Here is a 238,429-nt window from a genome sequence, read left to right as displayed (position 1 = left end):
ATTTCTTTTAAATTGTCAGATTTATTGGAATAAAGTTACCAATAATATCCTCTTGTTTTTCCTTTTACTATCTGTAGCTCTGTAGTGATGTCCTTTTTTGTATTCCTGATACTGGTAATTTGTGTTTTCTCTATTTTTTTTCTTTATAAATCTATCTAGGGATTTACCGATTTTATTCTTTCCAAATAACCAACTTTATACCTTGTTATTTTCTCTATTGTTTGTCTATTTTCTGTTTATTGATTTCTGCTCTTATTTTTATTATATACTTTCTTCTACTTACTTAATTTGTACTTTTCCTAGTTTTTTAAAAGAGAAATTTAGATCACTGTTTTTATACTTTTACTTTTTTCGAATATTAGAGCTTAAAGCCATAAATTTCTCTCTTAATCCTGTTTTTGCTCCATCCCACAAACTTTGATCTCTGCTGTTTTTATTCAGTTCACAATATTTTCTAATTTCCCTTGTGATTTATTCTTTGACCAAGAATTATTTTCAAATACTTTGGGATTTATTAGTCATCAGAGAAATGCAAAGAAAAATCACAGTGAAATACCTTTTCATACCCAGTAGAATGTCTGAAATGAAAAAGATCAACAGGGCCGGCCACAGTGGCTCAGCAGGCAGAGTTCTCGCCTGCCATGCCAAAGATCTGGGTTTGTTTCCCAGTGCCTGCCCATGCAAAAAAAAAAAAAGATCAACAGCAATAAATGGTGGCAATTGCAATTCTCATACAGTATAGGTAGGAGTGTAAAATGATACAACCATTTTGGAAAATTGTTTGGTAATTTCTTACAAAATCAAACATATATTTACCACGTAACCCAACAATTCTACTTTTAGGTAATTACTCAAGAAAAAATAAATATATATGTCCACAGAAAGACTTATACAAAAAATATCTTAGCAGACTTATTCATATAGAGCCAAAAACTAGGATGGGATAACAAATTATGATATTTTCAGTCAGTGGAATACTACTCAACTACTCAACAAAAGGATGAACTATTGATGCACCCAACAACATGGATGAATCTCAAAATAATTATATTAACCAAAAGAAGAAAGATATAAAAGTATATGATATAGCATGCAACTAGATGAATGAACCTTAAGAGCTGTATGTTGAATGAAACGTCAGGAACAAGAAAACAAATATTTTCATGACTCAATTATATGGACAACGATAATATAAAAATTTGGTGAACTAAAGTCAAGAGCGTGGGTTATCAAGTTGGGGCTTATTGTAAAGGTCCTAGATTGTTAACTCTTACACCAGTCATGTAAATTCAGGAGGTATAATTGTTAATTCTAAATTCTGAGATATTGAGCCGTTTGTATATAACCTGGTCTTTTCCAGAAACTTCAGATATTTATGTGACACCTGAGACTCAGTCAGAGCTCTGAAGCTATGAAAGTCAGCAGTACCCCATGCAGGAACTGTGTTTTTAAAAAGTGGAAAACATGATCAGACATCAAGTAGAGTTATGAATGAAGCTGATCTGGATAGGACGAAGGTATGTCAGAAGACTGTGTGAACGATGATATCATTAATATCTTAAAACTTCAACTTCTGTGTGAGACTAAAGGGAGAGATGTTTATTTGGTGCAAAATTTATATTTTGGTGTGCTGGTTTGAAAGGCTGCATGTACCCTAGAAAAGCCATGTTTTAATCAAAGTCCTATTTCATGAAGGTAAAATAATCTCTATTCAATATTCTATGTTTGAAACTGTAATCAGATCATCTCCCTGGAGATGTGATTTAATCAAGAGTGGTTGTTAAACTGGATTAGGTGATGACATGTCTTCACCTATTTGGGTGGGTCTTGAGAAGTTTCTGGAGTCCTATAAAAGAAGAAACATTTTGGAGAATGAAAGATTCAGAGAGAGCAGAGAATGCTGTAGCACCATAAAACAGAGAGTCCACAAGCCAGCAACCTTTAGAGATGAAGAAGGAAAATGCCTCCCGGGGAGCTTCATGAAACCGGAAGCCAGGAGAGAAAGCTAGCAGATGACGCCATGTTCATCATATGCCCTTCCAGCTGAGAGAAGCCCTGACTGTGTTCACCATGTGCCTTCTCACTTGAGAGAGAAACCCTGAACTTCATCAGCCTTCTTGAACCAAGGTATCTTTCCCTGGATGGAGGCCTTTGATTGGACCTATCTATAGACTTGTTTTAATTGGGACATTTTCTCAGCCTTAGAACTGTAAACTAGCAACTTATTAAATTCCCCCTTTTGAAAGCCATTGTGTTTCTAGTATATTGCATTCCTGCAACTAGCAAACTAGAATATTTGGGTAGTGCATTTCCTAATTTAACTTGTACGGTCGATTTTGTACATAAGTACAGGAAATCTTGAACAGGGCATGAGATTTTGTTGGTTTGTCTGGGTTAGTGTGATGCCCCGATAAATCCCACAGTGATTTGGATATAAGTAAAGAAGTATTTGAAGAGCCCTCTTAGGGGGATAGGGAGAAGCAGAGAAAGATTCAACTTCCCCATTTGGAGAATTTCTGATACTCTTGCAAGAAGTGGACAACCAAATCAATAGGCCAAGCCCCTGACCTTGGGGTTCCCCTCTATGAAACTTATTCCTACAAAGGATAGGCTAAGCCTACTTAAAATTAAGCCTACGAGTCACCCCCAGAGGACCTCTTTTGTTGCTCAGATGTGTCCTTTCTCTCTAAGCCGACACAGCAAGTGAACTCACTCCCCTTCCCACCCACCCACCCACCCCCACCATAGGACATGACTTCCAGGGGTGTATATCTCCCTGGCAACATGGGACAGAAATCCCGGGATGAGCTGGAACCCAGCATCAAGGGATTGAGAAAACCTTGACCAAAAGGGGGAAGAGAGAAATGAGAAAAATAGTGTCAATGGCTGAGAGATTTCAGAGTCAAGAGTTATCCTAGGGGTTATTCTTATGCGTTATACACATATCCCTTTTCAATTTATGGTGTATTGGAGTGGCTAAAGGGAAGTATCTGAAACTGTAGAGCTGTGTTCCAGTAGCCTTGTTTCTTGAAGATGATTGTATGAAGAGATAACATTTACAATGTCGCTGTGTTTGATAGTGAAAACCTTGAGTCTGATACTCCCTTTATCTAGGGTATGGAGAGATCAGTAAAAAATATGGATTTAAAAAATAAATAATAGGGGAACAAAGGTTAATATATATTGGGTAGATGGAAATACTAGTAGTTAATGAGAGGGAGGGGTTAGGGGTATGGTATGTGTGCTGGTTTGAATCTGTGGTGGACCCCAGAAAAGCCATGTCCTTTAATCCTCATTCCATATTGCTGGGTGGGAGCATTTTGATTGTTCCCATGGAGATGTGACCCACCCAATTGTGGGTGGTAACTTTTGATTAGATGATTTCCATGGAGGTGTGTCTCCACCCATTGAAGGTGAAGTTGCTTACTGGAATCCTTAAAAGGGTAAACACTTCTCAGAGAGTCCCTTTTGTAGTGCCATGAGAAAGCCAGCAGACCCACCATGTTCGCCATGTGCCCTTCCAGCTGAGAGAGAAATACTGAACTTCATCGGCCTTCTTGAACCAAGGTATGTTTCCCTATATGCCTTAGATTGGACATTGCTATAGACTTGTTTTAACTGGGACATTTTCTCAGCCTTAGAACTGTAAACTAGCAATTAATTAAATTCCCCTTTTTAAAAGCCGTTCCATTTCCGGTATATTGCATTCTGGCAGCTAGCAAACTAGAACAATATGCATGAGTTTTTACTTTTTTATTTTTATTTCTTTTTCTGGAGTGATGCATATGTTCCCAAAAATGATCGTGGTGATGAATATCCAACTCTGTGACGGTATTGTGGGCCGTTGATTGTACACCGTGTGTGGAATGTTTGTATGTTAAGAATGTCTGTGTTTGTATGTTGTTTATCAATAAAAACATTTTTTAAAAAAGAATATGATATAGAGATTCTATTTAGATGAAGTCCAAAGACAGATTAACTAGTTTATGATATTTGAGGTTAGAAAATGGTTGCCTTTGTCTGGGAGGTAGTTGTCTAGAGTTCAAGCGATTTTCTGGGGTGATGGAAATGTCTAAACATTGTTTTGGATTGGAGCTACACAGGTGTCTACAATTGTCAAAACGCATGGAACTGAATATTGAAGATCTAGCATTTGTTATATGTATGTTGTATATACATCTCTGTATATAATAAAACAATATTATAAATTTTTAAAGAGTATGCAGAGTTTTCAGGTCTTCTTATATATGAATACATTTCTCCTCGGAGTGATTTTTTTCTTCCTGTTCATCCTACCTGGATTTCATAGCCCTCAGCTTACCCTCCTGTTATCCTACTGAAATTGTGAGCACACTGCATATTCTTGGAATTTGATTTCCCTTTTTAGTTGCTAACCCAGTGCTGCAGCACTGTAGTATTTTAAATTCTTCTCTTGGCAGAGGTGTCGCCAAAGCTGGCTGCTGAGTCAACATGGCTGGAGAGTAAATGATAAGGAGGAAATTCATTTATATAAGCAGACAGGTGACTGCTGTGACTGAGTAAAGGGTACAGCTGAAGCAATTTGGGAACACCCTGTTTTGTACCTCAACAACCCTGGAGGACAATTCATTATGTCTCATGTGAATGGCTGGCTAAAATGATTAAGTAGCCAGGAATTGATTTTCTACCTTCATCAGAATGATCCCTTTTCATATTTTTATTTTAAGGTGTAGCTTTAAAACATAAGAATGTCCCCTAAACAAGTCACTGCAGCCAGATTCTTTAAGGTAATACTACCATTAGAGGCTGACCAATCTTCTATTTCCTTGCAAAGCTGTACTTTTGAATTTGAAGTAGCTCATTTTTTTCATGGACAAAAATCAGAACAGTGGTTTATCAAAGGAATTGTACTTGATTTTACTTTCTTTTTATACAGTTATTCTCATTATATAATTTGATGTGGGTTGTGCTCTACCTAACGGTATTTATTCTATTGTTGGTGTCAAACCCCATATCCATGCCCTACTTCCTAGGAATTCTTAAGTAAAGATATGAAATAGCTTTGCCATCTGACTCCAATAACACTCTCTTACATTTGTCATCAGTCTGGTTTTAGGAAACTTTTTTTCTTTTAGGAAACTTTTCTGACCGGCCACCCCAGACTAGGTTAGGTGCCCCTAAATTAAGGTGCTGCCATCAGAGATTAAAAACGCTTTATTGTGACTCTCAGACAACTGTCTCATTCAGTAGACTGACAGATTCTGGAAGGCAGCAATGTTGCCTATGTAGTTCCTATTTTTAATCCCCAGTGTCTTGCATATGCGAGACACTTAATAAGTACTTCTTGGATGAATTCACGAATGACTGTTGAGTAATGAGCAACTCAGGAAAACTCCTTTCCTACTCACAGATTATTAAGTAAGACAACAGCTCCCTTTTTAAGAAGCACACTGTGTGGTATTCCAAGCCTTTATGTCACTGAACTTCTGTGGTCAAAATCCAGTATTAAGGGGTTTACCCTGTCCTTGGAGGTGATATCATTGTACAAATGTGAACTTCATTCTAGTACAATGGCTCCACAAGAGGAGGAGATGGCTGTGGACACTTGTGCTTCTCCTAGTGAGGTCAATGGTGCTGACAAGCAGTATATACAGTGGTTTGGAATCAGGGTTTTGATGTTAGTGGGTTTGACTGGTTTACAACTTGTGGGGCAGATCTATTGTTGGGTGTGAACTTTTGATTACGTTGTTTCCATGAAGATGTGACCCCACCCATTCAAGGTGGGTCTTAATCCGTTTACTGGAGTCCTTTAAGAGAGAGACATTTTGGGAGAGCTCAGCTAGAACGTCCTGGGAGATGCTAAGCAAGGACCCACAGAACCTGAAGGACTCAGAACCTGCAGAGAGCCGAGAGAAACTACCTGGTGAAATCCAGAGCTTGTCCAGGAGAAGCTAAGAGAAGACCCACAGATGTTTAGAGAAAGAAAGCCACTGGAATCAGAAGCTGAAAGCAATGAACCAGGAGCAAGGACTAGGAGACGCCCTCCACATGCCTTCCTAAGCTGACAAAGATGTTCTACATTGCCAGCGGCCCTTATTCAGAGTCCAGATATCATCTTGTTGATGCCTTAATTTGAACATTTTCAGAGCCTTAGAACTGTAAATTTGTAACCTAATAAACCCCCTTTGTAAAAGCCAGTGCATTCTGACATATTACATTCCAGCAGCTTTAGCAAACTGAAATAGTGTTCAAGCTCTATTCTGTATGTTCTCATAGTGTGATGTTTGAACAAGTTACTTAACCTCTTGAATTACAGTTTTTCTCATCAGAAAAATGGGGATAATGTTAACATCTTCTTAGGTTGTGAGGTTAAATAAGAAAATGTATGTATAAAGTTCCTGACCTGAAGGAAATGCTAAAAAAATATTAGCTATGATAATGGTGATGAAGATGATGATCATCATCAACATTTTTCTGAGAAAAGCATGATTATAAAAGACTGGTCCAGGCCAATCTTTAGCCAATCTTTTGTTGAGAATCATCAACATGTGTTCAAGCTGGGCTTGATGTCCTGCTTCATGTTTCCCAAGTCCTCAACCTCTCCTCTTTCCTATGGATCATGTGGCAGGGGGTTGAGAGGATGGATCGCTTCCTGTAGACTCAGCCCTTACTCCATGTGGTGGCAGTCCTGGGAACTTTCAGCCTCAAAAACAAACAGCCTAACCATTTAATCTGAAGACAGTCCGCAACCACCCCCCTTTATCCTGGAGAAGAGGTGGGAAGATGAAGAACACTTGAATGGAACAAGTTGTCCACTAAATCTGTTAACCAGGATTATTCGGTATCATTCAAAGGAAAGGTTAACAATTTTAAAGTGTGACTCTGTCATTTATTAAGCCTGTTGTTTAAACAAAGAATTTACCTATCTGTAGAAATGGATTTCATAGCAAAGGACGTGGACAAGTCATGTACTTATCATAAAGAGAGGGAGGGGGTTGGGGGCTGTAGAGGTAACAAAAGAAAAGAACTGGACGTTCCAATCAGTCTGGGAACCTTGGAAAGAAGGAGAATATAGAGGTGGCCCTGGAGGGGTGGGAGGAGGAGCTAAGGACAGTGGGGTAGAATGGGGCAGAGCAGTGTAGACAACTGAGTAAATTCCCTGTTTCTGAGGAACTTGGTAGTTCTCACAGTCTACAGCTTATAAGGGCCCAGCCTCTTCACTGCTGGGAAAGAGATGAGGACCCAGAAGTCAACATTCAATGGCTTTGACAGCAAACAAGATGTATATAATATAAGCCTATTTGATTTTTCAGTAGTGTAGAAAGACTGCACAATATAGTGATATATGAATTGGTATATACATAGAAAAAGATCTGTATTTGGTGGTTATATGAGGGGAGACCATGAAGAACTTTTGCTTTGTAAGCCGTACATTTGTGAAATGTTGAATGTTTTACAATGAACACATATTACTCATATACAAAGAAAAAACAAAAGCTTTAAATTTTTTAAATCTAATAACATGTCATAGGAAAAATTGAGCACAATAAGCTATCCCCATTGATAGGGGATAGTTAATTAGATTACCAGAATTCATACTATGGGATACTGTGCCACCACAAAAAGAATGAGTTAGGTTCATATATCCTGCTGCAGAAGAATTATTGTGTTAAAAAAGAAAAAAAAGCAATAGATGTGTTTGATATAATTCCAATTTTTGCCAGTTGAAAAATGTCTTAATGATGTATATATATACAAAAATTCCTGGAGCTATAGACTTAAGATTTGCACAATTTATTGTAAGTTATACCTCAATAAAAAAAGTAAAAAAAACACACCTGCAAGAAATCTTGGTTGTGTGTTTTATTACTCAGAGTTCTCTAGGGGAACAGAACTGTAAATATGAGATATTATAAAAGTGTATCAGGCAACTGTGGGAATGTATAAGTCCAATTTCCATAGGGCAGGCCATGAGCTGGTAACACGGATGGTCTTCAAGGAATTCCCTAGGAGAAGCTGGCTGAAGTAGAAATGAAAGTTCTCTCTTCTGACTGCTGAAGTTATCATCTCTCCCTTTAAAGTCTTCAACTGATTGGATTAAATCCAGCTGATTGAGTTCTCTCCTATTGCAGGAGACACCTCCCTTAGTTGATCATAGATGTAATCAATCATAGATGCAATCAACTGACTGATGATTTAAGTCCATGAAATGTCCTTGCAGTAATGGTTAGGTCAGTGCTTGTTTAAACCAAACATTTGGGCACCATCACCTGGCCAAACTGATGCATGAACCTAACCATCGTGTTTGTGTGTGTGTGTGTGTGTGTGTTAGAATGTGCATAGAAAAACGTTCAGATGAATACCAAAATTTTAGCTGATGTCTTAGTTGTCCCTGTGAATTTTCATGGGGAAAGTGAGGAAGGCTTCTTTCATTTTTTGCTTTTATATACTTCTACATCCTTTACATATCTTAATAATAAGCATGACTTGCTTTTGTTGTTAACAACAATAGCAAAATGAAAGAGAAAAAGTATACCTTTATCTGCTCTGGGGTTCCCTAAATCACTCCATTGATTTCAAGAGCATTTTTGCTGCCTTCCCTCTCAGTAGGAAAAGAAAATGAGAAAGCACATCAAAGCACTTCAGGCAAATTGTATCCAGTCCAGATAACGTTTTTTGCTGATTTCCCTCAAATTTGCATTAAGGAAATTGAACTTTTGGATGAAGTCAATTTTGTTTAAGTGAGAGAGCAGGTGAACCTTAATAATGTGGACCCACGATCTTGTAACATCAGCATTGCTCTCAGGAACGAATTGGGATTTGGCAGGGAAGCTCCGCGTGAACGCTATCACTTTTCAAAAAATGGCTATTTTTATAGATGCCCTAGAAGCATTCCTTTGGAAAGATTTCTGTTCTGATGAAAGCTAGCCAGTGGGAAACAGGCACGGAGGACCTGGGGGTTGGAGAGGCAGAGGATGATTTGAGAAACGCCAGTCGCGGTGAGAAAGCTATCTCTGCAGCCCTGCCCCTCTACAGCTTTTGGCTGGGTCCAGTTCCGGGTGTAGCCACGGGGGCAGCTGCCGCCCTCCCGCGGGTGGGGCTGGTGACCCGCAGGCACAGCGTCTTTCCTCTGCAGCCAGCCCCTTTGCAATCCAGCCCATCAAGAGAGATGCTTGGGTCTGGAGGAAGCACAGTGGCCAAAGAGGTGACCCTAAAATGGGGCAGGAGAGGGGACATCCTAACAGAGGCTGAGGGTGACCAAGCTTTCATCTTTAACAATGGAACTAATGTACAGTAACCGAGGTCCATCCTTAGGGCATGGAAGGGGGGGTGCCTCACTAGCTTTACCATGTTTTGTTAATGTTGTTTCTTGTAATGAAAATTTCTTTTAAGGTTTTTTAATCTTTAAGAAATTTTAAGATTTTTATAAAAACATGCAAATGTTTCAAACGATACAAAAATCTAGAGTTGAAAACAATTCTATAGAGATGAAATTGATAGCTCTATTCCCTATTTCTACTCTCCTTGTAATAATCACCATTAACAAATGGGTATGTGTCTGCTCAAACTCAGCACAGGCTGACTTTGACAATCCACCCTTAACCAAAGCATTGGTTTTCCCAAATGTAAAATAGTTAATAACTAATTTTTTTTTTACATAAATGGGCTTACACTATACATAAGATTCTGTAAATTTATCTTTTTAAAGCTTTATTTTGAAATTTTTATAGATACAGAGAAAGTTGCAAAGTAGTGTGGAGAGTTCCAGTGTGTCCCTTAATTCAGTTTCCCCCAATGGTTACATCTTACATAATTATAGTACAACATTTCAAAACCAGGAAATTGGTGTTGGTACAGTGTGTGTATATATAGTTCTATGTCATTTTATCACATGTACCGATTCCCATAACCATCACCACAACAGGATACAGACTATTCCACCTCCACAGAACTCTCCCTCATGCTACCTCTTTTTTTTAATTTAAAAAATATATTTTTTATTGACAAACCTTCACACATTACAGCCCATATATGGTATACAATAAATGGTTCACAATATTATCACATACTTGTGTATTCATCACCATGATCATTTTTTAGAACATTTGCATCACTCCAGAAAAATAAATAAAAAGAAAAAAATCACACATCCCATACCCCTTACCCCTCCCTCTCATTGGCCACTAGTATTTCCATTTACTCAATTTATTTTACCCCTTATCTCCCCTATTTATTCATTTATTATCCATTTTTTAAAACTCATTTGTCCATATCCTGGCTAAAAGGGGCATCAGACACAAGGTTTTCACAATCACACAGTCCCATTGTAAAAGTTATAGCATTATACAATCATCTTCAAGAATCAAGGCTTCGGGAACACAGCTGAACAGTTTCAGGTACTTCCCTCCAGCTACTCCAATATACCATAAACCAAAAAGTGATATCTATATAACACATAAGAATAACCTCCAGGATAACCTCTTGACTCTGTTAGAAACCTCTCAGCCACTGAAACTTCATTTTGTCTCATTTCTCTCTTCCTCCTTTTGTTCAAAAAGGCTTTCTCAGCAAAGAAAAAAATTCTCACAAAATGAAGTGGAGCAGTTCTCAACGCATGGTCTAAGGTACCCATGAGGGGTACCCCAAGATTCTTCTGAAGGGTCTGCAAACAACATACTGCAACAGGCAATGCAGAAGCAGATATGAGAATCCAGCCATCTTCTGGACTTGGAAAAATGTAAAATACGACTACAATTCTCACTAAATGTTTCCTTGCTTGTTTGTTTCTTTTGGTAAAAATTACTTTTTATAAAATGTTCTATTTATGCTAACATGTAATGGTTTTATTACTATTATTTTAAATGAATTAATAAATAAGGTATATGGGGTCTTGGGCCCAAAATCTTTGAGAACTGCTGGGGAAAAAAATGGCTTTCTCAATACCATGATTCCAGGTCCCAGTTCATCCCAGGAATTCTGTCCCACATTGCCAGGGAGATTTACACCTCTGGGAGTCATGTCCCATGTTGGGGGTGAGGGGAGGGCAATGAGTTCAACTACCAAGTTGGCTTTAAGAGAGAGAGGCCACATCTGAGCAACCAAAGAGGAGCTCTAGGGGTGACTCTTAGGCCTAATTTTAAGTAGGCTTAAGCCTGTCTTTTTCAGGAGTACATTTCATAGGGGCAAACCCCAAAATCGAGGGCTCAGCCTATTGATTTGGTTGTCCCCACTGCTTGCGAGAATATCAGAAATTCTCCAAATGCGGAAGTTGAATATTTCCTCCTTTCTCCCCAGTCCCCCGAGGGGACTTCACATCATACTACCTTTTGATAGTCACACCCACTCCTTTCTTCCCTGGCAACCCCTATCCCTGACGACTACTACTGTATTTTACACCTCTATAATTTTGTCATTTCAAGAATATTATATAGGATTTTGAGGGCCAAGATGGCGGCTTAGCAATGTGTGCATTTTAGTTCGTCCTCCAGAACAACTACTAAATAACCAGATACAGTACAGAACAGCTCCTGGGGCCACATCAGTGACCGGACACACAGTATACCCCAGACTGGACCAGCTGGACTGGCTGCAAGCCCCCCCAGAACCGTGAGTGCCCCAAGCCACGGCGGCCGGCCCCCTCCCCCACAGGCTGCTTCCCAGAGGGGGAAGGAAAGACACTTTAACAGCAGCAGGGGCTGAGCCCAACCAAACACCAATTGTGGCATTAATTAACAAATTTTGACTACTAAAAAAAGGCCCTCAGCTCAGGTGAACCTGGTCAAAGTGGAGGTCGCTCATTGGGCTGATGGAAAAAGAAAAAAAGCAAAGAAACAGAGGTTTTTGTGGCTGTGTTTCTACAAATGCTTGACTGCATTTGGATACAGTGGCAGGGCTTCTCAGGCTGCAACTGCCCCAGGCATAGGCAGAAACATGCCCATTTGAGGGCTTGTCTGGAGCGTATGCCTTCCCCAGGGAAAGGGTGAAGCCCAACTCAGCTGGAATCCCTCCCTCAAGGAATTTAGACACCAGGGCTTGGTAATTTGAAGCCAGGAAAACCAGCCTACAACCTCTCCTCTGTCTCCACCACGCCCAAGCAGGGAGAGTCTGCCAAAGTTAAAGGTACCGCATTACCTTATGCTGGTGGGACCTGCAGGCAGACAAGCACCACATACAGGACAGGATAAGAAAAACAGAGCCCAGAGACTTCACAGGAAAGTCTTTCAACCCGCTGGGGCTCACCCTCAGGGAAAACTGTCCCAAGTGACTCTTTCCTCCTGATAGGAGGCCAGCTTGGTCTGGGAAAATCCAGCTGGGGTCTATAATACCTATGTAGACCCTCCTAAGGGTGGGGGGGGGTGGGGAAAGGCACCATACAAGCAGGGCAAGAAACAAGAACTGAAAAATTCCCCTCTGTTAAACAAAACCTAAGCTAGAGATCCAGAAAAAGTTCAACTGAATGTCAAAGAACAGATAGACAACAAATTCATCCAGCAAGAAAACCCTAGGTAAAAGAAGTGAAAGCAATCTCCAGAATAAACTAGTTAAGGTAATTAAATGCCTGGATGCCAGCAAAAAATAACATATCACACCAGGAAAATTGAAGATATGGCCCAGTCAAAGGAACAAACCAACAATTCAAATGAGATACAGGAGCTGAAACAATTAATTCAGAATACACAAACAGACATGGAAAACTTCATCAAAAACCAAATCAATGAATTGAGGGAGGATATAAACAAGGCAAGGAATGAAGAAAAGAAGAAATGGAAAGTCTGAAAAAACAAATCACAGAACTTATGGGAATGAAAGGCACAGTAGAAGAGATGAGAAAAACAATGGAAACCTACAATGGTAGATTTTGAGAGGCAGAAGATAGGATTAGAGAACTGGAGGATGGAACATCTGAAATCCGACAAGAAACAGAAACTATAGAGAAAAAATGGAAAAATATGAGCAGGGACTCAGGGAATTGAATGACAATATGAAGTGCATGAATATACATGTTGTAGGTGTCCCAGAAGGAGAACAGAAGTGAAAAGGAGGAGAAAAACTAATGGAGGAAATTATCACTGAAAATTTCCCAACTCTTATGAAAGACTTAAAATTACAGATCCAAGAAGTGCAGTGTACCCCAAAGAGAATAGATCCAAATAGACATACTCCAAGACACTTCTAAACAGAATGTCAGAGGTCAAAGAGAAAGAGAGACTCTTGAAAGCAGTAAGAGAAAAGCAATCCATCACATATAAGGGAAACCCAATAAGACTATGCATAGATTTCTTAGCAGAAACCATGGAGGTGAGAAGACAATGGGATGATATATTTAAATTACTAAAACAGAAAAACTGCCAACCAAGAATTCTATATCCAGCAAAATTGTCCTTCATAAATGAGGGAGAAATTAAAACATTTTCAGACAAAAAAATCACTGAGAGAATTTGTGACCAAGAGACCAGCTCTGCAAGAAATACTAAAGAGAGCACTAGAGACAGATATGAAAAGACAGAAAAGAGAGGCATGGAGAAGAGTGTAGAGAGGAAGACTATGAGTAAAGGTAAAAAGAAGGAAAATTATATATGACATATAAAATCCAAAAGACAAAATGGTAGAAGAAAGTACTACTTGTACACTAATAACACTAAATGTTAATGGATTGAACTCCCCAATCAAAAGACACAGACTGGCAGAATGGATTAAAAACAGAACCCATCTATATGCTGTCTACAGGAAACACATCTTAGACTCAAAGATAAACATAGGTTGAAAGTGAAAAGTTGGGAAAAGATATTTCATAGAAATAACAATCAGAAAAGAGCAGGAGTAGCTGTACTAATATCCAACAGATTGGATTTCAAATGTAAAACAGTTAAAAGAGACAAAGAAGGATACTATGTACTAATAAAAGGAACAATTCAGCACAAAGACATAACAATCATAAATATTTATGCACTGAACAGGAATGCTCCAAAATACATGTGGCAAACACTGAAAAGAGACATAGACACATCTACCATAATAGTTGGAGACTTCAATTCCCCACTCTCATCAATGGACAGAACATCTAGACAACTAATCAATAAAGAAACAGAGAATTTGAATAACACAATAAATGAGCTAGACTTAACAGACATTTATAGGACATTACACCTCACAACAGCAGGATACACCTTTTTCTCAAGTGTTCATGGATCACTCTCAAAGATAGACCATATGCTGGGTGACAAAGCAAGTCTCAATAAATTTAAAAAGATTGAAATCATACAAAACACTTTCTCAGATCATAAAGGAATGAAGTTGGAAATCAACAATAGGTAGAGTGCCAGAAAATTCACAAATATTTGGAGGCTCAACAACACACTCTTAAACAACCAGTGGGTCAAGGAAGAAATTACAAGAGAAATCAGTAAATATCTCGAGGCAAAGGAAAATGAAAATACAACATATCAAAACTTACGGGATGCAGCAATGGCAGTGCTAAGAGAGAAATTTATTGCCCTAAATGCCTATATCAAAAAAGAAGAAAGGGCAAAAATTGAGGAATTAACTATCCACTTGGAAGAACTAGAGAAAGAACAGCAAACTAACCCCAAAGCAAGCAAAAGGAAAGAAATAACAAGATTAGAGCAGAAATAAATGAAATTGAGAACATGAAAACAATTGAGAAAATCAATAAAACCAGAAGCTGGTTCTATGAGAAAATCAATAAGATTGATGGACCCTTAGCAAGATTGATAAAAAGAAGAAGAGAGAGGATGAAAATAAATAAGATCAGAAATGAAAGAGGAGACATAACCACTGACCCCACAGAAATAAAGGAAGTAATGACAGGATACTATTAACAACTTTATGCTAATAAATACAACAATGTAGATGAAATGGACAACTCCCTAGAAAGGCATGAACAACCAACTTTGACTTGAGAAGAAATAGACGACCTCAACAAACCAATCACAAGTAAAGAAATTGAATCAGCCATTAAGAAGCTCCCCAAAAAGAAAAGTCCAGGACCAGATGGCTTCACATGTGAATTCTACCGAACATTCCAAAAAGAATTAGTACCAATCCTGCTCAAACTCTTCTAAAAAATTGAAGTGGAGGGAAAGCTACCAAATTCATTCTACAAAACCAACATCACCCTCATACCAAAGCCAGACAAAGATATTACAAAAAAAAGAAAACTAAAGATCAATCTTTCTAATGAATATAGATGCAAAACTCCTCAACAAAATTCTAGCAAATCGAATCTAGCAACACATTAAAAGAATTATACATCATGACCAAGTAGGATTCATTCCAGGTATGCAAGGATGGTTCAACATAAGAAAATCAATTAATGTAATACACCATATCAACGAACCAAAGCAAAAAAACCACATGATCATCTCGATTGATGCAGAAAAGGCATTTGAAAAAATTCAACATCCTTTCCTGTTGAAAACATTTCAAAGGATAGGAATAGAAGGGAACTTCCTTAAAATGATAAAGGGAATATATGAAAAACCCACAGCTAATATCATCCTCAATGGGGAAAAACTGAAAACTTTCCCCCTAAGATCAGGAAAAAGACAAGGATGTCCACTATCACCACTATTATTCAACATTGTGTTGGAAGTTCTAGCCACAACAATTAGATAAGAAAAAGAAATACAAGCCATCAAAATTGGAAAGAAAGAAGTAAAACTCTCACTTTTTGCAGATAATATGATACTATATGTCGAAACTCTGAAAAATCCACAGCAAAACTACTAGAGCTAATAACGAATACAGCAAACTGGCAGGGTACAAGATCAACACTCAAAAATCTATGGTGTTTCTATACACTAGTAATGAACAATATGGGGGGGGGTAATCAAGAAATGAATTCCATTTACAATTGCAACCAAAAGAATAAAATATTTAGGAATAAATTTAACTAAAGAGACAAAAGACCTATACAAAGAAAACTACAAGAAATTGTTCAAAGAAATCACAGAAGACCTAAATAGATGGAAGGGCATACCGTGTTCATGGATTGGAAGACTAAATATAGTTAAGATGTCAATTCTACCTAAATTGATTTAAAGATTGAATGCAATACCAATCAAAATCCCAACAACTTACTTTTCAGAAATAGAAAAATCAATAAGCAAATTTACCTGGGAGGGCAAGGTGCCCCAAATAGCTAAAAGTATCCTGAGGGAAAAAAATGAAGTCGGAGGTCTCACACTGCCTGACTTTAAGGCATATTATGAAGCTACAGTGGTCAAAACAGCATGATACTGGCATAAACATAGATATACTGACCAATGGAATCAAATAGAGTGTTCAGATATAGACCTCATCTATGGACAATTGATCTTTGATAAGGCAGTCAAGCCAACTCACCTGGGACAGGACAGTCTCTTCAATAAATGGTGCCTAGAGAAAGGGATATCCATATGTAAAAGAATGAAAGAGAACCCATATCTCACACCCTATACAAAAGTTAACTCAAAATGGATCAAAGACCTAAACATTAGGCCTAAAACCATGAAACAGTTAGAAGAAAATGTAGGGAAATATCTTATAAATCTTATACTTGGAGGTGGTTTTATAGACCTTACACCCAAAGCAAGAGCACTGAAGAAAAAAAGAAAGAAATGGGAACTCCTCAAAACTAACACTTTTGTGCATCAAAGAACTTCATCAAGAAAATAAAAAGACAGCCTACACAATGGGAGACAATATTTGTAAACGACGTATCAGATAAAGGTCTAGTATCCACAATTTATAAAGAGATTGTTCAACTCAACAACAAAAAGACAGCCAATCCAATTACAAAATGGGAAAAAGACTTGAACAGATACTTCTCAGAAGAGGAAATACAAATGGCCAAAAGGCACACAGAGAGATACTCATCTTCCCTGGCCATTAGAGAAATGCAAATCAAAACTACAATGAGATATCATCTCACACCCACCAAAATGGCCATTATAAACAAAACAGAAAATGACAAGTGCTGGAGAGGATGTGGAGAAAGAGGGACACTTAGTTACTGTTAGTGGGAATGTCAAATGGTGCAACCACTGTGGAAGGCAGTTTGATGGTTCCTCAAAAAGCTGAATATAGAATTGCCATATGACCTGGCAATACCATTGCTAGGTATCTAATCAAAGGACATAAGGGCAAAGACAAATGGACATTTGCACACCAATGTTTATAGCAGCATTATTTACAGTTGCAAAGAGATGGGAACAGCCAAAATGTCCATCAACAGACGAGTGGCTAAACAAACTGTGGTATATACATACGATGGAATATTATGCAGCTTTAAGTCAGAATAAAGCTATGGTAACAACATGGATGGACCTTGAGAACATTATGCTGAGTGAAATTAGCCAAAAACTAAAGGACAAATACTGTATGGTCTCACTGATATGAACTGACATTAGTGAGTAAACTTGGAATATTTTGTTGATAACAGAGACCACCAGGAGATAGAGATAGAGTGAGATATTAGGTAATTGGAGTTGAAGGTATACAGACTGTGCAACAGGACTGAATATAAAAACTCAGAAATGGACAGCACAATACTACCTAACTGTAATACAATTTTGTTAAAACACTGAATGAAGCTGCATGTGAGAATGATAGAGGGAGGAGGACTGGGGGCATAAATGAAATGAGAAAGAAAGATAGACGTTAAAGATTGAGATGGTATAATCTAGGAATGCCTAGAGTGTATAATAATAGTGACTAAATGTACAAATTTTTAAAATATTTGTGCATGAGGAAGAACAAAGGAATGTCATTACTGCAGGGTGCTGAAAATAGATGGTAATTAATATTTTAAAATTTCACCTTATATGTGAGACTAAAGCAAAAAATGTTTATTTGGTACAAAATTTATATTTTGACTAGTGCATTTCCTAATATAACTTATGTAGATAGCTTGATTGAACACCATAAGTACTTGGAATCTCAGGTAGGACATGAGATTTTGTTGGTTTGTCCAGAGTGATGCCCTGATGAATCTCAAATTGATTTGATCAGTGAGTGGAAAATTATTTGCAAAGTCCCCTTTGGGGAATGGTGAGAATGGGGAGAAATTCAACTTCCCCAAGTTGAATTCTTGATATTCTCACAAGCAGTGTGGGCAACCAAAGCTATAGGCTGAGCCCCCAGTCTTGGGGGTTGTTCATATGAAACTTAACCCCACAAAGGATAGGTCAAACCTACTCAAGATTTGGGCCTAAGAGTCACCCCCAAGAGAACCTCTTTTGTTGCTCAGATGTGGCCTCTCTCTATAGCCAACACAAAAGCAATCTCACCACCCTCCCCCATCTACATGGGACATGACTCCAAGAGGTGTAGACCTTCCTGGCAACGTGGGACAGAAATCCTAGAATGAGCTGAGACTCAGCCTCAAGGGATTGAAAAAAAAACTAGAATAAGTTGAGACTCAGTATCAGGGATTGAGAAAACCCCTTGACCAAAAGGGGGAAGAGTGAAATGAGACAAAGTGTCAATGGCTGAGAGATTCCAAACAGAGTCCAGAGGTTATCCTGGAGTTTATTCTTATGCATTAAGTAGATATCACCTTGCTATTCAAGATGAAATGGAGAGGCTGGGGGGAAGTGCCTGAAAATGTAGAGCTGTGTTCTAGTAGCCATGTTTCTTGAGAATGATTGAATAATGATATAGCTTTCACAATGTGACTCTGTGATTGTGATAACCTTGAGTCTGATGCTCCTTTTATCTACCTTGTCAACAGACAAGTAGAACATATGGAATAAAAATAAATAATAGGATTTCCAGGGAATGAAGCTGTGAGTACAGCGCTTCAGAGTGAAGTTCCAGGCCATCCAGGAAGGAGATACCCCTCCCATCAGGAAGAAAAACAGCTCAGCTTCATCTACAGACACCTATCAACCAACCTCTGATCTGAAATTCCTCTTCGAGACAAGCCACCAGGTCCTCAGTGCTTATAGTTATCTCCAAATCAAAATGTATTCTCAGGAAGACATGTGAACTTATTCACTTCTTCGGAAATATCTAGAGTTTTAGCAGAGATCAAAACCTTATTATAGACTTCCGGAGAAGATGGTGGCTTAGTAAGATGCGCGGATCTTAGTTCCTCCTCCACAACAGCTACTAGGGGAGTAGAAGCAATACAGAACAGCTCCCGGAGCCACGACAGAAATCAATAAGACAGCGTACCCCATTCTGGAACGGCTGACTGGCTGGGAGAACCCGCTCCGGTGAGATCACCGAGGGGCGCGGGCTTCCCCGGGCCGGGGCGGCAGGCGGCCGGAGTCCCTCCCTCCCTCCTTCCCGGGCCGGCTGGGAGAATTGAACAGGCGGTCCCCTCAAGCCGCGGCAGCTGGCACCCCCCCCCCCACGCGGCCCCCCGGACCAGCTGGGAGAATTGGATCGGAGATCCCCAGGCCGTGGAGAACTGTGACTGGGGTCCCTTCAAACACGTGGCTTCCCGGTCCAGCTGGGAACAGTGCACTCCCCCGGGCCACAGCGGCTGGCACCCTCCCGCCACGCTTGGCGCGCTGGGCCGGCTGGGAGATTCGGACGGGCGCTCTCCCGGGCTGCGGCGGCCGGCGACCCTCCCCGCATTCGGATCCCTGGGCCGGCTGGGAGATTCGGATTGGCACTCCTCCAAGACGCTTAGGCTGGCGAACCTCCCCCACGGCGAGAGTTTTCCAAAGTTAAAGGACCCACAGCACCTTTTATTGGTGGGACCCGCAGACAAACGAGTGCCACGAGCGCCACCTACTGGGCAGGAAAGAAAAACAGAACCCAGAGATTTCACAGAAAAATCTTTCAACCTGTTGGGTCCAACACCCAGGGAAATCTGACTAAATGCCCAGACGCCAGCAGAAGATAACGGATCACGCTCAGAAAATTGAAAATATGTCCCAGTCAAAGGAACAAACCAATAGTTCAAATGAGATACAGGAGCTGAGACAACTAATGCTGAATATACGAACAGAAATGGAAAACCTCTTCAAAAACGAAATCAAGAAATTGAGGGAGGACATGAAGAAGACATGGGCTGAACAAAAAGAAGAAATAGAAAAACTGAAAAAACAAATCACAGAACTTATGGAAGTGAAGGACAAAGTAGAAAAGATGGAAAAAACAATGGATACCTACAATGATAGATTTAAAGAGACAGAAGATAGAATTAGTGATTTGGAGGATGGAACATCTGAATTCCAAAAAGAAACAGAAACTATAGGGAAAAGAATGGGAAAATTTGAACAGGGGATCAGGGAACTGAAGGACAATATGAAGTGCACAAATATACGTGTTGTGGGTGTCCCAGAAGGAGAAGAGAAGGGAAAAGGAGGAGAAAAACTAATGGAAGAAATTATCACTGAAAATTTCCCAACTCTTATGAAAGACCTAAAATTACAGATCCAAGAAGTGCAGTGCACCCCAAAGAGAATAGACCCAAATAGGCATTCTCCAAGACACTTACTAGTTAGAATGTCAGAGGTCAAAGAGAAAGAGAGGATCTTGAAAGCAGCAAGAGAAAAACAATCCATCACATACGAGGGAAACCCAATAAGACTATGTGTAGATTTCTCAGCAGAAACCATGGAAGTTAGAAGACAGTGGGATGATATATTTAAATTACTAACAGAGAAAAACTGCCAACCAAGACTTCTATATCCAGCAAAATTGTCCTTCAAAAATGAGGGAGAAATTAAAACATTCTCAGACAAAAAGTCACTGAGAGAATTTGTGACCAAGAGACCAGCTCTGCAAGAAATACTAAAGGAAGCACTAGAGTCAGATATGAAAAGACAGAAGAGAGAGGTATGGAGAAGAGTGTAGAAAGAAGGAAAATCAGATATGATGTACATAATACAAAAGGCAAAATGGTAGAGGAAAATATTATCCAAACAGTAATAACACTAAATGTTAATGGACTGAATTCCCCAATCAAAACACATAGACTGGCAGAATGGATTAAAAAACAGGATCCTTCTATGTGCTGTCTACAGGAAACACATCTTAGACCTAAAGATAAGCATAGGTTGAAAGTGAAAGGTTGGGAAAAAATATTTCTCTGCAAATAAAAACCAGAAAAGAGCAGGAGTAGCTATACTAATATCCAACAAATTAGACTTCAAATGTAAAACAGTTAAAAGAGACAAAGAAGGACACTATCTACTAATAAAAGGAACAATTAAACAAGAAGATATAACAATCATAAATATTTACGCACCAAACCAAAATGCCCCTAAATACGTGAGGAATACACTGCAAACACTGAAAAGGGAAATAGACACATATACCATAATAGTTAGAGACTTCAATTCACCACTCTCATCAATGAACAGAACATCTAGACAGAGGCTCAATAAAGAAATAGAGAATCTGAATATTACTATAAATGAGCTAGACTTAACAGACATTTATAGGACATTACATCCCACAACAGCAGGATACATCTTTTTCTCAAGTGCTCATGGATCATTCTCAAAGATAGACCATATGCTGGGTCACAAAGCAAGTCTTAACAAATTTAAAAAGATTGAAATCATACACAACACTTTCTCAGATCATAAAGGAATGAAGTTGGAAATCAATAACAGGCGGAGTGCCAGAAAATTCACAAATACGTGGAGACTCAACAACACACTCTTAAACAACGAGTGGGTCAAAGAAGAAATTGCAAGAGAAATTAGTAAATACCTCGGGGCGAATGAAAACGAAAGCACAACATATCAAAACTTATGGGACGCAGCAAAGGCAGTGCTAAGAGGGAAATTTATTGCCCTAAATGCCTATATCAGAAAAGAAGAAAAGGCAAAAATGCAGGAATTAACTGTCCACTTGGAAGAACTGGAGAAAGAACAGCAAACTAATCCCAAAGCAAGCAAAAGGAAAGAAATAACAAAGATCAGAGCAGAAATAAATGAAATTGAAAACAGTAGAGAAAATCAATAAGACCAGAAGTTGGTTCTATGAGAAAATCAATAAGATTGATGGGCCCTTAGCAAGATTGACAAAAAGAAGAAGAGAGAGGATGCAAATAAATAAGATCAGAAATGGAAGAGGAGACATAATTACTGACCTCACAGAAATAAAGGAGGTAATAACAGGATACTATGAACAACTTTACGCTAATAAATACAACAATTTAGATGAAATGGATGGATTCCTGGAAAGACATGAACAACCAACTTTGACTCAAGAAGACATAGATGACCTCAACAAACCAATCACAAGTAAAGAAATTGAATCAGTCATTCAAAAGCTTCCTAAAAAGAAAAGTCCAGGACCAGACGGCTTCACATGTGAATTCTACCAAACGTTCCAGAAAGAATTAGTACCAACTCTCCTCAAACTCTTCAAAAAAATCGAAGTGGAGGGAAAACTACCTAATTCATTCTATGAAGCCAACATCACCCTCATACCAAAACCAGGCAAAGATATTACAAAAAAAGAAAACTACAGACCAATCTCTCTAATGAATATAGATGCAAAAATCCTCAATAAAATTCTAGCAAATCGTATCCAACAACACATTAAAAGAATTATACATCATGACCAAGTAGGATTCATCCCAGGTATGCAAGGATGGTTCAACATAAGAAAATCAATTAATGTAATACACCATATCAACAAATCAAAGCAGAAAAATCACATGATCATCTTAATTGATGCAGAGAAGGCATTTGACAAGATTCAACATCCTTTCCTGTTGAAAACACTTCAAAGGATAGGAATATAAGGGAACTTCCTTAAAATGATAAAGGGAATATATGAAAAACCCACAGCTAATATCATCCTCAATGGGGAAAAATTGAAAACTTTCCCCCTAAGATCAGGAACAAGACAGGGATGTCCACTATCACCACTATTATTCAACATTGTGTTGGAGGTTCTAGCCAGAGCAATTAGACAAGAAAAAGAAATACAAGGCATCAAAATTGGAAAGGAAGAAGTAAAACTATCACTGTTTGCAGATAATATGATACTATACGTCGAAAACCCGGAAAAATCCACAACAAAACTACTAGAGCTAATAAATGAGTACAGCAAAGTAGCAGGTTACAAGATCAACATTCAAAAATCTGTAGCATTTCTATACACTAGTAATGAACAAGCTGAGCGGGAAATCAAGAAACGAATCCCATTTACAATCGCAACTAAAAGAATAAAATACCTAGGAATAAATTTAACTAAAGAGACAAAAAACCTATATAAAGAAAACTACAAATAACTGTTAAAAGAAATCACAGAAGACCTAAATAGATGGAAGGGCATACCGTGTTCATGGATTGGAAGACTAAATATAGTTAAGATGTCAATCCTACGTAAATTGATTTACAGATTCAATGCAATACTAATCAAAATCCCAACAACTTATTTTTCAGAAATAGAAAAACCAATAAGCAAATTTATCTGGAAGGGCAGGGTGCCCCGAATTGCTAAAAACATCTTGAGGAAAAAAAACGAAGTTGGATGTCTCGCGCTGCCGGACTTTAAGGCATATTATGAAGCCACAGTGGTCAAAACAGCATGGTATTGGCATAAAGATAGATATATCGACCAATGGAATCGAATAGAGTGCTCAGATATAGACCCTCTCATCTATGGACATTTGATCTTTGATAAGGCAGTCAAGCCAACTCACCTGGGACAGAACAGTCTCTTCAATAAATGGTGCCTAGAGAACTGGATATCCATATGCAAAAGAATGAAAGAAGACCCGTATCTCACACCCTATACAAAAGTTAACTCAAAATAGATCAAAGATCTAAACATTAGATCTAAGACCATAAAACAGTTAGAGGAAAATGTAGGGAGATATCTTATGAAACTTAGAATTGGAGGCGGTTTTATGGACCTTAAACCTAAAGCAAGAGCACTGAAGAAGGAAATAAATAAATGGGAGCTCCTCAAAATTAATCACTTTTGTGCATCAAAGAACTTCATCAAGAAAGTAGAAAGACAGCCTACACAATGGGAGATAATATTTGGAAATGACATATCAGATAAAGGCCTAGTATCCAGAATTTATAAAGAGATTGTCCAACTCAACAACAAAAAGACAGCCAACCCAATTACAAAATGGGAAAAAGACTTGAACAGACACCTCTCAGAAGAGGAAATACAAATGGTCAAAAGGCCCATGAAGAGATGCTCAATGTCCCTGGCCATTAGAGAAATGCAAATCAAAACCACAATGAGATATCATCTCACACCCACCAGAATGGCCATTATCAACAAAACAGAAAATGACTAGTGCTGGAGAGGATGCGGAGAAAAAGGCACACTTATCCACTGTTGGTGGGAATGTCAAATGGTGCAACCACTGTGGAAGGCAGTTTGGCGGTTCCTCAAAAAGCTGAATATACAATTGCCATACGACCCAGCAATACCATTGCTAGGTATCTACTCAAAGGACTTAAGGGCAAAGACACAGGCGGACCTTTGCACACCAATGTTTATAGCAGCGTTATTTACAATTGCAAAGAGATGGAAACAGCCAAAATGTCCATCAACAGACGAGTGGCTAAATAAACTGTGGTATATACATACGATGGAATATTATGCAGCTTTAAGACAGGATAAACTTATGAAGCATGTAATAACATGGATGGACCTAGAGAACATTATGCTGAGTGAGTCTAGCCAAAAACTAAAGGACAAATAGTGTATGGTTCCACTGCTGTGAACGGACATTCGAGAATAAACTTGGAATATGTCATTGGTAACAGAGTCCAGCAGGAGTTAGAAACAGGGTAAGATAATGTGTAATTGGAGCTGAAGGGATACAGACTGTGCAACAGGACTAGATACAAAAACTCAAAAATGGACAGCACAATAATACCTAATTGTAAAGTAATCATGTTAAAACACTGAATGAAGCTGCATCTGAGCTATAGGTGTTTTTTTTTGTCTGTCTGTTTGTTTGTTTGTCTTTTTTTTCTTTTTCCTTTTCTTTTTTTTTTACTATTATTATTATTTTTATTTTTTCTCTATATTAACATTCTATATCTTTTTCTGTTGTTTTGCTAGTTCTTTTCCTAAATCGATGCAAATGTACTAAGAAATGATGATCATGCATCTATGTGATGATGTTAAGAATTACTGATTGCATATGTAGAATGGAATTATTTCTAAATGTTGTGTTAATTTCTTTTTTTTCTTTAATTAATTAAAAAAACCTTAAAAATAAATAAATAAATAATAGGGGAACAAATGTTAAAATAAATTTAATTTGAAATGCTCCTGATCAATGAAAGCGAGGGGTAAGGAGTATGGTGTGTGTAATCTTTTTTTGTCTGTTTTCATTTTATTTCTTATTCTGAATTGATGCAAATGTTCTAAGAAATTATGAATATGCAACTAAGTGATGATATTGTGAATTACTGATTATATATGTAGAATGGAATGATCACATGTTAATGTTTTAGTTCGTTTGTTAATTTTTTTAATTAATAAATAAATAAATTAAAAAAAATTTTTTTAAAGGATATGATATAGATGGAATCATACAGTATGTGAGATTCTGAGATGGACTTTTCTCACTCAGCAGAATGCCCTTGAGATCCATTCAAGTGTGTGCGTCAGTAGTTCATTACTTTTAATTGCCAAGTTGTATACCATTCTGTAAGTAACTTTTATTTTTCAAAACTATATCATACCATTGATTACCTGAATAGTAGGTGAGGAAAATTTTCTCTTTTAAGAAGGAACGATATGATATCAGCATTTCACAACCTCTAATGCATTAATGGATCTAGAGTACCAATGACTGCTAACAACTCAGAAAGAGACACACTATGTACCTTGAAGTAGAAGTATACAACACCAACTATGAAATAGTCTTGCCAAAAAACAAACAAAACCCAGAATCTGATCAAACCTATAAATCCAACAACTAGTTAACAGGAAATACAAAGGAAAGATGAGCATGTCAAAACTACACCTTGGGGATGCAGTCAGCAAAATCTAGATAGTAAGAAACACTATGATACAAACAACACAGTTTTTCAGCAAATAAGTTGCAAGAGAGGGAAAGAAATGGAGAGACCTAGAAACCAAATGAAATGTAAGAATCCACTTATATACAAATGTTCACTACTGCATTATTCATAATACCCCTGTTCTAGTTTGCTAGCTACTGGAATGTAACACACCAGAGATGGATTGGCTTTTAATAAAGGGGGATTTCTTTCATTAGTTCTTCAGAGGAAAGGCAGCTAACTTTCAACTGAGGTTCTTTCTTACATGGGAAGGCACAGGGCGATCTCTGCTGGCCTTCTCTCCAGGCCTCTGGGTTCCAACAACTTTCCCCAGGGTGATTCCTTTCTGCATCTCCAAAGGCCTGGGCTGATCTGGGAGTGCTGCAGTGAGGTATGCTGAGCTGCTTGGGCTGTGCTACGTTGAGCTCTCTCATTTAAGCACCAGCCAATTAAATCAAACATCATTCCTTACAGCAGTCACGCCTCTTAGCCAACTGCAGATGTAATGAGCAACAGATCAGGTTCATGCACCATTGGCTCATGTCCACAGCAACAGAACTAGGTACCTTCACCTCGCCAAGTTGACGACTGAATCTAACTACCACAACCCCAAAATGTGGAAACAATGCCATTAACTAATGAACAGATGAACAAAAAAAATAGATGCTGTATGATGGAATATTATTCAGCAATAAAAAGAAGTTCTGTTTCTTGCTACAACATAGATGAAACTTGATAACAATATGCAAAATAAAATAAGCCAGTTACAAAGTACCACATATTGTATGACTTAATTTATACGAAGTGTCCAGAATAGGCAAATTCATAGAGACAGAAGGTAGAATTTTGGTTGCCTAGAGAAGGAACGGATAGGGGAGTGATGGCTTAAGGGGAGAGGAGTTACTTTTAAAGGGGGCAAAAATGTTCTAAAATTGACTGTTGCAATGGATGCATGGTTTTGCAAATATACTAAAATCTATTGAATTGTATGTACACTTTAAATCAGTAAATTGTATGGTATGTGAATTATATCTCAATAAAGCTATAATGAAAAGATATTTAAGAAATATTAATCAATCAAAATTTGTGGGTTTTATTTATATCCTGCTAAAAACTACTAAAAATGAAATTTATACATAAAGGTTTAATGTCCCAAATATATAAAGAAATGCTACAACTCAACAAGAAAAAGACAACCCATTTTGAAATCGGCAAAATACTTGAATAGACATTTCTCTTCTTTCTTTTTCTGTTTTCTTTTTATTTCTTTTTCTGAATCGATGCAAATGTTCTAAGAAATGATCAGGATGATGAATATGCAACTATGTGATGATATTGTGAATTACTGATTATATATGTACAATGGAATGATCATATGTTAAGAATGTTTTTGTTTCTTTCTTGTCATATATTTTTTAAAATGTTTAAAATTAATTAAAAAAATTTTTTTTTAATTTAAATGGTTCATATTTGATGGATACAGAGTGTCTTTTGGGTTGATGGAAAGTTTGGGTAATGGATGATATGATGACAGCACAACCTCATAAATGTAACTAACAGTATTGAATTGTAAACTAGAGAGTAGTTAATATATATATTTTACAGCAATAAAAATTTTTTAAAAACAAATGTAAATGACCCCTGAAAAGTGGCGTATTCAGCTCTTAACACCTTAGGACCAGTTGTATCAGCAGTCTGATAGGGGATGAAGAGATATATTCTTTCACCTAACAAATACTTATTAAGTAGCTACTTTGCACCAGGCCCTGGACTCCAGGGACAAAATCAGTAAAGTCGCATCCCTCCTACAGCTGTGTTCTGAAGGAGGAATGTTCAGTTACTATGGCCATGTACCAAATTACCCCCAAACTCAGTGTCATATGACAATAATTTATCATGCTCTTAGATTCTGTGGGTCAGGAATTGGGACAAGGTAAAAGTGGACGCTACGTTCTCCTTCACATCATCTAGGGCCTCACCTGGCATCTTCCAAAGTTTCACCCACTCACATGTACTCGCTTTATACTACCTATAGGCTGAGATCTTATAGGCTGGGATTGATGACTGGGATACTTAATGTGGCCCCTTTAAGTGGCCTCTTGAGACCTCCTCACACCATGTGGCTGGGGTTCCAAGGGCAAGTGTCCCAAGAGTGCCACGAGGAAAATATATCTTTCTCTTATTTAAAAAAATTGCAGCTTTATAGAGATATAATTCATATACCATATAACTCACCCATGTAAAATGAATAATCCAGTGGTTTTAATATATTCACAGAGTTGTGCAACTGTCATCACAATCAATTTTAGAATATTTTCCTCCCCTCACAAGAAACCATATACCCATTAGCCATCACTCCCCATTATTCCTCAAGCTCCCAGCCCTAGGTAATTTCCAATCTAGCTTTTGTTTTCATGGATTTTACTCCTCTGGACATTTCATATAAATGTAATCAAACAATATGTGGACTTTTCTGTCTGGCTTCTTTCACTTAGTATTACGTTTTCAAGATTCATCTATGATGTAGTATATATTAGTATGTCATTGTTTTTATTGTCAAATAATATTCCATCGTTGGATATACTAAATTGTATCTATATATTCGTCACTTGATGCACATTTGGATTGTTTACATGTTTTGGTTATTATGAATAATGCTGCTGTGAACATAAATGTACAAGTTTTTGTGGGGGCCTGTTTTTATTTCTCTAGGAGTTGAACTGTTGGGCCATTGATAACTCTTATGTTTAGGCTTTTGAGGAACTGCCAACCTGTTTTCCACAGTGGTTGCAAAATTTTACATCTCCACCAGCAGTGTATGAGGGTTCCAATTTATCTGCATCCTCACCAACACTAGTTATTTATCCCTTTTTATTGTTTCCATACTAATGGTTATAAAGTGATATTTCATTTGTGGTTTTGATTTGCAGTTCCCTGATCACTAATGATGTTGAGCATTGTTTTATGTGCTTACTGATCATTTGTATATCTTCTTTGGAGAACTATCTACTCAAATCCTTTGCCAAAGACCAACCAAAATGGCAGTGTAAGGTGCTCCAGGGTTCCAATGCCCCACAGAACCTTTGAGCAACTAGCAAAAACTGGCAGACCCATCTTCCTTAGAGTCCTAGAAAACAGTTAGAGAGTTACAGTAACAAGGCAAGCACCAAATCAAGAAAACATAACTTTAAAACACTATTGGCATCCACGGAAATCTCTGGATACAAACTTAAGGAACAGACAGTTCAGGGACTAAATTCCAGAGTTACATTAAAATATTAAAATGTACAAGGTGCAATAAAAGTTTACAAGACAAACAAAGAAACAGGAAATGATGGCCCATTCAAAAAATCAAGATAAAACTTCATAAACTATGAATGAAGAAAACCAGATTTTGAAAATAATAGACAAAGACTTTTTAAAAATAATCTTTTATATGCTTAAAGAGCTAAAGGAAAGCATGGAGAAAGAACTAAATGATACCAGGAAAATGATGGGATCTCAATAAAGAGATAGAAATTACAAACGTAATCAAACAAATGCTGGAGTTGAAGACCACGAAAACTGAAATAAGAAATTCCTTAGATGGTTTCATAGCAGACTGGAGCTAGCAGAAGAAATAATCAGTACACTCTAAGATAAGACTATTTAAATTATTCAGGATGAGACAAACCCCTTGCCATTTAAAATATTAGAGGAGACTTTTAATTATTGAGTTGTAAGAGTTCTTATCAGATACTTGTTTCGCAAAAATTTTCCCCATTCTGTGAGCTGTCTTCTCACTTTCATGGTGGTGTCCTTTGAAGCACAAAAGTTTTTTACATTTGATTTTCACATCATGTCCAGTTGATCCAGTTTTTCTTTTGTTGTTTGTACTTTTAGTGTGCTATCTAAGACACCATTGCATAATCCAGTCATGAAAATGTATCATATATTTGTTTCTAAGGGTTTAATGGTTTTAACTCTTATATTTACATTTTTGATCTATTGTAATTAATTTTGGGGCGTGGTAGTAGGTAGGGGTCCAACTTTATTACTTTGCATGTAGATATCCAGTGGTCTCTCTCACATATCAGGCGCAGAGGAAATACCACCCCTTTTGATCCAGGAGACTGGATGAAAGAGGAGCATCACAAGTAGTGGGGAAAGCCAGAGAGACTGAGTTGAATTGCAACTCCTCAAATTACTAGTAATTTGAACATAGGCAAGTTTCTCTCTCTTAAAAAAAAAAAGTGTATTATATAAAATAAAAAGTAAAAGTTCCACTCTTCTCACACTTTCCCCAAATCCCCCTCCCTAGGACATCTATCATTACCAGTTTGGTGCGAACCTTCAGACCCTCTTCTTTCCATTTTTATAACTTTCTAGATATATAAATTTGTGGTTTATTTTTTACATAAATGGGATCATACTATTTTTTGTGCCACTTTCTTTTTCACACATCAATGTAACATGGAACCTTTACCTGTCTGTACATGCAGAAATACACTTTTATTTTCAGAGGCTGTTAAATATCCTATAGCAAGAATTATATAATGAATTTAACTAACCTCCAATTAAAGGATATTTAAATTGAGGCTAATTTTTCAGTACAATTGTAAGATAGATTCCTAGATGTAATATTGCTGAGCCAAAGGATACGCAAATGTTAATTTTTTGATAGATATTGCCAGATTATTTTTAAAATTTATTTATGAATTTAAAAAATTTAACAAATGAACTAAAACATTAACATGTGATCATTCTGTTCTACATATATAATCAGTAATTCACAATATCATCACTTAGTTGCATATTCATCATTTCTTAGAACATTTGCATCAATTCAGAAAAAGAAATATAGAAATAACAAGACAACAGAAAAAGAAATAAAACAAAAACAGAAAAAAAAGATTATACATACCATACCTCTTACCCCTTGTTTTCATTGATCACTAGCATTTCAAACTAAATTTATTTTAACGTTTGTTCCCCCTATTATTTATTTTTATTCCATACGTTTTACTCATCTGTCCATAAGGTAGATAAAGAAGCATCAGACACAAGGTTTTCACAATCACACAGTCACATTGTGAAAGCTTTATCATTATTCAATCATCCTCAAGAAACATGGCTACTGGAACATAGCTCTACATTTTCAGGCACTTCCCTCCAGCCTCTCCATTACATCCTGACTAACAAGGTGATATCTACTTAATGCGTAAGAATAACCTCCAGGATAACCTGTCGACTCTGTTTGGAATCTCTCAGCCATTGACACTTTGTCTCATTACTCTTCCCCCTTTTGGTTGAGAAGGTTTTCTCTATCCCTTGATGCTGAGTCTCAGCTCATTCCAGGATTTCTGTCCTGTCTTGCCAGGAAGGTCCACACCCCTGGGAGCCATGTCCCACATAGACAGGGGGAGGGTGGTCAGTTTGCTTGTTGTGTTGGCTGGAGAGAGAGAGGCCACATCTGAGCAACAAAAGAATTGCCAGATTATTTACTGAAGATTGTGTACCAATTTACACCTGCATCAACAATGTATAAGACTGCTTGTTTCCTCATACCCAAAATCATCCCCCATCACATATGAGGTCAGGCACATTTTTTCATATACTTACCAGTCACTTGTCTTTCTTGCTTATATGCTTGTATGCCTATATCTTTCTGAAGGTTTGTCTCTTCCTATTGCCAAAAATGGATGTAACTGAGAAGTTAGGATTTACAGGATGATTATGATTACTGAATCATTATATAGATATTCCTTTTTTATTTTCTGGTTTATTAGACTAGACAGAGGGAAATATCTGAAATCTCTGAACTGTAATCCAGCTGCCTTGATCTCTGATAATGATTGTATAGCCTTTATATTGTGCCCTTGTGATTATAAAAACCTTGTGACTGACCCTCACAAGTACCCATTTTATCCAATTTTTCAACTTTACAGTCTTATGATCAGTAAAGACAGCCCTAATGTTTGTTAATAAAGGGCCTTGGGTCAGCCCAGAACTAACCCACCCCAAATGCAAAATTATCTTGATAACCAAAGCTGAATCTAACCAAAATGGGCCTGTCTGATTTGCTCATAGCTTAGACTTTAACCTATAGTAACCTACACCTCATTATAATACTAAAAATCTCACTTATCATCATATTAAGGCTGCCATTTTCTTAGAAACGTTCTGTGAGTAAACATGTAATCAATCCGCGCATGCTCAATAACTAGATCACTCTAATTACATCACCTGGAGCCACTGTGCTCATTATCCTAAAACCTGCCCATCTTTTGATAAAACTCTATAAAACATTCAGAGTTACTGCAGTTCAGGGAGACAGATTTTTAGACCTATAGGCCATCTACTCTTCTGCTCCATGCCTAGTGGTAAACTACTTCTCTCTTTGAAACTCCAGTGTCATGGATTGGCTGTTATGCACATTGGGCAGAGAACCCACTCCTTCTGTCTGGTATCGCGGGGACACAGACTCCTTGAAATCCCCGTCATGAGAATTATAAGATCAAGAATGAATGGCAATGCTTGTGCAGTTCTTGCCTCCCTCACCCCTGCTCTATTCATGTAGGATCCCCTTCCGAAGAAGGCCTCTGGCCCAGGAGGAGTGGCAGTAGGGGTTTCTGCTCTAACCTTGTAGCAAGTTGAGTGGTAGCTCTCCCCCAAAAGATATGCCCAACTGGGACCAGTGGGCGTGACTTTATTTGGAGAAAGTGTCTCTGCAGATGTAATTAAGTTCAGGATCTAGGGATGAGGGAGCCCCGGGTGAGAGAGCCCTAAATTCAATGACCAGTGTCCCTGTAAGATGAGAGGCAGAGAGAGAGGAGAAACAGGCACAGAGAAGAAAGCCCTGTGAGAACAGAGATGGAGATTAGAGTGATGCAGCCATAAGCCAAAGAATGCCTGCCACCACAAGCTAGAAGAGGCAAGGAAGGATTCTTCCCTGGAGTTTTTGGAGGGAGCACAGTCCTACCAACACTTTGATTTCTGACTTCTAGCCACCAGACCTGTGAGGGAATAAATTTATGTTGTTTTAAACCACCAAGTCTGTGGTAATTTGTAATGGAAGCCCTATTTTCCTAACTCATTGGAAGCCCCCAGCCAATGGTAGCCAGTGACAAATAGCATCCACCTGGCATTACAGATGACAGCTTTAGGGGGGGTGGCCATAGATTCTACAAATTAAACACAATAGGCATCACATAAGCCTCTAAATCAGGCCCTCCTAACTTTCCCTAAATGTGGGTGTCCAAGAGGCAGTGTTGCCCAGTGAGTGGATGTCCTGGCACTGCCATTTATTTCACTAAATAATATTGCGCAATTGGCTTCCCCAGCTCTGAGCTCAGTTTCTTCATCCGTAAAATGGAGATAGTAATAACAGGCTTGTAACAGAGAAATCAGGATTTAAAGGATGATTTTGATTACTGAATCATTATATAAATATTTCTTTTTGCTTTCTGGCATATTGGAGTAGGCAGGGAAACACCTGGCATTTCTGAATTGTAATCCAGCTGCCTTGATCTCATATAATGGTTTATAGCCCTTATCTTCTGCCCTTGTGATTACAGTTGCTATCAGTTGGTAAATAAATCCCTCCCGCAGTCAGTCTAAACTCAATCTCTACTATTGCAATTTCAATTCATCCACTTGACTTTCACAGTGAGGGGAAGTAATTTTTAAGGACTTCTTTAATCTTTTCTTTTTTTTCCTTGGGTTCCAGGCACAACTCTGATGGGGAGGGAAGGTGGCACAGGGAGTGTGCTCAGGGCAGGGGGCAGGGAAGCACCTCTCACTCTTTCTTTGCCCTGCACCTATCTCTGGAGGCTCAGGTGCTATCTGCTGGCCAGAGAGATGTGAGCAGGGGAACTTGATGGCTGGAGCAGGGTGCAGGTGATTGGCTAACCTGGGGTCAACCCCCGATTGGGGCTTCATAATCATCATAAAGGCCTTCCTGGCTAGGGTCTCCTGAACCTCCAGCTTCCTAAGGGGCTTTCACATTCAGGATGCTCAGGTCTCCTTTGATTTCTCACTCCACCCAGGGAGTTGGGGGAGCATTAGGCTGGACCTCCAGAGGCAGCCAAGAATGCATGACAATGGCCTCCATTACCAGCCCTTACCACACACAGGGCCTTATCTTCAACATTATGTAATAATAATAGCTAGCATTTATTGCATGCTTACTAGTTACCACACTCCACACAATTATTCTGGGAGGAAGATACTGTTACAGGCAAGGAAAAGAAGGCTGAGAGGGTCCTTAACTGCCCTAAATGACACGAGCACAAAATGGCTCTGCTGGAACTAGAAACCAGTGCTCTAAACCTCCACACCAGCTGCACTTCCAAACCTCCCAATCCCTCCTGCCTGTTGGCATCTCAGCTTCTCAGACCTCCTCTATATCTTGGAGTTGTTTTTTTCCAGGCCTTCCTCTCACCTCCAGCCCACCTACTGGGATTTTCAATTCCCTCCAACATCAATCATTATCCATCTATTTATTCAAGACACCCTGGAGCCACAAAGGGATTAGCACCCCCCCCCCCAGCCCTCCACCCCCCATCTTCCTTGCAGTCCAGCCCCTCCTTCATCCTTTCTGGTACCACAGCTCACCCACTAAAACGTCACAGGACACCAGTGTTGGGATGGGACTCTGTCATTGCGTACTCTGTCCCAGGGTCCATTCCCGGCTTTGGGCAGTATGTGGCTCCTGGAAAAGGCTGGAAGGTGGCCCAAGCCAAAGCCTCAAGCTCTCTTTTGTCGAGTTCCCCCTTCCCAGGGTGACCAATTCTGAATTTGACCCAGGTAGCCCACCAGAAAGATATCTTCAGAGTTCTGTCTCCACTAGGCACTATGACTTTGACCAAATCACTTTGTTCTTCTGTGCCTCAGTTTCTTTATTCATAAATTGGAAATAAGGGTAACACCTACTTCCGCAGGCTTTGGTGAGGATCAGGTCAGACAATGCACAGAAATCATTTGGCACGATGCATAAAATTAAATGCTAAGGAACAGTGGAGTGCTTTATATCATCAACTTAGCACCACTGGCCCCAAATAGAGACACTCTCCCATTCCCACCTCCATGCTTCCCAGGGATGAAAGTTTCTCCCCCCTGCTAAAGAATCCTATGATAGGTCCAGGAGGGTAGGAACTGGGACAGCAGACAGAGAAGCCAGAGTGGAGTGGCTGACTTGGTCCCATGATTATTTTCTAGTTTTACCTCCATGGTTTCCATGGAGATGTGTCTCCACCCATTCAAGGTGGGGTGCTTACTGGAGTCCTTCAAGAAGGAATCATTTTGGAAAAAGCTTCAAAGCCCAAAAAGCCAGAGACCTTTGGAGATGCAGAAGGAAAAATGTCCCTGGTGAAGCCATTTGAAAAAGCCAGGAGAGAAAACTAGCAGAGGTCTGCCCTTTCTTGAGTCAAGGTATCTTTTCCTAGATGCCTTAGTTTGGACAATTTTATAGCCTTAGTACTGTAAACTTGTAACTTAATACATTCCCTTTTTAAATGCCGTTCCATTTCTGGTATGTTGCATTCCAGCAGCTTTAACAAACTAAAACAATATACAACGTAAACTTTTCCATTTCAGCCACTCTTAGGCATACCATTCAGTGGGATTAGTCGCATTCACAGTGTTGCCCTACCGTTGCCACTCTGTTACCAGAACTTTCCCATGATCCAGAATTTTCCCATGATGTCAAATGGAAACCCTGCACCCATTATGTATTACCTCCGCACTCCCACTCTCCCACCCTCCAGCAAGGATTTTGTCAATATTATTTATAAACAGAAAACAATAACATCCATGTCTAATGATAGAAAATTGGTGATTATATATATAATCTCCAATGTAACAGTCTACAGCCATTACAAATTCTGCAGCTGCACAAGCTTTCGATATAGGGGCAAATATTCAGGATGTATTTTATTTAACTTTATATATTTTTGAAGAAATATACAACATTTCTTCTTTTTATTTATCTGTGATTTCTAAGTTATTTGCAAAGGGAGACTGTATTAATCCTGTATTGATGGAGGAGGAAAAAAACATATTTGGCAAAACTTAAGTAGATATGGGGGGTTGACAGCTTTGTATTTAACTCCTGGATGGATTCCTGTTTCCCTGTGATCCACTGGACCTCAGATAAGAGGTCCCAGCATCTCTTGAAGTCTGTGTCAAAAGAAAAGCAGTACCCAAAGAATCCACAAGGAAACTCCTAGAGCTAATAAAGGAATTCAGTAAAATTCCAGGGTATAAAATGAACCCCCCAAAATCACTTATGTTTCTGTACAGTAGCAAATAACAATCTGAAAAGGAAATCAAGAAAATAATTCAATTTATAAAAAGCATGTAAAAGAATCAAATATCTAGGAATAAATTTAACCAAAGATGTAAAAGACTTTTACACTGGCAACTACAAAATATTGCTAATAGGAATTAAAGGAGACCTAAACAAACAGAAAGACACTCTTGTTCATGGGTTGGAAGACTTAATATTGTTAAGATGTCAATACTACCCAAAGCAATTCACCGATTCAATGCAATCCCTATCAAAATTCCAGCAGCACTTAAGCAGAAATGGAAAAGCCAACAATCAAATTCATATGTGTTTGGTTTGCTAATGCTGCTGTTATATAATATACCAGAAATAAAATAGCTTTTATAACGGAAATTTATTAAGTTACAAATTTACAATTCTAAGGCCGTACAAATGTCAAAACTAAGGCATCCAGAGACAGATACCTTGACTCAAGAAAGGTTAATGTCTGTCACAAGGGAATGCATGTGGCTGGCATCTGCTGGTCCTTGCTCCCGATTCATTGCTTCCAGTTTCTGATTCTAGCAGTTTCCTCTCCAAGTGTCTGTTGGCCTTCACTTAGATCCTCCAAGGCAAAACTTTGGGTTCTGGCTTGCTAAGCATCTCATGAGAAGACACATGGCAATGTCTACTGGTCTGTGTATCTCCAAACATCCGCATCTAGGTGTCTGCTCTCTCTATTGGCATTCCAAGCATCTCCAAATGTCTGCTTCTCTGTCGGCTCTGAAGCAACTGTTCTCCAAGCATTTCTAAGCTTCCTCCTAAATGCTTCTCCATTTAAAGGACTCCAGTAAACTAATCAAGACCCACCTTGAATGGGTGGAGTCACATCTCCATCTAATCAAAAGGTCATACCCACAACTGGATAAGTCATATCTCCAATGAAAAATCCAATCAAAAGCTCATGCCTACAATTGAGTGGGTCAATCTCCATGAAAACACTGTAATCCAAAGGTTTCCACCCTAAATAATAGGTCGGGCCCCACAAGATTGGATCAGGATTAAAACATGGCTTTTCTGGGGCACATGATAGTTTCAGATCAGCACAATATAGAATGGCAAGGAACCCCAAATAGCCAAAACCCTCTAGAAAAAGAAGAACAAAGTTGGAGGATTCACACTTCCCAATTTAAAAATTTACCACAAAGCTACAGTAATCAAAACAGTGTCGTACTGGCATAAGGACAGACAAATAGACCAATGGAATATAACTGAGAGTTCAAAAATAAACTCACATATCTATGGCCAATTGATTTTGACAAGGGTGCCAAATCCATGCAATGTGGAAAGAACAGTCTCTTTAACAAATGGTTCTTTAACACACTACTCTCTTTTTTTTCTTTTTTTTTAATTAATTAAAAAAAGAAAAGAAATTAACACAACATTTAGAAATCATTCCATTCTACATATGCACTCAGTAATTCTTAGTATCATCACATAGATGTATGATCATCAATTCTTAGTACATTTACATCGATTTAGGAAAAGAACTAGCAAAATAGCAGAAAAAGATATAGAATGTTAATATAGAGAAGAAAATTAAAATAATAATAATAATAATAATAAATATATATATAAAAGGAAAAAGAAAAAATAAAAACAAAAGATACAAACAAACAAACAAACAAACAAAAAAACTATAGTTCAGGTGCAGCTTCATTCAGTGTTTTAACATAGTTACATTACAATTAGGTATTATTGTGCTGTCCATTTTTGAGTTTTTGTATCTAGTCCTGTTGCACAGTCTGTATCCCTTCAGCTCCAATTACCCTTTATCTTACCCTGTTTCTAACTCCTGCTGGTCTCTGTTACCAATGATATATTCCAAGTTGATTCTCGAATGTCGGTTCACATCAGTGGGACCATACAGTATTTGTCTTTTAGTTTTTGGCTAGACTCACTCAGCATAATGTTCTCTAGGTCCATCCATGTTATTATATGCTTCATAAGTTTATTCTGTCTTAAAGCTGCATAATATTCCATCGTAGGTATACACCACAGTTTGTTTAGTCACTCGTCTGTTGATGGACATTTTGGCTGTTTCCATCTCTTTGCAATTGTAAATAATGCTGCTATAAACACTGGTGTGCAAATGTCCGTCTGTGTCTTTGCCCTTAAGTCCTTTGAGTAGATACCTAGCAGTGGTATTGCTGGGTGGTAATCCATTCTGCCAGTCTATGTCTTTTGATTGGGGAATTCAGTCCATTAACTTTTAGTGTTATTACTGTTTGGATAATATTTTCCTCAACCATTTTGGCTTTTGTATTATATATATCATATCTGATTTTCCTTCTTTCTACACTTTACTCCATACCTCTCTCTTCTGTCTTTTCGTATCTGACTCTAATGCTCCCTTTAGTATTTCTTGCAGAGCTGGTCTCTTGGTCACAAACTCTCTCAGTGACTTTTTGTCTATAAATGTTTTAATTTCTCCTTCATTTTTGAAGGACAATTTTGCTGGATATAGAAGTCTTGGTTGGCAGTTTTTCTCTTTTAGTAATTTAAATATATCATCCCACTGTCTTCTAGCTTCCATGGTTTCTGCTGAGAAATCTACACATAGTCTTATTGGGTTTCCCTTGTATGTGATGGATTGTTTTTCTCTTGCTGCTTTCAAGATCCTCTCTTTCTCTTTGACCTCTGACATTCTAACTAGTAAGTGTCTTGGAGAACGCCTACTTGGGTCTATTCTCTTTGGGGTGCGCTGCACTTCTTGGATCTGTAATTTTAGGTCTTTCATAAGAGTTGGGAAATTTTCAGTGATAATTTCTTCCATTAGTTTTTCTCCTCCTTTTCCCTTCTCTTCTCCTTCTGGGACACCCACAACACGTATATTTGTGCGCTTCATATTGTCATTCAGTTCCCTGATCCCCTGTTCAAATTTTTCTATTGTTTTCCCTATAGTTTCTGTTTCTTTTTGGAATTCAGATGTTCCATCCTCCAGTTCACTAATTGTAGCTTCTGTCTCTTTAAATCTACCATTGTAGGTATCCATTGTTTTTTCCATCTTTTCTACTTTGTCCTTCACTCCCATAAGTTCTGTGATTTGTTTTTTCAGATTTTCTATTTCTTCTTTTTGTTCAGCCCATGTCTTCTTCATGTCCTCCCTCAATTTATTGATTTGGTTTTTGAAGAGGTTTTCCATTTCTGTTTGTATATTCAGCATTAGTTGTCTCAGCTCCTGTATCTCATTTGAACTATTGGTTTGTTCCTTTGACTGGGCCATATCTTCAATTTTCCGAGTGTGATCCGTTATTTTCTGCTGGTGTCTGGGCATTTGATCAGATTTCCCTGGGTGTGGGACCCGGCTGGTTGAAAGGTTTTTCTGTGAAATCTCTGGGCTCTGTTTTTCTTTTCCTGCCCAGTAGGTGGCGCTCGTGGTGCTCGTCTGTCTGTGGGCCCCACCAGTAAAAGATGCTGTGGCTCCTTTAACTTGCCAATCCGAATCTCGCAGTCGGCCCGGGAAACCATGCGTGGAGGGGGGGTCGCCGGGCACCATGGCTTGGGGGAGTGCTGGTCCAAATTGCCCAGCTGGCCCGAGACACCAAGCATGTTGGGAGGGCCCCGCTGTCCAACGTTCCCAGTCGGACCGGGAAGCCACGTGTGTGGAAGGGACCCCGGTCGTCAGCTGCCCCGGCCCGGGAACCGCGCGCCCCTCGGGTATCTCACCGCAGCGGATTCTCCCTGCCCGTTCAGCCGTTCCAGAATGGAGTATGCTGTCTCTTTGGTCTCTGTCGTGGCTCCGGGAGCTGTTTCGTATTGTTTCTGTTTCTTTAGTTGCTGTTCTGGAGGAGGTACTAAGACCCGCACGTCTTACTAAGCCGCCATCTTCTCCGGAACAACACACTACTCTCAATAATGGATACACTAAACCAACTAGACCCGATAGACATATATAGAACACTGCACCCAACAAAACAGAATACACATTCTTCTGGAGTGCACATGGATCATTGTCCAGGTAGACCGTATGTTGGGCCACAAAACAAGTCTCAATAAATTATAGAAACCATACAGTGTATATTCTCTGACCACAACAGGATGAAGCTAGAATCAATAACAAGGGGAGAAATGGAAAATTCACAAATTAATAGAATAAAAGAAAAAGGAAAAAAAAAAAACAGATGGCCTACTCAATTGATGTAGAAAAGGCATTTGACAAAATACAGCATCTTTTCTTAATAAAAACAATTAGCACACTCAGAATACAGGAAACTTCCTCAACATGATAAAGGGCATCTATGAAAAGTCCACAGCTAACATCCTACTTAATGGTGAATGACTGAAAGTTTTCTCTCTAAGACCAGGAACAAGAAAAGGATGCTTGGGTTAATGAAAAGGTCTGGCAAAGGATGGTGATAACAGTAGCACAATATTGTGAATGTAATTAACGTTACTGATTAGTACACATGAAAGTGGTTAAAATGGGGGAAAAATCGATCTTATGTCAGAGACCATTTTCACAGCTTTCCTCTTCATACCCTATATGGCTCAGTGTCCCTGACATTGAGAAGTTTGTGAATATGATTTCTTCCTTTCAAACTCAAAGTGTATACCACACAGTGCAAAAAATGCCAATCTGAACGGGAAAATTTACTAGAAATACCAAAAAAAAAAAAATCAATACATGAAAACTTAAAAAAAAAAAAAAAAAAGCTGTAGCAAGAAAGAAGATCCAGGACTTCTGTGGTTCCCCTTAAGGTACTCTTTGGCATCTTTGGCAGTTCTATTTAATGATCTGGAGAGTTAGTAGCATAACCCTGGCAGTGCCAAGAGGGACTTGGAATCCCCTTCTCTTTCTCTGATATAGATGAATGAAGCTTTTTTTATTTTCACACAAATACAACTCCAAGAATATTCATCCATGGATACCTTTCCACCAGATGGACCCCTTTGGTATCTCCTGGCCTTTAGAGGTGCCAGCCCCTTCCCTACTCCTTCCTTCTCCTATTTCCCCCATCCATTTCCTCTCTCCTCCCTCCCCCAACTTCTCCTCCATTGCCCTCTGTTCAGGTGATGAGGGGAGGCTATCAGCGACCCTGAGACAGTGCTGCTCGTACCAAGCTCAGGACGACTTTGAATGATAACTACAGAGATTTAACAGGAGGGTAATTCATATTTGTATTCATCAAGCAGCTGCAGGAGGATGAGAAGATGAACTTGACTCTGGACCTTTGCACCTTCAACAGTATCTTGAGTAAGTAGCACCAGGTAGATATGTATTGATTACTCCCTAATGTCATGCAGGGCACTAAGCACTCTTACAGCATTTTCTGATGCTGGTCTAGGTCTTTAACCACTGCACTACATGGCCTACCCCTACTTCACTTAACCCTCTCACAACACTTGTCATATTTTGGCCTCATGGGTTATTCATCTTTCTCCCTCACCAAACTGTAAGACCCAAGAGGACAAGGATGACATTATTTTATCTGCTCCATATACCCCACATTGCCTAGCCCCAGGTTAGGCACGCACACTGGTAAGTACGAGGGAATAAGTGAAATGGTTGGAAGGGGTATTACATGCTGCACCTTTCACCTCTCTGAGGTTGGCTCAGCTGAGTGGGTGCAACGGATGACCTGGTTGGGGCAGGGAGTGAGTGGGGGGGGGGGGGGCTGCAGGACATTGTGCCAAGGAATGGTTATATCAGGTTACTTACAGAGGTCTGCCCAGGACTTTATTCAATTACCATAGAGGCTGCCAGCTCAGACGCTCCAACAGCATGCGTTGCCCCGGATCTGGCTGGCCTCCTCATATGTGCCTACCTCTGGTTTTCAGGGTACCAGATGCTAGTGGGTGGGTGATTCAGAGGCACCCATTCCCACATCTGGAAATGCAGCTCAAAGTGGGTGTGCAGCACTTGCCTCCAAGAAACTGCAACTCAGTTTTGGATCCTGGGGAAGTGGCCTCCTCAGGGGCTAGACACCTGGTGGGGATCCCTTTCTTCTCTCCTCCATCATCCTTCTCTCTTCTAATATCATGCTCACTTACCTCCCCAGCCATGTACTGCTTACCCATTCTGTCCAGAAGTAGGACTATTATTGTTCCTAAAACTAAGCACAGAGTGCTCAAATATATTTATGACTGTCATATATTGTCCCTTAGTCTTTCCATTTTGCATCTGATAATGCCATTATGGGCATCTTAAAACTTTAAGATCCTGGGTGGGTGTGAACAGGAGGTTTTTTTGAGTTAGATCTCAAAAGGTGAGGAGGGTTTGGCAGGTATAGTTGGTAAAAGTCTGTAAGGCCAACAAAGAATGGCGGGTGGGGTGGGTAGGGTGGGGAATGATGGGGAATGGCAGAGGAGGTTGAAAGAGTGTTGAACACCAACCTAAAGATTTGGAGGGGATCCTGAGGGCATTAGGAAGCCCTTGAAGAGTTTGGGGGCCTTGAGAATATTTCAGCAAGGTAAAGAGAAGGGGTAAAAATAGTCGATATTTATTGATCACTTGCTTCGAATCAAGATTATTTCATTTCGTCCTCCCAACAATCTTACGAGGTAATTAGTATCATCTTCATCTCATTTTAAGGGAAACTAAGGCATGCGAAGATTATTTCCTTAAGGTCACACAGGTAGGAGTTGATCCCTATTCCTTTAAACAGCATGCTACGCAGATCCGAGAGAGAGCAGGGGTCAGGAAAGCGTTCTGGAGACATTTCGGAGCTAGAATGGACAGCCAGACCCCGTAACTGCTCGGAGATGTGTGTGAAGATGGCAGCGCTGTCAGGAATGAGGCACAGGTTTCTAACCTGAGCGACTGGGAAAAGCGTGAAAAAAGCAGATTCGGAGCAAAAGCGCAAGAGGAGCGGGCCAGAGTCAACCAGCTAGTGCCCCTCCTGGCTGGTCGGGATCCGCCCCTCACCGCGGGACCTGCAGCCCACAGAGCGGGCCTCTCACGGCGAGCCGGGCCGAGCCGAGCCGAGCCGGGCCGAGCCGAGCCGAGCCGGGCCGAGCCGAGTCGAGTCGAGGCGGACCGCTGCGAGCAGTGCCATCTAGCGAGGGCTGGCGCCTTAGCGCGGGAGCTCGATGAGGTCACCGCTGAGGGGCATGCCGGGAACGGTGGCCACCCGGGCGGGTCGCCGAAGCGGCTGGAGGAAGGTGGAAGGACCGGGTTGCGGACTGGGCCCCTCTGGCTGCTGTTCACACGATGGTCTCGACGCTCACCCGGGGTCGGGGCCTCCCGACTTTGAGGTCGCGGACGACCGGCATTAGCGGGAGGCCTGCGGACCGGCCCGTCCTAGCTCCCCCACCCCCTCAGCCTCTGTCCTCAAGCAGCAGCCACAGTCGCAGGATCTGCGGATTCCACCTTGGATCCTTTCCTCGCTTCCTCACCCTCCGACTTTCCTCACCATGTTCTGGCTCCTGCCCACCTATTCCTTTGCCCTCGTGCTGCCTTACTCTTACACAGTCAGCATTACCCATATTACCCTGTGCTGTGGCTGCGCCCCCATCACTACCACGATGTGGCGACTTCTCTGTTCCACCTGCACCTTTCCCAATTCAATAAGATAGCCACTCCAGGCTGGTCGGCGCTCTTCACCCCATTTTCCATGCTGCAACCTGAAGGGGGTTCTCTGGAAATGTTTTGTTGCTCCCAGGATTAAGTGCTCTTCAGTGGCCTCCCATTGCCTTTTGTATAAAGATGTGACATACTAGCCTTTTACCACCTGGCTGCTGCGATCTTCAGCCCAAGCTTTCATGATGCCTCCCTCACATATTGATCCACCAGGCACCTGTGTCAAAATCACTGGTGGAACTTGTTAAGTGGGCAGATCTGGGTCCTCACTCCAGACCCACCAAGCCAGAGTCCCTGGGAGTGGCACCATGTTTAACAGGGCCCCAGTGGTTAAGACCTATTTCTTGCAGCTACTCAAAAACACCAAGGCTCTTTTCCTTCCTGTACACAGGTTCCATTTGCCTTGGCATTTCCACTTCCTTCAGATGGAAGTTTAAAGGTCATCCCTCCCCTGCTCTCCGAAGCTATGGGCTTACTCCTAAAACAGCACTTATTAAGTGGAGTTTTACCTATCTGCTTCCTTGTCCCCTCAACCAGAATGTAAGCTTCCTATGTCAAGGACTGTGTCTGTCTTCTTCATGTAGCAAGGTTGCCTGGCACAGAGAAGGGATCAATAAATACTAAGTATTGAGTGAGTGAATATCCAGGCATATTCCAAACTGAAGGTACTTGTAGGATTAGCAGTGGTGGAGTAAGAGGAAAGAGGAACCCAGAATAAGCCAGTCCCGGGGATAGAAGAGAAGGAGGGGTGATAGTGGGTTCTACCTGTACCCCTTAAGCCTGGGGTCTGGTTTAGAGCATCTCAAGGATGCCAAGGACAGCCTGTGCCCAGATATTGACTTTCTTCTCTCTGGCCTCATGGACCTACTTCCCTAGGGCTTTGAATCCCACCTGTACCACTCCAGGCAACTGAAGATGACATCTTTGTACTCCAGCAACACCTGTCTCTTTTTGTGTGTCAGAGAAATCCTAAGGCTAATCCAGATCGATGACTCATTACAGCCTAAAGGATGACAGCCAGAAAGCCAGACTCAGGTGGTAGGGCCAGCCCCTGCACTGCCCATAGGGAAGGCACCTTAGGAAACCAGTCAACAGATATCCTCTGGAGCCAATACAGATGACTATTGTGTCCTGGGCCTTCTCTGGACAGAATGGAGGAGTCCTGATCTCTGCCCTCGAGGATGTCTCCGTTTAGTTGGGGCTTGGGAGTTGGGCTTCAATCAGCTTTAATTAGAACAGCAACAGTAATAGCAGCCATGATGCTTACTAATGCTTACCATGTGGAAATACTGTTCTAAGCATTTGATTGCAGTCTCTCATGCCTCAAACAATCCCTTTGCAGATCAGGAAATTGAGTCTCAGAGAGATTAAGCCATTCCATATACCTGAAGGATGGGTACAAAGCAGAATGCTTGAGAGGAGGGGACCTGGGCAAGTTGGGAAGGGATGCATACTGGGTTTGTGGTGATAAACCCAAACCAGTTTGGTGATAGTGCCCCAGTGCTTTAGCTGGAAGGAAAGATGTGTTCTGGGAAGTATCAGAAGTGATTGACAATGCTCCCCGCTCCACACACACACTTCTCTTCCTCCTCCTCCTCCTTCTTTTGGCTTAAAACAATAGAAATATGTTTTCTTACAGTTCTGGAGGCCAAAAGTCTGAAATCAAGGTGTTGGCAGGGTCAGTCCCCTCTGGGAGCTCTGAGAGAGAAACCATCCCTTACCTCTTTCCGAAGTTCTGGTGACTCCCAGTGATCCTTGGTGTTCCTTGGCTTGTAGCTGTATCACTCCAATTTCTGCCTCTGTCTTTGCATGTCTTCTCTTTGTGTCTTTCTGTATGTCCTCTGCTCTTCTTACAGGAACAGCAGTCACTGGATAAAAGACACACCCTCATCTAGTATGTCTTTTTTTTTCATTAGAATAGTTTCAGGTAGAAAGCATAGAGATCCCGTATACCCACCCCTCACACATATAGTTTTCTCTGTTATTGACATTTTGCATTAATGTGCTACCTTTGTTACAATTGTTGAAACGTTATTATTATAATTATCCTCTTGGTTACAGCCCATACTTTACATTATGGTTAACTCTTTGTGTTGTACCGTTTTTTTCTGATGACTTATATACAACCTAAAATTTCCTACTTTATCCGCTTTCAAATATACAGTTCCATGGTATTGATTACATCTACAAAGTTGTGCCTCCATCACCATCATCCATTGGCCATCCTGTCCATCATCAAACTGAAACTCAGTCCTAACTGAATATTAACTCTGATTCCCCTTCCCCACCGGGCCTCTGGTGACCCATATTCTATGGCAAGTCCTTCTTGCCAGGCTAAGTTGCATGTATTTGTTTCCTCCAGGATCCAAACTGCCCCTTTTCTTAAGTGGTCAAGTGCTGTGGCCTAAGGAACTGGAGCTGGGAGTCCTGGCCCTGCTAGTCTGGCTGTGGGAACTCAGGTAGGTTCCTGCCTCTCTAGGCCTCAGTGTTTTCTCTCTGCAAGGAGCCTTACCCAGGCTCTTCCAACCCATCCCACAGCTCTCTATTCATAGCCTCAGAGCACGATTAAACTCGGATGCAGAAGCGGCTTTAATTAACTTCAGCCTTTTCCCAAAATAGTCCCCCTTCCCTCCTCACAGGTGCCCCTGGAGTAAAAGATGGGCACAGAGGAGGGAGGCAGGAGAGAGACTGCAGAGGCCCTTCTTTCTGTCTGTCTGAGTGGATGAAGTGTCCAGCACCCCCCTGCTGCAGTCCTGGCTGGCCCCCTGGTTGCACCTCCTAGTTCAGAGAGACAGTGCTCTCTTCTTCCTTCTCCACTTTATAGTGTATATTCATTCATTCATTCCCCAAAGGTGGGGGGCCTCCTCTGCGCCAGGCATTGTGGTTGGCGCTGGGATATAGCCATGAACCAGAGGGCAGGTAGGTGGTGGGGCTGCCTCTGTCCTAGTCCAACTGGCCACCAGGTGTCACCAGCACCAGCCACATGGCCTCTCACAAGTGGAAGGAGAGATGGGCTGGGCTGGGGAAGTGTGGATGGGTGAATCTGATCAACTTAGTTCTGCTAAGTCTGATTCAGAAGTAAGTTCCTCAAGTGAAGAAAAATCTTCCTCACCCCACTCCTTGCCAAAAAAAGACATTCTCATGACTTCTTTAACAGTGCAGCCCAAGTGAGACCTTCAGAACTCACAAGTTCTGTCCAGCCCGGAATCCTCTCTGCAGCCCCTCCCTCACAGAGACTACTACTCGGGCTTCTGCTAAACCCCTCCTGTGACTGAGGCTATCTCACACGGCGGGCTGTTTTATCAGAAGGTTCTTCTTGATTTAGAGCCAAAATTTGACTCTGATTTTGACTTGCCGTAGTTCTGCTGTCTATGGTCACAAAGAACAAGGATCTTTTGCCCCATAACAGCCCTTCAGACATTTGAAGAGACTGCTCAGGTCCCCTGAGTCTGTTCACTTGTTCATTCATTCGTGGCTATATACAGAGCATTTACAGTGTGTCATGCCCGGGAGCCACAGCAGAGGGCAAGCAAGATTGGCGCCTGTCCCCCCATGCCCTATAGTTTGGCCTGGAAACTAATACTCAAACCAGCAGTAACAATAAAGCAGACACAGGGCCAAATGGGGAGAGATTTGGGACGACCTAGAATAGGAGGTAGGGCCCTTGCCCAACCTGGGGCCTGGGAAGACCTCCTGGGGAAATGATACACAAGGATGAGTCCTGTGGTCAAGCACTAGTGAGAACTTCAACTCTGCTCAAATATCACCATTTTAAAAAAAACTGGGAGGATTTTGCTGGTGCCCTGATCTTGGGCTTAGTCAGTCTGCTTAACGGGAAATGCAGCATCCCAGGGAGGGGTGGAGCGTGTGGGGGATGAAGAAAGGGGATGGGGAGAACCATCCAGGCAGTGAGTGGGAGCATGGAGTGTCAGGAGGACTGATAAGCTCAGTCTTGCTGGAGTGCTCAGTGAGGGAAGACTGTGAGGCAAGAGGCCCAAGAGCAAAGAAGAGGTACATTCAGGCCCCTCAACACCTTCTGGACGCCCGTGTCCGATGCCCAGATCTGTTCCTACTTACAAGGGGTTCACACCTTGTAAGTAGGAACATGGAATCCACACGGAAATGGACTACGTTTAAAAACACGTTTTTCTGGGGTACTTACAACCCCAAACCACCACAGCAAGGGTGAGGGACCCAGAATAGCTAAGACAATCTTGAAAAAGAACAAAGTTAGAGGACTCACACTTCCCAATTTCAAAAGTTACTACAAAACAACAGTAATCAACAAAGGTGCCTGGACAACTGGATATCCACATGCAGAAGAATGAAGTTGGATGCCTACCTTATACCATATACAAAAATGAACTCAAAATGAATTGCAGATTTGAATGTAAGAGCTGAATCTATGAAACTCTTAGAAGGAAACAGGTGTCAATCTTCATGACCTTAATTAGGCAATTGTTTCTTAGAAATGACACGAAAGGACAAAGGATAAATGAAGAAAAAATTGAATATCAGATTTTAAAACTTTTGTGTTTATAAGGACTCCATAAAGAAAGTAAAAGAGGGGCGGGCCGCGGTGGCTCAGCGGGCAAAGTGCTTGCCTGCCATGCCGGAGGACCTCGGTTCGATTCCCGGCCCCAGCCCATGTAAAAAACAAACAAACAAACAAAATACAAGAAAATGTTTAAAGATGTTTCCCTTTCTTCCTCCCTTCCATCCTTCCTTCCTTCTCTCTGTCTTTCCTTCCCTTCCTCCCTAAAAAAAAAAAAAGAAAGTAAAAGATAATTCCGAATGGGAGAATAATTGAGATCATATATCTGATATGGGATTTTTATGTAGACTATTTAAGGAACTGTTACAATAATAAATGATTATTTTAATAGTCAATGTAAAAAGACAAATAACCCAATTAAAAATAGGCAAAGGATCTGACTAGACAGTTCTCCAAAGAAGATACGGAAATAGCCAAAACACACATGAAAAGATGTTCAACATCATTAGCCATTAAGGATATGCAAATCAAAACCATAATGAGCTACTACTTGACAAACATGAGGAGGTATACAATTAAGAAGACATAATAACAAGTACAGGCTAAGATGTAGAGAAATTGAAACTCTCATGCATTTCTAGTGGGGCTGTAAAATGGTGCAGCCGCTTTGGAAAATAGTCTGGCAGTTCCTCAAAATATTAAAAATAGAGTTACCATGTGATCTAGCAATTCCACCCCTATACCCTCATATACCCAAGAGAAATGAAAATACATGTCCAAAAACGTGTACGTGGATGTTCATAGCAGCATTAATCTTAATAGCCTAGAAGTGAAAACAGTCCACATGTCCATCAACTGTTGAATGTATAAACAAAATGTGATAAATCCATACAATGGAATATTATTTGGCTATATAAAGGAATGAAGTAGTGATACATGCTACAACATGGATGAACCTTTAAAACATGATGCCAAGTGAAAGAAGCCAGATATAAAGGACCACATACGGCATAATTGTGTAATTTCATGTATATGAAATGTCCAGAATAGGCAAATCTATAGAGACAGAAAGTCAATTAGTGGTTACCTGAGACTATGGGAGGATTGGGCTATTGGGGGCATTGTTTTCAGGAACACTGACCACTGAAGTTTCAGGGGAGACTCGTGGGATCTGTAATTGGACTGGAAACAGAAAGGAGAGCCAGCCCCAGCAGTGCTTCTGGAATGCCTAGAGGGTAAAAGCAGCTGACAGGAAACGAGGAGAAGCCCCAGGACAGAGTATAGAGCAATCAGTGTTGGCACTCGGTGACATTAACTCGAGGACAGTAGTCTGTTAACAGGGCAGGCTGGATCCTGGGCCTAACTTCCCTCTATGGCCCTCAATTTCCTCTTTGCAAGACCAGATGGTCACTCTGGAAGAGTTGTGAGGTTTCTGCCTGTAGGCTCAGCTGGTTTGTCTGAGTGTTGAAGACAATTACACACATGCAGCTGTGGTAAGATTCCCAGGCCCTGAGGCCCTGACCACATTCCGCATGTCTCCTACCCACTTTCTACACCACAGACTCCCAACATGCTACATGCTCAGTCACACCAGCCGTCTCTCTGTTATTCCAAAGGCCAAGGTCCTTCCCTCTCCAGGACCTTGGCATGTGCTGGTCTTTTCAGAATGTTCTACACCCCAGTTCCCACCCCTCCCCATCCTCCTTCCAAACTCAGTTTAAAATGGCATTCTTTGGGGGACATTTGGACTTGGGTATTCCGGGTTCTCCTCAAAGCTGCAACTGGAATGCATTCTTCCTAACCCTCACATACCCATAGCTAGTTATTTACTTGTACAGCCATGTCACACCCGTGCCCTTGGAAGGGGCCAGGACAGCACGGTCTGGCCCGTCGTGTTCAACAGTGGTCCTGTCGAGCACCGGCCTTGACATGTAGCAGGATGTCAGTACACGTATGTGGAGGGCATGGATGAAAGTTATGTGGAAACTCCTGGGCCTGGCGTTTGAAGGCCCCCAGTGGGGACTGTGCTCCTTCAGCAGCCTTGCCTGCCTCTCCTACCCTACAGTGCCTTTCTCTCCAGTCAAGGCCAGACCAGGAGCTGGCCCCTACGTACCAGGCTCCGGATGGTCTCCCGCCTTCCCTGCCCACCTCATTCCCCACTCCACAGCCAGGATACCCTACACTTCCTGAGTGACCTGTCCTGGGGCCTCCGGTGCCTGAAAGGCTTCCATTTGAGCAAGTTCAAGCTCAGGGAAATGAGCCCAGAGTAGCAGCAGATAGGGCAGAGGGGAGAGGACAGAGGAGAGCAGAAGGAGGTGCCAAGCTCAGGCAGTGTTGAGATTCTTTTTCTCTTTGCAGCATACCCTAAACATTAAACAAAAAATACTGTTCAGTGTAGAGGAAAAACCCTAGAAAACTTTAGCCAGTCCCCCGTTGTCAAGCATTTAGATATTTATTGGCTTTTCTCTAGTATTAACAAGGCTGCCACAAGTGTCTGAAAATGGATCTCTCCAATCTGATTATTCTTTGTGAAGGATTCCTAAATGGATTGCCAGGTCAATGACTGTGTGTGATTTTTAAAGCTTCTGATGCATGCTGAAGGTGGGGAGGATGAACGGGTTTAAAGGAAATGATACCCTGGTGTGGGGCAGCTGAGCTGGCATCAGTGGTGGGACACAAGGAGGTTGGTCCTGGGCAGCCAGGCAGGTCTGTGGTGGCCGTGGCTGCTTGGCATGGCTAGGCCCTCGGGGGCAGGTGGGCAGCTAGCTGCCTACTCTGGGAGGATTCAACTTAGGACTTCTCTTGAGCAGCCTTGACATTCTTTCTGTTTCTAGTAGCTGAGCCCTGACCCAACTCAGGAAGTCCCTTTTTTGTGAACTAGCAGTAGAAGAGAGAAAGTGTAGGGAATTCCATCTGTTCTTAGGAAATGATTTTCCCAAAAGAGAATTTCCCAGAAGCCTGGGTTCTTCTGGGAAGTCAGCAGCATCTAGGAGTATTGTGTGTCTTCACAAGTCTGGTAATGATGTGGTGGTGGTGGTGGGGTCCAGGGAAGGCCCATCCCTCCTGGGCAGGAATGGACGGCTGCTGCCCCATGGTTGTCCGCCCAGCCCCTCCCCTGGGCTGTTCCTGCCTTCCTAATGGCTTATCAGCTTGCGGGGGAGAGGCCAGAACACACTTCCCACTCCCCCACCCCCAGAGACCTGAGGCATGAAATTTGGTCCTGGTCACTTCCACTCCCTCCTGTAAACTCAAGGCACAGAGCAAGGCAGATTGCGAACAACCCCCTGGCTTCAGGTCCCCGCTTCCTCACGTACCAGCCATGGAACCCTGGGGAAGTCACCGCACCGCACTGAACTCAGATTACCTGTCTATAAAAAGGAGTAACATGCCCGTCTTACAGGGTAGTGGGACAGATTAGGTTAAATACTATATGTAAACACCTAGCACAGTGTCTGGAGCACAGTGAACGCTTTTATTAGCCATGTGAGCGCCTTTCTGGCTGGAACCACTGGGCTCTGTGGGAGAAGCCATGGGCGTGGCCACTTCCTGTGAAGTTGCCTGCCTCCGCTGCAGACCTTCAGCTATCACTAAGCCCTTCACTAGAAAGGCTCTGGTTTCAGGAACTTCGTTCCTTTTCCCCACCTCCTTCCTGATGTCACGGTCTTAGAGGGGGAAGAAGCTCTGTTTCTGGAAATCACAATAAAAACAGAGAGAAAGGGCAGCGTCAGGTAGCGCGTGTTGCCTCTGGCCAGGTGTGTGGGGGCCTGCTTTGTGTGGGGGGTGCTGTGTGTTTGATCGTGGGGACTTGAGGGGAACGTGATGTTCATGGCGATGGGTGCAGGTGAGTGTGAGTTTCTAAATGGTCTCAGTTTGGTGGTAGCAAAGGGGATGGAACAGGGGCCTTTTCAAACTTTACTCCCTATCCTAAGACTCAGGCACGCTCAACAGGGCTTGGGGGTAGGGCTCTTCCTTCCTCCTAGGCGACAGGAAATACCCTCCTCTCATGTACACCCAAAGCTGCGTGCGGTCTGGTAGAATGCCAGGGTTGCAGGATTGTGGGGAAAGCTTTAATTTACTTTAGTCTTTCGTTTTCAGGCTGGGTCCAGAGAAGCTGCCCTGGCTGCTGGGAGCCACCGAACCAGGCCTTTCCTCCTCCTCATCTTCCAGGAACAACCTGTGGTGGGGAAGGTGGAGGTAGCACTAGCGCTCACAGGGACCCAGAGGTGAGTGGGCCACCCCTTGGCTGCCCTGCCCCCACTCCCTGAACTCTGCTTTTCTGTTTCACTGACTAAGGTCCCTCCAGGGTGAATTCCAGGGAAGGGATGCCCAGGTCTCCGAGGGTCCCTGGGTAGGTGGGGGCCTCACAGGACATTCAAGTGTGACTCTGGGGCAGTTGCTGCCTTTCTTTCTTATCACACCTGTGGTCTCCCTGGGGGGAGTGTCAGTGGGGCGTGGATGCACACAGGCATGCACCTCTCCACCTGCTCTGCATTCTCTGAACCTCTCCCAGCAGGAGCTCTGGGAGGGTGTAGGCCCAGCCTGTCACCTAAAGGTGTCTCCAAGATCAGCTCTGGGTGTGGTCGGGCACCAGGGAAGGGGTGAGCTGGGAGAGGCGCCCAACCAGTACCTTGGTCCCTGAAGGGCAGGAGAGTGAGGGGAGCACAACCATGGGTTTCTTGGTGCCCACAGATGCCCCACTCCAGCCTGCATCCATCCGTCCCACGGCCCAGGGGCCTCGGGGCCCAGAAGGCAGCCTTGGTCCTGCTGTGTGCCTGTGTGGTGGCTCTTTGGGGTCTGGATGAGCCGCTAGACCACACTCTCCAGTGGCTGTTGCTCCACCTAGCCTCCCTACAGCTGGGACTGCTGTTAAGGGGGATCTGCAGTCTGGCTGAGGAGCTGTACCACATCCACTCCAGGTGACTCCCTGTAGTACCCATGGCGAGTGAGCACCCCTACGTGTGTCACACCCTTGCCCCCTAGCCCTGTCATTCCCTAAGCCTCTCCGACTGAGCTGGGCTGGGTCCTGGGCTTGGCTCTCACCTGCAGGTACCACGGCAGCTACTGGAGGGCTCTGCGGGCCTGCCTGGGCTGCCCTATCCGCCGTGCGGCCCTGCTGCTGCTGTCATGCTATTTCTTCTCCTCTCTCCCAAACACGGCTGGCCTGCCCCTCACCTGGATGCTTGCCCTCCTGGGCCTCTCACAGGCACTGACCATTATCTTGGGCTTCCAGGTATGACACGAAGGGAGGTGGGGGCCTTCCTTCCAGATAGGACATGAAGGGAGGTGGCCAAGGGGAAGCTGTGGCTTGTATGATCTGCTCTAAACTCAATACCGGGAGTAGAGCCAGGCAAGCTCTGGGACTAGTTTAAGGGTTGGAGTCCTTGGTATGGAGCCTACACTATCCTGGAAAAGCAGGTTCCACAACGAAAGAGAAGGGACCACATTGGCAGCAGATCGGGAAGCATTCTTGGAAGAAGAGGGCCCTGGGGGTCCTTCATGGAGGACCCCCAGCCCCATCCTGCCATCCACAGGGTCTGACCCCAGCTGAAGTCTCTGCTGTCTGTGAGAAAAGGAACTTCAACGTGGCGCATGGACTGGCGTGGTCATATTACATCGGGTACCTGCGGCTCATCCTGCCAGGTGGTCCTTTCCCTTCTCCCTCACTTCCAGACCTACCAGACAGATAAGACACACAGCCTCTTGTACTTCCGGAACTCTATACTTTTCAAAGCAGGTTCATGCCTGCTAAGTCATTTGACTCCCAAGCCCTCCCTGTGAGCATGAAGGATGTTATTATTATGTCTGTTTTACAGTAAGGAATAAGGGGCTCAGAGGCATTAAGTGACTGGCCCAAGGTCACCCATGATTTTTTTTTTTTTTTTTTTTTACTTTAGTGTATTTTAATAGCAAACTTACAGGAACAGCACCAAAGACAGACAACATTAAAAACAAATACTTGCATGTAGGACAACTCAAAAAAGTACAGTGAATAGATGCAATCTACTGTGTGGTAAAAATATTATAAACACCATTTAGTTGCCATCAATAAGAAATTTACTTGTTTATAAAAATCCAAATGTTGGCATTATCCAGAAAAACTTAACAGGTTTATTTATAATTGTTATAAAATTGAATTGTTGAAACTTGGTCATTGAAACGTTTAACTTACATTAATGCTCTATGTCCCAGCATTTATATTAAAAATTCACACATAAATGAAAATGGAAAAACTGCCAATACCTGATTTGTCCCCTATTTTTCCATTCACAATCATATACTTAGGTACCTTTTGATCCCATAAAATAAGAATATCTAAAGTTCAGAACTACCAATAAGAGGAAGAAGAGAAAAAAAATTTATTTGAGAACAAAATGCTTCCCATCATAATGGATTTTCAAGCATGTTCTGCACGTATGTGGCATGCTAGATGGATGTCTTTTGGCATAATTGTTATGCATTTGGCATGGCTAGCACACAGGTTGGTGTTTACCCATGAATTCTTTTAATAAATATTTACTGTGTGCCGTGTGGCTTGCATGTACAATTTCTTTTTCAATTCCCATCCTGCAAGGAAGGGATAATCATCATCTCTATTTTCAATATAAGAAAATTGAGGTTCCAAGAGATGAAATAACTCGTCCAAAGCCATGCAGCTAGCATGGAGCCAGGATTTGAACCCAGGTCTGCCGGGAGGCAGGCGCCTTGACCACTCTGCTGTAGAGGTCCTGTATCTCACTGCTCTAACTTGCAGGCACAGCCTGCATTTCTTCCATGTCTCATTGCTGTCTTCCCTTGATCACTGGGGCTTCCACCAGGAAATGGGTCTGGAGCCAAAGGCCTGGCCTTGTGCACCTGGGAATGCCACCTGTCAGGGCTCTGTCTGTCTCTTAGAGCCCTGATGCCTGTGGTAGGAAGGAGTGGAGCTGATGCAAAAATCTGAGGACAGGAGAAGTGAGTGGGGAAGAGCTTCTTTGGTCAGGAGAAGAGTCAGGGTAGTAGATGGAGGACAGCAGGAATTAATGGATATTCTGCTTCTCTTATGCAGTGAGAGTGGCCTGGACCCTTGGGTCCCTCACACCCACACATTGCAGGGGCTGATGACCTGGGTCTCTGTCCTGGCTCAAGTTGGATGCAGGGTTTGTGGAAATGATCTTTCCTCTTTCTTGGACCTGCCCACCCCAGGGCTCCAGGCCCGGATCCAAGCTTATAATAAGCTCCACAACAACACACTTCAGGGTGCAGGGAGCCAGCGGCTGCACATCCTCTTCCCGTTGGACTGCGGGGTGTGTGATAACCTGAGCGTGGCCGACCCCAACATTCACTTCCTGCACGAGCTGCCCCAGCTGAGCACCGACCGCGCTGGGATCAAGGGCCGGGTCTACACCAACAGCGTCTACGAGGTCCTGGAGCATGGGCGGCCGGTAAGCGTGCTGTGGGGTGGGAGCCTCAGGGAGCGTCAGGATCCTGGGTCCCAGCCAACCACCGACACAAACACACTGCCCTTCTCTGAGCCTTAGTTTCCCCAATTGGTCCCAGGGCTGGGCAAGGTTCAGCTCCGAATGATAAGTTACATTTTTTGAACACTTACAGCATGCCGGACACTATTCTAAGTGCTTCACATGGCCAGCTCATTGACTCCTCACCATGGCCTTCTCGGGTAGGGACTGTTACACTCCCCACTTTACAGGTGAGGACCCTGAGCTTCGGGGAAATTTCAACCCAGAAATTTATCAGCACTTTGTACTAGTGTGATACTTTGTTGAGAGAATATTATTATAATTGCACTATTAGCTGGAGTCCATAGTTTCAATTAGGGGTCACTGGCAATGCGTTGTATAGTCCCATGGTTTTTAAAACATTTTTATTCTACTAACATATGAACAAGCTCAAAATTTCCCTTTTTTCCACGTTCAAATATATCATTCAAGCACTGTTAATTATACTCACAATGTTGTGCTACCATCACCACCATCCATTACTGAAATACTTTTGTCACCCCAAACAGAAACTCTGCATCAATTAAGCATTAATTCCTCATTCCCTACCCACACCCCAGCCCCTAGTAACCTGAATTCTAGTTTCTGACTCTGTGAGTTCGCTTATTCTGTGTATCTCCTATCAGTGCGGTCACACAATATTTGTCCTTTTGTGTCTGGCTTATTTCACTCAACATAATGTGTTCAAGGGTCGTTCACGTGGTCACACATATTAGAGCTTTATCCCTGTTACAGAGCATGAACCTGGCCCTGACCTTCGGAAGTGTGGTGTCAGAGGCTAAAGGCAGACCAGGCAGCAAAGCCCCCATCAGGGCGACCGCCTCCAGGTCCCCATCAGGGCGACCGCCTCCAGGACCCCATCTCTGCAGAGTGAGGGAGTGGGGCTGCGGCCCGTGGTGCTGGGCTCCGGGGTCTGTCTGCCTGGCCCTTGACTTAACCCTGTCTTCCAATCCCCTCCTGCAGGCAGGCACCTGTATCCTGGAGTATGCCACCCCCTTGCAGACCCTGTTTGCCATGTCACAGGATGGCAGAGCTGGCTTTAGCCGGGAGGATCGGCTTGAACAGACCAAACTCTTCTGCCGGACACTAGAAGATATCCTGGCGGATATCCCCGAGTCTCAGAACAACTGCCGCCTCATTGTCTATGAAGGTGAGGGCTTAGTATGAGAGCAGGAGGAACCAAAGAATCCCCAGGGGACCAGAAGGAGATAGGGGCCTACCCAAGTGGCCAGGGCATTCAAGACTTGCGGCTTCCTCCCCTGAGAGAGGCCTCCCCCCTGGGACACTGGTTGTTTTATTCTTTTAAACTTTTTATGGTGGTAGCATATATTCAACATAACATTTCCCATTTTAACCACTTTCAAGTATATGATTCAGTGCTGTTGCTTATGTTCACAATGTTGGCTACTATCACCACTATCCAAAACTTTTACCAAAACTTTTCCATCACCCCAAACAGCACCTCTGTACCCAGTAAATGTTAACTCCCCGTTCCCAGCCCCCACCCCTGCCTCACTGCTTTCAGTGGTGTTTGGCTGCGGGCTTCGGGCTTCGGGTGGAGCCTGAAGAGGTGGGCTTTAGGAGCCCTTGGCTTCATCTAGGCAAGCCAGGGGAAGCAGAAGAGCCCCGGGGGGTCAGGCTGTATGGAGCACAGGCCTAGGAGCCAGGTGAGCAGACTAGCTCAACTCTGCCACTCCCTCACGGTATAACCTTGGGCGGTCCTCTGCCATCTCTGGACATCTTTTCTAAAAGCAGGATCTAGAACTCCACTATCTCTAAAGCCACTTCTAGCTCTTGGATGACACTCTAACCCCAATGGCTGGGACTCAGGTGGGGGTGGACCTGTCCAACAAGTTCTCTAAATGTGTCAAGTGGGAATGTGGGAGGTCCTCACCTCACTCCCCTCTCCTCATCTCCTTCCCCTCTCCTCTCTCCCAGAGCCTGCAGAGGGAAGCAGTTTCTCTCTGTCCCAGGAGATTCTCCGGCATCTGCGGCAGGAGGAAAGGGAGGAGGTTACTGTGGGCAACCTGGGGAGCACTGTGGTGCCCAGTTCTTCTGTGCTGTCCCAACAACCTGAGCTCCTCATCAGTGGCATGGAACAGCCTCTCCCACTCCGCACAGATTTCTTCTGAGGTTTAAGGTCACCTTGCCTGAACTCACAGTAATCTTCAATACTCTGGATACGGTACTCTCCTCAGTGGCTGGAGTTCCAGCAGAGTTGCCTCCTCCTACTGCAGGTGAGTGGGAGAGAAGGACCCTGGACTTGACAGCTAAAGATCAGTCCTATGACTTTGGGCAAGTTGTTTCACCTCCGTGAGCTTCAGTATCTTCATCTATGAAATGGGATTACAATCACTCTCCTACCTACCTCACAGGGTTGTTGTGAGGGCTGTGAGGGTCTGGGAATCTTTTGTAAACCCTGAATGCCAGGTAAATGTAAGGATTGTGCCAGGTGTCTTCCATTTGCCTGTCTAGACCTACTCTCTGCCCTGGGATGACCTGTCTGGTCGACATCAACAGGCTCCCTTGTCCTCTGGCTTCTGCTCATGTTGGATCAATGGGGAGCACCAGCAAACAGAGGGAAGGAGGAGGGTGAAGTTGGGGTGTCATTCCCCTGGTTCCCTCTCCTGCAGCATCGAGGTTGCCGTGGGTTCTCTGCATCTCCCGCCAGGTGGCCCACCTCTAACCCTGTCTGTCTCCAGGTTCCAGTAACCGCTTTCTCCACTTGCCCCTTCAGGCCTGGTGGTGGTATTGGCTCCCCATTGGTCTGAGGCTCATCCTGGAGTAATCACTCTCACTCGTGGTTTCCCTATACCCTGCCCTTTTCAAATAGTCCCTTTTTTAAAATGCTCCCCAGATTACTCAATTTGAGGGTGACATTGTTTTCCTGCCAGGACTCTGACTGATACAAGGGATTGGCGTTTATTACCCCAATGTCCAAATACACTTGCACATTCATGCTTTCTTGTCCCATCCTCTTCCTGCAGGAGGATGTCAATTTGATGTGGACAGAGTCCACCAGCTGGATGAGGGCATAGAGTTGGGCAGCACCCTATTCCCACCCCACCTGCCATTTCAGTGTCCTGGTCTCCAGTATGAGGCTTCAAGGGCAGTAAAGGGCTCGGAGCTAGACCTGAAGGCAGCACAGCAGATGTCATGAAGGGTGCACGGCTGCATCCTGGGAGAGAGGCTGCTCAAAGGAGCAGGGGCTATTGAAGAAATGTCCCTGGATGAGAGCACCCACAGAGGGTTAAGGGGGAGAGTGGTTGGTGTGAGGAGATGGGACATGGGATGCCTGGGACAACACGGTCAGCCACTATATCATACTTTATACCATCACTGTTAGAACACAGCCACTGCAATGACACCATGGTGGCAAAATAGCCTCCATCCGGGAGGAAAGGCAGCCCATCTCTACTGGTTCCGTTGGTACCACCAGTTCCACCCGGGCTGGGCTGGTTCCCTCCCTCCCACCTTTGTTTTTCTGACAAATGCTCAATATGCATCGCTGTGGAGATGTGCACCCCTCCCCCTGGATGCAGGTTTTCTAGACTGCTCCCAAGGATGATGGCAGAACCAAGGAAATGAAGAGCGGAAAGTTCCCTACTGTCCCCAGCTGTGGCAGTCATCCTGCCCCAATGCCTAAGGATCCCGCTGATCACCTCTACACCTAGAAACCACGCCCAAATCAGGTTCTTCCCAAAGGGACCTTCCCCCACCCATCCAGCCCCCAGCCCGCGCTCTGGCTGTGGAGTCTGATGTCTCCAGTTTCAAATCCGGACTCTGCCACTCAGTGCCTGTGGCCCCCTGGGTGTCTTGTTAAGCCTCAGTTTCTGTAAATGGGGATCACGGGGGCCCCCCCTCTCCAGGTTGTTGTGAGGAGTGAACAGGGCCGTGTGTGTAGGCCCGCAGCCGAGCGGGCCCCAGCGCACAGCTGGACCATAAGGAGGTGCAGCTCTTAAAAGTCTAGCTGCCCCTCACCAGCCCTGAAGGAGGCGAGCCTGTCCTCTGCCCACACCACCATCCCCGCCTCTCCTCCTCTCCGTCTTCTGTTATTTTCTGGCCATTCGGACTGTGCTGGGGTCTCGCAACAGGGAGGCTCCAGGGTTTGCTTGTTGTCCTCATGTAACCCCTGGGATAAAGCACTCAGATGTCCCTCCACACACATCTGCTTGTATATTCTCCTGCCTGAAGGTGAGTAGGATTTAGAGGTGCCAGGGAAGGGAGCACCTTGTCAGAGAACCGCCAGGAGGCTCGGCTTTGCCTTCCTGACCTGCTGCCTTGTCCCGACCTCCTTGCTAACTGTCCCCATGCCCCTCCCTGTCCTGGTCCACTTCATACTCTTTCCTTTCCAAACAAGCTCCATGGACCTCCTTTTCCTTTCCTGTTTTCCCTCTAGTTGGAATGTTCTAGATCTGGGAAATGTTCTGTAATAAATTCCGGGCTGGTTCCAACAGGCCCGTGCACACAGAAAGTGGGGAGGGGGTAGACTAAGAACCCCACACACTCCCCACCACCACCTCCAACCCCCGGGGAGGCAAGACAGAGCCAATGGGGACCATTCAGAGCTAATCTTGGGAGCTGTAAATGGTACTTGGGGCTTGTGAGGACCTTGGAGAATGTCAGCAAGGCCTGGGATCTTGACAGTCAAAGGACTGCCCCCCAGTCGGTGAGAGACAACAGATTTTCCTTCCTTCCCTGAGTCCTAATGAGTCTCAGGGAAGGTAGAACTCTTGGATTCTTTGCCTCGGCTCTCCCTGGCTGGCCCTCATGGTACCAGGCTGAGGGACAGGGCCTCTTCAGGTCCTGACATCCCTGCATGGGGGTAAGAGTGGATGGTGGAATCTTCCATATTAGACCCACTTAGACACCAAAGGGGAGAAGATTAAGAGTGAGAAGGGAGCAGAGAATCAGAGAAGGAGGTTCAGGGGTCTGGGGGTATCGGAAGAAGAAGGAACGGTTTTGTAAGGATGACCTTGAACACGGGAGATGCTTACAACAGCATGTTTCTGGGCAGAGACCTCAGGCTTCTTTTATTTCTCCTGTCCACAAAGGGCTTTCTCTATAAATATTCTGCTCAGAGGGCAACGCCAGTGAAGTCCATGCATACTTCCCTGAAGGCCTGATGCCCAGGTTCCAGTTTGCTTCTGTCCTAAAGTTTTGGCTAGTTTCTTGTTCTGAACCAGGTCGGGCCAACTTTCCAAAGTCTTCCACCTACAGAATTGTAATTTCATCGATGCTGGACCTGGGCCCAGCGGGTGCAGAGCAGGGGGCAGGGGCAGGGGCAGGCAGTCCCCGCTGAGCTTCTTCATGACTGTCCTGCGGGCCCAGAATCCGCCACTTGGTGAGGTGGATGCCACCCTCTGGCTTTGGGGCTGGTGGCTCTGTGGGGAGAGTGGCATGGCCCTGGTGCAGGCTTGGCCCAAAGTGGACTGCCACCACGATACCAACTGCCAGCAGGACAAAGACAGCGACGATGACGGTGAGCTGGGGCAGCCCATCCTCTCGAGGGGTTCCCCGGACCCCAGCCAGTGCCTCTGACAGTTGCTTCTGGGGCTCCTGCCCCACTGAGCTGTTCACAGCTGGAGAAAGCCAGGGGTAGTGGGCAGCCTGGGAAGGGAATGACAGAGAGAGAGGGTGGCATGAATATTTATACACAGAAAAAGATCAAAACAAAGAGACAGAAACCCAAAGGGAACTGAGAGGGCGACAAAAGGGAACAGAAACAAAGACAGAGAAAGAGACAGAGACAGAGTCAGAGTCAAGACATGGAAAGCAAGAGAGTTAGGAACAGAGAGAAAAAAACACAGAAATAGACACACACTCAAAGGAAAAAGACAGATAGACAGAGATGGATACCTAGAGAGAAATGCAAAGAGAAAAAAAAACATAAAGACATAAACAGTGATATAGACAGAGAAAAAAGGAAACAGAAATAGGGAGACAAAGTCGTACAGAAAGCGACAAGGAGGCAGAGGCTTCATTACAGCTTCATATGGAGTTGGCCCTCCAAGGCCCCTCCCGCTGTCCCTTCTTCCCAGGTCTCCAGCAGAATTCCTAAATAGATCTTGTGTCCTATGTCAGGAATCTTAGCACACTCGGGCTGGTGTCCCACGTCCAGGGCAGTGGGCAGTGGGCAGCTGCTTCTTACAGGCCTGGACAAAGGGAGGCATTGTCCAGCATCCTAGGTGTCCCCTACTCCTAACGTGCAGGGAGAGGCAGAGGCATAAGAGGAAGGAGGAGAAAAAGAGAGAACATGAACCCCAGAAGCTTGGGGCGAGGCGGGGGGGCGCTTCAGACCATTACCCTCCATCCCTGCCCAGGACACAGGATTGAGTTCAGGGGCCTTGGAGGGAGGGGGCGCCTAGTGTGAGTCCCTGGCTCTGCCCAGGATGTATCGAGGAGACCCTGTGCTAGCCTCTACCTCTGTCAGGGACCCAGGGTTCTTCTGTCAAAAGCTGGGGGCCATGATCCCTGCCTCTGTCCGTTTCCACCCTGCTAGGTGTCGGGTGGGGGTTTTGCAGTGAAGGTGGCAAAACCTCCAAACTGTAAACTCCAGAGCTGGCTGAAGAAAACTTTCCTCCTTAGCTTTCTCCTTTCTCTGCTGGGTCGTCCTGGGAGCAGACCCTAGGGGGTAGAGCCCCTCCCCTAAGCCCCCAGCCTTGCCCTCTTCTTGGGTCGATAATTGGATCCCAGGAAGGGCTGTGCAGACAAACCCATCCCTTCTCATCTCTCAGTCACACTGTCCACCCCGTCCCACCTGCATCATGTGTCGCCCCCTGACATGTGGAAAGCCCAAATGCTTTCTGTCCACCCCCAAGTCTGAAGCCCTCTGGGGCCCAAGCGACCGAGTTCCCAGGGCAGGGGGTGAGGAAGAAGCTCCAGAGTCCAGGGAGAAAAGGGAAGTCCAGGCTGCTGAAAGGCGTGGGGTCCTTTCAGGGAATCAGGCCAGCCTGGCAGGAAGGGGAACGTGGCGTCTACCTGGTGCATTGTCCGGGACCGGTGAGGCTCCCTCAGGACTGGCAGACAGCGGGGCCAGGAGAGCTGGCTGCCCAGCTCGGCCCCTACCCGAAGCGCCACGTCTGCGGGGCTCCCGGGGCACACACCCTCTGCACACAAACCCTCACTGCTCTCTCCTGCGCTTTCACTTCCGGGAACATCTGAGCTCCTCTGGGCCCAGCCCCCAACTCTGATAGCACTTTCATGGGGCCGCTTGGCACCACCTTTCCCAAGCCACCCCCCCAGCCCACCCCGCCTCACCGGCCAGCTGCAGGAGCCCGGGCACCGGCCCGCCCCTCCTCCACTAGATCCCAGACACCTGGTCGGCACCCCCCAACGCCCACCCTGTGACAAGCTGACTGCACCCCAGCCAAGTTCCTAAAGTTGCTGTCCTTTGATCTTTTTTTAAATGAAATATCTCTGACATACTAGGAAGTATAGATTAAAGCATAATAAATCTCTGTGGCCCAGCCACCAGTTCTGTCCATCTCTTAACATTTTGTCATATTCATTTCAAAAATTTTCAAGAACCAAAGTATTGCAAATAAAACGGAAGCCCTCTTCACCCTCCGACTGACTAATCACCTTGTTTCATTTGAGATTTACCATTCCCAGGCAAGACAGTCTCTTCACTTTGGGATTTTATTTTCCCCCTTTGTTTTTTACAAATATGAATTGTGTATATCGTTTTGCATTTGTCTAAATGTAACTTCATTTGAGACAGAGTGTCTGTGTGTTTTCAAGTGTCTAAATCACAGAAGTGCCCAGCGGTCTCTCCTCTCTCTGAGACAGTTTTTAAAAGATAATTTGGGTCCCAGCCCATTCAATAGGACCAACCATGGCTCATTCTGCCCCTTGCTAGGCACATACCCTCCCCTCGTTCTAGCCTAGCCGGGAGACCAGGAGGCCTTCCTGGGAACTCCCTTCACCCAACGGCTTGATCTAAAGAGGCAGGATGTAACTTCCTGGTTCCTTGTCTCCCAGCCAAGCTGCTCTGAGGCCATGGGCCAGGCACAGGGCAGAGAGAGAAGGAGGGAGAAGGGAAAACAAAAACAGAAGAAAGTGCCCGAGGGGGCCAGGTTGAGGAGGCAGGAGCCAGGGACCCCAGCCCAAACTGTTCCTCTGGCAAGGCAGGGGACACACTTTCTCTGACCCCAGTGGCTGCCTCAAAGTACCTCGGCCGACCCCCTCCCAATGCAATCAAGGGCTGTGGCAGTCCTCGGCCTCCCTCCTCCCTCTACTTAGACAGCAGCCAGAGGGAGCCAGGACTCTGCCATCATCAGTCCAGGCCTTCAGCCACTGGTGTTTGCCTTCCGCCACCTCCAGGCACCGATCCCCTTGCTCTCACAGGCACCGACACTGGGGCTTCCAGTCCCTTAGTTCAAAAGCCCAAATTTCTGATCCTTCTGATGACTGATTTCCTCCCTGTTCCTTACCAGTCCTGGGCCTATCCCCTGGAAGGATAAGTTCAGAAAGGCTAAGGAACTCCTGGGATCAGACTATTGGCCCAGGCTTCCCTGCCACCTTCCCATCTCTATGCCTCTATTCCCGCTGTTGTGCGTCCCCCCAGCCCCGCTGTGGAAACCTTAACCCTCTTTCATAGTTCAAGTGCCACCTCCCCCAGGATCGTGTTCTTTGGCCCACTATACTTGAGTCGTTTTTTTTTCCTTGAACCCTATAGCAGACTGACAAACGTGGGAGGCTCATGCTACCCCTTTTTAGTCTGTACGCTCTGTGGGGCAGGAGCCATGACTCACTCCTCTGTGTCCCAGTGTCCGTCCTGGAGTCTGAGTGACAGCGCAGGTGCCACTTGCACACCTGCCCATTCCTGGGGGCCCACAGAGAGCACCTTGCCCCTGGGGGGGGGGTGTCTGAGCCACGACGGAGCCTTCCCGATGTACTCCCTCTATCTTTTCCTGAATTGTTACTGTCACAAAACCTATTAGGATGAGTTCAGGGGGCTAAAATCATCAAGAAGCTGCTCTCATTTTACAAAGAAGAAAAGCTCTTTCAAAGCTTGGGCCCTGGAACCAAGGATGGAGGGACCCTGGGATCCTCTCCCCTACCTCCGGGTTGGAGGCCAATCCTCAGTTCCATAAGCAGGGGTCACCTCTCTTTCCAACTCCCCAGGGGAGGGTGGAAGTGGCCCTGTCGCACCGTGGAAGGTAACAGGCAGCCCTTTTTCCCTCACCCAGCACCCACGAAAGGAAGCCAGGGTTCAGGGTCTGTGGTTCGGGGTCAGGGGTCTCAGCTGAAGGGGAGGGACATGTGAGCAGCCCACGGGACTGAGCAGTGAGCAGGCCAGAGGAGGGCTGCCGAGGGAAAGGTAGGGGGACTGTAACAGCCAGTTGACTCTCTGGGCTCCTCGTAAGCTCTAGCCCACTGGGATAAGCCGGGAGCAAGGGCTGCTCACTGCAGCCACATCCCGTTGCTAGCCTTCTTGTAAAAAACTATAGGCCTTAAATTGGCTTAAGAAACTTATTGCCGTAACCACAGGCTTTTGCAATGATTTTATGGATATGTTATTTAAATATGCCTATGGTTAAGCTAACTAAGATATCCATTGTTGGTGGTTCTATGTGTTGTTCGCTTTCTTAAATTAGGGGAAAAAAGCTATAGGCCTGTCAGGGGTGCAAAGTTTCTTTCCCAGGTTATGAAAATGTTCTAACATTGTTTTTGGTGATGGTTGCGTAATTCTCTCTATATACTAAAAGCCACTGAATTGCACAGTTTAAAAAGTAAAAGTATGGTGTGTGAATTACATCTGAATCAATCTGTTGTGGGTTTTTTTTTTCTTAATCCCACAATGACAGACCACTACACACCTATTAGAATGGCTAAAACAACAGCGACAGCAACAACAAAAGCTTTGTACTTGTAGCTATTTATGGCACTATCAGTCATAAGAGGAAAAACCAGAAGCAGCTTAAATGCTCAAAACAGTTAAAAAATGTTCAAAAAACATGTCACAGAACAGTAAATAAGTTGCCACTAAAAACGATGGCTATGAAGACAGTTAGCCAGCAGAAAAGGCTGATGCTCTGAAGATAAGGCAAGCATTTTCACTTTCTCTTCTCGTCCCTTCACTTCTGGGGTAATTTTGTTCCGAAGGTGTGGCCTGTGCATCAGTGGGAGTGGAGGGCGCTGCCCCGGGCTGTGTGTCAGAATGCAGAAGAGGGGAGTGTGTGCCCACGGCGGGGGCACGGCTGGGCCTGGGGTGTCAGAGGCTGAGTGAAGGCACCCATGAGGCAGAAGGGTGGAAGCAGAGATGGGAGCTTAGTTACTACAAAGGGAAGCGATCAAATAAGTAAATATATTAACGATAGAGGGAAGCAGTGTTCTCACTGTCGGAGAGGAGCCTTGGAACAGCAGTCCCGTAGGAGCAACGAGCACCTACACCCAGATCTCAATTTCTGAGTATCATTCTCCACTAACAGGAAATAAGACTCCTTGGAGACATGGCAGACTCCAGGGCTGGGGCAGATGAAGTTCAAGGTGAGACCGGAACATCTCATTATGCCAGAAAGTAAGGAAGTGCTCAAAGAGTGATGGAGATAGATCAAAAGAACATAGAAGTCAGCCTGAAGGACGCCAAATGGCCAGACTGGGGACAATCTGAGGATCAAAAAGTGAAAATGATTGTAATGTGGTACAACCCATAGAATAAAACAAAGAATTATGAATCTGTACAAATGCGAGTAAAACAAAATGAGTAAACTGGAAATGTGTTGAGGAATGGGATTTTTACATAGTTTTAGTCTCTTTTCACAAAACTTATTAAGAAGGGGAAAAGAGTAACTTAAAAAGTGGGGGAAGGAACCATATCTCACACCCTATACAAAAAGTAACTCAAAATGTATCAAAGACCTAAACATTAGATCTAAGGCCATAAAACTCTTAGAAGAAAATGTAGGGAAATATCTTATAAATCTTATAATAGGAGGTGGTTTCCTAGAATTTACACCCAAAGAATGAGCATTGAAGAAAGAATGAAAGAAGTGGGAACTCCTCAAAATTAAACACTTTTGTGCATCAAAGAACTTCATCAAGAAAGTAAAAAGAGAGCCTGAACAATGGGTTTGGATACAATATATCAGATAAAGGTCTAGTATCCAGAATATATAAAGAGATTGTTCAACTCAACAACAAAAAGACAGACAACCCAATTACAAAACGGACAAAAGACTTGAACAGACACTTCTCAGAAGAGGAAATACATATGACCAAAAGGCACATGAAAAGATGCTCAACTTTCCTGGCTGTTAGGGAAATGCAAATCAAAGCCACAGTGAGATATCATCTCACATCCACCAGAATGGCTATTATCAATAAAACAAAATGACAAGTGCTGGAGAAGATGTGGAGAAAGAGGCACACTTATCCACTGTTGGTGGGAATGTCAAATTGTACAACCACTGTGGAAAGCAGTTTGGCAGTTTCTCAGAAAGGTAAGTATAGAATTGCCATATGACCTGGCAATAGAATTGCTAGGTATCTACTCAGGACATGAAGGCAAGGACACAAACGGACAGTTGCATACCAATGTTTAGAGCAGCATTATTTACAATTGCCAAGAGAGGAAAACAGCCTAACTGTCCATCAACAGATGAGTGGCTAAACAAGCTGTGGTATACTCATATAATTGAATATTATGCAGCAGTAAGACAGAATAAAGTTATGAAGTATGCAACAACATGGATGGACCTTAAAAACATTATGCTGAGTGAGACTAGCCAGAACACTGTGTGGTCTCACTGATATGAACTGACATTAGTGAATAATCTTGGAAAACTTCAGTTGGTCACAGAGACCATCAGGAGATAGAAATAGGGTAGATATTGAGTAATTGGAGCTGAAGGAATACAGATTGTGCAACAGGATTGATTGTGAAAATTCAGAAATGGATAGCACAATACTTCCTAACTGTAATACAATTATGTTAGAACACTGAATGAAGCTGAATGTGAGAATGATAGAGGGAGGAGGCCTAGGGGCACATATCAAATCAGAAGGAAAGGTAGATGATAAAGACTGAGATGGTATAATCTAGGAATGCCTGGAGTGTATAATGTTAGTGACTAAATGTGCAAATTTAAAAATGTTTCGTCATGAAGCAGAACAAAGGAGTGTCAATAATTCAGGGTGTTGAAAATAGATGGTAATTAATATTTTAAAACTTTAACTTTTGTGTGAGACTAAAGCAAAAAAAAAATGTTTATTTGGTACAAAATAAAAAAAAAAGTGGGGGAACCTGGCTATTGTGGGCTGAATGGTAGTCCCCCCAAAGCTATGCCCACATCCTAATTCCCAGAGCCTGTGACTGTTACCTTGTTTGGAAAAAGAGTTTTTGTGGGGTTTATTAAATCAAGGGTCTTGAGATGAGGGGTGTTCTAGTTTGCTAGCTGCCAGAATGCAACACACCAGAGACGGATTGGCTTTTAATAAAAGGGGATTTATTTTGTTAGTTCTTCAGAGGAAAGGCAGCTAACTTTCATCTAAGGTTCTTTCTTACATGGGAAGGCACAGGATGATCTCTGCTGGCCTTCTCTCCAGGCCTCTGGGTCCCAACAACTTTCCCCAGGGTGATTTCTTTCTGCATCTCCAAAGGCCTGGGCTGAGCTGCGAGTGCTGAGATGAGGTATGCTGAGCTACGTTGCACTCTCTCATTTAAGCACCAGCCAATTAAGTCAAACGTCCTTCACTGCAGCAGGCATGCCTCCTAACCGACTGCAGATATAAATCAGCAACAGATGAGGTTCATGTACCATTGGCTCATGTCCACAGCAACAGAACTAGGTGCCTTCACCTGGCCAAGTTGACAACTGAATCTAACTACCACAAGGGGATCATGCTGAACGATCTAAGTGGGTCCTATATTCAATGGAAAGCATGCTTAGAAAAGTGTCCTTCAGAAAAGAAGTCACAGGAGAAAGGTGAAGGGAAGATGGAGGCAGGCACTGGTGTGATGCCTCTTCAAGTCAAGGAACGCTCAGGAACACCGACAGCCACGAGGCGTGAGGGAAGAAGGAGCAGAGTCTCCTCTAGAGTCTTTGGAGGGATGAAATCAATACTTCAAATTTAGTCTTCTAGCTTCCAGAACTGTGAGAGAATCTATTTCTGTTGTTTTAGGCCCCCAGTTTCTGGTAATTTGTTACAAGCAGTCACAGGAAACGAACGCACCAGCAGACAACAGGCTGAGCAAGTGATCAAAGTGATCATAATCAGCAAAGGAATAAATCAAAATTGGGCACCGTTTGACAGAATGCAATGAGGGGGACGTAGCATTGCTTCTGTGACATTCCTCCAAAGACGTATAACCCAAATCCAGTCACAAGGAAACATCAGACTAACTCAAACTGAAGGGCATCCTGTAAAATAACCGGACTGCAACTTTTGAAAATGTCACGGTCATGAAAGTCAAAGAAAGTATGAGGAACTGAACCAGATTAAAGGAAACTAAAGGGATTTGATAACAAAATGCAAGGAATAATTCTGGGCTGGGTCCTTTTGTGCTAAAGGACAATTTTAGGACAATTACAAAAAATGTGGATGGGATCTGTGGATTAGATGAAATATATCAATGTTCATTGTCTAATTTTGATGGCTGTATTGTGATTATGTAGGACAATGTCCTCATTTGTAGGAAATACACACTGAAGTATGGGGGAGTTGATGTGACATCCTGTTGGCAATTTGCCCTCAAATAAATCAGGGAAAAAAAGTTCAGTGTATTGTACTACTAACTTTTCTATAAATTTGTGGTTTCTTCAAAATAATATATTAAAATATTCTTCAAAAAATATTATTTCTTCAAAATAAGGGAGAAAAGGATGTAGTCATGCAAATGATTGCACATACAGGTATGCACACAGGTGCAGGCTGAAGGCATGGACTGGAAGGGAATCCACAGCAGTAACAATAATTGTATTGGGGGTAGGATTATGTGTTACAATGATCTCAGATTTCTGGAGTTTAGTTCAATAAATATGTGCTGAGGGCCTGCTGTATGGCAGGCATTGTGCCAGGTTGTCTGGATGCTGGAAAAAAGTAACAAAGCTGGCGTGCTGTCTGCAGGAGGGAGTAGGGCGGGATCAGTGGTGGCTAGATGCTAAGGGCAGGGCATTGCCAAGCGCGGGGAACACCTAACCCCTCAGTCAGGGAGCTTCCCAGAGGGAGGGATGCTTGGAATGTGGTCATCTTGCTTTTCTATTAAGAATAACAATGTCTGTAAGGCCTCCCTGAAAGACGTGGGTGTCCCATCTGCATTGGGAGCCCTGAGGAGGGAAAGGAATGTGGAGAATTTAGTCTACAGAGCTCAGAAGGCTGCTGGGCTGATCTTCAGGGCTCTTCCACTGGGGGAGAAGGAGCTGGCCTGAAACAGGTCAGACTCCAGTAAAGCCTCCAGGTGATGTGCAGAGGGATCTGACGACTCCTCGGAGGGGAGGAGATGGGAAAGGGGCCAGATTGCAGGCACCGGTCACTGCGCAGTTCCTGGGGGAGACCACAGTAGCCCTGGCCTGAGCCCTACAGGGTCCTGGGCCCAATCACTGCTGCTTTAGCTTCACATCCTCATCTGGGCTGCCGGGCTGAGCCCCTGGAGCCGGTCCCAATCTGTTTCCTTCTATTCTTTGACAGGAAGCTCCTGGAGAGCCAACCCCCACCCCCCTACCCCACCCCAGCACTCCCTCTCTCTTTTCCACTATGGACAGAGCCTTCACGGAGCGGCCGCCTGCCCGCCACATACCCGGCTGACATGGGGACCGCAGGAGCAACGCAGCTGTGTTGGGCGATCCTGGGTTTCTTCCTCCTCCAAGGTAAGAGGCACCTTTTACCTGCCTTCAGCAGTTCCTCTCCTGAAGCTGGCAGTCCTGGGAGCTCGTCCTCCTTCAGGACACACATTACAAGGTCTCCATCCAACGCTTTCCCCAAGGGAAATTTCAGAGTCTTTTCATGAGGGCATGAGTTAGATTAGGAGGGTGGTCCCTACGGGGCAGTGGTAAAATAAAGATACGACTAAGCCCTTCAGTGGAAAAATTTCCCCATCAAGGCTGGCCTCCTGAAATGTGGGCAAAGGAAAGCTCTTTCTATCCTGTGCATGCCCTGGGGCTGCCCCATCAGACTTCTCCCTCTGTATTGGGTGCAAGGCTGACAGCAGCCCTTCTGTCGACTGTCCAAGAACGAGATCGACTGCACCTTAGGAGCTACAGTCATGTTGTTTTCTTCTTTCATACGAAGAATAACAACGTGGAAATCCCAAAAGTTGACTTTAAGCTCAAATCACAGCAAGAGGGACTCCAGTTAGAAGGGAAGAACTATTTGCCGAGAAGGGGGAGGATGTACCCAACATCCTCACCAGATGAGACGGCCTCTGGGGGTGACTACAAAGAAACTCCTTCCAGATAGGGTTTTGCCAGCCCATGACTCCTAAAACAGCTCATAGGGTGCTCTCTCAGGGAGCGATTGCTGGGAACCACAAAAAAAGGCCAGGAGATTGTGACTCACAGGGCAGCAACTTCCCTTTCCCACCCCCACTGCAACCCCACAAGTCCTCCAGGGAAGATTTATAAGGCTGTGCTAGAAGCAGCAGAAATAGAGAGCAAGAGTGTTGGATGGTGAGGTGTGATGGGAAATCTATCCGGTTGGTCCTTTCTTGATGGTGGTGAGAGAACACTCTGCCTCCTGGAAAGGCCAGGCATGGGGGTAAAACTCTGATCGCTCCCCTGGAGGAAAGAGTCTCAGATTGGCTCTGGGGCTAGGGTACTAGACAGCTGTAGAAACTGTACAGAGGTGGTTGAGTTGGAGATTAAGTGATGAGACTCATTTTCATCGATCTAGGCTTCCCTCGGGTTCCCTACCTGCCGTCCTGGCCCAGGCAAGTGCCGAAGTTACCAAAAGCCCTGTAAAAAAAAGTCCCCCTAAACTACTATCACCCCTTGTTTCCTAACCTCTCATCCCTAAAGCTCAGAACACTTACTGTCTCCATTTTGGTGGACTGAGGCGTCTTTTTGAGGATATTTGGGCCAACAAAGGGGTGTAACTGAGAATACAGAGTCAGGGCAGGTTTGCGACCTGGAGGATTTAAGAGAATGGGGAAAAAATGTCCAGTATTTGTTGAGCGTGAGCTCCCTGCAAGGACTACGTTAAGTGCTTTATATGCATTCTCTCATCCTCACAACAACCTGTGAGGTAGCAACTAACATTACTTGAATTTTAGAGAAAACTGAGGGCCAGTTCACCCAGTCAAGTGACAAAGATTAGATTTGAACTCCAACCTGTGAGACCCCCAAATGCATGGTTTTAACTGCTATACCGTTTGCTGAGGAAAATGGCAGGGAAGAGAGGAGGAGGGAGAGAGGCTGGGAGGGAACCAACCAGGTAGAGCAGAGAGATCTCAGGGGCCAGCGTTCTTTGGGTGCCTGCAGGCCTAGTGGTCAGAAGCCCCTCCTCTGGCCTCAGATGCTGATGCTTCCTAAGTCCCTAATCTACTCGAAGAGGGATCTCTATTGGTGGCAAAAAAAAAAAAAAAGAAAAAAAATTGCCAAGGGGAGGGGGACAGTCGGGGAGGGGAGGGAGAGGGAGACAACTGGACAACTGGGGCCTGATGCCTGTGACTTTGGAACCCCTTTCAAGACACTAGTTTTCTCTCTAGATTAATTTGGGAAGGTAGTACACTGTACCCCCTCACTAAAAACAAAGTTACTACTTTATGTATTACAATAGAGGTGCTTGGTCAATAACTGATAATGGATGTTTTTAGGATGTGCCTTGGATTGAAAGCATTCTCTCAGGGTCCTTCCATTTACACTACCTATCCCTGCCCCAGTTTTAAGTTTTAAGTAGCCTCTTTAGCCCCTGCCCCCCTACCCCCACCCAACAAGGGAATGAGGTTAACAGAGAGGGTGACCTAGAAAACATGGCCCAGAGTTTGGGCGGCTTGGGCTTTGAAATAATTAATTCCACACTATCAAAGTGATAGCCCTATGGAGGAAGGCAGTGGCTTAAGGAAAATAAACAGACCAGCAGGCTGCCACAGGCAGGGGCAGGCCCCTGGCACCCAGCCGCCTCTGTCCACCCTGGCCTGGCCTTAGTGCTTCCCTGATGATGAGAGGCCCAGGGGGCAGGAGGGCCAGGCCGGGGAACCCAGCTGGGCGGCTCCACTTCCCCACGTTGTTTTCCTTTCACATTGTTCACAGGTTTCTCGAATGATTTCATTGTGGAAAATGAGCAAACACAACCTGACCTTTCAGGTCCCACACACATAACGGGACACATGGATGGGCACACACACATCTGCCAAGAGGCTCGTGGATATACACTGTACGTGCAAAAATCTAATGGGGGCTTCTGACTAGGGACTCCTGGAAACTGACTCCTCTCCGGGTTTGGCAATAACCATTTTGGAAGTTGCTCCTGCCTGTGAGAGTAAATTTCCTGTGCGAATAACTTGGTTGCTTGATCTAAAGCAACCTGCCTCCTGTATATACCTCAGAGCTTTACTTCCTGTGCCGGCCCCTACATCCGGCTGGGGGAAGGCAGAGAGATAGGCCATACAAACCCTAATCCCTAACCCTATCTTTATTTGCCACATTTCCCCATCCCCTTCTCTTGGGATGTAGCCAGGATGACAGTCTTCACAGAGGAAAATGAATGGCTTTACCGTAGAATGGCGAGTGTTAGCCTCAGTACCTGGAGTTCCCGTGCTTGTTTAGGCATGCAGGTCATTGGCTTTTTGTCCTTGGACATGACACAAGCCACTTGTTTAAAATAACCCTCCCCTGACTTTGTGTCAGGCAGATGTAAGACTCATGTAGGATTAAAGAGACAGGAAAGGACTTTGGGACTCTGAACCATGAGGTGGTGATGGTACTACTGAGTCAGAGCCTGCATCCTTCAGCCCTCTACCAAGTGTGTCTGCCCTCCAGCAGGAGAGGCCTACAAAGCCAAAAGGCCTGGCTTCCCTTTGGGCTCTGTCCTGGGTGGGGGACTTACCAAGCTAGTCCACGTATTTTGCTTTCTCTTACAGGCCACAACTCCCAGCCCACGACAGCCTGGACCTCTAGCCCTCAGGGTAAGACCAAACCCACAGGGCCTACTCTGGCATTTGGGCCTGGAACCTTCCACAGGGTGAAAAGAGCTCTAGCCTGCTTTTTTAATTAATTAATTAATTAATTAATTTGTTTATTAAACATATACAAATACAAACATTCTTACCATATGATCGTGACATTCTTGATATATCGTCAATAACTCACAATATCATCACATAGTTGTATATTCATCATCATGATAATTTCTTAGAACATTTGCATCAATTCAGAAAAAGAAAACAGAAAAAAATTCATACATACCATACCCCTTACCCCTATTGATCACTAGCATTTCAATCTACTGAATTTATTTGAACATTTGTTCCCCCTATTATTTATTTATTTATTATCCATATGTTGTACTCATCTGTCCATAAGGTAGATAAAAGGAGCATCAGACACAAGGTTTTCACAATCACACAGTCACACTGCGAAAGCTATATCATTATATAATCATCTTCAAGAAACATGGCTACTGGAACACAGCTCTACATTTTCAGACAGTTCCCTCCAGCCTCTCCATTACACCTTAACTAAAAAAGTGATATCTAGACTGATTTTACAGCTAGGTAATGGGGGCTGGAGTCAGAGCTCTCAGGATATCCAAAGCTGAGTTCTTCTAGGGTTATTTTTCTCAGCCTAGTCCTGGCTCAGATGCCTTGTAAAAAGAGAGACATGGATGGCTGGGAGTGGGGTGGGGAAAAGAGAAAGCCTAAAAAACACAAGACTTAAGGAAGGAGAGAGGGAGACAGAGCAATTGGCAGCCTCACACGATCTGTTTCAGGAGCCTTCAGCCATCTAAATCTGACCACAGAGCCAACTTCTCCCAACTTAGGTGAGTGAATGGCTGGCATGCTGCCAATCCCCAGACGTACATACACACTATCCCCTCCACTGCCCGCGGCCCCCGCTCAGCCCTGCTTGGAGCCCAAGGGTTCCAGGATGGGTGAGGGAGCATGGTGTCATCATGCCTGCTTCATCTCCAGCTTCCCATCGGCCTTTGTCCCTTCCTCAGAGCCTTACAGCACAAGCCTTCTGAGCCCAAGAACCCTGCCCTTCAGAATGACAAATCCCCTCCATGCAGGGCCCAGGAAGGAAGCAGATACTGTTTCTGGTCTAAAGGAAAATACAGACTAGTGGGGAACAGATAAGTACACAGAAGCCCACATTGTCAGTTACAAAGCAGGGTGAGAAAGTTGTGATGGACATTAGCAGGAAAAGATTGGGGTGCAGGGTGGGGGTGGAGGTAGAGGGGGTGGTACCACAAAGCAAAGCACTTTCCATAGAAGGGCCTGCCTGACCCAGTGCTACAAAGGAGAAACATGTCTCTCAGTGTGAAGGTGATTTATTGCAAGTGCACTTTGCAAGGAACTGGAGGAATAGTCCCAAAACCATTCAAGTGGGGATGTGTTAGGGTTTTTATAGGTAAAGGGAAGAGAGTAGGGGTCAAAAACTAAATAATGGCCACATGATTCATTCTTGTCAGATTAGCCATGATCCTGGATCTTCATCAGGAAGGCACGGCAAATGTTTCATCTTGTATTGTCTCAAGCATATCTTTTTTCAGCGTTGATGATTAGATTTAGATATTGACATGCAAGTTCTTACCTGCAAGGTCTTTGTGATGTTTTTCTTAGCTGATCCTCAGGAATGTCAAACTTTTGTCTTTTGAAGTGGAAGTCTCTGATTCACTGGGCCACAGAATGTTCTTGATGCTATTCTGTTATCTTATTTCTGTAAGTAGAACTGAGAAGGTCTAGTTAACGTTCTGGGAACTAAGAACAAAGAGTTCATTGCTAAGCTCAGCTAGGGCAAGTGTATTTCCAGCTATCAGTGGTAGGGCACATTCCAGACAGAAGAAGCTGCTCAGGTAAAGACCCAGAGGTAAAAGAGAGAAGGGACCCTTCTCCTGGAATTGAAAGCAGTAAAGAAAAGGAAGATTTTGGACTAAAGAGCCCGTGCATGTAATGGCTGAGGCTCTAAGCAGGCCCACAGCATCTTCCTTGTCCCCAGCAACTCCAAAGAAAGCCTCACAGGTCCCCGTGGTAGTGAGTAAACCCGCTACACCAAGTTCAAGCACAGAGGATGGTCACTCACTGTTCCCCCTGGACCTGACTCAGTCCCAGCCACAGAAGCACACATCAGGACTCAGTGAGTACCCGGGGCCCGGGCAGGGGTAGGTGTGAAGGACACTGGCTTATGTCTGGGTGGGTTCCTTCCCCTCAATGTGGTCCTGCCCAAGAACCAGAGGGTCTCGTGGCCAGGATCCACATCAGTGACACCCTGGTTTGGGGGAGAGTGGAAAAAGTTTGGTGAGTGGGTAGAGGCAGGAACTTAGGTCTTGTCATGATGAAGGTAAAAGGAGCCTCAACTCAGGACTGAGAAAGGAGTAGAGGGGAAGAGAGAGAGGTAGGACACATGATGGGGAAGAGAGGCAAATAAAGTTGGGAAAGGGCTACCTCCCTCTCAGGGCAGACTACCCCTCCCCAGCAGTCTAGGAGAAGGGTTCAGTGGTGGCAGTGGGGACAGAGCAGGGAGGAGACACTCTCCATCTTAGCCACCCTGTTTCCCGGGGTAGGCACAGGTGCTCCAGGCAGCAGTGGCAGTAGCAGCAGGAGCCCAAGCGGAGGTATGTTCTGTCTGTGCACACAGTGAAGGGGATCAGGGGGGATCGCTTCTCCCTCCTTTCTTTCATCCTATCCCTTGGCTCTGTTCTTTTTTTAATACCCCCTGACTTATTTGGGAGTGGGGGGCGTGATGAGAGAAGGAAATGGAACAGCAATCAGGTATAAAGTACAGAGGGGATGAGAAGGGATGAGGGAGTGGCCATACCACTTTCAAAAGGGCCAAAAAGTTGTGCCTCTTAACTGGGAGACTGACTAGTTAGTTCAATTCCTGAGGATAAACGACCTGTGCCCTACTTTCCTCCCACTTCAACCTGCAGCAAAACACAGATGGCTCTCCCTTTCCTGATCTGGCATAAATTCCCTCCCTCTGGGCCTTATGGGGTGATAAAAAGAGTGTAACGAGTGAAGGAGCCTGAACCTCCTGGAGCCCTCTGGAACCAGCAACATGAGCAGCTAGCAATGTCATTCACATGACCCCACATCACCATAGCTCTGACCTTTTTCCTCACTGGATCTGAGTGGAGGTGGCAGGGAGGGAATCTTTCTTGAAGGGTGTGGTTCCCTCTGCATTCTCTTACCTGGGAGAAGGGGTTAGGGAAGCTAACTATCTCTCATAGTCTGTGTTTGTTCCCTGCACTGATGCATACATCTCCATTTCATCTTAGACACATCTCAAAATGTTATCCCCAAATCAACCACCATAAGCCTGAAGTCAAGGGAAGACTTTACTGTCCTGCCTAGCCCCACGTCAGAGACGGTGCTCACTGTGGCTGCATTTGGTGAGAGAGGGAGAAGGTGGGGCATGGGAGGGGACCCTGGCCCCAGAATTCACTTGGATGCTATGTCTGAAAACACAAGTTCAATTCTCACCCATTCGTTCTAGGAGAATTTGGTTGATAGAAAAGGCCCTGGTAGAGGGGAGCCTCCACTGGTCTCTGGTCAGCTCTTCTCTGGCTCTGCTGGGCCCCATGTTCCTACGGGAGGATGGAGGAGGGCTGAGGAGCCCACTCCGGATAGGGGCAGCAGGCCAAGACCCCACCTGTTCAGCACAGAAATGAAATTGACTTGGCTTCCAGAGCCTGCTTATCTAGGAAGAGAATTTTGAACTCCTGTGGCTTCCTTTGCCCCCTTTCTTTACCCCAATCTGTTTCTTGTTCAGGTGTTATCAGCTTCATTGTCATCCTGGTGGTTGTGGTGATAATCCTTGTCCTTGTGGTCAGTCTAAGGTTTAAATGTCGGAAGAACAAGGAGTCTGAAGGTAAATGTCCTGACCCTTCAGGGTCCCCCCCTTTGCTCCTCTTTGATGAAGGACCCAGAGCTACGTTCCATAGCTGAGACCCAGCCTGGAGTTGCAGAAAGGATTGGTACATATGTACCTCTTGAGAATTGAGAGCCATCACCTGGGTGGGCTTTGAGGGGCAGGCTTGGCTTCTGACACCTAATTTATGTCTTTGGGTTTTTACAGATCCCCAGAAACCAGGAAGCTCAGGGATATCTGAAAGGTAGGACTGTCAAAGGTATAAGGGAGGACACATTTATCTAACCCCTCACTCCTCACCCTAGGATGAACCAACATTTGCTGTCTTTTCTACACATACAAAATCCTGACCGCCTCTACTAAGGCCAGGGTTAGGGTGGGCAGGACATAGGCAAAACTGAAAGGGAACTAAACAGGAACTGGCAATAGACTGGAACCTTCAGCCACAGAGTTAAGCCTCTGTAACCCCCTCATGAACAATACAGGAAATCAGGTTAATATACTCCTTAAATAAGAAGACACTCCCTCTAGGTTTAGGCACCAAGCACAATCGTGTAATATTATTTCAAATCCTCACAGCTATTATTCTTTTTCATTTTACACATGAAAAATTGGGGCTAAAGAGAGGTTGTAACATGGTCAAAATTACACAGGTAGTAATAGTAAAACCAAAGGTTAAGTACAGATTTTTAGGCTATATTCTCATCAAAACAGATTTTTTGAAAGAAAGGTCCAAGTTTTGACAACACCAAACCCCATTTCCCTGACTCCCCATTGTCCTTCTTCTCCTCCTCTCTATAACCCGAACTCCTTCCCTATCCCCAGCTGTTCCACAGCCAACGGAGAGAAAGACAGCATCACTCTCATCTCCATGAAGAATATCAACATGAATAACAGCAAAGGATGCCCCTCAGCAGAAAAGGTGCCTTTCTCCTGTTTTCTTCCTCCCTTCTTTTTTCCTGAGCCAGAGAGGAGATACTTTCCAACACTCAGGTTCTCCTCTTTTTCCTACCTGCCACTCCCAAGAAGCCCACCTCCCTCATGATGTGTTTATTTTGCAGGTTCTTTAAAGGCAACCTTGGGGCCCTGCGACTGATGCAGCTGCCTTGTGACTGTGAGGAGGAAGTGATGGGACTGATGGGGGCAATGAACCACATATAAGTTATTTTATTGTTTCGCATCTACTCCCAGATCTAAAGGACACTAGCATTCCTCCAGTTCTGGGAGCAGAGTTACTGATACAAGAGACTCTCTTGTGGACAGCTGCTCGGGAAACACAGCGCGCTCCTCCCAAGCTCTCGGACACAGGAAAGAGGCGTCTATACGCAAGGGCAAGGACAAGGGCAAGGTGGATTGGTCATTTCTACTTTACATTAAAATTATTTTCTGGCCTGCAGTCTAATTTCTTTTAAGTCTATGTTTCCACGCACTTTCCTTTATTGAGTGTTCTAGTAGCTTTGCCACCTCCTTTCCTAGACCAAGCAGGCATGTAAGTTTCTGTCCCTATGGAGAACTCACTTAGAAACCTGGGAAGTGGCGAGAACTTTCTGTCAGGTCTGCTTGGTTCACCTGGTTTATTAAGTAGGGTTGAGATGAATGACTAACCACCCTGAAAGAGGAGAGAGAAAAAGTGCTGTTATCAGTAACCAACCATCACCAGTAAAGAACTTTCAAAGTGGAGAAAGAGAGCATGGGAGGCACAAAGCATTCTGACAAGGCAACTCCAAAGGTGAAAGCTGAATAATATGAGAGGCAGCTGTCCTCTGCTTGCCCCAGGGGAGACATGTGTCACATTGGTCTTAGCCATAGGAAGAAACTGGGAAGATCTGGAGTGAGGTTAGGACTGTGACTCCATAAACAGAAAACCCACCACTTTACCCCATACAGCTGTTATGTTTGTATGCTAGAAATAGAACAAAGAACCGCAGGAATGCTATAAAGTTATTTAAAGAAAGGAGGTATCTGTTTTCTTAGTAATAAGCATCTCTGCCATGATACTGGTTTGGGAATGAATCTTGGTTGAAGATAATCAATGGAAGAGTTTTCTGTGCATATCTGCATAGATTGTTTAAATTTATAAGGATTTACTAGTCGGCAGTTTAGACACATAGAAACACAGATGCTACCCTCTGAGTTTATTCATTCCCAAGCAACAAAATGTTATTTTCTTCTGGATTTGGACTTCACACGCTGATGAGAGAAAACATAGAATAAAATGCGTCACTCTCCCTCTCTATCTTAGTTTCCTAGTGTTGCAGTAACAAAGTACCACAAACTGGGTGGCTTAAAATGACAGGAATTTATTGTTTCATAGTTCTGGGGGCTAGAAGTCCATATCAAGGGGGTGGCATGGGCATGATTTCTCTGAAGTTTATAGGGTTCTGGCAGTGGCTTGCTGGCAATCCATGAAGTTCTTTGGCTTGGGGCATAACAATCTGCGCCTCCAACACATGGCTGCTTTGCCTGTCTGTATCCAAATTTCCTCTCCTTATAAGGATACCAGCCATATTGGATTAGGGCCTACCAACCTAGTTTGGCCTCATCTTAACTAATGACTTCTTTAATGATCCTATTCCAACTCACGAGACTGTAAGTTAGGACATGAACATATCTTTTCAGGGAACACAGTTCAATCCATAACACTCTCGTTCTCATCCAACTACTAAAATGAGTCTGAAGAAGCCTACTGGATTCTAAAATCTTCTAGGGCAGGGCCTGTAACCTCCTCATCTTTGTGGCTCCTAAGTGGTAGCACTGTGCCCAGCATATTGAAGGTAAATAAAAATGGCTGTTGGGTGACAGAAACCTGACCGTAAGGCTGGCCTCCACCATAAAATTGTAGCTTGATTTTAGCTAAATCATCTCTCTTCTTCAAGCCTGTTTTCTTACTTTTAAAGTGAGGAGCCTGAAATACTTGGCCTCCACTACTTTTTATAGTTTTTCTATTCCACAGTTCTATAAACTCCACATGTAGAAAAAAAAAACAAGATCTGTTGATTAGAGACACCCTGGATGGGTGCCAGAGAAAAGTCTCTTGTGACAGGCCAAGTCTTTGACATCCTTTGGTCTTCCACTTCCCCATGTATTAATGGTAGAATGCCCAGGTCTGGCCCCATACTACCTCACAGGAGGATACTGGGCAGGTGAAGTGGAATAATAAATGTGGGAATGCTCAAGAAATAAAAGTTGTCAATCTAACAAGGTGGGCATCACCCTCCAGATCCCATCTCAAGAGCAAGGCACTCATTCCTCCACCCACTTGGAGTGTTGGCTGCCGAGGACTCACAGTTGAAGGCAATTGTCTCTCCTAAGATTACACCCCTCCCCAGGAAAGCCTGTATCTAATTTGTTGGGGGATGTGGGTAGAGCTAAAGTCCTGAACCCCTTCAATTTCTCCCTCTGCTCAATCCTGCTTCCCTTACCCCTCACAGCTATTCCCAGGAGCAATAAACCTTTGGCACACAAATCACAAGGTCTCAGAGTCTATTTCCTGGAGCACCCAACCTACAATAGCAATATTACAATATTAAAAAAACAAACAAACTCAGGTATATTTGACTTAAACCACATCACAATTCCAGTACAAAAATCTGCCACTGGGATAGAACTCTGTAGGTGACATAACAATATCTACAAGTACTGGATTCTGTTTGAATTGTTAATGTTATTCTGACTGCCATGGGTACTTAGTTGAGCTGCTTATTATACTGGATAATCAGGTCAAGCACATGGGTTTCACTCTAGGTAACTTAATTGAGGTCTCCATATTAAGGCCACAACTTCCCCCTGACTTCTGACAATGTCCTGCAAATGTGAGCTGTTAGTCATAAGGTATTCATGTGGTGAGGGTTGGGGGAGTGGAGAGAGGGGTAGAACTGGTATTAATATCTTTGACACCAAAGGATTTTTACTCTGACACTGATATTTCAGTACCACATTAGTCATACTGATGTCCTTTTGCTATGTGAGTCTATCCTTTGGGAAGGATATCCAGAGTGAACTCAAGGCTGAATTATACTCTGCTGAAGGATCCTATTATTTATGCAAATACAAGACTCCACCTCTGACAGGAAATCTGAGTACAGCCTTCCTTAGCTCCTGCAGCTTCCCTGAGACCACGTCCCTTCCTTGAAGTCTAGACAACAGGATGGTGGCCATTTACAAGACTGTTTCCTTCAAATGCATGGCCCTAAAGTAGAAATGGGTGGTGGGGGTCTCGGAGCTCTGTAAAAGGTCCTTCTCTCATTTCTTCCCTGTGCGAGGGCAACCAACAAATGAGGTCAGGCACACAGGCCCAATCAGATAGGGGGATAATTTGCTCCTCTTTCTTCCAGGGCTGGATGGGGCGGTTTCAGCATCTCAATCATATAGGGCACACAGCAAACCTCAGTTCCATCAACAAAAAGTCTCTACAGTTCAACCAATATTTTTAAAAGTAAGTACAGAGGACTGATAGAAACCTGATGCTATCCCTAGACAAAATGATTTAGTAGATGAAGGATCACTGCAGGCCCCATTGGTCTAGTTCTTACACACCATTTCTCAAGGCCAGGTTAGTAGTAATAAATTCTATTTGAATCTGGCAAAAAAGTGCCACCTGGCAGACATTATATGGCTCTGCTCACCACTCTTCCCCTGGATCTGTGGATCTTCTCTTTTCTACCCTCCTTGAACTTCTTTCTATCCCTATCTCCTTCTCTTTGAGAATTGCCTCTGAGATTCTAATTTCTCTTCCCTTATCTCTTTCGCTCTACCTCTTGGTTACTGCCCCCCCAGCACCCTCTGAGCCCAGAGCTTCCTCTTCTACAGAACACAGAGCGTGAATTTGACAGTGGAAATCGTTTTTGTTGTATGGTTTGTGAGCTTAAGCTAAAACTGGCACAGAAGTGTTCTAGATGTTGTTTGGGATTCTATGTTAGTCTTCTTTTTTGGGGGGTGCAGGGACCAGAAATCGAATCCAGGTCTCCTGCACAGGAGGCGAGTATCCTACCATTGAACCACCCGTGCATCTTCTATGTTAGTTTTAGTGCTAAAGTCACAGAAAATGTCAGAGTATTAATTGAGGGGCAAAGGAAGGGTACATTTGCATGGCAGTATCTGAGAAGGCAGCACTGTTGAACCATTTTTTTTTTTTTTGCCCACATAGAATTAAAGGAATCAAGTCTAGAAAGAAGGGGGTGAGGTTTCGGAGAATGAAGAGAGGAGATAATGCTGAGGTACCAGACATCTGCAAGAGGCCCCGGCTTCCCAAATCTTGTCCAGCATCCTTGAACCTAGACTGTGCTCCTAAGCAGCCCTATCATTCACAGCACTCAATCCAGTTAACCCACACAATGCTCTAGCACCCTGACTCATAGTTCTCTGACCCCCATGCAAACCTGGGTGGGGAGCTGCAAAAATATTTCTTCATTTCCTTTTCACTAGTCTTCTAGAGCCTGATCCTTCAGAAAGGAAGGGGAAGGACAGGTCTGGAAGAGAGGGGGGAAAGCTCAGATGGGCCTCAGAGAAGATTAGGTAGGAAGGATAAGAAAAGCAAAGAGGGACTCTATTGCCGGACCCAAGACCTGCCTTTATCTCCTTCTCAACTTCTGTCCCCTAGCGTCCCCTCTAAGGACGCTGTGCGTGACTGGAGTCTCCGCCTGATAAACTGGGGCGGAGTGTGCACAGGTTGCCCCCTTGACCCCTTAAATCTAACTCACTTTCCTGATTTTCTTGCCCCTTAAGCTTTCTGGGGCTAGGGTGGCATCCCCAAACCACTGTGAATCTCCAGAGCTTTGCACAGACTTTGGACAGAAAAGGCATTAGAGTATATTAAAAAGGGCATTCCTGAGGAGATTATTAGTCATATTGGCACCCTTTCGCCTATAGTTTGTGAAGTCTTTCCCGGGCAGGAGCTCGGTCCCCCATTCTACAGCTGAAGAAAAGAAGAAAAGCGTGGTCCGCAGTTACCGCAGTTTCCTATCTTGAGCCAACAGCAGCTCAGCAGTCAGTGAGCAGCAACTCATCTACACAGCTCCTGACCCCCACCTTCACGTCCAGCCCAAAGTCGTGCCCCTTTACACTGCTGCATCTCTCGCGGCCCCTCGCGCGTTGCCTGCCGGGAGTGGTAGTCCGTGCCCTCGCGCGTCCCCCGGAGCCTATATGGGTCGGACTACAATGCCCAGCATACCCCGCGCTCCGCGCCCCCTTTCCTTTCAGCCTCCGGCGCGGGGGAGGCCTGGCAGACCTGCTGACAGGGCACCGATATGTCGGCGACTCTGGGCAACGGGGAGCGCTGGACGGAAGGTACCCGATTTGTCGGAGGGTGGGACAGGGCCGGGATCCGGGAGAGATGAGGGATGGGGCTTTTGAAGGCACACGAGGGCTGAACTCCAGAGCCTGAGGTGAGACATGGAGGCCTGTGAGAAGATGCTGAGCCTGAGAAGGGCTCCAGATGGGCTGGGGGCCCGTGTCGTCTACGGCGGAGCTCGGGGTCTGGAAGCCCAGGAGCTTTAGCCTGAGCTAGGGGCCGGCTGGAGCCCAGAGTCGCCAGAGACGACTTGTTGCCCCCAGCCCTGTCCCGCCCAGGGCCAGCGGCGGTTCGGCCTCTCCCCGCGCCTCGGGGACTAGAGACCAGCTAGGTGATACGATCTCAGGCAGCTGGCTTACCCAACCCTTTTCGCCACCACTACATTTGAGCCGACTGACCCTCAACCCTTAGGTGGTCCTATTTCCCCACTCTGCATCAGGACGGATAAGCTGGTCTTTTCTATCCTGGAAAGGCCATTCATTATGCCCCATTCCTACAGTTAGGCAAAAAGTATTGATCCAACACCCATTATGTCCCCTTTACTATGTGGAATCTGGAGGTGCAGCAGAGATTTGACACATAGTGCCTCCGAGCCCACAGAAGTCTCAGTCCACTGAGGGAGTTTAATGGATAGACAGGCAATTACAGAGCAAGGCCAACAAAGTTCTGGGCTATTCAGCAAGATTGGGGGGTTTGGTAGCACACTAATAAGGCACCTAACAGCTGGGGTGTCAGAGGAGGCCTTGTGGAGGAAGTCTCACATATGATAACATAAATGATCGAATGATACATTGGAATTAGCCAGGCTGAATGAGAGGAAGAGGGTTCCAGGCAGAACAACATATACAAAGGCACAGAGAAAAAAGAAAACATTGCTGATATGAAAGGTGTTTGGTGGGGCAGAGCAGAGACTGCAAAGGGGCATTTAGGAAGACACAAAGCTGGAGAGGCAGGCAGGGGCCATGAAGTTTGGGCAAGGAGCAGTGGTAGTCACTGAGGAATGTTAAGCAGAAGAAGGTGATTATATTTGATCATGCTTTTAAAGCCTTTCCCAAGTCCTCTAGACAAGACCTGAGTCCTCTGCCCTTTTTGACTTCATTGCTTGTGGCCCTCTTTACATTCTGTGGGCATTATGATTAATTAACTCTTCTCCCATTAGGCTATAACATCTTTGTTGTAAGAATTAGCTCTTATCCATATATCCCCACTGATTTGTCTAGCCAAGTGTCTTGTACATATTCTATAATTGTTAATTTAAAAGAATTAAATTCATGTCTGCTTTTAATCTTAGTGATATGGGGCATTGCAACAACAACAAAATTATTTTATGTGCAATTCACCTCTGACCATGGACCATGGAGAAGTAGGCTTCCCCTTGCTCTACTAAAGGCAGGGTATTGGGCAGAGATGTCTCTTGAGCCCCTTGTATGGCTCTGATTCAAGATTATTTGCTGACTGGCCACAGTAGGTTCAGCAGACCTTAATATGCTTCATGTTTCTGGCATAAGTTTTTCTGGTTGCCTCCCATATTTTCTGTATTGTTTTTTAAGGAAAGATGTTTATTCAGCTTTGTATGGATGCTTAGAAATCAGTATGCGGTCCCAAAGCCCAACCTTCACATTCACCTGTTCATGCCTGCGGCAGTCTTCCAAAGTCAATTTTCAGGGTCAAAGTGAGACCTAACCAAGGGGCTATTGCTTTGCAGCCTTTTTTTTTTTAGAAATCATACCATTCTACATATGCAATCAGTAATTCTTAACATCATCACATAGATGCATGATCATCGTTTCTTAGTACATTTGCATCGGTTTAGAAGAACTAGCAATATAACCGAAAAAGATATAGAATGTTAATATAGAGAAAAAAAATAAAAGTAATAATAGTAAGAACAAAACAAAACAAAACAAAAACCCATAGCTCGGATGCAGCTTCATTCATTGTTTTAACATGATTACTTTACAATTAGGTATTATTGTGCTGTCCATTTTTGAGTTTTTGTATCTAGTCCTATTGCACAGTCTGTATCCCATCAGCTCCAATTACCCATTATCTTACCCTGTTTCTAACTCCTGCTGAACTCTGTTACCAATGACATATTCCAAGTTTATACTCAAGTGTCGATTCACATCAATGGGACCATACAGTATTTGTTTTTTAGTTTTTGGCTAGACTCACTCAGCATAATGTTCTCTAGGTCCATCCATGTTATTACATGCTTCATAAGTTTATCCTGCCTTAAAGCTGCATAATATTCCATCGTATATATATACCACAGTTTGTTTAGCCACTCGTCTGTTGATGGACATTTTGGCTGTTTCCATCTCTTTTTTTTGCAGCCTTTTTTGATGCAGTTAGAAGAAACAAATATCCAGAAGACAGACCTCCTGAGAGTCATGACTCCTGTGGTTGCTATAACTGCATGAAGGCCCAGAAGGAAAAGAAATCTGAGAATGAACGGTATCAGACCCGGCAGGGTGAAGGGAATGCCACCTACACTGAGGAGCAGTTGCTTGGGGTGCAAAGGTGAGCCTGTGTTAGGATTAAATGAGTAGTTTTATGTAAAGTGCTTGTAGCAATACCTGGCATAGAGAATATGTTGTGTAAGTATTGACTACTATTATTATTATTATTAAAGCACATTAGTGCCAGGACCTCAGAGAGAAGACTGATAGAAATGAAGTATGAAGGTACAGTCTGAGCTGATCACCCTGTTTCCTCTTTGTCAGGGAAAACCAACTAGAACTAATCAACATCTATAGAACACTCAACCACAAGAGAATACACATTCTTCTCAAGTACCCATGAAACATTCTGCAGGATAGGCCCTATGTTGGGCCATAAAACTTGTCTCAATAAATTTAATAAAGGGATTGAAATCATAAAAATATGTGCTCTCTGAGATAAGTAACAGAAGAAAATATGGGAAATTCACAAATATGTGGAAATTGAGTAACAAGCTCCTAAAAAACAAATGGTTGAAGATGAAATCACAAGGAAGATTAGGTGAATGAAATTGAAAACGCAACATACTAAAACTTACAGAATGCAGCTAAAGCAGTGCTTAGAGGGAAATGTATCGCTGTAAAGACCTATTAAAAAAAAAGGAAGATCTCAAATCAGTAACCTAATAGTCCACCTTAAGAAACTGGAAAATGAAGTACAAACTAAACCCAAAGTTAATAAAATGAAGGAAATAATATGGAGTGGAACTCAATGAAATAGAGAACAGAAAAACAATAGGAAAAATAATGAAACCAAAATCAGGTTCTTTGAAAAGATCAACAAAATTGCTGAACACTTTTAGCTAAACTGACCGAGAAGAAGAGAGAAGACTCAAATGAGTAAAATTAGGAATGAAAGAGGGGGCATCACCTACTGATATTACAGAAATAAATGATTATATGAGAATACTATGAACAATTGTATGCCAAAAATTAGACAACCTCGATGAAATGGACAAATTTACAAACCACTGAAACTGACTCAAGAAAAATAGACAGTCTGAATAGACCTACAATTAAAAAGTTTGAATTAGTAATCAAAAAAGTTCCCAAAATTTAAACTTCAATTATGCCAATTTTGAGATGGGATTTTCTATTCTGAGATGGGGTTTTCAGACCAACCAACATTACATCACCAGTGTTTCAAATTGGAACCTTGAGACTAGATAGTACCAAACCCAGGCCACTGAGCACTTGTCCACACTTTTGTTTATTGCCTTGTATTCTAGTTATTTGTATATTTATCTGTCTGTCTCCCCCACGAGATTATATGCTCCTTGTGGACAGGGACTTTGTCCTTCTTCATCTTTGTATTTTTTTTTATGTCACCTAGCATAATGCTTTGCGCATAGTAGTCACTTAGTGTTTGTTAAATATAACCATTAGTGTCATTAAAATTCAAAAGGAAAAAAATAACAAAACCAAAACTTCTCTCAAAGAATAACTTCACTGGTGAAGCCTACCAAACATTTAAAGAATACTTAATACCAATCCTTCAAAAACTCTTCCAAAAAATAGAAGAGAAGGAAGTACTTTCCTACTCTTTCAGTGGGCTAGTATTATCCTAATGCTAAAGACACACAAAGATATCACAAGGAAAGTAAACCTCAGACTGATAACTCTTATGAATATACATACTAAAATCCTCAGCAAAATACTAGTAAACTGAATCTAGCAACATATAAAAAAGAAAATAGGGCTGCCTGATGTTAGCTCAGTGACAGAATTCTCTCCTGCTATGCCGGAGACCGGGGTTCGATTCCCAGTACTTGCCCATGCAAAAAAAAAGAAGTAGGGGTGCGTGAGCTTGAACACTCGGAGCCTCTGTGGTAAGGACCATGTTGCAGCCAAACATCCTGCTCACTGGTATACCAGGGATTGGGAAAACTACACTAGGCAAAGAATTTACATCAAGATCAGGACTGACATACATTAATGTGGGTGATTTAGCTAAAGAAATCTGATCATTGGATATCATGGAGTCTGGCTAGTTGGCTTCTCCCAAGATCATGCTGAAAGATATACAGATGATGGCACAAATCCTGAAGGATATGGGGATTACAGAATATGAGTAAGAGTTATAAGTCAGATGTTGAAATTTGCCTTCTGGTATGTGACCACAATTCTAGATGATGCAAAAAATGTATTCAAACCATGCTAAGAAAGCTACTGTTGGTGCAGATGATGTATGATTGGCAATTCAGTATCTTGCTGACCAATCTTTTACCTTTCCTCCCCTGAGAGATTTTTTGTTAGATATTACAAGGGAAAGAAATCAAACCCTTTTGCCATTGATCAAGCCATATTCAGGTCCTAGATTACCACCTGATAGATACTGCTTTATTGCTCCGAACTATAAACTGAGTCTTTATCAAAAAAAGGCATCTACTTCTGTAGGCACACCAAAAAAAGGCATCTACTTCTGTAGGCACACCAACTCCACAAACTATGTCTGTTCCAACTAAAGTGAAGTTCCAATGTCCCTCACAAGGCAAAAGTTTACAGTGCAGATGCCCACTTCGCAGCCCCCAGCTGCAAATGCGTACATTCCTACAACATCAGCAGTTCAGAATGTTCTGATTAATCCATCATTAATTGGGTCCCAAACATTCTTATTACCAGTAACACGGTTTCATCACAAAATACTGCCAGTGAATCATCAAATGCATTGGAAAGAAAACATGATGATGATGATGATGATTAAGGTGATAAACTATGATAATTTGTAAAATAGCCTTGATGCATGTAACATGTATACTTGGTCTTGAATCCGTTGTACTTAAATTAAACATGCGTACTGGATCTTTTGAAGTTCTGTTTTGGAAAACTTAATTAGTATTTAATGAGTAAATATGGTTACCATAATTTTTAACTGAGTTGTTAGATTTTCTTGAAAAGGATTAATAGTGGTTTTTCATCGACTTTTAAGCATAAAAAATCAAGTTATTATTCATTAAAAAAAAAAAAAGAAATATGCATTGACAAAGTCCCTTGAGGGACAGGAGCAAAAATATAGAACTATTAAGCTTTACCACCAGGGAAGCACCTGATACTGTCTCAAAACATTAGGGACTCCCAAGTCAATAGGCAAAGCTCTTGATATTGAGGCTTGCTCTTATGGAACTTATTTCTGTACTGGAGAAGCTAAGCCTACCTATAGTTATGCCTAAGAGTTACTTCCAGAAAACCTCTTTTGTTGCTCAGATTTGGCCTCTCTCTCCCTAAGCCAAACTTGGCAAGTAAAATCATTACCCTTCCCCCTACGTGGTACATGATATCCAAGGATGAAGGTCTTCCTGGCAACGTGGGACATTACTCCCAGGGATGAACCTAGCCTTGGCACCGTGGGATTGTCAGTGTCTTCCTGACCAAAATGGGGGAAAGAAATGTAACAAAGTAAGGTATCAGTGGCTAAGAGAGTTCAAATAGAATCGAGTGGCTATTCTGAAGACTACTCTTATGCAAGCTTCAGCTAAATATTGCTAATTACCACAGTTTGCCAAACCCCAACCGAAAACATTCCTGTTAACCCTAAAGAACACCTAGGGCTCTATCTGAGAGTCTATAAAGGTTCCATGCGCTATAATTACATTCCAGGAAACTATAACCTCCAGATGAGTTCCTAGGCCAGATAAGTCCTGAAATCCAGAGGGACCAACCTCTCTAAGAACATCAACTAGTTCCATCCCCCTATTCCATATTGTTGACACCACTTGCCGACATGAAAAAGAATGGGAGTAGCTCAAATACCCCTAAAGATTGGGAGAAGGATCAAAGGAGAAATAGGAGTTTTAACAGAGAAGACAAGATTTAACAAATGAGTATGACTGTTGAATCATTATACTGATATTTCTTTTAGTCTCCAGTGTCTTGGAGCAGCTAAAAGGAAAAACCTAAAATTATGGAACTATAACCCATACTAGACTCTGAAATCTGTTCTATAATTGTTACAGTGTTCTTTGAAATTTATTGCTTTTTTGTACATATGTTATATTACACAATAAAAAAGTTAATATGTATATGTATATATATATATATATATATATATATATATATATATATATATATTAGTCAGGGCTGCTATGCTAAATACCACATACTGGTTGGCTTAAACAACAGGAATTTATTGCTCACAGTTCAGAGGCTAGAATTCTAACATTGAGGTTTCCACAGACCTTGCTTTCTCCCAGAGAAACATGTTCTGGTTGGTGCTGGCTTGCAGGCAATACTTGGGGTGCCTTGGCTAGTAGATACATCTTTGTCTCTGTCACTTGGTGATCTTTCTCTCCTTTTCTGGCTTCTCTTAAACTGACTGTCTGCATTTCCTCTTCTATAGTATATTGGATGAAGGCCCACCTTGATGTAGTTTGGCTTCATCCAAACAGGATTTTTGAAGGTCGTGTTTACAAATGAGTTCACATCCACAGGACAGGGATTAGGACTTGAACATGTCTTTGTAGGGGGCATGATTAAATTCATAACATACATTGTGACCAAGGGGGATTTTATCCCAAGAATGTAGAGTTGGTATAACATGAGTATCAGTCAATGTAATATACCGTATTTATAGAGTAAATGACAACAACATTATCATCTCAATAGAAGCAGGAAAAGCATTTGATGAAATCCAACACCCTGTTATGATAAAAACACTCAACAATCTAGGAATGAAAGGGACTGGGCCAGTTTGAAAGGATTAGTGTGCCCTAGAAAAGCCATGTTTTTAATCCTATTCAGTTTTATGGAAGCAACCGTTTCTTCTAATCCCCATTTAGTACTATAGGTTGGAAACTTGATTAGGTTATCTCCATGAAGGTATGACTCAATTGTGGATATTAAACTTGATTAGATTCTACGTGGGTCTTGATTAGTTTACTGAAATCCTATAAAAGAGGAGGCATTATGGAGAGAGTTCCTTTTGAGAACAAGGAGAGAGCTGCAGAACCATGACAGAATGACGAGCGAACCACAGAGTCCACCAGCCAGTGACCTTTGGTGATGAAGAAGGAAAAGGCTGCTGGGGAGCTTCAGGAAGCAAGAGGCCTGGAGAGGAAGCTAGTAGACATTGCCCTGTTCGCCACATGCCTTTCCAGTGGAGAGAGAAACCCTGAACTTCATCAGCCTTCTTGAACCAAGGTATCTTTCCCTGCATCCCTTAGGTCATTTCTATAGACTTGCTTTTGGACATATCCATGGCCTTAGAACTGTAAACTAGCAACTTATTAAATTCCCCCTTTTAAAAGCCATTTCAATTCTCATGAATCACATTCTGGCAGCTAGCAAACTAGAACAGGAACCTTCTCAACTTGATAAAGGCCAGCTATCAAAAACCCACAGCTAGTTGGATTTGCTGCCAAGTCTAGATTCCACTGGGGCTCACACTGCCAAGGTCTGCAGTCCTGGTTCCTTTCTGTTCCAAGTTCAGTGAGGCAACTCTCAAGAATCAGCTGTTCAAAATGTTAAAATAAATTTAGTTTGAAATGCTAGTGATCAATGAAAGGGAGGGGTAAGGGTTATGGTATGCATAATTTTTTTTTCTGTTTTCGTTTTATTTCTTTTTCTGTTGTCTTTTTATTTCTTTTTCTGAATTAATGCAAATGTTCTAAGAAATGGTCATGATGACTATGCAACTATGCGATGATATTGTGAATTACTGATTATATGTGTAGAACGGAATGATCATATGTTAGGAATGTTTGTGTTTCTTGTCATTTTTTTTTAATTTAAAAATTAATTAAAAAATTAAAAGAATTAGCTGTTCAGAATCTTTTTGAGGAAGAACAGTTTCCCCAAAATAAGATTACAGTTGTTGGGTTTGATGTTGTTGGCATGGCGCATGATACCAATATCTTAATGAAGGACTTGGCAGATGTACTTGCTCTTGTTGACGTCATGGAAGACAATTTTAAGGGATACTGATATATTTTCAACAAGGCAGCCTTTTCCTTAGAACGTCAAAAATTTTATCTGGCAAAGACTACAATATAGCTGTAAATGCCAAGCTAGTTTTTATCATAGTTGGGACACAGCAAGAGGAAGAAAGCTGTCTTAATTTGATCCACCATAGCATGAACATCTTAAATTCATCATTCCTAATGTAAGATAAGTCTACACTGCAAGTTGTTTGTTGTTTCCAATCCAGTGGATATATTGACCTAGGTGGCTTGGAAGATGTTCTAGTTTGCTAGCTGCCGGAATGCAATATACCAGAAATGGAATGGCTTTTAAAAGGGGAAATTTAATGAGTTGCTAGTTTACAGATCTAAGGCCGAGAAAATGTCCCAATTAAAACAAGTCTATAGAAATGTCCAATCAAAGGCATCTGGGGAAAGATACCTTGGTTCAAGAAGGCCGATGAAGTTCAGGGTTTCTCTCTCATCTGGAAAGGCACATGGCGAACGCAGTCAGGGCTTCTCTCTCGGCTGGAAGGGCACATGGCAGACACGGCGTCATCTGCTAGCTCACTCTCCTGGCTTCTGGTTTCATGAAGCTCCCCTGAGGCATTTCCCTTCTTCATCTCCAAAGGTCGCTGGCTGGTGGACTCTCTGTTTTGTAGTGTTGCAGCATTCTTTGCCCTCTCTGAGTCTCTCATTCTCCAAAATGTTTCCTCTTTTATAGGACTTCAGAAACTAATCAAGACCCACTCAGATGGGTGGAGACATGTCATCCCCTAATCCAGTTTAACAACCGTTCTTAACTAAATCTCATCAACCAGGGAGATGATCCCATCACAGTCCCAAATACACAACATTGAATAGAGACTATTCTACCTTTAAGAAATGGGATCCATATTAAAACATGGCTTTTCTTAGGGGGCATACTTCCCTTCAAACCAGCACATTCCACCCTCTGGCCCCTAAAAAAGACATGTTTTTCCCATATACAAAATACATTAATTTCATAACAATATCAGATATCCTTAAACCTTTCAGTAGCAATACAATGAAGTACAAAATTAGAGACAATATAAAATCTCATCAAATCAGTTACAGGCATGGTCTGTCCTAAGGCAAAATTTTCTCCATTTGCTCTGGACCTTTGAAAACTCACAAGTTATTTGCTGCCAACATACAAAGGAGGAACATTCATAAGATATGTATATGCATTTCCATAGGGAGGAAGGAACACAGGGGTCACCGGACCCGTACAGTTTCGAAAACCTGCAGGGCAAAGTCCATTAGTTTTCAAAGTCTGAGAGTCATTTATCCTCAGGGCTTTAGAAAGTGGCAGTCCCACCCTTTCCAAATGCCTACGCCTGCCTCTCTCTGAATGCAACCTTGGGGGATATTGGGGAGACCACCTTTCTCTCGGCTCCACCCTCTCCAAGCATTGGGGCCGCACCCGGGCTCTCTGCCATCTCCGGGGCACATGCTCAGCCCCTTCATGTGGTGGCAGCCAGGCTCCCCCCAAACCCCAAGGAATGTGCTTCACCTTCTCCAAGGCCTGAGGCGGCATGACTCTTCCACTGCAATGAGGTGGAAGGCCCATTCTCTGCCTTTGGGGCAAACTCAGCCCTGACTGCATTCGCCATGTGCCTTTCCAGATGAGAGAGAAACCCTGAACTTCATCGGCCTTCTTGAACCAAGGTATCTTTCCCCAGATGCCTTTGATTGGACATTTCTATAGACTTGTTTTAATTGGGACATTTTCTCGGCCTTAGATCTGTAAACTAGCAACTCATTAAATTTCCCCTTTTAAAAGCCATTCCATTTCTGGTATATTGCATTCCGGCAGCTAGCAAACTAGAACAGAAGATAAGTGGCTTTCCTAAAAAACATGTGATTGGAAGCCTTGTAATCTGTATTCAGTCTGGTTCTATTTTACCTAGTGGGAGAGAAGCTCAGAGTTCATCCAGTAAGCTGTCATGGGTGGGTCCTTAAGGCATATGGAGACTCTGATGTAATAGTTTGCAGAGGAATGAATGTTGCTGCTGTCTTCCTGAAAAATCTACACCCTGATTTTGGTACTGAGGAAGATAAGAGAGGCTACGTTCACAAACAGATGTTTTATAGTGTCTATGGGTGGTCAAACACAGAGGCTACACTTCCTGGGCCACTGGCAGATACAGTAGAAAGTTTAATGAAGAATCTTCAGTTTCTACCATGATTAAGGATCTCTGTGGAATAAAAGGTGATGTCTCCCTTTGTATACCTTGTATCTTGGGACAAAATGGAATCTCAGATATTGTAAAGATGACTGTCTCCCAAGGGAGAGGTCTGTCTGAAGAAGAGTACAAACATTATGATGATAATATCCCTCAAATTGATCAGTTGAAGCAAACCCTATCAGAAGTTTCTTTTTTTGCAAAAGTTTCCAAGCCAATTCTAAAATTCATATGGAAATGCAAGGGATCCAGAATAGCCAAGATAATCCTGAGAAGAATAGAGGTGGGGTGGAGAATTCAAAACTTACTACAAAACCACAGTAATCAAGACAAGGTAGATGTATGGATCAAGGCAATAGAATTGAGGGTCCAGAAATAAACCTTACATTTATGGTCAATTGATTTTTTAAAAGAGTGCCAAGATAATACAATGGGGGAAAGAATAGTCTTTTCAACAAATGGTGCTGGGATAATAGAATATCCACATGTAAAAGAATGATCTTGGATCCTTAACACACACCATCTACAAAAATTAACGCAAATTTTGTCAAAGACCTAAATATAAGAACCAGGACTATAAAACTCCTAGAAGGAAGCATAGGAGTAAATTCTCATGATCCAGGATTAGCAGTGGTTTCTTAATTGTGAAAATGTACAAGCAATAAATTAAATATACATATATAAATTGGACTTCATCAAAATTAAAAAGTTTTGTGCTTCGAAATATACCATCAAGAAAATGAAAACATAACCCACAGAATGAGAGAAAATGAATTTTAAGAGTGTAAATGTTTTCTGCTATCAGAAAGTTCAAAAATTGCTGTTCTAAGACACTTTTCAGAAGAGGAAATACAAATGGCCAAAAGGCATATGAAGAGATGCTCAACTTCCCTGGCCATTAGAGAAATGCAAATCAAAACCACAATGAGATATCATCTTATACCCACCAGATTGGCCATTATCAACAAAACAGAAAATGACAAGTGCTGGAGAGGATATGGAGAAAGAGGCACACTTATTCATTGTTGGTGGGAATGTCAAATTGTGCAACCACTGTGGAAGGCAGGTTGGGGGATCCTCAAAAAGCCGAATATAGAATTGCCATAGGACCCGGCAATACCATTGCTGGTATCTACTCAAAGGACATAAGGGCAAAGACACAAACGGACATTTGCACACCAATGTTTATAGAAGCATTATTTACAATTGCAAAGAGATGGAAACAGCCAAAATGCCCATCAACAGACAAGTGGCTAAACAAACTGTGGCATATACATACGATGGAATATTACACAACTGTAAGACAGAATAAAGTTATGAAGTATGTAACAACATGGATGGACCTTGAGGATATTATGCTGAGTGAGATTAGCCAGAAGCAAAAGGACAAATACTGTATGGTCTCACTGATATGAACTGACATTAGTGAATAAACTTGGAATATTTTGTTGGTAACACAGACCACCAGGAGATAGAAATAGGGTAAGATATTGGGTAATTGGAGCTGAAGGGATACAGATTGTGCAACAGGACTGAATATAAAAACTCAGAAATGGACAGCACAATACTACCTAACTGTAATACAATTATGTTAAAACACTGAACGAAGCTGCATGTGAGAATGATAGAGGGAGGAGGGCTGGGGGTATAAATGAAATCAGAAAGATAGACGTTAAAGATTGAGATGGTATAATCTAGGAATGCCTAGAGTGTATAATAATAGTGACTAAATGTACAAATTTTTAAAATATTTGTGCATGAGAAAGAACAAAGGAATGTCATTACTGCAGCGTGCTGAAAATAGATGGTAATTAATATTTTGAAATTTCACCTGATATGTGAGACTAAAGCAAAAAAGTGTTTATTTGGTACAAAATTTATATTTTGACTAGTGCATGTCCTAATATAACTTATGTAGGCAGCTTGGTTGAACACTGTAAGTACATGGGACCTTGGGTAGGACATGAGATTTTGTTGGTTTGTCCAGAGTGATGCCCTGATGAATCCCAGAGTGATTTGATCAGTGAGTGGAAAAGTATTTACAAAGTCTCCTTCGGGGAATGGTGAGAACGGGGAGAAATTCAACTTCCCCGAGTTGAATTCTTGATATTCTCACAAGCAGTGTGGACAACCAAAGCTATAGGCTGAGTCCCCAGTCTCAGGATTTGTTCATATGAAACTTATCCCCACAGGCGATAGGTCAAGTCTACTTAAGATTTGGGCCTAAGAGTCACCCCCAAGAGAACCTCTTTTGTTGCTCAGATGTGGCCTCTCTCTCCAGCCAACACAACAAGCAAACTCACCACCCTCCCACTGTCTATGTGGGACATGACTCCCAGGGGTGTGGACCTTCCTGGCAACATGGGACAGAAATCCTAGAATGAGCTGAGACTCAGCATCAAGGGATTGAGAAAACCACCTCGACCAAAAGTGAGAAGAGTGAAATGAGACAAAGTATAATGGCTGAGAGATTCCAAACAGAGTCCAGAGGTTATCCTGGAGGTTATTCTTACGCATTAAATAGATATCACCTTGTTATACAAGATGTAATGGAGAGGCTGGAGCGAACTGCCTGAAAATGTAGAGCTGTGTTCCAGTAGCCATGTTTCTTGAGGATAATTGAATAATGATATAGCTTTCACAATGTGACTGTGTGATTGTGAAAACCTTGTGTCTGATGCTCCTTTTATCTACCTGGTCAACAGATGAGTAGAACATATGGAATAAAAATAAATAATAGGGGGAATAAATGTTAAAATAAATTTAATTTGAAATGCTAGTGATCAATGAAAGCGAGGGGTAAGGGGTATGGTATGTATAATCCTTTTTTTCTGTTTTTGTTTTATTTTTCTGTTGTCTTTTTAGTTCTTTTTCTGAATTGATGCAAATGTTCTAAAAAATGATGAATATACAGCTATGTGATGACATTGTGAATTACTGATTATATATGTAGAATGGAATGATCACATGTTAATGTTTTAGTTCAATTGTTAAAATTTTTTTAATTAATAAATAAATTTTTAAAAATTGCTGTTCTAGTCTAAACTTTTATCCCATATGCTTCCTCCCAACTCTATTTATTATGGATCAATCTCCAAATATATTGTTAGTTAAAAGCAACAACAACAACATGTTGTAGAAAGGTATCTATAATGTGCATTCCAGTTAAAAAAGTTAGAGATCTCTATAAAGATATTTTCTCTGTATTTAGGATTCACAGGAGATTTCTAATCGTGGTTGACCCTAGGAGTGGAGATGCGGGGACAGAGAATGCAGAAAAACATTTTTTCGTTCTATACACATTAGTACTGTTAGAATTTTTTCTTCTTACTGTATTTATACGTTAACTTTTTAAAACATAGTTTCAAAAGATACCCATAAGGAAAAAAGAGAAAGAAAAATAAACAAAAAATGACTAGGTATTTCCTCTGGCTTTGCTATACTGTGGTTTATCTATCAGGACCTTAGCCTGCTAGATGTAAGGATTAGCATATTTACACCCACTTGTAGGGATATAGAAAAAATAAAACAATATATGTGAAAGTACTTTGAAAGGCTTTAAGCTCAGCGTGAGAAGAGAATATCGTTAATGAATTTGAAGCAGTTTTCAAGTTTAATTTGGGGCTCACAGATTGGAGGGAGGACTAACGTACCTTTTGCAGTTAGTTATACAAAAGGAGCCCGTGAAAAAAAAAGTGGGGGGTCCTTGTAGACCTACATTTTTCTGATGTTTTTTTAGGATCAAGAAATGCAGAAATTACTATGAAATTCTGGGAGTTTCGCGAAATGCCAGTGATGAAGAGCTTAAGAAAGCTTATCGAAAACTCGCTCTGAAATTTCACCCTGACAAGAACTGTGCACCTGGAGCAACAGATGCTTTCAAAGGTCTGATCCTGAACTAATGCTTCATTCTACCCTTCTGGAGGCTTATGTGATGGTTTATCCCAGCAAATTGTTTTCAGCTTTCCCTATAATTTTTTTTGGGGGGGGGGGGGTGGTGGTGCATGGTCTTGGAATTGAACACAGGTCTCCCGCATGAAAGGCGAGCATTCTATCACTGAACCACTCCCCTGTAATTTTTTAATGAGATAATAAACAGGTTTTCTTTTCTCCTAACACCTCCTAAATAGTGATTTTCAGCATAGCTCCTTCCTGCGTTCATTCACTGTTTAGTTTCCTAGCTGCTAAAACAGATCCCATACAATGGGGTGGTTTAACAACAGAAGTTTATTGGCTTATGGTTTTGAAGATTGGATAAGACCAGATATCAGCAACGTAATACTTTCTGCCTGAAGGTTGTGGGCTGTGGCTGGTTGCCAGCAATCCTTGAGTCATTGGCCTTTCTGTTCCATGGCAATGCACATGGTGGTGTCTTCTCTTTTCTCTTCTGGGTTCTGTTGATTTCCAGCTTCTTTCCCTGTGACTTTTACTCTGTGGCTTTCTCCATAAGACCTCCAGTAATAGGATTAAAACCCATTCTGATTCCGTTGGCCACACCTTAACTAAAAATAACACCTTTAAAAGGTCCTATTTACAATGGGTTCACAACCATAGGAATAGATTGAGAACATGTTTTTCTGAAGTACTTAACTCCAAGCTACTGTTTTTACTTACCTTACTTATTTTTAGAAAAAATATTTTATTTCTTGTAATGCCTATTGGGGCCATTCCTTCATTGATGCAGCAAATATTTTGGGGGGACCTTCATGTGCCAGGTGCCAGAGTGAATAAAACAGACATGATTCCACTTGTGGAATTTACAGGCCATTGGCATGTAAATCTTCTTTGACCATGAACCTATAATTAACTCATTCATATGAAAACTGTGTATAAAAAATAGTATAAACAGTTATAGATCAAACTTTTTTTCCATATACCTCCATGATAATTTCAGAGATACATTCTCAAAAAATATTTTGGACCCAACACATAAATAAAAATTTGCTGACGAGTTTAACTTCCAGAGAAATCATTGATTCAGGCAAGAATCATCTATGGATTCTAAAACCATGTGTGAAAGATTGTTCACATGATCTCTAAGTATGACCCCATAGAATACTTGCCGATTTAAGGAAAAAATTCCTTTGCAGTAGAGATAGCTGGCTGTCATCACTTTAACCAAGTCATCCAACTTAGCATCTTCAATAATGGGACAACATAACGTTGTATATCTCTTAATGTGATACAGAACAGTAAGAAGTAGAGTTATATACCAAACAATACAATATAAATATACTTGCATTTATAATTACCCAAATGGTTACCAAAATGTTTGGCTGGAATCTAATAACGGGCAACAATCAGAATATGGAACATTCTACAAGAACAATGGCCTGTATTCTTCAAAAATATCAATATAATGAAAAACAATAAAGGTGGGAAGATTGTTGTAGATTAAAAGAAGCTAAAGAGATATAACAATATATGAACTTTGAATGAAACCATTAGATGATATTTATTTCTTTTACATGTGTTAATGGTATTGTGGTTATATAGGAAAATGTCTTTTTTCTTAGATGTTTAGACTTAGGGGTAAAGTGTTATAATATCTGTAGCCTACTTCAAATGTCTCAGCAAAAGAAATTTATTCATCGTATATATACACATAGATGTATATTATATATAATATATACATGTATGTATAGAGAGTAGAGAGGAAGAGGAGGGAAAGCAGTATAACAAAATGGTAACAATTAGTCAATCAAGGTGAAAATGATACATGTGTTGATTGTACTATCTTTTTCAACTTTTCTATAAATTTGGAAATTGTCAAAATAAAAAGGAAAAATCAAAACAGATCTGAGGAATTAAAATATGTCAACATTTACTTTATGGGACAATCTACCATTGTTAATATGCCATTGAAAATCTAGTCCTCCCCACAATTTTTACAAGGAAACAAATAGCCCACATTCTCTTAACACTTGCATGTAAGGTATTTCATAGACTAAGGTAATTTCTTTGGGAAATCTACTAGATGTCAAAGAATGTGAATGTTCAGGCAACTCTGCTTAGCATTTTTTTTGTTATTTTTGTTTTTACTGCTTTTATTTTCCTTTTCTAAAAACTTTTTTATTTTGAAATACTTCCAAACCTACAGGACAGTTACAAAAACAATACAAATCCCACATGAGGAACTTTAACATACATCTATCCCCTTTTACCCAAATCCACCAATTCAACATTTTGCAACATTTGTCATTTTATTCTGTCTATCAATCAATCATCTATCCATTTGTCTGTGTATCTGTATTTCTATCTATCAATGCATTTCTGAACACTTGAGTGTAGGTTGTATACATCATGCTCCTTGAACATGTAATACTGCCACGTATGTTTCCTAAGAACAAGGATATTCACCTAATAAACTACCCTAAGTGTAGTTATCAATTTCAGGAAATTTAACATCAGTAAAAGCTTACAGTCTATATTCCAATTTTTGCCTACGTCCCAATAATGTCCTTTAAAGCCTTTTCTCTGCCCTTGTTAGATCCTGTCCAGGATCATCTGTTACATTTAGTTGTCATTGTATCTTTACTTGCTTGCTTTGCTTTTTTCCTTACTAATCTTCTGACTAGATGTTCTATCCATTATTGAGAGTGGTGTATTAAAGTCTCCTAGTATTAATGTAAAATTGTCAATTTCTCCCTTCAAATATGTCACTATTTGCTTTATATATTTTGGGACTCTGCTGTTAGGTGCATATATTCTTATAATAGTTGCATCTTGTTGAATTTTCCCCTTTATAGTGTATAATGACCATCTTTGTCTCGCATAACTGTTTTTTACTTAAAGTCTATTTTATCTTATATTAGTATAGCTATCCCAGCTTTTTTTTGGTTCCTAACTGCATGATATATTTATTTTCTATATTTTCACATTCAACGTAAATGCATCTTGGAATTTAAGGTGAGTTACTTGCAGACAGCATATAGTTGGGTCACATTTTTTAATATATTCTGCCAATTTCTGCCATTTGGGGAGTTTAATCCATTTTCACTTAAAATCACACTAAAAATATAGGACTTTCTTCTGCTATTTTGCAATTTAACTTTTATATGTCTTATACCTTTTTTATCCCTCACGTACATTAACACCTACTTTTATATTTATTTGTTCTTTTGTGTTGCTCCATACTGAGTACCTTCTCATTTCTATCTGGAAATATTTTTTATCTTTTTGTCTTGTGGTTACCACAGGATTAAAGTTTAACATCCTAAATATATAATGACCATAGTTTGACACCATCGTAACTTCAATAGCATGCACTATACTCTGCCTGTACTCCTCTGCCCTTCCACCTTTTTTCTTCATACTTGTTACCACTTATATCTTGTACATTGTATGTCCGAAAACATACAATGATAGATATATTATTACTTTTTATGCATTTGCATTTTAGCACCTATAGGAAGTAAGAAGTAGAATTATATACCAAACGATACAATACAGTAATACTGGCATTTATAATTGCCCAAATGGTTACCTTTACCACAGGTCTTTATTTATTTATGCTGCTTTGAACTGCTGTCTAGTGTCTTTTCCTATCAGTTGGAAGAACTCCCTTTAAGCATTACTTGATCAAGTGGTGATGAACTCCCTCAGCTTTTAATTATCTGAGAATGTCTTAATTTCTCCCTCATTTTAAAAGAGAGTCTCACCAGATATAAAATTCTTAGCTGGCAGTTGTTTTCTTACAGTACTTTATTTCAACCCACTGCCTTCCTGACTCCATGATTTTTTATGAGAAATCAGGACTCAATCTATTGGGACTCCCTTGTACATAAGACACTGCTTTTCTCTTACCGCTTTCAGAGCTCTCACCTTGTTCTTTGCATTCTGTAGTGTAATCAGTATATGACGGGGTGCATTTTTCTTCATGTTTATCTTGTTTAATGTTCTCTGAGCTTCTTGGCTGTGAATATTCATATCTTTTGCTGAGTTTGGGAAATTCTCTGTCATTAGATCTTTGAATATTCCTTTCACTCTTCTTTTCTCCTAGGATTGTTATAATATTTATATTGGTATGCTTGATGGTGCTCCTAAGGTGTCTTAGGCTATTTTTACTTTTAGTAGTTCTTTTTCTCTTCCTGCTCCTCAGCCTGACTCAGTCAAGTATCTTGTCTTTGAGTTCACTGATTCTTTCTTCTGCCAGCTCCAAACTACTTTTGAAGCCTTCCTGGGCCTTTTTCATATAAGTTATTGTGGTCTTCAACTTTAGTAATTCTGTTTGGTTCCTTTTTAAAATTTCTCTCTCTTTTCTGAGATTCTCATATTGCTCATTTATTATTTTCCTGATATCCTTTAGTTTCTTTCTTTGTACTTTCCTTCATCTCCTTGAGCATTTTTAAGATCTTTTTTTTAAAGGTTTGTTTGGTATGTCCACGTTCTTGTCTTCTTTGTTAGTGTTTTCTGGGCTTACATCTTCTTCCTTTGGATGGACCTTCATTTCCTGTTTTTTTGTCTTGTACTATTTTATTGTACACTGTACATTTTCATACTTAAAATGTTAGCTCTGGGATTTATTCCTTGAGAGTCTGTTTCTTGATTTTTGTAACCAGCTGGTGATAAGACAGATCTTTTTTTTTTTTAATTTTTAAATTATTTTTTAAATACCAAAAAACACCAAACAAACGCAAACATTCTTAACTTTTGATCATTCTGGTCTACATATATAATTAGTAATTCACAATATCATCACATAGTTGCATATTCATCATTATGATCATTTCTTGGAACATTTGCATCTATTCAGAAAAAGAAATAAAGAAAACAGAAAAAATTTCATACATACCATACCCCTTACCCCTCCCTTTCATTGATCACTAACATCTCCATCTAAATTTATTTTAACATTTGTTCCCATTATTTATTTTTATTCCATATGTTTTACTCGTCTGTTGATAAGATATATAAAAGGAGCATCAGACACAAGGTTTTCACAATCACAGTCACATTGTGAAAGCTACACCATTTTACAATCATCTTCAAGAAACATGGCTATTGGAACACAGCTCTACATTTTCAGGCAGTTCCCTCCAGTCTCTCCATTAAATCTTAACTAACAAGGTGATATCTGTTTAATGCATAAAAATAACCTCCAGGATAACCTCTTGACTCTGTTTGGAATCTCTCAGCCATTAATACTTTGTCTCATTTCGCTCTTCCCCCTTTTGATCAAGGTTTTCTCAATCCCTTGATGCTGAGTCTAGGCTCATTCTAGGGTTTTCTCAATCCCTTGATGCTGAGTCCCAGCTCATTCTAGGATTTCTGTCCCACGTTGCCAGGAAGGTCCACATCCCTGGGAGTCATGTCCCACGTAGAGAGGGGGAGGGCGGTGAGTTTGCTTGTTGTGTTGGCTGAGAGAGAGAGGCCACATCTGAGTAACAAGAGGTTCTCTTGGGGGTGACTCTTAGGCCTAATTTTAAGTAGGCTTAGCCTATCCTTTGTAGGGTTAAGTTTCATATGAACAGACCCCAAGATTGGGGGCTCAGCCTATAGCTTTGGTTGTCCACACTGCTTGTGAGAATATCAAGAATTCAACTTGGAGAAGTTGAATGTTCCTCCTTTCTCACCATTCATTCCAAATACTTTTTATTCACTGTTCAAATCACTCTGGGATTTATTGGGGCATCACTGTGGACAAACCAATAAAATCTCAAGTCCTACTGAAGGTTCCATGTACTTATGGTGTTCGGTTAAGCTGTCTATGTAAGTTATATTAGGAAATGCACTAGTCAAATATAAATTTTGTACCAAATAAACATTTTTTGCTTTAGTCTCACACATAAGTTAAAAATTTAAAATATTAATTACCATCTATTTTCAGCACCCTGCAGTAATGACATTCCTTTGTTCTTCCTCATCCAAAAACATTTTTAAAATGTGTACATTTAGTCACTATCACTATATACTCTAGGGATTCTTAGATTATACCATCTCAGTCTTTATCCTCTATCTTTCTTTCTGATTTCATTTGTGCCCCCAGCCCTCCTCCCTCTATCATTCTCACATGCAGCTTCATTCAGTGTTTTAACATAATTGTATTACAGTTAGGTAGTATTGTACTATCCATTTCTGAGTTTTTACATTCAGTCCTGTTGCACAATCAATGAACTTTAGTCCTATCAGGAAGATCTACCCAAGGTAAGTGCAACGTTCAGGGTTTTCCCTGTCTTTTGGGCCGCTCTCTTGACCTGGGTTTTTGCTTATTATTTGTTTTGAATTTCCTCTGTTTACAGGATTTTGATTGACCCCTTTATTTCCCAGTGGACAGCCCTCCCTCTCCCAGGTATTTGAAGCCTGCAAAGCCTTTGCCCAAGACTACCAGCCTCTATAGTTTCTTAGACTCCTGTCATTGTCTCAAAATGCTTTTACCTAGAAGACAAATTCTGGGAGGAGGGGTATGCCAGAAAGGACCTTCCCAAGTCTGTCCTTGCCAGCCAAAACAGGACCAGGGACCCACAAAGAGGGTGCAGACTGGCTCCAAAGTACCTTGGGAATGGAATCAGAAAAGGTGCCAAGAGCTTCTCTGATGGGGACCCAAAGCTGAGCTTTCCTGGCCTGCTCAGAAAATGCAGCCCTTCAACCAACTGTCCCCCCAAAGCCCTGAGAAAGTGCACCCTCTTAAAATCTCCACCACTGCTGCCCCTCTCCAGGGAGGGTTGAAACAAAGGCTGTCCTCAAAGCCGGGCCCCCAGTGATCTGAATTCACTAATCAGAACTTGATCGGAGATTGGCCATGCCCACTAAAGGTCTCTGGGAGGAGGATTTCTGTCATCAGTGATCTAGCCAGGGGCTGGGCCCTAAGGCAGATGGGTGCTGGGAGCCACCAAATGGAGAGAGCAACTTATTGTTCTTTACTGTAATCTATCAGTCTCTTCCTCCTGCTCTTCCCTGGAACACTCTTGTACAGTGTTCTTCTGGCCTTTAGAGTTTCAAATAGTTGTTTCAGACCATTCCTTCCTATTTAATAGTTGTTTGGTGGAAGAACTGAGTCCTGGAGCTCCCTACTCCGCCATCTTTCCCCAGTCTCCTTGCTTTGCTTCTTTATTGTTTTAAGTGTTTAACACAATTCCCTAGCTACAAGAATCATAAAGAAATGTTCTTACTGACTGTGTTTTTGATAGTGTTGACTGAATTAGGTTGGGTGATAGATGGTGTTTTTAGAGGTTTCTGTTGCTCAATGGTATACTGATCATGTATGTTTAAATGAAATTGGACAAAGTTTACATGTTTGTGCATAGGGAGGAGAGGTGATGGTAAGTATAAGTAAGCTGTTCAGTCTCTGATCCCTCATTAAGACGTTGGAGATATGTTTCTTAATTTCGAAAGACTATTTTCGAAGTAAGCTGAAGTAAGACTATGTCAAGGACTTGTCTTTTAGCCAAGGAGGAGAATTTTTACTGATTATTTAGGAGATCATATCTGATTTCAAGTTAGAATACCAGTACTTATGTGTGAACTGTTTCTAATCATAAATGATTGTTTTAAGTAAAATTAGGACACAATTTTGGTGAATGAGAATACTGGCCAATTGGTGGGTATTTCCCCAATATATCTGGGATTTGCAATGACTGACAACCTGGACTGTGGGGTTGCTAACTTCTAGGTTGGCTGGGATGACTCAAGGGCTATTGATAAGGATTTACTTACTTTAGCAGAAGTTCTTAGTTTAATTGATTCCAGTGTTGTTGTTTTTGGCTTATCAAGACATGGAAAGATCATGGAAAATTTCAAGGACAAGCACTTTGGTGAACTTCCTAGGCTGAAGCACCTCTTCTTACGCCCCTCTTCTTATGCCCCTCTTACTGTGATCACTTGCTGCTATAGCAAAGATGGTGTGCTCACATGCTTTCTGTTTTGGGTTGCAGCAATAGGAAATGCCTTTGCAGTCCTAAGCAATCCTGACAAGAGACTCCGCTATGATGAATATGGAGATGAACAGGTGACTTTCACTGCCCCTCGAGCTAGACCTCATAATTATTACAGGGACTTTGAAGCTGACATCACTCCAGAAGAGCTATTCAATGTCTTCTTTGGAGGGCATTTTCCTACAGGTTAGTATTCCAAAATAATTTAAATAAATAAATATATATATATATATATATATATTTATACAAATATATATATGTATTTGTGTTTCACAAAAAGTTTCTGAGGGGCGGGCCGCGGTGGCTCAGCGGGCAAAGTGCTTGCCTGCTATGCCGGAGGACCTCGGTTCGATTCCCGGCCCCAGCCCATGTAACGAAAACGGAGAAACAAAATACAATAAAACAAGAAAATGTTTAAAAGATGTTTCCCTTTCTTCCTCTCTTCCTTCCTTCTATCCTTCCTTCCTTCTCTCTGTCTTTCCTTTAAAAAAAAAAAAAAAAAAAAAAAAAGTTTCTGAGTAGAGTGGCATTGTAACTGTAGACACAGAGAGGATTTGGAATCAGATAATCTGGGATTTGTAGCATCTCCTGCCTCCAGTTGTGCACGATTTTGACCAAATCAGTTAGTCTTTCTAACCCTCAGTTTTCTCACCTGCAAAGTGTGGCTGGATAATACCTACCTCATAGTGCTGCTATGAGGATTGTATGTTTTTAAGTGCTTTATATATAGTAGCAAAATACCTATTATCATTATCATTCTTGTAAAATAGTGGCTATATAAAGATAAAAGTTAGAAAAATATCCTCAGAGAGTTATAAGTTGGAATAATTAAATACCCAGGAAGTAAACTGAATTTTGTGAGTTACTATTGAAGACACCAGTGACTACACAATCTGATATTGGGCATGACAGACAAGATTCATGACTCAATCTCTCTCTTTATTAGCCCATTGGGCTTCCTTCACTCACTAATTACAAGGACTGTTTAAATAAAGACAGGAAAACTAGGCACATTCCATTTCCAGCTGGTTCAGTTGGCTTAGTTACTGTCTTATTTTTATTTTTATTTTTACATGGGCAGGCACCGGGAATCGAACTCTGGTCTCTGGCATGGCAGGCAAGAACTCTGTCACCGAGCCACCATTACCCTCCCACTGTCCTATTTTTGTACTGAATTAAATGATACAATATTTTACTCTCAAAGAAAGAGCTTAGTCAGAGGCAAAGACCTTGAAAATGGCAAGGAGGGAGTATTTGCCATGGCCCATTCTACATATTTGGTTTTCTTTTTTTTAACCAGGAAATATTCATATGTTTTCAAATGTGACAGATGACACCCACCATTACCGCCGTTGGCACCGACATGAGAGGAGGCAGACACGGAAGGAAGAAGAAGAAGATAAACCTCAGGTGCCTAAAGAGGAGAAGAGAGCTGCTGCCCATAAACAAATGTACTGAGCTGACCTTTATAGTGTATGGTCAGGATTTAGAAGTTAAATTTGAGAAATATTGCTAAAATATGTTTTAAGAAAACAGAGGCAATGGAGAGAGCTGGGTAATCGGCCCAAATAGGTTAGAATGGTACCTCGCAGTTCTTCGGTGGCTCTTCCTGGGTCTCAGTTCCCCTGTGGGGCTGTCTTGATCAAGGTTATCTTTACTGTAGAAAATGGAAACTGCATTCAAAATGTTCAGAGCTATAGGAGGATTTAGGGTAAGGGCCTAAGGGAGTTTCATAAAGCTCAAGGTCAGGAAGCATAGCTGGACCTCATGACAGATAGGAACCAAGGAACTGGGGTGCTATCAGACACCTGGGCAGCAACCATGTTCTCCTTGACTTTTTGAGGCAAGAGTGTCTTCAGTTTTCCCACTCCTCTGAGTATCTGCTTTGTTCTCTCTAAGCAGCCAGACTTGTTCCACTTCCCCTTGCAAATGGCCAGTCCATAGTGCCTGAGAGTTTGTGTCCTTTTTTTCAAGTGAGTACCTAGTAATGATGGCTGATGAATCTCAATCTCAAATTTCGAGAAAAGAAAATGTGATTATGCTTGCTAAAGTTAGATGTCCCCCAGTCCAATCGGCTGTAGCCAAGGCAACAGAGTTGCTTAATACTTACATTGCTCCCAGAGGCCCAGCCTGTGAAAGTCACAGTCTGGACACTCCCCTAGTGGTGTCTGCTTTATTGGTCTTCAAAAAGGGGGTGGTGGGAGGGTAACTGGATGTCAATCCAAGTTTTGGGTGGGCCTCCTTCAGCCTTCTCAGCAGAGAGAACCAGGGTTGTTTGGTACATTCAGCAGAAAGTACAGCCTTCCCAGAAGGACCTTAGGCTTTGTAGACCCTTCTGTGCAATGTGTTGGCAATTCCTATTTTCTTTGAGAAAACTATCCTGTTTTCCAGTGAGCTAGATGTTGAAGAATAACATTTACACCAATTTTTTTTTCTTTTTCAGACTACATATTCTGCATTTATTCAGTTACTTCCAGTTCTTGTGATTGTGATTATATCTGTCATTACTCAGCTGCTGACTACTAATCCCCCTTATAGCCTATTCTATAAATCGTAAGTCAAATATTTATAAATTGTTCTTAACAATAATCTAGAATGTGCAAGACTTGACGGTTTTGCTAATACATTACTAGCATTTAATTTCACCATTTCCTATAGAAAACACTGATTTTATGTTTAAAGGAACAGCTGGATAGTAATATTGCATAGACTCCAAGAAACTCTAAGCAATCCTCTGCATCCCTCAGGAGATGGATTATTTTGTTCTATAGTGACATCATGTGGTCAGCTGCAGGATAGCAATAGCTGGTTTCTTAGAGGATCCATAAAATAGTTTCAGATTAAATCCTTACTACATCACGTTAGAGTTGGAAAGGAACCTCCTGAGCTTGTGATAGGATCACTGAACCCTCATGGGTCTGGGAACATAGTACTGGGATCCCAGTGATTATTTTCAATTTAAAAAGTTGCAGGGACCCGGGTTCGATTCCTGGTGCCTGCCCATGTATATAAAAAAAAAAAGTTGCAGGACATTTATTGACAGTAAGACTATGTAGTCTAACTATAGTATCACATTTCTTTGCTTTTGCTGGAAATGCAGAAATTCATTATAATGTCAGTTATTATATGCAGGTTATAAGCTGTAATAGGAAATTTTTTTATATCTTCAATTAATTATTTCAGTTGATTCAGGATCTCAAAATTTAGTCCCTGGACCAACTTCATAGGCATCTTGTTAGAAATGCAAATACTTGGGCCTCACTCCACATCTATTGAATTGAAAACTCTAGGGGTTGGGGACCAGCAATCTGAGTCTTCCAGATAATTCTGGGCACACTAAAGTGTGAGGATCATTGGATTAATTATTTCCTTGATTAACGATGAATAATGAGTAACAATTCATTATTGTAGTTTAGTGGACAAAAATCTTATAAGCTGTGGGATCCATGGGGTGATACATAACAAGAAAAGTCCTTGTTGCTGATCATTGCAGACAGAAGACTTTCACTCTAGGTCAGTATATATCTACCTTCCACAGAGAAGAAAGCTGAGACTTAGAGAGAAGGACCATCACCAGGCCACGGTGGCCTGGTTGCCTCTATTTCCTAACTTCCCACGTTTCCCCATGTGGTACTCCCACCTCCTTGCTTTTGGGCCAATGGGGCAGGTTGGAACCTACTCTGCTAACACCTTTCCACAGTGAGGTGAGAGCCACCATGGCCTAAGCTCTTTAGAGATTTGGCAAGAGCCTTAAGTAGAAACATCAAAAGAGAAGGCTGGGGAAAGGGCCAGTTATAGCTCTTTTTAGGAGAATTTGTCCAGTTTGAACAAAATCAGCTTGAATTTTGCAAATTGATACCATGTTTTAACTTGAATTTGGGCTCCCTTCTGTACTTCTTTATGGTTAGAATTTGGTTAAACCAGACCTCTTACTGGTTCTGAGCACCCAATACCATTGGATGTTTTGCACCCAAAGAAATTTAGCTCAGAATGCATCACCAAAATTTTTGTCTGAACTTTTTTGCAATTCTCACTTAGCAACTATGTGTGAACTATTTTTTTTACCATAGCCCTAAAAAATTGATGCTAGGTTGGTGCAAGTAATCTAATTATTTGTAAATAATTTACTACAACATTAATCATTTCATTCAACCAGCATTTGCTAATAGCCTACTCTGCGCCAGGTACCCTATTTTACAATTTTTTTTTAATATTAAGCATTTACTTTTAGCATAGAAGGTAGTATAAGAGAGGTGAATCCTTTAAGGGAATTATATATATGTATGTATGTATATATATGTGTGTGTGTGTGTATATATGCATGCATGCTGAGTTTAAATTCACAATATGAACTTGCTCACATAATATCAGTAATATAGCATTATACTGCTTTGCTAGGGAAATAGTAAAATTTGGGTGAACTAGAAAATGATATGGGCATCTTCCCTAGAAATATCTCTGAGGCCAATGCTAAGAATAATATTGTCAAATATACAAGCTGATCTGAGCCTCTCTGTCCTTGTCTCAGGACTTTGGGATACACCATCTCAAGAGAAACCCAGAACCTGCAGGTGCCTTACTTTGTAGATAAAAACTTTGACAAAGCCTATAGAGGAGCATCTCTGCGTGACCTAGAGAAGACAATAGAGAAGGATTACATTGACTACATCCAGACGAGTTGTTGGAAGGAGAAACAACAAAGTAAGATGATCTACAATGGGCCTTACCAGATGACCATGGTTCTTACCCTTAGGCATCACCAGCTTCCCGATGGCTCTTTTCTTCTTGTTTGGGTCACAGCATGTTTGTGTGACCAGAGACAGAGGACAGAGGCCCATTGGGGATACCACACACACAAAAAAATTTTTTAAAGCATAAGTGTATCCAGGACTTGGAACTTTAGGAACTTAGGGGGTACAAGGAACACGTTTGAGTTTAACTTTCTCTAGACTCTGCCTCTTTCTGCCTATCTGCCCTCTCTCCACAAACTCTTTTCCTTTGCTTCTTTAGGTTTTCCTCCCTCATAACCTTGTTTGGCTGTGGGTTTATTATATGCCATCTCCTAGTTGCTCTTCCAACTTGCCCATCCTTGCCAGTCATTGGCCCCTTTATACATCACAAACTTTCTCTTTCAGTTTTCCTTTCCAACTGGCTTGGTCCAGAATTTCCTAATTCTACACTCCCTAGAAATCTGATGATCCCGACTTTTTTTTAAAATTTATTTATTAATTTAAAAAAAAAAGAAACAAAACAACATACGTAATCAGTAATTCACAATATCATCACTTAGTCGCATATTCATCATTTCTTAGAACATTTGTATTAATTCAGAAAAAGAAATAAAACAAACACAAGAAAGAAAGAAAAAAAAAGATTATACCTACCATACCTCTTACCCCTTGCTTTCATTGATCACTAGCATTTCAAACTAAATTTATTTTAGCACTTGTTCCCCCTATTATTTATTTTTATTCCATATGTTCTACTCCTTTGTTGACAAGGTAGATAAAAGGAGCATCAGACACAAGGTTTTCACAATCACACAGTCACATTGTGACAGCTGTTTCATTATTCAATCATCCTCAAGAAATATGGCTACTGGAACACAGCTCCACATTTCCAGGCAGTTCCCTCCAGCCTCTCCATTACATCTTGAATAACAAAATGATATCTACTTGATGCATAAGAATAACCTCCAGGATAACCTCTCGACTCTGTTTGGAATCTCTCAGCCATCAACACTCTGTCTCATTTCCCTCTTCCCCCTTTTGGTCGAGAGGGTTTTCTCAATTCCTTGATTCTAAGTCTCAGCTCATTCTAGGGTTTTCTCAATCCCTTGATGCTGAGTCTTAGCTCATTCCAAGATCTCTGTCCCACGTTGCCAGAAAGGTCCACACCCCTGGGAGTCATGTCCCACGTAGAGAGGGGTAGGGTGGTGAGACTGCTCGTTGTGTTGTCTGGAGAGAGAGGCCACATCTGAGCAACAAAAGAGGCTCTCTTGGGGGTGACTCTTAGGCCTAAATTTTAAGTAGACTTGACCTATCCTTTGCGGGGTTAAGTTTCATCTGAACAAACCCCAAGACTGGGGGCTCTGCCTATAGCTCTGGTTGTCCACACTGCTTGTGAGAATATCAAGAATTCAACTTGGGGAAGTTCAATTTCTCCCCGTTCTCACCACTCCCCGAAGGGGGCTTTGCAGATACTTTTCCACTCACTGATCGAATCACTCTGGGATTCATCGGGGCATCACTGGACAAACCAGCAAAATGATGATCCTGACTTTTTAAAAAAATATTTTTATTGAGAAATCTTCACATACTTACAGTCAATACATGGTATACAATCAGTGGCTCACAGTATCATCACATGGTTGTATATTCATCACCAGGATTGTTTTTAGAACATTTGCATCACTCCAGAAATAGAAATAAAAAGAAAAAGGAAAACTTTGGTATATTATCATTAGTCCATGAGTGAGGCATGATAATATTTGTCTTTTTGTTTCTGCCATTTCATTCTACACAGTGTCCTTAAGGTTTATTCACCTGTTGCATGCCTCACAACTTCATTCCTTCTTGCAGCTGCTCAATTGTCCATTGTATGTGTACACCACAGTTCCCCCTTCCTTCCCTCAGTCGTTGTACCCTTAGGCCACTCACATGAACACTGCCACCGTAAACACCAGTGTGCAAATCTAACTTAGCTTTTTGAGTCAGGCCAAGGTTTGTAGGTTAATGGTCTTGAGTCAGGTGCTCTGCACTCAACATCCAGCCATCTGTGACCGCACAGAAAAAAAGTTACTCCCTGGATCTTCAGTTGGGTGGATGTGAGCAGGCCTTCCACTCTCTTTCCTTCTCTGGAGACAATGGGGATGAACAGGGTCTGAGGGACAGGTGGGATATCATCAAGCTCACCAACATATGCTTTATTGGAGTCCCTGAAGAAAAAAAGAGAGATAAAGAGGTAGAAAAAGTATTTGAAGAAACAATGGCTGACAACTTCCCAAATCTGATTAAAGAAATGAATATATACATTCAGGAATCTCAACAAACTCCAAGCAGGATAGACTCTAAAAGATCAACACAAAGACACCCCAAACCAAAATATATTCATTTAGCAATAACATTCCCCTTGCCTCTCCCTCTCATTGACCACTAATATTGAATCTATCCAATTTTTCTTTTGTTCCTTATCCTTTCCTATTATTTATTTATGTTTGGTCCTTATTTTTTTTCCTCATCTCTCCATACCCTGGATAAAGGGAGCATGCAACTAAGTGAATGAAACCATTTACACAACTTCATTCCTTCTTGTTGCCACTCAGTGGTCTGTTGTATGTATGCACCATAGTTCCCTCTTCCATTCCTCAGTTGATATACTCTTAGGCCACCTCCCATCATTGCAAGTCATGAACACTGCCACCATAAACACCAGTGTGCAAATGTCCGTTTGTGTCCCCATTCTCAATTCCTCCAAGAATATACCTAGCAATGGGGTTGCAGGATCATATGGCAGCCCGACTTCTAGCCTCCTGTGGAACCACCACACTGCCCTACTGAGGGGCTGTACTACTCTACTTCCCAGCCAAAGCGAATAGGTACATCTCTTTGTCCACATTTTCTTCAGCATGTATATTTCTGCTCAATTTTTAAACGGTTTATTCGCACATCATTCAGTCCAGCCTAAGTAAAAGAATCAATGGTTCCTGGTGTAATCACATAGCCATGCCTTCACCACCACAATCTATATAAGTACATATCCTTTTCTTCTGCAAAGAATCCCATACCCCTTCCCCACATCCCCTGCTTATTGGCATTTATTTTTGGCATATTTACCAAATGTCTTTTGAAGAAAAGAATCTCAGAAGTGGTAAATAGTAAAAATGCTGAGGATCATGAATAACAGAGCAGGGTTAGTGTCCTAACCCTAAACCTTAGGACTTTGTCTCTGCCCTCTATTTCTGTAGGGCAGACCCCACCTGAACTCTCAAGGCACATTAGAAGATGGGTGGGCAATGGCTCTGGGGTGTCAGGGGAATTCAGGAGGAAGAAAAAGTTGCTTTTTTATTAAAAAAAAAAAAAAAAGCTATCAGAAGGGTCAGGAAGTACTCTATCCCCATTATTAAACCAGGACTTGCAAGTTTCAAAAATCAAAGAATTTTGGAGCAAAATAATGGTCTTGAATTAAAAAGCAGTACATACATGGATCCAAATCCAATGAAAGCCACAGTGTATGTCTTGAAAGTCTCCATTATTTTGGGCTGTGGGAGGATTTTGAATTCATTACTTTCTGCAAGAACTGTATGAAAATCTGCATTTCACATCCTTCAAATGCAGACTCATACACAACATATCATCCTTTGTGGCAACAAGATGCTTGAACTGCGCAGAGAGCTCCCTGCAGAGATTGCACCTAAGGTGGATCCTAGACTTTCAGCCCCATCCAATGATGCTTAGTTTCAGAGCTTTGGCACTCTCAAGTCCAAATAAAAATCCAGTGGGTAAGCGCCATCTGCATACACACAGGTTCCTAAGGGGTGGGGGGGTAGGGGGGTTGTTATCAGCACACACCCATTAAAATCTATTTTTGGCATTTAAGTATGGTAGCTCTCTGGAGCCTCCACACAACCCAAGTGCTATTTGAGAACAACCAGCATCTGCCCTCTGGTTCCAGGGGCAAGTGCAGCCAAGGAGGTTAAATTTAGCTCTTGGAGGTTGTAAAAATAAATGCACTTGAGAACAGTTCACTCTTGGCAAAATACCAATTGGAAACTGTTTTTAGCAAAGTTAGCCATTGTCTTTTTGGATCCTTTATTCTGTTTTTTTTTCCTTCTACTTTTCCTTAGAATGTCTGATCCCCAGGTCAAACTTTTATGAGTAGTCCTTACTGTGAGTACTAACTGCCCTGTTTACTCCTTCATGGATGCCTCTGAATAATAAACCTGATGCCATGGGAAGTAGCCATGCCCTGGGCTGAGCTGGACAAAAGTAACAGGCGGAACTGACTCGTGGCCTAGCCGAGCCGAACTGAGGGCATTCTTTCCATGCCCTTGAGCAGGGTAGCAGAGTGGATAGAAACTTAGACTTTAAAATAGGGATAAAATTAACTTCCTAGAGAGGTTGTATAGATTCTACAAGATGGTATGGATATAACTCTTAGCACTGTATATGGCTCACTTTAAGTGGCTGGTTCCTGGTGGAGTCCAGTCCTTGCCTGGCTTTTCATGTAGACTGGTTATGGGTTCGCTGCCAGCCCAGTCTCATGGGGCTGGATCATGAGCATAGTTGGAATCTGTTGGGGTCTTCCAGCTGTCATGACTATGATCTAGACTCTTGTGCAGAATGTGCTTGGGAGAGGCTCTGGGACTTGCATCTTTTGGCAGTTTGGCTTTAAGGCTTAGTGCTTTGTCCATCTGTTACACTGGCATTCAGGGTAGGGAGCCTGAAGGGACTACTTTATGTGAACATTTTGATGAGTAAAAGTGTTCTCTTGATCCTGCCCTTCTCATAGATGTTTTTTTTTTAAGTTACTTAGAAGTTACTAAATATTAACAGAACTTCTCAAAAGTAGCATATTCTTTGAGTTGACCTTTTGTTCATTGAAGGGGAAAGGATTCATTAGCAGTTTGGAGAGAAGTTTCTCTAAGCATGGTAGTGGGGGTGTGAGACATGTTTCCTTGAAATACTGACCTTATCTGTGCAAGTGCATTACTCAGGAGTGGGGTCTGTAAACTGGTTTCAGTGCAAAGTAATGTGATGTTTTGAGAAAATCATATTTGTGCAGTTACTGAAAGGGAGGGATGTTATCTTCTATCAGCTTCATATAGTGGTCTTCAATCCAGAAAATATTGATTCGCTTGTCCTTGAGGTTTTCTGGAATGAGATTTCAGGCAATGAGGCATTTAGAAAAGCTCAATAAATGAAAAACCTAAGGAAATAATTTCAGGGAAAAGCAAGCGCAGAATCTGTGCCATATATTGGTGTAACTATGACTCCAGAGCACCGAAGGTATAGATTGATTTCATGGGGGCCATTTCACTGGGGCCTCCTGAACTAGTTTCCCACATGCCAGAGGAGTCAGAGAAATGGAGCTAGTAGAGCGTTTGGGGCAGGATGTAGGAACAGAGGGCTTTCATTTGGGTGCAGCACATGATTCTCAGCAAAACCCTGTCACTGCAAGGGTGACTGTGCCAAGGCAAGCTTTGGCTAATGGGCACTGCAAGCACCCATGCCAAGGGGTGAGAGCACTTTGTTCTGGAGCCTGGGAGACCTGCTGCTTGCCAAACAACTGCTGGGCAAGAGCCCAGGCTCTGCTGCCCCCTTTGTAGAGGGAATGTATTCATGCATAGCCACCCCTCACCCAGGAGTTCTACACTTAATCTGCACTTTGGGCCTTCCTTTATGTAAATAGAATCATTGTGAGCAGGAATGCCAGGCAGTGTTTTGTGTTGATAGAAACCAATGCGTGTTGTTCCCCCTAAGTATTAATTCCTGTTTCCAAGCAATTTGCCGATTAATCAGACAGGTGCCTCTCATTTCACCAGGAGAAACAAAATCTGCCAGTCAGATGAGTAAGAATGGATAGGCAAAATTTCAAAATGATTAAAATAGCATTTTTACAAGTATGGTCCTTTAAACCCTGAGTAGCTGCCTTCTGTTGAATGCTTTCATAAGCCATGCACCTAACCCAAGCATGCCATTCTGTTTGTTAATACACAACCCATCTCTGGAGGTGCTTTTCAGGCATTCCTTCCTAAGAATGGCTCTGAAATCTTAAAAAAGAATAAAAACTAGAAGTAGCCCAAAATAGAGGCACCCTTAGGTCGAGGAAGACAGCAGAGATTATACTCTGGTTAAAAATAGAATGACCTTCTCTACCATGTAGAGAAAATGAAATTCATTTAGTCAAGGAGACAAAGGTCACTCGATCCAGATGATTTCATTTTTAAGAGTCCAGCTGTTTAGGCCTTTGAGTTCTGGACCCCACATGTGGGAATGACGAAAGCTCCCAGCAACCTGGCCTTCTGTAGCAAGTGTGAGTTGTGACCTCTGGTCACAAGGGAAAGAACGAAGCAGCTGTCTTTGTTTCAGATGACAGGAATAGGCAAGTGGACTCTTCCCCAACTGCCCTCTGAATACCATTGGTGGGAAGGTTGTGATGTAGTCTCCTCTTACTGCACACGTGCAGGCTTCCTAAGTCTGGTGCCAAATGTTTTATTGATAAAAACTAAGTCTGGTGCTTTTATAAGAGAGCATAAATACTGTAGGGCTCCAGGATCACAGGTGTCCTTTAATCTTCAGCACCTGGTGGAGTGTGGCTGCCTGCGTTTCTTGAATAAATGGGTAAAATGTTCTTAAAGTTAATTGAAAGATTAAGTATTAAAGTAAAAAGGAGCTTTGATCACAAAAATACTGAAATGAAACAAAAGGTCTCAACTCTCTTGATGAACTGGTTACCTCTTTTATCTTTCAGAGTCAGAGTTGACAAATTTGGCAGGATTATACAGAGATGAACGACTGAAACAGAAAGCAGAGTCGCTGAAACTTGAAAACTGTGAAAAACTTTCCAAACTTATTGGCCTACGCAGAGGAGGCTGACAGGACAGTAGTTGTATGCAGAGTCGGGGTTTGGTTACTTGTTCCTATTTACGGTCCTAACTCCATTTTATAATACAAAATTAGGAAATGAACATTTTACTATTTGCTGGCTTTGGTGGGCAGAGTCGAAGGAGCTTGAGCATGGAGCCAGACTTGTCATCACAGAATTCTTCCTAGGGATTGGCTCCAGGGGCTAGGAACAGTTCATCTAAATTGAATTAATGGCACAGCATTTGATTCAGCAACCCTACCCCACCCCACCCCAGCTCCATGCCTACCCTGCCTCCATGAATTTAGTTCAGGGCATCTCAGGGCAAATCCATGTTTTCTTCTTCCCTTCTTCAGGCAAGTCTTAATACCCAGGCAGTCCTAGGCTTCGCCAAAGCAACTTAATATTATTTACCATACGTACACAGAATTATATCTCTCCCTTCAGTAAAGTCATCATTTTGCCCAAGAGTCAGCCTTTAGAAAATGCTCCTACTCAACTTTACATTTTCTAAGGGAAATGTGGTAAAATGAAATATATGGAGAAATTTAAATTCATTGTAGCCAATAGTCTTCTATTTCCCCACTCTCTGTCCAGGATTACCAGCATTAGCAAACTGTCTGATTTATGGTTCTTTTGTTTCCTTAACCTTCCCTCTTGTAGAGGATTGAAAAATTTAAAAACTATTGAAGTGTGAAACAGTTCAGCAGAACTCATCGGGGGGGGCACAGGGCTGGGGGTGAGGGTAAAATGTAAGGCTGAGTCTCTCAGATCGTCATTGCAGGTTCCCCCATCCATCATAGAAAGCAGAGAATGCTCTTTTTGTCATTTCCTTTTATGACATCACACTTGACCTGAGTTTCTGTACCCCACAGAGGTACAGTGATCAGAGCAAAGAGGAGACATCAGCCAGGCTGTTTGCTCAAGCTTAGAGATAGAGGGAAAAATCCTCCCTTGGTAGCTATGGGGATGATTAGCATTGGCCTCAGCAGCCACTTTATTTAACCCAGTGCACTGTAGTTTTATTTGAGCTGCTTGTATTTACTCATTCCACATTTAGTGAATGACTTTTGTTGAGCAGGGGCTCTCAGATATATTTGTTTGTTTGTTTTTTAACTTACAACTCTCCTAAGTAGGAATATTACCCTTATTTCTATAAATGAGAAGCTGGTCCAGAGAGGATGAATGGTTTGCCCTGGGTCACAACTGAGAGTGTCAGAGCTAGATGGTAGGTTGCTTATCAAGTAGAAAGTATGAAATCATCTCCATCACTCAGGTGATTGGTAAAGCAGTCTTTCCCAAGGGTGCCCCTGTGCTTACCACCCCCACCCTGGGGCCCTGCATCTCTTCTGTGGCAGCTCTGCATCTGTTCAGGACCCCTTCCTAACTGGTTTTTAGAAAACAGGATCCTCTTTACATAAATTGCACATAGAAAATAAGAGGTCCCTCAAAGGCAGGCAGCCCCTCCCACTGGTGACAAGAGGCAAGTTATTGTTTGGGCTACATGGGTCTGGGCCTTCCTGCTGAGGCTACCTGGATTCAGCTGCTTAGAGTATCATGAACTTGAAGGATTCAGTAGGTGACTACAGTCTACGCTCCATGTTTTCTCCAGGATGGAAAAAAGGTCCTGTTAGAAGGAGAGTATGTGTTAAAACTGGTTTTCACTGTAGAACTTCCCCTTTCAAATGCAAGAAGCCATGGTTTTAGAAGCACCCAGTGGGGTTCAACATGTGAATCCACAGGGTCCACAGGTAAAGAGTGGGGCTTTGGCAGTTGATTGGGGACAACTGCTCAACTGTGGGAGGAGGAGGAGTTTAGAGATAGCTAGATTTTGCTACCAAACTAGATCCGCCCTTCTGGTGTTGGAGGGCTCCTGAACTCCCTCTAAGTGATTGAGAATTTACACTGTAAAACGTGCCACTAAGCCACACAGGCTTATGGAAAGTCATTTATGTATACAACCCAAAACCTAAGCTCTTCTCTCCTCAATCCTAACCTCTGCTAGAAAACAGGCCATAATTAAACTAACTTGACAGGTTAAAAGACCCTGCTTTACATACCCATGTATAATATACTCACACATTTAATGGATTTCATGGCAGTGAAGAGTAACGTCTATGATGATACTAAATGGTGGCAGTACTAATTCACTCCACTTAATTTCAGGTCTGTTGTCTTGTTTTATTACCTAATAGACCAAAACAATCACATCCAGCTTTTCTCAAGGAAAATGGTATTTGCTTTTGACTGAAGGACAGTTTAATCTATTTGGTACTATCCCAGAGTATTGTTAAACTGGTTTTCCTGTTTATATTTTAGATAAGTTGCCTGTATGGTGGTAAAATAAGCTTTTTCCTTTTGCCTATACCCATTAGAAGACTTCCTGAGCATATATAAACTCTTTAGGTAAGACTTACTCTTGCCATCAGAATTTGATATTCAGCCTTAGACTGTTTCTTTGAGCATTACTGCAGATTGGAGATGTGTGAGGAGAGTGAGGATTAAAAGTCAGGCCTGAGGCTCAAGAAGAAACTGAAGCTTTCATTTCTTAGAGAAAGGGCTCTCTGCACACTGCATCACCAGCAGTGAGGAGGACAGGATGCAGATCTTCTCACCACAAAGGATACTGTAGCTCGAAGGAACCCATGTCCCCAGATTAGGAACCCTGGGGTTCATCTGCTCAAACCAGAAAACGTCTCAGCTTCCTCCTGGATCACTCCAGACTTCACAGATTGGGCGAAGTGACCAGTAGGAAGAGGAGTCTGCTTTCTTGTGGAGACTACTACTGCTTTCCATTGCAGCCTATTGGGAATTACACTGAACTACAAACCCACAAGAACCTGGGAGCCAACAGCCTGGCTATGCTATGTGTTTTCTCATTTTCATCCTCATGCTCAGGACTGGATTTATGAGGAGGCCCCGTTGGGATTCCAGCAGCTTTCTGTTTAAACTGGCCGCACATGCAAGTTCATTGTCTCTGCATGCACTACTCCTCGTGGGACATCCATTAATCTGGATTTATTTTGGACTCATTTAAGGTGTAAGCTTACTTAATGTCCTAATATATTTATTTTCAAAGAGGGCCAAGTTACTTCTTATTTTTTTGAGCCTGCATTGTTGATACCTCGTGCAATGACCACTGAGTAATTATATGCCTATGTGTTAGATACTGATTACATCTTTCGCATCATGCCTCTTTGGAATTAAAGATGCGAATGTTCCATGACTAGAGCTGGGGCTGACACAGATGGAATCAGCTCCCAGTGAAGTAAGAATCATAAAAAATCTGGTCATCTGATCTACTGCATCTGGATTGAGTGTATTTTAATAGAGAAAAAAATTAAACAACTTTATACAAAAAGACTGGCTTTGTATTTTTCCTTTGTTCTTTGCCCTTTGCCCCGTGGCATCCTTGGGCACTGCACATTTCTTGACCCCTTTGGAGCCACTCAGGACTAGAGAAGCTGTTGACCTCTGCTCCAGTCTTCCTCACCCATCAGTGGGATTCTTCAGGTTTAGAACAATAGATAGCATTGTTCCATCTTACTTTCTATCAGATAGCAGCTGCAGCATATTATAGCCCATCTGCAGATCAAAACTATATTTAGCACCAGAAAATCAGGTGTCATCCCAATTCCCTTCTGAGCTTGTTCCCAGTGGCCCATATTTAGGAAAGTCTTGGTTTAAGCATATAACATATATGGTTCATACATGGTTCTGTAAAGAGCCCGAGTGGTCATGGTACCTTTCACTTAAAAGACAATTGAAATTAGATTCAATTTGGTAAACAGAACCTACAATATGCCAAGTGGGCTGAACTTTTGAGATGGGGGGAGCAGGGAACAAGTGAGACCCAGCATCAAGGCTCCTAGAGCTCATCACTTAGTGGGAAGTTCCCCAGTGGGATGACTGGCAAAGGAGAGCCCCAGGGGACTATGGGGATCTATATCAAAGGGATTTAGCCATATCAAAGGGATTAGAAAAAAATAACTGAGGAAGAAAGACATGAAATATAATCAATCTTCACACAGAATGCAGTGATTTTTTTTAAAAACGTAGATAGCACGAAAATAGAAATGTCCAATGCACTCCCTTTTTCTATGAACAGCACTACCATTTATCCAGGTACAAAAATCAGGAAACTGGTAGGTTGTTATTTAGGTGTCCCCTAGGAACCACATATTCATGCCCCTGCATAGTCCTTTTTCTACTCTGAGCTAGCCTTTGATCTACTCTAACCAATAGAATGTGGCAAAAACTGGCCACTTTGGTTTTTATGATTGAGGGAAGCCAGTTGCCATGTAAGAAGTCTAACTACCCTGAGACCACTGGGCTGATCACATGTAGAAGTCATGCAGAGAACAGAGGAAACAAGCTGACAGCAAGAAGTAAGGTCCTGGGCATACAACCCAGGTCTAACCATTTACACCGTCCCAGTTCATAAGCAGAATAGAGATGAGCTGCTCCACCAGGCCCTGCTCAAACTGCAGAATTGTGAGCAAACTATTAAATAGTTGCTGTTTTAAGCCATTACATTTTATGACAGCTTGTTCACAGCAATAGGTAACCAAAATACCTTGGCTTCTTTTTCCCTATATCCCCTCTATTGTTAAATCCTATCAGTTTTACTTGTAGAACAAGTGAAATTCATCCACTTGCTTCATCTCTGATACCACCTGACTCCCAAAGTACCATCCACTTTCACTGACAAAAATTACTTCAGCAGTCTCTGTGCAGTGCACAGCTACTCAGGTCCCCATCCAATCTGCATGCCTCACTGCAGCCAAAGAGTTCCAATCAAAGAGTAATTTAGATAATTTTTATTCCCTTGCTTCTAGAATAAAGCCAAGGCTCTGCCAAGTTCCTGACCTCTACTCATTGCCCAAGTGCCCTCTTGCCTTGGGCAACTTTTTCCTTTCTGCCATACTGGCCTTTCAATTACTGCATTCTGCCAACCACTTTTTGCCCCAAGGACTCTGCACTTACGGTTACCTTCTTCTGGACCCCTTTCCCACTTACCTGCTCCTATCTTCTTTGCTGAGTGTTTCTGGTTATTCTTTAGATTTCAGTTCAATCATCACCTCACAAATCCTTTCTCACACCTTAGACTGAACCAACTTACTCTTTCCTCTCTTCCTTAACATCCATCATACCTTTAATATTATTTGAATAATGGCATAATTTGGAATTTATATGGGTGTTTATTTGATTATTAATTGTGTATTAAATATTGTTCATTGGTCTGTCTCCCCCACTAGTCTAATTTCCAATATGGCTTTGAGTTGAAATTTGAAGGCAGTGGCATGCCCCTCTGCTAAAAAGACTGCTGTAGCAGTGCAGCCCAGATTCTTTTACACCACTCCCATTGAAAGCTGGGGACTATGTCCCTTCCTCTTGAATCTGGACTCCTGAACAGGATACAGCAGAAACGGCTCTATGTCAGTTCTCAGGCCCAGGCCTTGAGAAATGGACAGCTTTCATTTCCTGTCATTTAGGATGCTTGCCCTTGAACCCAGTCACTAGGCTATTAGAAAGCCTAGCAGCCCATGGAGAGGCCCTCAGCCTCAGCTGAGCTTTCCAGCTGACAGCTCCAACTTGCCAATCATGTGAGCCATCTTGGAAGTGGAACTTGTAGCCCCCAGCTGACATTGCATGGAAAAGAGATAAGCTTTCCCCCACTGAACCCTGCTCAAATTGCAGATTCATGAGTAAAATAAATAATTGGGTCACTTATTGTAAGCCCTTCATTTTTGGGTGGGTTGTTATGCAACAATAGATAATGAGAACATCTACCAAGATGGCAACCCTGTCCAGAAGGCAGCCTTCCCACCCCCCATCCCACCCCTGGGGCTGGATCATAGAGCTGTTTGTGATGTCATGTTGTCCTGAGCCCCACTGAACCAGGAGCCCAGAGTGTTTGCTGACATATAGAGTGGGAGTCTGTGGCAGTTCCCTACCAGGGTCCCTACCCCTCACGTCCACACTGCAATGCAGGGTGAGGACCTGGATACGGGGTTCTCCCTTATTCATAGCTCCCTTTTCCAGGGAACTGGCTGCTAGAGCCTACTGCTCTCCAGCCTTTTGCCCCAGACAGGTGGAGGGCAGCCTGTTGTAGCTGGCAGTGTTGAAAACTGAGTAGCAAGGACTATTAAGCAGCATCTCATGAAAGACCCTAGGGAGGGGGTACAGTTTATGGGAAAGACTCAGGGATCACTAGCCCCGAGGCAATTCATCCAGGGTGATTCTGGTGAACATTGACATTTGGCAGATTTCTGAGAGAACTCTGTGCTGAAGCTTACACCTACATAGGACCCTCTGGGCCCACACGGCCCAATACAGTATCACTAGCCATATATGGCTATTAAAAATTTTTTTGATTAAAAAATCAATTCCTCAGTCGCATTCATCACATTTTATGTGCCCAATAGCCATAGGTGGCTGCCATATTGAATGGGACACATAGAAAATATTTCCACCACAAAGTTCTATGGGCCCCTACTGTTCTAGATCCTTTAAGAAGTCAACAGAGAAAAAAGGCAGCGTTGCCCTCAAGTACATAAACACAGGTGCGAAATCAAGGAAAGATTGAACAAGGCTCCCACTGAATGACCCACAAGAGTGGCCAAGTTTGTCAAGTCACAACATTCGTTCCAGAAAAGGCCCCTAGGGAGCTTCAGGGAGCAGCGTGCATGGCTTATCTGAACTTTCAACTTTCCTTCCTAGTCACTGATAACATTTATTCCAAACCTGTGCAGAACAGTCATTTCCTACTTGGGGGTGTCAAATTCTGTAACTTTGTTATTCATTATGTTCAACAAAAAAAATGCAGCATAGCATCATGGCTAAGAACATGGGCTCGGGCATCAAACCGTTGATGTCCAAATCCTGTTCCACTACTTACTAGCTTGCGTGCCCTTGAGCAAGTTATTTCTTAGAGCCTGTATTTCCTCCTCTGTAATTTGGGGATATTAGAACCTACATCAACAGGGTTCTTTTAAGGATCATATGAAATAATGCCTATAAAATATAATAATGGTGTCTTGAAATGGTGAACACTCAATAAACATCACCTCTGATTTTCTCCAAGCTTAATCTTACTTGGCTTTCAGAAAAAGTCTCCAGTGTTCCCTTCCGTGTGGCGGGATTTTGTGATCATTTTATCCTTCCCTAACTTAATTCTAGAACTCTCCTTCATGCCCACTTCAGCCCTCCTAATCACTTCAGGCTCTTCAGGTCCTCCTGGGCACCCTGACATGGTGGCATGTGACATAAGAACTCTGATACCTTGGGGAGGCCACACTGGTTTTCTATGAGCTTCCCTTCAGTATTTAGGCTCAGATCCCTTAAGTACTAAGTGTATTCCTGAGAAGAGAAATCTCAGGAGGCTGGAGGAAATGTGTAGATTAGGGCAGAGATGAGGAGCAGGAGAAGTTAAAGATGCTGGGCTTTGCCTTCTGATTTTTGAGGCTTAAAGTCCCAGGGGGAAGGCTGAGAGCTGGTGTCCAAGCTGGGCCCTGCCTGCTCCTCAAGACTGGGTGAGAAACAAGATATTATATATGTGCAAATTCCCTTGAAACTTATGAGGTCCCCCACCTCCTCGCGGCTCCTTTAAGAGGCGGGCCCCACCCTCCTAACAGAGGCAGTCCCCGCCCCTGTTACCAGGGTGCTCTGTGGCGTCGCATTCTCATTGGTGGGCGACAGCGGCGAGGCGCCCCGCGGAGGCCATTTCCAACGAGCTGGCGGGGGCGAAAGATGGCGACACCCCTCGGGTGGTCGCAGGGGGGGTCAGGATCCGTATGCCTCGCCTTCGATCAACTGCGGGACGTGATTGAATCACAGGAGGAACTGATCCACCAGCTGAGGAACGTGGTACGCAGCCAGGAGAGCTGGGGTTAGAGGCCCCGACTCACTGCTGGGGCAGGGCCAGACTCTGCCCCGTGTAAGGGGCGTGGTTAGAGCACATTTCTAATGGCGTCATCAGGAGGAAGGGCTCGGATGAGTTCTGGCTGGTAAAAGAAGCGCGGAGACTTCATAAAATCTACCAGAGAGTTTTAGCTAGTATCAAGCAACGCTCTCTTGGCTTGGTTGCTGCAGGACCTGGTAGCTGTGTCCATTCACTGAGACTCAGTTTCCCCTTTTTCAAATGGGAGATGACTTCCCTGACTTCCCAAGGCCATCGTGTGCAGGCAGAGAAACTACACATCCCTTGTCATATGTATACCGCCTCAGGGGCACATGCAGTCCCCTGCTGAGTACAGCAAGCGGGGAGTTGGCCCTTGCACGTGTTATGTGCCTTATGTGCCTTTGCTTTTGCATTCTCGGTCTAATCCCAGTTCATGAGAGGAAGGCACGGGAGCCACAGATGAGTTAAATCCTGGCCAGGTGGAGATTTTTTGTTTTTGTTTTCTGTCTTGATGGGAATGCTGGGATGTATCCCCATCTTAGAAACAGAACCGACTTCACGTGTTCCTCATTCTAATGGTTCTAATTTAGAAAGTTTTCCCTTCTGGGAGGTTGGAGGGGATTTGGGGTAGGGCAAGGAGAGGCTTGCCCTGTTTATATTCTAATGCCCTAGTTCCACAAAATGTGTCCAGCTCTAGCCTCGGAATTACTTTAAGTTCCCTAGAGATACTCAGAGCTTTTCCTGGCAGCAGGCCTTTGCACGTGTGTTCCCATTGTCTGGGACACTTTTCTACCCCTCTTCTTTTGGCACACTACTGCTCAGTAATCAGATCTCAGCTCAGCTGTCACCTCGGCTGGAAGCATTTCTGACCCTTCCCAGGATGGGTCAGGTATCTCCTGTGGGCACCACAGCCCTGGCTGTCCCCATCCCAGCACACACCGTGTTAGAAGTGCCTGCTTATAAGCTCTGTCTTCTGTGAGCCTTGTTGCTACTTGAGGACAGAACCCAGAGTTGAGGCTTGGTGAATCTTGGAAACTGAATCTCCCTTCCCAAGGTCCAGAGAAGTCTCATCCTAGCTGTGCCGGATCATTGCATTATCCGTCCTTGGTCCTGGTCCCTAGAAGGCACCCAGCCCACCCCGGTCCCAGGCCCTCCCTAAGCCAGGCTCTGTTACAGATGGTTCTCCAGGACGAAAATTTTGTCAGTAAAGAAGAGTTCCAGGCAGTGGAGAAGCAACTGGTGGTAAGTAATGGCCTATGCAGCCTCCTAATCCTCCCCCATTTCCCAGGGCCCCTGTGGTTGGGGAGAGTCACTGAGTTTTGGCCTGTGAGAGCCTTCAGCCCCAGTAACGAGGCCTTACTGAACCCTGGCTTCTGCATGGTGCTGTGAAAAATGGGGCTGGTTAAAAAACCTTGGAGACCTGAGAGGGCTTGGAATAATGAGGTCACTGCTGCTGCCCCTGCAGGAAGAGAAAGCTGCCCATGCCAAGACCAAGGTCCTCCTGGCCAAGGAAGAGGAGAAGTTGCAGTTTGCGCTCGGAGAAGTAGAGGTGCTGTCCAAACAGCTGGAAAAAGAGAAGCTGGCCTTTGAAAAAGCGTGAGTGGGCGTGGGTGGAGAAAGGGGGGTAAAGGTTTGGGACTCCTGAATGCCTGCCAGCCTGTCCACCCTCCCATCTTGTCTTCCCCACCAGGCTTTCCACTGTCAAGAGCAAAGTCCTGCAGGAGTCCTGCAAGAAGGACCAACTCATCACCAAGTGCAATGGTAGGCGGGAGGTCCGTGCTCCCCCCCACGCGTACATGCATGGGCTCTTCCCTCACACGGTGCCTGTGTCCAGGGCAGGGTTTCACCCCAACTTCTGTACCCGGCTGAGGATACAGGCAGGCCCAGGCGGGCCACACCTTCGCAAAGGCCTTCAGGGACCAGGAAGGCCACGGAAATGAGGGAAGCAGTCAGTGTACAATATTCTTCACAGCCATAAAGGAACGGACTCGCTCCCATTTTTCTTGAAACATTTGACCTTTTTTCCCCACTTTTGATGGGTGTTAGAAATAGTGTACTTTTCGTATAGCTGTTATAAGAGGAACAAGAGGGCCAGCACAGTCCTATTTGCGAGCTGACCCTTAGTCCTAGTGTTGGGGACCAAAAAGGAAGTGGGGACTGTGGGGACATGGAGAGCCATGCCCTCCCTCAGTGGCTTGGCCCCTCTGCTGAGGGATGTGGATCCAGTGTCTTTGAAGAAGAAACTGGAAACCAGGTTTTAATGGAAACTTTTTTGAGTTTTTCGTGTTGACAGCTGATTTAAAATTATTAAGAGCTGTGTGCAGGCCCAATAGAGCATGTCTGCAGGCCACCAGTTTTCAACTCGGCTCTGTGCAGATGCCTGTGGCCCACTTAACGGTTTAGCTGGTGCCATCGAGTTATGGGGCCCTTTCAGAGTCAGCTGCTTGCATCTCTAGACCTCAGGACCCCTTTTGTGTTTCCAGATGTTAAACTCTCATTACCTGGTTTTAGAAGGAGACATTAATTCCATATACAACATCTGCTTCATTAACTGCAGCAGATCTTAAGTAGGCCAGAGAACAGAGTTCAAGCCAAATGGAAGTTCAGGGTCCCTGCTGGTGGGGCTCCCATCTAGAGCCTTGGGCACCCCCACCTGCCACCTAACCCTCTCTCTCTGTCGATGAACACTCTCACTGTTAGAGGCCAGCAGATGGTTTCAATGTGTCCAGTGAACTGCCAGGCCCCACAGACCCCACAGCTGACCAGGGGCTCCAGCCAGGGTCTCCTGGGGCCCAGCAGGGAATCAGTGCTTCCATACCCAGAGCCCCTTGTCTGGTTCCCTGGTCCTGTCCCTTTCACTGGGTATCCCCTACCTCCCTAAAAGGAACCGGGTTTCTTTCCTGATGGAGCGGGATGCATCTCCTCTCTAGGGCCTTTCCTTCCTACTAAGACTAGCCAGGGCCTCAGGGCCGTGCCTGCTTGTGGAAGGTATGCGTGTGTGTGAGTCATGGGGACAGGGCCTGCCTGCCTCTCCCCAGAATGCCCTGGCCCCTCCTGGGGGACCCTCACCTCACCGGAGCAAACCTGGCGACCTGTGCCTCCTGCTGTTCTGTGGCCCCTGCAACCCCGCCTTGTGTGGTTTGGATTTCAGTTTTTCTTTGGAGGAGGGGAGAGACGGGGTGATTTTTACACTTAGGAAGTTCTTTATCCTTCTCACAGGGATTTTACTTAAAAAGATTCACACAGGTTTCTGATTCTTTTTCCAAAATAATTCCGCAAGCAATTAAACTAGATTAGGTGCATGCCCTTGGGAAGGGATATTCAGTAGTCCCAGCCTCGTGACCCAGGACTCATGCTTTCCTTCTGTTCCCTTCACCTGTGTCTCTTCTCTTTGCTCTTCCATGCCTTAACTTTTTACTAGATCTTCTCTTCTGAAATTTTAAATGCTTCAGCATTTTCAGTGTTTGTGTTCTAATTGGATCATCTTTGTCCAATCTTTAAAGACAGTGGAATTTCCTTCCTGTGAGGATCAGAACTTTCTAAAACTCCATGGGGGGAGGTTATATAAATAAAGTACCCTCCAGGTACCTATAGCCCCTTGGATTTTGGCCCAAGACACAGAAATCATTCTTGCATCTAAGGAGCACTTAACTTGGGGTGGCCTTTGCCATGACCCTCTCAGTCCCCCCACCAGGGAATTAGACAGCCACTGCCCTTGTCATCATATTACAGATGAGGGAACAGGTCGGAAAAGGGCAGCACCTTGCCCAGAGTGGTCATACTGTCTCATCAGTATTAACTTCATTGAAACACAGCTTGTTCTGTTGACTGATCAGTTCCTGAGTCTTAACTTTCCTTGCAGGAGCTGTCTCCTTGAAGGCAGGGACCCATTCTTCTCCCACCATCCCTGAAGCCCCAGCATCCAGCGGGCCTCAGTAGGTCTGGTTGGACTGAGGTGACTGAATATGTGGCGTGTCCAAGTGCTAAACCCTCAGAGAATTTTCCGTTCATTCATTCCGCAATTAAATTTCTCATGTACCTACTACATGCCGGGTGCTGTTTCAGGAGGTCCTAGTAGGGAGTCAAACAAATGAATAAAATATATAGTATATTAGATATAAGTGTGGAGAAGAAAAATAAAGCAGGAAAAAGGATAGGAAGCATGGGAAGCGGTGGGAATTTTAGACCAGGAAAGGTCTTGTCTGATCTGTAGGGACCTGCAGGAGCTGAGGGCAGGCGCCGTTTGTCTTCCTGCCTCTCTGCAAGGGCCGTCACCTGCCCTCACGTGGGTCACCTGGCCCAGATTAGAGTTGTGGCGTCAGTGACAATCATCGGACATTACCCCCTTTCCATAATAAATTCACTCGTACTAAAGCATTGGTGACTGCTCTTGGCGAGCCTCTGGGCAGGGAGGGGGAGTCCAGTTCCTAGGAGGATTGCCTTATGTCAGGAAGGGGCCCATGGGATGGGAACGCCCCCTCCTCCCTGCCTCTCTCCCCCACAGAAATTGAGTCTCACATTATAAAGCAAGAAGATATTCTTAATGGCAAAGAGAATGAGATTAAGGAGTTGCAGCAAGTTATCAGCCAGCAGAAACAGATCTTCAGGTGAGGGGTCCGGGCCCAGCTAGGGGTTGAGAAGGAAGTGGGGAGCCAGCCCTGTGGCTCCCCCCGGCTGTCCCCGGCCCACACCCAGCCGGCTCCGTTGCAGGAATCACATGTCTGACTTCCGGATCCAGAGGCAACAGGAGAACTACATGGCGCAGGTGCTGGACCGGAAGCATAGGAAGTCCTCAGGGACGCGTCAGGTCCGGAGCCACCAGCGTCCCAGAGAAAAATAAAATTGTCACCTTCCTGTTCTCTGGCTGTAGTGCCGACCTCTGCATTCACTGCTCTGGGGATCCCCAGCCCTGTGGGTCCTCCTTGCCTGCTTCGTGGGCCTGTGTGACCTAAGGGGACCCCATCCCAGGCTCAGAGGGGCTGCTCAAGCCTCCAACCCGTTCTTCCCTCCCTCCCTTGAGTAGGGGTGGGGCCATGGGCTTGGAGAGCCATGCCCTTGGGGAAGGAGCTGGGTCTTTGTTGTCTGGGGGGCACTGCCTCTTGGATTGAATTCCTCCCTATGTGAGCAGCCCTGGTGATCCCCGAAGCCACCCTACTCCCAGTGTCCTGGTAAATTTAACTCTCCCAACTTGTGTGTGGGGCAGGAAGGGCTGCGCGTGTGTGTGTGTGTGTGCACGCGCGCAGCCATACCAGAGACTTCAAAGTCAGTGGGTTTCAGGACAATGAATTGGGAAATCTGTTTCCCATCATATAACAGGAGTAATGGTATACCTAATATCATATTTGCACCTCCTCATACCTCCCCCAAAGCTCATCAGTCACCACAACGGGGAAGAAGGGAAAAGGGAAAATGCTGTGTCTGTTTTCGAGGTGGGGAAGCAGCCTGAGGAGGGGCTGTGATTTGCTCGCCCTGCACAGGCAGGGCCGGATGTGGCGGATGCCTGCTCCTCTGAGCCATCATGGCACCGTCGGTGATGGTGGGACACATCCACCTCGGAATCCACTGCAGGGAGTCTGGGTCAGATTTGTCACGTCTTGCCTCCCCTGGATCCGTGTGAGGGTGACAGCACAGGAAGGGCCAGTGCTCTGCTCCAGGCCCCGCAGGACCTTGAGATCAGATGTTTAAGTGGTGCCCATTGTAAGAGGACAATGACAGGTGGTAGCTGCTGCCCTACCACCACCACCACCCTCGGGGTAGGTCCTGGGTGGGGACTAGAATGAGGGCCTACTGAGTGTCTGTTTCTGCCTCAGAAGGACTTCAGAGAGGGGGCTACAAACTACCCCCAAGGTTCTCAGAGTACCCCACATTGGCCACAAGGGCTTGTTCTGGGTGGCGAGACAGCCTGTCAGAGCTATCGCTGTCCACCCCATCGCCTTCCAGTGTGTTCCTGGTAAAGGCTGGGGCATTGGGTCCCACCAGGGACAGAACCTTCCCCAGGCCTCCGGTACACCTTATTTTGGGGGAGGCTGGGGATACCTCCATGGAGGTTCTTCATTCCATTAAAGGTTGGAAGATGACTGGAATGGAGGAAGATGGTGGGTGCAGCTTTATGAGCTCCAGTGTGGGTAGGGAGTGTCCTGTGGTAATGCTGGGGCTGAGAGGAAGAAGAAATTGCTGGTAAGACCTGAGTTGTTTGGCCTGCTGGGCTCTTGGTCTCTCCAAGGCTCAACCCAGGATCCGCACACTATAGTGCTTGGCATCCAGTAGTTCTCTACTGGGCCTCAGTTTCCTCACCTGAGATGGTTGGGTTTGGGCCTAGCCCCTGGCTCCAAGTTGGATACCTCCTTTCCCTTCACCTGCCTATCAGCCAAGGCCTGGACTCCCACCCCAGGTGTCCTGTCCGGCACCCGGAAACGAGAGGGGGTGGCTGGGCGGAGGGGTGGGGGCAGGTCTCTCCTGCTGCCGATGCCGCTGGCTCGGGAGTGGACGCGGCCGCTTTAAGGAGCGGTGACCCCACGCCATCCGCGGGCGGGGCGGGGACAGTGCGGGCGACGGCGGTCCCAGCGGAGGCGAGCGCGAGGGAGGTCGTGCGCGGCGCCCAGCCCCACCATGCTGACCGCGATCGCCCCGCCAGCCCTGCCCGGAATCTTGGGGCGGCTGCCCGCGGCCTCTGCGCAGCGCCAGGACTCCTCGGGTTCGTCAGGCTCCTACTACACGGCTCCCGGCTCTCCAGAGCCTCCGGACGTTGGGCCGGACGCGGAGGGCCGAGCGAGCTGGCTCTGGGTGGCCCCAGCGCGGGGGGCGGGCGCGCAGCCTCGCCTGTCCGTCAGCGCCCAGAATAGCTGCCAGCGGCCTGGGCCCCTCTCGGGTTTCACGCGAGGCCCGGGTTCGGGCCCGCGGCCACCCCAGCCCCAGCTGCGCATGCTGCCGTCGGGGGAGATGGAAGTCATCTTCGGCGCGGGGCCCCTGTTCAGCCCCTCGGACGCGACGGATCGCGAGGTGCAGCAGCTCACGGCGCGGGCCTTCCGCAGCCTCTCGCCGCCTGGGCCGGCGACTACCGCTCCGGCCCCACCACAGCCCCAGGACCCCGACAGTGGCGCCCGCTGGGCCACCTCGCTGGAGTTGCGCCCCCAGGGAACGAGCCCCGTCGCCCCAGCGCAGTTTGAGTGTGTGGAGGTGGCGGTGGAGGAGCGCGCCGCGCCCGCCAGGCCTCGGACTGTGCCCAAGCGTCAGATTGAGCTGAGACCCCGCGGCCTGAGTCCCCCGCGCGCCGCCGGGCCGCCGCGCCCCCGGCTGCTCCTGCGCACTGGCTCCCTGGACGAGTCTCTGGGCCGCCTGCAGGCCGCCGCGGGCCTCGTGCACACGGCGCTGGCCCGAAAACTGAGCCCGGCGGTCCCCGCCCGCAACAGCGCCACCTCCGCGCCCGCGGCACGGCCGGAGCCTGCGGCCGGGGAAACGGCCCGCAGCGCCCGCGTGGTCGCAGAGGAGACCCGGTCTCGGCCACCCCGCGTGCACGATAGTTCGGCCTCCGCCAGAGCCCCGCGGCCGTGGCCCAGCCTCCGCGAGCGCGCGATCCGGCGCGACAAGCCCGCGCCGGGGACTGAGCCGCTGGGTCCCGTCAGCTCCAGCATCTTCCTGCAATCAGGGGGGAAGACCCAGGAGGTCCGCAGCCGGGAACCCAAGACTCGTTTCCCGCGGGAAATCCCTCCGGATCGAACCGTCCCGAGGGCGCGGAGCCCGTCCTTCGAGACTAGGGCCCCCTGGGAGGTTCCGGGCAGGGCTGTGAGGCCCAGGATCCCGTCCCCGCCGCGAGAGGCTCCGAATGGGACCGTGCGCGGTGCTCGCCGCCCGTCCCCACAGTCTTTGTCCCCGTCGTTCCCCGAAGCTTCTTCTACACGGGAAAATCGGAGTCCGGCTGTCGAGGAAACTGTCAGCAGAAGGAGTCCTTCCCCGGAGGCCCTTTCCCGATGGAATCCGGGTGTTGCCAGGACAAGAAGCCCATCCCCCGAAGCTCCTTCCCGGTGGGAGGGTGCGCATCCGGCAGTCGGGGCTGTGGCAGCCGCGAGCAGAAGCCCGTCCCCGCCGGCCTTGTCCTCTTGGGAGGTTCCAGGCCATCCTATTGGGGGACCGTGTCGCTTATCGCCTCAGAAGACGTGGGAACCCGCCGAGCAAGGTTCATCGATAGAATCTACGGAAGATCCGAATGGTGTAGCCCAGGAGGAGCAGGCGGCGTCTACGCCCTCTACACCCGGCACCCCAGAACTAACAGAGGCGCAGAGTCCATACCGGCGGGAGACCCCAGATCTCGGCTTTCAAGGCAGTCAGCCATCGCCGGAGGCGACTGCACCGGAGCCGCCCCGCAGTCGCCTCGTGGGCGCCCTCGACGCTGACGCGCGTCCGGAAGCTCTGCGCCCTGGAGAAGTAGCCTTGGGTCGCCCGCGCGTGACCATTCCGCGGCCCTGTGACGTGCGTAAGATGGTGAAGACCACGTACGCGCCAACCTTCCCCGCCGGAACCCCAGGCTCAGGGCTGCCTGCACCTCCCGCGGACGCCGGTGGAGAGGAGGGAGGTTCGTCCGAGGTCCAGGACCTCCAGACGCTGGGGTCTCCTGCCCCGGCTCACTACACTTCCATTTTTCTCAAGGATTTTCTGCCGGTCGTGCCGCACCCCTACGACCTCTCAGAGACGACCCCCAGCACCGACACTGTGCCCCGGGATGCCTCGCAGCCCAACGGGCTCCCACGGCGCAGAGCAGAAAACAGCACCGCGAAACCTTTCGCGCGCACTGAGATCCGCCTGCCGGGTGCCCTGGCCTTGGGCCGCAGGCCGGAGGGAACCCCGGGAATCCGAGTGTGCGGCACTGGAGGAAGGAACAGGGACGCGGAGGCCCAGCGCCTGGTCCCCAAGAGAGAGGGCCGGACCAGCCCATTAGGCGGCGCTCGCACCTCCCCCCCGCGGCCGCCTAAAGGGCCAGCGGGGACCCAACCACCCCGACAACCCGTTCCCAGCTCCCCCCAGGCGCAGCCCAGTTCGAGCCCCGGGATATCCCCCAAACCCGAGACCCCTTCTGCGGCCCACGAGCCCGCAGCTGCAGTCTTGCCGCCCCTGCGGCGGGAGACCCTGGCGTCCGCTGGCGGAACGGCCCCGCCCCAGCCCCGCGCCGCCTCGGCGCCCCCCATGGACCGGCCCCGCGAAGGCCCCTCCCAGGAGATGCGCAGGCCGCCCGGGGCCGCGCACCCGGGGAAGGTCCTGGTGGACCCCGAGAGCGGCCGCTACTATTTTGTGGAGATGCAGCGGCAGCCGAGGCTGCGGCTGCTCTTCGACCCGGAGAGCGGGCAGTACGTGGAGGTGCTGCTGCCGCCCTCGCCCCCGGGGCCGCCCCGCCGCGTCTACACCCCGCTGGCCCTAGGCCCCGGTCTATACCCGCCCGCCTATGGGCCTATCCCTGGCCTCTCACTGCCGCCTTCTCCGGGCCCGCCGGCCCTCAGCAGCCCCCAGCTACCCTGGGCCTCTGAGGCAGGGCCCCTGGACGGGATGTACTACCTGCCCGTCGGCAGCGCTCCCAGCCCCGCACTTCCTCTGCTTCTCTGTGCCCCGCCCTCCAGCTCAGGTCCCTCCCAACCCGGCAAGGGCGCCTTATTTCCCGCGTGAGGCCCCAGTACCTGATCTCCAAGGTGTCGGGGCCCTTTGATGGCCTTGGAGATTCTGGTATCCAAGCCCCGCCCTCCTTTCCTTCCATCATCTCTTTCCCTGGCCCATCCCATCTCGTCTTCAGACCGGAGGTGGCCTAGAGAATGTATCTGACCCCCGGGGGTGATGCGGCTGGAGCTCAGGGAGTGGCTGTGTACTTTCTCCCCCAGCAAAATTGTACATTTCCCTTTCCTATAATACCTAGGTGTGGTGTGTTTGTGTGTGTGTGTACGTAAGCAAGCAAAAAAAGACAGCAAAAGTGAGGAGTCCCAGAGCTTGTCCCCAGGAGCAGGCCTGAGGAGGGCTTGAGGGGAAGGGGAGTGCGGGTGGGGAGAGCAGGGAATAGGAGCTGAAGGTTGTCACCTTCAGAGGGCGGGCCCTGCTGAGCTGGAGCAGGGCTCCCAGCACTGGTGAGATGGAGAGGGAAGGACTCTGACTATCAGATCTAGCGTTCTTTGGAAGAGGATCTGAGCCTTAACCTGAAAGGCTCTGGGAGAAAGTGGCTAGGGCAGCCCCCAAGCCAGGCTGGGTCTGAAAAAAAGAGCTGTGGGTGAGTAGGTGAAGGTGGAGCAGAGGAGTAATATGGTGAGGGGCTGTGGAGGTCAGGGACTGGAGATTGGGAGCCGGGTGACTGGGGGTGAGGTGGGCAGAGGTGGCCGCAGACCCCAGCTGAGAGCCCGCGCCTCATTCCTCCCCCAGCCCCACTCTCCAGCTCGGCTTCTCTTCCAAGCCCTCAGAACCGAGCTGGCTCATCCTGGGCCAGGGGTGGGGGCCTCAGCCATTCCCACCAACGGTGGGGAACAGGCGATATGGGGCATCAGGAAGGTCTTACAAGCAGGGAGAGTGGCTGGCCTGCTGTCCCAGAGGAGCTCTTGTGGCTCTGGGGAGGAGGGTGGGTTAGGGCTGGCAGCAGAAGGGGTGCCCTGACTGGGGCAGGTCAGGGGGACCTGGACCGTCACCTGCTCAGTAACAGATATGGCAGGGACAGGACCCCAGAGGCAGCTCCAACTGCTCCAAGACTGCGGGAGTCTCTGGCAGGCTTTGCCCTCGGGGCTCAGGGTCTGACGTGGGGTGGGTGGTGGTCTGCGGGGGAACGTGAGGAGGTCTCAGCCTGCAGAGGCTGGGCTTTGGTGGCTGGGTGTGTGGTGTGGAGTTTGGGAAGGACATGGCAGGGGTCGGGTCACCTACTCTAAGCTCCAGGCGTCCGGCCATCCCTGCCCCCCTGCCCTCCTGCCCTACCAGCTGGAAGCTGCCTGGGAGAACGATGGGTGTGGGAGGCCTGGACATCTCCCCTCGGCCAGGGGCGCTGGTCCCGGTGACATGGAGGGCCCTGGATCCCTCACTTCATCCTGTGTGTGCAATAAATCACTGACCTATTGAGACGTGACAGCTGGAGCAACTTGTGTGAGGTGCCTGATTTCCCGCCGTGGCCCATTCATCGCTGCCCCTCCCTCCCCCACCCCCAGTGCCCCCCCCCCCCCCCCCAGTGCTGAGGTATGGCCTGGGTGGAGGACACCCAGGGAAGGACACCATTTGGGTCTTTCACGCACTCGGTGAGCTTGGCACTCCCAGGGCTGGTAACCACATACACTCCCCCAGCAGCTGAGTGGCCGGTGGGCTTTGGGGTTGAGCAGGCTTTGAGGTGTGGCCTTGGGTTTGCGTTTGTCACGCGTCTGAGCTTCAGAGTCCTCAGCAGTTAAAAAAAAATAAAAAAAACAGAATGCAGTTCCTGTCTCCCCCCTGAAGTGCGCAGTGCAGATCCAGGGTGGGAGGTGTTGGCCTCTGCGCCCTTGCCCAGGCCCCGCCCCCTCCTGGCCTCACTTTTCCCTTCTTTGAAATGGGGCCCGAGATGACTGGAGCCAGGCGGTCTGGCCAGAGAAGGTGCACACGTGGCATCTCCAGGGCCCCGGGGAGGGGCAGGATGGGAGGTGTGAGCTGTTGGCTCCCCATTGGTCTGGGCCAGGTGTCGGGGGCAGCCCCAGCGCACACATGCACATGCACAGCTGCACCCCAACCAGAATCCACGCTCTCTGATCTGGCTCCAGAGGCCATGAGGCTGTCACTGTCACTGCTCCTGCTGCTTCTCAGGGCTTGGACCATCCCAGGGAGCTTTGGGGACAGAGCCTCGCTCACAGCCACGGCGCCTCAGCTGGACGATGAGGAGAAGTTCTCTGTTCACATGCCTGCCCACCTGCGCTGTGATGCCTGCAGGGCTGTGGCTTACCAGGTAAGCCAACCCCTTGCCCACAGCCCGCCTGCCCCTGCTAAGCCAGACCCCTCCATCTGTCTCAGATTCCACCTCTGGCCTTTGAACCCCAAGCTTCCACCCCCCAGCAGTAAGCCCCAGGTCAGCCTTCATGATATTGACATCCACATCTCATCCAAACATCCATGCCTCAGTTTACCCATCTGCCTGATCAAAAGAGAGCAGACATTCTGGGGCATCCCAAAGTGGGTAAGGATCCCAGGAAATCACCTGCTTGTCCTCTCAGACTCCTCCCTCTTCAAGGCCCTCTTCAGGTCAGGACTTCCTCCTAATCCATGACTGGGGGTGCAGTATATATGTGCTTGTGTGTTGAATGCATGTGTACGTGGGGACGGGTGGATCTGAGTTCACACCTGCGCCTGTAAAGTAGGTGCCTCTGTCTCTGCTTGTGTGTATGTGTGTGCACATGGCCTATAAGTACACGTATGTGTTGTTGTGTTCCTTGTTCCCATGGTTTAAAATAGTATGTGCTGATGGGTGGAGGTTCAGGACAGGCGTGCCCAGGCCTCCCCTTCCACCTCAACGCTTCCTATCCCCACCCCATCCCAGGCAGGTGGACCCCACCTCGGCTTGCCCTGTCCCAACTTGCAAGGCGCGGGGAGGGTCCGCCACACAGTTTTTGCCTTTACAGGTGCTTCCTGCCCAAACGGCTCCCTTGCCACCCCAGGCTCCCCAGAGACCTACCCCTGGGCTTCTGCCCTCTGCCCCTATGGAAGTTCCCCTGCAGCCTGGCTGCCAGTCCCTACTTGTTCCAGATGCGGCGATATCTGTCAGAGGCTGAGGCCAAGCGTCATACCCCGGACTCCGGGGGGCGGCCAGAGCTGAGCGAGTCAGTGTATACAGACGTCCTGGACCAGAGCTGCTCCCAGAGCTGGCAGGAGTGAGTCACCAATCGGCCCCTCTCTCCCTCTTCCAGGGATGAGGCTGGTGGGTGGAGAGCCCCACTCGCCCACTCACACTCACATACTCACATACACACACACACACACGTACACACATACACACTCCCCAGGGCTCTGGCCTGGGGTTGCCACTGGCTGGGATGGTGTCTGGGTGGCCTGAGGGAGGGAGAGCGGCCTCACTGGCTCGCTGTGGGCCCCAGGGCCAGGGGGTTCCTCTCGCTAGTTTTCTATCAGAGAGAATCAGATTCTGGGCACTGAGCTCAAAAAATGCCCATGAGGCGCCATAGTGTGCCTCCTTCGTGTGGAAACGGGGCCCTCTCCGTCTGGGCTTCCACTGATGCTGCTCCTCTGCTCCCCACTGTTTCCAGGTACGGGGTCCGAGAAGTGAACCGGGTGAAACGCCTCACAGGTCCGGGCCTTAGCCAAGGGCCACAGCCAACCATCAGCGTTATGGTCTCAGGGGGCCCCTGGCCCATCCGGTGAGGACGGGAGGATGGGGGCATGGACCGGGGCCAAACTGCAACCTTGGCTTGGCCACCCCCATGGGCTGGGCAGAGTCTGAGGCTCCCCCTGGGCTCCCCTAGGCTCTCCAGTACGTGTCTGCACTACCTGGGGGAGTTCGGAGAAGACCAGATCTATGAAGTTCACCGGCAAGGCCAAGGGGCTCTGGAGGCGTTGCTCTGTGGGGGTCCCCGGGGCGCCTGCTTGGAGGAGGCTCCAACTGCAAGAGAAGAGCTGTAGTTTGACGCCTGCTTTCCAGTGTCATCAGTCCCGCTGGCAAGATCTGGGCCTTTTGCTGGGTTGTCCCGATTCCTTCTTGCTGGTTGGCCCAGCGGACCTGCTCTGCCACTCTCCATTCCTTCCCCAGCTTTGGGGCCTGGGTGGGGGCCACATCCTTCCTCTCTGGGCGTTAATAAAACCCAGTGATCTCGATTCCTTCTCTCTACAAAGGGTGTGAGGGGCGGGGTGGGGTGGGTGTTGGGAGGCCAGACATTCGGTACTGTCCTGATGTCCCTCCTACTCTAGGCCAAATACATGCCCCTGCAACCCCCTGGCGGTAAGAGAGATCTGTCTCAGGTGGAAATGTGAGCGAGCTGTCGTAGGCATGCTGAACCAGTTCCATGCATGGTGGAACTCCAGGTCCTCAGATTATCATGAAAGAAAAGAAAAAACAAGGAAAATGATGCAGACCACCGTGGGGACACACCTCCTGTGCCCCCTCCAAGCTGCTTGTGCCCCATCCACAACACTCTTCTCTTGCCCCCATCCAGGGGCCGCTCACATTCAAGACTCCTGTCTCTGATCCCTGCTGGCGTGGCTGGAACTTGGGAACCCACCTGGGACAGGGTGGGGCAGGGTTCCTGGAATGAGCTGGGTTCAAGTCCTGCTCTCCCCAGTAATTCTCCTGGCCTGAGGCCCTTCCCTGCTCTGTCCCCTGGGTCTAGGAACGGGGTCAGGTGCATCTGCCACCTGAAGTATTATTTGTGAGCATCACTCTGATCCCACTGAACACCCGGGAGGGGCCAGAGCAGACCCTCAATCCCCATTTCACAGATGCAGAAACCAAGGCTTGGACCATAGAAGAGGCTCAGGCCAAGTCACAGCTGATGAGGAGTGGCAGGGCGGGGAGGGGGATTCAGATTTTGGGTGTGGGGAAAGGTCAGCTGCTGCAGGGATGGGGGTGCCCCAGGTCGATCTGACCTCCCCAGCTTCCCTGGGGGCTACACCGCAGTCCCTCGGCCCCCCTCCATGCTATCACCCTCCCACCCTGGCCCTCGCACCCCGGGAGAGCCCCTAGGCACGGGTAGGAGAGCCAGGGTGGAGTGGGCTGAGCCATCAGTGGGCTTGGGTCTGGAGCCTATTCCCAGCCCTGTGTGACCCGGTGTGTGAGTGGAGGGATTCAGAGAGACTGTGGGGATCACTGTGGGTGTCGTGGGCCCAGCTGTATCCCTGTGTCTCTGGGACTCTGCGCACCCTCCCGGCTTGTCTCGGTGTTGCTGCGCGGTCTGGGTTGACTTGAGTGTCAGGCAGGTGTGTTGGGGGTATGGCTCTGTCTCCACAGCCCCCGGGGGTGCCCTGGGGAGGGGAGGGGAGGGAGCAAGCACCGAGGAGTGGCTCCAAGGCTTCCAACTGGTCAGACAACTTTGGGGAACCCGGAAAGAGAGACAAGCAGGGGGAGGAGAGGAGAGCCGGACAGAAGAGCAGACAGAAGACGGGTGGACAGGCAGCCAGACTCAGAACTGCAGCATGAAGCTGCTGCCCAGCTGGAGAGCAGCGGTGCCCATGGGCCTCTGGGGCAGGGCCCAGCTGTGAGCACAGTGGCCCAGAAGTAGGTGGACCCCAGGGGGGCTGGGGCTGGGGCTGGGGCAGCACAGAGTGGGGCCACCCGGGGACCCAGGCCTGGCCCCCAGCAGTTGAGGAGCCTCACGCCTCGCCCCGCGGGGCCCACCTCATCTCCCCTAGCCCGGCCCTCAGGCCCCAGGAGCGCTGGGCAGGGAGCAGGACGGTGCAGTGACGTCAGGCCCAGCACTCAGAAAGGCCCCACGTTCGCCTTTATGCTCTGCTGCAGCTGTCCTCAGAGTCTTGGTTTTCGAGCAGGGAGCCCTGCATTTTTTCTTTGCACTCCACTTGGCAGCGGCGGTTCTGGCTGGGGGTGAAGGAAGTCCTTGGCCCGACAGCCCAGGCAGCTCCTTCTCTGGGCCCCCCCCCCACCGCGGGCCGCAGTGCCCACCGCAAGCATGCACGGTGGCAGGGGGTACAGAGGCGCTGCCTATTTGGAATGGTGTCCCAAACCTCGTTACCCCTGTGACCGTGGCCAACTCCCGTCTCCCTGAATCTTTCCTCAGCTGTAAAAAGGGGTCTGCTACCCAGGCCGCGGCTGGAACCCGACTGCTTGGTGCGCGGTCGTTCCTCAGGGCCGGGAGTGGCTGTGCGCTGATGAGAATGATTAACTCGCTAATAATAAATGGGGAAGGGCCCCAGGGAGTGGCACATAAAAGTCCGTCTCCCCTCCCTTTCCTTTCGCCTCGCCCAGGGCTTGGTAAACTTCCAAGACTCATCCCGCCCCACTGCCCTGCTGCGCCCTCACCCTGAGAGCACGGACAGGTTCATGCCCGGCTCCGTGCCCAGGTCCGGGCGCCGGCAGGGACGTGCTCAGGAGGCCAGTGCGGTAGGGGCTCGGTGGCCTTTATCACTCGGCCACAGTTAATACATTACCTCTGCTGGGCCGCCCTTTCGCAATCCGGAGCCGGGCTCTGGTGATAGATGGACTTCGGACAATGTCTGATGCGCGGAGTAAAGTCCTTCCTGGCCTTTGTAAAGTCATCCCTTCTTCTCCTCAGGAGCTGCTCACACCTGTGCCCCGAACATGAGGGCCCAGGAGGACCCCGAGGGCCGGACACAGGTGCCAGGGCATGGGCGGGAGCGGGGGGCGGGGGACGGGTTGGGGTCCGGGGTCCAGAGGCCTGGGCTAGGCCTTCCCCCCGGCGGGGCAGAGACGCAGATTCTGACGGACTTGATCGGGGGTGGCTGTGCTGGGCCAGACGTGGAAATTTGGGGGTGGGAGGGGTGAAGGGATCCTCAGCTTTGGGACAGACTGAGTCCAACGTGGGGGCCACTACAGCTCCAACCTCCCCAGGGGGATGACCTAAGGGCTTTCAGGGGGTAGTGGTGGGACTGGAGTGGGGCCTAGCCCAGGGAGGGCCTGTCCAGGCCTTGGTCCCCGCCTCCTGGCCTATGAACATACATTCCTGGGTGGAAGGCACAGGGCCCAACGCCAGGAACCAGCCCAGGGACTTCTTCCTGCATGAAGCCACATGAGCTGGGGCCAGGTGTGACCAACCCAAGTGACAGTGGGGTGGATGGGGGAGGATGCAGACCCCAGGCTTGAATCCCACTCTGAAGAGCTGACAGCCACTTGGGCTACCTCCCTGATCGATTCTGGGGTGGAGTAGACTTAGCCTGTCCTCCATCACATCCCCCTGAGCTCCTTCTCTCTGCTGCCCCCAGCATGAGTCTCGGGGCTTAGCAGCCACCAGGGACCACCCGATGCCCCTGGCCAAAGAGCCCAAGTTTGACATGCTGTACAAGATCGAGGACGTGCCGCCTTGGTACCTGTGCATCCTGCTGGGCTTCCAGGTGGGCTCCCCCCACTCGGGGATTTCCCCCTTGCTCTGGACTCTTCCCAGGGTCCCTGATCCCAGGCCCTCCCTGGCCAACAGGGTGGCTGTCCCCCTGAGTGGGTGGGGAAGAGGCTCGGTGGAGTAGGCGCCACCTGAAAGGCAGATTGTCGGTGACAGGGAGGGCCCACTCCCCAGAAGCTACAAGGAAATTCGTGACCCCTTGGGAGGTGAGCCGCAGCTCTCCATAACTCCTTGAGGGCGAGTCAGTGCTGGGCAGGGTATGGCCAAGAGCAGCACGGCTAGGGCCCCCGGGGCAGGCACGTGAACCCAAAGAGTGCCTGTTTCCCGGTGAGGTCCATGTCCTGCCTGGCACCCCCGCCCCCCGCCCCCCTCCCCAGCATTACCTGACGTGCTTCAGTGGCACCATCGCTGTGCCCTTCCTCCTGGCCGAGGCGCTGTGCGTGGGCCGGGACCAGCACGTGGTCAGCCAGCTCATCGGCACCATCTTCACGTGTGTGGGCATCACCACGCTCATCCAGACCACGCTGGGCATCCGGTGAGCTGCCTCGCCCCCGCCCCCACACAGACTACCCACTGTGGTACGCACAGCCGGTCGATTTAGAGGGCTGATTTGGTGCTCCCCACAGGATGAGAACTCTGGGGGGTTAAGGGGACCGGCACTAGCTGGGCTCTCGCCCTTCTAAGCCATACTCTAGGTACTCAGGACCATGGACTCCCCACCACACACATGCCAAAAGACCTGTAAGGACCCACTGGACGCCCCACTTCCTGGGTGCTGCTATACCATGGGCACAGCCCCAAGCTTGGGTTGTCACAGGATGGTTGTTCGGGGGTTGGGGATTGGGGCAGGGAGAGGCAGTGACCAGTGCTTGGATGTAAGATCTGAGCCACCCACGTCCATGCACGTGGGCCCTCGCAGTGCAGGGGCTAGTGCTGAGAAGGGGAGGGGTCCCTATTTGCTCTCTTCCTTGGGCCCCCAAAATGTTAGGGACAGTCCTGCCTGGGGTCCCAGCCCCGTCCCTTGTGCCTCTGTAAACCCGTCACCCTCACGCCTGGCTCTGTGCTTCTCCCCACAGGCTGCCACTGTTCCAAGCCAGCGCCTTTGCGTTTCTGGTCCCAGCCAGAGCCATTCTGTCCCTGGAGAGATGGAAATGCCCCCCGGAAGGTGGGTGCACTTCTGGGGTCTGCACTGGGGGAGAGGAGAGGCCCACGGCTTGTGACTTTCCTGAGTCCAGACTTCAGGGTACACTCACTGCAGCTTCTTCTCTCTCCCTCTGCCTGTTTCCTGTCCGTGTGTATGTGTGTGTACACCGGGGCATATCCTTGTTTCTGCCCTCAGAGGAGATCTACAGTAACTGGAGTATGCCCCTGAACACCTCTCATATCTGGCACCCGCGGATACGAGAGGTGGGTTCGCACATGCAGTAGAATAGGCCTAGACCTGAGGAGGGGACTAGATGGGAGTGTCACTGCTGAGGCGGGTGATGTAAGGATGTGGGCCAGGAATTTTTGTACTGCCAGTGGCCAGGTCATGGCCTCGATATGATGACTAATAGCTTATTTTTGCCCTTTCTAGGTCCAGGGTGCAATCATGGTGTCCAGCATGGTAGAGGTGGTGATTGGGCTGATGGGGCTGCCTGGGGCCCTGCTCAGCTACATTGGGCCTCTCACAGTCACCCCCACTGTCTCCCTCATTGGTCTCTCTGTCTTCCAAACTGCTGGTGACCGAGCTGGCTCCCACTGGGGCATCTCAGCTTGGTGAGCAGGTGCCAGCCCTGATCCCTGCTCTGTCCCAGGACCCCTGAGGCTTCTTAGTCCTGGCTTCCGACCCCAGTCCAGCCTACCAGCCACCTCCTTCTTGTGCCTCTGCCCCCAGCTCCATTCTCCTGATCGTCCTCTTCTCCCAGTACCTACGCAACCTCACCTTCCTGCTGCCTGTCTACCGCTGGGGCAAGGGCCTCACTCTCTTCCGCATCCAGATCTTCAAGATGTTTCCGGTGAGGAGCCAGCAGGTGGCTGGGGCTGGGACTAGGGAAAGGGCTAGGGCAGGGGCTGGACCTCTAGCAGGGGCCGAGGTGGGAGCAAGGGCAGGGATGGCCTGGGAGCTGGAGCCAGAGAAGAGCTGAGGTCCCAGCCAGAGGCTGGAGCAGGTGCTGGGCTGGGGTGTGAGCTGGGGCTGGGGCTGGGGTGGGGCTGAATGAAGTAGGTGTTAGTTGGCCTGGATAGCAACCTGCCTCAGCACACCCTCATGCCCGGCCCTGTTCCAGATCGTGCTGGCTATCATGACCGTGTGGCTGCTGTGCTACATCCTCACCCTGACGGATGTACTACCCACAGACCCGGCAGCCTATGGCTTCCAGGCACGAACAGACGCCCGTGGGGACGTCATGGCTATTGCACCCTGGATCCGCATCCCCTACCCCTGTAAGTGACCCCACCTGGGTCCAAGAACCCTCTGCCACCTCTGAGACCACTCACAAGGCCCCTGGTGACCCCAACCTAGCTGGCAACAACAACCAGCATTAGCATGTCCTGTGTGCCAGGCAGGACAGTGCTGTATTCAGACACAGCTGCACTCCAGTGTCCTGACCCTGTGTGACCCCAAACAAGCTTCACAACTGTACAGCTACCATCCCAGCTTGAGTTTCCATTATCCACGTCCCCCCACCCCCCCACAAGTTCTGCCCCAGTTGTTCTTCGACCCACAGCAGTCTCCTCACTGGGTCCATCCTCTTGCCTCCCCCTGATCCAGGCCAGTGGGGCGTGCCCACGGTGACTGCGGCTGCTGTTCTGGGCATGTTCAGTGCCACACTGGCGGGCATTATTGAGTCCATTGGAGATTACTATGCCTGTGCCCGCTTGGCTGGTGCGCCTCCTCCCCCAGTACATGCTATCAACAGGTATGCCACCTGCCCTCCCGGGGAGCTGACCTCCTCAGAGGCCACCCAGGAAGCAAACCTAGGGAGGGGCTTGAGTTGCAGAGTTGTTGGCTCGGGCTGGCTGCCAACACTCCCCCCACCTCACTTTCCTGCGTTTGAAAACCGGAATGCTCTCACTGCTGAGGAGGGGATTGTTGGGAGTGGCAGAGGCAGTAATGGAATCTGAGAGCAGCCACAATCCTTGATCACTTTCCCCTGTGCCTCGCCCTCTGCAGGCATTGTTTTACCTTTCTGCTAATGATTTAGTGAGGCAGGAACTGTTATAACCCCCGTTTTACAGATGAAGCCTAGATTTGCACAAGGGAGTTAAGGCCAGGGCCCTGGGACTAGCGCCCAAACCTGAGCTCCTGGCTTCCAGATCTCCCTCTGGCCTGGAGTGGGGAGTTCTACGGACAGATAGTTGAAGCCCGCACAGCCCCCGAAATGGAGGGCAGCCGGCCAGGATGATGGGAGGACCCAGGCCTAGGCAGAGGCTGGCACAAGCCCCCACCTCGCCCTCTACTTCCAGGGGCATCTTCACTGAAGGTATCTGCTGCATTATCGCGGGACTGTTGGGCACGGGCAACGGGTCCACCTCGTCCAGCCCCAACATCGGCATCCTGGGGATTACCAAGGTGCGGCTCCCCGGGACTAGCCAGAGCAGCACCGAGTCCCGCCCCTTCCCGTGTGCAGGCCGCGCTCTTACTTTGGCCTATTCTCGCCCCGACAGCAAGCCCCGCCCACGGGCGGTTTAACCCGGTCCCTTGGATCCCCTGGCTCCTCCCGCAGGTGGGCAGCCGGCGCGTGGTGCAGTACGGAGCGGGCATCATGTTGGTCCTGGGCACCATTGGCAAGTTCACGGCCCTCTTCGCCTCGCTCCCTGACCCCATACTGGGGGGCATGTTCTGCACCCTCTTTGGTGAGTGCGGGACCCGCGCCCGGGCGCGAGTGCGGAAGTGCAGCACGAGTTGCCAAGTGGCGAGGCCGCCCTGAGCGGCGCCTCCAAGCGGTTCTCCTGCGCCCTTAGGCATGATCACGGCAGTGGGGCTGTCCAACCTGCAGTTTGTGGACATGAATTCCTCCCGCAACCTTTTCGTGCTCGGCTTTTCCATGTTCTTTGGGCTCACGCTGCCCAATTATCTGGAGTCCAACCCCGGTGCTATCAACACAGGTGCCCTTACCTCTCTCCCTGACTATCTACTTGCGTGTGTGTGTGGGGGGGGGGGGGCGGCGGCATGAGTACAGGGCCCCCCCCCCAAAGGCTCCACATAACTAGAGCCACACATTCTGCCCAACTCTGAATGTTAAATTAGCAGCTGAGAGGATAATTCGCGAGCTGTCCTTTACAAGACTTTGTGGCCAGGTATTGAGTTTTACATGTGTTCATTTAATTTTCACAAAGGCTGCATGACAGATACTGTTGTCATCTCCATTTTATAGATGAGGCAAGTGAAGCTCAGAGAGGTTGATTTATCTCAGTGCAACAACTAGCAACTGGCAGAACTGGGATTTGAACTCTTTCTCTGAGATGGAAGATAAGATAAAGTCCAAAGACACAGATTTGTAGGGCTCATCTCAGTGCCTGCTCAAGGAAGGCAGGAGGCTGCAGAAGGGAGAAAGCCCCTAACTCCACCCACCAGATGGGCCATGATGCCCATTGGCCCTTGGCTTGTTCCACAGGCATCCTGGAAGTGGACCAGATCCTGACTGTGCTACTGACCACTGAGATGTTCGTAGGTGGATGCCTTGCTTTCATACTGGACAACACAGTGCCAGGTATGTGTCAGACCTGGCAGGGGCTGCAGAACTAGGCTGGACCCATATGCACTCCAGCAGATGGCTGCTGAGCCAGAATTGCAGCCAGATCTGTCACAGGATATGCAGGGAGAAGAGGAAGATGGGCTGGTGGAGCCCATGCCAGTGGAAATCAGAGATCACAGCACAGGCATACCTTATACCTTGCAGGTCTTAAAGAGGATCGATTGGGAGAGTCATTCCCAGATCCAGTGGATCACTGCTGCTTATTTCTTGAAGACCACTAGGGAGAGGGGTGCCTTTGAGTGCATTTGCTTTCCTCTAATAGGAATGACACAAATGCAGCATTAATTTGTTGACAAAATCCATTCCAAAAATGCCAGCAGTTGACACATTCCTGGAAGAATCCCTGACATTTCCCTTTGGTGCCATGAGGTTTTTGCAGGGATCATGGTATAGTTCCTGGGGTCCCCAAAGAACTCTCCTGGCCCATTTATATGTGCCCAGTAAGTGTATGTAAAACTAAATGTCATAAGGTATTCTAATAACAAAGATGGTTAACATTTATTGAACACCTGTTATGGGCTAGGCCGTGTGCTAAGTATCTCATTTCATCCTCAAAAACCATCTTGTGAGGCAGAGGCTAAGTGTTTTATAGACGAGTTAACAGAATTGGAGGTTATGTGACTCACCTAAGGTCACAAAGCTATGATATTCCAAATCTGGGATTTTAACAAAGTTTACTCGATGTAGTCCATAGTCTGTGTCCCAGCCACTGCACCACACTGCTTCTGCAGGAGGATTTCAGGGGGCCTAGGCTGGAGGGTTGGGGATGGTTCCATGGAGACAGGGGTTAAAGACTACATCAGTACAGGGAGGTGAGTGAGGGATGGGAGTAGCAGGATGATGACCCTCTATCTCCTACCATTTATCAGCCTTAAGATGGTCCCAGTTCCACATGCTCCCTTTCTCTAAAGATACAAGTGTCTATTTCAGAGTACAGGAGTCAAAAGCTGTCTACACAGCCAGTGGAAGGGAGGGTGGGTAGGGAAAGGTCAGGGCTCCCTGAGGGATTTTAGGCAGCACTAGGTGATGACAGAGATCCTAGAAACAGCTGACCCTTGGATGGATGGGCACCTGACCACAGTACCCATCCCTCCTCATTTAGAGGAAACTGGGCTTGGGGCTATAACAGCCCATCCTGTAGGCTTGAAACAATGCAGTGGAAGAGATGAATTATAGCCTCAATGCCTAGGGAATCTGGGGAGGTGGGGTGCATCTGGGTGGACAGTCCTACACTTACTACCCAGTGGACTAAGTTTTGTGATTTGGGTGGCTTAAAACAGATACTGCTATCAGCAGCCTTGGGGAACTGCCTGGCTAAGTTCCTGACACCTTCATCCTTCAATCCAACTGAGCAGCATTAGCAACCATCCCTGCCAAGGATCATTATAGGCTGTAGCCACAAAACCAAACAGTTCTTCATTGTACATTGATAAGGAAACTGAAGCTCAGAGTGGTTAAGTCACTGTTTTAAGGTCACACAACTGGATCCAAACCCAGGTCTGGCTTGCACAGAACCCAGTCTGTAACCATGGATGGATTCACGCTCTTTCTGCAGCCCTTCATTAGTTAATAGGCCAATGTGCATTTGTTCGTCTTTACCTATCCACAGCCCAATCTTAGAGATTGCCAATTTAGTTCAGCAAACGCTAGTAGAGCTTGCCAGCTTGGCCCTGGGTTAGTCAGGGGGATGTACTAAAAAAAAGGTTTTACTTCTTAGCACAAGACAAGAAATAAAGCTGGGTTTAAATGAACAATAAGGTCATTGAGGCTGGGATGTAATCATCTGGAGAACTGCCTGGATAAGGGCACCTGAGTGAAGCCTGGAAGAATGGAGGGGACTTGGAGAAGCAGGGAGAGCATGCAGTCTGGTCTGTCAGAGGGAGGAAGCTCTTGGCTGGGAGTTGTGTGCGCTGACAGTGGGAGAGCGTTAATCAGACACTAGTCCTGTGCCACACCTACAGCTCCTCCCCCTCTGCCCACCTGTGTGCTTTGTGCAACAAGGGATAGCTCACATGTTACTTTCCAACCTCCTCTCAAAGCCCTCAGAGATCTGGGGGCACATATGGTCGGCACTTCTCATGGGGTTCGTAGCCTGGGCTGCTAGCTTTGTGTCTCATTTGCTTACTTTCATCCATGGGGCACATGGAGCTCTCACATTCCTCCTGCTACACTGCAGTGTTTCACAGCCTTTGCGAACCCCAGCCCTCTTATGAAAACCTCAGAGAGCTCATGCATCCCCTCCCCCACTTTCTAGAGGAGAATTCCCCTAGTTGTAAAACATTTTTTGTGGATCCTTATCACCAAAAACAATTTTTACATAGCTTGACTTTCTGGGGCTTGTATTATAAATACAAGAGTTTATTTTCAAAATACCAAATTGCCCCACCCCTGGAGCCAGGACACACAAGCTACATACTCACAGATCTTGATTGCCAATCATTTAACCAGTTTCTTCATCATAGCATTTTGTTAAATAGTGCCTATACACCTCCCAGGGGTGTCTTCAAGAAATGAGGTAATGAAATTAAAGCACAGGGCCTGGCACACTGTAAGTTGTCAAATACTAATTATTACCAGTATCTGAAAGTGTTTCCTAGTGCTGAGGCCAAGTTAGAAGCTCAGAAATCATGGATTTAACAAATTTTTAGGACTAGAAGATATTTGAGAAAGATACTTGATTCCAGAAGTCTATGTCAGGACTAGGTCATGAGAAGAGGACGTAGGAGAGGGTTGCTGGCCCTGGTAAAGGATGCTACTGTCCTCCTGCTCCAGGGAGCCCAGAGGAACGAGGTCTGATACAGTGGAAAGCTGGTGCCCATGCCAATAGTGAGATGTCTTCTACCCTCAAAAGCTACGATTTTCCCATTGGGATGGAAATGGTAAAAAGGATCGCCTTTCTGAAATACATTCCAATCTGCCCAGTCTTCAAAGGATTTTCTTCAAGGTCAAAAGACCAGCTTGCAGTTCCAGAAGACACTCCAGAAAACATAGAAACCGTGTCTGTGTGTACCAAGGTCTGAAAAATTACTTCCAGGAAAGGTAGGATATGTATTTGTGTATGGCTTTTGTGGAAAGACTGAATAATCAAAACATTCTTGTACCTTAGCCAAAGAAAAATCAAACTAGTCCATTCCTATTTTTGTGATCTATTTGAGTATCCTCAAGGGGAAGACAGACTAGGTAAAAAGTCAATGTATGGACTTTTAGCGGAACTCCTTAGATATTTTACAGTGAGAAAGAGCAGAACTTCTCAACTGATGTGGGCCATAAAGAAGTTACAAGTATGCTGAAATATACTGATCCCTCCAGCCTTCTTGGTACCTGAGCAGAATCTGGGCCAACTGGGATCCATCACCCAATAACTCCAGCCACAGGCAGCCTCATCTTTGGACTCTAATATGCTAAAGAAATAGCACTTTAGGGTAAGGAAAAAGTTGGGCAACAGAGACATGTACAAGAATAGGAAAAATCCTCTTATATAAACTGCCTTGTCTCAACAGGGTTATAAAATTAAAACCCTCTGAAACAGGATAACTTCAGTTACACTAAAACTATGCCAGTATAACTCCTGATGGAGTGATCACTTGTCTGGAGGGCTTCAACACTTGAGCAGCTGGTGCTCTGAAACCTTCCATCTCTGTAATGCAGAAGCCTGGCTCTCCATAGCTGAAACACTGGAACACTAAAGTAGTTTTAATGTGCTTTTTTTTTCTCATACAGATAGGAAAAGCTCCAACAAAATGACAACTTAGCTTAGATGACTCTTTCTTGGTAATAATAAGAGCAATCACTTAAATAGAACTTTCTATGTGCCAGTACTATCTTAAGTGCTTGATGTCTATTAACTTCTCACATAATCCTGAAACAGATATTTTTATTATGCCATCTTACAGATGTGGAAACTGAGGCACAGAAAGAATAAATGACTTGCCCATGATCACTGGAGTCACAATAGAAAGTCTGGCCAAAGTCTTTGCTCTTAATCATTGGTTACAAATGCCTCTTTTAATTCCAGCTTATAATCTCCAGATTTACTTTACTATGACAATTTGGCAGTATATGGAAATAAACCCATCTGCCCCTGAGCTTGGAGAAAGGTTCTATAAGCATCCCATATTTGGCAGCCTGCTGTGCAACTGATAGTACTGGGCTGTCAGAGGACAGGGAACAGAGGGGAACTGGTTGTATCAAGGCTCCAAAAAGAACAAGAATCTGGAATGACTGTCTTTGATTCAGGGTTTCTTTAAAAACCCACTTATACATTAGTTTGTTAAGGTGGCTACTAAAGAACATTTGGACATGTGTTCTCCCTAGGGAGAATGTGAGCGAGAACTGACTACATGCCCTTCTTTATCTTTCTGAGACTCCTCCCATGGGGCTCTTGCTACTGCTGGGATATGCCAAACAGCCTCTTGGCCATCCTAGTTCATAACTTCCAGCATTAAGGAAATGATGTATTTTAGGCTAATGACAAATAAAAGTTTCAATTACAAACATCAAAATTCTTAACCCTTGCAGCAAGCTCAAGGAAAAGTATAGATGATATTATCAAGAGCTGAGTAGGACCATGAGGCAGAACTGTATGTGGACCAAGGAAATTGCTAGCTGATTGACAGTCTAGCCCAAACAAAGATTAGCCACAAACATATAAGCTTGTGGCAGGGGTGGGGTGTTAAAGTGAATCAAAACCATACACCAGCATTATTAAACCTGCTATGACTTGTGAAAATCAGTAACCACAATGGAGACAACCATTATGTTACTCCGTCAAAAAGTTTCTTTTTGGCTATCTATGATTGCACCAACACCACAGCCTGACTGACATCAAGGTGGGTTAAGGAGGAGGCAATGGGATTTACTTTATTGCTGCATTTCCATCAGATACTTGTATAGCAGCATACTTGCTACTATGGAACCTAATAAAGCTTGCTCTCTGCATATCTTGCCAGCAGGGTTGTCCTGAGGTACAGAACCCATGCTAATGTGCATCATCACTGAAGAACCTGAATTCTAGTATCCAATAAACACAACCACCAGCTCAGTTCTACTATTATTTATTTTTTTAAATATTTTTGAAAAAATATAATTTTTTTACAATATTTTCAACTTAAACACTATTCACACTGAACACGTATGGCAGCTTAACCTACCCAAATATGAAGTTTAAGAAGCCAAAACTGTTCTAGCTTTGTTAAAAGAAAAGTTGTGCTGTAGACTATTGTCCTGATGGTTAACAAAGCAAGGAAAAGCACCACTCAAATCATAGTGTTACAATTTCTTTGTCCACTTGGATTATGGATTCTTTAAATGTTAGGCTTTACAGAGGCATAACTGTGTTGCAGTGGGCTCCCTTAAAAAAAAAATACAATTCTTAAATCACAAACTTCCTCAGTATAACATTAGGAGCAGAATTAAACATTTCTAACATGGTAACATACCATAAAAGTCAGGAATAGTTCTCATCTGTCACTATCTTAGAACCTCAGTAACCAAAAGCATACTCGTCTATAATGAATTACTTTAAATAACAGGCCTTATCCAGAAAAAGAAGATTCTTTTTGATGGGGACAAAAACAAATTGAAGTCTCAATTGAGAAATATGCTTAACAATTAGAATTTAAATTTACTCATTTAAACAAAGTTTAGACATTAACAAGAGTTAGTTAACGCTAAGGAACCAATTTAGCCTCAAGGAAAATTTAGTTAAGATTTAGAGGTCATTTAATTTGTTGCTTTGTCACAACTTTGACTGGTGCTTCTTTCCTCGCTGTCTTCACATCAAGCCATGGGGCCAATTCTATTTTCAGTAAATATTTGACAGCTTTTTACTTAATAACAGTCTCAGCACTTTTATTAAGCATGCAAGACTAACAAAACTTTGGCAATGCATAAGTGTAACACAGTGACAAGAGAGAGCTTTTACAATTAAGTCTTCTAATACTGCCTTCACAGTGTGGAAATTGTGCTACATCCACCAAAAGAGGGCCCCTTCTACTCAAATATTTTAGTACTTCACCCCAGGAACAAACTCCTTTGCATTTGGATTCAGATTGCTCTTGACCTGGAAAATAAGTACATAAAAAAGCAAGTTCAATTTAACAGCTCCAGATACTCAGAAGCATTCAACTCAGATCCACAGGCAAAAGCATTTTCCGAAAAGCACAAGACAAAAGCAAGAACTCAGATTGCAAGGTTCAACTTAACCCAAAATTTATGGCAGGAAAAGGAGGAACTAGATGTGAGCTATGTATAACTTATCAAATTATACCAACCTTTTGAAAAAGTAGGAAATGAAATAAGTTTGCTTAAGCTTAACCAGAAACCCACCACCTTCATATAAACTAAAGGAATGGTACTCACCAAGGAATTAATTTAACTATGATACATGACTTTCTTTAAACACTTTTACACCATATAAACGTATTAAATAAGTATTGCAATTATTGTTAAAGTGATTGGATGAACTGTCTATGGATTAATTTTTTTTAAGATCCACACTGAAATAATGAAGTTGTCCTTCTACAATTGCTGTTTCGTAATTCCCATAGGAAGCAGAGTGCATAAATGGAAAATGTAGAGTCAGAAGACTTAAGTCCGAATTCCAGCTCTGTCCCTAACTTCCTATATAATCTTGGATAAGTCCCCTTTCTGGGGCTCAGTTCAACAAAAAAGGAGTATGGGGTGTTGAGTGAGTGAGAGAGAGAGAGAGAGAGAGAGAGAATGTCTGTGTGTGTGTGTGGTGATGGGCCAATATTTCTTAAGGGTCACAGAGCTTTCTGTATCTGTAAATCTTTATTTCCCTAACTGGACGTGTAAAACAGGGAAAAATGGCTGGAAATTCTTTTCCAATCTCTTGGACTGCAAGTTGATAAAGAAGAAAAGAAATAAGGATGGAGTCCAGGGTCTGAAATGTAGGCATGCTGGCAGACTTTAAAATGGAATCTGCCTGCCCTGGGGGAGACCCGGATACGATTCCTGGATCATGTACCTCCAAAAAAAAAAAGAATCTGACCCTGCTGTCACTTACAATATGATGGTACAACAGTTTAATTTTAGTTTCATAATTATACAACCATTTCCTTCGAAAGGTCACAGAATCTTTCCCTCTAAGGGAAGGTTACATTTTAAGTTTGAGATTTAAATTAAAAAGCAATGTTCTTAAATGTGCAATCTTTTGGCAGCAGTAGAATAAGAATAAATTAAGCAGTAGAGTTAGAATAAATTAAAATAATATCAATTAGACTTGAGTGGAACAAATAAGTTTCTATACCATGGACTTGTATTGGGTCCAGATTAAAGTTATACATCATGCCCAGCAAAGGACTTCATTCATCAAGGAAACCACGATTATTTATGGAGTGACTAATGTAGCCATAAACAATTATATCCCAATAGACTATTCAAATGACACAGCTGTTCAATTAGGTTTCTGCCATTTACTGCAATAATGTCAATATCAGTGTTCGCTATAAAGCCCCTTAGAAGAGTGGTTTTCACAGGCCTGAATGGCCCAGGCTGATTGCATAATAAATCCTCTGGGAGTGCTTTTTAAAAATCAACATAAGTAGGAGACAGAGTCTGCAGGTCTAAGATACAGCCTAGGAACCAAAAATTTTTTTTTAATGCTTCACAGGTAATTATGATACACAGCCAGGTTTGGAAACCACCCCTTTTTAATCTTGCCCTAACCATTTGGTGAAATTGTATCTGAAAGTTTATCAAGTCTAAAGGTAGTGGCAAGAAATCTACTTAGTCTAAAACTAGCTCCAGAGTGTTGCCAGAAGTCACTCTAGGTCATGAGTGAGACTGTGGAGGCCTCTGCTTCCACTGTAAGAGGCAGTACAATTTCTGAAGGGGAAGACATGCACAGCTCTTCTTAAACTCATAGTGGCTGGCTTTTCCACTTATGGGAAAGATGAGCTAGGTTTTTATAAGATGAAAAATAACTTTTACCACAAGATCTTCCAGAGAAGAGCCATCGCTGATAACAAGGTCATTAAATTGGTCCTGGATTTGGTCCATAGTTTGTGGGAGATCTCGAGCTGGAATAAACCACTCATGTTCTTCTTCCTCTTCCAGCATTTCTTGGAAACAGCGCTCAATAAATTCTTCTTCCCATAACTCCTCTTCTATCTGGATTTATAATAAATGAAGAATAATTTTTTTTAATTAATTAAAAAAAATTAACACAACATTTAGAAATCATTCCATTCTACACATGCAATCAGTAATTCTTAATATCATCACATAGATATATGATCATCATTTCTTAGTACATTTGCATCGATTTAGAAAAAGAAATAGCAAGACAACAGAAAAAGAAATAAAATGATAATATAGAGAAAAATAAAAATAAAAAATACAAAAAATATATAAAAAATAAAAAAAAACCAAAAAAATGAAGAATAATTTATAGCATACTTTATAAGACACCACTAGGAATGGCTTAAAATATCTTGAATTAAGCCATTTAAAAACATAATATCGTACTTCCTCCTTTGCTAAGGAAAAAAAATCTCAATATAAAGGCCTGGGAAGATCTGCTTAGGGTTTTGCTATGTCTTACTTGCATTAGCAGAATATTGTTTTTTCCACTGGGGGTGGCAAGGAAGAAATTAAAAAAAAAAAGGTTTTCATTGAGGAATGCACATCAGAATTATCGATTATACTTTAAAACTATATAAATACCCCAACCCCATTCCAAAATGACTGAACCAGAATCTGTAAGGAGGAAGGACAAGAAAATAGGTTATTTAAAAAAATAACCCAGGTGATTCTCACTGAAATAAGACTAAACAAACCATTTTACTCTTGAACATCTCTTATCGAATATAGAGAAGTTAAACCCCATTACTATCAAAGCCATAATCCAGGGGAAGAACTAGAAAGATGGGGACAAGTGCTGGAAATATGGGAATAAAATAAGGTTTATCAATTATGTAAGTTCTCTAAAGAGAACACTGGTGTCAGATTTTTTCAGGCTGATCAGATTGAGAACTTCAGGTAAAAAACAATACAATTCTGTATCCTAGTATTTGTACCCATATGCCCCAATTCGTTAATTCTCTTGATTTTAACTATAACACAGCAATCCAACTGGTCAAAGACAGTGGTTCCCAAACTGGATTGCTCACTGGAACCATCTGGGAGCTTTAAAGTACATGTTTCCCAGGTGCCACTCTAGTCCTCTTGATTCAGAACTGCCAGGCGTAGAATTCTGAAACAAGTTCCCCAAGTTATTTTTTATTTATTTATTTTTTTAAGCACTTGGATGGATAATGATGATATATCCCCAAGTTATTTTAACAAGCAGTTAAGCCTGGCAGTAAACTGGCATTTGGACTATCTCAGCACCCAAATAAAAATTTGAATGGTGACATATAAATCCATACATATCACATGTAAGGGGCCAGAGAAAAAATACACTTTAGGGACAGATTCATTATTCGAGGACTAAAATGGACTATGAAAAAGAACACGTTTGCACAAAAAACTAACTTGTCTGTTGAATTCTTCTTCATTTTCCATCCACATGTACTCTGCAAATGGATTGTCATCTTCATGAGAATGACCATTAATAATCACATCTTCATTGATGATGCTTGGGCTAGTACTGCTGCGACTTGGATCTTTCATGGTTGGCGTTACTTGTCCTTTTTAACCTTATAAGAATAATAATACAGTTAATCTACTGCCAGTCACCCTTTCAGTTCTTAAGTATGTCTGCTATTACCAGACATCATGATTAGGTGATACACATGAAATAATAAATGCACATAAGGTGAGTAGATGGAAAGTTTCACATAATTTTTTTTCAAATGATTTTAATGTTTAAAAAATAGCTGAGAACAGTCTAGATTAATCTAATGTTTTCTGGTAACAGTAAATTAGGGTAATCAAATGCTTAAATGCAATCTCCAGACCATCCAATTTATTTTATATTAAATAGCCCTGCTTTATAAAAAAGCATGGTCTGGAAGACTTGGTTGCTGATAAGTGACTTTATGAAAAGCAAATTCTACTTTAAACTGATTCCCAAAGTCCAGAGATAATAAGTAAAAACTAATAAATTTTTAATAATCTCGTTTTATCAGTCCCAAGGTATAGCTCTTGATCTTTCCTTCACATCCATTCTCTAGATCCATCAAATTCCCCCATGTCTAGATTTCCCTATTGTACGATGAGTTTCAGCATCTCTTTTTATCTTAGTATTGGTTTTTTACAATTCAATCACAAGTTGATACCATGATCTAACTTAACTGACATACTGCAGACTAAAACTTCCAAGCAGAGTTTCAGATTCTATAATATTCTACTAATAATCATTAAGTATGAAACTGCCTATAATATTCTACTAATTCTTTAAGTATGAAACTGCCAAAAATGAGTCTACATAAAATAAGAATTACCTGTACATAAATTCAAGCAGTAGTGTGCCACAGAAAGAAAAGAGGATAGTTAATATGAGATATAGTTCAAAATGCCGTGTTTACTCTAAAGTTATCATAATCAAGTACATACAAAACCAAAATTTACTACTAGAAATGTTTTTTTCTTAGGGTAAGGTTCAGAGGAGAGGAATTTGCTCTATCTGTGTTGAACGACCCTTTAAATTCAGTCTATGGACTTCATCCTTATAAGGACATAAATATGATGAAAACAGAAAGCTGTTTAAGTATCTCATCTGGAGACGTGGGGACAGGGAAGTCCTATCCCTATATACATAACTATTTTCTCAAGTACTGAATACATTAGTATTCAGCATCAAGGGGGTGAAATTTTAAATAAAAAAACTCAAGACGTCCTCAAATACATATTACCGGGAACTTCTCCCCTAGCTGTTGTGGTATGTATGTGTATGAAAGAGAGGAAAAGAGTCTGAGAGTCATGTAGTAGGATGTCAGTATGAAGAAAACATGATTTTGGGTTAGGAAACTGAGACACTGGGAATGCAAACAAGACAGAAGGCAGACAATGGTATCTTTGCTATTTTTATTCATCATTAAATTCAGATAAAATAAAAACCCTTTATTTATTTTTGCATGGGCAGGCACCGGGAATCGAACCTGGGTCTCCGGCACGGCAGGTGTGAACTCTTCCTGCTGAGCCACTGTGGCCCGCCCAAAGCCCTTTATTTTGATAATAAGTTTTGACTAACTAGCAATCAATTCCTCTAAAGGAAATTATTCATTTTTATGAGTCAAACATTTATATGCTTATCCTTAAATTGAATACATTTGAAATTTACCTTAAATATTTTGAACAGTAGGGGTTGATCTTGCCTTGCAACTAGGTGGAATTTTGCCTAATCCATGTATGAACCTATCAGTAAGCTATGTTCAAAAGATACCTCAATTTATAAGTTTTTATTACTATTTTTCCAATTTATGCCTACAATCCTCTGTAAAGAAAACTCATTAAATCTTACCTTTCAGAAGACCACATTAACAAATGACAGGGAAACACATCACTTATATGTTCAGTTAAAAACAGCAAAAAAATTATATTTAATATAGCGTATAGGATATTCAATATTCAACTATAATTAAACAGTTAAACAGCAACTATATGTGAAACATGCCCATACAAAACTTCTAACTTCCTTTTAAATATACTTCAGCTGACTAAAATATATCTATATATAAATGCAATCTTGTTTTTTAAGTGTTTCACACCCATTTTATGATCACAAGCCTGTACTAACAATGAAAATTCTATAGTCTGGGAATCACTAGGAGACTCCTCTCTTCTTGTTTGATGCCAGTCAGTAAATAAAATATAAACAAAGAGCTCTCAGCAAACAGGGCCCAATATCAGCATTTGACAGGGCCTAGGTCAGCTTTTTGCCCATTATCACCTCATCAAACAACCCCTGGCTCTGGTACAGTTCCTAGTCAAAGAGTCTATAAAAGACAGTAAAAGAAATAACTTTCAGTCAAGCAATATTTGGGAAACAAATTGTAACTGAAGCTACCAAGAACAAACTTGAATCCGGGTAAATAATCTTATACCTTGGAAAGCTGAGGGAAGGAACAACTGCTGACCAGATTTCTGGGTACAACCAGGCAAGAACAAACCTGAATCTGGGTAAATAATCTTATACCTTGGAAAGCTGAGGGAAGGAACAACTGCTGACCAGATTTCTGGGTACAATCAGGCAAGAGAAAGCCAGAGGGGTAAGGATTATCTATTTCCAGAATGCTGACAAACCTACAATCACTGAAGGTACTGGATTTTCCCTTTTTTTAAGAATCTGTTCTTGACCCTTCGAGGATCATATTCTTTACAGTGTGTCCTTTGTGTGTGTGTTATACTACTTTAAAAAATTGATATAATTCACACACCATAAAATCCACACTTTTAAAATACATAATTCAGCAGTTTTGAGTATATTCACAAGTTTGTACAACAACTACATTTATTTAATTCCAGAACATTAGTTCATAACCTAAAAAAGAAACTTGGTACTCACTCCCATTCCCTCCTTCTCTGTCTCTGATAACCACTAACCTCCTTTCTGGTCTCTGAAGCTTTGTCTATTCTGGACATTTCATATAAATGGAGTCATACAATATGTGATGTTCTGTTTCTGGCTTCTTTCACTGAGCACTATGTTTTCAAGGTTCTTCTATGTTGTAGCATGTATCAGTACATCACTCCTTTTTATGACAAAATAATATTCCATTGTATAGAATATACTTTGGTTATCTACTTATCAGTTGATAGACATTTGGGTTATTTCTACTTTGGGGCTATTAGGAATAACGCTGCTATGAATATTCATGTACAAGTTTTTGCATGAACAGATGTTTTCAGGTTTCTTGGGTATATTATGTTCTTTAAAAAAAGAACATGTATTCTGCTAACATATATATGTTACATAAAAGAACAGATTTCCCATTTTAACCCTTTTTTTTTTTTTTAACATGGGCAGGCACCAAGAATCGAAACTGAGTCTCTGGCACGGCAGGCGGGAATTTCACCTGCTGAGCAACCATGGCCCACCCCCATTTTATCCATTTTAATGTACACTTCAATGGCGTCATTACATTCATAATGTTGTGTTACTATCCATTACCAATTCTTTTTCATCACCCAAACAGAAACTCTGTATAAGATTTGTTTGACTCTATTTTCAACACTTTTGGGTGTAAACTTAGAAGTGGAATTGCTGGATCACATTAATTCTATGTCTCAGTTTATGAGGAACTGCCAAACTGTTTTTAATACTAGCCTCTCAGTTATACGTTTTCAGCTTTGACAAAATGAGTGAAAGTCTGGCTGACTCATTCCTCACCACCAAACACAACTCTTAACTCAAATTCTTTTCCCAAAGGTTAGCCACTGTCAATAACTACTTACATATTTCTCCCAGAAATGAATATGATTATATAGTAAAAAAAAAAAGGACACTATAGCCTTATGGATGCACTGTTATAATCAAACTCATTTAAGTTAAGTTGTTCCAGATTACACATATAATAAGCAATGGAGGTGAAATTCAAGCCCATCACTCTCACTCTAAAACAAGCAGCTGATATCAACGCTTTTAAAAAATTTATACAAGCATTATTATTATTCAATATTGTGCTAGAAGTTCTAGCTAGAGCAATCAGGCAGGACAAACAAAAGGCATCCAAATTGGAAAGGAAGAAGTAATTTTTTCATTATTTGAATATGACATGATACTATACTCGGAAAATCCTGAGAAATCTACAACAAAGTTATCTGAGCTAATAAATTTGGCAAGGTGGCAGAATATAAAATTAATGTGCAAAAATCAGTAACATTTCTATACACAAGCAATGACCTGAGGAGTCAGTTAAGGAAAAGGTTCCATTCAAAGCAGCAACTAAAAGAATCAAGTACTTAGGAATGAACTTAGGACTTGTACACAGAAACTACATAACACTGCTAAAAGAAATCAAAGAAGATCTAAACAGGTGGAAAGACTGGAAAGACATTTCCTGCTCATGGATAGGAAGGTTAAATTTAGTTAAGATATCAGTTCTACCCAAATTGATCTACAGATTCAACGTAGAACCAATTAAATTTCAACAACCTACTTTGAAGACTTGGAAAAGCTAGTTACCAAATTCATCTGAAAGAAAAAGAGATCCTGAATAGCTAAAAGCATCCTTAAAAAGAAGAACGAAGTGGGAGGATGAACATTTCTTGACTTTAAAACTTATTGTAAAGGCACAGTGGTCAAAATACAGCATGGTACTGGCACAAAGATAGAAGTATTGACCAATGGAATCAAATCAAGAGTAGAGAAATAGATCACCAAATCTATGGTCAACTGATTTTTGACAAGGCCCCTAAATCCACTGCACTGGGAAAAAAATAGTCTTTTCAATAAATGGGCATGGAAGAACTGGGTATCAATAGCCAAAAGACTGAAAGAGGACCCTTACCTTACAACCTATCCAAAAATTAACTCAAAGTGGATCAAACACTTAAATATAAGAACTAGCACCATAAAGCTTCTAGAAAAAAATGTAGGGAAACATCTTTAAGGCCTAGTAATAGGAGGTAGCTTCCTAAACTTTACACCCAAAGCACAATCAACAAAAGAAAAAAGATAAATGGGAACTCCTCAAAATCAAATGCTTTTGCACCTCAGAAGACTTTGTCAAAAAGGTGAAGAGGTTGAGCAGGGAATCAGGGAACTGAATGACAATATGAAAAAAAGCGCACAAATATACGTGTTGTGGGTGTCCCAGAAGGAGAAGAGAAGGGAAAAGGAGGAGAAAAACTAATGGAAGAAATTATCACTGAAAATTTCCCAACTCTTATGAAAGACCTAAATATACAGATCCAAGAAGTGCAGCGCACCCCAAAGAGAATAGACCCAAATAGGCGTTCTCCAAGACATTTACTAGTTAGAATGTCAGAGGTCAAAGAGAAAGAGAGGATCTTGAAAGCAGCAAGAGAAAAACAATCTGTCACATACAAGGGAAACCCAATAAGACTATGTGTAGATTTCTCAGCAGAAACCATGGAAGCTAGAAGACAGTGGGATGATATATTTAAATCACTAAAAGAGAAAAACTGCCAACCAAGACTCCTATATCCAGCAAAATTGTCCTTCAAAAATGAAGGAGAAATTAAAACATTTATAGACAAAAAGTCACTGAGAGAATTTGTGACCAAGAGACCAGCTCTGCAAGAAATACTAAAGGGAGCACTAGAGTCAGATATGAAAAGACAGAAGAGAGAGGTATGGAGTAAAGTGTAGAAAGAAGGAAAATCAGATATGATATATATAATACAAAAGCCAAAATGGTAGAGGAAAATATTATCCAAACAGTAATAACACTAAAAGTTAATGGACTGAATTTCCCAATCAAAAGACATAGAATGGCAGAATGGATTACGACCCAGCAATACCACTGCTAGGTATCTACTCAAAGGACTTAAGGGCAAAGACACAGACGGACATTTGCACACCAGTGTTTATAGCAGCATTATCTACAACTTCAAAGAGATGGAAACAGCCAAAATGCCCATCAACAGACGAGTGGCTAAACAAACTGTGGCGTATACCTACGATGGAATATTATGCAGCTTTAAGACAGACTAAACTTATGAAGCATGTAATAACATAGATGGACCTAGAGAACATTATGCTGAGTGAGTCTAGCCAAAAACTAAAGGACAAATACTGTATGGTCCCACTGATATGAACCGACATTCGAGAATCAGCTTGGACTATATCATTGGTAACAGAGACCAGCAGGAGTTAGAAACAGGGTAAGATAATGGGTAATTGGAGCTGAAGGGATACAGACTGTGCAACAGGACTAGATACAAAAACTCAAAAATGGACAGCACAATAATACCTAAGTGTAATGTAACTAGGTTGGAACACTGAATGAAGCTGCACCTGAAATATGGTTTTTTGTTTGTTTGTTTGTGTGTTTGTATCTTTTGTTTTTGTTTTTTTCTTTTTCCTTTTTATATATATATATATATTATTAGTATTATTATTTTAATTCTCTTCTCTATATTAACATTCTATATCTTTTTCTGCTGTTTTGCTAGTTCTTTTCCTAAATCGATGCAAATGTACTAAGAAATGATGATCATACATCTATGTGATGATACTAAGAATTACTGAGTGCATGTGTAGAATGGAATGATTTCTAAATGTTGTGTTAATTTCTTTTCTTTTTTTTGATTAATAAAAAAATTAAAAAAAAAAAAAAAAAAAAGAAAGTGCTGGTAAAGCAACTGAAGCCTGAAATGTATGTGAAAGTTGAGGGAAAAGATGAATAAAGAGAAATGCTATAGGAAAAAAAAAAAAAAAAAAGGTGAAGAGGCAGCCAACTCAATGGGAGAAAGTATTTAGAAATCACATATCGGACAAAGGTTTGGCATTCTGTATACATAAAGAAATCATATAACTCAACAACAAAAGAACAAACAATCCAATTATAAAATGGGCTAAAGATATGAACAGACATTCTTCTGAAGAGCAAAAATAGATGGCTCAAAAGCACATAAAGAAATTCTCTTTTTCATTAGCTATAAGGGAAATGCAGATCAAGACTACATTGAGATTCTACCTCACACCTGTAAGAATGGCTGCTATTAAACAAACAGGAAACTACAAATGTTGGAGAGGATGTGGAGGAAATGGGACACTTATGCACAGCTGGTGCACATGCATAATGGTGCAGCCACTATGGAAGACTGTTTGATGGTTCCTTAGGAAACTAAACATTGAGTTGCTCTATGACCCAGCAATATCAGTAATAAATACTTGCGGCTTGGGGCTTGCCTAGCCCAACCGCACTGGGGTCTCGTCCTCGGATGTGGTTCGGCCGGAGAGCGGCGTCAGCCAAGACCACGGGGCTCGAAGGTCTGGAGGGCGCGCGAGCACAATAAACCGAGACTAAAGAATAATAGCAGTAATTTATTGCATAGGGCTCGCGGGACCTAGCTGGCTGGCAAGGCTTACAGGCTAAGACCCCAACAGGAGGAAACACAAAGAATATATAGGGTTGGTGAGGGGGAGTTAATTAGAGGTGAAGAAACTTTGATGGGCAGCTGGTATGGTGTCGTGTAGGATGTGGATTGGCTAGGAGGTGTGTTGAATATTATAATGGGTGGTGAGGTGAGGAGTGTACATGGTCTAATGAAGAAGAGGTGAAAAGGTGGTGTGATATATGCTCAGGAGTTGCTAGGCAGGGGGTTAGAATAGCAAGGCTTGCAAGAACGAGAGATGTCTGGATACGTCAGGGCATGTTAAGGCAGGTAAGAGGCAACAGTTACAAATATATGCAGCAAATACTAAATAACCTAGAAGAGCTGAAAGCAAGACATTTGCACACCGATGTTCATAGCAACATTATTAACAACTGCAAAAGATGGAAACAATCCAAATGCCCATCAACAGATGAGTGAATTAACTAAATGTGGTATATACATACAATGAATATTAGACAGCAGTAAGATGAAATAAGGTCCTGAAGCACATGACAACATGGATAACCCTTGAGGACATAATGCTGAGTGAGATAAGCCAGATACAAAAGGATATTGTATGACTCTACTTTTATGACCATGGTAAAAGTAAAATTGGAGGTTTATAATACAAGAACATAGGGAATTTAGAGACACTGAGAAGGTAGAGATGGGTGAATGGTTAGCTAATGAGGTTGAACTCAAATGTAAGGGAATAGACAGAAGTGAAGGTGGTTCTCTAGCGGGGAGTATAAGTAATATTACCATACCGAAGGTGAACATGACTGAAAGGGGTTGTACAGATCTATGTGTCCCACTGATTAACACTAGAAACGTAAATAAGTTCTTGCAAGAACTACTTCAAAGGTATGATTCGTGTACAAAGAGTGTTCAAGTCCAGGGTACACGGGAAAAAAAAATGGTTATTGCATGCTATGGATTATGTTCAACAGGAAAACATCAGCAGTACCACTGCAATAGCAGGGGTAAACAGTGGGGGGAGGGACAACAGTTAAGGGGAGTTTTCGATTTCCTATTTGGTGAGGTGTGTTTATTGGTTATCTTTCTCTTGGGAACAATGAAATTATCTAAAATTGAGAATGTTCACGGATGTGGACTTTGGGCATTATACATGATGCCTAATTAATGCAGGTTGCTGAAGGATGCACTGACTGAGAAGTAGATTAGCGAACAATGGTGTATACATATGATTGACTACTGTGCTGCTACAAAAGGGAACGACATCGTCAGGCATGCAACAATGTGAATGAATCAATGGGACATCTGTTGAGGCAAAATAAGCCAGAAACAAAAGAACAAATGTATGAGCGCCTTTATAAAATGCTTATGAGAAAATAGGGGTCTAGAGAGTAAGCTCTTATAGCACTAGACATATTTAGTCCAGAGTGGTAATTATTACTTCCGAATTTTGAGAGGATGTTTTATATATGTATAACCTGGTATTTAGAGATAAGGATGAAGCCGATCAGGTCGAGATTAAGGTAATTCAGAAAACAGGGGTAAGGAAGACATTGTCTGTACTTTAGAACTGCACCTACTTACTCTTTGAAACCAAAGGAAGAAAGGTTTATTTTGTCCGGAACCTAAATTGTCTGTAGCACACAATGTAACTCAACCTGTTTGGATAGCTCATTTGAACAACAGAACACGGGGAGCCCAGAATAAGAATGAGGGCCTTTAATCCTGTATAGCTTAAGGTAATGCCTGAATATATCCTAGGATATAGTAAGCAGATAAACAAAAAGTATTGGCAAGGTCCTTGAGGGATGGGAGGAAAAATATGGAACTATTAAACTTTACCATCAGGGAATCCCCTGATACTGTGTCAAAACATTAGGAACATCAAAATCAATACGTCAAGCTCTTGATCTTGAGGATTACTCTTGTGAGATTTATGTAGGTAGCAGAGATGCTTAGAGATGCCTAAGAGTTACTTCTGGAGGACCTCTTTTGTTGCTCAGATCTGGCCTCATTCTCTCTATGCCCAACTCTGTAAAGTGAAATTATTGCCCTTCCACCTACATGGGATATGACACCCAGGGATGAAAGACTCCCTGGTGGTGAGGGAGATGACTCCTAGGGATGAGTCCAGCCCTGGCTCGGTAGGATCAATAATTCCAAGCTGACCAAATGGGGTAAAAGAAGTTTAACTAATAAAATATCAGTGGCTGAAAGAGTTCAAATAGAGTGGAGAGGCTACTCTCGAGCTCACTCTTACGCAAGCTTCAGTTAGACATTGCTAACTATCATAACTTGCCAACCCCCAACCAAAACCATTCCAGCCAATCCTAAAGAACACCTAGGGCGATATATAAGACTCTACAAAGGTTCAATGCACTAGGGTAACCTTCCAGAAACCTATAACCTCCAGATGGGTCCCTGGACCAGATAAATCCTGAAATCTAGAGGGCCCAGCCCCTCCAGAACATCAGCTAGTTCCACTCCCTACCCCATATTACTGACAGCCCCTTCCAGCATGATAAAGTTAGAATGGCCACAGCCCAAATACCCTTTAAAGAGAGAGACACAAAGATCAAAGGTGATGGTGGAGTTATACAGACAAGGTAGGTTCGTTCAGTAAGTTGATATTTTTTTAGTCTCCAGTATCTTAGAGCAGCTAGAAGTAAAAACCTAAAATTGTGGAATTGTAACCCATACCAAACTCTGAAATCTGTTCTACAACTAACTGTTGTGCTATGCTTTGAAATTTAATTGCTTTTTAGTATTTTCGTTATTTCTCACACAAAAAAAGGTTGATTGTGAAGATAAAAAAATATTTATTCCTTTTAGCTTCCTATATTCTGGAGGAGCTACAAGGAAAAATCTGAGATGATGATATGGTAGCCCATGACAAACTCTGGGATCTGTCCTGTAACTACTTGTAGAAGAATGCTTTGAAAACTATTGTCTTTTTTTTTTCCTTTTATACAATAAAATTTTTTTTTTATTTATACATATCATGGCAACTGAAGTAATTTTCTTCATAATATTTAATTCAAGTAACCTGTAGCTTCTGTGAGCAATAAACCTGCAATATTTACTATATACAAAACACTGATATAAAATTTGGGAGGAGGTTTGAAGTTCTCTAAAATGAAATAATACAGATGGCCAAAAGCTACCAATATTTTTATAACAAAAATATCTGTGAGTTGACATTATTTTCAAATCCTTAGTTAGTCTAATTGATTCAAAAAGATTAAAGGAATAAACAGGACCTCAAGTTTTTATTTTCAGAGTTCAATTAATACAAAAATGACTGTGTATACTGAAAATCCACATCTGTATTGGTTATAAAACACAATGACTAAAGGGAATTAAGGAAACCTTAAGGAGGCCCTTTTCAAATGTGACACCACAAAAATGCTGAAGTAGGAAACTCCTAATATCTGAAACTCTACAAAAGCAAAATCTGTCAGATTCACCTTTTCAAAACTCTGGAATGTAATCCAAAGCTTAAACAGCCAGGGAAACACTTAGAGGAAAAAAAGGCTGAATTCTGATGAGAGTTTGTGGCATTTTAACTTACCTGCCTCCCCCAAGGCCAGAAGAAAATAACCCACATTCTTGGTACAGGTCTCACTACCTAAGGGAGCAATACTGACCTTATCCTCAAAGAACTGTGGTTGTTTTGACCTGTCTCCTGGGTCTCTGAAGGATCAGCTCAAGGACTGAAATGACTATCCTCTTTCTGAAGGCAAATGTATGCAGTTGCTGCATGGGGGCAAGGGTAAAAGGTGGAATAAACAATAGACATACTATAAAAAGCCTGGGAGGAAAGGCTGGAGAAGAAGATACTTTTGAGAATAACAGCTTTGAAAAGCTCCCACATATTTCAGAGAAGCTAGAAGACCTCATGCATTGCTCAGTGTTAGTGAATGCCCAAAAAGACCTGAGACAGTACTAAGCTATTCTCCTCTGGCTGACCTTCAGACTCCCTGCAAGCAGGAAATGAAGGCTAGGGCAGAGTTGTAAACTGCCTTGCTGAGTTTTAAAGCCATGCCTCACCATCCATACACAGGGCTGTATCTGCAAAGACTGGGAAAGTTTTGCTGTTGTTTTGGTTCCAGGAATTAAAGGAATTCTCTATCAAATCACCACTAAGCTAACAGAGCAGAGACTTTGGTGACCACCTATGACAAAGAACGTAAACTTCACTAAATTAATTCAGAAAAAAATCACTAAACCAACAAAGAATCACTACAAGGAGCAAAATAAACCCTGGGGAGGGGGAAGAATTTGATTTCCAGAATTGCTGCATTACAATACTCAAAATATTCTATTTTCTGACAAATGCTGGAGAGGATGTGGAGAAAGAGGCACACTTATTCACTGTTGGTGGGAATGTCAAATGGTGCAACCACTGTGGAAGGCAGTTTGGAGGTTCCTCAAAAAGCTGAATATAGAATTGCCATATGACCCAGCAATACCATTGCTAGGTATCTACTCAGAGGACTTAAGGGCAAAGACACAAACGGACATTTGCACACCAATGTTTATAAGCAGCATTATTTACAATTGCAAGGAGATGGAAACAGCCAAAATGTCCATCAACAGACGAGTGGCTAAACAAACTGTGGTATATACATACGATGGAATATTATGCAGCTCTAAGACAGAATAAACTTATGAAGTATGTAACAACATGGATGGACCTAGAGAACATTATGCTGAGTGAGGCCAGCCAAAAACTAAAGGACAAATACTGTATGGTCTCATTGATATGAACCGACATTAGTGAATAAACTTGGAATATGTCGTTTGTAACAGAGACCATCAGGAGACAGAAATAGGGTAAGATAGTGGGTAACTGGAGCTGAAGGGATACAGACTGTGCAACAAGACTGGATACAAAAACTCAGAAATGGACAGCACAATACTACCTAACTGTAATGCAATTATGTTAAAACACTGAATGAAGCTGCATGTGAGAATGATAGAGGGAGGAGGGCTGGGGACATAAATGAAATCAGAAAGAAAGATAGATGTTAAAGATCAAGAGGGTATAATCTAGGAATGCCTAGAGTGTACAATAATAGTGAAATGTACAATGTACAAATTTTAAAAATGTTTTGGCATGAGGAAGAACAAAGGAATGTCATTACTGCAGGGTGATGCAAATAGATAATTAATACTTTAAAATGTCACCTTATGTGTGAGACTAAAGCAAAAAATGTTTGTTACAAAATTTAGATTTTGACTAGAGCACTTCCTAATATAACTCATGTAGATAGTTTGATTGAATGTCATAAGTACTTGGAATTTCAGGTAGCACATGAGATTTTGTTGGTTTGTCCAGAGTGATCCCCTGATGAATCCTGATTTGATCAGTGACTGGAAAAGTATTTGCAAGCCCCCTTCAGGGAATAGTGAGAGTGGGGAGAAATTCAACTTCCCCAAGTTGAATTCTTGATATTCTCACAAGCAGTGTGGACAACCAAAGCTATAGGCTTAGTGCCCAGTCTTGGGGTTTGTTCACATGAAACTTAACCCCACAAAGGATAGGTCAAGTCTACTTAAAATTTAGGCCTAAGAGTCACCCCTAAGAGAGCCTCTTTTGTTGCTCAGATGTGGCCTCTCTCTCCAGCCAATATGATGAGCAGTCTCACCACCCTCTCCCTCTCTGCGTGGAACATGACTCCCAGGGGTGTGGACCTTCCTGGCAACGTGGGACAAAGATCCTGGAATGAGCTGAGACTCAGCATTAAAGGACTGAGAAAAACCCTAGAATGAGCTGAGAATTAACATCAAGGGACTGAGAGAACCTTCTCCACCAAGGGGGGGGGGGGGGGGAGAGTAAAATGAGACAAAGTGTCAATGGCTGAGAGATTCCAAACAGAGTCCAGAGGTTATCCTGGAGGTTATTCTTACGCATTAAGTAGATACCACCTTGTTGTTCAAGATGTAGTGGAGAGGCTGGAGGGAACTGCCTGAAAATGTAGTGCTGTGTTCCAGTAGCCATGTTTCTTGATGATGATTGAACAATGATATAGCTTTCACAATGAGACTCTGTGATTGTGAAAACCTTATGTCTGATGCTCCTTTTAGCTACTATATCAACAGAAGAGTAGAACATACGGAATAAAAATAAATAATAGGGGGAACAAATGTTAAAATAAATTCAGTTTGAAACAGTGGTAAATGAAAGTGAGGGGTAAGGGGTATGGTACATATAGTCGTTTTTCTCTATTATCATTTTATTTCTTTTTCTGTTGTCTTTTTATTTTTTTCTAAATCGATGCAAATGTACTAAGAAATGATGAATATGCAACTATGTGATGATATTAAGAATTACTGATTGTATATGTAGAATGGAATGATATCTAAATGTTTTGTTGTTAATTTTTTTTAATTAATAAAAAACTTAAAAAATATTCTATTTTCAATTAAAAACTATGACACTAACAAAGAAACAAAAAAGTATAATTAATACGCAGGAAAAAAAGAAATTAATAGAAACAGAAAATGTCCATGAGGAATCCCAGGCACTGAACTTATTAAATAATGACTTTAATCAACTACTTTAAATATGCTCAAAAAACTGAAGGAAACCAAGAAAATGATGTCTTAGCAAATAAAGCATTATCAGTTGATACTGCCTTTATTACTGAACTTCAACTACTACATGAAACCAAAAGAAGGGACGTTTATTTTGTCCAAAACCTAAATTTTTTCTAAAACACAATCTAAATCAACCTGCCTAGACAGTGCATTTAAACAACCCAAACACATGGAGCCCAGAATGGGAATAAGGGATTGTAAATCTGTATAGCCTAATATAATACCCAATAAACTCCAAAGTATGTTGGGCAGATACTTAAAAAGTATTGGCAAAGTCCCTTGAGAGACTGGAGAAAAAATATGGAACTATCAAACCTTTTCACTGAATTTCCCTGAAATTCTCTCAAACATTAGGAACTCCCAAGTTCATTGGCAAACGCCTTGAACTTGAGGCTTGCTCTTAAGAAACTTACTTCTATAGCAGCAAAGCTAAGTCTAATTATAGTTATGCCTAACAGTTCCTTACACAAAACCTGTTTTGTTGCTCAGATGTGACATCTCTATCTTCCTCCAAGCCCTATCCTGAAAGTAAATTATTAACCTCCCCACTACATGGAACATGACTCCCAGGAAATGAGCCTGGCCCTGGCATAGTGGGATTGACAATGCCTTACTGACGAAAAAGGGGGAAAAGAAGTGTAACAAAATAAGGTATCACTGGCTAAGAGAGTTTAAATATAGCCTAGAGGCTATTCTGGAGGTTACTCTTATGCCATCTTCAGCTAGATTGCTTATTGTCATGGTTTGCCAAACTTAACCAACATCAGTCTTGTTAACCTTAAAGAACAACTAGAGCTCCATGTGAGATTCTTCATGTACCAAGTTTACTTTTAAAAATGTACAACCTCCAGGTGGTTCCTAGGCCAGATAAGTCCTGAAACCCAGAGGGGTCAGCCTCTCCAAGAATATCAACTAGTTCCATCCTCCTATCCTATACTACTGACACCCCTTTTCAACATGTAGAAGTTAGAATGGACACAGCCCAAACATCGCTAAAGACTGGGAGATGGATCAGAGGAGGAGGAGGAGTCATAACAGAGAAGACAGGATTTAACAAATAAGTATGACTACAGAATCATTATACTGTATTTCCTTTAGTCTCCAATGTCTTGGAGCAGCTAGAAGGAAAAACCTGAAATGGTGGAGCTCTAACCCATACCAAACTTTGAAATCTATTCTGTAACTACGTGTTAAAATCTAACTTGAAATTTATTGCTTTCTTGGTATATATGTTATATCTCACAATAAAAAAAAAAAAAAGCAAATCAATAGAGACAAAGATGAAAATAGAACCAAAGAGAAATTCTGGAGCTGAGAACACCATAAAAGAAATGAAAAATTCACTAAGGGGGTTCAACAGCAGACTTGAGCAGGCAGGAAAATGAATCAGCAAATTTGAAGACAGGTGAAATCTGAAGATAGCTTACAATCTTAGCCCCAATTTCTTAAAAGTATTTTCTAAATGAGACTATACAATATTTTCTCTTTTGTTTCTAGCTTATTTTGCATCACATAATGTCCCACAGTATTTGACCATGTGTATTCACATGGTTCGCCATTCTACTTTTCAGACAATGTATACTTCAGCCATCTCCATCTACTGGGATGTGTTTTTTATCTTTGAATATAAAAAAAAATTAAACTTTTAATTTCAGAATACTTTCAAACTTAACCAGTTGCAAAAATAACACATATTCCATAAAAAGAATTCCAACATAGCATTATCCCCACAGATACCAGATTCACCAATTTTAACATTTACCAAATTTGATGTATCAGTCTATTTATCAACATATCTATCCATTCACCTATCTACCCACCTATCTAATCTATTTATCAATCAATTTTCTGAACACTTGAATGTAGGCTGTATACATCATGTGCCTTGAACACTTAATACCACCATGCACATTTCCTACAAATGAGGATTTTCACTTATGTAACCACCTAAGTGCAGTTATCAAGTTCAAGAAACTTAACAATGATACAAAGTTTAATGTCTATATTCCAACTTTTTCATATGTCCCAATAATGCCTTCTGAGTTTTTCTCCTCTCTTATTAGATCCTGTCCAGGATCATGTATTGCATTTAACTGTCACTGTCTCTTTAATTGCTCATTCTTAATTGTGGGAACACACATGCAAAATAAACTTTCCCATTTTAACCATCCCCAAACATACCTTTCAATGGGATTACTCATATTTACAAAGCAATACTCTCACCACTAATGTGGTACTCTCACCATATTCCATTACTAAATGCTTCCCATCTCCCCAAATCGAAACCCTACACTTATTATGCATAAACTCCTCTTCCCCCAGCAACCTGTACTCTAATTTGTCTCTATGAAAGCCTGTGAATTCTGATGTTTTATTTGTAGCTACCACAAATTAAATTTAACATCCTAAATCTGTAATGCTTTCATTTGCTTTGCTACCAAGTTAACATCAATGGTATAAACAAACTGTTCTTTTACCCTTCCAACATCCTTTCTTTATGTAGTTCTTACTGTAAACTACCTATGTATACATTATGAATCCAAAACTACAGATTTCTGTCATTACATTTTTATTTTATTATTTTTTTACATGGGCAGGCACCGGGAATCAAACCTGGGTCCTCTGGCATGGCAGGTGAGCATTCTTGCCTGCTCAGACACCATGGCCTGCCCTCTGTCATTACATTTTAAACATGTGTCTTTAGATCCTGTAGGAAGTAAAAGTAGAGTTATAAACCAAAAATACAATAGTACTGCCATTTATATTTTCCCATGGCATCACCCTTATTGGAGATCCTTACTCTTTATGAGACTTCAAACTATTGTATATGGTCCTTTCCTTTCAACCTGCAGAACTCTCTTCAGCATCTCTTGTAGGGCTGGTCTAATGGAGATGAACTTCCTTAGTTTTATTTATCTGAGAATATCTTATTCTGTTTCTAATTTTTTTTTTTTAACATGGGCAGGTACCGGGAATCCAACCTGGGTCTCCGGTATGGCAGGCGAGAACTCTACCTGCTGAGCCACCGTGGCCTGCCCCCTAATTTTTTTTTATCTTCTTCTTAAAATACTTTTATTGAGAAATATCCACACAATAAAGCCCAACCACATTATACAATCAGTGGCTTATAAAATCATATAATTGTGTATTCTTCACCACAACCGCTTTTAGAACATTTGCATCACTCCAGAAAAAGAAATAAAAAGGAAAAACCCTCATATATCCCATACCCCTTATCCCTTCCTCTCATTGACCCACAGTATTTTTTTAATTACTTAAAAATTTTTTTTTAAATATGACAAACATTCTTAACATAGGATCATTTTGTTCTATATATATAATCAGTAATTCACAATATCATCACACAATTGTATATTCATCATGATCATTTCTTAGAACATTTGCATCAATTCAGTAAAAGAAATAAGACAACAGAGAAAAATTCATACATACCATACCCCTTAGCCCTCCCTTTCTTTCATTGATCACTGGCATTTCAATCTACTAAATTTATTTTAACATTTGGTCCCCCTATTATTTATTTTTATGCTGTATGTTTTACTTATCTGTTGATAAGGGAGATAAAAAGAGCGTCAGACACAAGGTTTTCACAATCACACAGTCACACTGTGAAAGCTATATGATTATTCAATCATCTTAAAGAAACATGGCTACTGGAACACAGCTCTACATTTTCAGGCAGTCTCCCCCGACCTCTTCATTACACCTTGACTAACAAGGTGATATCCATTTAATGAGTAAGAATAACCTCCAGGATAACCTCTCGACTCTGTTTGGAATCTCTCAGCCATTGACACTTTATTTTGTCTCATTTCACTTTTTGCCCTTTTGGTCAAGAATGTTTTCTTAGTCCCTTGATGCTGAGTCCCAGCTCATTCTAGGATTTCTGTCCCATGTTGCCAGGAAGGTCCACACCCCTGGGAGTCATGTCCCACGTAGACAGGGGGAAGGCGGTGAGTTTGCTTGTTGTGTTGGCTGGAGAGAGAGGCCACATCTGAGTAACAAAAGAGGTTCTCTTGGGGATGACTCTTAGGCCTAATTTTAAGTAGGCTTGATCTATCCTTTGTGGGGTTAAGTTTCATATGAACAAATCCCAAGATTGGGGACTCAGCATATTGCTTTGGTTGTCCCCAGCACGCTTGTGAGAATATTAAGAATTCTCCACTTGGGGAAGTTGAATTTTCCCCCTTTCTCACCACTTCCCCAAAGGGACTTTGCAAATACTTTTTTACTCACGGTTCAAATCACTCTGGGATTTACTGGACCCACAGTATCTCAATCTATCCAAAAATTTTTCCTTTATCTCCCACTATTATTTATTTATTTATATTTAATAAAAATAAACATAGAGATGAAAAGACATCCCCTTTTCAAGTACAACCTCTCTACCCACAGTGTAGCCAGGACCAGAAAATATTGATACATTTTCTTTTTTGTGGTAGAATCATATTCATTGGAATAAAGACTTCTGAAATCCAGATATTTCACATATATTTCTTTACCGTATCTAAATGTTGGCTACCTTGTTTTAGTAAAATATTAGACTGATATGACAGGATATGCACTTCAAAAAACAACAGTGTCACTGTGGTCACACTGAAATTTTAGAGATATTTGCAAGTTGCCTATTCCTATAACGCAAATAGAATAAAATTTGCAAAATGAACTATTTCTTCATTTCTTAAAACACAATAACAGAAATATTTTCGTTCCTTAAGTGTCTTGATAAATACGACATTCTGGCTTGAGGTTTGGTCACATTTTAACTGCAACAATCTATTATAAAATAGTTATGAACTTAAATGTGTCGACTACATAAAAAAAATAGTAAAACTCAGAGGCAAAAAAAGAGAGACTTCAGTAAACGGAGAGACAGCACATTTATGGATAGAAAGACTAGAAATGTTAAGGATATCTATTTTCTCTAGTTTACAACACAGGCTTATTACAATTCCAGTCAAAACTCTAAAGGATTTTGTGGGGGGGGTGGGTGGGAATAGACAAAGCCATTCAAAATCTATCACTAAAATGAATGGGAAAGGGGAACAAAAATAACTTTGAAAAAGAATATTAACAAAGGGCTGCTTGCCTCATTAGATGTCAAAACATTTTTATAGAAAGTCTGCCCCCTAATTTTTTAAAGACAGTTTTGTTGGATAGAGAAATCATGGTTGGCAATCTTTTGTTTTCAGAACTTTAAATATGTCATCTCACAGCCATCTTGCCTCCATGGTTTATGATAAGAAATTGGCACTTAATCTCATTGAAGACCCCTTGTGCATGTCACAAGCGCTTCTCTCTTATGACTTTGAGAATTCTCTATTTCTGGCATTTGACAGTTTGATTATATGTGCAAGTGTGGGTCTATTTGGGTGTATGCTGTCTGAAGTTCGTTGCATGTCTTGGATGTGTATGTCCATGTCTTTTGTTAAATTTGGGAAGTTTCCTGCCATTAGTTCTTTGGATATTCTCTGCCCCTTTCTCTCTTCCTCATCCTTCTGGGATTCCTGCAATGTGTATATTGGTATGTTTGACAGTGTTCCACAGATTCCTCAGGTTCTGTTCACTCTTCTTCACTCCTTCTTCTTTCTGCTCCTCAGACTGGATAATTCAGTCGTCTTTATCTTCAAGTTCACTGACTCATTCTACTCCCAGCTCCAATCTGCAGGTGAAACCTTCTAGGAAATTTTAAATTTCTATTACTTACTGTGTTCTTCGGCTCTGTTTGGTTCCTTTTCATAATTTCCATCTCCCTACTGATATTTTGTGTTCATCTCTTTTACTGATTTCCTTTAGTTTTTTGTCCATGTTTTCCTTTAGTTCTTTGAGCACACCTTAGGACCACTGTTTTAAGTCTCTGTTATGTCCGAGGTCTGGTCCTCCTCACTGAAGGTTTCTAATGTTTTAATCTTCTTCTTTCCTGGGTTATCATTTCCTATTTTTTTTAATGTTTTGTAATCTTTTGATGAAACCTGAACATTTTAATATTTTAAAGTGTTACCACTGGAATTTTAGACTCTAAGGTTCCTTAAGCTTATATCCAGTTAGTGTTACCACAGAGCTTTTCTTGAACAGTAGGAGCTAACCCCAAAAAATAGAAAAAAGAGAAAAATATTTTCCAGTATTTGCAGTTTAACCTGCAAAGTGCTCTCTCCTTCAGAGCTTATTCATAGGCGCTTAAAGAATGGTTTGAGGCCAAAGTATAGTGGCTGCCCCGATCCTTTCCATACATGTGTCCTGTTTTAGGCATGGGCATGTGGCCCTAGAAATTTCCCCATTTATATGGATATGAATATTCCCTCTTCCTTAGGAAACAGTTTTCTCATGGACCCAGGTACAGCACTGGAAGCTTAATAGCCAGCAATTCCTTGCCCCAGGCAGGCACTTAAAAGCTCTCCACAGTATAACTGCATTCTGGAAGAGCACTCTGGTAAGGGCAAGTTCTGGGATGGCTAGTATGTGCCAAATGTCCTGCTTCAGTCCCTTAGGCCACCACTAGACAAAATGAGTCAGACACACAGACTCTTGAGTATATGCACAAGGGTTACTCTGCTCCCTCCAAAACTGGGACCAGGGATCTGTACAGTAGGTGTATAGATCAGCTCTGCCCCTAGTCTGTGAGGGATTGTGAAAGGGCCAGGCAGGGTATCCTACTGCCTTAATGTGACAGTGTAATTGTGAAAACCTTGTGTCTGAATCTCCTTTTATCCACCTTATCGAGAGACAAGTAAAACATATGGCTTAATAATAAATAAATAATAGGGAGAACAAATGTTAAAATTGAAACGCTAGTGATTAATGAAAGGGAGAGGTAAAGGGTATGGTAGGTATAATTTTTTTTCCGTTTTCTTTTTATTTCTTTTTCTGAATTGATGCAAATGTTCTAAGAAATGATCACAACGGTGAGTATACAACTATGTGATGATATTGTGAGTTAATGACTATATATCAAGAATGGAATGATCATGTGGTAAGAATGTGTTTGTATATTGTTATGGTGAATAAAGAAAAAATATATATTTAAAAAAAAAGATCCTACTGCCTTTAAGAAGACTTTTTCTTGAGTCAGCACTTGCCCTATTACTACAGTCCTTCCACTGTATCCTGGAGCTTTGAGAAAGATTCCCTTTCTTAATGACTGTTCAAAGCTTCTGTGGGAAGACAGAGCCCTGAAGTATCTCATTCCAGCCATCTTGATCAGAGGATCTACATTATCCCACACGAATAACATCATCCCACCATTATTTAACAAAAGCTATTCCACATCTTTATCCTAATTAAATTCTCACTTATACTGTATTTGTTTCTAAATTCTTTACTGTTACCATATATTTACAGAATAATACCATACTGCTTTCTTTCCAACTTTTTATTTTGAAGAATATTAAACCTATAGAAATGTCACAATAGTACAATGAACACCTGTACTTTTCACCTAGTTTCATCAACTATTCACTTTTTATCGCGGCTGTTTTACCTGTATAATTATTTCAGCATTTTAGCTTACTGTTTTGATTACAGAAGAATTTTATTAAGTTTTAATTTATAGTATGGGTATATACATACCCCACTCCTATTCTTTCAAGTGTTAGGGGGAAATTTTCATATGAATTTTTTATTCTTCACATGAACTTTAGAATCACGTTGTCCAGCTCCCAAAAAACCCCCCCACTGAGGGGAATCTGACTGGCATTTCATTAAATTTTACAATTTGAGGATAAATATTTTTGTATTTAAGCCTTATAGCCAGGAATATGGTATATTTATTTATTCAGATCTTGCTTAAGTCCTTAAAAGAAATGAATTGGGTGATTATTTTTCTAGTAATGCTGGGCTAGAATATTCGGACCAGCCTTTCTACTGAAAACTGTAAGTGTTAGATAACATCGTCTCAAAGAATCCCATTAAAAGCTCTAAAGCATTGACAAGATAGTAAGAAACTACTAAAGCAAACCCTAAAAGAAAGTGGAAATGCAGAGAGAGAGTTAAGTGAAGCTTTTAAACGCAGGAGCTGCTTTTTTGTCTTGAGGGCTTTTGCCCAATACGCTTGTATGGCTTGTCTCCTTGACTGCCTGAGGGGAAAAGAGCGACAGAAGTTAAGCTAGAAATTTAACAAGAAACTCACCCCACAACTCAGAACCTAAAGGGATATTTCCTCAGGATAAGGGTGAACCAGAAGTAAGCCCCCACTGGCTTCCCCACACAAAAAGTTGCCTGGGTACTACTAGATCAAAAGAAAAAGGTATGAACAGACCCTGACACATTGTGACCTTTAAGTTTTCACCTCCTAGGAGGTCCAGAGCATCTCAAGTAATGAAATGCTCATGAAGTGATCTTAAACTGGTTGCCAGTGCCTGGCAAAATAAAAAATGTAAAACTTCTTGGGAGAAAAATCAGCTTCATTCTGGGCCTAGTGACCCCCATAAATAATTTTTCAAGGGTAATGAATAGCACACAAAGATAACCAAAGCCACAGGAAAAACAGAGCACAATGAGAAAGAACTAGCATCATCAACAGAAAGCTGAAACGAACCCACACCAGACTTCAGATACTGGAATTATAAAGTACAGATTAGGAAATAAATGATTATTACATATCAAGCCTAAAAATATCTTCAGAGAACAGCAAGTTATAAAAACTACCACAGATTTGGAAAAGAACCAAAAACTTCTAGATATATAAAACTTACAACCGATAAAAACTCAACAGATTTAATAGACATAATGAAAGCATCAAAGAGACAAAAATAAAATATGGAAGAGATGTCACATGATGAGAGGAAAGAGTAAGAATAATCAAGTTTCAGAAAAAGAGGGAAAAAATGGGACAGAGACAATAATTGAATTATTGTTAAAATAAATGGTTAGAGGGAAATACTAGTTGTCAATGAAAGGGAGGGGTAAGGGATATGGTACGTATGAATTTCTTCTTTTTATTTCTTTTTCTGGAGTGATGTAAATGTTCTGAGAAATGACCATGGTGATGAGTATACACTATGTGATAATACTGTGAGCCACTGACTGTACACCAAGTATGAAATGGTCATACATTAAGAATGTTCGTGTTGAATGTTGATTGGTTTTACTGGTAAAAATTTTTAAAAAATTGAATCATTACAGATCTAACGAAGGACATCAATTTCTTTATTTAAAAAGGCCAAGAATCTCACACTACAATAAACAAATCCATTCTGAGATACATTATAGTTAAACTGCAGAGTATCAAGAATTCTTAAAAGAAGAAATAAAAGACATTATTTTCAACAGAGGGTCAGAATAAATCAGCTGCTTCTCAACAATATTAACCGAAGCCCAAAGACTACATTGAAATAAAGTAATTGCAAACCCAGAATGCTGAGCTCTGCAGAAAATAGCTTTCAAACATAAATGAACTGGAAAATTTCCCATCCTTATATTTGGGAAGAGTTTCACTAATAAGGATTATGTGACCCCTGACGGTATATGAATGTAAAATTAAGTGGCCTTGGTATTTTTCAATATAGTGCACTTTTAACAATCTTTAATCCCCCACTCCCACCCCCACCCCTGGCTGTTATGATTGATCTATTCAGATTGTCTACAACTTTCATTAATTTTGGTAATTTCAATATAACTCTTTGAATTTCTTCTGTATCATAGCTAATTTGATTATATGTTCTTTTCCCCAATAAGGCCTCCCAGGGATTTATCTTATCTTGTGAAAAAATAATATAATATATTCTTTATTATATGAGGGAAATATGTGTGTATGTTCGTTGTTTCTAAATGCATAATCTCTAGAAGGATATATATATAAAAGGAACTGAGAAGCAAATCATATCTGATAGGGGACTTGTATCTGGAATATATAAAGAATTACTACAAGAGAAATAACCTAATTAAAAAATGGGCAAAGGATTTGAACAGATACTTCTCCAAAGAAACTATACAAATGGCAAATAAGCAGACAAAAAACATGTCTCATGTTATTAAGCCACTAGGCAAATGCAAACTGAAACCACGAGATACCACTTTATATCTACCAGGATAGTAACAAAATAGTGAGGTAATAATTTTAAAAAGATAACAACAAATGTTGGTTAGGAGGCAAAAAAACTACTGTAATCCTCAATCATCGCTAGTGGGAATATAAAACGGTAAAGCTTCTTTGGAAAACAATCTGGTTAAACATAAGTTAACATATGACCCAGCAGTTTCACTCCTAGATACATACCCAAGAAAACTGAAAATATATGTCCACACAAAAACTTGTACCCAAATGTTCATAGCAACAATATTCGTAGTAGACTTAGAGCAAAAATAATTCAAATGTTTAGCAACAGATGAATGGATAAACAAAATGAAGTATATCTGTACCATGGAGTATTATTCAGCATTCAAAATGAAGTAATTGACACATGCTACAGCATGGATGAACCTTAAAAACATTATGCCAAATCAAAGAAGTCACTTACAAATGACCACATATTGTATGATCACATTTATATGAAATATTCAGAAAAGACAAATTTATAGACAGAAAGCAGATTAGGAACTTTCTAGTATCGGGGACTGACGAGGATGAGAGGGTGATCTAAGAAATATAAGGTTTCTTTTTAGGGTAATGAAATTGTCCTAAAATTGATTGTCGTGATGAACATACAGCTTTGTGAATATACTACCTTAAATGGATGAATTAACTGTTAGGTGAATTGTATTTCCATAAAGCTGTATGTCTTTTTTCAATTTTATTGAGCTATAGTCACACACTACACCAGCCATCCAAAACATACAACCACTGGCTTATAGGTAGTGCATACATCACTACGATTGATTTTAGAATATTTTCATTATTTCAGGACAGAAAAGAAAATTAAAAAAATAAAACCCAAATCCTACTCTACCCCTTAGCCACCCCCCATTGTTGACCCATAATATTGCTGTAGTACATTTGTTACCGTTGATGAAAGAATATTGAATATTACTGTTAACTATAGTCTACAGTTTGTAATAGCTATGTTTTACCCCTTATATCCTTCTATTATTTATTTATTTTTACATCTGTAGAGGTTCATGGAAGAACTTATTTACATTCATAACTCTAAACAATCACTATCAATCAAATCTACCTACAAATATGTTACTATTTCTTATAATTCCAAGAATGAGCTGCCATCACCTCTATCCATTCCCAAACAACTTCGTTAACAAGTCTGTACACATTAGGTAATTGCTCCCCCTTCTCTAGTTTTTGTCTCTCTCTAGGCACCCTGCATTCTACATTTCCCTCCATGCATTTCTTTTATTACATCACTCATCCAACCAAGGACTGGATAAAAGCGCTATCAGTCACAAGAGTTTTACAATCACATAGTCACAAGATAAAAGCTATAAAGTTATACAATCATTATCAAAGATCAAGGTTACTGGGTTGCAATTCAACAATTTCAGGGTTTTCCTTCTGGTCATTCTAATACACTAAAAATTAAAAAGAAGTATCTTTATAATAATTCAGTAGTGACAATCATTTGTTAAACCTTAACTTCTCTGTTACAGCTCCTTCCTCTCATTTGATCGATCTCAATCTCCTGAGTATATGGGCAGTGACCATTCTAACTTCCTAATATTGAAAAGGAGGGTCAACATTATGGGTAGAGGAATGCAACTGGCTAATGTTCTTGGAGAGACTGATACCTCTGGATTTCAGGGATTATGTGGAATAGGAACAACCTGGAGCTCTTAAGTTTTAAAGAAAATAAACAAGTAAAATTTTTGTAGCGTCTTAGAGTCCAAGGTATTCTTTAGGATTTTCAGGAATACTGCTGGTTGGAGCTTGGCATGCCATGGCAATTTGCAATATCTGGCTGAAGGTTGCGTAACAGTAACCTCCAGACTGACCTCTTGACTCTATTTGAAATCACTGAGCTACTAAAACCTTATTTTGGTTCACTTATTTTCCCCCTTTTGGTCAGGAAGGCATTTTAGATCCCACAGTGCCAGGGCCAGGTTCTCCATGTTGCCAAGGAGATTTACACTCCTGGAAGTCATGTCCAACATAGGGGGAAGATAGTGAGCTTATTTGCAGAGCTTGGCTTAGAGAGAGAGTTCATACCTGAGCAACAAAAGAAATTCTCTGGGGGTGATTCTTAGGCATAATTATAGGAAGGTTTAGAGTTGTGCCATTACAGATATAATTTTTCGTAAGGGCTAGTTTCAAGATCAAGGACTTGGCTTATTAAACTGGGAGTCCTTAATGTCCAAAAAGCTGTTTTCTGAAAAAGATATCGAACACTGGTTGCCTCTAGAGATGGGAACTAAGTGGGTAAAGATATTTTTGCTGTATCTTTTGAATTTTGAATGGATCAACTATTAAAATTTAACTTTAATAAACAGAATCCCTGCTTTTGGTTTTATTGATCTATTCTACGTATTATTTTGTTTTCTATTGAGTTCAGCTTTTTTCCATTTTATTTTCTCTTCTCTATTTTTCAGCCTACTTACTGTTGTTTCTCAAGTGACAGACATGTTTATTTTCAACCTTTCTATCTGTAAGTTTTGCCCTGATGTTTTAATATAGAATAATTTTCATATTAGGTAATTATAAATTATTTAATTTGTAATGAGCAAGAGCCAGAGAACATTCAGAAGAATTATTTTTCTTAATATCCAAGTGGTTATGGTTCTTTTGATTACCTTTTGATGCCCTAATTCTAGCTTTATTTTATTATGGTTATAAAATGTAGCCAGCAATGTGCTTCACTTTTTGGAATTTATTAGTTCTGTTTGCAGACAACTATGACTATTTTTGCAAAATGTTCCTTGGGCCTAAACTGAACAATGTGTGATTTTTATGTCTAAGGAATAAAAATGATGTATACGCCCAAATTCCTGGAGTCCAGGACAGGAATGAGGCATTGTAATTCTCTACAGATTAATAAAATACATATATATACTACAACTACCCATAATGAGGCTTAAGAGATGCTTCTAGGAAGCCTCTTTATTGCTCAAAGGTGGCTTCTCTCTAAGGCCAACTCTCCAAGGAAAATCATTGCCCTCCCTCCCTAAGAGGTGCAAACCATTCTGGGGTGAAACTCTCCTGATAATGTGGGGTATGATTCCTTGGGATGAATCTGGGCCTGACACCATGGGATGGACAATGCCTTCCTGACCAAACGGGGGAAAAGAAGTGTATTAATGAAGGATCGAATAGAGTCAAGAGGCTATTCTGGAGGCTGCTCTTATGTAAGCTTCAGTTAGATAGTGCTGACTGCCATAGTTTGCTAAACCCCAATCAATATAACTCCTGTTGAATCTTAAAAACACCTAGGGTGATAAGGAATGCTCAGCAGATGCACCAGCTACTCACCCCTTAAAGGGTAGAAGGATTCTGCTTTCCCTTCCTTCCTTTCTCCTCCTCCCTCCAGCTTCTGAGTAGAAACTGAGCGCATCAAGTATTTTTATTGGTTAATAACTAGACAAATATTTACTGAGTGCCCAACGTGGTGCCAAAATCCTGCTATTAAAAAAAAAGCTGCCCCGGAGAAGATGGTGGCTTAGTAAGATGCGCGGGTCTTAGTTCCTCCTCCAGGACAGCTACTAGAGAAGTAGAAACAATTCAGAACAGCTCCCGGAGCCACGACAGAGACCAAGAAGACAGCGTACCCCATTCTGGACTGGCTGGGAGAACCCGCTCCGGTGAGATTGCCGAGGGGCGCGGGCTTACCCGGGCCGGGGCGGCAGGTGGCCGGAGTCCCTCCCTCCCTCCTTCCCGGGCCGGCTGGGAGAACTGGACAGGTGATTCCCTCAAGCCGCGGCGGCTGGCGCCCCCCCCCCCCCCCACGCACGGCCCCCTGGACCAGCTGGGAGAATTGGATCGGAGATCCCCAAGCCGCGGAGAACAGCGACCGGGGTCCCTTCCAAACACGTGGCTTCCTGGTTCGGCTGGGAACGGTGGATAGACACTTCCCCAAGCCGCGGCAGCTGGCGCTTCCCCGACACGCTTGGCGCCCCGGGCCGGCTGGGAAATTTGGACAGGCGTTCCCCCAAGCCGCGGAGGCCAGCGACCCTCCCCGCGCGCGGATCCCCAGGCCGGCAGGGAGATTCAGATTGGCACTCCCCCAAGCCGCTTCGGCTGGTGACCCCCCCCCCCCTACAGCAAGAGCTTTCCAAAGTTAAAGGGGCCACAGCATCTTTTACTGGTGGGACCCGCAGACAGATGAGCGCCACGAGTGCCACCTACTGGGCAGGAAAAGAAAAACAGAGCCCAGAGATTTCACAGAAAAATCTTTCAACCTGCGGGGTCTTACACCCAGGGAAATCTGATTAAATGCCCAGATGCCAGCAGAAGATAACGGATCACGCTCAGAAAATTGAAAATATGGCCCAGTCAAAGGAACAAACCAATAGTTCAAATGAGATACAGGAGCTGAGACAACTAATGCTGAATATATGAACAGAAATGGAAAACCTCTTCAAAAACGAAATCGATAAATTGAGAGAGGACATGAAGAAGACATGGGCTGAACAAAAAGAAGAAACAGAAAAACTGAACAAATAAATCACAGAACTTATGGGAGTGAAGGACAAAGTAGAAAAGATGGAAAAAACAATGGATACCTACAATGGTAGATTTAAAGAGACAGAAACTAGAATTAGTGAATTGCAGGATGGAACATCTGAATTCCAAAAAGAAACAGAAACTATAGGGAAAACAATGGAAAAATTTGAACAGGGTATCAGGGAACTCAAGGACAATATGAAGCGCACAAATATACGTGTTGTGGGTGTCCCAGAAGGAGAAGAGAAGGGAAAAGGAGGAGAAAAACTAATGGAAGAAATTATCACTGAAAATTTCCCAACTCTTATGAAAGACCTAAAATTACAGATCCAAGAAGTGCAGCGCACCCCAAAGAGAATAGACCCCAATAGGCATTCTCCAAGACACTTACTAGTTAGAATGTCAGAGGTCAAAGAGAAAGAGAGGATCTTGAAAGCAGCAAGAGAAAAACAATCCATCACATACAAGGGAAACCCAGTAAGACTATGTGTAGATTTCTCAGCAGAAACCATGGAAGCTAGAAGACAGTGGGATGACATATTTAAATTACTAAAAGAGAAAAACTGCCAACCAAGACTCCTATATCCAGCAAAACTGTCCTTCAAAAATGAGGGAGAAATTAAAACATTCTCAGACAAAAAGTCACTGAGAGAATTTGTGACCAAGAGACCAGCTCTGCAAGAAATACTAAAGGGAGCAATAGAGTCAGATACGAAAAGACAGAAGAGAGAGGTATGGAGAAGAGTGTAGAAAGAAGGAGAATCAGATATCATATATATAATACAAAAGGCAAAATGGTAGAGGAAAATATTATCCAAACAGTAATAACACTAAATGTTAATGGACTGAATTCCCCAATCAAAAGACATAGACTGGCAGAATGGATTAAAAAACAGGATCCTTCTATATGCTGTCTACAGGAAACATATCTTAGACCCAAAGATAAACATAGATTGAAAGTGAAAGGTTGGGAAAAGTTATTTCATGCAAATAACAACCAGAAAAGAGCAGGAGTAGCTATACTAATATCCAACAAATTAGACTTCAAATGTAAAACAGTTAAAAGAGACAAAGAAGGACACTATATACTAATAAAAGGAACAATTAAACAAGAAGACATAACAATCATAAATATTTACGCACCGAACCGGAATGCCCCAAAATACGTGAGGAATACACTGCAAACACTGAAAGGGGAAATAGACACATATACCATAATACTTGGAGACTTCAATTCACCACTCTCATCAATGAACAGAACATCTAAACAGAGGATCAATAAAGAAACAGAGAATCTGAATACTACTATAAATGAGCTAGACTTAACAGACATTTATAGGACATTACATCCCACAACAGCAGGATACACCTTTTTCTCAAGTGCTCATGGATCATTCTCAAAGACAGACCACATGCTGGGTCACAAAGCAAGTCTTAACAAATTTAAAAAGATTGAAATCATACACAACAACACACTCTTAAACAACGAGTGGGTCAAAGAAGAAATTGCAAGAGAAATTAGTAAATACCTCGAGGCGAATGAAAACAAAAACACAACATATCAAAACTTATGGGACGCAGCAAAGATAGTGCTAAGAGGGAAATTTATTGCCCTAAATGCCTATATCAGAAAAGAAGAAAAGGCAAAAATTCAGGAACTAACTGTCCACTTGGAAGAACTGGAGAAAGAACAGCAAACTAACCCCAAAGCAAGCAAAAGGAAAGAAATAACAAAGATTAGAGCAGAAATAAATGAAATTGAAAACATGAAAACAATAGAGAAAATCAATAAGACCAGAAGTTGGTTCTATGAGAAAATCAATAAGATTGATGGGCCCTTAGCAAGACTGACAAAAAGAAGAAGAGAGAGGATGCAAATAAATAAGATCAAAAATGGAAGAGGAGACATAACCACTGACCTCACAGAAATAAAGGAGGTAATAACAGGATACTATGAACAACTTTACGCTAATAAATACAACAGTTTAGATGAAATGGACGGGTTCCTGGAAAGACATGAACAACCAACTTTGACTCAAGAAGAAATAGATGACCTCAACAAACCAATCACAAGTAAAGAAATTGAATCAGTCATTCAAAAGCTCCCTAAAAAGAAAAGTCCAGGACCAGACGGCTTCACATGTGAATTCTATCAAACATTCCAGAAAGAATTAGTACCAACTCTCCTCAAACTCTTCAAAAAAATCGAAGTGGAGGGAAAACTACCTAATTCATTCTATGAAGCCAACATCACCCTCATACCAAAACCAGGCAAAGATATTACAAAAAAAGAAAACTACAGACCAATCTCTCTAATGAATATAGATGCAAAAATCCTCAACAAAATTCTAGCAAATCGAATCCAACAACACATTAAAAGAATTATACATCATGACCAAGTAGGATTCATCCCAAGTATGCAAGGATGGTTCAACATAAGAAAATCAATTAATATAATACACCATATCAACAAATCAAAGCAGAAAAATCACATGATCATCTCAAGTGACGCAGAGAAGGCATCTGACAAGATTCAACATCCTTTCCTGTTGAAAACACTTCAAAAGATAGGAATACAAGGGAACTTCCTTAAAATGATAGAGGGAATATATGAAAAACCCACAGCTAATATCATCCTCAATGGGGAAAAATTGAAAACTTTCCCCCTAAAATCAGGAACAAGACAAGGATGTCCATTATCACCACTATTATTCAACATCGTGTTGGAGGTTCTAGCCAGAGCAATTAGACAAGAAATACAAGGTTAAGAATTACTGATTGCATATGCAGAATGGTATGAATTCTAAATGTTGGGTTAATTTCTTTTTTTCTGTTAATTAATAAAAAAAAAAAAGAATTACTGATTGCATATGTAGAATGGCATGATTTCTAAATGCTGGGTTAATTTCTTTTTTTCCGTTAATTAATAAAAAAACAAAACAAACAAAAAAAGAAATACAAGGCACCAAAATTGGAAAGGAAGAAGTAAAACTATCACTGTTTGCAGACGATATGATACTATACGTCGAAAACCCGGAAAAATTCACAACAAAACTACTAGAGCTAATAAATGAGTACAGCAAAATAGCAGGTTACAAGATCAACATTCAAAAATCTGTAGCATTTCTATACACTAGTAATGAACAAGCTGAGGGGGAAATCAAGAAACGAATCCCATTTACAATTGCAACTAAAAGAATAAAATACCTAGGAATAAATTTAACTAAAGGGACAAAAAACCTATACAAAGAAAACTACAAAAAACCGTTAAAAGAAATCACAGAAGACCTAAATAGATGGAAGGGCATACCGTGTGCATGGATTGGAAGACTAAATATAGTTAAGATGTCAATCCTACCTAAATTGATTTACAGATTCAATGCAATATCAATCAAAATCCCAACAACTTACTTTTCAGAAAGAGAAAAACCAATAAGCAAATTTATCTGGAAGGGCAGGGTGCCCCGATTGCTAAAAACATCTTGAGGAAAAAAAACGAAGCTGGAGGTCTCACGCTGCTGGACTTTAAGGCACATTATGAAGCCACAGTGGTCAAAACAGCATGGTATTGGCATAAAGATAGATATATCGACCAACAGAATCGAATAGAGTGCTCAGATATAGACCCTCTCATCTATGGACATTTGATCTTTGATAAGGCAGTCAAGCCAACTCACTTGGGACAGAACAGTCTCTTCAATAAATGGTGCCTAGAGAACTGGATATCCATATGCAAAAGAATGAAAGAAGACCCATATCTCACACCCTATACAAAGTTAACTCAAAATGGATCAAAGATCTAAACATTAGGTCTAAGACCATAAAACAGTTAGAGGAAAATGTAGGGAGATATCTTATGAAACTTACAATTGGAGGCGGTTTTATGGACCTTAAACCTAAAGCAAGAGCACTGAAGAAAGAAAGAAATAAATGGGAGCTCCTCAAAATTAAACACTTTTGTGCATCAAAGAACTTCATCAAGAAAGCAGAAAGACAGCCTACACAATGGAAGACAATATTTGGAAACAACACATCAGATAAAGGTCTAGTATCCAGAATTTATGAAGAGATTGTTCAACTCAACAACAAAAAGACAGCCAACCCAATTACAAAATGGGAAAAAGACTTGAACAGACACCTCTCAGAAGAGGAAATACAAATGGCCAAAAGGCACATGAAGAGATGCTCAATGTCCCTGGCCATTAGAGAAATGCAAATCAAAACCACAATGAGATATCATCTCATACCCACCAGAATGGCCATTATCAACAAAACAGAAAATGACAAGTGCTGGAGAGGATGCGAAGAGGCACACTTATCCACTGTTGGTGGGAATGTCAAATGGTGCAACCACTGTGGAAGGCAGTTTGGCGGTTCCTCAAAAAGCTGAATATAGAATTGCCATACGACCCAGCAATACCATTGCTAGGTATCTACTCAAAGGACTTAAGGGCAAAGACACAAACGGACATTTGCACACCAATGTTTATAGCAGCGTTATTTACAATTGCAAAGAGATGGAAACAGCCAAAATGTCCATCAACAGAAGAATGGCTAAATAAACTGTGGTATATACGTACGATGGAATATTATGCAGCTTTAAGACAGGATAAACTTATGAGGCATGTAATAACATGGATGGACCTAGAGAATATTATGCTGAGTGAGTCCAGCCAAAAACTAAAGGACAAATACTGTATGGTCCCACTGATATGAACGGACATTCGAGAATAAACTTGAAATATGTCATTGGTAACAGAGTCCAGCAGGAGTTAGAAACAGGGTAAGATAATGGGTAATTCGAGCGGAAGGGATACAGACTGTGCAACAGGACTAGATACAAAAACTCAAAAATGGACAGCACAATAATACCTAATTGTAAAGTAATCATGTTAAAACACTGAATGAAGCTGCATCTGAGCTATAGGGTTTTTTTGTTGTTGTTTTTTACTATCATTACTACTTTTATTTCTTTTCTCTATATTAACATTTTATATCTTTTTCTGTTGTGTTGCTAGTTCCTCTAAACCGATGCAAATGTACTAAGAAACGATGATCATGCATCTATGTGATGATGTTAAGAATTACTGATTGCATATGTAGAATGGAATGATTTCTAAATGTTGTGTTCATTTTTTTTTTCTTTAATTAATAAAAAAAAAAAAAAAAACACCTAAGGCCCTAAGTGAGACTCTATAAAGGTTTCATGCATGAGGTCTGCCTTCCTGGAACACCTAATTTCCAAAGGGTTCCTAGATTAGATAAATTCTGAAACTCACAGGGACCAACCTCTCTGGGATTATCAATTAATCATATCCCCCTCTCCTTTAGTGTGGACACCCCTTTCTCAACATGAAATAGTCAGAACAGGCATTGCCCAAAGGACCCTATACAATGGGAGAAGGATTAAAGAGGAGGAGGTATAACAGAGAAAATGGGATTTAACAAACAAGTATAGCTGCTGAATCACTACATTAATATCCCTTTTAGCCTCCAGAGTTTTGGAGCAGCTACAAGGAAAAAATTTACGATGATGTACTGGTAACCCATGACAAACTCTGGGATCTGTTCTGTAACTACTTGTTGAAGTGCGCTTTGAAAATTATTGTTTTCTTTCTTTGCTTTGTATATATGTTATATGGTTAAAAAAGTGTTTAAAATATAATGTATATAGGGCAGTGCAACCGTGGCTAAGTGGCAGGATACCTGCCATACCAGAAACCCAGGTTCGATTCCCGGAGCCTGCCCATGCCAAAAAATAAATAAAAATGATAATGTGTATGTACTAGGGTTAATCATCTATATTTAGAATTAACATTTCTGATAACTGACATTTGGCTTATGTTTTCTTTCATAATTTCATGCTTACTTTTCTTATATTTTCTTTGCTAGTTCTATGAAATATTTTCCTCCCACTTCTTTCTTCCCCCCTCATCTTCTGAGCTTGGTGGAAATAATTTAGCACTACCAGATCCATATTGTTTTAAATTATAGTCTATCATTTTAAAGAATGTTTAAACACAATTCATATTATCTTGTACTTACATTTTACGAGATTCACTGCTCATCATTGTTTCTTGTACTCACCATCTTCCCCTAAATTGTTTTGGTTGAGTTTTAACTAAGCTAAAGTATTTCCTCAAAAGGGTACTAAGGGCTATATATTTCTAAGCTACTACACGGCCAAAAAAGTCTTTTACCTTCATATTTGAATAAAATAAAATATTATTGAGTCTTAAATTTCAGTCCTTTCCTTCAATAATCTACAGATATCCCAGAGTATACTGTTATAAAAAATTAATTTACATTATAAATATCTTGTTTCAGCTGAGAGCGTCAGATGTTTTAACACTTAAATTCAGAAATTTCACCATTCTGGTTAGACAAGAGTAATTTTTTCCTATTAATGTTGCCTGTCAGTCAGCAAACCCTTTCAATCTACAAATTCAAACTTTTATTAAACTAGTAGTCCCTTCAGCAGAGTTGGTGAGAGAGAATCAAGAAAGTTTTGTATTCAGAAGTATATCAGAACTACTGAATTTTTTGTTCTAATGTTTGGCAGTATAGACAGCATAAAGTAACGATTAAAAGCATGGGTCTGGGGTGGTGCGATAGTGGCTCAGTGGTGGAATTCTCGCCTGCCATGCCGGGAGATCCAGGTTCGATTCCTGGTGCCTGCCCATGGGGAAAAAAAAAAAAGCATGGGTCTGGAATTCGGCTGCCTTTCAGTTATGTGACCTTGGAAACCTCTGTCACTCAGTTTCCTCTTCTGTATATGGGTAAGAATTACAGAGCCCGGCACATAACATTTAAAAATGTTTATTAAAACATTTAGAGTACGCAAAAGTTGTTAGAACAAGGTATAAAGCAGAAATCACAGGTCCTAAAACTGTAGAGAGGAAAAATGTCACAAAGAATCCCAAACTGAGGCTATAACCCTAATCTCAACTGTAGTGTAACCAGGGTGATCAGGTAAGAATAAAAAAGGCTCAGTACTGCCTATCATCACTATTAAAAGCTCAATGCCCATGAGAAACGCCATCCTTATTTATAAAATGATATAAAAAATAATAAAGAGGCATTTCGAACCCTCTAAACCTATGCTATCTAATAAAGTTGCCATTAGCCATATGAGGCTCTACAACTTTAAATGTACACACAAAAGTTTAGTTCTACAGTTGCACTAAGCCACATTTCAATGCCCACTATAGTCAGCAGCTACCTTACTATTCTCTACAACAGTATTAAGAAAAGATAAAAAGAATGAATTATTGGATCTGAACCTCAGGCTGCCTCAAATGCAAATTATTAATGCACTTGTGCAACATGGTGGTCCAGATCACAAAGGTGATAACTTGGACAACTTTAATGTTGGACCAGGCAGAAGAACTAGGTTCAAATACCAGATGGACATTGGATATGTCATTGAATCACAGGCATCACAGTATAATGGTTAAGAGCACACAATCTATGGATTACTTGGATTTGAATTCTAGCATTCACTAACTGTTTACAAGCGGGTGAATTAATATTTAATTGTTATATTTATTTTAAAGTATTACCTACCTCCTAGAGATATTAAGATCATTAAATTAGGTTAATATTTATAAAAACACTTGAAAGATATCTAGTAGTACTAAGTATTATATAAGCATTTGCTAAATAAAATAAAAATAAAATCTATTTCCTCAATTTCAATATAGGGGGATAAACTTACTCTGCTCACTTCAGAGGCTGTTGTGATAATATTTGGTATATAGAGGTAAGAGTATAAAAGTTCTCTAGATTACAAGGAAGGAAACAGGGACCTTATTTTCTACCTTCTTTAATATCCCACAATATTCACTAATACTGCTGTGGTAAGTAAACATTTCATAAAATGTTTATATCTTCATCAAAACTGGATCACCAAGCTCTAGAGTCATAAAGGCATGAACCTGAAGAAGGCACAGGGTGCTTATTCACGTAAGTCTGCTATAAACCTACACTGTCCCAAGTTAGAAATTACATACTACAATTTGAGCTCTTAAGGAGCAATATATTATAATAAAAACGCTCCCAAGACTTTAAACATTACAGTGAGTCTCCATTCTCTAACTCCAGTTCCTTAAGAAAGAGAAACACCATTTTTGGTTAAGTATCTATCTAAATTTGTGATAGATAGTTATCTATGAGGAGTAGTGAAGTTTTGCTCACGTTCACAATCAACAAGCAGAGTAAAAAGACTAATTTGTCCCAAATACCCTATTTTTCACAAACAGAAAGCAGTCACAAAATGACAAAACACTGGGATTCTCATTAAAAATCATCAGAGACCCATTTCCTATTTGCAAACACAAACTGCAGCAGATAAGTTCCAAGCCTATTTAGCAAAAATGAAAATCAACACCTAAACAACGGCTCAAATGCAATTTGTGAAAAACAATGCCACCAGGGTAAAAACAGGATTAGCCTACACATACAAAACGGGAATATCTGTCTTCTGTTGAAATGAACAACGGTGTTCAGCTATGCTAAACCTTTTCCCAAGTGAAACTGGAAGCTAAATTCTTTCGAGTGTGGATTTTCACGAGGTGACGGGGTTGCAAAATCACAGGACAGCAAAAGGAAGCAGAAACGGCTCCTTCTATGAATCATTAGAAAATACCACTACTGGCTGCTTCAACAAACGTTTTGAAAAGAAAAGTTCACCACAAGTCCTATTGGGGGACGGGTACAGGAGTAAACACAGAGTATTAGAGAGGAATTAAAAGGTAAAAGGATCAGAATCCAAGACAGTCAATTGGATGGGCCGTCAAAGTTCATGTAGCTCAAAGTTTGCCTGGAGTAAGGGTCTTCAGTACACCAGACAAAGGTCCTACTATTCAGAGCATGGGATACAATTTAACTAAAAATAAGGGGAAGGAAAGGCGAAGAAATGGTAGAAAGGGGCTCAGAAAAAGTACAAGACCGCCAACGGTTCCAGGCGCTCCACTAGAACACACGCTAGCCAGCTAGTCCCTCTGTCCCCTTCTCTCCCTATACCACCCCATCCTCACGTCGGCGGGGGCGCGCAAGCGCAGCGAGTAGGGGTGCGCGCGGCGACGCGCAGGCGTAAAGTGGGTAGAAACAATGAGCTTTGTTGCCGAGGCGGCGTGGGGGGCAGGGAAAAGGCGGAGGGAAAAGGGACTGGGGAGGAGGGAGGACGCAGAGGAGGGGGGCCGGAGAAAGTGCTATCCCGGCAAGCCCCGCGCTCCACCAAGTACCCGGATAGAAAGCTGCCAGCCCCAAATCATAAATAATGACAATGAGAAAAAAAAACGACGGCCATTTCCCAGAGAAGAAAGAAGTGAAGTCAGTTCAAGCTTGTCCCTCACACTCGGGGGAAATGGACAAGGAACAAGGGAGACCATACAGGGGAGCGGTAGCTAACAACCCGCCGGGGACCTTCTAGGCCTCTCAAGCGTCGCTGAGGTACTGTCCCTCACCGCCGGGGCCGCTGCACCTTTCTCGCCGCACCGACCGAGGGGATCCCTCACCCAGTGCACGACAGCGGGGACGGCAGCCAACGAATCCTGTCGGCCTCCGCGGATCTCCACAGGCAGCGCCGCTTCCCCGCTCGACGTGCGCTTCGCCCGCCGCCTCCCTTCTTCAGTCCAAACAAACACCCCAGCCCGGAAGTGACTTCACTTCCCCCTCCGCAGGCCCCGCCCACCCGCCGTCAATTCTGCTCTCCCGGGCCACTAGAGCGCGCGCGAGACAGTACGCTCAAAGGTCTCCTAGTCTCCGAGGCTGCACGTGTGTGCACGCGCAATGGCCGTTTGTACGCAACCCCGTGGCGGGCCGCGAGGTATTTTGGGAGCCCTATGGGGAACACTGGGAGGAGTGCGAGAAGCGGGAATAGGGGCGGGGCCGGTGTCCCCACGCCTCTCATTCTTTGGGAAAGATGAAATACAATGGGTGGGGGATCTGGGGACAAAAATAGATTCTGACAGATATCCAGAAGTGAACTCTTAAATACACTGACATTTAAATAATGATGCAGCTCATTCACACACCCAGATATACATGCCAAAAGTGATAGTGTCACACTAACAATGACAAGCACCTATTCACATCGAGATCCTGACACAGAAATATAATAAACATAAACTAATTCAAACACAGAGGATATAATAGATGATCTACAAGCAACTGCATTCGGACATATACAGGCACACACTCTGTTGAAGTTGGACCTTTTACACAGAGACGAAATATAGGAATACATGGTTCCCAAGCAGCTGTGGAACCAGGGTAGAAAGCTGAGACCGCAAGGCTCTATGATTTTCTAGGGCATGGTCCTGGGTGCGCTAACTCATATTGCTCATTAGTCTAATTCATGCTTCCTCGCTGGCCCCAAGATAGCATTTTTATAGTGAAACGAGTCAAGTACAGAATAGAATACAATATTTGTAAGAAAAAAAGAAATTTTGAATATGTACTGCATTTGAAAGAGGACACGCAAAACTGATCATTTCTTGCCTGTGGAAGGGAAAATGATGAACCTGAAAATGGGTGAGATTCACCTTTTATTATAATCTTTCAGAAACTTTTCTATCATATGCTTGTAATATCTATTAAAACAAACAAAAATTCCCACCATGGGAAGGAATGAATCCAGAAATATGTTATTCCCTTTGAGGACCATTTCATTCATTGAAAACCTGCTTTGAATCAGTTCCAAAGCTCCAAAGAAGTGAAAAACACAAGCGTTCTGCCCTAGCCCCTGGGCCAACCACTTTGGCCATATTTGCACATCTGTATCCTAACCTGGGAGAAAAAGTTTGGCTTTGCTGTCTTAAAGCATACAGCTCTAGGAGGAAGGAGATGATGCTGTTTTACTAGTCTGTGAAGTATATAATTCATGTAAAATGAGGAACCTGAGAGATAAGCTATCAGCCCAGAGGCTGGAAGATGCATGAACAGGAGGGAGAACAAAAATCAAATAGGTTTTTAGATTATCTGTAATTGACCCACTCTTAAAAGCTAATCATGATATTGCTAATTGCCAGCTTGCCAACCCCCAACAAACCACTACTGTCAACCCTAAAGAACACCTAGAGCTTTAGCTGAGGTTCTACAAAAATTCCACACACTAAAATTACTTTCCAGAAACCTACAACCTGTAGATGAGTTCCTAGGCCAGATAAGTCCTCAAATACAGAGGGGCCTGCCTCTGCAAAAATATCAACTAGGGGGCTGTTGGTCCGCCGCGGCAGCGCATTGCGAGCGGGCGTCTCCGGGCGGGAGCGAGCAGGGATGCTCCGGCGGGCGGGCGGCGGCGGCAGCCGTGTGGGTTGAAGTGGCTAGAACAGCGCCCCCCCCCCCCCCTCGGCCTCTCCTTTGAGCGAGCCGCCAGAGCTGCGCTGCTGAGGGCCTTTCGGCCTCCGCTCCTTTAGCCTTGGGGCCCGGCCCGTCGCAATCTCTGTCCGCCGAGGCCTGGAGCCCCTGCCTGGGCCCGCAGCCTACCTACCTCGGGCCGGCCGCTCTCCACACCGGGCCACTGAGCCCCACTTCCTGCTCTTTCAGTTACCCTGGGCAGAGGCGGATGGGTCTGGATAAATTGTCCCGGGGGCTCCCGTTGAGGTGGGCCGGGGGACCACGCTCTTTTTAGAGGGCCCCCGTGGGACCCGGGTAGGTAAGAGTTTTTCTTTGCATGGGCGGGGGACTCCCCGAGACTGCCGGGACCATGACCTGAACTGTGTGAGCGGAATGTGTCCGAAGCTCGAGAGACAGCTCACCTGAGCCGCACCCTCCCCAGACCAGCATGTCATCTGAAGAAGCCTCCCTCGGGGCTTTGGAAAGTCTGATGACAGTTCTTCCATAATTGTACGACCAATGAAAGAAAACGTGAGATAGAGAAGCTTCTTGATAACTCTGCCCAGCAGACAGGAGCCTGGAGGTTCTGCCTGTATTTTCTCTCCAGCACTAGGAATGACTATGTAATGATATACAGTTTAACAGTTTTTGAGAATTTGATCAATAAAATGTGGCTTGGGGTCCCCTCTCAGGATAAGATGGAAATCCATAGCTGCCTTCCCAAACTCCTTTTGGCTCACCACAAAACCTTACCTTACCTTTATCTGGAACAAGCTCTGCAAAGTTATTGTTGATATTGGCCGTCAGGACTGGCCCATGTTCTACCACGACTTTTTTACTAACATTTTACAGTTGATCCAGTCCCCTGTGACAACCCCTCTTGGGCTGATCATGCTGAAGACGACTTCAGAAGAGCTGGCTTGTTCCTGGGAGGACCTCAGTGTTGCACGGAAGGAGGAGCTGCAGAAGCTGCTGCTGGACCAAGTGCAGACAGTACTCGGGCTTCTGACAGGTATCTTGGAGACTGTCTGGGACATGCACAGTGTTACTGCTGCCACTCCATCACCATCCCCAACCTCAGGAGTAAGTGGTTTGGACTGCTGCCACATGTGGCATATCTCTTCTTAAATGCAGTTGGGGGTCTCAGCAGGGCAGCGGCATCTCATCTAGGCCAGTTTCAAATGATCTGTCCTTAATCTATTTCTGGCCTTTTCCCCCATGTTTTCTGAGTTCTAGTTTTCTTAGTTCCTTGTAAGTAATTACACTTTCTCATATAACATATATATTTAATTTTTTTAATTTATTAAACAAACCAACATACAAGCACAGGTATTCTTACCATATGATCATTCCATTCTACATGTATAGTCAGTGACTGATGGTATCATCATATGGTTGTATGTTCATCATCATGATCATTTCTTAGAGCATATGCATCAATTCAGAAGAAGAAATAAAAAGAAAACAGAAAAAAAATTCATACATGCCATACCCCTTGCCCTTCCCTTTCATTGATCACTAGCATTTCAATCTACTAAATTTATTTTGACATTTGTTCCCATCATTTATTTATTTTTAATCCATATCTCATATCACATTTTTTTTGAAATTTTAAATATTAATTACCTTCTATTTTCAGTACCGTGAAGTAATCTCATATCACATTTGATCAACACATTTGTTCCTTGCCTTTCTAGTTGTCTTGGTTCCTCTTAAGTAATTGTATTTTCTCATATAACATTTGATCAAAAAAAAAAGAATATCAACTAGTTCTATCCCCCATTCCATATCTTTGACACTTTCCAACATGAAAAAGTTAAAATAGACATAGCCCAGATACTCCTAACGATTGAGAGAAGGATAAAAGGAAGAGGAGTTATAACAGAAAAGTTAGGATTTAACAAATGAGTATGACTGTTGAATCATTATATTGATATTTCTTTTTAGTCTTGTGTCTTGGAGCAGCTATAAGGAAAAACCTAAAATTGTGGAACTGTAACCCATACCAAACTCTGAAATCTGTTCTATAACTACTTGTTACAATGTACTTTGAAATGTATTGCTCTTTTGAATGTTATATATATATATAAAGGTATCTATTCTTCAGCTAGATATTGCTAGTTGCCACAGTTCATCAAACCCCAGCTAACATCATTAGCCCCGTTAACCCCGAAGAACACCGAGGGCTCTGAGGACCTACAAAAGTTGCGTACATTATTTACTTTTCAGAAACCTAAAACCTTCATATGGTCCCTAGTCCAGATAAATCCTGAAACCCAGAGGTGCCATTCTCTCCAAGAACATCAGCCAGTTTCATCCCCTTATCCCATATTGCTGACATCCCTTTTCAACATGAAAAAAGTTAGAATGGACATAACCAAAAAATCTCTAAAGATTGGGAAAAGGATCACATGAGGAGATATAACAGAGAAGTTAGTATTTAACAAACGAGTATGACCACTGAATCATTTATTTCTTTTAGTCTCTAGTGAATTTGAGCAACTAGAAAACCTGAAATTGCTTCTTTTTTTTTGCATGGGAAGGGACTGGAAATCGAACCCGGGTCTCTGGCATGACAGGCAAAAACTCTGCCACTGAGCCATCGTGGCCCGCCCTCTTTTTTCTTAATTTTGAGATCTCTTATATATAAATACTTGTTACAATGTACTTTGAAATTTATTGTTTTGCTTTAACTTATGTGTAAGACTAAAGCAAAAAATGTTTATTTGGTACAAAATTTATAATTTGAGTAGTGCATTTCCTAATATAATTTATGTGGGCAGTTGTGCTCGTTTGAAATGTATATGACCCCTAGAAAAGCCATGTTTAATCCTAATCCCATTTTGTAAAAGCAACCATTTCTTCTAATCCCTATTCAGTACTGTGTGCTTGAGACTATAATTAGATCATCTCCCTGGAGATGTGATTTGAGTGGTTGTTGAGCTGGATTAGATGGAGGCGTGTCTCCACCCATACAGGTGGGTCTTGATTAGTTTCTGGACTCCTATAAAAGAGGAAAAATTTTGGAGATTCAGGAGATTCTGAGAGAGCAGAACAACATAGTCACGAGAAGTAGAGAGCCCACCAGCCAGCGACCTTTGGAAATGAAGAAGGAAAACGCCTCCCCGGGAGAGCTTCGTGAAGGGAAGCCAGGAGAGAAAGCTAGCAGATGATGCCATCTTCATCACATGCCTTTCCAGATGAGAGAAACCCTGACCCTGTTTGCCATATGCCTTCTCACTTGAGAGGAACCCTGAACTTCATCGGTCTTCTTGAACCAAGGTATCTTTCCATGGATACCTTTGATTGGACATTTCTATAGACTTGTTTTAACTGGTACATTATCTCAGCCTTAAAACTGTAAACTAGCAACTTATTAAATTCCCCTTTTTAAAAGCCATTCCATTTCTGGTATATTGCATTCCGGCAGCTAGCAAACTAGAACAGTTTAATTGAACACCATAAGTACAAGAAATCTTGAGTAGGGCATGAGATTTTGTTGGTTCTGTCCAGAGTAATGCCCTGATCCCAGTGATTTGAACAGTGAATAAAAAGTATCTGCAAAGTCCCTTTGGGGGAATGGTGAGAAAGGGGGAAAATTCAACTTCCCCATGTGGAGAATTCCTGATATTCTCACAAGCAGTGGGGACAACCAAAGCAATAGACCAAGCCTTCAATCTTGGGGTTTGTTCACATGAAACTTATCCCTGCAAAGGATAGGCTAAGCCTACTTAAAATTAGGCCTGTTATCCCCAAGAGAACCTCTTTTGTTCTCAGATGTGGCCTCTCTCTCTCTCAGCCAACACAACAAAAAAAACTCACTGCCTTCCCCCTCTCTACGTGGGACATGACTCCCAGGGTTGTGGACCTTCCTGGCAACGTGGGACAGAAATCCTAGGATAAACTGGGACTCAGCATCAAGGGATTGAGACAACCTTCTTAATCAAAAGGAAGAAGAGTGAAGTGAGACAAGATGTCAATGGCTGAGAGATTCCAAACAGAGTTGAGAGGTTTATCCTGGAGGTTATTCTTACGCATTATATAGATATCACCTTTTTAGTTAAGGTGTAATGGAGAGGCTGGAGAGAAGTGCCTGAAACTGTAGAGCTGTGTTCCAGTAGTCGTGTTTCTTGAAGATGATTGTATAATGATAGAGCTTTTGCAATGTGACTATGTGATTGTGAAAACCTTATGTCTGATGCTTTTATCTACCTTGTCAACAGACGAGTAGAACATATGGAATAAAAATAAATAGGGGGAACAGGTGTTAAAATAAATTGTTTGAAATGCTAGTGATCAATGAAAGGGAGGGGTAAGAGGTATGGTATGTATATATATATATTTTTTTGTTTTCATTTTCTCTTTTTCTGTTGTCTTTTTCTTTTTCTGAATTGATGCAAATGTTCTAAGAAATGATCATGATGATGAATATGCAACTATGTGATGATATTGTGAATTACTGACTATATATGTAGAACGGAATGATCAAAATAGGAATGTTTGCGTTTAATTGGTGTTTTTTTTGTATTTTAAAAAATAACGGTACAGACAGATGAGAAAACATACAGATTAAAAATAAGTAAATAATGGGGAATAAATATTAAAATAAATTTAGTAGATTGAAAATACTAGTGATCAATGAAAGGGAGTGGTTAAGGGGTATAGAAAAAAGGGGAAACAAAGGCTAAAATATGTTGGGTAGATGGAAATACTAGCAGTCAATGAGAGAGAGTGGTAGGGGTATGGTACGTATGAGGTTTTTTTTCTGAATTGATGCAAATGTTCTAAGAAATGGGCATGGTGATGAATATACAAAATGTGATGATATTGTGAGTTATTGATTATATACCAAGAATGGAATGATCATATGGTAAGAATGTTTGTATTTGTATGTTATGTTTAAAGAAAAATTTTTAAAAAGCAATTTATAGTTTCGTATATATACTTCACAATAAAAAATATTTTTAGAAAATGTGCTTGTAGGGGGTGCAAGGGTAGTTCAGTGGTAGAATTCTCGCCCTCCATGCGGGAGAACTGGGTTCAATTCCAGCCCCTGCACTTCCCAAAAGAAAAAAAAAATCAACAAATGGCGCGGCAGTAAAGGGACAGTAACATGGAAAAAGACTGAAATGTGACCCCCACCATACAGCATACAAAAATAAATAAATACATAAAGTGTGCTTGTGCCTGAAACATCTCACTTACAGGAAACTATCCAAAGATATTGGACATCGGTAAAGGCATGTAAGGACATGCACTGCTGTTGTAAACAACCAAAAATCCAAAAGCCCATCAATGGGAAATAAAGTCTATTAGAATGACGCTCACAATATATCGTAAAAAGGCAGGTTGTCAAGTATGTATAATCTTCTAAAATTGTATATATATAGGAATGCATGGATACAAATGCAAATACCTGAAAGAACATTATCAAAGTTAATGGCAATAAGCTCCAAATGGGCATATTTGAAAGAACTTTACTAACTTCTGTATACTGTCCAATCCTTCCCAAAATTTGCATTTATAATTTATAAATAACCCTCCCACATAAAATTTAACATAGGTTCCTATAGTAGTTTGCTAATGGCTTTGTCCCCATGCTTTTGTATCATGGAAAAGCTGGGAAGGGAATGCACCACAGCATTACTTAAGAATAAAGATGTAGCAGTGTGTGTGAGGTCCCTGCCCTGAACAAATCTACGATTCCGGTGAAAGTTGTTCAACACTGAATGCCTTACCTGTGCCAGCCGTAGTCTAAGTAGTGAGGCTCTGCCCCCAGGCAGTAATTGGAATCTTTTCCTAGAAAATGAGTGTTCTAGTGAGGCTTGTAACTGACCCAAAACGTTAAAAACAAAAGGTACAATTTCTATGGGTTGAGTAGGCAGACTGAGCTGGACCCAGGAAATAAACTTGTAGATGTGGAATACGGAAAAGTTGCTGCAAACTTGTAGATGTGGAATACGGAAAAGTTGCTGCAGAAGAGTGATGCGTGATTACAGATGTGTGAAGTATTGAGGCTACTATTCCTCTCCTCCCCCTGATAGCTTTGTGCAGCTCAGCTATCACTTAAACTGAGATGGGCCACACACTCTGTGCTTGAGCAGAAGCCAAAAGCACAGGAAAATGAATTAGAAGTTATCACTAAAGTCTCAACAACCACAATGCCAACGATCACTTAAACCTATCTATCCAAGCTTTCAAGATACCGTGAAGATAATTAGCAATGAGAAAGTATAAACTGGAGTTTATATTTATACAAGTGGAGAAAAAAAGGTCAACATAGCAAGAGCAGACTGGGAGCTAATAAAATTGATAAAGCCATCTGACATTTGCAGCTTTTTGTGAAAAAACTTTTTGAGTTAATAAGACAACCATGGCAAGGTTGAGCAACTAGGAATTGGTCCTGCTTTTCATGGTCGGGCAGAATGAGACCTCAAGCACACTCTGTCCTGGTGCCAACTAGTTCTGCACTTGGTATGTCTCCATTTGAACCTGACTAATGGTACGATGTATGAAGTACAATGGTATCAGAGGCCACAGAAAGGTCATTGTAACTCTACCTAATGCAACTGTGATTACCAAGCTGTTGGTTGAATGTACACAGCTACTGATGTGGGGTTAAGATTTTTATCTATTACACTCAATAGGTTGACCCTTTTAAGCTTGCATTTTCATTTCATGTTCATATTCCAATTGTACTTTGCAGAGTTTTTAAAGTATAAAAATCACACAACTTTCAAAAAAAGCTAAAACGACAAGTTCAAGGGAAAATTTTGGCTAAAAATCATTGACACAAATCCTTCAAGTATAATAAATTTTAAAAAGTTAGCCAATTGTCTCACCTAGAATTAAAAGAAAAAAACTCATCTCCATAAGTACCCTATTTTCAGACTTTTATCCAATTACTAATACTTCAACTGAGCTCTAGCCAGTCTCAGCTATGTCTATCAGCCGATTGATTATATGCATGTGAGCAATGAAAAAGGAGACCGTCATTCCCATTTTGCCATTCACTTGGAACTTTAACAAACTGTTACCAAGCCTTTTCATGAGTTCCTTATGTTTTGATTGAGAGCAGTCATCAGTAGAAAAGGCAAAACAAAAAAGAAAGGATACTGGGTCAGGCCAAATAGTTCAATTTTACTCCATTAGCCTTCCTTAGATGATCTGATTATACCAGGTCCCTAGAAAACCTTGACGTTTTAATTTTTTGTTCCTAGGCAAAGAAAAATGATGGGCCTGGGAAGTGCAGTTGATCATAAACAAAAGCAGTATCTAAGGGTTTTAAAATAAGATGTTACCCACTGATTTTTTTTTAAAGGGGGCTTTACATGGAGTGAATCCTCGAATGACATTGACAATTATTTCACCAATGTTTCCCTTAGTTCTTAGCAACACTGTAAGCACTCCAGGGAACCTGAATGCATGCTTAATATTTAAGAACCATTATTTCAAAAAATAACTCATACTACATTAATACTGACTACAAGAGACCTTGGCCATACACTTAATATTCAGCACACTCAAACAGAATGGGATTTTCCAGTAAGTATTCTCAACTTACCTTTTAAAGGATGTTGACTTTCATTCCAGCCCAAATTAAGCTCAGGGAATCTAACCTCAAACTCTTGACCATGTAATTCTGGAGAGTTCAGATATACTAAGCCATACCCTATGATAGTTGGAAATACCCAAAGCTGATCCTAGTCATAGTGAAATTATTTTAAATAACCTACATAGAATCTTATTTTTGTTGCCATTTTCAAAATTTCTGCAGTCTCCTTTAAGACTTCAATTATACACCATGAGCTTTTAGTCACATATTTAACTCACGCTAACCAGTTATTTTTAACTTTGAAGATGCAGAACTCCATTGTTAACACTGACAAAAATGTAACTACACCTTTCTTTTGATAACCTTAATACCTCCTACCACATTTTAGTGTTTATTTTCCTCTTATCCACATAATCATAAAACATGGTGTGTCAGACCTTGAATCTCTCTCCAATGTTGAAAACTGAGGATACGACCATAAAAGTTTTATTAGAATTTATCTGATTTTACCACTCAAAATCTCTACAGGAGATGGTGGTGGACTCTAGGCAAAAACTCATTTTGCTCAGAAATAAGATTTTAAATGAGTATTTTTAGGATATTTGAAACAATGGTATAGCTACAAAACTCAAGCCTTATTAAGACACTATCAGACCCCAAATTCATACCACCAGTTTTTTTTTTAAATTGTTAAACAAACTCAGTTTCTAAAATTCTCCAACGTACAGAATGCTAAAGGCTCAAAAGATCGTGGAATATGTGTTTTAAAATTTTACAGTGGAACTATGACATGTGGACTGTTTAACTGAATATCATAAGTACATGGAACCTTTAGTAGGTCATGAAATTCCATAGGTTTGTCCAGAGTGATGCCCCGATAAATTCCAGTGATTTGAACAGTGAATAAAAAGTATCTGCAAAGTCCCTTTGGGGGAATGGTGAGAAAGGGGGAAAATTCAACTTCCCCATGTGGAGAATTCCTGATATTCTCACAAGCAGTGGGGACAACCAAAGCAATAGGCAGAGTCCTCCTCCTTGGGGTTTGCTCATATGAAACTTATCCCTGCAAAAGACAGGCTAAGCCTACTTAAAATTAGACTTAAGAGTCACCCCCAGGAGAATCTCTTTTGTTGCTCAGACATGGCCTCTCTCTCTCAGCCAACAGGACAAGAAAACTCACTGCCCTGCCCCCCCCCCCTACATGGGTCATGACTCCCAGGGGTGTGGACCTTCCTGGCCATGTGGAACAGAAATCCTAGAATAAGCTGGGACTCGGCATGAAGGGATTGAGAAAACCTTCTTAATTGAAAGGGGGAAGAGAGAAACGAGACACAATAATGTGTCAATGGGCAAGAGATTCCAGAGTCCAGAGGTTATCCTAGAGGTTATTTTTACGCATTAAATAGATATCACCTTGTTAGTCAAGACATAATGGAGAGGCTGGAGGGAACTGCCTGAAAATGTAGAGCTGTGTCCAGTAGCCATGCTTCTTGAAGATGACTGTATAACGATATAGCTTTTACAATGTGACTGTGATTGTGAAAACCTTGGGTCTGATGCTCCTTTTATCTACAGTACGGACAAATGAGCAAACTATATGGATTAAAAATAAACGGGGAACAAATGTTAAAATAAATTTAGTAGATTGAAATGCTAGTGATCAGAGGGAGGGTAGGGGGGTATGGTATGTACAATTTTTTTCTTTTTAATTTTTTTCCTGGATTGATGCAAATGTTCTAGGAAGTGATTGTGGTGATGAATATACAACTATGTGATGAATTGTGAGTTATTGGTTATATACAAGAATGGAATGATCATATGTTAAGAATGTTCATGTTTGTATGTTTAAAAAATTTTTACAGTGAAGGTTAAGTGAAAATATTCCTACTTAAAGTTAAAAGAAAGTTTGTTATAGATCTGTGAAATAGTTTTTATGGATTTAGGTATCAATGACAGCATATTTATAAAAACATATGCTTTTTAAAATGAGAGCAAATGAAGTCATTAAAACTAAACAAATCTTAGAACATCAAATAAAAAAAGAACCATCATTGACAATAAGGAATTAAAGATTCCATTGTACATATACTTTCTACAGTTACTGTTAGTTAAAATTTGAAACAGAAGTGGGTAATAAGCAAAGGCTACAATTAAATTGCAGAATTAAACTGGCAAGGATTTTTTGAGCATGTTACATTAAAATATCGTCATCTGGCCTACAGTGGAGACACCACAAAATCTCATCCAAGTACATGAAATATTTTTAACACTGTAGCATTAAAGTTTGAAAGGGAATCCCTATCAGTTTTTCTTTTCTTTTTGCATGGGCAGGTACCGGGAATAGAACCTGGGTCTCCCACACAGCAGGCGAGATTTCTGCCACTGAGCCACCACCGTACTGCCCCCTATCAGTTTTTATTATAAAAAATTAAACATCTGCTTAATTGGCAGAACTTTTCACTTTTACCATGTTGTTTTCCAATTTTATTATGAAATGCTTAGACATGTCTAAACACAGCCTTTGCTATTTTTTCATCCTTAGCATTTTAAACTTATAAGGCTAAAAAAACAAACAAACAAAAAAACCATGACTAGCCTCATTTTCAATTATGTAACAGGAACAAGAAATCCACCAGCAGCAAAAAGTTTAAAACTCAGATCTTTAGTAGCAGTCTAACACACTCAATCTAGATTAAAAAAGTAATAATTTGTTAAAGCATGCACGTAAATTTAACAATCAATAAAAACCACAAGTGACAAATATATTGGTTATCATTCCAAACATGTATAACCAATGAACATGGCCTAGGTTTCTTTATTCGTATTCACTTCAGTAACTTGAATCCACAGATATAAGCAGAATATAAGCAGAAAGTTACAAGTAAACACAGATTATACATGCAAATTTCTTTCCACAAAGGTCACATGTGCAGGTACATGTATTAGAAGCGTGCGTCTAGAATCATGGCCAAACTTTTTAAAATGCAGAAATGTAAAATTACATCTTGAAATATGAAGAGATGGTCTACACACTTCAAAACTCAAATATTGCTTATACCAGAGATGTATGACAACTACAGGATTCAAGTGACAAGCAATAAGATCTCAAGAAATTAATACTGGTCAAAGAGAACGGGAATAGTTTTTACATTTCACTGAAAATACATTGACTACTAGAATACGAAATCTAGCAGGAAATTAGGAAAAATATTACAAAATCTAAAGCCAATTACTTAATATTTCTTATTATCTAAACAACAGCATGACATTAAAAGAAAACTGCACCTGCATCTTAATTGCCAATCTCATATTAACGAAGTTCTTCCAAAAGGAAATGCAACTAAAAAGCTTCAAATTCCAAATTAAAAGTCTGCAAGGCTCAGATTAAAATGTGGAATGTTTCAGATGAAAGTAATAATAAAAATACAATTGGTTTTGTTCTTTATTGAATGGAATCCAAAGTTCTTGACATTTCTTTGAAACCTGGAACTACTGAATTTAATTTCTCTGTTTCTACATCTTTTTCTTAGCAGTGCAAGTTATCTTAAGTAGCTTACGGAGTTGCTGTCTACAAAGTACTTCTGTCTGTTGCCATTCTGATAAAACAAAAACTATTCTTCATTAACTTAACAGTATATGCATTTTTGCTATAACACTTAAACACATGAACAGACATCTATTATTGTTTCCACTAAAACAAAAGAGTACAATATTTCTTCTAACTATCGGTGCTGTATTTAAAAAAGGTTAACATTAAAAACAAAGAACCATTATTTTCTTTTGAAATCATTAAGCTTCTTGAACATCTTAAGCTTCCTTCTTCTGCCTGCGTTCTTCTGCCAATTTATTCAGAAATTTCTAAAGAAAAAAAAAATTACAGTAATTAAGTCACCTAAGAGAAACATAAATGGATGTTAGAAATGGAATTCCAAAATAAAATCCAAATTTAGGGACTTGCATATAACTTTGTCAGTATTTTTCAAGAACAAATTAACTGTTATTATTCAGTGTACAAAACCTAAACTGGTTCAGAGGACAAAACAAAAAAGCAAGTAAAAATGTCAAGGTGAAAACAGGTTTTTTCAATGTGAGATTAACCATAATTTTTAGAGATGAGAAAATGAATACTATAGTCACACAAAAGAACTGGTACTACTCCAAGAACACAACTGTTAAAATGACATGTATCAATTTGCTGCTTTATATATATTATTGCAGGGTTTGGCAAACTAAAGGTCTGGTAGTTAATATCTTAGACTTATGGGCCATTTAGTCTCTGTTGTAACTACCGAATTATACTATTACAACACCAAAGCAGTCATAGCAATACATATGAATGAATGACTGTGGCTGTGTTCCAATAAAATTTTATTTACAAAAAGCAGTAGGCTGTAGGGAGAGGTTGCCAATTCCTGCACTGGTTAAGACCTGTGGCTTTAACCTGGAGTACCTAGATACCAGATCTCTTAAGACACCAATGGAAAAACAAAAAATAGTCTAAAATTGAGCCTGAAATAAAGTTTATTTTCTTCTGGTTGGAATCTATCTAAACTCTGCAGCTACTGCAAATCAATGAGAAAATTACAAGTCCATACTTTCTGAAAAAAAGTATTATCAAGTCATTTATGAGAGTAAGGTATATTACATAAACTTAAGTTCTTAGTAAACTTGACAAAATTTCTCCAAAATAGAAGGAAATCAAGTGAGTCACCTCAAGAGACCAAATATTTAATTCCAAAGCACATTATATATAAAGTACCAAGGATACAGAAACCTTGAAATTATTCCAGTATCTGAGTACATATAATTTCTGACCCCAAACACCCTAATATCAGAGCAGATAAAATAAATTGCTGCTACTTTTGAAAACCACTCATCTTTTTTCATACTCATAACAGTGAGACAGATAGGTAGTAGCAAAGAATATTTACATTTAAAAGAATCAAAAGTGAAACAAGCCACTAACTGGAATAACTTCCGAAATTTAGGTCCAGATGGTCATCTAGTCAACACAGAAACATGTCTGATGACTGAATATCATAGAAGCTTTATATTATAAAAGCAGGGTGAATATTCAATTTATCTATAGTATGAGTTCTTTTACACTAAGTCATAAATTTCAAGCTTTCCCCCATTATCTATTTGTATACTTGGTCCTTCCAAAAGGCTACTAACAATAACAACAAAATTTCAAAATATCCAAAGAGGGATTTATCTTTTAATTATGTTGTGCTGAATTCATCTGTCCATTTTATTCTTCTATCTGTTTTAAGTAATTAATACAAATAATAAAGCCGATGCAAAAATATTTAAAAATGACAGAACATGATACTTTATAAAGCTAATAAAGCCTTTTCTTATTCCACTTGGCTTTCATGCCTCCAAACATCTTCCAAATTACCTACACAGGCCTACCACCCATTTGAGAATACTTAATGACTTCAATTATAAGAATATCATGGAATTTATAAAAATCCTTAGAAATTATCAGATTATCATGATTTAATTAGCATAGAGTGTGAAAAGAGGCTCAATAGATGCTTCAAAAATTGATTAAACTGCTTAAGGCCCACCAAAGAAAGAAAAAGGTGATCTCCAGGACAGTACTGTGCTGGATCCACAGAAGGTACTATACACATCTTACTCATATATTTCACTTATTTTCATAACGTATATGATTTGTTAGTTTTAACAAAAGAACTCTCTCTCTTTTAGAGTCAGCCTTACCTTCAATTTCTGATAATGAGGAAGGCTGCTGCAATGAGTATTCTTTGCAACTTCTTCATTTGTATAAAAGAGTGAACACAGCTTACAGTAAAAACCTGTTTTAGGTATCACATAGTCTATACCTAAAAACACAAACATATATTCTTACAAATTAAGTAACTCAAGACTTTAATTAGTATTCTCAAATCTTTTTTTCCTGTCAATATAATTTGAACAAGATGATACATTTGTGAAATCCAATGTGGATCAAGCTAAAAAAAAAAAATCCACGACACTCTTGGTTTGTACTTATTAGGTCCACCTAAATGTAGTCTTAAAAAGATAAAAAAGTAAAAAAAGCAACGCTAAATTTTTAGTTTCAGAAACCTTTATGAGGAGAAAAGAAAACATATTGTGGCATGGTAACATAAGATCAGGAAACGTGTACAAGGGAAAGAGAATATAATGATTAAACTTTACAAATAATTGTGCACAGAAATAAAGCTAATTCAAAATGCTACCAGAACGTATAAGACAAACTTTTAAATCTTATTTTAATGGGGGTTTGTAAGGGGGGGAAAGAAGTGGAAGAACAAAGCCTTAAATCTCACCAACGGGAACATTGGGCTGATATGGTCCAATTCTATACTCATCTGGAATTGTATAGTCCTCCTTGTTTTCATCACTTTGGCCATCTGCATTCTCACTTGTATCTTTGTTGGGATCATCAGCACTCTCAGCAGATTCAGCTCCCGGTTCTGTATTTTCCTCATTTTTAATTCCATTTTCCAACGCTGCTTCGTTTTCTTGGTCAAGTTCCTCCATCTTGTCCACCTTAATTTCAACCAAACCATCATCATTTTTGTCACCAGATTTAAATGCCATGCCCGATTTACGAAGTTTCTGAAGCTCCGAATCTTCCTCATCACCAACCTCATCTAGAGTGACAAAACCTTCCATACTCCCTGGGAAACGACGCTGTTAAGAAAGACAAATTTACTCTGCAACAATTATTCTGCAGTATCCCTTCCATGTGCTTTACTTGAAGGGAAAAGGATAGCGTCTTTGTCTTTATTCATTCTCTCAAAAAACTTTTTTCTTTTCTCTCCCGAGATCACTGGTGGTTCTTTTAGCAATTTAGCCTGCTTTTTTTTGTTTTTAAACTAAATAATAGAAGACCTGTCCCACAAAGAGCAGGTCTACAGTTTTTAAGATTATGCTGCTAGAAAATGTGTCAAAGAACTAAACTGATAAAAATAGTTTACTAGTACCCTTTGTTAAGACAGTACCTTACAATGAGATTATAACTCATTTAGAGAACACTTAGTCTAAAATAGGGTAGTGGTTAAGAAACAAGGTCTGGACCCTGTCTCAGCTCAAACTTGTGATTCTGTCACTTATTAGTTATATGAACTAAGACAATTTACTGGAATTCTCTGTGCCTCAACGTCCTCATTTACAAAATGCAAGTAACAATGACACCTATCACATATGGCTATTGTGAGGATAAAGTTAATTACTATGCACAAAAAGCTTTAAAAAAGTTACAGCATGCACTAAATGTTTTAAAACTGCAGCTCTTAAGTGTGCAAATTTATTACACAATAATCATTCACTCCAGTTGTCAGATAACTTTAAATTATTTGACCAAGTCATCAAATCCTGGAGGTAAATATTTTTTCCCTAATTGGTGAATGTTCCTTAGAAGGAACCAATGGGGTAAGGATTGATAAAAATCTCATTTCATTCTACATATCAAGAGCCATTTAGCATACGGGGCTTCAAAGGCATGGTATAATCCTTAAGGGAGATAATTAGTACATGGATCATTTGCTTTACTATTCTTTATAATACCGTATGTGCATACATGTATGCATTTTTATATTGGCAGTCACCTTATAGCCACTCATGTGACATATTTTCTAATAAAAATGTTTTTCAAAAAGCTATGAAAGCATTTAACAAAGTTTAATTTTCTCAAGCTGGAAGATAAATTCAACAAATTTTGAGTGGCAAATTTGTTTTGGTACTTTGGCTCACTTAACTTATTATAAACTCACAATCCATCTTTTTAAAAACAAGCTGTACTGGGTGGGTCACGGTGGCTCAGCAGGCAAGAATGCTTGCCTTCCAAGCCAGAGGACCCGGGTTCAATTCCCCGTGCCTGCCCATGTAAAAAAAAAAGAAAGAAAAACCAAGCTGTACTATAAGGGTGACTACAAGTACTTAATCACTATCAACTAAAATACAGGTGCATATATATATAGTTTCTATGTCCTCCTTCTTCTACTAAAAAATTCCCCTTCCAACTTGAAATTTTTGCAACTATAATAAAAAAAAGTCCTATTTAATCTATATATTGCAGAGTTTATATTTAAATTTCAAAAACTATGGTTTGTCTAATTTTTCCCTGATATAAATGGCTTAATTTTCCTTAATTTGATTCCGCTAGGGTAAATACTCTGAAACATTTATCAAATCTAGTTTTTTTAATTAAAACCAGTCAATATAAAATCTTTCTTTACCTTTTTAAACTTTTTCTTCGCTGCAGCTGAAGAACTTGCATTTGCATCTTTTTTCACAGCTTTGTCTGAAGACTCCTTTTTCCCTTCAGAAGCCACATCACCTAAATTCGCAAGATCGGTCTCATCTCCCACAGAACTCCCACTTTCTAGCAGTGCTGCGGCTTCTTCTTCATCTACAAGTAGCTCATCTTCAGATTCAAGAAGCATGTTAGGTTCCTGTTCTGTCTGGTCATCTTTTATGTCTTTTTCTCCATCTTCACCTGACTTCTCCTCTTGTTCTTTACCTTCACCTGTACTTTCAGTCTTCTGGGAACCATCAGTTTTGGATTTTTTATCACTTGGAGATTCTTTGCCATCTGGAGAGTAAGATCTTTTTCTGAAATCAAAAATACATACCAATTAATTTCTCTTGGTTGGGAAAAAGAAAAAGAAAAACTTAATATACTAGGTGCATGTAAACATGGAATAAAATTACCGAGATTTATCTTTTTTCAGTAAGTCAATGCCTCTGTTGGGAATCTAGAAGATAAAGTTTTACAGAAGTTAAACGACAGAATTCAAAAATAAAATCTCCAGATTATACAATACTTACATTAAATAAAAATTAGTAACTATCCCTAAAATTAAGGCATAAATGGAGAGGAATTTAAAATCAAGAGTCACACAGTGGCTTAGCAGGCAGAGTTCTTGCCTGGAATGATGGAGAACCGAGTTAATCTAAGAGCCAAAAAGCTTTTGGGAATGGAAACTTTATTACAATAGGACATTAAGAAGATACTCTACTAAACAAGCATAAAGAAAGGCCTCTTTTGAATTTAAGGGAATCATTCTCTCTCTCTCTCTTTTTTAAAATACTCACTGCCTTAAGAATTATATAATTTCCAAAAGATTTTACTTGCTAATTAGCTAGTAAACAGTAACCACTGTAACACAGTAAACTATAATCATCTCAGTTTATTCAATTTCTATAATTATATCCAGGTATTCAAGCTTATGGTGAGCGGTTCATCACAAAAATCATTCTGAGAGAACAGTGGTTTGTAACATTTATGGTTGGAAGAATTCTGCTAAAATAAAAGCTTAAATAGACAAAAATTAATGAAGGTACAATTTACAGAATACAAATTAAAACACTTCTGCTACTGGAGAAGACCAGAATAAGGTCAATTTCATTCAGGAATCAAAATCAAATAAAAAAAAGTTATAATAATGTTGAGGGGCTTGAAATACGCTGAAAAACAAAAAATAAGTTTAATGATGCCAAATCAATCACTACATACCCTCAGTACCAGTTTTTTATATTTCTCAGACAAATCAACCTTCACACATCTCCCCTGAAACCAAAGGGCCTTTTTCAAACAATGATCAACCATTGCCATTGCATCTTCTCTGGTCTCCATCTCAATAAAGGCCTAAAAAAAATCAGGAAGGGTATTATTTCTCAGATTTTTACAGTACTCTAGTGTTTTACTATTACTTTCCTCTACCTATTAGGAAACTCTAATCTCTGGCACAGAGTTGCAGATAAGAGTCACTGAATTTAATATGGACAACCTGTCAGATTTACAAAGTCCCCAAGAATCACTGTAGCACCAAGCATCATTTATATTTAGTCTTCATGCAAAAACGCAGTTCAAGCAATAAGCTTAGAAGATAGTAATCAAAATACTGCAAGAAAAATCTAGAAGGATACAAACTTGGGATGCTTGCTCAGTTACAATTTGGCAATATGAAAGAATGCAAATATTCAGATTCAGAACCACCATTCTGAAATTTTATTCTATAATTATATACATAAAAATATGCAAAGATCTTTAGGCTGCTAAGTCCATAGCAGCACTAAAGGTAAAGCAAAAAAAAAACCAACTAGCAATTATAAATATCTATCAGCGCAAGACATTAAATACACTACAGTTCATTCAATGGAGTCATGTATAAAGTTGAAAAGTAACTTAGTATAATATAATTTCCAAGGAATGGGTGTGTGTGTGTGTCCACTTTATACTTTTCCGTCTTTAGTGAATGTTTTACCATGGATAAACATTAAACTAGGACTTTAAAAAGTCAACATTCATTACTGTATGGAAAATCTCCCTGCTCCTTTCTTCACTGATATATAATATACTGAAAAATCTTAAACCACTTTCAGAAATATTTTTCAAAACCTCCCTCCACATATATATATTACCTGACTTTTCATCCTCATCAGTATATAATTCTTTATTTTCCCATAGGGCTCGGCAAGTTTGAGGACAGCACTGTCAGAATAGCCAGAATGGGGTAAATTGCTGAGATGTATCACACGTCCAAGCTCCTGCTTTTGATCAAACTTCTGATCTGGCTTCCCTTCAGGTTTCTTTATTTTTAATAAATAGGAAAAAATAAAAATAAAAAAAAAGGAAAAGTCAAGTTAAATGTTGGTAAATATGTGATAAGAGAAGTCAGTAATGTAACAATATCCTATTTACTAGTAGTAATTTTAAATAGACAAAAGTTAAAATACTAAAACGATATATTAAAATATTGGGTTATATACAATATGGAAAAACTAGATATTCAAATTACCTTTATTCTTTTATACTTCTGGGACAAATGAACTCTCACTGGCTTGCCAAATACTAACGCTGGTGTGGTTGTATAATAATCAACTGCAGCCTGAGCATCTTCTGTGGTTGCCATTTCAATAAATGCCTGAAATTACACAAAATTAACTTCTAAACAACATATCACCCAAAGTCTTTCATAGTACTAAGTTATTTTATCATTTACTATATTGTACTGCATTTGAAATGATGCTTTGGCACTACTTTTAGCAGAAGTATGAAATGGGTCTCCAATTTTCCTTTTAAAGCCATTATAAGTAATATAATAACAAAGACAATTGTAGCTTAAGAATCATAATTTATATAGTTACCCATAATCCATCAGTAGTACAAATTAATATTATTGACTATACTTAAATTACTGGCTTTTTTCTCTTTTACATTTTCTTATATTTGATTTAAAAAGATTAACATTCAGCTACCTTTCTTAATATAAAATCATTTAGTTTCTTTACGAAGTATTTTAGTGGTATGAACAAATAATGTTTATTTCAACTCATACCTCATTAATCTTATTTAAAATCAGATGATTTGAAATAACTCCAAATGGTTCCACCAGCTGTAACAGTTGGTACCTCAGGTTTTTCCCTCGTTGAAAATCCATGATGTGAACAACTCTGCTAGTTTCCTAGAAGTTTGGGAAAAAACTAAGTCAGTAGGTCTCTTTAAAAGCAACAAGACACTGGTTATACATTAGATCTTTATAGTCTATAATTAACCAGAACAGGTTAAATACTTAAAACAACAATTAACTTATAATGTCCCAAGGAATTTTAAAACTTTATACCAACTCAACTGTTGCCGGGGTAAAGTTTTTTGACTACAACCAAAAAGCTACACTACCTAAATGTGGCAGAAAACAGTCTCTGCACTAGTTTTAAAAGTCAAACAGAGTATAAGCACCTGGATAACAAAGTTCTTAAAACTCCTGAATCAAGGTGAGATCGCAACACTATAATCTGACAATAAAGTTTTAACTGTTATGAAAACCTGATGGTTTTAAAACAACAGCAATCCTCCTACTGTAAGCACTATGATACCTAATTCACACACACATTCCCCAATTATAGTAAGTACAGTAAAAGCAAGAACTGTATTACTGACCACTCTGCCTTTTTGCATGTGTCTTGGTCCTTGCAGGTTTCCATTTCCAGCACCTTCAAGAGGGGGAGAAGGAAAGTATTTTTTTTTTAGTTCTGTTAATAAATACACTTGCTATTATAAAGTTATTTTAATTAAAAAAACAAACGAAAACATGGGCACTCTTCCAAAACAAATGAAGAAATATTACAAGTATCATGACTATTTTGTCTTACAAGGCAATGTTATTCCTGAATTATATTTCAATTGGTCTTTTGCCTGTAACCACGATATTTAATTTCTGTGGCTAAAGCTCTTAGATAAAGGTTAATATGGACTTTATATAATCACCCAGATTTCCTCTTGGTCCAACTGCTGGTCCCCCAAGATGAAATGAGGGAGGTGGAGGTCCCAGAATTCCTGGTGCTGGGTTTGTAGACTGCTGCAACATGAATGGATCTCCCCTAGGATTACGAAAATAAAATAAAGCACCATAAAGAGGTCCATCAAAAATAATTAAGATTTATTAGGAGTTTGCTGATATGGAACTTATCCCCAAAAAGGATACGTTAAGCCTACTTAAATTAGGCCTAAGAGTCACCACCAGAGAACCTCTTTTGTTGCTCAGATGTGGCCCCTCTCTCTTCCCTCTCAGCCAACACGACAAGCAAACTCACTGCCCTCCCCCTCTCTACACGGGACATGACTCCCAGGGGTGTGGACCTTCCTGGCAACGTGGGACAGAAATCCTAGAATGAGCTGGGACTCAGCATCAAGGGATTGAGAAAACCTTATCAACCAAAAGGGGGAAGAGAGAAATGAGACAAAATAAAGTGTCAATGGCTGAGAAATTCCAAACAGAGTCAAGAGGTTATCCTGGAGGCTATTTTTACACATTAAATAGATATCACCTTGTTAGTCAAGATGTAATGGAGAGGCTGGAGGGAACTGCCTGAAAATGTAGAGCTGTGTTCCAGTAGCCATGTTTCTTGAAGATGATTGTATAATAATATAGCTTTTGCAATGTGACTGTGATTGTGAAAACCTGTGTCTGAGGCTCCTTTTATCTATGGTATAGACAGATGAGTAAAACACATAGATCAAAAATAAATAAATAATAGAGGGAACAAATGTTAAATTTAGTAGATTGAAATGCTAATGATCAATGAAAGGGAGTGGCAAGGGATAAAGAAATAAAACGGGAAACAAAGGCTAAAATATATTGGGTACATGGAAATACTAGCAGTCAGTGAGAGGGAGGAGGGGTAAGGGGTATGGTGTGTATGAGTTTTTTCTTTTTATTTCTTTATCTGAATTGATGCAAATGTTGTAAGAAATGATCATGGTGATTAATATACAACTATGCCATGATATTTTGAGTTATTGATTATATACCAAGAATGGAATGATTGATCATATGGTAAGAATGTTTTCGTTTGTTACGCCTAAAAAAATTTTTTAATTAGAAAAAAACTACATTATTCATTAAAAAAATAATAATTAAGACTTATCATTAAAGCACATTTGTATGATTACGACTTCAGCCTTGGGGATAATTTATGTGTGAAGAAGTGTTGTAAAAGTAGCAGTAAAATAAAAATTATTACAATTTTTTTCTAAATTCTTTCAACCACAAGAACTTTTACCAAACTCTCATTTTCAGTAAAGAAATCCTTAAAATTCTTGTTCATGAAATATTTAAAGTTAAATCTGAATTCCTTACACTGATCTCCTTTACAAACAATAGCTTAAAAAATTTTAACTTACATTGTGTGTCCTGTATCATTGTCAGGATTCCATTCTGGGTAGCTTTAAAAAGACCAGAAAATTAACTTTAAAATAAAACTGTCCGTTACACAAAGTAGCCTCGTTTGGCCTCTAAAACAGAGATTATTTTATTAGTAAAGTTATCTGAGTACCTTAGTGTTAGAAACATTAGTTTTTAAAATATGTCATATAGCTATTTCCAAAGGTAAGAAAAATTTCAAAATAATCCAAATGAGAATAAATTCGTTTGATGTGCTTGAATCTGTAGATAATGTGCACCAAAACAACTTTTTTTCCTCTATCATAAGAAGGAAGTTGCTGCATGAAGAATTGGAAACATGAGTTATATAGTATATAAGGAAGCAAGAAGAGCCCACAGGTTTTTCTTCTCCAAACTCAAATACCAAGAACAGAGCTGAGTTGTGGCACAAGAAAGGAGAGGCCTCAAAGAGCCAGGCATATGTGAAAATCGCCACTCCGATAGTCAATGGGCATTGCATGCTGCTGCGGTAGGGTGTTCCTTTTATAATTCAATTTCATTCTAGCAGCTTAAAATCGAGAGAAAAGGTATCTCAAGAATCACAAAAATTGTATCATAAAGGATTCTGCCTGAAACTAATTTCTAATTTAATGACCTTTCTGCGCTATTTTTTTGTCTTCTATATTCTACACATCAAAGGCTATTTCCTTAAACCTATTAAAAATTTATTAAAAGGGGGCCAAGGTTTATTTATCTTTAAAAAATAACATTAAACAAGGCATCACTATCCCCTTCATCTAGTAGTCCATATGCGATCCCATATATAAACAATGCTTTTGTAATTAGTATTGCCTGGACAATATCAACTATGTGGCACTATGCATAAGAAATAAATGATGAACTCCCCAAAATCAATCAATGGCTGTTTCTGATTCATGATAAGGATGCTTTAAAGGTATTTCAAACTCCTACATTTCAAGAAGAAGCTGGCATCGACGACTGTGACTTGCTCCATTGATATGTTGACTCCACTCCTGCAGCAAAGTAAATCAGTAGAATTAACAAAAAAAGAAAGCAAAATATATTTATGTGAACCAAACTCTAGGACGTTAATCTCTATGCAATATCATACACTGTATGAATACCTGCCCATTCAAATCATATAGATTTTATTTAAAACCATTTCTCTGAATTGTTGTAGCTTGATCCTGCCCTCAAATACGCTACGCACATTCTTGGAAAAACTGGGTAACCTGGGTTAACACAGTAACAAAACTGACAGGGAAAGCATATATAGAATATCAAGAGATCAAGAGTGGTAACTGACCTTCAAATCAGCTAGGCAAATTGAATTTCTGCTATGGACCAAACTGAAGTATTCATGTTTTATTATTAGAATCATTTCGTAAGTGTTTCAATCATGATTAAAATATCCATGTTTGGTTCTATTTTTCTAGAATATACATGCATTAAAGATGCATAATCAGTCAAAAATAGAATCTTTAATCTAATCAATGTACCGAGAATACTTCCTAATATGCAGTGAAAAAATGTACCATGATTTGTGTATAGCCATAAAAAGCTGAGCTGAAAAGGAATGGCTTTTCTAGAAAAGGCTCCTCACTTATTAAAAAACTAGCTTCGCATTATATTTCCCACATATAAAGAGGGAAACATATAACAATTCTGTCAATATTTCCCCCTTTGTGGTTTATTTTACATTTGAATAAGTCAACTTTTTCTTATTTTATTCAAATAAATTTCCCTTTCTTTTGAAAATAATCCATATATAAATGAGTACAAAAAAGGGAGCTAGGAAAAAAATTGGGCTCTGGCACCAGACTGCCTAGTTTCCATTTTCAAAGCTGCCACTTGCTAAATATGAGTCCTTGGTACAAGTTATTTACATTTACTGTGACTTAATATTGTCACAAAATTAATTCTAAGTTTTACAATTAAAAATTGTAAATTGCTTATGAGAACACTGTCAGGCATATAGGAAGCACTAAAAAATGTAAACTGTTATCATGCTGTTTACAAGGCCATCTTGCTTTACAACTATTATTGTTTCACAAATTCCACAACTTCAGTTAACTTCTGCAACATGCACATCACCTGATAGAACGATATCTGGGATAGAAAACATGGTCAGGCAATGTTCTAAGGGGATCTTAGAGTTGGGCTAAGATAAGGCACCAAATAACAAGATACCTTTTTGGAAGGCTTCAGAATGGTACTATGTAAACAGGATCCTAATTTTAAAAAACTGATTCATATTACAACAGCTTACATACATTCCCTATGCCCTAACAGAATGAACTAAAAACCCAGTGGAAAGACTAAAATGGAATACACCAAGACATAATGGTACTTTCTTAGAAATTTGGTTAGCCATCAGCTATCATCATGAATCTCAAAACTAAATTGTGTTTCAAAAATAATGGTGAATAGCTAAGGAACTTGAAGAGATCTTTCCAGCTAGCTCTACAATCAGATATTCAGGAAATAAAAAGTTTCTACTTGCAAAGAAACAGACTTTGACTTATTGGAGTCACTTTTTAAATGGCTGTGAGCAAAATAGTATTAAAGGTAAAGTTCACAAAATTCAAAAGAGATTAAATAAATACCTTAATTAAGACTTTTCTTAACTAAAAACCTTCAAATTTAAAAAAAAATACCCTTGAGTAGTAGTGTTTGGGAGAAGAATACCTTATTAGGCATGGTTCTAATTCACAGGCAATGGAAAAGGTGTGTAGCTGAACAAAAATTATTTATAGCCAATCCCCCACGCTCTTTAAGGGTTCAAATTTGGGTAAAAGTATAGAGCTAGAAGGAAGGCCACGACCACAACATTAGATATGTACCACTGAAACCCATTCATTATTAAGCTGCACTAGTATATCTGATCTCTTACTGCTTCGTTTAAGGTGACCACTAAGAGTCAAGAGGGCTTTATAAAAACTCATATCCTTGGAGTAACTCTCGCACCAAAATAAAGATAAGGATTTACTTTTTTAATACTACATTCACCTTGGGGTCTTTTGAGATACCACAACGTATATAAATAAAGGCTAACTTGGAGAAACATTCCAGAGTGGTAGAAAAGAGAACAATCTAAGGGCTTACTCATCTAGATTACCAAAAGGCAAAACATGAACTGAGTGACAAGACAGCAAAAGAGCTGTAATGGGAAGTTTTCTTTTAACTGATAGATATTTGAGGGAATTTTAAGGTTTTCTAGAAAAGAGAAGATTTTCTAAAATGACATAGAAAGAGAAAAAAAAGCAATTTCAATGAAAAGTTACTAAAAAAAAAAGACACCCCCATGATGATCAATTAGAAGACATTTTTCACATAAAAGTTTCTTACTTCATGGTAGGAAGAACTTCTTTCTGATCGTGTAGGATACTTAATATTACCACTAAGTAATAAGAACAGATTTTCCAAGTTATGCAGCAATACCAGAGAGCAGGATGAAACGTTTAAAAATTTTTTGTTGTCTCCTACACCACAGCAATTTCCTCTAAATTGTTTCTACCCCAGCTATAAAATGAGAAGGATCCATCTGCTAAGGTCCATATTTGTTCTAGCACTATCAGTTACATTAAGGAAACTAGAAAACACTGAGAGAACCCAGGTATTTAAATTTTTCTTTAAAAATGGTCCATTTTATAAATATCATAAATTTTGTATATCAAACAACTGAACAAAGATTTCTTAAATGCACCCAATATTTTGACAACTAACAAAGGGCCTAAGCATTTTTACATTTGTACCTCCTTGTACTAGGTTAAGGTATTTTACTCTCAAATACAAAATTTCCCCCAAATATTTAAAAACTGTTCTTTGATTAATTTAGATCCATTTAAATCAGCCTCCAGGAACTAGAAGGTAGCAAAATTCGGAAAGAACAATCATATTCAAAAACAGGAACTTTTCTCTGATGAAAATCCTCTTATGGTTTTTCTTTGGTTTCATTATAGCACTATACTTTTCTACGTGCAAGCAGCAAAGTTAAGTTAAAAATCAAGATGAGGAGGCTTCTACCAACAGCTCTGTAGTGATCTATAAATGAATCCTGTAGCCAAGATTTTAAGTGTCCTAAAATTACTTTCATTTTAGACAGTGAAACAGGCAATTTTCCTTGGAACTTAAAAGATCTTTGAGAACACTGGTCATATCATCATTTCTGCTACTGTAAAATTGTAGTCACCACAGTATAATGGATTGTTTCATTAAAGCAACTCACACCAGACCTTAAGCTTGAAATTTAGTTTTGAACAAAGACTAAATTAAATTCTACACTATATTAAGTATAACCAACAAATTTGAAAAAAAAGGTAATACAAAAGCACCTATCAAATAAAATACTATTTGAGTTTGGGTTCGGTTCCTTTAATTGAAAATAACCTCTGGCCTAAATTTAGCATTTGTTAATTCATTTGGATATGGATTAAATACTTATATATTTAAACCAGTTTATATTATAGAAATACATGCATACATTTAGCTAAGAATTATTTTTAAAGACATTTTCCAAAATACTCTAAATTCAATCAAAGAGAAGTCTCTTCTCTAAATGATCTAAGAGACAAAAATCCTGAGATCCTAACACAGGAAAGGGGATGACTGGTGATACTGTTTACTAGAATTCTAGAAACATGATATAGACTACTTAAAAATCAATACCCACTAAAAATGAATTTCAAAGGAGCAGATATGAAAAGAAAATGACCCAGATGTCACTGTAAAGAAAAGCCCTGTAACAGTAACCATCAAATCAATTTCATGGCAGCAAAACATTCCAGTTTAGAATAACTATACAGCACACCAGAAAAAATAGATGGTCACAGATTACAGATCAAGATAGTGGAGTGCTATAAAGCTGACTTTCAGTCAACTGCACTGTATACTGAAAAAAAAAATCGGTGAGAATGAGTAACACTGAAAAAGTTGAAAGAGAAAGGACAACATATTTAAATTGGCACGTTGAAAAAGTTTCCATTTTGCCAGATGTCATATAATTAAAGCAAAGGAGAATTCGATTTTTTTGTTCAAATGACTATACCAGAAATCTAAACCTAAGTCAGAAAAAGAATATGCTTATGAGGAACACAGAGCAGGATACTGCAGTAGTTGATTTTTCCAAGTCTCTAACGGGATAGATGCATATGGGTAATAAAAAGTGAGTTTTGAAGTATGTTTTAAGAAAGTTGTGGAAAAGGAGAAAAAAAATGATGAAAAATTTCAGTCACGGTATGAAAGTTTGTGTTAAAGGGAAATTAAAAAAGGAAGAATGAACTCATCTGAAATATGAAACATTCTGAAGCAAATACCAGGGCTCTACATTAACTCCCTGTAGCCACAGAAAGGAAAAAAGGAGACTTGTTCAAGAATCCATCTTTACTACATACAAATCAGCAATCAAGACAGATGGAGAATTGAAATCTAGCATCCTGAATGGCAGAGTACATTGACTGCAAAAAAATTACTTAAAACAATTCAACAAAGCAGACAAAAAAAAAAAAACCTGCTTAAATATATGATTAAGAAGAACATACTGATGCCAAAAACCAACAAGATAATCCCAGTGGATGACAGCTTTGTGGCTAGAAGTAAACTAAGCAGACTGTATTAATGTAAAGCCCTGGTTTAAAATGCTAAAAAACAGTTACCTTCCAAATAAAGTAAGTATATGCCAAAGTATAAAAATTCTTGATCAACTCAATGTCAGACTACAGAAATAGAGTAAAAGATAAAGGTAAAAACAGAATAGGCACTACAATGTAAAAGAAATTAGAAGTATCTGTTGCATTAACTCACCTTATTAGAATGAACTGGCAAATCACATATAGAGCACAGATGGGGATAACCCTTCGGTAAGAGTCCATGGAAGTCTTCAATATTGCTACTTGGAGGAGCGCCTCTCTTTTTCTCAAAGAGAGATCTCTCTTGTAAGGGGCCAGGACCACGTCCCATTCTCTCATACTCACTATCAAATTTATGATAGTTATGCGAGGTCTCACCAAAAAAAGAATCATCCCTACACCTTTCTCCATCTCTTAATCTGTCATCTTCATAATCCATTCTGTCATAATAACCAGATTCTTGAGAACGACTTCCATGGTCATAATCAAGCACTGGGTTGAGACTAGGACCACGATCATCAAAACTATCTCTTCTAAAGTGCCTTTTTTCTTCCCAATCATCCCTAGGTACTCTGTATGGTGGATCCCGTGTAGCAGATCTGCCATCTCTACCATAACTCAATGTAGGGCCTTCTTCAGTTCTCCTCCTTTTAAGCTGTAGAAGGATTTGGGGCAAATTCTCAGGAGTAATCTTGTCCTCTGGATAACGACTCAGTTCATCTAAGTCTCTAGCAGACAGACCAAAGCTGGCCAAAATGTTACTGGCCTGGTCTGCATCTCCACGGTGTTGAGAAGACAAAGGGAGTGGACCTCTACTTCCAATGTTAAATATAGACTGCAAATTATGGGAAGAAGTACTAGCAGAAGACAGTGCACTATGAGCTCCTTGTTGATTCAATGAAGAACTCATTCCAAGATTCATTAAGCTAGCAAGGCGTGCAGTACCCTGGTTCATCCTTCCAAGAGATGCTGGCATACTTAAAGACTGGGTAGCAGCAGCAAGAAGGCCTATTCCTGCTGCAGACAGGTCACGCCCATGACCCTGCGAGTCCCTACCGAGAGATGACTGCTGGAATGACTTGGACATTGTAGAACTATGTCTTGACTAGTTTAGAGATTTTAAAAAAATTATTTTAAGACGGCCAAAAAGAAAACTCACACTAGAAAGCTAGGTTAACTTTGCTTCAAAAAATGGTAACGCCAAGAAAAAGGATCAATAAGGACTGTAGAATCTTCTTCAAGCTGAGAACCAGCGGACAACTCTGTAGAAAAATAAGCAATTTTAGTCATAAATCCCTTTAAGTAGATGCTGTTTTTTTAAGAAAAAAAAATCTTATGCATCATGTTGATTAAAAAAAAACATTAAAGGTCTCAAACTTACAAGGAATTTATTACATATCTTAAAACAGATTCCAGAAGTATGCAGAGCCTGCATATAGGTATTTTAAAAGTAGTCTTTTGTGCTCAAGTTTACTAAAGGGAATTTCACACTGAGTTTAAAAACACTTAAAATAGAAGGGTTAGATGTCTCTGTACATCAAAATTTCAATAAAAATATAGATGGGTCTCTTCTTTAATAAGAATAAAAATACACCCTATAGTATGATGCTTAAGTTCCAGGAGAAGACTCAAAACAAAACAAAACAAAATAAAAAAACAACAACAAAAAAATCAAGGTCAGCAAGTCAAAGATGAATCAGTTGTACTCTGATCTGGAAAATGAGACCTATTATCACTATCAGAAAGAACCAACTAAAATCACAAGTAAATGAAGCTTACATGTCAAGTAGTGTCTATTATAAGACCTAAGAATAAATAATTGTTGAGACTTTAATGCAGCAAAATCAATTTGAGGTGAAGACAGATGTAAGAAAAATAAGTCACTTTCTACACTTTAGGATTTCTATCCACATTTAAACCATATAACTGCCTTATTGCCCATCCTTCACACAAGGCAATGCTTATTACATATCTAATCTTATAAGGTAAGGAAAACTAAGTCTGGTCAGTACATGAATAAGAAACCTCCCAAGAAAAATCCAGGTATAGGAAGTACAGGTAATTTAAAGAAGTGACATTCTCCCAAGTGTGCATCTAAGGATGCTCATTTAATGCTCAGGGTCATAGCACCTCTAGAGCTCAAAACAGACAAAATGGAAATGAGATCTTAGTTCAAGTTCCTGTAAACTTTTCACAAGAAAAGCCCAATCACCTGGAAATTTTGAATTCTGAATACGATCTCTAAGATGTCTTTCTGGATGAAATTAATTTCATTCTCTTCCTCAAATTACCATTTTACCCCAGAAATTGTTCCAATTATACAAGAATTTGCAAAGTATTTATCAATGGTTCTCATAAACAGTAATTAAAAGATGTACATAATAAATGTCCTCAATGAAACAATTTTATGATTTTAAGCTATATAGTCTTAAGTTATGTTTGCCACAGAAGTCAACAAGGCCCTGCTCAGGTGTATACGTTTGATCACCCAGACGCCTAAACACTGGTAACTGATATATTAAACCTCATCACAGTAAAGACAATATTCAATAACAAGTCTATTATGGGACCAATTTCACCAATGATAGAATAAAGCAAGGAAACACTGGACAGATACAGTGGAAGAAGTATTAAAAAAAAAGTTACAGGTAAGAAAGATTTAGGTTAGAGTTTTGTAAAAAGATGTTATAAAGTTAAAAAGACACAGAAATACTATCAGGTGGCTGGAGTTACAGAAAATGTTTTTGTACACCAAGAAAGATGAATTTGAGAAAAGACACCAAAGAAATTAGTGCTAGATAACATCCACTGTGTAAGCTATTTATGCTTTAAAATAAGGTTTTAAAAGACAAGAGTAAGTAGAATTCTTTGGATGAAAGTTTCTTTGGTACATCTTATAAATGCCACAAGAATGGCAGTTGAAAACATCGTGTAAACACTGGTTTGGACCCTCTAAATTTTCATGTATACTTAAAAAATTCTTAAACTTCAGAGGGCTTTTCAAAACTAAAGTATTAAGGATATTATTAATTGCAGAATTGACCTCATGCTATAGCTAAAAGTTTGTATTATTGAAAATCCAGTCTTTTGAGAGGATTATTCTTTTCTCTGAGGGATATCATGATGGTCAGCATAAAAATTTAAAACTGACCATATTTTAAGGGAATATGATTATTACAGTATAGAGATCTCAATTACTTTATCCGCACTTTACATTAAAATGGTGGATCTATAAAAGGAAACATTAAGATTATAAAAAATGATAACCTTAAGACAAAACAGAAAATGAATGTCAGAAAAAGGTCAAGACAAACAATGTAAATCCCATGACAACTTGTAATTCCATGAGAACTTCATTTTTAAGAGAGTAACTTAAAATAGCCCCACACAAGAGTAAGAGTTATATTACTACAAAGGAATTTGAAGTTCTGCTGTAGGACCTCTGATCAACACAAAGAATCAAACCAAATTCTTAGAAACTTTTAATAAAACTAAGAAACTGAGAGAGCGAGACATAACAGCACTGTTGAAAAGCATTCATGAAACAGTTCTTTTATTATCTTTGGCTCATGCTGAACATAAGATGTATTGTACAAGCCATTTTTAAAGGTTTGTTTAAATAGGACCTATTAGTAAAGTGACCACAAAACGGAGCATTTACTAAATTACTAATGGTTTTTAAACGATTTGGTTCTTTTACTGTGTTTTCATACATAAGAATGTAGCTTTCATAGTAAATTATACTAAAAACCAATTTTGAAAATAGTTCCTTTGAGAGAACTCATCTAGAATGTCAAAATCCAGTTTACTCATTTAAATACTATAAAAATGCTCACAATGCAGAATCCTTCACTTCTTAAAAAAAAGAGCAGCTACGCCCCCAAACATTTTTAAAACGATCACCAACAGCACATATAATATGGTTTCACAAATGCAATATGATGTTCAAATTTTTAACATAAGGCTTAAAAGTCATTTATACAGACAATTCCATAGAAAATGGAATGGCTGTTAGAAGAAAGTAATTAACCTGGAACTAAAGCCTATTTCATGATACAATTTTAAACTGTCCTAAAAATGTTAGCTTCCTGCTCAACAACTGAGAAAAAACGTCTATAAGTATGGCTGGGAAATAAATTAAGACTTTACTCTCCCTCCATTCCACGATCAGCAACCTGATATTCTTTACTAGACTGCTCCTCTTCTCTAATTAAAAATAGAGGAATACTAAAATACTTCAGAACACCAGAAAATTCATGGAGCATGGGAGCAAATAATCATTCTGTATCTAGATACTCTCATATGTAAAATAAAGTATACATGTATCAGTCATTCTTCCAGAAGACTATTAAGAAACCAACAAAACTAACACAATGGTATAGAAAAAAATGTCCTAGCCATATCACAGACAATGACAGGGACAATTCACTATCAGTAATTTCAAAGAAGCATAATTTGGGAAGGTAACTGCTTGACTTTAGCAATCAAACACATGCAAAACTAAAAAAATACTGATTATAGATTCAAGATTCCTGTGTTCTTCCTGGCAACGTGGGACAGAGATCCTGGAATAAGCTGAGACTTGGCATCAAGGGATTGAGAGAACCTTCTCGACCAAAAGGGGGAAGAGTGAAATAAGACTAAGTGTCAATGGCTGAGAGATTCCAAACAGAGTCGAGAGGTTATTCTGGAGGTTCTTCTTACACATTAAGTAGATATCACCTTGTCGTTCAAGATGTAGTGGAGAGGCGGAGGGAACTGCCTGAAAATGTAGAGCTGTGTTCCAGTAGCCCTATTTCTTGATGATGATTGAACAACGATATAGCTTTCACAATGTGACTCTGTGATTGTGAAAACCTTGCATCTGATGCTCCTTTTATCTACCATAACAACAGACAAGTAGAATATATGGAATAAAAATAAATAATAGGGGGAACAAAGGTTAAATATGATTTGAAATGCTAGTGATAAATGAAAGCGAGGGATAAGGGGTATGGTATGTATAATCTTTTCTTTTTCTGTTGACTTTTTATTTCTTATTCTAAATCGATGCAAATGTTCTAAGAAATGATGAATATGCAACTATGTGATGATATTGAGAATTGCTGATTGTATATGTAGAATGGAATATGTTAATATTTGTTTGTTGTTAATTTTAATTAATAAATTTTAAAAAAAGATTCCTGTGCTCAGGACTTTTAAACCAACCACCTGACTCATTTTTTTTTATGGTATCTTTTTTTTTAACCTTTTAAATTGTGAAATATATACAAAAAAGCAATAAATTTCAACATACATTTTAACAAGTAGTTGTGGAACAGATTTCTCAGTTTGGTATGGGTTACAGTTTCACAATTTCAGGTTTTTTCCCTCAGCGCCTCCAAGACATGGAAGACCAAAAGAAATGTCAATATACTGATTCAGTAATCATTCCCATTTGTTAAATCCTAACTTCTCTGTTATACTCCTTCTCTTTAAATAACATATATACCTAAAAGCAATACATTTCAAAGTACACTGCAACGAATAGTTGCAGAACAGATTTCTCAGTTTGGTATGAGTTACAATTTCAAAATATTAGGTTTTTATTTCTAGCTGCTCAAAGGTAATGGAGGCTAAAAGAAATATCAATAAAATGATTCAGCACTCATTTGTTAAACCCAACTTTCTCTCCATCATCACCTCTGCTCTTTCGCATACTCTGTACGGGTATTTGGGCTATTCCCAGTTCAACTTTTTTTACTGTATAGTATAACATATATACAAAGCAAAGAAATAAAAAAGCAGTAGTCTTCAAAACACTTCAAAAAGTGGTTACAGGATAGATCCCAGAGTCTGTCATGGGCTACCATACAATACTTTCATTATTTTTCCTTCTAGCTGCTCCAGAATATAGGAGGCTAGAGGGCTTAAACACTTTTTATCATTACAATTGACTTTTTTCCTTTTTTCTTTTTGTGAATAACGTATATACAAAAAAAGCTACAAACGTCAAAGCACAGCACAATTAGTCGTAGAACATATTTCAGACTTTGACATGGGTTACAATTTCACAATTTGAGGTTTTACTTCTAGCTGCTCTAAAACACTGGAGACTAAAAGAGGTATCAATTTAATGATTCAGCATCATATTTATTTGTTAAATCTTATCTTCTTTGTATAATCCCACAGTCACCTTTGATCTTTCCATACCTCTCCTTGGGGTTGTGTGTGTTATAGCAATTCTAAATTTTTGCAACTGGAAGGGTCTGTCACTAACGTGGGGTAGGGAGATGAAACTATCTGATGTTCCGGAGAGGCTGGGCTAGGTTTCAGGACTCATCTGGACCAGGGATCCATCTGGAGATTGTAGGTTTCTGCAAAGTTACTCTAGTGCCTGGAACCCTTGTGTAATCTTACATATCGCCCTAGGTGTTCTTTAGGATTGGCTGGAATGGTCCTGGTTGGGGGTTGGTAGGTTATGACAGGTAGCAAGGTCTACCTGAAGCTTGTGTAAGAACAACTTTCAGAGTAGCCTCTGGACTCTATTTGAACTCTCTCTGCCACTGATACTTTATTAATTATACTTCTTTTCCCCCTTTTGGTCAGGATGTAATTGTTGATTCCATGGTGCCAGGTCTGGATTCATCCCTGGGAGTCCTCTCTCACGTCGCCAGGGAGACTTTCACCCCTGGATGTTGTGTCCCACATAGCGGGGAGGGCAATGCTTTCACTTGGAGAGTTGGGCTTAGAGAGTCTGAGGTCACATCTAAGAAACAACAGAGGTCCTCCAGAAGTAACTCTTAGGCATGTCTATAGTAGTCTAAGCTTCTTTGCTACCTACATAAGCTTCACAAGAGTAAGTCTCATAATCGAGGGCATGGGCTACTGATTTGGGTATATCAGGAGATTCCCTGACAGTAAGGTTTAATAGTTCTATAATGACTCATTTTTAGTTAAAGTACTAGCTTAATTATTCTTTCTCCCCCCAGATTACAGTATTTTTCCATCAATCTGGTTCTCACACATTAATTTCAGAATGGGTTTAAAGAATTTACCGACATAGTTTCATTTGATAAGTTTTAGAAATTTTTAATTTTAATGTTATAGCTTGAGTTCCTGTACCTTTTATCAATGTGTTTTAATTTTTATGATTTTGGTTACAATATCTGAGTAGCTACTCAATTTCTTCCTAGACTAGAGTTTGAGCTACTTGAAATATTATGCCTGGATTCTGTTGAGTGCCATGATCTCATTTTTATAAATCTTCAGATGACAGTTTGTAATAAAATGAACTACTAAAAATTAATTGTAAACCCCTTAGGAAAGTCCCAACTCCATGAATTTCAGTTTTGAATAAAGCAATATGTGTATCACCACACAACAGAAAGATAAAACATTACAAATCCTAGTGCCAGGAAGGTTGAAAAACAAATATTAATATTTGCAAGTGCTTTAAGACTTGCTCTTAATCCATCTGACAGACCTGGATTCAACTTCTAACCCACTACTTGATCCTTAGGTCAATGACAGATAAGAGTGTTGCTCTGCAGCTAGAAATAAAAACCTAAAATTTTGGAACTGCAACCCGTATCAAACTCTGAAATCTGTTCTACAACAAATCATTGCAATGTACTTTGAAATTTATAGCTTTTTTGCACGTTATTTTTCACAAAAAGAACAAAAAAGTTGATTGTGATAAACGCACAGCTATTTGATGATACTGTGAAACACTAATTGTGATCTTTGGGTGATTTGCATGGTATACGAATATATAATATATATGTAAAGCAAAAATAAAAAATTGTAAATTAAATACATAAATAAAAGACTGCGGCACTGCTGAGAAGATAAAGAACCTCACCAGTACAAGGGATTCCTCCTCAGATTTGGAATATTTATATCTTCTTCCTAGGCTTAAAAATATTTTCTAGTGATTTGCAATTGAGGCACTAAATATCTTTCGATTACCTCAAGGTACACAGTAAACTGGTTCAGTATACCAACCAACAGTACTCAATAGAAAGCTATACCATTTGGCTTGATCAGTGACAAAAACTTGGTTTATTTTCTCATTAAAGTTCCTCAAAGCTCCATTTTGCACCCTAATGACTTTTCCCTCTACTCAATGTTCTACTCTTTTGGCCTCCACAAATATTTGTAAAACTTTTTTGATTTCCTACAAATGGATTTTTGGAGTCCAAATACCTTGATTAAAATCCTGGCTCTACTACATAATAGCTGCGTGACCTTGAGGAAATTACTTTTCCTCATATGTGAAATACGAATAAAAGTAATACCTACCTTTCCAAGCCTTGAAGGTAAGGATTAAATAAATAAGTCTACATAAAGCAATTAGAATAATCTCTGGTACACAATAAGCACCATACAAATGTTTATTTATGTAGTTTGACCCTCACATCTCTGAGAAAAAGTAAAACTTACTTTATTTTTAGATAAGACAACAAACGAGGTAAAAGGACTGATTCAGAGATACATGAAGAACTTACAAAGCCTTTCATTTGTATTTTACTTTCTATTTCTTGTATCAACTTGAATGTCCTATTTCCATTAAGAGTAGGATTCAAATTAGCTTTGTCACCTCTCACCAGAAATCAGCTTTAAATATCAGACTTAAAACACAAGTAGTCACCTTCACAAATAAAACTGAGGAAGGAAACTAGTATCTGGTGAAATGGACAAATTATACATATCCCTTCTTCATTCTCTATCGCCAACCTAGCTTAAAGTACCTTTACAGCCCTCAGAATGAAGCTATCACATCTGTTTCCCTGCAGCAATCTTGAGATCCTAAATTCTTGCTACTTTCAGCTGGTCTCCAGGCTTACTACTCATTACCTTCTAATATAAACCTCCTGACACATCACTTATTATTTCACTCCTACTCAAAAACCTACCATGGCCCCTAACTATACATCATGAAGCTGTCACTATGTTGTTGTTGTTTGTGTGTGTGTGTGTGTGGGGGGGGCGAAATGCATGGAACTGGGAATCGAACCTGGCTCTCCTGCATGGCAGGCGATAATTCTACCACTGAACTACCCTTGCACCACTTCAATCTAGTCCCCACAAAACCCAAAATCATATGAAAAAGAACTTACTTGATATTCCATCTACAAAGACTGCTCAGTGCTTATATATAAATAGCTGAAACGTGTCTTTTCCTCATTTAACATAATAGTAATAATCTCTCAAACCCCAATTCTCTTTTAATAAATATATACTGTATGCAAATTAAAAATGATTTGCTTCATTTTGCCTTTTTTAACTTTATACAACTACAAATATGTACTGTTAATTACTTGCTTTTTCAAACTTTTATCCACATTTGTACACAAATGAGTTATGCAGACATTTTCACTGCAGAAGTGATATATGGCACATAAATTTATCCATTCTGCAGATACAATGCAGCTATTTCTGAGTTCTTTCACTACCTAGCATGTTGCCATGTATTTTTGTGTGTCTCCTGGGCTTACGTGGAAAAACTCCCTCTTCTATACCGTTTTTCCAGAATACTAGAGTCCTCAGATGAATAGATACAGTTAAGTACTAAAATTGGTCTACTTCACATCTTCTCAATAATGTTTTAAGCACAAATGTTTGCATTCCTTTGTTATCAAAGTTCCTTCCCTAACTACAGCCTGCTGTCAGGTACTCAAACACTTGACTTTCAAATTTTCCCATATGGTATGGTTTCTTCTATGAGTTGCTATACAAAGGGAAGATGCTTAACATTCCTCTCCTTGCAAACTGCGGGAGGACCACATACAAATCATCTTGAAAGATCTAAAAATTATGCACCTTCATTAACTGAAAGCAACCAATGATACTAATATAAATGACAAATATATATTTATGTATATTAATTAAGTGGCTACTTTTCATATTCACTACTTACAGCAGGCCTACTACTGGCATTTTCTTTTCCCTCTTTGCCCTTCTTATCCAACAACAGTACCCACAGACTTCCCTGCCATGGACACCCTCTCACTCCCTTCCACTAATCTACTTCTGTCTTAGTAATACAGGCATCAGCCAACACAGACTACTGGACATCAGTGATATGCATTAAAAAATGTTTCCTATACCAATTATCTCTTTACACTTTTGAATAGCTTAACATTTTTAAAAAGTCTAAGGTTTCATTACTATTTCACGTAGATTTTGTTTATTTTCAAAGAGCCATGGACAGTAGTCATACAGAGAACATTAGGGCTTGATTTACAACAGGAGTCTGTCTAAGCCTCATCATCAAAGGCAGTCCCACAAAGACCTGCCACAGCAATCAATATACATTCCAGTCAGGAGGGATACTATAGCATTTTACAACTTTGATGATATTACGAGCTTATATTTAAAGCTTATAAAAGAAATGAGCAGCAATTAGATCAAAAAATTTTTTTAAATCACGTGAAAATTTATCTTAAAGGCTACATATCTAAAATTTTCAATCCTATGGCTTATTTCCTTTCTGCTGTATTTTCAGTTCTCCATTTTTCTACCTATAAAACCTTTTAATCAAGAATTTCAGCACCCTTGACATTAATGATTCAATTGTTAAGAACTATAAATCATAGTGCTGTATTTCCTGATTATTACCATACTAAACTTCAAGTAACTATATATACAAAAAACCGCACAACTACAATCCCTTCCACCTCACCCTCCAAAACCTAGTTTCATCCACCCCAAATTTAAGTCATCTGTACTCTTACAACCTGTTGACACAAGACTGGAGTAGTTTTACATAACCCTAAATGACAGTTAGAAAAACAATGAAGAACACAAACCATTATCCAATTCCAGCTATCAAAATAGTTTTGCTCTCTCTCTCTTTTTTTAATAATAAAAGGCTAAAGTTCATATTCTAACCGGACTAGTAATTAGTCTCAATAATAATATAGGCAACATATTTTACATAGGAAGATATTCAGATCTGTTTGTGCCATAGAACAACCAAAACATCTTTCACAGCAAGAGCTGTTTTTTGTCATTTTTTTAACACTTTGCACCTCAGACTTCACAAAGCCAGCCTACTCTATCTAAAATCCCCTTAAAAACAAAACAACAGAACATGAGAGTCTAAAAATAGCATTAAGTAATAAAACCAGAATGTCTAAAGACTCCTCTAAAATACAACTGTTCAGATGAACGGTGGTTAAATTCTCCCGCAATAGCTTAAAATGCTATATAAAAGCAACTTTGGTACACAGATGTATAAAAAGGAGATTTAAAAAACCCTCTCGGTGTATAAACTGTTATCATAACTAACGTTATAAGCATATGACGTTCAGTGCAAAGGAGAAAATGTAAATTTAAAGCACTTCAACACAAATATCTTCTGGCTAAACATTCTCTTTTCCAAATCTTACATAATCAACCAGAAGAATCTTCATGTAGTATTTCTATTGTGTTTAATTTTAAATTTGCAAAAATATTCCACTGGAACACGGACATCCAAAACGTTTTTACAACACAAATCTGTCTCTCCAACCTTTCTTGATTTCTAAAAGAATATTAATGTCGATAAATTTTGCCCATAGACTGTATAGATAACTGAGCTATTAATAAAACGAGTTTTAAAGAGAAAAGTTTATTTTGAGCACTCATGAAAATAGCCTAAAATAGAATTTTGCCCGCATCTATCAACTGTTCAGTGATTTTTAAATCTACTAGGGAGAAAAAGCGTGTTTTACCGACTAAATCTTAAACCAAGTTTTGTTCATCACGCAGAATACTATCGACAAAAATCTCACTTCAACCTCCGAGATCAACGACTCTCACAATTTTCCAGAAAATTCTCAATCGCCATAACTGTTCTAGAAATGTCTAACGCTGAAGAACTGTAACTGATCCAATAGGAATATTCCACAGAATGGTGCCACAGAACAGGGCAAACACCTAGGGAGATATTCATCCCCTGTAAAGGATAAAATAGGAAATCCCTGTAGAACACAAAACATGGCACAACGCTAGCAATGAAAAGAACAACGATGCGGCAACCACACCACGGTACTCCAAACCCTTTGTCTGGAAACCGGAAGGTCCCACACCACACGATCCTCCCGAGAGGAACCCAGACTAATAGTATTTTGATAAAAGAGAAAAGGAATGAGGTGACACTCTAAACAAGAGCAAATCTCCTGTTTCGCTGTGCACTGCAGAAGGCTTTATCCACGACGCAAGACAAACTAGCGTTTCAACGTTTCATTTTTCGGCCATTTTTAACGCGATGGGGGGTGGGGAGGAATTGTTTCTGAGGTACGGCTAAAATCGCGTGTGGGAAGGGGGCGGTGGAGGGGGGGTAGTCTTAGAGGGCGCTAATGAGGATACGGGCTTGCAGCGGCGCTAAAACCCACGAAACCAAGGAAAGAATGAAACGTTGCTCAAAGCGCTAAGCTATTCAGAGCCTGTGAAATCCTCCATTTTGGGGCACGTTTTAAAGCGCAGAGCAAAACGCAAACTTTCTGAATCTCCGTAACTGGGGCTCGCGCTATCCAAGGACTTCACTTTCTTAACCTCCCCAAACGGCAGCCCTCCCCGCCCCCAATGGACACTCTGTCCCTCAGGTCTCGTGCGCTCCTCCCTCCACCTCAGCGCTGCGGCCCGCGTGTAACGGGCTTGTCGTCCCGCCCCCGCCCACAATAAGCACAAAACGCGGGAAGTTTAGCTACTCGGTAACCCTCAGCGACCCCCGACTCTCCCGCCACACTCCTGGTTCTTGACTGGCCGCATGTAATCTTCTCGGACCGCTCACCTCGGCCGCCCGAGGAGGCTGGTTGCGCCGCCACTGGGCTCCTAACATGGCGGCCGCCGATCAGGCGGCTCACATACGCAGCGTGGAGGGAGGCAACGCGGGCGAGCGGGAGCGAGCAAGTAAGGCGCGCCGCCGGCTACCCGTTGTCCCAGTCAACGTCGGTGCCCCATCCCGGCGGGCGCGGAAAGCCCCCAGTCACCCCCACCCCGACTCTTACCCGTTTTACGCCTACCTTAGGGAGAGGGAGAGGGAAAAGGAGCGGCACCTCTCTCTCTCAGAGAGCGGGACGCGGAGGATCCCACAATCCCCCGCAGCAACGGCGCTAGCAGGAGGTGGCGGCAGCAGCAACACAAGAACAAATCCAATCTCGCGAGAGACTTTGCCCCCACCTCCTCACGCTCCGTTTCGATGCGCGCCAGACTCCTCCCCCGTCTCGGTGCGCGCACCTCGCACGCGCCTTTGGTCTCTGATTGCAACTCTCTCTGGGTGTGACTTGTTTCCTCCTCAGACGGACAAGATGGGCAAAGGAGAGAGCCCGCAGCAAACGAGTTCGAGTCCCATCCCCCCAAAAAGGTTGTTTTTCAACCCTTAAGTCGCATAGTGCATAGATTTAAATAGGGTATGCTTTAAAAGCTAATCACAGAAGTCCCTGGCTTAAATCCGACTTCTATACTCTCGTTATTCTGATTACTTGTCGAGGAAAGTAATCAGAGGCGCTTGGGAATGGGCCCACAGAGGAAATCAATACCATTTTGGTTTTGTAATCTCGAAAATTCAGGGCAGATCACTGGAGCAGAAGACAGAAAGCCCACATCCCTCGAAATGACCCCAACTATTTGACGAACTTGAATTGCTGCATAACACCCTTGTGACTGAGGTACTTTGTCCGGTCTCCGCGATTCCTGTGGGGCGGGGGAAAGCTTATATGAATTGAGGCTGGGGACACCACCAACCTCCTAGGACTCCTCCCAGTCCCAGACCTAATCTTACCTCTCTAGGTGGAAGAGGGTTTTGTTTATAAGGCTGCACGACCGTCCTCCCGGCCCCTCCCCCCACGTACTTTACAGGGCTCAGTGTCTGGAGGCTAGGGAATTTTCCAGCACAATTAATGATGGTTAGTAATACTAAGACACTTAAGGAGTGCTTACTACAGACTGGGCAACGGAATGAGCAGTTTACACATAGCCAAACAGTAACTCTGAAAATTAGGTGTTACTTTCATTCCGTTTGATGGATGATAAAACAGGAACAGAGAAATGTAATTTAACCAACCAGTAAATTACATCTGATGCCAGTAGGTCTGACTTCTTAACCTGAAGAGGCATATCTGTAAAAATGAAGTTAGCCTCTCAGCCCAGGGGCTTTAGCTCTATCCACCAAATATGTAAGCCTCTGGTTCACAGTATGGCTTTACCTTAATTTACTCAATGATTCAAATATTTCTGGAGTACCAGTTAGATCCCTAAGTTTGGCCTCAGGGAAATAGCAGTAAACTAGCCAAACGCAATCTTTGCCCTCATGCAGTTCCTAAGGAACTGAAGTTTGAGTTAATATTTGATGAGTAGGGGTTAAGTAGGTGAAGGGGAAGAAGTACAGACCAGAAGAGGGATTTGCATGTATGAAA

At 42.0% G+C, this 238,429-nt stretch overlaps 10 protein-coding genes and 1 pseudogene across 31 annotated transcripts; 8 read left to right on the top strand and 3 right to left on the bottom strand.

Moving 5' to 3' along the window:
• Positions 1-51,823: 51,823 nt before the first annotated feature.
• Positions 51,824-58,202, top strand: STING1 (stimulator of interferon response cGAMP interactor 1). Its single transcript, XM_077138634.1, has 8 exons — positions 51,824-52,018; positions 52,362-52,489; positions 52,956-53,182; positions 53,313-53,496; positions 53,798-53,906; positions 55,449-55,687; positions 56,726-56,912; positions 57,701-58,202. The coding sequence occupies exons 3-8, from the start codon at positions 52,956-52,958 to the stop codon at positions 57,892-57,894; spliced, it is 1,140 nt and encodes a 379-aa protein (XP_076994749.1). The 5' UTR covers positions 51,824-52,018; positions 52,362-52,489; the 3' UTR covers positions 57,895-58,202.
• Positions 58,203-60,768: 2,566 nt separating this feature from the next.
• On the bottom strand, positions 60,769-62,883 carry SMIM33 (small integral membrane protein 33). Its single transcript, XM_077138051.1, has 2 exons — positions 62,744-62,883; positions 60,769-61,372 (listed from the first exon to the last, which is right to left on the bottom strand). The coding sequence occupies exons 1-2, from the start codon at positions 62,750-62,752 to the stop codon at positions 60,977-60,979; spliced, it is 405 nt and encodes a 134-aa protein (XP_076994166.1). The 5' UTR covers positions 62,753-62,883; the 3' UTR covers positions 60,769-60,976.
• A 7,550-nt stretch (positions 62,884-70,433) lies between these two features.
• Positions 70,434-79,125, top strand: ECSCR (endothelial cell surface expressed chemotaxis and apoptosis regulator). 3 transcript variants are annotated; one of them, XM_077138628.1, is made up of 10 exons: positions 70,438-70,575; positions 73,785-73,829; positions 74,633-74,683; positions 75,862-75,999; positions 76,427-76,477; positions 77,141-77,254; positions 77,635-77,733; positions 77,941-77,977; positions 78,559-78,655; positions 78,795-79,125. In XM_077138628.1, the coding sequence occupies exons 1-10, from the start codon at positions 70,515-70,517 to the stop codon at positions 78,801-78,803; spliced, it is 702 nt and encodes a 233-aa protein (XP_076994743.1). In that variant the 5' UTR covers positions 70,438-70,514; the 3' UTR covers positions 78,804-79,125. The 3 variants fall into 3 exon arrangements, with proteins under 3 accessions (XP_076994745.1, XP_076994744.1, XP_076994743.1); XM_077138630.1 differs by lacking the exon at positions 74,633-74,683 and having other exon boundaries at positions 70,434-70,575; XM_077138629.1 differs by lacking the exon at positions 76,427-76,477 and having other exon boundaries at positions 70,434-70,575.
• A 2,247-nt stretch (positions 79,126-81,372) lies between these two features.
• Positions 81,373-121,461, top strand: DNAJC18 (DnaJ heat shock protein family (Hsp40) member C18). 5 transcript variants are annotated; one of them, XR_013166721.1, is made up of 11 exons: positions 81,380-81,564; positions 82,068-82,168; positions 83,932-84,018; positions 86,359-86,545; positions 98,367-98,512; positions 106,501-106,686; positions 107,801-107,910; positions 108,944-109,053; positions 111,029-111,201; positions 114,837-115,000; positions 117,973-118,085. XR_013166721.1 is itself a non-coding variant. In XM_077138626.1 (10 exons), exons 3-10 carry the CDS (start codon positions 83,979-83,981, stop codon positions 118,095-118,097), a joined length of 1,077 nt encoding a protein of 358 aa, XP_076994741.1. In that variant the 5' UTR covers positions 81,373-81,477; positions 82,068-82,168; positions 83,932-83,978; the 3' UTR covers positions 118,098-121,461. The 5 variants fall into 5 exon arrangements, 3 of the variants coding, with proteins under 3 accessions (XP_076994741.1, XP_076994740.1, XP_076994742.1); XR_013166720.1 differs by lacking the exon at positions 114,837-115,000 and adding an exon at positions 119,699-121,460 and having other exon boundaries at positions 81,381-81,564; positions 117,973-119,314; XM_077138626.1 differs by lacking the exon at positions 114,837-115,000 and having other exon boundaries at positions 81,373-81,477; positions 117,973-121,461.
• LOC143665039 (transcription initiation factor TFIID subunit 9-like) lies at positions 88,500-89,399 on the top strand (annotated as a pseudogene).
• A 4,290-nt stretch (positions 121,462-125,751) lies between the features above and the next one.
• SPATA24 (spermatogenesis associated 24) lies at positions 125,752-130,956 on the top strand. 2 transcript variants are annotated; one of them, XM_077138633.1, is made up of 6 exons: positions 125,753-125,955; positions 127,166-127,231; positions 127,455-127,585; positions 127,680-127,750; positions 130,494-130,596; positions 130,700-130,848. In XM_077138633.1, the coding sequence occupies exons 1-6, from the start codon at positions 125,839-125,841 to the stop codon at positions 130,827-130,829; spliced, it is 618 nt and encodes a 205-aa protein (XP_076994748.1). In that variant the 5' UTR covers positions 125,753-125,838; the 3' UTR covers positions 130,830-130,848. The 2 variants fall into 2 exon arrangements, with proteins under 2 accessions (XP_076994746.1, XP_076994748.1); XM_077138631.1 differs by lacking the exon at positions 130,494-130,596 and having other exon boundaries at positions 125,752-125,955; positions 130,700-130,956.
• A 1,642-nt stretch (positions 130,957-132,598) lies between these two features.
• Positions 132,599-137,104, top strand: PROB1 (proline rich basic protein 1). Its single transcript, XM_077138050.1, has one exon. The coding sequence runs from the start codon at positions 132,599-132,601 to the stop codon at positions 135,638-135,640; it is 3,042 nt and encodes a 1,013-aa protein (XP_076994165.1). The 3' UTR covers positions 135,641-137,104.
• A 546-nt stretch (positions 137,105-137,650) lies between these two features.
• Positions 137,651-139,780, top strand: MZB1 (marginal zone B and B1 cell specific protein). Its single transcript, XM_077138049.1, has 4 exons — positions 137,651-137,906; positions 138,701-138,825; positions 139,216-139,326; positions 139,432-139,780. The coding sequence occupies exons 1-4, from the start codon at positions 137,730-137,732 to the stop codon at positions 139,586-139,588; spliced, it is 570 nt and encodes a 189-aa protein (XP_076994164.1). The 5' UTR covers positions 137,651-137,729; the 3' UTR covers positions 139,589-139,780.
• Positions 139,781-142,024: 2,244 nt separating this feature from the next.
• SLC23A1 (solute carrier family 23 member 1) lies at positions 142,025-172,801 on the top strand. Of its 6 annotated transcripts, XR_013166719.1 has the most exons (16): positions 142,036-142,250; positions 142,856-142,984; positions 143,367-143,524; positions 144,066-144,154; positions 144,329-144,396; positions 144,566-144,747; positions 144,866-144,986; positions 145,257-145,413; positions 145,742-145,889; positions 146,437-146,542; positions 146,697-146,826; positions 146,935-147,078; positions 147,588-147,683; positions 150,501-150,767; positions 160,663-162,379; positions 164,053-164,621. XR_013166719.1 is itself a non-coding variant. In XM_077138616.1 (15 exons), the coding sequence occupies exons 1-14, from the start codon at positions 142,215-142,217 to the stop codon at positions 150,746-150,748; spliced, it is 1,812 nt and encodes a 603-aa protein (XP_076994731.1). In that variant the 5' UTR covers positions 142,035-142,214; the 3' UTR covers positions 150,749-150,767; positions 170,289-170,392. The 6 variants fall into 6 exon arrangements, 5 of the variants coding, with proteins under 5 accessions (XP_076994732.1, XP_076994733.1, XP_076994734.1 ...); XM_077138616.1 differs by lacking the exons at positions 160,663-162,379; positions 164,053-164,621 and adding an exon at positions 170,289-170,392 and having other exon boundaries at positions 142,035-142,250; XM_077138615.1 differs by lacking the exons at positions 160,663-162,379; positions 164,053-164,621 and adding an exon at positions 167,511-168,814.
• On the bottom strand, positions 153,562-195,509 carry PAIP2 (poly(A) binding protein interacting protein 2). Of its 5 annotated transcripts, XM_077138623.1 has the most exons (5): positions 159,433-159,499; positions 159,157-159,198; positions 157,227-157,390; positions 155,682-155,861; positions 153,562-153,789 (listed from the first exon to the last, which is right to left on the bottom strand). In XM_077138623.1, exons 3-5 carry the CDS (start codon positions 157,362-157,364, stop codon positions 153,733-153,735), a joined length of 375 nt encoding a protein of 124 aa, XP_076994738.1. In that variant the 5' UTR covers positions 157,365-157,390; positions 159,157-159,198; positions 159,433-159,499; the 3' UTR covers positions 153,562-153,732. The 5 variants fall into 5 exon arrangements, with proteins under 5 accessions (XP_076994738.1, XP_076994735.1, XP_076994736.1 ...); XM_077138620.1 differs by lacking the exons at positions 159,157-159,198; positions 159,433-159,499 and adding an exon at positions 195,360-195,509; XM_077138621.1 differs by lacking the exons at positions 159,157-159,198; positions 159,433-159,499 and adding an exon at positions 195,309-195,502.
• An 11,870-nt stretch (positions 195,510-207,379) lies between these two features.
• MATR3 (matrin 3) lies at positions 207,380-237,171 on the bottom strand. Of its 6 annotated transcripts, none has more exons than XM_077138609.1 (15): positions 237,038-237,171; positions 224,221-225,307; positions 219,370-219,431; positions 218,418-218,459; positions 217,002-217,114; positions 216,675-216,727; positions 216,073-216,198; positions 215,533-215,658; positions 215,156-215,323; positions 214,248-214,379; positions 213,443-213,486; positions 212,968-213,343; positions 211,054-211,420; positions 210,464-210,585; positions 207,380-208,594 (listed from the first exon to the last, which is right to left on the bottom strand). In XM_077138609.1, the coding sequence occupies exons 2-15, from the start codon at positions 225,130-225,132 to the stop codon at positions 208,544-208,546; spliced, it is 2,694 nt and encodes an 897-aa protein (XP_076994724.1). In that variant the 5' UTR covers positions 225,133-225,307; positions 237,038-237,171; the 3' UTR covers positions 207,380-208,543. The 6 variants fall into 6 exon arrangements, with proteins under 6 accessions (XP_076994724.1, XP_076994726.1, XP_076994725.1 ...); XM_077138611.1 differs by having other exon boundaries at positions 211,054-211,276; XM_077138610.1 differs by lacking the exon at positions 237,038-237,171 and adding an exon at positions 236,806-236,970.
• Positions 237,172-238,429: the final 1,258 nt, after the last annotated feature.

The sequence above is a fragment of the Tamandua tetradactyla genome, chromosome 20 (assembly GCF_023851605.1).
Source record: "Tamandua tetradactyla isolate mTamTet1 chromosome 20, mTamTet1.pri, whole genome shotgun sequence".
Classification (NCBI taxonomy): Eukaryota; Metazoa; Chordata; class Mammalia; order Pilosa; family Myrmecophagidae; genus Tamandua; species Tamandua tetradactyla.
Note: the sequence above shows the minus strand (reverse complement) of the source record. Positions and strands in the feature narration are given on the sequence as shown.

Bases quoted from the DNA above. Each gene is read 5' to 3' on its own strand.
- STING1 (XM_077138634.1), top strand. From the start codon at position 52,956: ATGCCCCACTCCAGCCTGCATCCATCCGTCCCACGGCCCAGGGGCCTC. The intron at 53,497-53,797 runs GTATGACACGAA...TGCCATCCACAG, and splicing joins CCATTATCTTGGGCTTCCAG to GGTCTGACCCCAGCTGAAGT. The intron at 55,688-56,725 runs GTAAGCGTGCTG...CCCCTCCTGCAG, and splicing joins TCCTGGAGCATGGGCGGCCG to GCAGGCACCTGTATCCTGGA.
- ECSCR (XM_077138628.1), top strand. From the start codon at position 70,515: ATGGGGACCGCAGGAGCAACGCAGCTGTGTTGGGCGATCCTGGGTTTC. The intron at 77,734-77,940 runs GTAAATGTCCTG...GGGTTTTTACAG, and splicing joins GAAGAACAAGGAGTCTGAAG to ATCCCCAGAAACCAGGAAGC. The intron at 77,978-78,558 runs GTAGGACTGTCA...CCCTATCCCCAG, and splicing joins AGCTCAGGGATATCTGAAAG to CTGTTCCACAGCCAACGGAG.
- DNAJC18 (XM_077138626.1), top strand. From the start codon at position 83,979: ATGTCGGCGACTCTGGGCAACGGGGAGCGCTGGACGGAAG. The intron at 86,546-98,366 runs GTGAGCCTGTGT...ATGTTTTTTTAG, and splicing joins CAGTTGCTTGGGGTGCAAAG to GATCAAGAAATGCAGAAATT. The intron at 107,911-108,943 runs GTGCCTAAAGAG...TTTCTTTTTCAG, and splicing joins AAGAAGAAGATAAACCTCAG to ACTACATATTCTGCATTTAT.
- SPATA24 (XM_077138631.1), top strand. From the start codon at position 125,839: ATGGCGACACCCCTCGGGTGGTCGCAGGGGGGGTCAGGATCCGTATGC. The intron at 127,232-127,454 runs GTAAGTAATGGC...CTGCCCCTGCAG, and splicing joins CAGTGGAGAAGCAACTGGTG to GAAGAGAAAGCTGCCCATGC. The intron at 127,751-130,699 runs GTAGGCGGGAGG...GCTCCGTTGCAG, and splicing joins ACTCATCACCAAGTGCAATG to GAATCACATGTCTGACTTCC.
- PROB1 (XM_077138050.1), top strand. From the start codon at position 132,599: ATGCTGACCGCGATCGCCCCGCCAGCCCTGCCCGGAATCTTGGGGCGG.
- MZB1 (XM_077138049.1), top strand. From the start codon at position 137,730: ATGAGGCTGTCACTGTCACTGCTCCTGCTGCTTCTCAGGGCTTGGACC. The intron at 137,907-138,700 runs GTAAGCCAACCC...TACTTGTTCCAG, and splicing joins GCAGGGCTGTGGCTTACCAG to ATGCGGCGATATCTGTCAGA. The intron at 138,826-139,215 runs GTGAGTCACCAA...CACTGTTTCCAG, and splicing joins TGCTCCCAGAGCTGGCAGGA to GTACGGGGTCCGAGAAGTGA.
- SLC23A1 (XM_077138616.1), top strand. From the start codon at position 142,215: ATGAGGGCCCAGGAGGACCCCGAGGGCCGGACACAG. The intron at 145,890-146,436 runs GTATGCCACCTG...CTCTACTTCCAG, and splicing joins CCAGTACATGCTATCAACAG to GGGCATCTTCACTGAAGGTA. The intron at 146,827-146,934 runs GTGAGTGCGGGA...CTGCGCCCTTAG, and splicing joins CATGTTCTGCACCCTCTTTG to GCATGATCACGGCAGTGGGG.
- PAIP2 (XM_077138620.1), bottom strand. From the start codon at position 157,364: ATGAAAGATCCAAGTCGCAGCAGTACTAGCCCAAGCATCATCAATGAA. The intron at 155,862-157,226 runs GTTAGTTTTTTG...TTATAAATCCAG, and splicing joins AAGAAGAATTCAACAGACAA to ATAGAAGAGGAGTTATGGGA. The intron at 153,790-155,681 runs GTAAAAGTTATT...CTTATTTTCCAG, and splicing joins CTTCTCTGGAAGATCTTGTG to GTCAAGAGCAATCTGAATCC.
- MATR3 (XM_077138609.1), bottom strand. From the start codon at position 225,132: ATGTCCAAGTCATTCCAGCAGTCATCTCTCGGTAGGGACTCGCAGGGT. The intron at 219,432-224,220 runs GTGAGTTAATGC...ACTTTGCTGCAG, and splicing joins TGCCAGTTCATTCTAATAAG to GAGTGGAGTCAACATATCAA. The intron at 214,380-215,155 runs GTAATATATATA...GATTTTTTTTAG, and splicing joins TGATGAGGATGAAAAGTCAG to GCCTTTATTGAGATGGAGAC.